This window comes from Kogia breviceps, chromosome 14, assembly GCF_026419965.1.
Source record: "Kogia breviceps isolate mKogBre1 chromosome 14, mKogBre1 haplotype 1, whole genome shotgun sequence".
Classification (NCBI taxonomy): Eukaryota; Metazoa; Chordata; class Mammalia; order Artiodactyla; family Physeteridae; genus Kogia; species Kogia breviceps.
The window spans coordinates 65,542,331-65,777,733 of NC_081323.1; the positions used below are offsets into that span (position 1 = coordinate 65,542,331).

The following is a 235,403-nucleotide window of genomic DNA, read 5'->3' on the forward strand; positions in this document are numbered from 1 at the left end:
AAGGGTGGCTTAGGTGGCCCACCCCCGTGGTGGTGCTGTGTACAGGAGTCATGTACAGTACTCTGCTTTTGCTCCTGGCACATCAGAAGTGGCAGTTGGCTTGTGGCCTTTTTGTATCTTATTGTTCATCATTGCCCCAACTGCTCAAGCATGCAGTTACTTTTAGTCCCTTATATAGTTTCTTTGTATCTGTTGCTCAAGGAAACATTTGTCCAGGGGCAGGAACAAGCACCCCTGTGGAGGGTCCCAGGTCCCAGCCTAGCTCAGTTTTAGCCGACAACCTGCATCTTAAACATGTTTTCCTGGTGATCCTGACGCCCCCTCTGGTCTCCCTGTCTGAGCCCAGAGTCCTGCTGCCATGGGGGAGGCCTGTGTCTTACTCACTGGGGGCCCCACAACTGGCTCAGGGCCTGGCACCCACTGGGGCTCAAGAAAGACTAGACTTTGGAGCTGTGTAGACAGGGACTCCAGCCCAGCTGTGCCACAGAGTGGCTTGGGCAATGGCTCACCCTCTCCAGCCTCACTGTCCCCATCTGTAACCTCACCATGGGGGTGGAGAGTGGTGGGGTTGGTCAGTCTTTAAGGCCTTGCAGCTTTGAAGCTTGGTTGTTGACCCGCAGAAGGTTGGGCCCAGCCCAGGGATCCCTTTCCTCCCGCACCAGGAGCTGGAAACTGGATGTCTTAGGCCTCTGATGTCAGTCACTCACTCAGATTCATCAACTACGGATAAATTTACGTATCATCCATGTAAATTCATCTACTGAAACTATGAGTTGCTTCTAACTAATGGAAGTTGGCAAAGGTGATGGGAAGTCACTTCCTTGATTAGGTTACATTATACAAGCCTCCCTCTTAGAGGACTGGAAATTCTCCTTGCTGGCTTGATGAACTGAGCTGCCATTCTGAGGAAGCCCAAGTGGCCGGGAACTGTGGGCAGCCTCCGGGGTCTGCAGGTGGCTTCCAGCTGACAGCCAGCAGAACCCAGGGTCCTCGGAGGGCGTTTGGGGGGAGATGCGGGAGATCAGCAGAGGCCAAGCCTCGGAGTCCATGTGCAAAACATCACTGGTCTCCCCACGTACAGAAACGCGAAACAGGGATTCCACTTCAGAACAGAGCTTTCTTTCCCGAAACTTCTTTCTCGATTCCATGTCTGGCCCAGACACACTAGGCTCAGCTAACACCGAGGGCTGGGCCCCTGCAGCCTGTGGGCGGGTCTGTCTGCATTCACTGTGACTCAGGTCTGCGAGGGAGAAGGGGTGGGCGCAGGGTCGGGGTTCTCTCACACCAGGCCCCGCATTGGGAAGGCTTTCGGCAGAGGTGGAAGGGCCACCCTGACCACTGCAGCGCCCCTAGCTGGTTCACCGATGTGGGATGAGGGGCCCAGGGGCCAGGTCCTTAGCTTCAACTACAGATGCTTCTTCTCCTTTTCTCCTCTGGACCCTAACTTCTCCCCATTTCCAAATCCTTCCTTCCCAGGACTTGTGAATCCTTCTCTTCACCTTGCTGAGGAACGTTCTGGCCCTCAATCTCTGATCTTGTCCCACACACCTGAAAATTGAGGGGCTCGCTTTCCCACCAGTTCTATAATTTGCCGACTGCATTCCGAAGGCGACCAGGTTTCCTCATATTCCAACCTAAGCTGTGCCCCAGGGCTGCCTACCTCCCAGGGAGAGACTAGAACTCTCCTGGGAAAGAGACCTGACACTCAGCCTTGAAAGTATTAATCCACGCAAGCAAATTAAATCAGTCTCCACTGCATGTCTCCCCCAAGAGTGGCATTACTTAGACCAGGCTGATGCTGTAATCACGTTAGCAGCTGGGAGATTGGCCAGTGACTGTACGAGCCTGAAGTATAGCCATGCAGGAGGGCGTGAGGTCAAGCAAAGCAGTGATGGAGACCTTGCTGACTGCTGGTTTATGGGGCAGAGCCAGGATTCCTGCTCCTCCCCAGCCCTAGAGCCAATATGTGACCTGTCCCCACCTGCGAACGGGGACTATAGCACGTCCCTGCTGCAGGAGGGACAGGGGTGCTTCTGATGACTCAGACTTTGCCCATATGAAGCAGCTAGAAACCAGAGAAGCTAAGTCCCAAAGCACGAGGCTCCTCATGGTAAAGGGAACACACAGGTCAACTGCACATCTGAAGTCAGGTCCTAGAAGGTCACATCCATCTCACCTGTGTGGACAGGTCTGCTTTCACTCTGACCACGTCTGCTAGGCTGCCATCTCCAGACCAGATGGGAATTGCACAAAGATAAATGTGACGCCGTTTCAATCCACAATCTAGACCTTCCAAATTTCCTTGCCCCCTCTAAAGGGGCACAGTGGCTGCTCAAGCTTTCTGGCAAAAACTGGCTGCCGTGAAAGGTGTTTTGAAGGGGTTGCCAGAGGTTTTTAAGAGACTTTTAATGTTGAACTTTTAAAAAACTGCACTTCATCAAGAAGCAACTTACCTAAACATCCAAGTCTCTTCTGAGTCCTTTCAAAATCTTGAGACGGGGTGGAGAGTGGGTGGGGAGTAACAGTGGTCTCAGGAAAAGGGCTTCACAATGGAATCTGTGAAAGAAGTCTTTTTCAAATAGGCTATTCAAAAAGCATGCTTGGCAGTGACCAAAACCAAGGTAGCCTGCAAAATGGATTTCTTTCCCAGGGAGAGAGTTCCTAGGAATTATCCCAAGTTTTATAACTGGAGGGTATTTGTGATTATTGTATTTTCCCCAAACAATTAAGAGCTGGAGCGAGGCTGGAAACCCCGGAGGGTCCTGACCACGAAGGGCCAATAGTCCAGCACGTGCCAGGGCCAGATGCCAAATTCAAAGAGGCTCTAAGATGACAGACCAATTTGCTTTCCATCTCACAGATTCTCAGAAGGGATGAGAAGCTGACAGAACTGGACTGGTATACAATCCCCCCCACCCCTCAAACAAACAAAACACTCACTTGGAAAACTCAAATTTGATGCTTGCTTTTAAAGTTTATTGACAACTGTTTGGTCCCAACACACAAAACAGCACTTGAACCACAGAAAAAGTGTTCAAACAAAGTAGACAGTTAAGAAAAACATCTCTTCCCCCAAGCTCAATCCAAAACAAACAGTGCAAGATGGGAAAGGGGGTTTTGGTGATAACTTTTGTCTTTTTTTAAACAGATAAATCTAACCTGGTACATCTTTCCACCCAGAAATAAGGAATTTCATTGTCTTAATTCTCATACATCTTTTTGTCACATCATTCAATTAAACCTCTAGATAAAAAAAAATAGATAGCAATTGGACTGGCCATTGTGGAGTACGTTACGAACACGAGCTTCGCTGTATTCTCACATCTTCAAACAGCGACTGTTGGAGTCACACACGTGTCCCAGGCTGACAGGTGACTCCAGTGAACGATTCAACCACACCCACACCACAGCGCGCAGCTCCAGTCTCTTCTCTGTCTGCTGCCCAAAGAAGCTGCTCTTTGAGGCTGTTCCTAGTGACTTGTAATGGTGCCTCTTACATCTTTAAAGTCCGCATTCTTTACCTCTGAGCAAAACTTAAGTCCACGTGTGCAAACTCAGCCTTATGAAATCTCAGAATAAGGCCACTGATGTTCTCAACACCAACTTTGTCACACTATTTAAAAGCTTCTTAAAAAAAAGTGCACCTTTGCATTTTACTTCCTGTCACACTGTGTTGGTAGAGAAAATGCCTTTGGGAGGACTCAAGAGTGCCATGATGCCTAGAAGGCTTTCCCAGGGCCGTTCCATCTTGGTTGGGGCCATGTGCTGAGAACTGGGAATCACTGGCTTCATTTAAAAGATTTGGGGAACAAAAAATCTTACGTGTAAAAATCTCTCAATAGCCCTTATTTTGTGGCATTTTTATCAAAATACTGGCTATGAAATCAGAGCCCATTTTCTGGCTTTCTAGAAGTTACAAAATATAATCATTTCCCCAAAAGAAACCATCTAACTAGTGGAAGACCTTATGCCTACAGGTTTTTTTCTGCTCTATGAACGAATCCGCCTTTTTGCCCAACAAATACAACCCATTGTAAATGTCAGGTTTCTCCAGGAGGCGTAAGAGGCTGCCCGTCACCGGATGCCTCAGCCACCTCAAGGCGAAGGTCATTCCACAGGGCAGTGCTCCCTCAAAAGCTGGCTTTTCCCAAATGCCAACATCAGACACCACAAAAAAAACCAAACATGCTTCCAACAGCGAGAAGTAACAGAGTAAAAGCAGACACTATTAAAAGACACTGAGTTAACAGACACAAACACACAAATACTCACACACAAAGCTTCCCAGCTACCAAAACCAGCTTTAAAATTACGAATACAAGGTTAAGTTGATCAACCTTGGCCTTCCTATGTATAGATAGAATTTCTGTCTCTTCCTAGTGGAAAGAGCATTGATACCGTTCCTGTTAAAGCACCTCCCTCCTCAGCTCTGATTTGTAATTTATGCATTTGATGCATATTTTAGAAAATCAGACTCTCTTCCCAACATTGCCTCTCGACACACAATAATGTGTGTTGGAATTCAAATGCTGACTTTAAATTCATGACACCAAGACCATCTCCTTTTCCTTAACCTAATCCATATCAAACTGGAACTTAACATAAAAGGGAAGCTTAAAACATCCTTGACTTTCTAGAAAGCTCCTAAATGGAACCCCAAAGTGGAAACATTTTAAAAAAATCTGTGATGAAGCCACATTTGTCAACTACAGACATAGTTAAATAAAAAACAAGGCACGCTTACAAGTCACATGGAAGCCAGGAGCCTTCACATCCAACCAGAAAATACATTCTTCCTGTCTCGCCCACTGTTCTCCTTCAGTGTTGTGATTGCACAGGATCACAGAACAGGCTTTGCTTCAAAGACACCTCATGCATTTGATTAATACTGTCTGAAAACATCAGTAAGCAAAGGCTTAGAGACTATATTATGCTACATGTAAGATTTTACCACTGACATGGCTTGACGGAAGTAAAACCACTTCCTTCTTGCTGAGCTCTCACTGCTGTCTTCTTATAGAACACTATTACGCTTCATAGTAACTAACAAAAATTTGTTAAAATATATTAAGGATTCTTTAACAAATGAGAGAATTTTTTTTTTCCAAATAAGTGGGGGAAAAAATGAAAGAAAAACTTCAGCTCAAAGCTGTGTCAATGTAAGAGAAACAAAACATTATGGAATATGTCTAAAGATGAAGTAACTAGTTTCTAGGGGGTCTTCATTAAAACAGAAAAGGTTTTTTTGAACCCACTTTTGTGTGCAGAATCAGACAGTGCTTTCCCATCCTAATTCTATGTTCAAAACGAGACTCAAAGCTTGGTTATAGGTGCAAAGGAAAAGTTGGCTGCCAATTTTACTCTATTTTTGGGTTGCTTTTTGGCTGGGCTTTCCACAGGGTCCTTGCTGAGCAGTGACTCTGGGGTTTCCGTGGAGAGGCAGGGAGGCACTGGGACAGCTGCTGAGACGCCAGATGAGCTGGAATCAGAGGGCAGGTTTTCGTTCTTTATTGGTTTTGGAATTTCCATTTTCTCTTCTTGGTTTAAAACCATAATTTCTGTAAATACAGGAAAGCAAACACATCCAGTTCTAGGACCTGCAAAAAGTGTTTGTTTTCAGTGTTCCTCATTTCTCAAAAAAAATCCCCAAATGTCACACCTATATACCATAATTTACTTATTAGCTCTGTGGCTAATATTATGTGTTACATAAGTCAAACATTTATAAACTTCATCTCAGGTCTCCCTTGAATTACAAAACTTCAGAGAACTTCGTTTTTCACTACAAATCAATGTGCAGTGGTTTAAAAACATTTTTTTCCACTTTCTCTGCCCGTTCATTCTCTCTGTCAGGTAGTTAAGGACCCATAAGCCACATGTGACCTAAAGACTTTCAGACCAGGAGGGGCCTTGGTACCAGGGGGCCCTGGCCTATTCCACTGACAGAGGACCATCCGTGCTCTACATGGACCCAAGGTGGGGCTGGGGGCTGGGGAGGGGGGGGGGAGCAGGGCAAGCAGAGATAAGGGGAGAACTGCACAGTCAGAAGTACCCTCAAAAATCCAGGAAGTGAAGCAGCCACTTTTCCCAGAGCGCGCACTGGCTGCTCTTTCTCTAGCTGAGCCACAAGTAACTAGCCTGCTGTAGGTACACAGCCACACTGCTTGGAAGTGATGTGTCCTTATACCTTGGACTGCCACTGCGTGTGCAAGGGGCTCCCACACCAAAGGCACATAGAGGCTGAAGGTGATGGCGGGGAGGCAGAACTTCAGCTCAGCTCTCAGGCTGACTCTCGCTGGGGAGAATAACGGACAGAACTGCCAGCACCGCTCAGGTTATTTCTCTCCCTGGCACACAGGGATGGTTGAACTCAGTACACTAAACACAACAAGGCTACACCCACGGAAGAGCTAATGTCAATTTCCCACCAAGTCTATGCTTCTAGGGGAACCACCCCCGCTGTCGCCACAGCCCAGGTCCAGCTCCGCAGCCAGGTAGGTATACATCTCCTCACTGACTATCTTCCAGATAAACAGCCTCAGCTCTCACTGGGTGACGGCGCCAAAGGCTGCTAAGAAGACCGAGGCCTGTGGTCAGCAGGGTCATCTCCTGGACGGCAGTGTCAGCAGAGCGGGGAAGGACCATCCCAACAGAGGACACGACAATGGAAGGACCTCGACAGAGCAGGTGGGCCGGCCTCTCAGGAGGCCAGGGACACGACAGAAAGACAAGAGGCCTGGGGCTCCAATCCTGCAGGGCTCTGCCTCTTCCTAGCCGAGCAGCCTGGGGCCCGTACCATCTCTAGCTGTGGCACAAGCTGGGGCGCGAGGCACAGGTGCCCTCCCTCCCCTGTGCACAATCCCAAGGGGCCCCAATACCCTCTGGAGTCGTTCAACTCTGGGCCAGACCGGGGGTGACGTGGATGTCTGGTGACAGGCGGAGGGTTGCCACTGGAGTTGCTGCACTTTCCAAAGGTGGGGAGCACAGCCCAGGAAGCCCCTGCACACTCTCCCGTGGGGTCCCCACCCCCAGCGCAGCTGCAGCACCCCTCAAGACCACCATCGTTCCCTTGCTTGCGGCTCCCTCAGCCACCTCGGGCTGTGAGCAGGAACCCTGATAGAAAAAGGGGCTCCTGAATAATCCTCACAGGTATGTTTGTGCCTGAAAAGGTAGAGTCTCTCCCCACTCCCATCAAACAGTTAACATCTTGGCATTAAGGGTTGACTGTTTAATTAAAGCCACACAGGAAACCCCACAATGACACAGTGCCTCCTACCAGAAGGCTCTTGAGGGTGCTCCTCAAACTGAATGAGATCAGCAGACTGGAGGATGACGGGATCCGGTCTCAGCTGAGGGGACGGCAGGCACGAAGGGACAGGCGCGCACAAGAGGTCCACAGGGGAGTCGCTGGTCAGGCGGAGGAGTTCCTGCTCCACTGGATGGGGCCCTGGAGGAGAAGGCAAGCGGGGCTCCACTCAGGACTGCGTGGTCTGTGCCTGAGGCTTGCCTTCTGCTTAAGGCCAGGAAGTACTCAAGAACTCAAGGTTTTAAAAAAAGCCATTAACAGAAAGGTCTGGGTCACTCTCAGTAAGTGAAATGCCACAGTCAGGATCTCTCAATTTGTGTTCTTAGGAACACAAAGGGGGCAATTAAAAAACGCTGAGAAACTAAAAAACCCATAGAAAGTAGTTAAATGAGCAAAAGCTCCCAATTAGAAGACTTGGGTCCCAGTTCTGTCACTTCCTCCCTGAGTGCTCTTGGGTAAGCTACTTAACCTCCTGGAATTTCAGCTCTTCATTTGTAGGATGGAGGTAACCACTGCTGAAGGCTGTGCTGACAGCTTGAGAGGATGAGCTACATTCAGGTGCTTTGTAAAAATATAAAATGCTACATAGCTGATTATCCTATAAACACAGAGTATAGTAGCACTTGTTAACTATTTAACAACTTGCAGAGTCCTATGAAGATAAAATTCTCATATGTAGCAATGGACTCAAAATTCAAGCAAGTTGATTTCTATCTAGTACACAGAAGATTCCACATGAAATCGGGATGACTCGATGTTGTTCTAATACTAATGCATTACTATCAAGTCTTTCCCAGGGATGTCCTTTTGACAAAAACTCTCCCTAACCCAACTTTAGTCAGGAGTCAGGCTCCTCCAAGCCCTCTTCTCCACCAGACCCTGACCTTGGCCTTCTGTGTCTCGTGTCCTTGCCACGTCCAGTCGTGACAAGAATCTTGAGAAGTCAGTTTAGCAAAAATCCCCCAGCCTTCTGATATCTGATCAAGTTCCTCATCCCACCCCACCCCCAACCTTTGATGTCGAAGTCCTTGGCCTGCTTTTAACAAGAATCCTCTTAGGTCGGCAGGAATCCCCTTACCTTGATGTCTCCTCATGGTAGTTTCCCAGCCACTGACCCCCTTGCTCTGCTCCTTGACTATAAGCCCCCACTTGTCCTTGTCGCATTCAGAGCTAAGCTCCATCTCTCTCTCCAAGGGCAGCAGAGTTGACTCCGTTGCCATCATCTTGAAGTATTCTAATAAGTGTCAGAATCTTTTTCCTTTAACATCTGAATTATGCTGGCTTATTGTCATTATGGGGGCCGCCAACATCCTTCAAGAACCTTAACCGGTCAACCATCAAATGCAGGCCAGTTTTTTCTCTGTTCTTAACCAAACACCAGACTCCTTTGGAAAATGCACGAATACTTACCTTTAACGAATGAAAATGATCCAGCCTCATCCTTCCCCCTCAAACCTCCCCAGCTCCACCCCAAGCCATTTCCTGAAGATTTCACCAGCTTTGCTTTGTTGTTCCTCTCTTACCGTCACCACCTGCTCCGAGTTTGAGTTCCAAGGCTGTGTGAGATTCGGGCACCTCCAGGATGCGCTCGGTAGCTGAGGGCCGGGTTTCATGACTGGCAGAGGGGAGACCAAGTGAACTCACACGACCTGGAAGACAAAGAGCACCCATCAAAGGGGGATCAGGGCGAGAACTGGGGCTTCTGAAGGGGGAGGGGATGGGGCTTACTTACTTTTCATGTCATTTTTTAACACTACAATTCTCTTATGACCATGTCCTTTTATCCAGACCACCTGCACACAAGACATACTACTGGTTAAGCAGTAGAAAAGGAGGGGAAATAAGCCCTAAAATTCAAGAAGAGTGTGACCTACTGTGTTTGGTAATATACTTAAACATACTCGGACTTAAAGACCAAATTAACGCCAAGAAAAAATCTTCTACACTTTGTTTTAAAGCGACAGAGGCTGGCAGAAACATGTCGCTTATAAAAGGCTGTAGTCTTAGAAGTTGTGAGACTCAGCTTAAAAATTACTCTTTATGGCTCTTTAAAAACATCACCTCTCAAACACCAGTGCTGGTATATAAATGAAGCTAATTCTCATGTGGGAGCTCTTACCATTGTTTCCAGATACTAAATGCACCTTCAAAGAATTAATGGCTCTCCCACACCCCTCAAGCTAAGCTCATTATCCTGACCATAAAACAAAGGCCCCGACCTCATAACGCTGCCCCCACCTCCACCAAGAGAGAAGCAGCAGTGGCCCCTGGCTCTCAGAGCCCCCCACATGCATCTGTCACCAAGTCCCTCATCTCGGCTCCCAAGCTGTCCTACCCTTGTGTCCCTTCCTACTTCCTGTACTCAGGCTCAAGCCCAGCCTAGCGCTCACCTGGGCCTCCGCAGTGGCAGGCCCCTTGCCAGGCTCCTCTTCTCCTCCTGGTTCTCTCAACTCTACCATGGACAGCAGCCCCACAGAGCTGCCTACAGCAACCCCGAGGCTCTCCACTCTCTCCACAGTCTTGGCCTCTGTAACAGAGCTCTTATTTCACTGAGAGGCTCCAGCTTGGGAACTCCACACTACTTCTCGCTGCTCTGCATCTGCTCACACTGTCTGCCCTCTCTCCTCTTTGTCACGTAGTTAATTAACGTCTACACATCGTGAGGACTCTGCTCTGGGATCCCCCGCACCTGGCCCTCCTCAGTGTGCCCACCGACGGCAGCACTGACCACACCGACTGTCGCCTGTTCAGATGTCTTGACTCCCTATTACCCCATACCGTTTTGAGGGCAGGGCCTGGGACTCACCCACCTCGCACCTAGGAATTTAATGAAGGTTTGCAGAATGAAGGAGAAATGCTAAAATCATTCATTTTTCTCCAACGGTATGTATGTTTTGAAAGGATCAGTTCCAAATGCCTGCAGTTTCATTACTCTGCCCGAGAGTGAGCCTGTGGCTCTCCAGGAGGACATCCTCTAAGAAACTGAGAAAACACTCACCTGCGGGATCGCTCCCAAGAGCTCCTCAACACTACTGTAGCCATACGTCTTGGGTTGCAGTGTTTCTCCGACATACTTGGTATAGGCCATGGAAAATTCATGAAGGAAAAGCTGCTGGTAGTGGTAAGTATGAAGCAAAGACCGCACGTTCTTGGCAAACAGATACAGACTTGTGAGCTTCACACACTCCTCTGTCTTATCATTAGTAAAAACCTGGTCCAGGAGAAAACAGCAGCATTAGAAACTTCCAGAGTGACTGGTCCTGCATCCTAGAAGTGAGGGTCTCTCTCTGAGAGTGAAAAGACGCCAAGTCAACTTGAAAACATGCAAAAACCCAGGGAGGAGGAGAGATTGATTCAAGGATCTCCTCCAAGAGAGAGCTATAGCCAACTCTGGTTCTATTTGTAGGTGTAAGACAGCAGACCTTTGACGAAACAGTGTGTCAGAAAGGAAGGAAACTGGTAAATTGAGATCTCAAACGAAAGGAGGCAGTGAAGAGAGAGGGCAAACCCCTAGGTGAACAAAGGGGCACCAGACAGTGGGGATCGAAGCCACTGAACCTCATCTCCCCAAGGAACACCGTGATGCAGGACAACAACATCACTATTCTTAAAACAACAACAACAAAAGCAATAAAGGGGAAAAACCCCACAAAAACCTTTTGTCCTCAAGTAAGCAAATCTGTTTACCATAAGCCTTTCAGTCTAACATGCCCTCACTAAGATCTCCTAAAGAGATCTTTCCCAGCCTTAGCTGGCCATGGAAAGCCTTTTGTCCAGGAACATCCACTAATAGTGCCTAGAACTAGTGTTCATATAATATATAATTAACAGAGTTTAGAAAATGTTGGATTTGATATTGTGAAAGAAAACCAGAGCTGGATAGTAGTTAAAGTGGAAAAAACAGATTTTCTTCAGGACTATTGCAACAGGGAAAAGGACACCTAAGTGGACACCTAAGTATAGGTGTCCTTTTCAGATACAAGGAAAAGTGAGGATTTATAGCCAAGGGGGGCTGGGGAGAGGGACATCCAGGGTAGGGGGAATTCTTGCTAAACTGACCTAACAGGATTCTTGCAAAAGGTAGGCCAGGGTGATCAAATACCAAGGGTAGGAGATTGTCTCTAAAACTGGGCCATGTGAGCCCATCAAGGATAAGGGCAGGGCCCAAAGACAAAGTATAGTCTAGAAAGTGGCTCAGGGGAGATTGATTGTTTGGCCAAGGAGAGAGTTTTAAAATTATTTAATTATTGGTCACGTGATTATATGAGAACAATGGTATAATCACTGTTTTCTTACATTGAGGGATTTATTTAGTTAATCTGTTTAGAATCATCTTCTTTTTGGGGACTGGTATTAAAGTTACTTTGGCTTCATAAAAGAAGTGGTGTGCTTCCCATCTTTTTTTTTCTTTCCAAGTGATCTAGAAGTGGTTTTTTTAAAGTTGGAGTTATTTTTTAGGTGAGTTAAAAGCTCTTAACCCATCTGGTCCTTGTGCCTTTTGTCAGTGGTAAAATTTCAATGATCTTCAGTCTTTTTGGTGTTAATTGGTCTAATTTTTAACTTCTTAAAAATTTGGAGTCAATTTGACTTTCTTCCCTAGGATCTTATCTATTTCCTCTAGGTTTTTATATTTGTTGTCCCACAACTGCACACAGTATTCTCTTACTATCCTTCTAATCTTGAAGTATCATCCTTTTTTTTTTTAAACTGCACCTCGCAGCCTGTGGGATCCTAGTTCCCTGACCAGGGATTGAACCCGGGCCCCCTGCAGTGGAAGCATGGAGTCCTAACCACTGGACCGCCAGGGAATTCCCAAATTGCAATTCTTTTTTTTTTTTTTTTTAAGATTTATTTATTTATGGCAGCTGCATTGGGTCTTCGTTGCTGAGCACGGGCTTTTTCTAATTGCGGCAAGCCAGGGCTACTCTTCATTGTGGTGGCTTCTCTTGTTTTGGAGCACGGGCTCTAGGCGCGTGGGCTTCAGTAGTTGTGGCTCGCAGGCTCTAGGGCGCAGGCTCGGTAGTCGTGGCACATGGGCTTAGTTGCTCCGCGGCATGTGGGGTCTTCCCAGACCAAGGGATCAAACCCATGTCCCCTGCACTGGCAAGCGGATTCTTAACCACTGCACTACCAGGGAAGTCCCCCAAACTGTGATTCTTGAAAGGCCACCTGGTGACCAGCCAGTCAACCTTCCTTTGTGCCCTGCATCTGACTGACAGACCACCATGTAAGCGATCTCCTTCAGAAAGAGGTAACCGCGGCAGAATCTAGCCTGGTACAGGAAAAAGGCACCCCAGTCTAAGAATCTGGAGGCCAGGGCTTTCATCCTGGCTTGTCACTTGTTTGGGCAGGGTGCCTGCACCTGCCAACGCCTCTGTCTGTTCGTCTATAAAATGACAATCAGTCTAATCTAGACCATTTGGTAATCTATAAATACCCAATACAACAGTTTTCATTATGGTGGTTCCAGAACCATTACCATTCATACCTCAACTAAGTAAGGCAGACTCTTCAGAAGTTCGGTCAAAGTCATGAACCCATATTCACAGGGATTGAGAGGAGTACTGTGGGTGGTCTCATAGTGTCTCTTGAGCTCATCAACAGAAAGATGGGCCGTTCCCTCCCAAGACATCAGCAATACCAGCAGTTGGGCAGTGAGAGCACGCAGAGACTTGCGGTTGATCAGCTGAATCTGTTTGCCAGATTCCATATCAGCAACCTGGGAAGAACAAGAATGCAAACTTTTCAGAACTCAAGAGAGACAGCCTGGGTCATACCTGGTTCATCTAGTTTCACTTTGGCAAACGAGACCAAAAGAGGAAAATCTCTCAGTTCTTCTCTTAAACTGAAGTAAACTGAGTGGGTTTGCTGTAGCTTCTTTGGGACCCCAGACCAACACTTCAGACCAACTGCAGCAGGAATCATTCTCTCCCTCCCTCCCTGCTGGTCCATAACCAGAAACTTCCATCAACACCACCACTCCCCCAAGAGAAGGAGATAAGACCGGCCAGCTGACACCCATTGGCCCAAGCTTGTGAATTAGGGCTGGTGTTCTCCGGAAGCAGGAGGTGGTTAGATTGCAGGCGACCCTCCACAGAGCTGCTTTGCAGTCGACTTGCCCCACATGTGTGTCCCAGGGGCTAGACATGGGAGATGACACAAGGCCTTCTCTGTCCAAGGGCAAGCCGCATTCTTACAGCCCATAAGCACTTGAAAAAAAGCTGATATTTTCGTGTCTGACTATATGTCTACTTCTCGATTTTTTCAGATTCTCAAGGAGATAAAGGGTTTAACTGATTAAGTGCATTGGGAGGGAAACCTTGTAAAAGAGACGCAGGTTATCATTTGGGGACCAAACAGCATGTGAAGAAACAAACATTTGGTGGCTGAGACCTGCAGGCCTTGGGCATGGTGTGGCGGGGAGGGGGGCCACGTCTGTGAAGTGAGCCATCATGGGAGTGAAAACAGGCAGAGCTTCAGGACACACACTGCTCAGGCCTGGGCAGGCGAACCACTGCTCACTATCACAGCTGTTTTCCCCTTTATTTGATTTCCAGCCAGGACTATGGGTCAAGCTCAGGAGCTTTGGACCCTCGGAGGCAGAGGGTGGGTGGCACTTGAGGAGCCAGCCCAGTACCAGTTTGTCTTTGGAGCCACCGCCCACGGGTCAACCCTGACTCCACTCATTGTGGTTATGGATCTGTAAAGATTCAGACTACGGATTTCCTCAGCAGACCTGGGGTTTAATCAATCAACAGATACAAGCCCAGGGGAGTCCGAGTCATCTTCTTAGATGCCCAGACCATCATTAAGAAGAAAAAATAAAAACCTGCTTGATGCTACTTAGATACATCTCTTGATTCTCAACCCAGGCTACACATTAGAGTCACCTCGCAAGCTTAACTGTGCTCTGAGGCTCAGAGCACACCTGGCCTCATTCTGTAAGAATCACAGAGGCCTCAGTATTTCCCAGAAGTCCCCCAGGAGACCACAATGTGCAACCAGGGTAGCAAGCTGGAGCCGCTCCCATCTTTTCCCGCTTTAACGCTCACACCCAAAAGTCCCGGTCGTCGGCCCTTATTCATCACAGTCAGCGGTCATGGCTTAGTCTTCCAATCCACCGAAGCCGTCCAACTGCCATCATCCTGAGCAAATGAACATCTAGGGGGCCTGTCCCAAACCAGGGCCTTCAGTTCCTCAAAGTTCTCATCTCCAATGACATTCTCTTCTACTCAGTTCCACTCCAGATCCCACCCCAGGCCACACTGGGGACCCTGTCACGGCCCACTTCCAGAATCACTCATTCAAACCTCCCACACGTCCTGCCTGAAGCAGATGCCAGGGTTGGAGACAAGAAGGCGATCCGAATGCTCAATTCTTATGTTTCTTTGACTTTGCCAGCATGGACTCCTACTTCCTCCCGATTCACGAGCCCTCTCTTTCCTTCACTTTCCTCTTTTATCCATCTTGGCACTGACAGGCCATTAATTCATGAACATTCCTGTCAATACTCTATCTACACTCCTTTGTCCCTATGTCTTTTCATTGCACCCATCTGGCAAAATCCCACCTTGAACCCAACGCTCTGCTTTCCATGAGTCTGTACCCAAGCAGCCACATCTCCACTGTCTCCACAGGAAACCTACGTGCACCCAGCCCCGGGGAGCTCCATGCTCCCAGCACCCCTACGGCCTCCCTGATCAGGCCACTCTCCTGCTCACCACTGACAACTCAGACCTTCTCAGCTCTTCAGTCTGGAATCCCGTCTCTCTCTCCCTCTCTCTAAGCAGTTGCTCTCACCTTGTACTTGACAGAGGAACAGCTCTGGGAAGGTAATTCCCTCTTTTCCTGGTGACACACATCAAACTCCCCTACATCCGCCTCTGCCCTACCCGCTTCCCTTTTGTCAAAATACTAACGTCAGAGCCGTCCCTCCTTCCACTGAATGCCAATTCCCACGCCTCTGGCTCCCTCGGGACCCTCACCCCACCACCCTTTCTGGCCTTTGTATATCAATCTCTCCCAAGGAGAGTCTTCTCGGCGGCTCTCAAACATGCCCAGTCTCCCCGACTGGAAAGAACAGCCAGCAAGCACTCACTGGCTCAGACCCGCAGTCTCCTGCTCTTCTCCTTCGCAAGCAAACAAACCAAACAGCTGTCTCGTTACCTGCTGCCAATGTCTTGCCCCCGCCGCCTCCTCGTTTCTCAGCCCACTCAGTGCAGCTGCGGTCCCGTATCACACTGGCGCCGATCCTGCTCCGGCCGGCAGCACCACGTACCTGCACTCAGTGTGGCCCCGCAGTCCCTGAGTCCTGTCTCACCTGCCCTCTCAGTAGCACCTGGTGCTGCCGGCCGCTCCTCCTCCTTGGCCTTGGACGTTCTCCACTCCTAGTGTTCTTCCTGCTCTCTGGCCTCTGCATCCCTGCCTCCCACGAAGGGTCCTCCTCCTCTAACTGCCCAGCACAGAAACAGACTCCTTCCAGACCTGTGACTGGTGCTGCCACCACTTCGTACATTTTCCTTGCACTTCTTCCTCCTTGTAGTGAGTTTTCTTGGTCCTGTGGTGGACACAGCCTGCACACTGTTCAGCTGTGCTGCCCAGGACTGTGAGAGGGTCAGTTCAGCACAGGCTGGGGAAGAAGAGGCAGTCACCCTCTCCAATCCGGCCTCTCCAGCAACCAAGGCAACTCTGAGCCCCAGCCTGCTCCTAAACCTACTCCATAAGTGAGTCAGAATCCGGAAAGGAGAGCTGTGATTTCAGTCTCCCCAAAACTTCGGAGACAAAGATCTGTGTACAAGGATCCAACTTCAGGTCAGCAGGACTGAGACTGAGACACCCAAGAATAGACACCCTGGGATAAACTGGCGACTTTGGTTCACAAAGACATTATTTTGGCGAGGCCACTAAAAGACACACAAAAGCAAGACCAAAAATCTAAACTGCCAAACCCAAGTCATCGCCTATTACCCCAAAACGTATTAACAACACAAAAAAAGTTGTGAAACAACAGTAAGCAGTGCAAAGTGTAAATACAGAAATGCTAAATCACAGGCAAACATCCCAATGAGGATTATGCCACCGCAAGTCTTACTCCGTGAACAAAAAAAAAATGAATGTTACCTTTACAACATGGCAGAGTTTCTGTGTTAGAGCCGAAACTGAACTGACATCGTAGTCTTGGAGACGAAATGTGTAACCAAAAGTCTTAGCATATTCTGTAAGCAGATCTGTCATCATAAGGCAGTTATCTTTTTGGGACCGAAGGAGTTTAACAAACTGGGCAGCTAGAGCTTTGAACCGTTCGACCTCTGTCAAAGTTAGGATTTTTTCTTCTCCACATTCCAATACCTTGGAAAACACGAAGGAGGAGCAAAGGGAGAACCAGTTATGGCTGTTCACGGGATTAAATGGCATGAAAATGTATACAATTAGGAACTAAGAAGCACTTCAGTGTTCTTTAATGGATGTCAAGTTTCAGTTTTGCAAGATTAAGAAGTTCTGGAAATTAGCTGCCCAACAATATGCACATATTTAACACTGCTGAACCGTACACTTAAAAATGGGCAGGTAGGTATTTTACCACACACACAAAAAATTTTTAAGCACTGCAGGGGACAAAGATAGTAATAGTAATAAAAATCAACAACAGAAATCTGGTTTAACTTAGCGATGACTTAACAGCCAAGCATTTGCATCACCTCGTGTACTCATTCCCCACCTCCAACAGAAGAGATCTGAAAAATATGGGGCTCATGAGAGAAGATTCAGTTTATGAAACAAGCTATGTAATCCTTTTCTCAATAGATAACCTAAAACTAACCTGAAGAATGTTTTCTTTATTGAAGGAAAAACTACATTTACCTAAAAATACTAAGAGGCCAACAACACAGCTTCTCTGACTGAAGTATTTCGAATTTTCATCCTATTTCATAACTGCTACTTCCCAGGCAAACAGGTCTGAAAAAGAATTTTTTAAATTCCCCCTTATATTGTTCTGAAAAATATAATTAGAACTTCTTCACTTACTTGTAAAATATCAGGTATGGCTTCAAAAAGTTCGAGTAGTTTGGTAAACCCATAGTATGCGAGTTTGCACTGCCGGCCAAAGTGGTGATGGTAAGAGGGGATAAATTTATTAAAGGGCATCCGGAAATGGGGTTGGTGTCGCAACAAATCCACAACATCCTTGGAGAACTGTTTTGTCCTTTCTATTTCATCCTGGGTACGTTCTTTAAAAAAACAAACAAAAAAACCCCATAAACCATAATCTTCTTCTATCCATTTGTGCTTAACATTATTAGTGTAGTCAGTCCTATGCACTGGTTACAAGAGATACCATCTCTGCCTTCCAAATACACACAACCTAAAACAAACACACTCTTCTCTTTCCAGATGGATTTCAAATTCAATCAAGGGCAGAACACCAGGAAGTCATGATACACATATGCACACATACACACCTATGTAATTTCAGCTTACAAACTAGAATAATTTCTCTAGCCCCTCCACCTCCCCACACCCACTCCACATATATGAACATGACACACATACATGTCTCTGTACTTAAAAAAGTAACCTAGAAATTATTTTACTAAACCACACTTCTGAATATTAACATGCTTTGTTTATGCATCTGATCTTCACTTAAAATTGCTAGCAGCAAAGAGTATCAGGCACCAAAAGTTTAACAAAAACACAGGAGAGAAAAGTTTAAACTTAGATTTCTGTTTCTATTAAATTTTAAATTAGAATTATGAAAAGACTGGCGTTAGTCATTTTAGCTTTGGAATACTATGATTTCATGGACATCAGTGTTCTGCAAGAGCACAGTTTAAGACCCACTGACTGATAAGAGCAGGAGAACACGACTGTGTGTAGATTTAATTTTTCTATCCTAGTTCCCACCCCAGACCTCAACTAGAACTACTAAAACGTGGAAGATGAAACATCCATTTGAGTCTTCTTTCCTTCTCAAGTGTGTTATCTCAGAGTTAAAAAGAAGAGACAAGCAACAGTCGCGGTAACTGACTCAAGTGGATAATTACAGCATAAACAGCCAGAGACAGGCTGAAGAAGGCATTTTCAGAAAGTGCTGGTTATGCCCTTTTTTCCCCTTAGAGTGAATTCTGAAAAAATAGTCTGGTTTTCTTCTTGACAAGTGGCTTTCCCACTCTGAGGACGCCAGGATCCACTGCCTGGCAGAGCAGTTTTCACACTGCACTTTCCATGGAATCTTCAGGAATCACAGAGAAGGAGAGGGAAAGTGCATCCCTTGTATGATTCCATGTTAAAATGACCACTGAGACAGACAGCTTTCTTCCAGCAAATTTAAGTCACATACCTCTTTTGGGGATACAAATCACCATTTCATTATCTTGTTGGGACAAGGAGATGGTTGTGTCTGGAATCTCTGATACGATATCAATCAACTCACAAACACCATATTCGGTGACATCCCAGTCCTTTGAGAAACACCTAGGTTTTAACCAGGGAAATGGATGAAGAATGAGAAGTAGCACTTGCCAAAATAATTTATAAGTTTACCAAAAGAATGCTAAATGGAGAAGTTAGATGATTATTTTAAATTTGGGAGAACAAGTGTTTTAAAATATTTACTTTCATTTTTAAAACAAATACCATATGCTAACACATGTATATGGAATCTTAAAAAAAAAAAGGCTCTGAAGGACCTAGGGGCAGGACAGGAATAAAGACGCAGCTGTAGAGAATGGACTTGAGGACACGGGGAGGGGGAAGGGTAAGCTGGGAGTAAAATAGCTAGTTAGTGGGAAGCGGCCGCATAGCACAGGGAGATCAGCTCGGTGCTTCGTGACCACCTAGAGGAGTGGGATAGGGAGGGTGGGAGGGAGACAAAAGAGGGAGGAGGTATGGGGATATATGTATATGTATAGCTGATTCACTTTGTTATAAAGCAGAAACTAAAAAAAAAAAGAAAAAAATTTGCTTTCATTTTTTTCGCTTCTCATCAACTCACCAATGATAAGCCTGAGCAAATTCTCTGACAATGACTTGTTTGCTGGCTTGGGATTTGAGAAGCTTTAGTAAATCCTGAGTGAAGCGCTTCACCTGGGCCCTGTGGGTAAGGGTCAGCAAGCGTTTGGAGCCCATTCCAAGAATCTGCAAACCAAACACTTTGGTTATTTATACTCATGAGACCCTGGCAGATCCTGACTTTCTTTTTGATGGCACCCCCCACCTCTTGTTACCACTCTCAGAGAACAAATCCTTTTATGTATGATATCTGCACTTTGAAACACACAGACCAATAAAATGTAGGTGTCAGAATGAACAACTGCTCACGTGCCTGGGACCCTTTTTTTCCTTGCACACTCTTTCCTAAATAGTCATGAATACAGAAATAAAAAGCATGTTATCAGCCTGGGCAACTAATTTTGTCTCTAAAAGCTCAAGTGTTGCAGGCCATTTTTACAAGTGGGAAGCTATTATAACACCTTAAGTTAATAGGCAAAGACTCCTTAGGAAGCACTGTCAGGCTCCAGCCCAGTAACTGGTCTTGAACTCCTTTGTAAGAAAGGTAAGCCCATGTTACAGCAGCTCCTGTGTAACAGGGAACAATTCTGGAGAGGACTCTGCTAAGAGGAAGGAGGGCAGTCTATAGAGATGGGAAGGAAAGTACTCCTCGGTGCACTTAGGAGTTCCTTTAAGTTGGAAACTCACAGCTTTCTGAAAAACTGAGAAGCCACATCGTGTATAACACGTGTATAAAGGAAGTTTCTACAGGATGTTTGCTCTGAGCTGACTTCTTAGGGATTAAGTTACCAGCTACCCTGTTTCTTTGGTGGAGGTAGCCAAAGCCACGGAGGAACATTTCCACTGTTTAACAAATAAACTCTTAGCACTCATTACCTGCAACACATGAGGCACTGCTTCTAACAATTCGATCAGCTTGGAATATCCATAGTCTGATACCCGGCATTGCTTTGCAAAATGATGGTGGTAAGATGGGATGAAATTACTAATTGGTATGACACAGGATGTCTGGCTCTTCAGTAAATCGATCACTTCTCTACTGAACTGGATCAGCTGGGGGTTACCCACAGGACTTTTAGAACGCAGAAGCCAAGGATCTAAATATGCGGGGAGAAAAAAGGAACAGGCACAAAAGATAAAGCATGACTGCAGCCGATGAAAGAAAAGTAACTAACGTTGCATTCCCTTGCTTGAACTCAATAATGACCGAGCACACAAGACCAAACAGCCGCTTTACTTCTCAGTTGCTAAACCCAGGTCCTCTATAACCAACAGGCTAGCCCAACTGCTTTACAGGCTGGCAAATGCTTCCCCACTACTTCTTGAAGTCAAGTTGCCAAAGCAAAGCATGGTTCACCAAAGTGTGAACTTAAAAGGGAAGTGCAGATACACAGGTAGTTTCCAGCTTATAAACTGGTTGTATGTCAAAGATCCATTTGTAACTTGGTCACTAACATTCTTTCCCACAGAAACAAAGTTATAAATGGTCATCACGCAGGTAGCCCAGAAGGGCCTAATTAACCCAGAGAGGGACTGCAAATGTTGTCTAGAAAACTATGGAAAGCAGTGATGTAAAACTAGCATGAGATAAAACTAAGAAACAGGTGTTTTTTTTTTTTTTTTTGCAGTATACGGGCCTCTCACTGTTGTGGCCTCTCCCGTTGCGGAGCACAGGCTCCGCGGCCATGGCTCACGGGCTCAGTTGCTCCGCGGCATGTGGGATCTTCCCGGACCAGGGCACGAACCCGTGTCTCCCGCATCGGCAGGCGGACTCTCAACCACTGCGCCACCAGGGAAGCCCAAGAAACAGGTTTTTGCAATTATCTTGAATGTTCACCTAATTAAGAAGCTTTAATTATTTTATTTATAAAAGTGTAAATAATCAGATGGAAACCTTTATAAGGGGATAGTGGGCTAATCACACAGGAGAAATGAGGGAGCAGCCTAACAACACAGGATGGGGAGGGTGTAGGCCTGAGGGGAAAGGTAGGAAGAAGCTTCGGTACAAATAGAGCTCCCCTGTTATCCTTACCTTTCTTCCTCAGGGCAGGGGGAGGTGGGAGGAGAAGAGGATGAGGAGAAAAGGAGGAAGTGTTGGGGGCCAAAGAGAAGGGAGAGTCGATATGAAGGCAACAATTCAGTGCTGTGCAAAGGTAGCAGGATTAGACACCTGCAACTCAGGGGGGGCCAGAGCTCAGAAACTCATCCAAATCTCGGTTCAAATTGAGTTAAATCTATTTTCACATTGATCAAAGTCACAAAAGTTGATCAAAATAAATCTCCAAAGTAAATACTCAGAGATATTTCCTTCAAATAGCTAAAACTATTTTTAAAGGACAAGCCAAAAAAGCTTTACAAAATTAGATAACTAGAGAGACTTGTAACTGTGGAATTTGGATTTTAAATTTTTTAATAATTTATGCTGGCACTTTCCAAAAGTCTAGCTCTGCCAAACCTTTAGCACTTTCAAACTTTTAAAAGATCAAAGGAGACACCCACGGTGCTTTATGACAGGCCAACAGTGCTGCTATTTAAGAGAAAAGCTAACAGCCTGGACCAAATACCTGAAACCTACCTGTGTTTGGAGGCGGGGGCTTGTTGTGAATCCACTTAACTACTTTGATGCCATTCTGTGCCGTGGCGATGTTCACACCTGGCACGCAGGTGATGAGGTGTTCCAAGGGAACACCCCCCCCTCGGTTTTCCTGCACTACTTCTAGTTCACCAAACTCTGCGGCATAACAATCTGGAAAACTGAAGTGGGGGGAGAAACAGGTTAATTAAAATAATGGAAAAGCAAAGCACTTGCCAAACAGACGCCTGCCTTTATTTTAACACATTCATTAATAATTTCTGTTAAGATGCCCATGATCTGGGTTTGAAAGTTAAATTAAGGTCCTAGAGAGGCAATCACTGTGGCATTTCTCTCTTTGATGCATTCTGATGGTACCAAAAATTCCTGGGCAATTTTCTAGCAGAGGGGGTTAAAAATAAGGCAACAGGGTTGCAAGTTCAATCTCCTCTAACATATCGGTTCGGTGGCTTTAAGGCAACTTGGTTCTGTGTTGGCACCTGTTAAGCCTATCACATGGCCCATGGTGTGGCTGAAAGGACTTCTGAATACTTTTCTCCTACAAACGTTGAAATCTACAATTATTTGAGACCGTGCACTCTCTCGCAGTACTGTGCACAGCACTTCCAATAATCTTTTCTCTGGAGAAGAATCTGCCCTATTCATGCTGATGTTTCTAAAATTCAGCACAAACACAATTTCTTGTTGAAATATCGAGGGAATGGATCCCATTTCAGATACACTTTGACTACAAGTGGTAGCTAAAAACGTTAGGCTGAAGCCTGGTACAGTGCATGCTTGGGGAGAGGTGCAGGCAGGTGGCAGGCTTTCTATAAAGAGGAGGACTAAGGCATCACAATGGCTTTGATACGGTCACCTTAATAAAGGCACAGTGCCCTCGTGTGTCTGCAGCAGACTATGAACTTGGGGCGCGAACGTCTTCAGCGAGAGAATCACAAAAGGAATCTTGTAAGAGTCTGGATCAAATTCATGTTCACTGCCGAAAAGAGAACAAAACAGATAGTTGACATTTCTCAGTGGTCTAAGACGTTCCCAAGGTAATTCTAACAGATGCTCCACGACCTTTTACAAAAAGATTACTTCTCAAGGGAAATGGGCAATCTACCTGAAATCCTTATTGGGACAGTGCTGCCTGCAGACAGGCTCGTGATATTCTAATTCTTCAAATATAATTGGGCTGCAGTTTGTTGAGGAGCCGTCATGTGACTGGGAAGACCCCAAGGGGCTCTGGCGGGCCTGACTGCTGGGTAAGAGACACACCAGTCTGCCATTTCCTTGTTCACGGATTGCGACTGTGTCTGTTAGTTTATACAAATCTGACACATTCAACCTGTGTCCAAACCTAAAAGCAAGGAAAGAGAGAGATGCTGACTTAAAGAGAACGTTTTTCTTTGTAGAGAAATTCCTGACCTGTTTAGATAAAGCTCTATAACCAAGAATGGTTCCCCTGTCTCTTTGAAAAGTAAAACTGCGATAATTCTACTATAAATTTATTCACCATCAAACCAGTGATGCTTGGCACTCCTTCCAGTCATCCCTGGCCCGTTGCCCGTTAGAGTGATTATATATATCATTTGCTACCTAGCCTCCGACCCCACACAGTCTCTGTAAATGCCTCACCTAATTTTCTGAGATGGAAAACTATCTGCCATGACCCATTTCACCTTGGCCTCCCCCTTCACTTCCAAATCCCTCTCTACTACTTCTCACCATCTCTGCTCCTCTCCCTCAGAAGAGGTATACCCCTTTTCAGCTAACCCTATGCTTCAGCCCCCTGACCTACACTAGACTGGACTCCCCAGTCACCACCCTGACTTGTGTCTTTCATACTTGGAGCTTAAAGGCACAGGATCTGAAGACAGATTTGAGTTCAAATCCTGACTCAACCTATGTGACCTTAGTCAAGCTATATAACCAATCTAGGCCTCAGTTTTCCCATCTGTAAAATGGGGTGACAATCCCTACCTCACAGGGTTGATGTGAGAATTAAATATGGCATGTATGGAGACAGCTTAGCACAGAGTAAGTGCTCATTAAATGTTAGCTGCTCCAATGGTCTCTTCCCAGTGCCCTGCCTACACACTCAGATCTCCCTGTGACCAACACCAGTCTCAAATCCCGGCCCCCACCCCCTACACTGCCCCACTCCACCTATGTCCAGTCTTCTCTGTGCTTTCACTCAGTCTGGAGCTCTCGCGTCATCCCTATAATGGAAACAGCTGGTCTCTCAGGAGTTGCCTCTGCTGTTTCACCATCCAGTGTGCCATCCCCTTCCCTCCAGGATTTTCTCCACAGGACTCTTCAGAGTTGACTCTCAAGTCACCAGTGGCCTCCTCCTCCTCCTCCACCCCAAACCTCACACCATGTTCTCAGGCCATCCCCACCCTCCTGATAACACTCTGGCCTCTGTGTTCTCACCGGCTTCCTGTCCCTGGTTGCATTCCACCCAGTTCTGCCCTTTCTCTGGTTCTCCTCCCTCTCCTCTACGTTCATCTGCTCCTAGGTCTTTCAAGATCATCTTTAGGCAAATAACTGCCATATCTTCAGAGCTGACTTCTTTCCTGAGGGACTCCAAATGTGCAGAAGACCACCTGAACTCTCTGCCCAGATATTCCAACAGCCCCCTAAAACTTGTATGCCCAAAGCCAAGATCAAAACCTCACTGTAACTCCTAGACATCCCTGGTGGCACAGTGGTTAAGAATCCACCTGCCAAGGCAGGGGACATGGGTTTGAGCCCTGGCCTGGGAGGATCCCACATGCCGTGGAGCAACTAAGCCTGTGTGCCACAGCTACTAAGCCCTGCGCTCTAGAGTCCGCATGCCACAACTACTGAAGCCCACGCACGTAGAGCCCATGCTCTGCAACAAGAGCAGTCACCTCAATGAGAAGCCCGTGCACTGCAATGAAGAGTAGCCCCCACTCACTGCAACTAGAGAAAGCCCTCGCACAGCAACGAAGACCCAACACAGCCAAACTTAAATAAATGAATTAAAAAAAAAAAAAAAAACGCACTGTAACTCCTAAACAAGCTTTCTTTATTTCTTCCATATTTCCAGTTTAACCATACAAACTTCCTCCCAGTCACCTGGGGCAAAAAACTCAGAATCAAACTGACCTCTACTTTTTACCTTGCCTGCTACATAAAACTAGTTACTAAATCCAATTTCACCAACATTTGAAACTTCTGTGGTGTCTAGTTCCCTCTGTTCCGACAGCGTCTGCTCAGAGCCGGGACTGGTGCACATGCTCCCCTGTGTCCCCCTCCCTCCCCCATTCACTCCAGCTGAGAGACACCACCACTGCCTGAAGTCTTCCCACCACACCTCTCCCCTCCCCTCCTTCCGCTGATACTTCAGTGGCTCCCACTATCCACAGATAATGGCCAAGCTTCTGGTTCCTTCCACCCTCTGTAACCTCAAGGTCTTTTCTCCTTCCTACTCCACTTCTCCATTGTAATGACAGTTTTCTTTGTTCTATACAATATATGGCAAGTGTCTTTTCCCTTCCAAACATAACAGCCCCAAAGACAAGGGCTGTCTTCCCAGCTCTGCACCCTCCACAGAGCCTTTCATTCCACTAGTACTTGCTGGGCATCTACTGAGCACTGGGCATTGAAGACATGGTGCTAGGTCAGACCCAGTGCCTGCTGTTCTGGAGCTTACAGTCTAGAAGGTGCTCGAAAATGTTCACGCAATGAATAACAAAACTCATCAGCCAAGTGGAAAAGATTAAAGTACAGCTTTGGGGACTGAGGCCTAGATTTGCTAAAAATGAAAGACGTTCCTCAAATGTGTGTTAAAACTGGAATTTCAATCTGAACACCACTGTTTTGGTCTTCCTCTGCTAGTTCCTTAAGAGTTGCTACCAGTTTTACGCATGGAAGTCACCCATCAGTACTGGCTGGATCAATGAAAAAAATAACCCTCACTTACTTTTTTTCATAGATATCTGTAAATTTAAAAAGAGGCAGACAACAGGCGGGAGCATCCTGAAGAATGGACATTGTTTCTGCACTGCAAGAAAAAAGTGTAGTCCATCAGAGAACAGATGACTTCCTCTCCGTTCCAAGTTGTATTTTAAAAACAAAGTTCATAAAATTGATTAACATAATGTGTATGCAAAATAAACATACCCATTTATAGCTCAGAGTTGATCTTCCAGAAAAACTTAAAGAACAGACTTCGGGAACAAGGCAATTAAAGAATATTTAGTCACATATACTGGGATTTTTATCAGACTCAAGCATAGGGCTTTGCACACCTGTATATCAGAAAAGACACTGACTACTACTCACTGAGACACTTTATTAATTCAGAGCAAAGGGCAGAAGAGCTTGACTGTCTCCTGCCACAGTGCAGTTCTATCAGACAGATGGGTGAGGAATCCCCACAGCTGAAGACACACAACTGAATACACTGGTTAAGAGTGACTGGCTTTGGGGCTTCCCTGGTGGCGCAGTGGTTGAGAGTCCGCTTGCCAATGCAAGGGACACGGGTTCGTGCCCCGGTCCGGGAGGATCCCACATGCCGCGGAGCGGCTGGGCCTGTGAGCCATGGCCGCTGAGCCTGCGCGTCCGGAGCCTGTGCTCCGCAATGGGAGAGCCCACAGCAGTGAGAGGCACGCGTACCGCAAAAAAAAAAAAAAAAAAAAAGTGACTGGCTTTAAGCCATAGGATTATGGTGGATGTTTTTGTCTCCTGCTTCTTTTATGTTTCTGAAATTTCTAAATTATCTTTAATGAGTGTTATCTTTATTCTAGGAAATTAAAAAATAACAAAATGATGGTGAAGTTTGACTTGTGTATGTTATGAAATGATCATCACAATAAGTGAACATCCATCATCTCATACAGATACAAAATAAAAGAAAAAGAATTATTTTCCTTGTGATGAAAACTCTTAGGATTTGCTCTCTTAACTTTCATACGTAACACACAGCAGTGTTCATTATATTAATCATGTTGTACATTACTCCCCTAGTGCTTAGTTATCTTATAACTGGAAGTTTGTACCTCTTGACTACCTTCAACCAATTCCTCCTTCCCCCATACCCCACCTCTAGTAACCGCAAATCTGATCTCTTTTTCTATGAGTTTGTTTGCTTGTTTTTTGAAGTATAATTGACCTATAAACAGTATGTTAGTGCCTGGTGCACAAATCATTATGCTGTCTGTATTCCTTAAACCTACAGGGTGCTGTGTGTCAAAAGCATATTATGAATAAAACCATCACTAGATTCCTAAGATTAGTCTAGTCACAGTGCAGACTTATGGAGCTGGGTGTCTGTGTGACATTAAAGTTATATCTGCACGTTGAGAGCTTAGAGCTTTGTAGATCTACCTGTTATAGACAAATCCACCTTCTACTAAGATTGGAAGGTAATATTTCAGACTTTCTAGGCTTATAAACGTTTATTGTAGAGACCTACTATTTTTAGAACCTGTTCTGGATATGTGGCATATTATTTTACTCCTAAGTGCCTGCCACATTTAAGCTGTACTTCATTTTTGATTAATGACTTGAACAAGGGTAAATTATTCTAGCTAGCTTATTTCTACCTTCTACCTTATTCTAACTCTATCAAGGGAGAAAAAGCATTATTGCATATGTGATCATCACAAGAGGGTTGGGAATGGGATAAAATCTATTTTTATTATTTCTAAAATTGTTTCTGGGCCCAAATGTTATTTCCTGAAATAAACAGCTTGTTTGTTCTTTACCTCAGTAAAGAGAGTGATTTATTAGCAGCTCCCGTGGCAAGTGAGACCAGGATCTTCTTGCTGCCAATCTTGTATCTGTGGAGGCTATTCACTGCACTGATTGCTTCTTGTAAGTTTTCCATCTGAACAACAGCTTTGAGCTGATAATCTGTGTGGGGGCTGAGCTCAATACTCTTCACCTGCAGCAGTAAAAAGGAAAACAGAATGCTGATCTACCCAGAACCCTGTCCTCTTAAAACTGAAGGTGAATCACTAGGCAACTGGTTTGTGGACTTCAGTGCTGCCGTGAGGGAACCTGTCTGAACTGTGCACTTCTGTTGACCAGAACGTAAGTGAGCTAGGAATGGGTGACCTTCAGGGATGTGACATCAGCCTAGCCTGCCTTGTGCTCTGGCACACAATGCTCTCCAAGGCAGGCTTAGGGGCCCACACATGCGAGGAGTCTTTTGCGTCTTCTGCAGACCCTGCCAAAACCTGGGGCACGGCCATCTTAAGTTTCAGTAAAAGGTGCATTTTTAGCAAATTGCACCTAAAAACTGAATCAGATACCGTAAGACATTAACAAAAACAGCCAATATCATTTTAGAACCCTATTTCCATATTTTAGCAGCCAGAGCTAACTAAAACCCATCAGTGTTTTATTTCCCAAAGAGCCACTTAAATCTCTGCCCATGACCACAAGTGCTTCTCTGCCAGGCTTCTTGCTCTCTTGGGCTGTGTCCCAAAAACAGAATACACAGCACCACCATGAGCAGGCCAGAGAAAAAAGGAAGGTGTTCAAACTCGTTGAGTGACACTTACACCCTGCCTGTAGTTATGTGTGCTGAGTTAAGTGCACTCAACTTGAATGCCAGCAAGGGGTAAAACAAAGGCAAGAACAAGAGTGAAAAGGTTACCTTGCCGTGTCTAGAAAACGCTTCCTGCATGAGCTGCTGCAGCTCCTTCCGGGATAATCTATAGTCTAGGTTGCTGATCTGGATGTCAGCACCATTTGCAAATGGATCTGGGCAGTCGGCACCAACGTTCGAATTTGCAGCGTTGAAAGCAAGCGGGGATGCTCTGTTTAAGAGGTTTGGAGACATACTCCTGCTTAAAACATACATAGGTTATTTTTTAAAACTGTTATTCTATTTATTCAGTTTATGCCATTTAGATTTTGTCTGAAGCTATATAAAAACAGCTTCCCGCAATACAATTTGGTTTTCAAATTTTTTAAATCTTAAATACGCACTGATTTAGACTCACTGTCAAAAATACGACCTGTTGACTACCTTATTAACAGCAAATAAATTACTCAATATCAAATATTCTTTTATTGGATTATTTAAAGCTAACGGCAGAAATTACAGGCAGGCCTAATGAATTAATTTTCCACTTTGTGCATTTATTCTTAGGAAATAAGCTTGCAATATCAATGTAAATCATTTACCTGCCCCTGGCTCTGAAAAAGCCAGATATTCTTTATAGTACGTATGTGTGTGTGTGTATATATATATATATATATATATATATATATATATATATATATATATTTTTTTTTTTTTTTTTTTTTTTTTTTTTGTCTGCGCCATGTGGCTTATGAGATGTTAGTTCCCCGACCCGGGTCCTCAACAATGAAAGCATGGAGTCCTAAGCACTGGACCGCCAGGGAATTCCCAATATATTTTTAAAATATAAAGACATTTAATTTGATTTTTTTTTTTGGCTGTGCCACACAGCATGTGGGATCTTAGTTCCCTGACCAGGGATTGAACCTACGCCCCCTGCAGTGGAAGCACGGATCTTAACCACCAGACCACCAGGGAAATCCCAAGCCAGATATTCTTGCTCATATATTGCGGCCCTTCTCCATGAAAGGAATTCTTTTACGTGAGTTTGTACATGTCATTTGACAGGTCCAAAGTCATGTTCTATAGTGAGTCTTCACCAACTCAGCAGAACAAATACAATGCTAGAAGGAGCTCATGGGATGCATGAGCTCCTTCTGTTTTCCAAGCTTCCAGAATTACTTGGAGTGAGTTTAGAAAGCTTAAATAAGATCGGTGTTAAGGTGGTTTACAGAGACCCTCATTCCTCAAACAGCTTCCTATAATTACCCCACGAATACGAATAACCAATGCGTGTCTGTTTGGGCCTCTTCCTCGGCACGATGAAGCCATGAGGACATGGTAAGAACATAATGTGCCTTCCATCATTGCCCAAGGACTCCAGGACAGGCTTCTCTCTCTGACCTCTGCTTACCAAGACTCCCACGTGGAGGAGGGAGAAACAGCAAGAATCACTGCCCCCAAATGTTAGCTATCGGTACCAGTGGAAATGGGGACTGGCGGAGGAGGGGTGAAAGATTTCTCTTTTAAATATGCACTTGTGTACTGCTTGAATTCTGTTAAACAAACATTATTTCATAACCTCTTCTATTGCACACAACCACTCCATGGATCAAGAACCACTCACCGAGAAGACCAAGACTGAGGCATGAGCAGAGGACCCACTTGCCTGGATGCGATCAACTTGCTAAAAGCAGACGGGTAACTCACTTGGAACAGAGTCTCCTCTTTATCTTTTTTCTCTACAGGAGAACTGGTAACACTGCGGGCACTGAGGTTCTCTTTTCTAGTGGAGGGAAACATTGCAGGGAAGAGGTCACTTATTTTCCTTCACATCATGACATGCAGCTACAAGGGAGAATAACAGAACCTACTTCGGATTGGTTTTGTAAACGGATTCTGCCACCCCCGACGTTTTAGGTGTGGGTGCTGCAGCACTTGAATTTCTGTGAGGAGGTGCCACCGGCCTCAGGTGGCCTTGCTGGGGCTCACTGCTTCGAGTGCCAGTCTTCGACTCCATGCGGCATAGCTCCTTAAAACAGACAGGGCAAGGGAGTTTAACAGTTAAGCCCCCAAGATGTGTCAGACCTTGTACAGAAAACACTTGACTTTGAGTATCCTTGAAAACGTAGAAAAGGACATACCAAAAGCGAGCATATAAAGCAGAGACCAAGAAAACAAACCTACCATAAACTTCAGAAAGCAAGAGGTATTACAATTACCTGTAAACTTTTAACATTGGTATTTTTGGTAGCAGATCCAGAATTTGCCTGCGACCCTTTTCCAGGTGCGGCTTTGGCACTGGAAGATGGTTCACTTGTATCTTTGATGAGGCACAATTTTGGATTCTTAAGTTTTTTGGGAGACTTCGCTTTATCAGCAGTTGTATTTGAACTCTTTGTTTCACAGAGTTCTCCACTTTTTGGAGTAAAAGACACGATGATCCTATTACCAAAGACATCTTCATTTTCCATTCGCTTCAGAGCCCGCTCTGCACTATCTCGGTTTATGAAGCGGAGGATTGCGCTGCAGCCTGTGATATTTAGCACTTTCCCGCCACAATTATCGGACAGGCGTCTGAGCCTGTTGCTGATGCTCTTGCCATCTTTATTTGCTGGTAGGTTATAAACATAGAGCAGAGTGTGGCACTGTTGATACAGAGGAAAAGTGTTACAGTGGGTTGACTCGAGGGCACACATTCAATTACAAACACGAAGAACAATGAGTGATCTCCAAACTTTAGCTAGTGACCTTGGAGGGGAGATAACACAGATTTCCACGGGAGAGGGTAAACTTACTTAGACCGAAAAACATGGAAAAAGAGAAATGTAACTAAAATTATCACTCTGGCGAATAAGAAAAAAATATGTGGCAAGATTGAATGTACTGAAAAATTGGTCTTTTTTTAATCATTAAGGAATAAGGATCTCTACAGTGGGCAATCTCTCACCTAAAATACTACAACTGACTTAAAGGCCTTCCGGATTAAAAAAGTGAGTGCCAAACACAAGCGGAATAGAGGAAATGTAGCTATAGCCAAAAGACTAAAAACATTATGAAGAACAACAAAAGTGAATCAGCAGAGCAGCTCCAAAGCCTGAAGTAGGGCCTGTGTATGTTACTCCTTGGGCCAGACTCTGGTATCCCCAACTGTGGATTATCCTTAGCATGTGTTTAATCTCCAGCCAGGCTCTGATCTCGCTGGGTATCAGGGAATGCAGTGGGACCAGCAATGCAAGTGCCTGAATCTGGGGTGGGGGGCAGTCTCGGTTCTGTTGTCATCACGCTGTGGGATCTCCAGCGGCTTGCTTACTTTTTCTAAATGCTGACTTCCTCCTCTCTAAAATGAGGAGGCTGGGTGAGATCATTCCTAAAGTGCTTCTGTAACTCTAAAGTTATTAAAATATGTTAAAACTGCATTTCATGAATGGGATTGCCCACCCTTCTGGACCATCCACACTATAGCTCCTCTCTGTTATTATTGTTTAAAAGTTGCACATACAGTCTCCAGACAGCTTAAACACAAGCTCAGTGTTTCAATAAACATTCTTATCCTAAACAAGGCTATGAGAAATGCTCAGCCTGCTGGAAACACGTGCACTTTCTCCTGTCAAGTGGCTTACCAGGCTACAGGTGTAGTGACCACTACTCCTCATTGTGCCCATGCATGCCAGGGACCACAACCAGAGAAAACAGGCTCAGAGGCCTGCTGGAGCTTCAGGATTAAGTGCCACAACTGTACAATCACTCTGCTTATTTGACTCCAACCACACCAGTATGTGCAAACCATCATCATATTCTTTACCCTTAAAACCTGGAAGCAAAAAGAGTAATAACTCTCATTCCATTACTTCCATCCCCCTGGCACAAAACTTTGCTAGCTTTGGAGACACTGGCAAGTGGTTGTCAGTAAGGTAAATCTGAAAGTCAGTTCCCTATGACATTTTGAAAAAACTAAAAGCAAAATGCATACATGTCAATTCTGTGTATATCTGTAAGAGAAGAAAGTTTCTAGACCTGTTTCAAAATCTGGCCAGCCTACTACGAAGAACAGCCTCACCTGGGCTTGGAGACCCCTTATGAAGGGCTGTCTTGAGCCTCTGTAATCTCAACTAGAATATGGCAGAAAGAACACAAACCCACTTACTGGCATTTTTACTGGTAACCTGGGGGGCAGATCGGAAATGAATTCTTCAAATCTGATCAGCTCATTAGCATGATGCAGCAGTGCTTCTGAGGCCTGGTTTTTATGGACCAAAATTATGTGGAAACCATGCCTGTGTCTCAGGTCACTAAGTTCCAATGCGAAATTGACATCAGCTGAAAGACAAGGTACAGCCCAACCCCCATCCCCAAACATTAGCAACACCTGACAGAGAGAGGTAACTCTAATGACATCTACTGAGAAGGAAGGAATGGCAGGATTGTATTCTAAGTTGCCACCCCCATCCCTTTCTAGAACAGGAACGCATTTCATATCAGAAGAATTAACATGGTAAGACAATTTTACATATACTTATACTGAACCCCAAGACACGTTACTTCCAGTAGTAAAAAGGAGCAAATGTTAATACTCTGAGGAGCCCCAACTTCATCTTAGATTTTTTAAATTAGCAATACGGGGCCCCCAGGATTAAAAAAATTACATTTTCTTTAATAAACTTGGCCCCGCAAGAATCCTTAATCAAGTTCCAAGGAGAAAAATACAGAAGTCCATGTAGACCCATTTTTTTTCTAAACAGTTTTCAAAGATAAGCATAAAAATGTCCTATGTATTTCAGCGTCTTTGGGGGCACATTTTACTTTAACATATTTTGGTTTCTATGATAATTCACACACAGTGAGTTTAGATGAAATTAGCAGATGTTTCTACACTTACTTGACACAAGAACCACAGTGGCAGGAGCAGTGTGAGTATTTGCAAACCTTCGGAGGCTCTGGCGGAGCTTGTCATCAGCAGCGTTCTTTGCAGTAGCATTGATGTGGGCAACGGTTACCTGCATTAATTTATAATAAGGACAAATGAGAAAGAGCTGAGGTTAGAAAATCACTACACATTCTACCCGCCTCTTAATAGACAGTTCTTGAGGAAACTTTTATTACTGCCACTTAGGAATGGAAAAAAATTACAGTCAAATCTCAATAATTTCAACTTCAGTTCTCCAGATGAATTAACTGGATCCATTATTATCCCTAGTTTCATCTCTCATCTTCTGCTTTTTCACTTCATCCATCCCCCTTTCAGAAAATAAAGAAAAGAAAGTGAAATGTGAAGTAAAGTAGCTCTCTCTAGTATCTTTTGCCAACAATTTTGTGGGTGGCAGAGGTATGATATATAATTAAGGTACGATTTGGGGCTGTATTTGATGTCATTTCTATTCATCATCTATGTCTTCCACCATCAGGTGGTGGAAGAGGAGAGGCATCTGCCCCTAAGGGAGCTAAAATGTGTTTATTCCTGTTAAAACTATCAGGCTCACATTAAAGTCTCCAAAGGAAGGAAAGGTTTAAGAGGTGCCTCAACTACATAAACACAAAATAGGATTTATCCGTTTTTACAAGGAATAGAACTATATAACTTTAGGCAGGAATATGGCATATCAATGGAATTACTTGTCTGAAAGTCAACAGAACTTGATTCTGGTTCCAGCTGAAGAGAACAGACTTTGGGGTCAGACAATCTGGATTTAAATCTAAGCTCATCCACTTACAGCCATGTGATCTTAAAAAAGTTGCTTCACCTCTTCGGCCCTTTCATTTGTAAATTCCAAATAATAAATCCTATGAGCCTTGTTCACAAAGCAGTTATGAAAATCAAAGGAAATGATACATATGTAACCACTATACTAGGAAAGCAGCAGTCACATATAAGCAGCCTTGCTGAAAGATCAGACGTGATTAAATGATTTCTAGTACCGAATTAAGAAATAATCTCTTGCTATTTTCCTTTATTTACAAACTTAGCACAAATGCATATTATTAAACAATTTTTCAATTAGAATTCTTAAAAAAAAAAATCACACGTGCTTTTTCTTCTACCAAAATACATAAAAATTCTTTTCTTTTTTACCTGGCAATTATTCAGCTCTTGAATAACTTCTTTGTTTTCTTTACTGATGTCACACACACAAATGAATTCTGCTTCTCTGTGGCCTTTAAAAAACTTCTCACGAATTCTCTGTACAACTGCAGTAGCTGAGCGGCCAGAGGGGACTGAGCAATTTTCAATATCCCAAAAAACTCCAATGGGGGGTAAGTTTTCTAGCACCTGTCCGGCTAGTGTAACTTCTGGTGACCCTTAAGAAATGTTAACATTTTCAATTACACATGGTAAAAAAGAGGTAAGACATTCAAATAAAAATAACAGGTGGCTACCTCTCATTCTTAGGGGCAGGAAAATGAAATTATTGACTGATGTTAAATTTAAGGATACCAATCTCAATGGCTGGTCTAATAAGACAAACAACCCCAAGTTGCCATAGTATCTCTCTAAGTGATTATTCCTATTTTTCAGGAGAGAACAAATCTAAAGATCAAGTCACTTTAAGCCCACAATAAATCCATCACAAAGCATGAGTCATTCTCACACCGACCAGTTATGCTCCTCTGAACACTAACACATAGGTGAATGGACGCTGCAGCTCTGAGACCTGATCTTCATGCTCCACCCACACTTGTCTACCGACTCAGTGTGGGAGAACAATGAAGAGGAGATGAACAGTGAAGTTGTTATCATCCTTGATTTTATTTATTTTTAAAGCACATTTGTTTGTTTGTTTGTTTCTGGTTGCACCGTGGGGCTCGTTGGATCTTAGTTCCCTATCCAGGGATCCAACCTGTGCCCACTGCAGTAGAAGCTCGGAGTCCTAACCACTGGACCGCCAGGGAATTCCCTTGTCCTTGATTTTAAATGATTTTTAACACTGCATTAATATCTGATTCAAATTTTTTAAAAATGTTTTTTAAAGATAAAATATATCAATTACTTTTTGGGGAAATGATCTTAGGTTTTCAAATACCATTTTTCACCAGCCGTTGCTAAATCTTTCTAAATACTAAGTACGTCTAGGGAGCATACAACCAACAAGTGTGATTATGAACCTAAGATGACACCAAGTCCCTTCCAGCACTTATTTCTCCTAATATACTCCTTGTTTTTCTATACACAGCTTCTGGTCTCAAATAGCGTCAGCCCAACATTAATGGCAACTAACCTATTGGTCTATAAGGATAAAAAGATTTTTACCAAGAGATGGAAATGGAGACTCATTCACAGCAGCTTTAGAACCACAAGGAATCTTTTTAAAGGCGATTAAATGCAGTGTTAGTATCAGGTATTGAAAACTAATATGCACATTTTACACCATACTGTCATTTACCAAATTTCGAAGCAGCTTTGCCTAGACTGGTCGCCAATAACAACGTGGTCTCCTTCCCTGTTCCTTTGGTTCCACAGCCATTACACAGAGGAATAGTAACAGGTGCAGTTTGAGTATTTGGAGGTGGTATATTTGGCCAGACTTTAGCAGCATCAATTATACTATTTCTTGCCGGCTGTTTTAAAATTTTTTTAAAAAGAGGAGGAGGTTTCAGATACATTATTTCAGAACCTAGAGTTACATATAACAACTGAAAACACATTCTAAGTGTTTCTCCTTTCTACCTGCTAATCTCTGATAAAATGTATTTCCAAATCACCTTTCCCAGAACTATCAGCTACCAATGCATAAACTCACTTCCAAAGTGACTTGAAATGATCAGGGAAGATATTCACATGATCAGACCTTTACATTCTGCGCCATGCGTCTGCTACGGTGGAGACCCTCAGACACACTTTACATAAAAGGAAGTAACGTCTTTACTTGAACACTGGGTGTGACTGAAGCCGTTTCAAGTTCCCCAAATTATTACAAAGGGACAACACGAAGTTTCACAAGAATGGGTCCATGTATCAGCTAAGTGTTAGCTATAAGAAATCACAATTGTGCTCTAGCCTTTAAAGACAAAACAGAACACGAGGCTTTGCCAAGCTAGGTTCACATGTTAAGAAATAGATTTATTACAGGAGACTCTAAGGGCATAAACTAAATAATTACTCTGTACTTTTTTGAATGGTTCCTCCCATTTTACCCTTTGCTTTCTTTCAGGACCAGAAGGAGTTATGCTGACGGGGAGAAAGCCACATCAAGAAAGAGTCTTTGACCCCACTCACAAGAAAGATTTTTTTCAAGATATATCCATTATTATTTTTAAAAAGTCATTCCTCAAACCTTAGCTGCACCCAACATAACAAATAAAAAGATACAAACCTTGTTGAGGCAGTCTTCGCAGTAAAGTGAGCCCTTTAAACAAACCGGAGGTACGACATTTAGGTGCAAAGAGTTGGTGCATAAGTGAGGCGTTAGCTCCGACTGTGAAATGTGCTCTTCCAAGTGCCCAGGAGCCCCACTTGTGAAATCAGAACAGGGGAAATAGCCAGCGGAGGAGGTGCAGCCCTGGAGAGCTGGAAACTGATGCAGCTTGTGCACATTACCATGACATGACTGGAAATGGAGCTTTCCACAACAGGGCAGGTGTTTGCAGGGAGAGAGATTACTTTCTAGACACATGCTGGGAAAGTCACTTGCAACGCTGGCCAAATTGTTCCTAGCTGAGGCACTCTGGAGTGAAGATGCAGACTGGAAAGCAAACCCTGACCCCACCTGACACGTGACTGTCCTGGTGCTTTGCGAGTCTAACAGTGCGCCTGGGGGAATCAAGCTACCAGTCCCTCCGCCACCGCCACCACCAAAACGCATTGGCGAAGTGGAGGGGTCATTAGGGCAATGGGCACAGCAGCTTACTTTGGGGACAGTTGAAAGCTGTATTTTAGGTTGCTGAAGAGAATGGATATCTGGAAGTGGGACCGCTGGAAAAAGTTTAGAGCCAGCATGAAGGGGAGATGGTACATCCTTTAATTCCACAGCAACTTTCTTGTTCTCCATGTAATCTTTCTGAGAAAAGAAAACCAGAACACAAATTAATTTTATGAGGCTAGTGACTTGGGGTTACTCACATCTGATTGCATTAGAAAATGGAAACAGTGTTCAAACTTATCTACATCACTCCGTCATAACCACACAAAATCACAACCACAAAAACGGAATGACAGCTAAAACCAGGAGCATTCTTCAGCAGGAGGTGAACACTGAAACAGACAACTAAAATATGACTGGGTCCTTCCTGAATTTTAAGAGACTTGGGGGGGGGGTCTGTTTACATATTCAACAAGCCTGATTAACCATCCATGTCTCAGTGTCTTCCCTTTGATCACTTCCCCTTGCCTCTCAGTGTCTTCTGAAGACAAAATAGGTGGTATGAAAAACAACAGTCATAACAGTATTCACTAAAGACGGCTTACAAGCAAAGCACTTTGAGGAAAATACTTAATAGTTTGTGCAGTCAGAGCTAGGTGGTTTTAGTAAGGTCCTCCAGGGGAGAAAGTATCAAGCACTATGGATGAGATCAGCCATTTGCCCAAGTGGCCCATCCATGAATAGGTCTCAAACATGCTGCTGATGACATTTAGCAAACCCTGGGGTATCATGACCTAAAGCCATAAAGCCAACAACTATTTTGTAACCAGTGGAAAGAATCAGAGTAATTAGAAAACTATCTGGGAAAAAGATAAAAGAGAAATAGTTTGTCATATGCCTGTAACATAGACACGTGAGGCTGGTATGTTTATAAAGGTTATAACATTGCATTGGTGTCAGAGACCTGGGTTTGAATGTGATACTAAATAGTTTTATGACCTTGGGTAAGTGACTTAACCTAACCTCTTTATGCTTCAATTTTACCATCCTTCAACTGGGAACAACAGAATGTACCTACTACATTTGTTAGAAGGCTAAAATGAAATAGCAAACATAAAGCACTCAGCAGAGTACCTGGCCACTGAAAGGGGATCCAACCAATCAACAACCTTTATTGGCTGAGTGCAGGCACTATTAAGATGAAGGGCATGCCCTGATATAGTGGTTGAGACATGCTCATCCCTTAGAGCATAGAAAGGTCCATCTGACTGCTATGATTTCACTCCTTCTACTATGGGAGGGTATACTAATACGGGAGAAATTTGGACTTTCAGTTACTTTTCCTAAAAGGGAGGTAATAGCAGTGGTCTCACTAGCCAACAAGCAGTGTGTTCTGCCCTCTTGGTAATTACAATTCAGGCTGGAAATTAACTCACTGGCATTATGATTTATGTATAGATCTGGCTCTTATGGGCAGGGTTATTGCGAGTTGGTCTTCCTGAACGTACTCAATTCTGGGTACCACTGACAGAATTGAGATTCTGGACCTGTAAAGGTGACAGTGCAATTCCGTGTCCTGTGACTCTGTTAGGGCTAGATCTGCCACCCCAGGACCCTGCTTCAGCTGCCAGCCCTCACTGCAAACTGTCCCTGAGGTAAAATACTTCTGAAATAACTCCAGTTACTGATGCCATGCAACAAAGGTAACTATATAATGAAAAGCTGGAGAAGATAGGGAATAGATTTTTCTAAAAAGTCATTATCAATACCCTTATATAAATTCATAGTAAAGTCTCATTTAAATACCGAGTACAATAGCAAAAAAAACAAACAGTGATAATGATGAAGGAAATAAAATCAGAAAACGTCAAAATCACTATGAAAAGACAAAAGAAAAAGTTCTAGACATATTTAAACATTCCAGAGAAATCTGGAACAGAAAAAGACTATCAACAAATCCTATCAATCTTTCCTTGATTTTAAGACACAAAACTCAGAAGACTACCGTAAAATAAAATCTATTTTGTACTTTCCTCCGGTTTTACTCTACAATGTGGATTTTGTCTTTGGAATCTGTGACTTTAATGAGAAACAAATCTTTCCAAAATTTTAACATCACATACTTAAAGCATCTATTGTTGCTTAGTGTGGAAGTACAGGAGTTAAAAAATTGTGCCTTCATTGAGTCAGGAATTACAATAATGTGCTACAAGGAGTAATATAAGCAGGATGCAAGAGAAAACTTATCACAGACTCCAGGGAGAGAGACTTCCCCAGACCAAATGGATCTCCCATCTATTTGCATTAGGGATTTGCTATGTCCTTAGTCTTGCACATAGTTACCGTTTGGGGACCAAGTGGCAACGTTTGCTCAGGACGAGAAAAGCAATTAGAGAATTTCCAAAGCCATGGCTTAGCATCATTATCTTGTTGAAGCCATCCAAGTGTTCTACTGCAGGAGTTCTCAGTTCCGTTTCCTTCCATCATACAGCCATACAAAGTGGTTCAACATTCTTTCATCTTTCTTTTCTTTCATTCTTCCACCCTGTTAAGAATGAGATTTCAATATTATTTATTTGCATAAGTACAAATTTTACTACTGAAATCTGAGACTACAACTATATTTATGGTGTATAGGTCATTGCAAAGAGGGCTGATGGGACCAAATCCAGGAACTCTTAATGGTGTGACCAAAGACTGAGTTTTCCATAGGATGTAACAACCACTCAGTGGTGCTATGTTTTCCTGATGGAGATACAAGATTTAGCCACTCATATCCAGGATTAGTGATGTGGGAAAGTAAAAATAAATGTAAATGTCTTCCAAGTTAAAAAAAAAAATTATGGTGCAATGGCTCCCAACAAGTCAGATCTTAAGAAACACAAGTAGAATGGCTATCAAAGCATATTACAGCTTACTAAAATTGGTAAACTTGGTTGACTATTTATTCTTGAACCCTAACTATAACAACCTGATTTTTTTTAAAGTCTATCATCTTCCATTCCTTACGTTTCACAGGTCTTCAAACAAAAATGAACTCTGGACGAGCCCTATTTCTTTTAGCCATACTTGAGAGAAGTAGCCACATCTTGGACACCTGCATAACCTGGAGAGAAACCTCTCCTCTTCACATGGCTGGAGCCAAGCTCCTTCAGCCCACAGTAGACATTTTCTATAAAATATTTCTTAATTCTTCTCGACTATCCCTCCCTAAACACTCTACTTGGGAGATTCAAAAAGTTAACAGAAGACAGCATATAATTTGAGTAAAAGAACAACCACATGTCCTCATTCCCAATTATGTAAGATCGTGAAATTGATTTCAGAGCAATCTATATCCCACTGTATCTTTGATATGAGTATTGAAGGTCCAAATTAAGTGACTTCTGTGGACTTTGATTTGGCTACAGAACAAGTCGAACCAACTTCTTAGTTTACTTATTATGAAAGTGGAATCTGCTATACCACCAAAAATCTAACAGAGAAATCTCAAGTCCAGATGTGCTCTTATCTACTCCAGAGCAACAACACTCTACAAGTCTTAAATGATACGATAAAAGCAGATCCAGGGCTTCCCTGGTGGCACAGTGGTTGAGGGTCCGCCTGCGGATGCAGGGGACACGGGTTCGTGCCCTGGTCCGGGAAGATCCCACATGCCACGGATAAGCTAGGCCCGTGAGCCATGGCTGGTGAGCCTGAGCGTCCGGAGCCTGTGCTCCGCAACGGGAGAGCCCACAATAGTGAGAGGCCCGAATACCGCAAAAAAAAAAAAAAAAAAAAAAAAGCAGATCCAATCAGTAGTAGCCATTGGGCACAGAGGCCGCCTGCCAGTGGTAAGGACAAGGGAGCCTCATTTCCAAGCCCTTGCCACCATGCCCCAACCACCTCCTACTTACCAACAATGGCTATTTTAAGGTTATTAATTTATCTTTCAGAAATTTCTGAGCATACAGAGAAGAATTTCTTTTAGCTATGTCCCTGATAAGACTCTCTTTTCAAGAGGTTTTAACGTCTACATAGTCGAGGGGAGAGATGACTATATAAGCACTATGTCTAAGATATAGGAAAACCAATCACAAAAAGCAGGGGTAGGCAAACTACTGCCTAAAATGATAGCCAAAACCGGCCCGCTGCTTGTATTTAAATGGCCTGCAAACTAAGAATGTGTTTCACATTTTTTAATTCTTGGGAGAAATCAAAACAATATTTTGTGACAAAGCTACATGAAATTCAGATTTCGGTGTCTATGACTAGTTTTATTTGAGACACAGCCAAGCTTATTGAAGTCCTATGGCTATGTTTGCACTACAATTGCAGAGTTAATTATTTGCAACAGAGACTGTAGGTCATATACCTACAGAGCCAAAAATATTTACTATTTGGCCCTTATGTGGAAGCTACAAAACTTATTAAGTTTCAGTTTCTTCCTCTGTCAAGTGTGCCTAATTTCTCCCCTGCCCACCTCAAAGCATTACTATGGGGGAAAAAAAAGCAGATAAAGGACGCCACCATCTGCTTGTCTTCACCGCTGCATGGCTTGTGCCAAGCACGGGGCTCCTACATAGTATATACTAAGGAAATATTTGTTGAATGAGGGAATTAATAAAACAGCTATTTACCTAAAAAAAATGGAGCTAATCTGGAGACAGAGATGGAGTTAACTGCCACAATAATAGTAAACTATGGTACTTGTTCTTCCTATTAATTACAGACCTCATATACCCTATCTTCTCTCTAGAGCCTAAGAATCTGTGATGTTCACGACATACACAACTTCAACATGCTCTCTCAAGCCCCTTCAAGGCCAATCCTGAAAGTGAGCTAAGATGTCAAGTAAAATAGTTTACAAAGCTTTTTTGTTTAACATTATTTCCTCATTCAGCAAATATTTACTTAGTATCTACTATGTAGCAAGCCTGTGCTTGGCACAAGGGATACAATGAAGGAAACAACCAGACAATGTGATCCATTTATGTCATCTTTTTTTCCACAGTAAATCTATAAGACAAGAGAGAAATTAGCCACATTTTTACAGACGAGAAACAGAAGTTTAATGAAATTATGTAACTTGCCCAAGATCACACAATAAGAAAGGGAAAAGAACCAAGCTTGTCCACCTCTTTCCACCACACCAAAGTACCTTTGGTATCGCTCAAACACAAGCAACAGAAAGTACAAACGTATTAGCTTGTTAGTGGTCTGCACCTGGAAATTTTCCTAAATATTCCTGGGAATGAATGACATGAAGTAATTCAGGTAGTCAAAGAAAGTTCTGTTTGATTTGAGTGGAAGTCTCACTTCTGCCATTATCTCTCAGTCTTTGAGCAATTCAGACAGTGGTTGAAAGCCCAGACTGTGACATCAGACTGTCCTCCTATCAATCCCCAATTCTGCTGCTTCCTATCTGTGCAGCTTTGGACAACGCGCAACCTCTCTGAACCTCAGCTCCCATTTGTAAAATGGGCCTGATAATAATAGTAGCACCTTCATAGGCTGTTGTTTGTATTAAACGAGACAAAGTAGAAAATTTACCAGTGGCCTTCTCTCAACACCCAATCTAGTCCTCAACACCCCACATAACCGCATCCTATTCCTGGGTATTTCTGTTGTTTTTCATAACTTTTCTTCCTAAAATTATCTTAGTTGCTTGCTTTTTTATTATCTGTCTCCTCCACTTAAATATAAACTCCATGGTAGTATATATGGATCACGTTTCCTTATTCATTATTTTACCTCCTGCACCTAGCACAGTGTCTGGTACCCACCAACAACTGCTGAATGAATGCAAAGTCCAATAAATGCCTCAGAAGCCCATTTAGGTTTCAGTTTCCCTGCATGCAAAACAGAATATTTATGCTCAGAGATGTTAGAAAGTGCAAAAGATGTAACTGGAGAGCTCTAGGAAAGGTGCCAAGGAAACTCTAAAAGGTGTATCACAGTGTCGCAATACAATTATTGGGAGTGGTTCAAGTCCTAAGACAACTCAACGCTCTCAGTCAAGCCAGAGGCTACACCCTAGGAAGTGCTAATAGACCGAGGAGGGTGCAAAACGCTGGGGGCGGGGGGGTTGCAAAAACACCAGCCGTTCTTTTCCTCTCTTAAACTTCCAACTGTACACCCTTCTCTAGAAGGGTTGCTCTCCACACCAGGAGGGCCCCAAAGGGAAAAAGGAGACAAGTGTGGGCAGGGAGCCAAACACCCCCAAAGGGCAGCAGAGGCGCTGCAATGACAGTCGTAAAGTGACTCGAAAGGGAGACAAGTCGAACCTTTAGCTGGGGCCTGCCCGGTGGGTCCCATTCCTTCCCCTCGTACCAGCCAACCTCCCCCACCCCCGCCGGCAACAGGCAGGAGGGGACGCTCTCCCCCTCTCCAGCCTGGTGGCCCCAGAGCACTGGGGGCGTCGGGGACTAGTTCCCAGGGCTGCCAGCAAACTCACCTCGGCCGCCGGCTCCACCTCCGCTCACATTCCGGCCCCACCGCCTTCCCCCCACCCCCCCCAAGCCCTTTGTTTTGATTCCCGACTCCGCAGCTCCCGCCGCCGCCGCCAAGCGCACCCTCCACTTCCGCTTCCGCACCGCACCGCCCCTGTCGCAAAACCGACGCCCTTCTCTCCTCCCTGCCTCCGCCCCTTCCTCCGCCCCTCCCTCGCCGCCGCGTCCTCCCCGCGCGGGGCGTGCTGGGAACCCCGGGGGGGGCGGGGCCTCGCGGCCCTGCAGCCTCGTCAGGCTCAGTCCCCTCCCGATAAACCCCTAAATAGGGACCTTCCCGGGGGGCGACCCCGGCTTTTTTGGCGAAAACCCCCAGTTTAAGAAAGCCTTGCCGCTGGCTTACCGTTGTGGCGTGGGAAGGAACCTGAAAGCGGAGAATTAGGGTGCTTGTGAGGTGGAACCCGGGGAAAAAACCTGCCAACCGGGATTTGTCACCCTTCCGCTCTTTCGGGCTTTTGAGGGAAGGCGATTTAAAAGGAATTTTGATGAAAAACCTGATCGTTTTGGCTTTTTTATCCTCTCTTACTCTTGTCACGTGATGACCCTACTTTTTTTTTTTTTTTTTTTTTTTTTTTTAAATTAAATGACGCATATTTGCTACAGCATCCTTCATCTAGTGCAACCTAGCGGCGAGTGGAGAAAAAAATAACTGCCAACCGGGCTGCCCGCGAGGTCCTTCGGGCCGGCAGGGCGCCTCGCGAAGTTGTGATCCAGCTGGTAAAAAGAAAGCCTGTGCCAAGACTAGGCTGGATTTTGTCACCAACAATTAAGAGGTCCTCGTGACTTCAATAAGAAAACGTGATTTTTTAAAGTCCTGGTCCAAAGCTCGTTGCAAATGAATACAACTTTTCCAGTGACCGCTTAGGCGAGCAAAAAGGAGACTTTATAGTTGCAAAAGCCATGTGAAGCCAATAACAGCTTGTGTTTTTGGTAGCAAGATTTGCCATGTTTGGGGTTTTTTGTTTTTTGGGGGGTTTTGTTTTGGGTGTTTTTGCTTCAGATTCTTATATTTGAAATTTTTAAAAAATTGTTTTTAAGTAGGCACAACGGACATTTCTGAAACTACCAGCTGCTCACTATTTCCTGTCGCAAATTGGAAAAACAAAGCATATATATTTTAAATCTAGACATAGTTTACGATGCAATAGCCGAATGCTACATAAAAGATTATTTATGAAGTTTGCTAAGAAACAGGTTAACTTTGCATAAGGATCAGCAAGTAAAAATTGCCAAAAGAGAACTTTTTTCCCCCTGAAGTCTGTACTGTGAGGCAGCTTCATTAGGCAATCCACATTAAGTGGGGGAGATTTCAGGGGAAGCTTAATACATCCCTGTAGACGTCCTTGTAGACAGGTATTGTGGAGGGCAAGATGAAACACGTAGCTGAAGAACCCTTTGTGCTTGTATTCCATTTCCAGAAGGCAGATGACAAGTCCACACATCATCTGCATGCTTAGGTATTTATTACTGCTGAGTAAATCTTCACCGTGTCTGTGTGTGGGTAGTATTCTCCAAGTGGGAATTAGAACAGATGAAAAACAACCCTGTTTCTAGCGTTTTGTTTTTTTCACAGTACCAAAAAATATGCTTCTCTTTAGAGATTTATTTTCTCTCCTTTTCATTCTAGTTGAGTATCTCTGAACACAGTACTAACTAAAAATATTAAAAGGAAACAAAATAATTGGATTTTAAAATTGCTTTTTAAAAAAGGTTGTAGCCATGAAATAAAGATCAGACACATTTTGTTTGACATTGCTTGGCATTCTTTCAAGTCCAGAGCTGTGCCTGGTGTCACTAAGTAAATGCAGTAAATAAAAACGTTATCAGTCATACTAAATGGAAGGCTAATGAAAAGTTTAGTGTTTTGAAATAACAAATTATGATGGAATGATTTAAGCAAGAGAAACCCAGCCTTCTGCTCATTAATATCTGAAAGCTACAAGGAGAATGAATAGAGAGAAAGAAGTTTTAAAGTATACCAAAATTTCCCTTTCATTTTTTTAAGGTTTTATCCAATAAAAAACCCATTTATCTAAACACCTATTCCCGAAGAGGAGTTTAATGATAATCATTTCAATATCTTCTCCCTTTTATTTTTAATGGAAAAATGAAGGAAATTGAAAATCAACTGGTTTAAATGACTTAATGTCATGTAGTCAGTACTGATAGCTCATCAACTTGTGGTTCAGTTTATCTTTTAACTGGGGTGATTATTCTCTGTCCAGAAACCTCACAGAATGGTGAAGCTCTGGAAAGTGTCAAGGGGATGCAAATAATTTATTAGCATTTGGGGCCAGGATGGAAGTTTCCTAAAAGACACTGATACTTTCCTTAACCCGGTTGATGTAAGTGGTAGTTCCCTTTTGCGTCTCTGAGCTTCTTTCAGGAAGTAGCAAGGAGTCGAAGTAGAATTAAAGGTCATTCTTAACCATGGCAGGGATGCAGGAGGGATTCTATGACTGTGGTTGGAGGCCTCAAAGCAGCTGAGATCTCTGTCTGTAGCATTGTGCTGAAGAACACCAGTGTAGGAGTCAAACAGACCCAGCTTTGAAGTCTAATTTGTTGTTTATTAATTGTGAAACCTTGGGCAATGCATTTAACTTCCTGCACCCTTTTCTCAGCTTTAAAATGAGGACTATAAAAGTGCTTTCCTGTGGTTCTCATCATCTGGGTCTCCACTCCATTGTCACCTGGTAGAGTGGCTTTCCCTGACATTCTATCTGCAGGGACCCCTCCCCAGCCCCTTTCTATCACATGACCTTGCTTTATTCATAGCACTTATTAACATCTGACATTATTTCACTGTTTCTGTTTACTGATTTAGTGTCCTTTCTTAGTACTATAAGCCCTTTGAGGACAGGTGTCTTGTCTGACATTTATTTTGATATAAGTGAGTGCTCAATAAATATTCGTTGGTGAACATCAAGAAGTTAGCATTATGCCTGACCTAGATAACCAATTGAAAAACCATGATCACTACATAGATTGTACTTAACTATGTGCTCAGGCACTGTCCTAAACGTTTTACAAATGCCAAGTTGACTCATTTCGTCTCTGCATAACCTCATTTTATAGATGAGGAAAGTACGTCACAGAGAGTTAGAATAACTTGCCCGAGATCACACAGCTGCTAAGGGACAGAGCAAGGATTCAAAGCCAGGCTTGAAAACAAACTCCTGTAAAGGAGTTTTGCTGCCTTTGAAGAAGATAATGATGTCAAAAATGTTATATTGATTGTGGGACTTCCCTGGCAGTACAGTGGTTAAGACTTTGCCTTCCAATGCAGGGGGGCGTGTGGGTTCTGGGTTGGGGTTCCATCCCTGGTGGGGGAGCTAAGATTCCCACATGCCTCCCAGCCAAAAAACCGAACATAAAATAGAAGCAATATTATAACAAATTCAATAAAGATGTTAAAAATGGTCCACATCAAAAGGTCTTTTAAAAAAAAAGAAAACTTTAAATTGGTTGTAAAATTGTGGGGAGGATCTGGGGCATTGCTTATCCTAAATTGGACCTAGATCTTTGTCCTTCTATCTGCTTTGGGGAAAAGCCAAGAACAGGAAAATGCAACTGGTGTCAAGGGGTGGGAGTCATATTTTCTTGAAGTGCGTGGCCCGCAAATCCCAGCCCGTCCCCCCGGTGTCCAGGGAGCACCCTGCAGCCTCCAAGGCGGGCCAGAATCCTGCCCAACATTGGGAGCCTCCCAGGGCCGCTCCCGCCAGCCCGCCCAGTGCCGCCGCGTGGCCGCGCCGCGCCCGGGCCCTGGGAAAAAAGTTTCCAAAAGGCGCTGTTCGGCGCTGATTGGCCGAGGCAGACGCGGTCCCGTGGTGCGCCAGCCAATGGGAGGCGCCGGCCGCGGGCGCGGGCGCGGGGGCGGACGGGGAGGCGGGGGGGCGGGGGCTGGAGGCCCGGGACGCACCGCCCCCAGCCGCTGCCGCAGCCGCCGCCGCCGCGTTTCCTCACAGCCGGAGCCGGTAAGTGCGGGGCTGAGGACCCTGGGGTGGTGGCTTCCCGGGGACTGCCAGCGCCACCGCCACCGCCACCGCCACGGCCGCCGGGAAACTCTTCTGCCCGCCCCGGCGCCCGCCACGCTCTCGGGACCCCGGGCCGCCTCCGTGCAGGGGCCCTGGCGCGCCCCTCACTTGTGCGTCGCTTCCCGGGTGCTGGGCTCGAAAATCGCGTTTCCCTGGAGCCTCCCTTCTTAACTTTGTGCCTTCACACCCTTGTGTCCCTCGCGCCTGGTTCCTCACCCTTGCCAGCTTTCTTTCTCTTTCTGCGCTTGCCTCACTCCGACCCCGCTGCCCTCCCCCTCCGTCCTAGACTTCCTCGGTCCTTCTCTCCTCGTCCCGGGTCCCCGCAACCCGGCGGCTCTGCCCTCCTGTTCCATCCCACCCCGACTCCCCTGGTCTCCCTTCTCGCTCAGTTTTCTGCACCTCAGTCCTCGCCATCGCCTTCTGCTGCCCCCACCGCCCCTCATTCCTCGTAGCCCCCCTCCCGCCCACGTCCCCACCCGCCTCCACCCTCGGTGCAGGCCTCTTTCCAAAAACCTCCCTCCTCCTTGGCACTTCTCTCCCTTTGGGAACGTGTTTGGAACGGTCTTCCTCCCTCCGCTTTCCTCAGATCTCTGTGGCAGGACGGTTCAGATTTCTCCAGACAGCACTTTGGGGAAGGATTGGATAAAGGATGAAACCGCTTATTCTACAGCTTGAATGCGGTGGCTGGGCTTACCTGCCTCTCTGAGGTCATAGGAAACCCCGCCATCACCTTGATACTGCTTTTTGGGTAAGCTACGTTATCTTCTCCAGTCATCTCAAGTTCGCTGTCTCCTGAGGGCTCGACCTTCCCGGATTTCTTTGTCCAGGGTTTTATCAGGTTGTGCCCCTCTCTACCTTTAGGCCCCCTTTTAACTTCCTTTCTAAAGAAACGACCTTTGCAGCATGCGCCGGACAGAAATTTCTCATTTTCTATGCGAGTTTTGTTCATGTATTCTAGGATAGGATGGCATTTTAGGACATGAGTAAGGTACTTTGAAGAGTAATTGGATCCCAGCGACTTCCAGAGCCACTTGTCTGACCCCAGCGTTGGTATTTAACCATTTTTGAAACTTAAAAATGCAGATGATCTATGCTCCTAAAGTATCCGAGGCCTCTGGTATATTTCATCCCATTTGGTTAATAGTTTCTTAACTTGGCTTCTTCTGTTAGGATGTTATTTTTGTTTCCAGAGTGTGTTCTTTTGCTTTAGAATGTGTGAGCCCAGAGAGATTACACTCCTCTTCCTCACAAGATAATTCCCTAACAGGAGCGTGCCTGCGTATGGAAAGTTTGTGCCTGCAACTGGTACTATGTTTGCACCTAGTCCTGACATAGGTGCTTTGTGTCTGCCTCGCTCAGCAGTGCCCAGTACTTAGTAGGTGTTGGGAAAGTTTGAAAAGGAACGGAGGAGGGGAATGCCACAGTAGGAAAAGCTCCTTCCTTGGCCTCTTGTTTCAAGAAAATAAAAATTATCCTTGGACAGGATAATTTGTTTTCTTTTCGTCCAAGTTTAAGCTTCTTAAAATTTCAAAAGCAATATGTGCTTACTGCAAAAAACAATATATATCTTAGAGAAGTGTCAGGTATAGGTTCGAGTCTCAGTGTCTGCCTTACCTCCATACTGGTATATTCTTACAGACCCTTTTCTATTTGTATACGCAGAGGGAGATACATTTGCAAACAAAAATGGCACTTTCTTAACATATCATAAACTTTCTTCCATACCAGTACATTTACTTCTTAACTGCACCATTTTCTGATCAGTCCTCTGTCAACAGTTAAGTTCCTCCAGTTTTCCCCTCAGTCAATGATGGTTTACACCCTTGAGCATATGTCCTCGCATGCCTACTGAGGTATTTTGGTAGGTAGATCATCACAGACTTTGAAAGCACCGAGACAGAAGTCAGACCTGCTGACTCTTGACTGATTTTGCCCCAGTAATGTCACTTCTGCAAAATGCAAAGCCTGCATCATAACGTAGAAGCCGTGGGAGCATTTGCCAGTTTCTGGAAGCTTCTTTCTTTTTCTCCGTTTCCCTTCCGCTCTAACATGTGTTTTGATTAGGAGGGATTGGGGTTGGGGTGGAGAAGGGCCATTAATTCCTGATGGTTTATATGTGTGTGTTGCTCCTGACCAGCTGTGCTGGCTTTCTTCACTCAGAGGAGAGCTGAGAAAGGCTTTGTTTTTTTCTAGAGTTTTGAAATCAAAGGTGGTGTCTCAAGTGTGTTTTCAGACTTTCCTGTTAAGTTTAATCATGGAAAATACCCGCCCCCCCCAAAACTTGCTGAAATACTTTTGTAAGAGTAATAGATCTAAGTTATCCAAAACAGAAAATAAGTACTTATTGGACCACTTGATCCCAGTTCTTGCATGCTGTAGCACATACATTTGAGGTACCCATCAGGTTTGTCCACAGAGCTACTGGGACATGACGGCATGATGGTGTAGTGAGAACGCAAGTTAGGAGGACATATCCCTGTGGCTCGGATGCAATAAATGCATGCAGTTTCCACTTTTAAGATAGTGGGTACAGAGTTGTGTATGCTGTGACCAAGCATTAACACCTGCCTGACACAGTGCCTTTCAAAAGACTGCGTGGACCAAAGAGTGAAACTGACCTCCAGTCTATTGGCAACCCCAGGGAGATCTGGAATTTGAATTCAAAGACTCCCTTGCACTTGGGTCTGGTTTGCCACTCTGTTGCACCTATGCAGATGGCCAAGGCATACAATGTTTCTGCTCCAGCTTCCTAAGAAACCAAGTGATTGCCTTGCCTACCCCTTACAGTTAAATAGCTTAAAGAGGGTCAAGTTGTTTGGAAATGTATTAAATGCCTAACACACCACAAATAGAAGGTGATGATAAAATTCAGCAAATAATGCTGGAAAAGGGGAACCTTTGCCAGTTGTCTTACCTGCTATCTGTGGCAGGGAGTAATGCACATTGGAACTTTCTGAGACATTTATAAATGGCCAAAAAAAAAAAAAGTCAGGTTTTTAAGTATGCTCTTTCATAAAAAAGTGAAGTTCAGCTGTTACTTCTTTCCTCTTAGCCTCTAGCATAGTCTTTCTCTTCCCTAGGGGTGTTTTTAAAATGCAGGGGCTGTAATTTGGAAGCACCTCCTAAAACATCTCAATTTCATTTCTTTACTGAGGCTTAAGTTATAAGCCTCACTGGCTGTGATAAAGAGCCCTTTTCTAAAACTCATCTGTGGTAAGATTGAAGGATGAAGGTTACTAATCTCCAGTAACTGTATCAGATACTCCTTATCATGTACACCTGGGGAGGGGGTAGTTTCCAACATGGCACCCTGTCCTCCAGCCCCTTCCCATTAATGAGATGCCACTCAGGTGCCGAGGGAGAAAGGTTTTCCCCATCCTGTTAAGTATCTTAGGGATTTACAGAAGTAAACTATAAACTAGCCTTCAGAGGGTCTCCTGCTTCTTTTCCTTAACCTCACATCCCCTTCCAGCAAGTGGCCACTCTCTATCTTTCCCTGTGTTCCTTCCTTCCACAAGCATTTATTGAAAGCCTATTATATGCCAGGCACTGTTCAGGAATTGGGAATAAAAAAGCAAGATGGTGAAGGTCCCTGTGCTCAAAACTGACATTCCGGTGGGGGAAGATAAAACAAAAACAAAACTAATAAAGTGATGAAATAAAACAAAGCAGGGGTTAATATGACAGTGAAGGGCTGGAGGAGGTATTTGGTGGGATGTTCAGATAAGGTCTCTCTGGGGAAGACAGTTCAGCTGTGATCTGAGCAGCAAGAAGGAAATCTGCTAGCAGAGATCTGAGGAGAGAGCATTCCAGGCAGAGAGAACAGCCAGTTCAAAGACCCTGAGTGGGAGCAAGCTTGGTGTGTTCAAAGAACAGAAAGAAGGCAGTGTGGCTGCAGCATAAGTGAGTGAGGGGTAGGGCTGTAGGAAATGTTTAGAGAAGTAGGCAGGGACTCATTACGTTGAACTTGGATGTGATCTTTTTCCAAACATCAGGAAAAGTCATTGTACATTCATTGTTCCTAGTTCCTCACTTTCTCACCCTCCTGTACACAGAATTCCTCCCATGCCGTGCAGTTGGAACTGTCCTCAATATGATCATTAATGGCCACACAGCACTCAGTTACAGTTGCATGGGCTCTGGGCTCTTAACGCTATAGACATTGGTTTGGTGACCCCATACTAGATGAGCTCTGGGCTCATTAGAGCTTGTGGCTTGAGCAGGGATTACCAGAATTAGGTTTACTCTTACCCATCACCATGGTAATTACTGCTATTTACACTCTAGGTGCTCTATCCTTTGTACTTTCAGCAAACAAGATCTTTCACTCCAAACGTTTATTAGGCTTCTCTTGTAGCAGAAATCCAGACCTAACTGGTCCAACCAAGAAAGGGAGTTGATTATCTCTCCTAACATTAAATCAGGAATGACTGGACCCAGGTGTCCGAATGATATTATCAGGACACAGCCTCTCCACTTCTTGGCCCTGCTTTCCTTTGTTTTGGCTTCATTCTCAGGCAGTCTCCTCTCTTGTGATAGCAAGATGACCACCACGAACCCTAATGGAAAGAGTTTCTTCTCCCTCCCCCCCCGGGCTTTATGGAGATATAATTGACATATAACATTGTGTAAGTTTAAGGTGTAGCGCGTGATGGTTTGAGACGTATATTTTGTGAAATAATTACTACAGTAAGGTTAGTTAACAACTCCAGAGGGTTTCTTTCTTGATAGCTCCGCGAAAGGCCTGGGCCTGGACACTCATTGGCTCAGCTTGGGTTACGTGCACCCCTGAGCCAATCATTGGCTCAGTTTGGATTAGGCTGATCCTTGTCATTGGTTCAGCTTGGGTTAGGCCCACCTCTGAGCCTGTTACCGATGGCATTGAGTAGTCACATGCCATCTCCCAGATGCAGAAGATGATGTCAAGTCCATCTGAGCCCCGTGGAAGGAGTGTAGAATTGGTTTCCCCAAGGGAATGTTAGGGTGCTGTTACAGAAAGCATGGACTGGAAAAAAAAAAAAATCAAATTAACAACTTTCTACTCCATCCAGCTTCTCTGCTTTAGTCAAGCTTTCAGAGAAACTCTGTTCCCCAGAAGGGAGTGGGTGGGGACATGGCATGTTTTCTCTGAATTAGGGAAGGGAGAGAAATTTGGAGGAAGAGGTGTGAATACAGGTCCTAACAAATGTAGAGTTATCAGTAAGTACTGTGTTCGGATGTAGGTATCATTGTTCAGTTTCTACCAGGGATACAGATGTTGGTGATTGTGTCCATGTCAACACTGACATATTAGCAGAATTATTTGTATATTTAGCCACATATACAGCTTGTTAGTTATGTCTTGCAGAGTGAGAGGTTGTGTTCATTCTGTTGTCCCCAAAGACAGAACCATGAGCTAGCTTGAGGGGAAGAAGGGACTTTGGAGAGATCTCATTTGGATTCCTAATGACCTTTTGACAAGCTCAGAGTCTTAAATAAATTGAGAAAACAAGCTGTTACATTGAGAGGCTTTATCAGCTGGGAGTCCATAGACTGATAACTGTTAATAGAAATTTGTTCCCTAACCTCTGCTCTGGATAGCTCAGAATCCTGAGTCCAGGCCCTTATCATCACTCCCCTCTGGCTACTGTCTATTGTGTCTCCTTTTCTTCTCATACCCAGTTCTCCAAAATCCCATCTACTTCCTCTTCCTGTTTATCCCTCCTCCCTGTGTTGAAACCATTCTTGCTCACATCACCAGTGACCAACATTTTGCCAAGTCTTGTGGGTGGATATTTCCCAGTCCTTACCTTACCAGCTTCTCTGTTGTATCTTGGATACTGTGGAACGTTCTCTTTTTTCCCCTTGAAACCGTCTACTCCCAGGACAGCTCACTCTTCTGGTTCTCATCTCTCTCACTTGTTTCTCCTCTGTCTGTGATCACTGTTTCTGTTCCTAGCTTTCAGACACTGGCACTCCTCAGAGATCCATAAATAGTTCTCAGTCAACTATTTCGTGGTTCTGTCACAAGAAAAAAGGAAGAACCAGCTACAAACTCATGATTCTTAAATTTGTATTGTTAGCCTGCACTTCATCCTGAGTTTCAGATCCAGTGTTGCATCTTGATGTATCACAGGCACGTCCAATTAAAAATGTCCCAAGCTGGGTTCAGTATCCCCTCACCCTAAAGACTTTTCCTTCTGATTCTCTGGTGATAGGGATGGTGGTGGCACCTGGTTGCCTAAGTTAGAACCCATGAGACATCTTCCCCTCTCCTCCCCTCCCCACCCAAATGTAATAAATCAGCAAGTCTTGGTAGGTTTTTTTTTTTAGTACATTTATTTTATTTATTTATTTTTTGGCTGTGTTGGGTCTTTGTTGCTGCATGCGGGCTTTCTCTGGTGGTGGCGAGCTTAGTTGTAGTGCATGGACTTCTCATTGCAGTGTCTTCTCTTGTTGCAGTGCGCGGGCTTCAGTAGTTGTGGCTCACAGGGTCTAGAATGCAGGCTCAGTAGTTGTGGCGCATGGGCTTATTTGCTCTGCAGCATGTGGGATCTTCCCGGACCAGGGCTTGAACACGCATCCCCTGCATTGGCAGGCAGATCCTTAACCACTGCGCCACCAGGGAAGCCCCTTGGTAGGTTTTTCCATGGAATGTAATGTGCAGGTGGACTATATTTTGCCTGGGTTTAGTTTTAGTTTTTTGGCAATGTTTTTTGCCACACTTAATCCAGCATAAAGTCTAGAAATTTTTTTTCCCCATTAAAGATCAGCTGTTTAACCAGATGTGGGTAATAATTTTAAAACTTTCTCTTCTAGACATCATGAGGCAAGAATAGTAATCTTTCCCCCCGTTTTCACAATGGAGGACTCAGGAAAGACTTTCGGCTCCGAGGAGGAAGAAGCTAACTATTGGAAAGACCTGGCTATGACCTACAAGCAGAGGTCAGTTCTCCGAAGTTCACCTTGCTTTTTCTTCCCATAGTGATGGCAGCAACCATTTATTGTGGGCCTACTATGTGCCGGGCACTGTGAAGGGCTTAACATATATCATCTCAGTTAAGTCTCAACACTGTCCCATGGAGAAACCATTCTCACCCCATTTTAGAAATGAGGAAACTGAGCCTCAGTGAAAGCAAGTCAACTTGCCCAAGGTCAGACAGCCAGGGGAGTAACAGAGCTGGAATTGGAACCCCAAAGCCTAGGGTCCTAAGCAAACGGCTCTGCTACTTCCCAGCTTATTTTCTGGCAGGGTTTTATCAGCTCCTGGGTGCCATATCTGGTCTGCCCTTCGTGTGTGGGGAAAGAACTTCTCCCTATGCCTAGCAAAATGGGTTGTTACAGATTTTAAAATTTGAAACCACTGTTTCAGTGCCCATATCTGGGAATTGTGTGTGTGTGTGTGTGTTTAACATTGTTTTTGTTTTATTTCTCATGGACTCTTGTAATCTACACAGGGAGGTCTTATTCCAGCTCCTCTAATTTCTTTATTCTTAGTTTGATTTTAAAAGAGTTTAAGCTTGGTGTTAAAAAAAAAAAAAAAAAAAAAAGATATCCCTTGACCTGTAAGGATTGAGAAGGTAGAATTGGGCAATTGGGATATGGGGCAGGGACCTATGATAGTGGTGTGATAAGTGAGCATTTGTATTATGTCCAGTTTCTATTTGCAAATAAATCTGCAGAGAATACACAATCCAAAGTGTGTTTACTACATGTTGGGCTCCAAAAAGTACAAGTGGGATGAATGTGTGGAGAGTGAATTGGTTAAAAAAGGGCTATGGAGTCAGGCACACCTGGGGGCAGGCCCAAGCTCTGTTTCTGACTTGTTTGACCTCGAGACAAGTCACCTCATCTTCTCATCTGTATAATGAGGACAATGACAGTTTCTGCCTCAAAAGGCAGTTGAATTAATAGCTGATACAGGTATAATAGCAGCATGTAAGCACTCAGTAAATGATCAGCTAACATCTGGGAATTGTGTAGGGCAGAGAACACGCAAGAGGAACTCCGAGAATTCCAGGAGGGAAGCCGAGAATATGAAGCTGAATTGGAGACGCAGCTGCAACAAATTGAAACCAGGAACAGGGACCTGCTGTCAGAAAACAGCCGCCTTCGAATGGAGCTGGAAACCATCAAGGTGAGGGGGTGAGAGGAGACGCCTGCATGTGTGGGTGGCGTCCAGCGCCGTGACTGGAAAAGGGAGCCTGCAGACTTGGGCCCAGGCTCACCCCCACCCCCAGGCCTTGCTGCGCGCGTGTGGCGCTTGAACTCTTAGTGCCCCTGATGGAGGCGCTCTGTGAGAGGCAGGTCTTACACATGTCCCACAGCCATTCTTGGCTGTTGGTCACAATCCTGCAAGGCACATGGAAGGCAGACCTTTCTAGAGTATGGAGCGTCTCTGGAATTGCTGATTGTTATATTATAAGGCCCAGGGTTATGCTGTCCAGAATGGTCGCCCCTAGCCACGCACGGCTACTGACATTTAAGTTAATTAAAATAAAATAAATAGAAATTTAATTCCTTAATCATACTAGCCAATATTTCAAGTGCTCAAAGGCCACATGTCTCTAGTGGGTGTCACTGTGGGACAGAGAGGCTGTAGAATGTCTCCATCATTATGGAAAGTCCTGTAGGACAGAGCAGATTCCTCAACCTGGGCACTGTTGACATTTGAAGGCAGCCACATGATTCTCTTGTGGGGGTCGAGTTTCACACTGTGGGCTGTTTAACAGCATCCTGGTCTCCACCCACTAGATGCCAGTAGCACCCCCTCCCCAAGGTTGTGACAACCAAAAATATCTGCAGACATTGCCAAGTATCTGGAGAACCACTTCTCTGCAGGGTAAAGAATGCCTTTTGGACACTCTGTAGAGCTTAACAGATTATCACAAAGTGTAACTCTGCCCAAGGGACAGCTCTCAGCCCTCACTGCCAGGCAGGGTCACCTGGCCAGCTTCATAAACATCAGACAGGCCTGGACCCACCCATTCTCAGGAAGTCTGGGTGGGGCCCCAGCATGTCTGCATGTCTTGTTTTTTTTTTTTTCTTTTTAAAACAAAGCTCCTCATATATATTTTGATGAGCCACTGGGAGAACTAGCCAAGGCCCTGCAGTGTGAGTCCAGGGCTAGGTGTGATGCACAGTGGAAGGAGATGTGTCCCTTGCCCTCTGGAAGCTTTGCGGGGAAGACAGACCTAACGGCTGGAAGCACTTAGAGAAAAGATGCTCAGTTATGTGGTACTGACCATGAGATCCTCCTGAGAGAGATTTGCATGGGTTGGAGGCAGCATCGTGGAGGAGATGGGAGGGACTTGAGCTGGTGTTTGAAGGTGTGTGTGTGTGTGTGTGTGTGTGTGTGTGTGTGTGTGTGTGTGTGTGTGTGTGTGTGTGTGTCTAGCCAGCAACTTGGTGTATAAGGGTTTGATGAAGAGTTAATATGGAACTGCCACAGATACGGGCAAGAATGACTGTCAAGTGGACCTTGGGAATCTGCCTTTACTAGCACATGGGAGAAAGCGGGGCCAACAAATGGATTGCGGATCGAGGGGTGAGGAGTAGCAGAGGAAGGGCCGCACAGACCGTAGAAACTGAGCAGTGGACCCTTAAGCTTTTACGGCATAGACCACAGAGCCCAAGCTGGCCCCCAACAGGGCAGTCTGGCCCATAGATGTTGTTTGTTTAAGCCTTTAGTGGTTTTCACTCAACATTGTATCATGCAAGTTTTCAAGCACACAGGGTTGAAAGAATTTTCCAGTGAACACCTGTATCCACCATCTGGGCTCTACCAATGACCATTGCCATACTTACATACTTTATTATCTATCCATCCATCAATCCATCTTCCCAATGCATTTCAAAGTGAATCACCAACATCTGTACACTTCCCTGTAAATACTGCAGTAGGCTGTTAACTAGAGGTAAGGGTTTGCTTACAGTTTGTTCTTTTGATAGTAAAATTTATATCTTTAGTGGGGTTTTAAAAAAAAATTAGTATCAACATTCAGATTTGTGAGGCTTCTTGTAAACACTTAGATTTCCGACTTCCTTTTTATCTTCCTTTGGTGGATCTGGCTACCCCAGGCCAGCCTTCTTCCACACTGGCAAAAAGCTGAGTTGTGGTTGCTTAGACAGAGCAAGCCTTCTCCATTTTGCCCTAGTCCCCACTTCTGTCCTTTCCCCCACAACTCTTGACACTGGGGACTGAGTGTCTTTTGCTGCTTACACGTGGCCCATGTCACTCATTTTTGTTAACAGCCTGGCCCCTGCCCTAGGCACTGGGGAATCTTTACAGCCCTTACACTGAAGGGGGCTCAGGGATGGGAAGACTAGTGGTATGAACCATCGTTTGGAGAGGGTAGGAGGACATGCTGACTAAATATCATGCAGTTGCTAAGTAATTAACCTCTTCCAGACTGAGCCACTGAACCGGCAGAAGACCTCTTCATTACAACCACATGGCAGGTTCATGAGACACAGGGTGTGGAGCAGGTGAGGAAACAGAACTACCTTGGAGTGAAGAACTGCCCCCAGCACATATTTCTGTCACCTAAGAGGAGAGTCTTCAACTGAGTCAGACTCCTTGACAAGTGGCTTATTCATTGCAAGTTGAATAAAAATGCTTGTAAGGGATCCAACAGAGCATCTATTGATGCCTCCATCAGCTGACAGTTTATTATAATTAGCCCCAAATGAAAGCGCAACAGCTTTTCATGTCCCCAAGTTCAAAGGACAACATTTGAATCCTTATGCTGGTGGACAAGCCCAGTAACTGTGTCTTCTTGGAACCTGTGTTGGAACTTAGGTTAGTGACCTAGGATCCTGTACCCTCCTGTTTTATTTGGGGAGGCACCCAAATCAAGGGTGGGGAGCCATCAGAGCCACGCCTGGGAATTCGCCTGTGCCTGGGCCTGGTCTGCCCCTGCTTGTCTGAGCCAAGACGCTTCCTGTGCTCATATCCAGGAAACAGAGTATCAGAGGAGACCAAGCAGCGTGAGGATGTGACACCCCTCCCTGTCCTCACCTTGTAAATAATCTGCCTGTTCTGTGGACCTTCTTCTTTCCCCATGGCTCTGGCCACGCCTCTCTGGCCCAGTCACCATTACATCACTCTCCCCAGCGCCTCCAGACTGTTTCTAGCAACAGCTTTGTTTACTCAACTGACTCAAGAAGAGGAGTTGGCGTGTTTTTCTAACTTTGTAATTAGACTTGGGCCTTTCCTGTGGGAAGTGAGTGTTTTCTTTCATGTTTGTAGATGAAGGAAAGGTGGTAAGGGTGTTTGATGATGGAAAGTAATTTGAGAGAGGAGCCGGAGTGAGTGAGTGTGTGTGTGTGTGTGTGTGTGTGTGTGTGTGTGTGTGTGTGCGCGCGTGCGTGCGTGCGTGCGTGCGCGTGTGCACATGTTATCAGTTCCCATGTGACCTGGATGGAAGTGGTTGGGGGCAGTTTAGCGTAGTTGTTCTAAGAGCGCAACCCCAGGTGGCCAGGATGGATCTTGGCTCAGTCATGTGCTTCCAGTTGACTTTGGGCTGACGAAGTGACTGAGCCTCAGTTCCCATGTCTCTGAAATGGCGTTAAATGAGGCAACAAAAACAGCGTCCTGGGCCCAGAGGCTGGCGCAGAGTAGACCTGCGGTAAATGTTAGCTGCCGTAGCTGGGCAGCAGCAGGTTGTTGAAACATCATCTGGGCTGTGCCTTGCCTTGGAAAGCAGTGGCTAGATCACACTAAGCTTCTTTTGGTAAAAACAACAGTTTTGTTTTTTCCTTCTTCCCTTCCCTCCTGCCTCCCTTTCCCTCTCTTCCTTCTCTCTCTCCCTCCTCAGAGGCCCAGAAGTTCCTAACTCCCCCATGCCACAGGGAGAGTATCCTGGGTCACAAAGTCAGAAAATCTGTCAAAATGAGTCCATGATGTCCTGATCTGACTGTGAGGCACAGGCAACAAAGTCGTTGTGATTCCTGCTATTCTGTCTGTAATCCAGGGATATCATGTTAAGTGCATCGGTATTGCCCTTGTGGATCAGGCTCGGAGAGGTTTATGAGGCTTTCTGTGGCTGTGGACACCTTGCACAAAATGATTGCTTTGAAGATTGTTGGGGGCTGCTTGATACCAGAGGCTGCAGGGACCAATGTGGGAGGGGGCAGGGTATAAAATGCTCAGGAAGCACTCGGGACCTGACAGCTTGATGGCCCCCTGTTTCCCCCGTCCTCCCTCATTTGCTTAAGAGTCCATGTCTGGACAGAAGGTTCTCTTGACTGAGCTTAGGCTTATCCTCTGGTATCCTGAGTGAGTGTGTTGGGAAAGCTGGTCCCACAAAGATCCTAGAATGGGGAGAGAGAAATCGCCTAAAGAAATTGGTGTGGGACTTCCCTGGTGGTGCAGTGGTTAAGAATCTGCCTGCTGATGCAGGGGACATGGGTTCGTGCCCCGGTCTGGGAAGATCCCACATGCCGCGGAGCGGCTGGGCCCGTGAGCCGTGGCTGCTGAGCCTGCGCATCCGGAACCTGTACTCCGCAACGTGAGAGGCCACAACACTGAGAGGCCTGCATACCGCAAAAAAAAAAAAAAAAAAAAAAGAATCCGCCTGCCAGTGCAGGGGACACGGCTTCGAGCCCTGGTCCGGAAAGAATCCCATATGCTGTGGAGCAACTAAGCCTGTGCGCCACAACTACTGAGCCGGCGCTCTAGAGCCCACGAGCCGCAACTACTGAAGCCTGCGCACTGCAACGAAGAGTAGCCCCCGCTCGCCGCAACTAGAGAAAGCCCACACGCAGCAATGAAGACCCAACAGCCAAAAATAAATAAATAAATAATAAAAATAAATTAATTATAAAGAAATTGGCGTGCTGGTGGGCTTTGCAGAGGGGGGATGGATGCCCAGCAGCTAGGGACAACACACATGCACTGCAACGGAGAGTGTTTTGTCCCAGGATTAACCTTCAGTGTCCTAAGGAGATGACAGGGAAGGGAGATAAACATCCTCGTCGGGAGTCTTAAATCATTCATTCAGTGTTGATTCTGTCCTTCAGGAGAAGTTTGAAACGCAGCATTCTGAAGGCTACCGGCAGATCTCAGCCTTAGAGGATGACCTTGCCCAGACAAAAGCCATTAAAGATCAACTTCAGAAATACATCAGAGAGCTGGAGCAAGCCAATGACGACCTGGAAAGAGCCAAACGGTACGCTGGGAAGGAGAAAAGAGGTTTGGGAGCTTTTTGTCTCTGGGTACCAGGCACTGTGTTGAGGGTAGAGAATTCAGCAGTAAGCAAAGCCAGTGCCTTTGTGAGTCCTACAGCCTCATAGGAAATGGGCAACAGGCAGCAAGTGCTGCAAGTCCAGGGTGCTGTGGGAGCATGTGATTGGTTATATTAATTTGTCCATTGCTGGGGGAATATTAGTCAAGGCTTCCCAAAGGACATGCCATTTAGGCTAAGACCGAGGGATGCCTAGGCGTTTTCACTCTTCCTAGGGGAAGAGTGGGGGGTGAGAACATTCCAGGCAGAAGGACAAGCATGTGCTCAATAAATAGGCCCTAAGATAGGACAGTATTTCTTAAACTGATGTTCTGAAGTTTAGCAGAATACTAACAATAAGTTATTGAATAACTACTCTGAGCCAGGCACTTTTTTTTTTCTTAAGAAAACTTTTTTTTAAAGATTTAGATATAAATTACATACAGCAATATGCACAGATCTTAAGTGTACAGTTTCATCAGTGTGGACAAATGTGCACATGCCCCACACTCCTGTTGAGACACGGGCCCTTGGCACTGCACCCACAGCTCCTTGCATTCTTTTTTGCGGTTGCTTTAGGGACCCCAATACACGCGCTCAACTTTTCAGTCTACTTCGTTAATAATGTACCAAATGCAACGGCCTTGCAACCTTAGAGTTTCACTTACCATCCTTGAACTTTATGCGATAGCTGTAATGCGAGAAGGTAAGAGAGTAAAAAGATAGCCTTTTATATTTACCCACAGATTTACAGTTTCTGGTTCATTCCTTCCTGAAGTTTCCCTCTCGTTATTTTCCTTCAGCTTGAAGAACTTCCCTTAGGGTTTCTTGTGGTGCAGGTCTGCTGATGGTGAATTCTTCTTGCTTTAGTTTATCTGAAAATGTCTTTCTTTCACCTTCATTCTTAAAGGATATTTCCACTGGATGTAGAATTCCACGTTGACAGGTTTTTGTTCTTGTTTTTGTTTTTTTTCCTTTCAGCACATTAAAGATGTTCTGCTGTCTTCTGGTCTCCTTGCTGGAGGTCAGAAGTTAGTGGTCATTTGAATAGTCACTCCCCTGTATATAATATGGTGTTTTTCTCTGGCTGTTCTCAGAATTTCTCTTTATTTTTGGTTTTTAGCAGTTTGTGATGTGCCTGGATTTTGTATGTATTTATCCTGTTACGGGTTTGCTGGGCACTTTGGTCTGTAAATTTGTCTTCCGCCAAATTTAACTTTGGTCATTATTTCCTCAGAGATTTTTGCTGCCCTCTTCTTTCTCTCCTGCCCTTCTGGGACACCAACTACACACATGTTGTGTCCCATGTCCTTTTGATATTGTCACACAGGTCTCTGAGGCTCTGTTCATATCTTTTCCTAATTTTCTTTGTCTTGGTTCCTCAAATTAGATCATTTCTATTGATCTAGTTTGAAGTTCACTGACTCCTTCTTCTGTCCTCCAATCTGCTGTTAAGCCAGTTCCAATAATGTTTTATTTTAGATATTTAAGATCTAGAATTTCCTAGTCCTCTACTGAGATTTCTTTCTTTGCATCCTTGAGCATAGTTATAACAACTTTTTTTAAGATCCTTTTCTGTTAATTCTAACATCTGGGTTATCTCAGATGTTAGATGTTCCAATGAGCCTTTTCTACTGAGTTTGGGTCACATTTTCTTGCTTTTCACACGTCTAGTAATTTTGGATTATATTCTGGACATTATGAATGATGTGTTGCAGAAACTATGGATTCTGTTATGTTTCTAATTTGTTTGTTAAGTAGGCTGAACTCACACTCCAAACTCGGTCTCCCTTTGATGGGTAGTAGGTGAAATCTGTTTGACGCTTTTAACTAGGCTGCTTCAAGTCTGCCGTGCACATGCATGGTTCAGGGGTCAGCCAGAGGTGTGGGAAGAGTTTATATGTAGAATTTTGGATTCCGCCAAGGTGGTGGATTTTTATCACTGGAGCTATAGACACAAAGCTTATAAAGATGCAGGATTCAGCCACTGCTGTTCCTTCTTCCAAGTGTTGTCTCTCTTCCAAGTGTTGTATCCCTTCTGGTTTTTGCCAGTGCCTTCAGATCATTGTTTTTCCTGTTTCACCCAGAGTTTGTAGTTGTAATCTATAGGATGTTTGGTCTGATACAGGCTACCTTATTATTACCAGAAATGGGACCTCCTTTTTTTTTTAAAATCAGTTTGTAAGAGTTCTTTGTGTATTTTTGCTGCTCATCTTTCGTCCCACATTGAAAAATATTTTTTACAAATAATCTTTTGTCTCTTGATTTTGTGGTATCATTTTTCATACAAATATTTTTCATTTTTGGGTCATCAGTTATGTCTTTTATAGCTTCTAGGTTTCCAGACTTCACTAGGGACATCTTGATCATTTGATTATGCGTGTATTCTCTTAATTTTTTTTGCAAGATTTTTAAATTAATTGTTTTAACTTATGCTTTTAATCTACCTGGAATTTATTTTTGTACCTAGTATATGTGTCCCATTTTATTTTCATTAGGTAGATAGCCAGTTGTGCCAGTACTATGTGTTAAACACTCCATCTTTTTCCCACTGAATTGAACACATCTCTGTCATATGTTAACCTGCCATACAGTTGTTCCTTCGTATCCATGGGGGATTGGTTCCAGGACCCTTGAGGATACCAAAATTTGTGGATGCTCAAATCCCTTATATGAAATGGTGTAGCATTTGCATATAACCTATGTGCATCTTCCCATATACTTTATGTCTAATTATAAAACCTAATAAAATCTAAAATCTGTATAACTAGTTGCCAGTGAGTGGCAAATTCAAGTTTTGCTTTTTGGAACTTTCTGGATTTTTTTTTCCTGAATAATTTTGATATATAGTTGGTTGAGTCCAAGGATGTGCAACCCACAGATGTGGAGGACTGACTGTATATTCTGGAATCCAATTCAGGATTCTTCTCTTTTGTCTAATGTGCAATTTATGAATTACTACCAACACCATAATGACTTGGTTCCTGTGGCTTTGTAGTATTTTATGATTTTTGGCAAGCCACTGGCTTACGATCATTTCTACCCATATATCATTGATGAAAGCAAGTCACACGGCCAAGCCCTGTCAAGGGGTGGGAAAGTACATTCCACCCACAATGAGGCCAAAGCAAGGGTGTGGCTACTGGGAGGATGAAGAATTGGGACCAATAATGCAGTCTATCACAAAGAGAGTACATTCACGTGATTCAAAAATAATATACAAAGGGGTAGAGTTTTAAAATTCAAATTCAAGCAAATAGAAGTTTGTATTATTCACCCCCCCGCCCCGTTTTTTCCACCACAAAAGAGCATTCTGTATTCAGAATGTATGTACTATTGTACATCTTGCTTTGTCACGTAATAGATTTTGGAGGTCATTCTGCAGTAGGACACAGAGGATTCTTTGTTGTTGTTATTTTTTCAAGTGAATATTTTATTGTATGCTTGGTATTGTATGATACATAATTATTTATCCATCCCCCCCCACAGCTGGATATTTGCTGCATTTCTGTTCTTTTGCAGTGATAAGTGTTGCTGTAGTGAATGATATGCATTGCTTGTGTAGATGTATATCTGTAGAATAAATTCCCAGAAGTGGAATTCTTGGGTCAAAGGACATATGCATATGTGTTTTGATAGTTTTTGCCCAGTTGTTCTCTACATTTGTACCAATTTCCATTCCCAGCACCTATGTGAGTAAGTCTCCATTTTCCAAATAGCTTCACTAAGCAGTGTTTTTCAAACTTTGGATTTCTGCCAATCTAATAGGTGACAAAATAGGTACATTTCTGAATTATGAGTGATCTTGAGTTCCTTTTCATATATTTAATAACTGTTTTATTTCTTTTTCTGTGAACTCGTTATCTTCTTGCCTGTTTTCAAATTGGATTGCTGGTTGTTTTTTCTCATCAGTTTCTAGGAGATGTTTATATATTTATTTATGATACGAATTGAAAATGTTAGGAGTTTGTCATTTGTCTTCCATCTTTGTCTACTGCATATGTTACTATTGAAAGTTATTTGGATTTCTGTGTAGGCACATATATCTGCAGTCCCACATTTATAAAGCAATTAATTAGCCTATGTTTCCTTCTTGTATTTTTATGTTTCCTTTCTTTCTTTCTCTCTCCTGAAGATGCATTGGAGTCACATTTTAGCCAGATGCTGAATAGTTGAATGTTAAAATCAGATGTGGTAGAGACCCAAATCATCTTTATAGAACAAGTAAAGTTTTGGAATACTGAAGTTTTATTTTAAAAAAACTTTAAAACATTACAATTTACAATTTCATTATAAAATTTTAATAGTTATATGTGGAAAACTTGACCGTCTACTGCAAGAACAGTAATTTCTCAGCACCATCAGCTATTTGCTTATTTTGGTCTCCAACTGTACATCCATAAAACCAAATGACTCACTTTTAACTGAGGAAGGAGATGACCTTGTGAAAGGATAACCTTGAAAGACTCCAGGCCTAAATGAATTAACTAAAAAGTAATATATTCCTTAAAGGGTATTTAATATGTGAATGCCAGGATGCCAACAAATTCAACAAAGATTAAAATCGATTTAATCTAATTTTTAAAAAAATTGTCTATGTGTTATTACATAGACACTTTTTTTTTTTTTTGGCTCTGCCACATGGCTTGTGTGATCCTAGTTCCCCAACCAGGGATTGAATCCAGGCCCCTGCGGTGGAAGCACAGAGTCCTAAACAGTGGACTGCCAGGGAATTCCCTACATAGACTTTTTTATTTTTAATTTTTTGTGGTAAAAAATTTGACATCAAATTTACCACCTTAACCATTTTTAAGTGTGCAGTTCAGTAGTGTTATATGTATTCACATTATTGGCCAACAGCGCTGAAGAACTTTTTCATCTTACAACATTGACACTCTATACCCACTAAACATTAATTCCACTCCCTGTTCCCTTCAGCCCTTGATAATCACTTTTCTACTTTGTTTCTATGATTTTGACTACATTAGAAACACCATATGAATGGAATCAAATAGGATGTGTCCTTTTGTGACTGGCTTCTTCTCTTAGCATAATGTCCTTGAGATTCGTCCGTATTGTAGCATGTGACAGGATTTCCCTTTTTTAAGGCTGCATAATATTTCATTGCATGTATGTACTGCATTTTCTTTATCCATTTATCTGTCAGTGGACACTTGGGTTGCTTCCACCTGTTGGCTCTTGTGAATAATGCTGCAGTGAACAAGGGTGTACGGATACCTCTATGAGATCCTGCTTTCAGTTCTTTTGGATATGTACCCAGAGGTGGGACTACTGGATCATACAGTAATTCTACTTTTAATTTTTTACAGAACCTCCATACAGTTTTCATAATGACACACCATTTTACATTCCCACCACATCGTCACCAACACTTGTTATTTTCTGTTCTTGGGATGGAAGCCATTCTGATGGGTGTGAGGTGATACATAGACTTTTAAGTATTTATTGGCTCAAAGAGGATATGTTCTTAGTTATCTAACAGATGTATCTCTTAATATTCATATTTATTGAAAATCTCTTTTCCTGCTTAACTGTTCAGGTTCTCATAACTGTCCATGAGATTAACAGCTTTCACAGTTTTTATGTATTGCAGCATTTTACTCTTTTGATAATAAATATGCAAATATATCAGTTGACAGAATTTCACCATATAAAGGACATAAAGCTTTTTCCACTCAGGGGACAACTAGGATGCTTACCTTTATTTGAAAGCAAATAGTCACATAGTAACAATAAGTCTCCGTGCTGTGCCCTGCTGATATTACTGACTCGGGGTCATTGATCCACACAGGTTCAGGAATGCCAGAAATGCTGCTGAAGTTGGTTCTCTGGCATTCCAGAAGCCAGTAGTAGATTTTGACCAAATACTGAGCTTAAATTTTTGATATAGTTGGAATTCATCTTCGGGTGTAGCATGAGGTGTGGATCCAACATTAATTTTTTTCCAGGTGGCTACCTGGTAGTCCCCAGACCTAGAATTGAACCAACCATCTTCTCATCAATGATTCGTGATGCCACCTTTATCATAAATTAAATTCTCATATGTATTTGGATCTATTTCTGGACCTTTGGCTCTCCTTGGTCTGTCTGGTCTTATAACTGTTTCACTTTGCAGCACACTGTTCATTACTGAGGCTTTAAAGAGCATGTTCTTTGTATCTAGGGGAGCTAGTGCCCCTGTTCGCTTCTTTTTCAGAGTTCTTTTGGCCAATTTTTTCTTCCAGTTTTATTGAGATATAATTGACATATAGTACTATATATGTTTAAGTGAATAGCACAATGATTTGACTTATATGCATCCTAAAATGATTATCACAATAAGTTTAGTGAATGTCCATCACCTCAGATACAATATTAAAAAATAGAAAAAACTTTTCCTTGTGATGAGAACTCTTAGGATTTACTCTCTTAACAACTTTCATACATAACATAGAGCAGCGTTCATCATAATTATCTTGTTGTGCATTGCATCCCTAGTACTTGTTTATCTTTTAGCTAGAAGTTTGTACCTTTTGACCATCTTCATCCAGTTACCCTTCCTTCTATCCCCCGCGTCTGTAACCACAAATCTGATCTCTTTTTATGAGTTTGTTTTGAACTATAATTGACCTACTGTGTTAGTTCCTGTTATACAATATAGTAATTCAGTATTTCTATACATTTCAAAATGATGGCCACAATAAGTCTAAGATGTCACCATACAAAGATGTTACATAGTTATTGACTGTATTCCCCACACTGTATTTTTCATACCTGTGACTCATTTATTTTATTTTATTTTAAAAATTATTTATTTATTTATTTATGGCTGTGTTGGGTCTTCATTTCTGTGCGAGGGCTTTCTCTAGTTGTGGCAAGTGGGGGCCACTCTTCATCACAGTGCACAGGCCTCTCACTATCGCGGCCTCTCTTGTTGCGGAGCACAGGCTCCAGATGCGCAGCCTCAGTAATCGTGGCTCACGGGCCCAGTTGCTTCACGGCATGTGAGATCTTCCCAGACCAGGGCTCGAACCCGTGTCCCCTGCGTTGGCAGGCGGACTCTCAACCACTGTGCCACCAGGGAAGCCCCTCATTTATTTTGCTGCTGGAAGTTTGTACCTCTTGGTCTTCCTCACCTGTTTCTCTCCTCTCCCTAACCTCCTCCCCTCTGGCAACTACCTCTTTATTCTCTGTATCTGTAACTCTGTGTCTGTTTTGTTGTATTTGTTCATTTGTTTTGTTTTTCTTTAATTTTTTAATGCTGGTTTGGCCAATTTTTTTTTTAAAGATTTATTTGTTTGGTTGGTTGCGCTGGGTCTTAGTTGCGGCAGGCGGGCTCCTTGGTTGTGGCATCTGAACTCTTAGTTGCGGCATGCATGTGGAATTTCGTTCCCTGACCAGGGATTGAACCTGGGTCCCCTGCAATGGGAGCATGGAGTCTTACCCACTGTGCCACCGGGGAAGTCCCCATTTGTTTTATTTTTTAGATTCCACATATAAGTGAAATATATGGTATTTGTCTTTCTCTGTCTTTCACTTAGTATAATACCCTCTAGGTCCATCCATGTTGTTGCAGATGGTGACATCTCATTCTTTTTTGTAGCTAACATTCCTCTCCTGGCCATTCTTGTTTCATTATCACATCATATTTCAAATCAGTCCCCGGTGCCTGTGTCCCCCAGTAAAAACCTGTTCATATTTTTATTAGATGGTGTTAAACTTATTAGGACTTATGGAGAATTGATTTCTTTATGGTTTGGGGTCTTCCTCCCCATAAATACCATATGTCTGCATTTTGACAAGCCTCTGTGCCCTGCAATAAAATCTTACATGTTTCCTGTTACATGAATTCCTAGCTATTTCATCTTTTTTTGTTGTTGTTTGACATGCCAGCCTTAGGGTCACTTTAACTGGTTCCAGTCTTGTACTCTAAAAACAACAAAGGATGATATTTGTTTATTTATTAAATTTATTTATTTATTTTTGGCTGTGTTGGGTCTGTTGCTGCGTACGAGCTTTCTCTATTTGCAGTGAGCGGGGGCTACTCTTCGCTGTGGTGCACGGGCTTCTCATTGCGGTGGTTTCTCTTGTTGTGGAGCACGGACTCTAGGCATGCAGGCCTCAGTAGCTGTGGCACACGGGCTCAGTAGTTGTGGCTCGCAGGCTCTAGAGCACAGGCTCAGTAGTTGCAGCACATGGGCTCAGTAGTTGTGGCGCATGGGCTTAGTTGCTCCAGCGGCATGTGGGATGTTTCCAGACCAGGACTCGAACCCGTGTCCCCTGCATTGGCAGGCGGATTCTTAACCACTGCACCACCAGGGAAGTCCCAAGGGATGATATTTAAATCAGGCACTTTTGGTAACTTTATCTTCTTTACCTCTAAAGACCCTTTGAGGTAGGAACTAATACAACTCAATCTGGACATAGTAGAAAGTGGTGAATAAATGAATGATTGATCCTCACTTTGCCTTTGGAGGCCCAGAGGCCCAGAGAGGTTAAGTTGCCTAGGGACACTTAGCTAGTCTTACACATTAGAGCAAGGTGTTAACTCCTGGGTTCCACTCCAAAAAAATGCTTCTGATCACCATGAGATACAGTTACGGGGACGTTAAAGGTTTTCTGGAGACAAACGCAGGATCAGTGAGAAAAGTTGCTGACATTTATTGAGCACTTATGTGTGAAACATCTGTTGTGTGTTTTGTGTGTTGCTGCACTCCCCAGCCCCCAACCCCATGCAGAGGTTCTGTTATTACCTCTGCTTTGCATGTGTGGAAACTGAGGCCCAGAGAAGGTAGCTTGTCCAGACAATTAGACAGATTTTCTTATTGCAGCACTTGTCAGTACGCTTTTTTTTTTTTTTTTTTTTTTTTTTTTTTTGCTGCATTGAATCTTCATTGCTGTGTTCGGGCTTTTTCTAGTTGTGGCAAGCAGGGTTCGTTGCAGTGCACGGGCTTCTCATTGCAGTGGCTTCTCTTGTTGCGGAGCACGGGCTCTAGGTGCGTGGGCTTAGTTGCTCCTTGGTATGTGGGATCTTTCCAGACCAGGGCTTGAACCTGTGTCCCCTGCATTGGCAGACAGATTCTTATCCACTGTGCCACCAGGGAACTCTGCCAGGGCCTTTAACACGGCATTCCAGTGGCTATCTACACTGTCCAAAAGAAGCAGTTGTTAGGGCAGCTGGGCTGGGGCTGGGCGTTGTGAACCTTTTTAACTTTTTAAGGTAACTGAGGGATGAAGATGGCCTCCCTTAGCTGTTTAAACGCGTGTTATTACATTGCATGTGCATTTTAGTGGGATGTCTGAATGCTGACTGCATCTTGAGTCTCCGAGACAAGATGGAACATGCTGCATCGTGGCATCTGACCGGGGCCTGTCTATGGTCCTAATTAGGTCCTGGCTCGTTGCTAAGTGCTTTATGGACATGATCTCATTTAACCTCCCGGGACAGCCGTGCGCACCTCGTGAGCTGAGAGGTTCCCACTGTGCAGGTGAAGAGCTGGGTCCCAGAAGGTTGAGGGGCCTGCTCAGCTCTGTGGGATTAGGACGTGCCAGAGCTGGGACTTGCACCATGTGTGCATGACCCTTCTTGCTTCCCGAGTCTGTAGGTGCCAGATGGATACACCGTCTGCTGTCTTGGGCAGCTTTGCTTGTCTCTCACCCAGGGCTACGATCATGTCTCTTGAGGACTTTGAACAGCGCTTGAATCAAGCCATTGAAAGAAATGCCTTCCTGGAGAGCGAACTGGACGAGAAGGAGAATCTCCTAGAATCTGTTCAGCGACTGAAGGATGAAGCCAGAGGTCAGGAGGCCTTGGCTTTGCTCTGTGTGTTTCACCACCGTTGTGCCCTCTCTGGGCCTAAGGGTGTCCTGTCCCACAGCATCACCCAGCATTACCTGTGTTCCGAGGGCAGGGACCACACCGGGCAGGCTGAGCCTTGGTCCCCACCCTATGCTAAGAATTGTCAGATGTCCAACCCTGTAGAGACCCTTTGTGGATATTTAAGCCCAGCATCTGCTTTATGCTCAGCAGGAGCACAGGAGTTTTGTGGGGAGAAAATGCCTGCTGATGGAATTGCTAGCCAGCCCATTACTTTTGTGACTTGATGGCTGCTGGTACACGTGGCTTGGAACTCCAGAATCTCATCAGCATTTGCTCTTTGGAGGTAGCACTTCCAAAGGTAGCGCTTTCTAACTCTAAGACATTAGCAAGTCATCCAAGTTGGGTCCATAAGAGATTTTGTTAAAGTCAATTAATTGTGTATGACATTCATTTGGTTTCTAATGTGTAGCCAGTAGAAGGGGGTTTAGAAAGGAAAACTCTTTTAAGTTTAAAAGGTAGTTGTTCCTAAATGCCCATCAGTAATGAAGTACTTAAGTAAATTACATAGATTTATTTTGTGGAATGTTAAACAGTTGTTCAAACAAATACGGTATAGATATAAATGTAGTCATAGAAAGCTTGTTAGGGGACTTCCCTGGTGATCCAGTGGTTAAGACTCTGTGCTTCCACTGCAGGGGGTTCGATCCCTGGTTGGAGAACCAAGAATCCCGCATGCCGCTTGGCCAAAATAAATAAATAAATAAATAAGCTTGTTAGGACATACCATTGAAGGGGGGAAAACACATAGATAGTAGATGTATGTTTCTTTTTTTTTCTTTTTTTTTTTTGCGGTACGCGAGCTTCTCACTGTTGGAGCCTCTCCCGTTGCGGAGCTCAGGCTCAGTGGCCATGGCTCACGGGCCCAGCCGCTCCGCGGCATGTGGGATCTTCCCGGACCGGGGCACGAACCCGTGTCCCCTGCATCGACAGGCGGACTCTCAACCACTGTGCCACCAGGGAAGCCCTAGATGTATGTTTCTATTTACGCTTAATAAAAGTTATTCATCTTATATGCTTAATAGATACATGTATAAACTCTGTGAAATGCAGAGAAAAAGGATTGAGAAGATCTCCCTCATGTTACAGTGATTAGGAGTGAGGAGGGGCATTTGAGGACGGGTTGGGAAAGCACATTTTCTCTTAGTATTCTGTGTATACCTTGATACATTTGAATTCTCTTAAAACAGTAAAAGCAGTAGTGTATGATCAACTAACATGATTTGAAAAAAATTTTAAACCTTTTTGTTTTTACTCAAAAGAAAAACCATGTAGTTTTGCAAGCCTTCTGGGCAAGGTCCTGTGGGGTTTGCTTCATTCAGGGTTTCCACCTGGAGTTTTTCCACTCTGGTGGTTCTTCTTGCTGACCCTTGTCTCCTGTTGACCCTCCCCCTGCCCCATCACTCAAATCAGGGACTTAATCTGAATCCTTTTCCTGGCCCAGATTTGCGGCAAGAATTGGCTGTGCAGCAAAAGCAGGAGAAACCCAGGACCCCTATGCCCAGCTCTGTGGAAGCTGAAAGGACAGACACAGCTGTACAGGCCACTGGTTCCGTGCCATCCACCCCCATAGCTCATCGAGGACCCAGCTCTAGCTTAAACACACCTGGGACGTTCAGACGTGGTAAGGAGGATGGGAATCAGGAGGGTTCTCTTGGCTTCACAAAGCTTTCCTGGGTGAGAACCGGGGCGGGTCCTGGGTGAGAGAGAAGCAGGACCAGGCTGTACAGCAGGGAGCAAACTGGGGTGCTCACAGGGGCAGACCATTGTGGTGGGTGGGAGGAGCCTCTTAGATGTAAGACGATAGGGAGTAGTGGAGTCTGCGGTAAACTAGGGAATGGAAGCCTCATCCAGAGGGGGCAGTTGCCACTCTGCTTCTACCTCAAGAGGTGTGGGCCCAGCAGACACTCTACTCTTCACCAGAAGCCAGAAATCCTCTTGTCTAATATGAAATCTCCCAAATTAAAAATTTCAGTAACCAAATAAAAAATTTAAAAAGCATTCTATGGGTCCAGCAATACATGATCTAGAACTGGACCCAGCATAACCTGTGCTATGCAGTAAAAACCAAGAAATTTGAGTTCTTCCCCAGCCCCTCTGCTGACTGATTAACTGTGAGGCTCTGATTGGGCCACTTATATAGTAAATAATAAAAATAGACAATTATTGAGCACTTAGGGTATGCCAGTCCCTCGGCTTACTGTGCTTTGTATTTACATATGACCTCACTGGATTCGCACCACGGCCCAAGACACAAGTAATGCAAGTGCTGTCCCCATGTGATGGGTGAGGAGACTGAGGCCCTGAGTTAAGGAGCTGGCCTGACATCACGCAGCTGGCAAATAGCAGGCCAGCTCCGGGGTTACACCACCACATGCTCCCTGTCCCTCAGCTTGTGCCCAGGATGAAGAGAGTGTGAGGTTTCCAGAATCCCAGTCTAGACCACAATTGAATAAGCACATGACTCAGCTGGGCCTCAGGTTTAGCAGATCTGGGCAGGGCCTGAGATCCTGCGTTTCTAACAAGCGCCCAGGCGGCTGGTCCTGCTGCTCTGTGAGCCCTGCTTTGAAGAGAGAGGAGGCTCTGAGGAGTAGAACCCTTACCAGTGGGGCTTGTTCAGATGCTGTTAATGTTACTTAACTGTATGGAATTCCTAGAAGCTTAAGAGGGCCTGTTTTGATTTTGTTTAAAAAGAATAGCAGGTAAGGATAAATATTAAGTATAGTCATTATAAGGCTGCAAGAAGTTGGTCATCAGATGCTCTTGTTATGTTAGGCAACAAACCATTGACCAAAACAGGGCAGCGTTGGGATCAGAGGGGCTTGCTCTCCCACCTCCGGGTTTCGCATTCAGAGACGTTAGGGCACAGACTTTTGAGTGTGTGTTGGTGTCACGTGTGTATACTTTTGCACACGCAGGTCTGGACGACTCCACTGGGGGGACCCCCCTCACGCCGGCGGCCCGGATATCTGCTCTCAACATTGTGGGAGACCTACTGCGGAAAGTGGGGGTAAGACAGTGCTTCCCCAGGGTCTGTGTGGTGTCTTCTGTCTTCAGGAGACTTGAAGGGTGACCTTACCTATTGCTTCCCCTCTGGCAGAGGCTTCATGAGGTGCAGGTGTAGCCCTGGCTCTCGTGTCCCTTACAGTCGCTGTGCTTCTGTGGGTGTTGTTTCTGACAAACACCCAGGCTCTGACCCTGAGTCACCCTTTGATCCCCAGCTATATCTTTCTTTCCCTGTACCATTTTCCCTGGCAATTTGGGAGATTCGGATGGTATCGATGATATTTTTTCTTAATTTGAAAAAACTGAGAAACATTTGAAAACTGCCTTCCCTTTTAAAAATTTCTCAGGGAGTTAAAGGGAAAATCTTGAAAGGCTAGGGCAGAGAATGTGACCTTACAGGTTTTATGTTAATTCCAGGGAAGGAGTCTTCTGTGCTTAAGAAATCACATAGATATTCTCTGTAGTTGTTTTTCTTAGTTTTAAAAATGATGCCTGGAAAGCCACAGAGTTTAAGTCCTGCCAGTCTGTCATTGACCAGAATGTATGCATTCAGAGTTAACAGAAGCTTGCAACTCGTTTTCTATGTTTTTCCTTTTGGCTTTCATTTTTTTGGGTTGCTGTTATATAAGCAGGTTTTTATGTTTAGTTAGAGTATACAGAGGCCCAGGGTGATGTCAGTACCCATTTGGTTTCCAGAGGGCCTGTTTACAGCGAGGCAAGTCCTTCAAACCTCCTGCCACTTGGTGCATGTTTTACAAGGTAGTGGAGAGAGTGAATGTTTCCAAAAGTTGATTTCGTATTTCTTGTAGGCAGACTTAAATCATAGGTCGGACTGGGGGCTCTTCTGGAAGCTCCTAAATATCTTAGACTACCAGTTCTACAAGTTGGACGTACATTGAATTTGGGGATGGGGTGGGGCATGCTTTGGGATTCTAACACACAACCCAGTTTGACAACCACTGTCTTAAACTATTATTATGTATATGGGCTCTGGTGAGAGGCAAGAGTTCTTGTCTTCAACTTGAGACAGGAAAGCATATTTATCTCCAGGCTCTGGAGTCCAAACTTGCTTCCTGCCGGAACTTCGTGTATGATCAGTCCCCAAACCGACCCAGTGGCCCAGCCTCAGGGTGGGGGAGCAAGAACAGAGACGGAGGCGACAGACGGCCAGGCAGCACCAGCGTGCCTCTGGGTGACAAAGGGTCAGTATCTTCTGCTGTTCCTCCTCAGTGTCGGGAGAACCCATCCTCTCCAGCTGGTAGCCTCTGACCCCTGACCCATAGCCATTTTTCAAAGTCGCAGGATTATGTCAATGAGGTATTATCCTCTACCCCATCCCTTAAGACAGAGTTAGGTGGTGTCTGCTGGTTTAGGCAAACGGCCAAGGAGAGGGTCATTTTTATTACTTGATTCCTGGTCATGCTGTGAGAATGTCCTTTGTGTAAATCACTCCCTTGTTTAGGACTCAAGCTTCAAACACTGCTTTGCTTCCCCCAAAAGAGGATTTTTTTTTTTTTTAACCTTTAGAACCTTCAGGAAACTAAATCAGCCAGACTAGATTCCTGAAGCCAGTCACCTGATTGGAAAACACAAATCTGACCTCTGACAGCTTCATTTATTTTCTTGCCTGAAGAAAATCAGTGCAGCTTCCAGATTCTAGAATTCTGTAAGATGTGCCACAATCTCACTGGACCCCAGGCCACGTAAATCTGGGGGCGGTCAGTGGCAGACAGAGGACAGGAAATGAAGAATCGTTCTCCCCAGCATGCACATAGCTTCCGGACCTTTAGATGTGGGTGTTTTTTTGGAGCATCTTCTGCGACTGGGCTTTTTGCATGGCCTTGGGCACATGAGCCCTAGATAGCCAGTGTCCTTTTCTTCATTTCACAGGAGAGAAAATTGAGACCCAGTGAGACACTGCTCCCGACCTTGATATTCACTCTTATAACTTTGTGGGCCCCCGTGCTAGCCAGTCTGTAACAGCTGTAATGTCCGCCTAATTTGGTTTGCTCTGTCTGAAGGTTGGGAAAACGCCTGGAATTTGGGAAGCCGCCTTCAAATATTTCCTCACCATCGCTGCCGTCAGCCCAGGGTGTAGTCAAGATGTTGCTTTAGGAAATCCACGGAAGCCAAGGCCCTGGTGTCTGTGCAGGAGTCATTTTACCCTCCTTCCCTCTTTAAACTAGGTTTTTGGTTTTTTTAAGTTAGTTTGAGAAATAGGAGCAAGCAGTTGCACTAGCCAGTGACAGTGGGGGGCGGGGATCGCCTGTGGCCCTGGGTCGTCGTCCCCAGGAAGTGCCGTCTCATAACCCCCGGCCTCCTTGTCGGGGTGTTGCCAATGGACAGGGACAAAGCGGACCCTCTGGAAATGGTGACGTGGGTGCTGAGGCTGCCCCATCATTTTCAGCAGACCTGAGTCCTGATTGGTCTTGAGAGGTGTTTTTCATGACCGGGGACACCTATAAAGTGGGGTCTGAGCCCATCTCAGGCTCACTCCGGCCCCCACTTTGCTGGAGCTTCTTCCAGAACAAAATCTCCAGTGCTGTTTGGCACAGCAGGGATCAGTGCACTGAAATCACATCTAGGGGTGAAGAACAGAACAGGCATGAACCTTTTATTTAAACTGTGGTGTGGTGTGTACCTCTGAGACTTTTAAATCTGCCTCTCACTGAGGTTTTTAGAGGCATGCTTGAGTTTCAGAGTACGTTTTGTGGGACCAGGTCAGTGGAAGCTCTGTGTCCTCTTTAGACCAATCCTGGCTGTAAGTTGTCCTGAGCCCCTCTGTCCTGGCCTGGGGGTGACCTCTGCTTCAGGACCCTTAGAGTCTGTGGGGTGTGATGGCCTTGGTAATGCAGCCCCTAAGAATAGGACTTCATTCAAAGCCTTGATGAAATAATTGGGGTGGCCTTCGGATAAGATTAAACCACCAGGACTGTCGGTGGGAGGTTCCTTATTAAAGAAGAAACGAACCCAGGATTTCCACACAGATGGCGTGCAGCTCATCCCTGCTGGTTGTGAACGGCAGTCTCACACTTTGGACGCAAGTAAAAAGAACACATGAATTACAGCGCATGCGTGCAGCTTAACGGCCTTCTGTTACTAAGTTATTTTTCCAAAAGAACAGCAAAAATATCCTTGAGTTGAAAACAGAACTTTTCAAATGCTACTGAAATTCAGCAGAGAATTAAACTTGAGTGCCCACTTCGTTGCCCTGGCAACATTCTAACCTATATCGGAAAAAGATGTACTTTTATTTTTTTAAAAGAACAATAAAATCAAGAGAAACTGGTTTTTAGCTAGTTTGTGGTGGTCAGTAAATGCTGCTGCCTTTGTGCTTCTGTGTTTACTATCTGGTGATCAAAAACTTTTGTTTTTTTAACCAAGTGGCTATGAAAGAAACTACTTTTTAAAAGATTTCCTTTCAAGTCAGCTTCTTAGAATTGTATTGGGACACGCGTGTGTCCTGTTCAGGGTGTATTAGCATTTGGTCATTCAGTGCGTCCTTGGTTTCTGTAATTCCCCTCTTTTCAGTCGGTTTGATCCCATGGAGTTGGTGTATGGAATCATATGTGTTGAGTGGAAACTTCACCAGGGATCTCTGTCTAGGACATGCAGGCCAAGGAAGGGATGGGCCCGGGCCTGGTTTTTATGGCCCTCACGCCAAGAACGGTTTTTACATTTATGAAGGGTGGTTTAATTTTTTTTAAAAAAAGACAAAAATGTGACAGAGACCATGATGGAGGCTAAAATACTCAACTTTCTGGGCCTTTATAGAAAAAGTTTGTCGAGCCCTGCCGGGCAAAGTCTTGTTTTAACTCAAACATTCGAGGAACTTGCATTCTTCACATTAAATACGTGCTGTTTTGATTGATAAATATGTTCCTCCCTGGGCCACGAGCCGCCCACCTCCTGTGTGGAGGAGCCCCTCACTCACATTCACTCTGTGTATCTTCTGTTGGCTAGTTGTGGAGTCTTGGACGATTCATCTCACCTCCCTGGGCTTCAGTTTCCCCATTTAATGAAATAATAACCCTGACTTCATAGGGTTGTCGTGAGGATTAAATGAGGCCACCCCCCCCACTCTGTCCTTTTTCTCTAGAAAACGACAGAAAAGTCAACTCCATTCTAGTGATTTATAACCTTTTATTAGTGAGGGTGTCCTTAAGTACAGCTGGGGTGCATATAAAACAGTGTGACATTCCTGCTCTTAGCCGTTTGAGCGGCGTCTCCTTTTTAATTCACGTGACTACAGAAGGCACTTGGTCTCGGTGAACTGTGTGCATCTGATGTGCGGGAACCAGAGGGAAGAGGAATTGTCAAACCAGGGCCCACCGGGACGATGGAAGAGTCCACAGGGCGGGAAGGGCTGGGGGTGGGGACAGTGGCACCCATCGTGGTGACTTTCTCCCCAATTCATGTAAACTAAGTTGCCAGTGATTAGTTACCATGGATATATTTTTCTAAAAATTCAGTATCTGCACAGTTCTCGGCAGAGGGAGTGGGTGTGTCTGTGTCTCCTGTTGGGTTTTTCTCCTTCGGTACATCGTTCCAAACTTAAGTTGATGCCCTGAATGCAGGGTGGTGGTCTTTATATTCATCGTGAGGGGTGTCTGTGATGTTTGGAGTTTGAAAATGGATTTAGACGGTGCTAAGAGGAGTCCACTGGATTTGGTTCTGCCCTGTTTTGAGCAAGTTGTTCATTCACTGGCTTTGGTTCCGTTGAAGTCTGCATCGCGAGCATCCATATCCTCTTCAGAACCGTCCGCGTTTTCAATAACTCTACGTCCTCCAGACCTTCTCGAGGGAACAAAAGAGGTCTCATTCCCTCGCCTGTGGGTGTTAAGAAAACACACGTTTCTTAAGTACAGAAATCTCCCTCGAGCTTGGAAGAGATTTTCAGACGGGGCAAAAAAAACCCAAACAAACTCAAAACAAATTGAGACGCATATATTCAGGTTGAAGTGAACAAATCCTGACCCGTATGGGTGCATTTAATCAGCTGGAATGTGGGGGCAAAGTAGGTTTTTCAAAGCAGGACCATCTGCTTTAAAAAATGTCTGGCTTGGTCGTTTGCTGACCCACGGGATTCTGGTCGGCTGTGGATTTCTGTTTAGAAAAGAAGGAAAAAAGGCAAGTGGGGGTGATGGCCTCATGGGATTATTCCTACACTGTGGAGCAGGGATGAGGGGGACCTGTTGTGTCTGCACCTGCTCGCTTTCAGAAGGAAAAGGGGGGAGGGGTTTAGGTTTTGAATTGGAGGAAGGTGAGAATGACCACCAACCCTTGAGAGGGAAGGAGGTCCCTGCGTGGATGCCAAGGGTGCTGTCTGGTTAAAGGCACCTCACTGCTCTGTTTTTATGGAGCAGAATTCTTGTTCTGAGTTCCCCCAGGGCAGGGATCGCGCCTGTTTTGGGTGCACCATGGCAGGCACCGTGCAAGGCATAGAACGGGTGCTCAATGAATATTTGTCAGAAAAACATTAGACATGTTAATCCAGGGTGTCTCTTAGCCCTAGCTAGCTAGGTGGGACACCCCTTTCTCTCTGTCCTTTCCACTCCTGTCTCCTTTCCTCCGTGCTGCTGGATGCCCTTTTCCCACAGGGCCTGCCCTGGTCACCTGAAGTGAGGCTTTGCGTAGGAGGGCGGGGCAGGCAGGAGGAGGAAAAATCAGACCCGCCTGCACTTAACCTCCACTGTTTGGAAGGAAAGTTTGCCTTCTTTTCAGCGACCACAACAAATAATGTTGTGTGTTGGGCTCCAGCCATCTGACCCTGTTTGACAGGTCTTCACTCATTTTAGGATGTCTAAGAAGAAAGCAAGTATTTTGCAACAAAAACGACCCGCTTCGCCACACAAAGGCTGGACAGAAAAGCCACGAGGGTGAGCCCATCCCAGTGAACCCAGCCCGTCAGTTCTTTAGTCAAAGGGGGCAACTCAGGTAAGACAGGAAGCATAAGCAAGGCCCAGAGATTTCCTGATCGTTGACATGGGGCTTCCCACCACGAGCCTTCTGGGGTCCAAGGGTGGGAGGAACCTGGGATGGTAAAACCCACTGGGGACGGTGGATGGTACTTCCCAAGGGGCAGCGATCAGGAATAAATACTTAGTAGCTACTGCCGACTAAAGACCTGGGTCAGCCTCACTCCCATCAGAGGGAAGCTTCTAGGCCTCCAGCTCCTTTTATTTATTTATTTATTTTTAGCTGCACCTCAAATGCAGAACTTCCCCAACCAGGGATTGAACTTGTGCCCCCTGCAGTGGAAGCACAGAATCCTAACCACTGGACCGCCAGGGAAGTCCTCCAGCTCCTGTGGAACTAACTTTCTATCACTCAGTCTCTAGAGGTTCTTTGAAAGTCTTCCTTCTTTAGCACTGTGTTCTCAACTCGGGACAGAGTAGGGTCCCGGCGTGCAGGGCTCAGCAGCCATCCACACAGCTCTCCTCCATGTCTAACCCTCCAGGTTCAAAACTGGATGGGATGGCCTGCAGCTGGAAACAGTGGCTCGGGCTCCCTTTGTCTCTCCAAAGAGTCTGCATTTGCTAACTAGAGGAGTTTAACTGATCAATGTGCTCCCTTGATCTAAGAAGTAAATCAATCGCGCCTGGGTCCCTGTAAACCCCCTGCGTGGGCACCAGTCCTGAAGCCGGTCTGTTCTGGTTCAGGGGCCTTTCTTGAAGGAACTGGCTTCAAATCCTAGGCAAAGATTGGCACTGGCTATATCTGTCACAGGAAGTAAAGGACCCCTCTAAATTTTTCTTAAAGGCTCTGATCCTGGAGAATTTGGATTCTATTCATGAACTCAGAAACGTATCTAAGGTACTCTTGGCATCCCAGGGATCGGCACAAGAGCGTGAGCACCTGCTGCTTTGCAAGGACTCAGTTTCCATCAATGGGTGGGTCCTACACCCCAGCCAGCCCTAGACTCCAGCTTATCCCGTGATCGGGATGTGCTGGCAGAAAAACTGCTCAAAAGCCATGTCTTAGAGGCGTGATGCTCCTGCCTAAAACTCCTGCCAAGACCTCATCCAGCTTTAAGTATTTGGGTAGTGACAGCAAGGCGGGATTCTCCAAGAGAGAAGACAGACACAAGGCAGAGCTGGCTGGGCCTCTCAAGGAGGATGAGGCGAAAGCCAGGCCCCAGGTGCCTCACTTCGTGTGTGAGGACGTTGTTAGGATCCCAGAGAAGTCGAGGCCTCTCAACCCTGTCTTGTGAAGGCCCCGTTCGCTCCCTGAGTCTTGGGTGTCCATCCCTGGTCTGTGAACATGTGCCCGTGAGACCTCCAGTAAAGGCTCCTCCTGGACTGCGCCTGGCCCTGTGGTGGCCGGTGTGGCCCTCGTGCACTGAAGATGCAGTAGCAGCTGGCCCTCGCTGAAGCCCCACGCAACCCCAGTGAGACATCGGGGTGAGAGCTCGTTTCCCTCGCACACGTGTGTGGAAACCCCACCTTGGGAGGCACATTGCTGGGCTGCGCCCACCGTGACCCTGTGCTTTGCTAATTCTGACTTGTGAGCCAGACCAGCCGGATGGAAGCCATTCTCCAGGATGGTACCCAGACAGTGGAGCTGGCACATCTGCTCAGCGTGGTGTCTGAGCCAGACAAGGGAGTATGGCACAGCCATGGCCTCATCGTTACAAGGGGCCTGTCACACAGGTAAGAGCCATCCAAGCCACACGCAGCCTCTAAACTCTCAGCACACGGCGACAGGCCACATCGGTGTCACGTCACACGCCAAAGCGGGAGGGAGGAAGGAAGGAAGGAAAATGGGTAGAGATGAGGTCTTCTTGTGTCGATGTTGGTTTTGATGAAAGACAGTTTTGAACTAAGATATCTAAGCCTTCAGATTTTGTAGGAATCCCAGGAATTTGCAAGGGCCACAAAAGGGGGGGGGGCAGGTTGGCAGAAAGGAAATGGAAACCAAGAGCCACAGACATGAGCCGCGAAGCTGCAGGCATGATACCTGGTGAGTCATTGCGGAGTTTCCTGGGGGAGGGGGCCTCTGAAACAGAGAGAGAGAGTCCCCGGTGGTTACCATCCTCCCATTCAAGTGCAGTTGTAATCATCAATGCATTTGCTTCAATTAAATAATTAAAGGCACCTTAAAGTCACCCTTACCGTGGAGCACCTGAAGCCACGAGCTCTCAGAGAGGCTGACACACAAAAGGACGAGCCTTTTTTTCCCCAATTAAAAAGCAAATTTCTGTCCTTCAGAGCTTCTCTGAAGAACTCAGGTGGCTTCCTCCCATTCTGCATATCTGTTCAGGAAGGTAAAGGAATCTGAGTAAGCTAGTCCAAAATATCCTTGTGGGAACAGAACCTGAACAGACCTGGGCAAGGAGCCCACAGCAGCCTCTCACTTTAGTATCGTTACTCTGTCTTCGTTGCCTTTTATGCCCATAGCAAGACAGTAGAGGTAGGCACCCTGGGCGGCTCCTGTGGAGATGCCTGGTGGTGTCAGGAGTGATAGGTGCGTTGGTTGGGCTCTAAGCAGGGCTTGTGTTGGGATTTACCTGCCTGGTAAAACTGTGTGAAACTTGCTTTGTAATTTCTTGCTCGCTGAGGAGCTGGCTAGGCTTGCCCACCTCACTCAAGGCTCTAGTGCTTGAGTTTGTGCTTTTGTACATCTAGAGGACTCAGAGAAGGTGGAAAAGGTAGGACCCGTCTTCCACTTGTATGTTGTGTGCGTGTTCATATTAACTGTAAAAATAGGTTAGTCCGATGCCAGCCTGTACAGCCCAAGAAGGGTCGTTGTCTGGGGCAGAACCCAAAGAGGATGGTCAGCATGCGCTGCAAGAATAATCGGTCCCAAGAAAGGGAGCAGTGACAACAAAAGGGTGAGAGAGCTGGGGCGGCTGACTGCTGTCCCACCGCTCAGCCCGCCTCCGAGGAAGGGCAGCGTCCAGTCAGCAGCTGAGTAAGTGCTGGGGGGGCGTCCAGCAGTGGGCACGCACCACCCCTCACCTTGCACGGGCAGGGGGCTCCTTCCCAAATCCCTGTACTCTGAGCCAGTTGTTCCTTTTCCCCTCCTGAAAGCGGTTCGGGCTTTCCCCTTGTCTCGTGTAGTGGTTCTCAGAGTCTGGAGCCGAGATGCCAGGTGATTACAGAGGGTTCCTAGGTATGCCCTTGGACTGCTGAATTGCACAGTGAGAAAGGTATTCCCTTTTCCACTCTTAAATACATCTGATTATGTCAGAAAATGTTTGGTGCTAATGTCTTTGTCATTCCCTTTTTAACTGAGAAGTCTGCCTTCAGGTCATAGTCATCAATTTGTGGCCACAACAGCTAGAACTCACTATTGTTTAGTTTTCACTGTTTTAACTTCATTGTGACCTGTTGATGGAAGTCATGCTGGTTTAACAGTACAGGGGTGGTAGGTTTCATTTGTAAATAGACATGTATGATTAAATAGTTAATTTCAAAGAAAACATCAAGTCAACAAAAGTACAGGCGGTAAGACAAAATGGCAAAGGTGGTATGAGAACGCCTGAGGTTGGAGAAACATCACCTCTGACTCAACGATTGAAGGTTTATTCTGTGCCCAGCACTATCCCAGACACTGGGGATGAATGAGCAGACAAAGCCTCTTGTTCGTGGGCTCGCAGGCCAAGAGTGAGGGCAGACTGTGTACGAGATAAGTAAAAGAAATAGCAAGTTCCATGATGACAAGTGGGTAAGAGAGAGGAGAATGGTAAAGAGCAAGGTAGGACATTCTAGTAACATGGGTGAGTGAACACCTGCAGGAAGGGAAGGAGGGGCCAGCTAGCGCAGCAAGCTGGGGGAGGGGCATTCCAGGCAGAGAGAGCAGCCAGTGCAAGGGCCTTGAGGCAGTGTAGGAAGAGGTGGAGGTGGAGGGGTAATTTAGAAGGCAGAGTACAGAGATCACGTAGGGCCTAGTGGAGCTAACCATTGTGAAGATGTTACTTTGGCTCTGAGTGAGGTGGAGCCCCCATAGAGGGCTCCAAGCAAAGGAGGGATGTGATCCAGATCCATTTCTGTGTTGAGAACAGACTATAAGGGGCCAGTATGGATGCAGAGGCCCACAAGGAGGCTGAGAAAGTTGTCTAGATGAGAGGGTAGTTTGGACCAGGGTGGCAAGCAGTGGTTGGATTCCGGATGTAGAGTATTTTTTAAGGGAGAGTTGACCAGATTTCCCAACAGAGTGGATGCAGGGTGTAAAGGAGAGAGAAAAATAAAGAATGAGCACAAGGTTTGTGGCCTGGATTAATGGTAACTTCAGCTGTGGAGGATTGTGAGAAGAGCTGGTTTTGGGGTGAAGGGGTTCAGTCAGGGCTCAGGTTGGGGTATGTTTAGGTGTGCACTGCCTGTTAGGCATTGAATGGGAATGTCAAGGAGGTCTGGAATCCCAGGAAGTCTGGGCTGGAGATAAACTAGGAAGTCACTAGCTATAGATGGAACTTTGAAGCCACCAGGCTGATTCAGATCACCTAAGGAATGAGCAGCAGTAGGGAGGGAGAGAGGACCAGGATGGTGCCCTGGGGCAGGAAGACGGGGTGGGGGGGGGTGAGAGGACCAGGATGGCGCCCTGGGGCAGGAAGACGGGGTGGGGGGGGTGAGAGGACCAGGATGGCACCCTGGGGCAGGAAGACGGGGTGGGGGGGGGTGAGAGGACCAGGATGGCACCCTGGGGCAGGAAGACGGGGTGGGGGTGGGGGAGAGGACCAGGATGGCACCCTGGGGCAGGAGTGGGCAGAGGTGGGGATGGGGAGAGGACCAGGATGGCACTCTGGGTAGACCAACAGCAACTGGGCTTTGAGATGAGGTACCAGCAGAAGAGATGAAACATGGACAGAAAGGTAGGAAGGATACCAGGTGAGGGTGGTATCCGGGAGGCCCAGTAAAGAGGAGTGATGGGCTATAGCATATGCTGCTGAGTCAGGTGAGGACTGAGGACTGACCACTGAGTTAGAGTTTTGTGGTAACAGCAGGGAAGCGGGGTTAGGTTTGTTCACCTAATGGAATGACTCAGTGAGAGAGAACACATCACAAGGGAGAAGGGTAGGACTTTCAGGAACAACGTCCTCAGTTAAACAAGAGGGGGGTGGGTCTGATGGTGGACAGTTGGTGCTGGACAGTTGAGCACAGAAACGGGGGGAAAAAATAGAGGAAACGAGCATAGATGTAGGGAGGTGTGTCGATAGGGAAGTGGGGGCTTGTCTGTACTTCATGATAGTTTCCATTTTTCCATTAAACAGGAAGTGAAGTCATCAGCTGAGAGGATGGCAGGGATAGTAAGTTTAGGGAAAGTGAAAAGCAGATGCCTAAGGGGGAGGGCTGAGAGCATGGGGGAGGGGTGAGATGGGGGAGGGGTGAGAGGAGGCGGGGACTGAGAGGAATGGGGAAGCAAACGTCCAGGCAGCACTAAGTGAGGTCGGCTTGGTTCCGCGATTTTGAGTTTCCAGCGGAAGTGGCAGCACACCTGTTTGCTTTTCCACACTGCTTTGAGCTGCAGAAGTTTGGCAGTTGGGTTTAATTTGGGTTGTGTTCTAACCAAGTCAGCACAACACAGCAGGAGGGGAGACCAGAGTGTGGAGGATGTGGGAGAGGCTGACCATAACCATGGAGTCAGTGGGGCTGCGAGAGGATGAGAGGATGAGCCGAGGGGTTGGAGACCCCGGCGGAGACAGAGGGAGTGAGCTAAAGAAAAGGGGTGGCAGGCAGATGATGGGTGCTTGATGGTCACATTAGGCCTGAGAGTTACTGGGAATGCCCGGGGAGTGGCAGGGTCCTGGAGGAGAGAAGGTCGTGGACTTGAGAGGCCGGATCACCCACCTGCCGGGGGGTGTGAGCGAGTGTGATAGGAAGCACGGAGCTAAAACCTTCAGGGAACCAGGTGGACCAGGGGGCGGGAAGGAGGTTCAGGGGTGAGGGAGAGAAAACAACCGCAGTCCACTTATGGCAGAGGGTCTCGACTGTGGGCAATGGACCTCCCGGGGGACGTTGGGGGAAGTGCCGCTGCATCTAGTGGGTGGAGGCTAGGGATGCTGCTCAACATCCTACAGTGCACAGGGCAGCCCATGATAAAGAATTATTCAGCGCTGAATGGCAATAGTGCAGAGAAACGCCGAGTTAGGGAAAGGTGGGGAAGAGAAAGTCCAGGAAAGAGGTTAAGAGAGAAGGGATTCTGCAGACGTTGATGACGCAGTGAAGAAAGGTCTCAGGAGATGGAGGTACTGCCTCCTCCTCCTCCTCACCTGGAGGATGGGATGGGAGCAGTTAGGACAGAAGGGGTGCTGCTCAGAGGGAGGGCCCATGTGGTCTGGGCCCCGCCCACATCCAGCACACGCTGGTGCTGCGTACATGATGCTGAGCTGGAAAGCTGCGAGGGCTTTGGGAAAAGGGGCTCTGAGCCACTGTGGAGGTTTCAGGCCGACCCGTGCACCCAGCCCGTGAGACGAGGCCCCCGGGGGCTGGTCCCTCACCTGAGCTTGCTCTTGAGCGCCGTAACCTCGCGGCCCATGGCCTCGTTGCTCTCTGTGGCTTCATCCAGCTCCCGCTGCAGCTTCCTGCGGTTGGCATTGATGCGCTGGGACTCTTCCTCCGCCTCTTCCAGCTGCCTCTTGAGTTGCTTGACCCTCGTGTTTCCTTTCTCAGCCTGTCAAGGAGAGGCCCGAGGGTCAGAGGGTTCTGTGGCGGGGCTTGCGGGGCTGGGAGGGGGCGGGGCAGGGTTACCTGCTCCTTGTACTGCTCTGCCATTTTGCGCTCATCTTCCACCTGCAGCAGGGCCTCCTTCAGCTTCTTGTCCTTCTGCTTCAGCGACTTGGTGGCCGCCTGTTTGTCTCTGCACACACAGAGGGAGTGGGGATGTTTCGGATGGGGAGGGCCTCCCTTGCAGTCGGTGTGTAAACCAGACCAGCATGGCCCACGGTGGGCACTTTTCCTGAGCCCAAATCAGGGCTCATCCTGAGAATAATGTTTGTCCATGAAAAGGAATGAAGTGCTGACATCAGCTACAGCATGGGGGAGCCTTGAAAACGTGCTCCGTGAAAGAAGCCAGTCACAAGAGGCCTCATGTCCGGAATAGACAACAGACAGAAAGTAAATCAGTGGTTGGCTGGGGATGGGAAGTAGAGGGTGATGGTTAAGGATACAGGGCTGCTTATTGGTGATGACAGCGTTCTACAGTTGACTTTGGTGAGCGTGTGCCTATGAATTGTACACTGAAAGCCACTGAACTGTACACTTTAACTGTGTGAACTGTGTGGTATGTGAGTTATCTGTAAAGCCACCACCAAAAGCAAAAAACGTGCAGGGATCCCAACCCTATCTGATGGTCATGAATGTGCTGTGACCTTACAGCTCAGGGACCGTACTTAAGTGAGAAGCCTTCCCATGTTTGTGTGTGCTGAAGGGGCTGATGATTTGGATGTTTTGTGTACCCATTAATGTGACATCCTGCAGACACACGTTAGGCAAAGTGACATGAGCTCCTGGGAAGTCTGGCTGACATCACTGAAGAGTCATGCTGCTTAGAGCAGCTAATGTCACAGAGGCTTTTTCCGGGCCAGGCTAGGGCACAGCACCTTCCTATGTTCTCACTCAGTTCTCCCAACACAGCTACAGCGCGGGTACCACTGAGCTGATCTCTCAGCCAGAACTGATGCCCAGAGAGAGGCTGACTGACCCCCGACATCCCCGCCGCTCACCGGCAAGCCGGCTGTCGTTTGGGCGCTGTCCCCACCATACCTGGCCTCCTGCTCGACCTGCTCCTCTAGCTGTGCGATCTTGGCCTCCAGAGCTGCAATGGTGGACTTGAACTTGGACTTGACCGCCCCCTCCATCTCCTGCAGCTTGCTCCGCAGCTCTTTGTTCTGCCGCTCAAGCTGCTGCCGCGCACTTTCATTCTTCTGGGCTGTGCTGCGCTCCGTGGCCAGCTCATTGTTGAGCTGCTCGGCCTGGGGAGGAGGGTGAAGGTCACCAGGTGGAGGGCTTGGGAAGTGCCAGACGGGGCACTGAGATGAACGGCTCCCCCCCGCAGTCCCCAGCCTTCGTTGGCCTCTGCACACGTCCCTGGAGCTGGAGCACCCAGAAGCCCTCCTCCTTCCCCTCCAGCAGCCAGCTCCTTGGCCATCCTTGAAGGCCCAGCTCAAGAGGCAGCTCTTCCAGGAAGCATCCCAGTGCCACCCAGGCACCCAGGTCACACGATGGGTCCCCAGTGCCCATCATGGAGCTGACGCTCAGTGATGTCACTGAGTGCTCACTGTTGTAAGGCGGGGGCTGAGGAAAGAGCAGGAAGGAGACCGCGGCGAGCATCGTCTACTGGAGGGAGCCACCAAAGGAGGTGCAGGCAGGGTGCTGGCGTGACCGGAAGGGGAGGGAGTGGACGCTCGGGAGCAGGCGTGCTGGGTCCCTACTCTCCCGTCTTCGCGTTCTCGTCCCCCCGCACCGGGGCCTGGCACACAGGAGCCTGTCCTGAAGCCATGTGAGGCTTGGGACAGGGCGGATCTGAGGCATGTGCTTCCCTGCTCCTGGCCGCCCCGGCCCCACCTGCTGTGTGGCCTTCCGGACTCGGTCACTCATGGCCTCCATGTTGCCTTGTTCTTCCTCCAGCTCCTCCTCCAGCTGCGCGATCCGGGCCTCCAGGCGGCGCTTCTCGTCCTGCAGTGCGTTCCTAAGGGAAAGGCAGCCGCTCTGGGGCCTCCAGCCTCCACTCAGAGGCTTAGAGAGCTTCCTCTCTTGGAGAGGCAATGCCTCAGGGTTGCCGCCTTTTATAACTGAGGTTCAGAGAAGCTTAGAGGCTTGACCAAAGGTACACAGCGGGAAGTGGGGAGCCAATTGGTGTCAGCAAAGCCAGGCCTGGGATGAGGATCAGCTCCCTCCTCCCCGACGTCCCCAGATGCCCCATCCCCACCATGCCATTCGTTCAGAATGAGTGAAACTGGCTACACCCTCAAATAGGGTGTGAGAACCCCATGACCCCTGTCACAAGCTCAGCTGAACATTATATCATTTTCAGCATCAAATGGGGTCCAGGAGACTCTCCTCTGACTGCCTCTCCCTCATCATCTGAGTCTAGAGAACCCCCTTTCTCCCCATGAGGCTCATACCTTCCAGACACGCTGCTGGCCAGTTCCTCAGCCAGCTCCTCCTTCTCCAGGTCTGCCTGCTTGCGAGCCCTCTCGGCCGCGGCTAGATCCTGGACAGTGGCAGGTGGGGAGGAAGGCAACCTGCTGTCTGCCAGGAAAGGGCTGAGCCCACTCGAGAATCCACCCCATTCCTGTCACCTGGCCCCCAGCCATCTCTAAAATGGCTCGGCCTCCTCTGAGCTCAGGGGGAGGCCTGCAGATCCATCAGGGAGGAAACCCTGTATCTTTCCCCACCCTCGCTATGGGGCCCACCCATGTGGAATGCAGGACGAGGGTGCACAAGCTGGGGGTGCCCAGGGCTGCTATCCCGGCATCCCCATCAGGGCTCTCGCAGCGAGGAGAAGCCTTTACCTCCTGTAACTGCATGAGGTCTGCCTCCAAGCTCTTGGCCTTCTTCTCATTCTCTTTGGCCGTGGCAAAGATCTCATCCCGGGAGGCGCGGGCATCTTCCAGCTCTCTCTGGAAGTCCTTCATCTGAGCCTGCGTGGTCAACAGGCGGGACCAGCTAAGAGTTCCTTACTCACCGAGTCCTGCTGCCCAAATTACCTTTCTGTGCCCACCCTAGGATTTCCCACGATTGACCGCAGAGCCCTCAGCCTCACGTGGCCAGGTGGCTGCCTGGGGCACGGTTCTGGATGGGCTCCGCAGACCTAAGAAGCGGTGCTGAGATCTGGGGGCCACAGCCAAATGCCTGATGTGCCCCCCCCACCCCCAGGGCAGGAAACAGCCCCCAAAGCTAAAGGGTGATGGAAAAACACCAGGTGACCAGGCACCAGAGACAGAGGAAGGCCTGTGTCCTCCCACTGCTGCTGACCTGGCTTCCCCCCGCGTGCCCGACCCTCGGGGCACCCACCTGCAGTTTTCGCAGCTGCTTGATGGCTTCCTCCCTCCCCTTGATGGCCGAGTCGGCCTGCAGCTCCAGGTCCTTCAGGTCCCCTTCCAGCTTCTTCTTGGCCGCCACCGCCAGGGCACGTTGCTTTCTCTCGTCTTCCAGTTCCGTCTCGTACTCGTGAAGCTGAGCAAGGAGAGAGACGTGCGTTGCTGGGCAACGCCGCCCCTAGGATCCCTTCCCAGCGCCCAGGTTTGCACAACCACCTGCAAGGTGAGTTTCTCATCCTCGGGTCAAAAGTGAGAGATCAGAGTCTCCGTGAAGCCAGGAAGTGGAGGTAGGAGGAAGGAAGCAGGCTGCCCCACCTCCCCTCTCCCCTTTCCTCCTCCCCACAGATTACCTGCCTCTGGAGCTGCCTCCTCTTTTCTTCATTCTGCTCGTCCCGGGCCTGGAGATCCCGCTCGAACTGGCCCTTCAGGGCCTGCATGTTGACCTCCAGCCTCAGCTTGGCATCTTCTGTCGCCTGCAGCTCATCCTCGAGCTCTTCCAGCTGCGTCTTCATCTCCTCCATCTGGGTTTCCAGGGCCCGCTTGGACTTCTCCAGCTCATGGACCTTTTACGTAAGGGTTGATGTCATGAAGATGGTCGGGCAGCCCCCAGGGACAGCTCATCAAGGTCAGGGAGATGGCTTTTGCCACCCTCAAGATGCATGACCAGGAGTCCAGACCAGAGCCATCCTGTTGGAACCCTTGACTCAGAACCCACCCCCAAATACAGTTCCCAACCAGGCCCCTTCTTTGCATCAGCCCGAGGGACTCCCTCCAATTCCTGAGTATTGCTTAGCATGGAGGAGGCATGGAGCCCCCTCCCACCCCCGTGGACTGATAAATAGCACAGAGAGTGGGTGGGTGAAATGTAGACAAGCAAAGATGATGAAGAGCCACTTACGTTCTTGCCCACGTCGTCCTTGGAGCTAACCAGATCCTCCATCTCAGCTTTGAGCATTTTGTTGGTCCTCTCGAGCTCCTCTTTGGCTTCTAAGGCCTCCTCAAGGGCCCGTGCCAGCGACAGGGCCTTGGTTTCCTTTTCCCTGGCTTCCGCCTCGGCTCTGTCCCTTTCATCCGCATATTTGGAAGAGATGTTTTTCTCCTCGGCCAACAACTGCAACACAGCAGAAGACCCAGAGGTGAGCTCTAGGCATGCCTGAGGGTCGGCTGCATTGAACTGCAAATACGGGGAAGAAGCCTTGTGTCCGGCTGAACTTGTCCTGGTGCAGGTGGAAGGAAGTCAGATGTCTAAGCAAACAGTTTATAATAAGACTGCTCCCCGACTTCGAGGTCAACCTTCAGAGCCAGCATCCGCTGAATCTCTGTGCTTGGAAATCACTGACGCTGCCCATGTCGGTTAGAATGTGCTGCAACCGAGGTCAGGGTGACATTTAATCCTCCCAGAGGCCAATTATTCTTTTGTTGTTTCATGGTCACAGTCTCTCGCTCACAAGAGTAGCCTATGAGCCGCGGTAGGGCAATGGTGAGTGGTGGATGGATCTGCACGCAGTTCCCCCTCTGCCTGGAGAAGCAGTTTCAAGAACACCCCATACTGACGTTAATCTCAGCTTTAGAAAGAGAGAGCAGTATACACCGTAACATCCAAAACCCAGACTGCCAGAATTCAACAAAGACATGCAAGTAACAGGGACTCCCAAACGGCAGTCAACACAAAAACTCTCCACTGTTTGCTACAGGAAAATAATAAAGCAGCCTCAGACCCTGGGCCAGGTAACGAAACTGCAGATTAGAAGCAATGAGGACAAGCTGTCAGCACAGGGAAGGGATGGCTGGTAGAAGAGGGAAGAATCCCAAAGTACCATCCCCAAAAATAAATCCCAAGTCACTTGTAAACCAAATCATATTTACTAAATCTGAGTAACCTATATTAAAAGTTGGTATTTAGGGGTTTGGGTCATACTGGTGTATGCATTTATCAGAACTCAGTGAGTGTACACTTAAGATTTACACATTTCATTGTATGTATTCAAGGGAAGAAAAAATATTTTTAAAAATGAACCCTAGTTTTTATATGCAATGCTGAGGTATCAAGGGGAGATGTACAGATAGATGTCTGTCATTTGCTCTGAAATGCATCCAAAAGATACAAATGACAGATGCAATACACCCTTATAAATAGTGTGTGATAAAGTCTGCGTGGTAAAGCATTAATGATTGAAGCCAGGTGGTGGTGTACAGGTGTTCACGGTATAGTGCTTTCCGCTTTGCTGTGTGCTCAAGACTCTGTGATGAAATGTTAGGGAACGATGGTATTTCAAGGGGGGATGCTTTATATTACTTGGAAATCTCAGCAGGCACTCAATAAATACTCGCCGAATAAATAAAATCAGTAAACCTCATTCCTTATCTGGGCTAGAACCCAAAGCATGACTGGGTTTCTAGATGGCCCTTGTGGTGGGACCCGGAAAGTCACAGTCACTGAGGCTTTGCCACTCTCCTCCCTCTGACCAAGAAGCCCTAACTACTGTTTCACACAAAGCAGGCTAGGCTTCCATCGCGTCCAGCAAAGCCTGGATGGGATGCTGACACACACACAGCAGCCACATTGGATACTTTGCAGACCTGATTCCCCCACAACCAGGGTCCATGAGCAGAGTTGGAGGGCCCTCCAGCCCCTACCTGATCAAACTTCTTCTGCTTCTTTTCCAGGTTGGACACCAGTTGCCGCTGGTTGTCCAAATCAACGACCAGGTCATCCAGCTCTTGCTGAAGCCTGTTCTTGGTCTTTTCCAGTTTGTCATAAGCAGCTGCCTTCTCTTCATACTGCTGGGTGAGGCCTTCAATTTCCTTCTGGAACCTCTTCTTACCCTCTTCCAGGGATTCCACGGTGCTGGCAAAGTCTTGCAGTTTCTTCTTCGAATCGGAGAGCTGAAATGGCAGTGTCCAGGGTGGGGTGAGAGGAGGGTGGTGAGGGATTCCCATCCCTGCGCCCCTGAGAAGCAAAGACCACCGTCTCACTGAAGAAACTCAACGGCAGGGGGAGCCGGCGAGCCAAGCAAATGGCGCCACCATTCTACCACAAGCACATCGGAGCCACTGATCTACACTTAAGGGCTCAGGCCCAGAAGAGCAAGGACATGCGGGGGCACCTGGATGTTCAGAGTGGAGATGTGGCGCTCCAGGTTCTGCTTGGCCTCCATCTCCTCGTCCAGCTGGTCCTGTAGGCTGTTCCTCTCATCCTCCAGCTGGCGCAGCTTGGTGGACACGTTGAGCTTCTGCCGGGTTTCTTCTTGAAGCAGCTCCTATAGAAAGGACACATGGAAGTCTAGGGGCCCACCCCCAGGAAGGTCGTACCCCAGGCGCCTCTGGCTGATGTGGCACGATACCCACCTGGGTGTCCTGGAGCTGGGACCCAAGGGATGCCACGTCCTTGGCCAGTTTGATGGCCTTCCCCTCTGCCTCGTTGAGCATCCCCGTGACACTCTCGACTTCATTCTGAGGGTGCCGAGAGACTGGTTAGTCGGAACCTCTAGAACAGGATCCTCATTAAGTAAGAGGAGCCCTTTGTACTCAGTGATAGGCCTTGGGGTATTCACTGTGAAATACCCATGAGCTAGGGGGCCTGGTCATGGTCACTCCGTGGCCCCCAGGGAAGCACATCGCATACCAGTTGCAGTCTCTGGCTGTAGACTCTGGGTTCTAGGACCCTGTTAGAGCCCTGTTAGACTGTAGTTAGACTGTGCTGACTGGGCCCTGATCCCTCTAAATGGATTCTGGATCCTTGCCAAGGTTGGCAGAGATGAAGCAGCAGGTGTGAGGCTCCATACACTGAACAATGGTCTGGACTCACTCACTCCCTAAAGTGGGGGAAGAGACTGCAGGTGGCACTTCCACTTCCAAGGGTCCTGTCCCTACCCCCCCTCTTCTTCACCCCAGCTCTCTGCCCTTTCACTGACCCTTATGGCAAAACCAAAGATGCAGACACTAAAGGTAAAAAGCCTTCTACCTTTTCTCTGCCTTTTACTCCAGGAGCTGGTATATCTGAGCAAGTCCTTTCGGAGATACCTGCCCACCATCTGTCCTCTTCCCATTTACAGTAAGGATATAAATGATCTTGACTCCACTCCTTCAGGACATTGCTTGTATTAGGATAGTAAAACCCCTGTGCCCAACTGCATGTGGAAAAATTCATACTTAATGCTGCCCTGCACCCTCATCCCAGGCTCTAGGCGCATTAAATCTTTATCAGAAGTGGGGCCATATCCCACGAATGGCAAGTCAGGCCAAATGTCTATTCAAAGCTAATTAAGACCAAAGAAAACCAGACCATGTCATTCTTCAGCTTAAAACCCATCAGTGGTTTCCCATCACTCAGAGTAAAGACCAACATACATATAATAGGGCCTAGAAGGCCCTGTGTCCTCTGGCCACAACCTACCTCTCCAATCCCATTTTGTGCCACGTTTCCCCTTCCATTCGGCATCTAGCTCTACTGGCCTTACGTGATCTCTTCTAATTTCCCACTTACCGCCGGGCCTTTACACATCTGCCTATAAGTAGATAGACTTCTTATCTGTCAGACTATACATCTTTCTTAGGGAACCCTTTCCTGACCCCTCCTCCTGCAGCCCAGGCACCCATATTATTTACATTTATTGCATTATGTGCCTCTGTTTTCCAGCATCATTTTACATTCAATTACATGGTTATTAATGTCTTTCCCTCCACTAGTCTGGAGTTCTCCTGGGGCACAGACAGTATCTGCTTCCTTGCTCTTGTATCTCAGGATTAAACATGGTGCCTAGGGCTTCCCTGGTGGCGCAGAGGTTGAGAGTCCACCTGCCAATGCAGGGGACACGGGTTCGTGACCCGGTCCAGGAGGATCCGGGCCTGTGAGCCATGGCCGCTGGGCCTGCGCATCCGGAGCCTGTGCTCCGCAACGGGAGAGGCCACAGCAGTGAGAGGCCCACGTACCGCAAAAAAAAAAAAAAAAGAAAGAAAGAAAAAAAACCCACCATGGTGCCTGGCATACAGCAGGCACTCAATAAATACTCACTGAATGAGTGGAAGAGAATTTTTAAAGATTAAATTGAATAGGGCGACCATCTCATCTCCCCAAGGAATGTAACTAGAGGAAACGGACTTGCTTTGCCATGAGAGAGGCTTTGTTAGCCGGAAGAGTCTCATCCTTCAAGGGTCGGTCCCAGCAAATCCTGCCTCACCTGCAATTTGTGGACCTTGTCATTGAGCTCGGCCCGGGCCCGTTCCCCATCGCTGCACTTGGACTGCAACTCCTGCAGCTGCACCTCCAGCTTCTTCTTCTTGTGCTCCACCTCCTGCTTGGCTTGGCTCAGGACACGCAGCTCCCCAGCAAGGTCTGCATTCTCTTTCTCCAGTGCCTGCTTGTTCTTGTCCAGGTTGGCCTTGGCCTGGTCAGAGAGGCAGAGGGGAGGGAAGGCGTTACAGCCGTGGCTGGGCAAGCATTTAAGACAGGGACCTATGCTGTCGGGGGATCTTTCTCTTTCCTTTTCCCTCCCACAGTAAGTCCAGGGACCTGTGCCCCCCGCCTCAGGGGAGGGACACGGCACAGTGAAGAACACACAATCACCAGTAAGACTTTTTGGATTCCGTTTTCCTAAAGCTCAGAGGTTGCAAACTAGCATCTCCTGGGCTGCATCAACCCTGCCATCCTGTCCTATTTAATCCATGCAGTACCTTTTAACATTTTAATTAAGAAATACCACATAAAAATCTGGATTCCCAGCTTCTCTTTTTAAAAATCAAATGTTCTATTTCATGGCTAGGTGGTGGTTACACTAATGAATACATTTGTCAAAATTATCAAACTATACATTTAAAATTGGTGAATTTTGCTGCATATACCTCTGTAAGTCTGACTTTCAAAAAAACAAACTAAAGATCTGGAAACAGAGGTCTTGCCTTCCTCCAAGGTAACAATCAGCTGGATATGCATAGCAGCCAGCCCTGTAAATAGGGCAGTCACACTCCACTTGGCCCCAGTCCCCACAATTCCCTATTGTCCATCAGATTTATCATTGAATGTACACTGCCTTTTCTGTGAAAATTTAGAGAAGGTTATTTTATCTAACTAGCTCATGTAGGTGCATGACTTTCTCCAAGAAAAAAAGTATTTTTGGAAAAAGCAGAAGAAGGGAGGGGCCTTCTCCCAGGGCTATAGGGAGGAGGAAAGAAGAAAGAGAGAAGTGTGGGTCCCAAGAGCAGAGGAAACAACAGTGGGCTCACCCTCAGCCCCCAAGAAGGTGCTGTGCAGTGTCCAGGCAGCCTCAGAAGCCATTCCTCTACTCCAGGTGTGACTAAGAGCTGCTGGGACCTCAGACAGGGACGAAGTGCCTCTTAGGGTAACAGTGCAGATTGATGAGCAAGGACCCTGGGGGACCTCATGGGATCTGGGCTCCCCAAAAACCTTTTTCCCAGAATGGTGGCAACACTATACACATGTAAGGGGTTTCAAGATAGGAATGATGTTACAAGTTTTTCCCAACAATCTGAAAAGTTGCTAGAGGTAAAATAGTCCTCTTTTTCAACGCTCCTGAGATGGTGGACAGGCGTTCCCAGCCTCTTCTTTCTTATACAGGTCAGACGTGGATGCTGTCTGCTGGTGGTGTGAACAACTGAGTCTTTCCAAAGAGACCAGGCTGTGAATCCGTGGTGTGGCTTCCAGCCCCTGCTCACCTCTGACGGCCACCTGGCTCAGCGCTGGTCAGTTACCTCTCCAGGCCCCACTCTTCCAAACACGGAGTAAGAGGGACACATACACCTTACTACTGTCTGGAGGGCTTACTATTTCAGAAGGTGGGAAGAGCCCATTTGGGTTCAGATTCTATCACAATAAAAAATAACTTCTGAACATAAAAAAGGGAAGACAGTTAAAAGGGGAAATACATGTTGTAGATAAAATTAGCAAGGTCTTATTTATCCAACACATATAAAGAACGGACAGAACGCTGAAGATTCATATTCAGACCCCATGTGACAAGTGACAAGGGGACATGAACAGGCGTCCTTTTCTCCATTTGGAGTGTGAGGGGTGTTCAGTCTGGCACAGCGTGTTTCAGCATGGGGCCTGGAGATCTGCATTTTAGCAAAGGTCACGGGTGAAATTAAATGAGTTAGTGTCCTTAAAACGTTGGAACAGTGGCATATAATCAGTGCTGTATGAGGGATTGCTGGCGTTATTTAAATGTACGGGCAAATTCTGAGATTCTGTTAGAACCGGTGGCAAACCAGCTCATAGAAGAACATTTACTTTGATTGGCGATAGAAACAAATGCAAACTCCAACAATTTTTAGGTAACGCAACAGCCATTTAATCTAGAAAGTGCAAGGGGGAAGCCATAGCGCTGAGGATGGTATAATTCAGACTCTTAGGGAAGCAACCTGGCAGGATGTCGTAAGCTAAAAAAATTCCCTCCTGGGAATGAAATACAAGGAAATTCTCCAAAGGGAGAGAAAGTTCCCGATATGAAGCATTCAGAGTAGAGCTATTTAACTGTCTCAAGTCCCATATACCCCAAGTAGCCAACCACAGGAGAAAGAAAGATTAGATCTAGCCATTCTCAAACTACACCAGGGGGCTTCCCTGGTGGCGCACTGGTTAAGACTCCGCCTGCCAATGCAGGGGACACGGGTTCGAGCCCTGGTCCGGGAAGATCCCACATGCCATGGAGCAACTAAGCCCATGCACCACGACTACTGAGCCTGCGCTCTAGAGCCCATGAGCCTAGAGCCCATGCTCTGCAACAAGAGAAGCCACCGCAATGAGAAGCCTGTGCACCGCAACGAAGAGTAACCCCTGCTTGCCGCAACTAGAGAAAGCCCGCACAGCAACAAAGACCCAACGCAGCCAAAAAACTACACCAGGGAGAGCTGTCTTGCTACTCAAATAATGATAGTCTTCTTCTGATCTGCAGAGAAATGAAGATGGCTAGAAGGTTCTCAGTGTTGTTACCTTCCCAGAAGTTTTGCTAAACTTTGCTTATCCATAAGGTCAGTGTATAGTAGACCCTACCCTGGAGAGGCTAAGAAGTGGGTCCAGAGCCAGACTGCTTGGACTCTCGCTGACTAGCTGTGTGACCTCTAGGTGCTCTGGACCTCAGTTCCTTCATGTGTAAAATGAGCTTCATTGTACCTATCCCAGTGGGTGGTTGTAAAGGTTAATCAGCATAATATACAGTAAGCACTTAATAAATGCTGGCTGCCATCACTCTCATTCGAATCGTTGTAGCTTGTTATTGGTCTCAGTATAGACACTGATATGTAGTTATTTGAAGCTGTTGACATATCATTCTTGATATTTTGTCACAAAAAGAGCATCGCAACTCACCCTCTTGAACTGCTCCAGCTGCTCAGTGAGCTCCTCCACGGCCTGTGTGTGCTTCTGCCTCATCTCCTGCACCTGGGCCTCGTGGGACCGAGTCTCCTCGTCCAGGGCCTTCTTCAGCATTGTCACCTCCTGCTCCCTCTTGGCCCTGGACAGGAAGAACACAGTGGCTGGCAGTGGAGGAGACAGCGGTTCACCTTAGACATTACTATGCAGAAGAACGAGCGCTCTCCCGGGACCTGGAGCTAAGGTCTTCATCATCACCCCTCCCTAGCTGTGTGACCTTGGGTGAGTCACCTAACCTCTCTGGACCTGGAATTTCCTCAAAACGAGGAGCATGCTACCTGCCCAGAATCTCCCAGGGCTGGCAAAGAAATACACAAAATACAGCACATGATATTGTTGGAAGAATGCAAAGTGAATTGCAAACTGTTCCATAAATATTAACATTAGCTCTTATTTACTGAGCATGCACAATATGCCAGGCCCTGACCTAAGTTCTGGGTATATATCATCTCATATAATATTCTGAGTGACCCTAAGAGGCAAGAATATTATCATTTCTATTTTATAGATGAGGAAACTAAAGCTAAGAAAGAGTAAGCAGCTCGCCCAAGCTGTTGAAACCATTGTGTGTTAGGGCGAGAATTTGAACCCAAACAGTCTGACTCTGTGCCCATGCTCTGAGCCATTGCACTGGGCCAGTGGGAATAGAGAAGGACATTGTGCTGGCTTCTAGGCCCAGGTAAGTGATGTAGCACAAAACCCAAAATGTGGGAAATAAATCTCCATGTTAGCGCTTGATACAGGGTGCACTCAAAGCACGTTTGTGTATTTGTTGAATGAATAAGCGACCTAGTTTCACTAAAGTCAGGCAGTGACTTTCATTATCTGGTAGGTGACCCGTTCTTAGAGTGGGTTTTGTTTTTGTGTTTGTGCTTTGGTTGTTGTTGGCTGTTAGCCTGCAGTGACTCTTTAATCAGAGACCAATCTAATAAATATTATTTTGAAAATTTAACACAAAACTTAGACACACAGGAAAAGATAGGAATGAAATCCCCCAAAAGGTTAACTGTGGTGGAACTGGGGGTGATGCTTTTGGTATCTACTTTCCTACAGTTTTCAAATCATTCTCTAATTAAGTATATCCTCCGACTGTGATACAAAATAAGATTAAACATAAGCATGTTTATATTAGTTAAAGCAAAATACAATCAGGACGATAAATGTAGGGCCTGAGGAACCCCATGACCCAGGATCTGCTCGGGTTTGCCCCTCTCCACCAGCCGTCGCATCAGCGGGGTGGGCCAGCGTGGCGGGGGCCCCTCACCTGAGCTCCTGTTGGGTGGCCGTGCTGTCCAGCGTGTCCTCCAGCTCCGTCTTCAGCGCCTCCAGCTCCTCCCCGAGGTCCCGCTTCTGCTTCTCAGCCTTGCTCCTCGCGGCCCGTTCTGAGTCCAGGTCCTCCTGGAGGTCTGAGATGTGACCCTCCAGCTCCCGGATCTTCTTCAGGGCGTTGTTCTTCTGAGCGATTTCATCATCAAGCCTGCCGGGGATGGATCCCCAGAATTAAGACCCTGGGGTCCTGAGCCCCCCTGCTATCCATCCCACAATGTGGCCAAAAATGGCTTTATGGAACCAGCCATTTGGGTTCCATACATATCAAAACATGTTTCGCTCATGTCCCGAGACACAGCAGACCACTTCTTGCCATGCTGGACGGTTTGGAGGCTTATGCAGAAACGTGGTTTCCAAGAGCTGATGTAAAAAAACAGGTCATGCTGCACGTGTGCGTGTGTGTGTGAGAGAGAGAGAGACAGACAGAGACAGAGATGGAGACAGAGAGACATAGACAATACAAAGCTCTGTCCCAGAGTAGCAAGGTGCCTTGTCTACATCAGGAGCCTAATAGATGCTTTCTGAATGGTAGACAGTTATTCTTCCCTGGCAACTACTTGTTTATTCTTTCTTCCATCTGCTCAGCATCTGAGTTCTGCTACATGCAAAGCTCTTGGCCAGGCATTGCTTGGGGGTGGGGCGGGGGGGATGTTAAAACTGGGGGAGGCAGTGACTGTGGGTCAGTGTGGGACACGGGGAGCCTTGTCTGAACGGCACGGACGGGAGCTCCCTCCTGACCACTGTGAAGCTGCCTCTGGTTTTGCCCACGATGGATGGAAAGGGACCCTCAGGAGGGAAGGCACGACGAGGTGGCCCATCACCTTAGCACATGGCACAAACGGGCTGAGAGAGAGCTGGCCAGGGGATCAATCAGAAAATGGATCCCAGCCTGTCTCTCAAAAGCTGGGTGACTGTCACATGTCCCTTCACCTCCCCTGGCTCAGCTTCCTCCTCAGTGAATGGAGGTAACAGCCGCATACCTGGCCAAGTGTCTGCAAAGATACTGCTTGAGCAGAACATAGCATACGGCGAGCAGGCTCATACGCATTAGTTGTTGCTTCTGTAATACCCCCGGGGGGGGAAGCGTTAGAGTGAATCCAGCTCAGAGCTGGGAGAAGGGGGCACAGAGGAAAGGGTGTGGGACACACCTCAGGGGACGGGCAGACTCTGAGGACTGCTGCACGCTGTGCGTGGGACAAGAAGGAGGGTAAAAGCTAGGGAGGAGACACATTTGCAAAAAGAAGGACCTCTGAAGGAGGGGGCGGGGGACAGGGAGGGTTTTCCCAGCCTCAGACGTGGTGTTTGCGGTGCCAACAGAACAGACTCCGTGCACAATCAGAAATCCAGAACTGGGGTGTAGACGACAAAGGCTGGGCACCCAAGAGACAGACACAGTGGGAGAAGAGAGGATGAGTTGGAGGGAAGAGAAGAAAGTCAAAGGCAAAGTTCTGAAGGTGCCAGCAGGACTGGGAGGCACCCAGGAGGCCTGGCCTGGGCCACCTAGCATGAGATGGAGGCCTGCCTGGAGAAGGAGGAGGAAGACCGAGGCCCCCGCAGATCGGCAGTAGCCCTCAGGGCACCAGCACACACTGGACATGCCCCGCCAGCCTCGCTACCTGCCCAGGGCCGCCTGCAGCTCCTCCTCCTTTTTGGCCAGCTGCATCTTGAGCTCAGCGATCTGTGCCTGCAGGTCGGCTATCTGCTCATGGAAGTCGCTGGCCTCACCCTCCAGCTTCCTCTTCAGCTTCTCCAGCTCCTGCCGGCTCTTCTCTTCCTTCTTCAGCCGCACTACAACAAAGCCAGGGCCCCTCAGGAGGTGGACACTACCAGAGAGACCCCTGGAGGACAAGCCTTTCTGCTCAGGCATTTCACATGGAGGAAATTCACACTCACACATCCCCCACACTGGTAACTGTCCCGCCCGCACCACTGTCTTGTGGAAGGAAAGTCAGTCCTGGCGACAAGCACCTTCTGGAATTAACGTGTGTGTTCACTAAGGGTGAGCAGGCAGCTGGATAGGGTTGTCCCTTTCCTGCAATAATCCTCCATTCTCAAATTTCCTGTCTGATAGTCCTACTTTTAAAATGTCCACTCAAAACATCACTGGGGGACTTCCCTGGTGGCGCAGTGGTTAAGAATCCGCCTGCCAATGCAGGGGACGCGGGTTCGAGCCCTGGTCAAGGAAGATCCCACATGCCGCTGAGCAACTAAGCCTGCGCCACAACTACTGAGCCTGCACTCTAGAGCCCGTGAGCCACAACTACTGAAGCCCACGTGCCACAACTACTGAAGCCCGCGCACCTAGAGCCTGTGCTCCACAAGAGAAGCCACTGCAATGAGAAGCTCGTGCACCACAATGAAGAGTAGCCTCCGCTCGCTGCAAGAGAAAACCCGTGCGCAGCAACGAAGACCCAGTGCAGCCATAAATAAATAAATAATTTTAAAAACAAACAAACAAAAAAATCACTGGGTAGCCATTTTACCTTCCAGTTCTGAAATCATAGATTCGTGCTTATTTTTCAGCTTGGTAAGATTCTTGGCTTTTTCTTCCTCTTCTGCAAGATTTGTTGTTAAGTCACTAATCCTCTCTTCAAGGAGTTTTCGCTCCTTTGGGGGGAAAGAAAAAGAAATATCGTTCATTTTTTCCTTTTCTCCAGGGTCTACATTTCACTGTTAGTAATTTCCAGATAAACAGTTGAAAGGAAAGCCCACATTATAACCAAATGCAACCTAGAGTTTTCAATGGGGAAAGAGAAGTTCCTTAACAATATTAATTTCCAAAGATTGACTACTCCTCATCTCAGGCCCCTCCACCCCTCAACTTCATGTCCCAGCCAAGGGGGCCCTCTTTCCTTTCCTACCACAGGCCAGCTCCTCCCAGCCTCAGGGCTCTTGCACAAATGGGACTATCTGCCTGGGATGTGCCTCCACCCCCTCTCCTTCTAACTGCTTCTCACTCTTCAGGTTTCCACTTAAATGTCACTTCCTCCAGGAAGCCTGCCCTGAATCCCATCCCCCATCCCCTAGTGCTCTGGTCTTATAAGATGGTGAACACCTCCTTCAGAGCCCTGATCACAATGGCAATTAACGTTTGCGTGTATGATTATCTACTTGGTGCCTCACTAGGATATAAGCCCTACGAGGACAGGTTCCTCCTCCACTGTGCGTGCCCTGCACCTGACACGGACTGGCTCACAGTTGGTGCCCAGCTCAAAGGACTAAAGGTAGTCTACCTCAGTGGGGCTGCTTAGTGGTTACTGACTAGGGTGACCTAGTCATCCTGGTTTGCACTGGGACGTTTCTGGCTTAGGGGCTGAAAGTCCCACATCCCAGAAACCCTTCAGTCCCAGGACAGCTGGTTCCCCTATTACCAACTGCAAATGGACGGTGAGAATGTGAGAGGGGCCCCTGAATCCCAGGCACATTGCCCTCCCACCCTTGTACAACTTGGGGGTTCCATCGGTCATGGTGTTTCTGAAACTTGCTCCATGGCAGCCCTGGTGCTGGTGGGACCACCGGGGACCCCATCCATGGCACGCCTGCTTCCAGACGGCAGTCACAAGGCTGCCACATCAGTGCTGGAGGTAACTACTTGCTCAGCCTTCAATACCTTGTATCTGGCTAAAAAGGGAAGGCATCTGGAGTCCTCAGCCCTCATGAGCCTATCATTTTAACAGACACTCAACCGCACTCACTTTTTTTTTTTTTTTTTTTTTTGCGGTACGCGGGCCTCTCAGTGTCGTGGCCTCTCCCGTTGCGGAGCACAGGCTCCGGACGCGCAGGCTCAGCGACCATGGCTCACGGGCCCAGCCGCTCCGCGGCATGTGGGGTCCTTCCAGACCGGGGCACGAACCCGCATCCCCTGCATCGGCAGGCGGACTCTCAACCACTGCGCCACCAGGGAAGTCCCCCCACTTACTTTTGACAGTTTATTGTTCTGATCATCCATGACCAGAATATCATCCTCCAGTTTCTTGATCTTGGCCTCAGCCGTGACCTTCTCAAGCTGTAGCTTCTGCCTGGCAGCTTCCTCTTCCTCCAGCTGTTCTTCCAGGTCCTTTGTGGGGGAAGAAAAAGAATCAGAGCCTTGCTTAAAACAAAGTCACTCTCCCGGAGCTCTGGGGACTCATGGATACAGAGGCTTAGCCTAATGGCCCCCTGCAGTGCTCTGCCATCTCCTTTCATCACAAAGAAAAGGTTTGGGTAAGCCACTTTTCTTTGTGGAGCCTCAGTCTCCTCATCTGTAAAATGGGGATAGTAGATAGCATGGTGGTGTAGAAATATGTCCATAAATTCTATGATACTCATCCCTTCAAGAGGTGGAGCCTAAGTCTCCTCCCCTTGAGTGTCAGCTGGACTTAGTGACTTGCTTCTAACAAATAATATCAAGAGGAAGCGATGGAGTGTATAAGTCAGAGATTAGGCTATAAAAGGCTTTGCAGCTTCCTCCCTGTTCTCTCTTCACTCACTCCATCTGGGGAAAGCCAGCCGCCACTTTGTGAGGGCACTCAAGCAGGCCTATGGAGAAGCCCACATAGTGAGGAACAGAGGCCTCCTGCCTACAGTGGTGTGAGTGAGCCATGTGCAAGTGAGTCCTCCAGCCCCAGTCCAGCCTTCAGATGCTGCAGCCCAGGCGGACATCCTGACTGCAACCTTGTGCGAGGCTCTAAGCCAGAATCACCCAGCTAAGCCACTCTCAAGAGTCATGACTGTGTGAGATAAATGTTTGTTATTTCCAAGCTGCTAAGTTTTGGGGTGCTTTGATTCTGCAACAATAGCTTACTGATACAATTACCCCTCACCCAGGGTTGCTATTAGGAGGAAAGGTGTTTGCACATGAAAGGCAGGGCAGTAGAACTGAGCAGGCTTCCAAGGAGACCCCTGTGGGCAGATGGTGGTTTCTCTCTGAGCCTTAGTCTCTTTCTCTGTCCAAAGGGGACATATGACATCAGATGCACCTCACAGGCCTGCCGTGAGGGTCAAGGGATTTTGTACCCACCGAGGGCTGCCCCTGCAGTGCCTTACCAGCATCTGCTGGGCCATCTTCTTCCGTTCTGCCTGCAGCTGCTGGCTCCGGTCTTCCTCCTCCTCCAGGCGGGCCTCCATCTCATGCAGGATCTCCTCCAGCTCCTGCTTCTTGGCTGCCAGCCGGACCCGCATCTCCTCAGCCTCAGCGTACAGCTCCGTCTCCGCCTGCAGCTGCTCCTGAAGCAGGTTCTTCTCCTCGGTCAGCTGCATGCAGAGGGTGGGGACACGGCCCGTGAGGCCCGCAGGAGCAGGCGTCCTGCCCTCCGCAGCCCCAGCCAGGCTCCCGGCCCGGTACCTGCGAGTGTCTCTGCTGCAGCTCCCTGAGCTCGCTGTCTGCCTTCTGCTGCCGCTCCTTGGTCTTCTGCAGCTCATCCTCCTTGGCCTGCATCTCCTCCTCCTGCCTCGTCACCTGCAGCAGGGGCTTCACCTGCACACAGTGGGTCAGCCCGTCACTTGCTTTCGTGGCCCAAGGGAAGCACTCTCGTAATAAATAAATCAGTGAGTCTCAGCAAGGGACAGTTTTACCCCACTCGCAGATCCTAACGGGATATTTGGCAATTTCTGGGGACAGTTTTAGCTGTCACAACCCCGGGGAGGGGGGGGAATGCTACTGGCATCTAGTGGGTATAGGCCAGGGCTGCTGCCCAACATTCTAGAATGCTCAGGACAGCCCTCCGACACAGAAGTATCCATCCCCAAATATCAGCAGTGCTGAGATTGAAAAATCCTAAATTAGAGCAATGGGAAAAGGTGCAAAGTGAAAGGAGAAGGTCTCCCCTCCCCCCATTTAGTCCCATCCTGAGAGAGAACTGCTGCCGACAAACTGATAGGTTTCCCTCCAAAGAGAAAAGGAAAGAAAAATCCCCTACATCCTACCTCCCATTCTCAGCATTGTCCTACACATTAAAAAAATATACCTGAGATCACACTGCCCAGTGTTACATGCTGCTTTTTTTTTTTTTCGGCTGTGCTGCACGGCTTGTGGGATCTTTGTTCACCCACCAGGGACTGAACCCAGGCGCCTGGCAGTGAAAGCGTGGAGTCCTAATCACTAGACCACCAGGGAATTCCCTACTTGCTGCTTTCATTACTAAAAACTGCAAGATAATTATCACCCCATGCTGTCCCATCAGCTTTACAACTTGATTTTTAGATAACCATCATTTTTAATGGTTGAAAAATATCCCATTGATGGATGTGCTGTTGTGAGTCAGTCTGTCAGGGCTGGGCATTGAAATTTTGCTCTTGTAAATGAATGCCCTTCATTCTTGATTTCCTGTATTTCAGATGGTTTTCTGAGAAGAGTTTTCTAGAAGTTGGGTCAGTGGGGATGGACATTTCCAAAAGCAGCTTCCCCTCACTGCTCTTCAGCAAGCTGACTCCTAACTCCTGTGTTCAAGCCCTGCCTGGCACTAGGGGAGCCCCTGTCAGACACACTGTGGCTTCCTTCCTGCGCTGACCCTGGTCTGCCATGGGCATTGGTTCCTGTGCTGACGGCATCTGCTTCCCCACTCGACTAGAATATTCATGAGGCCAGGGCATCCCTAGCACCTTGCACGTGTCTAGTGCACAGTAATTCCTCAATACATACTTGCTCAGTGAAAAAGGTTTGTGCCCATTTATACACTCAAGGGCACCTAAGAGAAAGCCATGTCTGTCCCTACAGAGCAAGTCTTTGCACGATTGGCTCATGACAGCCAGTGACGCTGCAAGACCAAGTTGTACCCAGAGAAACAATGGATACACACTACAAGCTGGATGGAGGGATCTCCAGAGAATGGTGCTTCGTGACAAAAGCCCATCTCAAAAGGTGACATACTGAAGGACCCCGTTTATATAACATCCTTGAGATGACAAAATTATAGAAATGGAGAACAGATTCATGCTTGCTGGGGCTATGGAGGGAAGTGGGTAGGGCTCTAAAGGGGCAATAGGTGGGATCCTCGCGGAGATGGAAATGCTCTGCATCTGGGTTAAGGTCATGGCTGTAACCCACGTGCCAAAGAGGGGGCCTTTCTCAGGCCCGGAGAATCGCCAAAGGGCAAGGTTTGGTTTCGAGCCCTCAGTTGCACACCTGCTGTCAATCACCTCCAGTCCCACATGGACAGCCTCCAGGTGAAGACCCAGGACTGGGAGGGGGGTCGGGGGGTGGGAGAAGGAGGCACTCACTTTGGTGAAGAGCCGCCACCACTGCCAGTTCCGCAGCTTGAGGTAGGCGGCGCAGTTCCTCTGAATCACCTTCATGGCCGTCAGCTGCTGCTGCCTCTTGGCAAAAGCCCTGGGGAGAGGGAAGGGGAGCTGTGAGAAGACCTGCTTGGCTCAACACACACCTCACTGTGTTGTCACGGCATCCCGCCCTGCAGCATCCCGAAGGCAGGACGCTTCTGTTTGGCTTGTGATTTAGTGACTTGTACAAGGATGTCCCCCATTCTCTCCAGCCCAGATTCTCCAGGAAGCTCTGAGCATCAGCAAAAGTATACCATCTGGAGGCCAGAGCCTTTCTCAGTGGACAAGGAAGACCCAAGGCTCACAAAATGCCCTGGATTCAGATCTGTGGTCCTGACAACACCTAGGAAATTGATCTATGTTGCACCATCCCTAAGGGGTGTCCTATACCCTCAGCTGTGCCACATCTTCCCCAAAGCTGAGTGTCTGACAAACCTATCCTTCCCTCAGATAATTTAAAATCCCAGACCTGACACAGAACCAGCACTCTTCCTACTTCAGGGCTACTGGGTTTGAGAAACCACAGAACAGTGAGCACCATCCTCTTGTCTCTGCGTGGCTGCCATGGCGGCTGCCATCTTGGACGCAGTGAATTTGAAGAATAAAATTGCCCCAGTTAGTCTGGAGGTGGGAGGGGTGGCAACAGAGAATTTAGTTATGAAAGTTAACAGTTTAGGTCTGTCCCTGGACCAAGAGCTCCCCAGATCTGGCCTTGACCATCCTGGGTCTACTTGACAATGAATCAGCTTGACACAGTCAGGGCTCTGCAGATGAGTGCATGGTCCATACCTCCTGAAGACATATGCCCTGGACAAGAGCTACTCTGCCAGCCCCTGTGTCCTGTCTGGGGTATGAGTTTCATGGAGGAACCACAGCCCTCACCCAGCCCCCAGGATTCCCAAAACAGAGGGGGGCATCAGGCCTTCTAAGACTTTGCCTTATGAGTCCCACTTGGACATAGGGGTTTAGACACAAATACTCTTTCCTCAGACACTTTATCGTATTCTCACACTTCTGAAATGATAACCAGCCACTGTTCTCAACCCTTTTCATGCAGTATTTCATTGACCCCTCATTAAAATAAGTTTATGAGGCAGGAATGATTATGCTCATTTTCCTGAGGCTCAGAGAGGTAGAGTAACCTTCCCAAAGTTCTTCAGCAAATAAGTAGGGGAGCCAGGATGAGAACCCACGTCTAACTCTCCAGAGCCCATGGTCTTAACCCCTTCCTGCCCTGCCCTTATAACTAGTGCATATATTTAAAGTGGTAGCATTTTTCTCCCCCAAGAAAAGGCTGCCATTCAATCAATGATGCATCTTAGAGCAGATGGCCTCTTAGAATCAGAAAATCAGAACATGAGGCCAGAAAGCCCCCTGAAATTTTGTATTTCTGGTCTGTGTTTGCAGGGAGGCGATAGCACATGGGTCTTTACTTTCTGGCCAGGTAGCCGCGACACATCGCCTGGAAAGCCATGATGACGTCGGTGATCTTCAAGTCCCGCTCCTCTTCTAAGTGGGCCAGGACACCAGTTCGGAAGAAAATTTTGCTCTGCCCAATCCTGTACAAGTTGGGGTCGAGTTCTAGGGCTTTGATCTGCAGAAGGAAGGAGGATGAGAGTTCCCGTTCTCGGCTATGCCACTTGGCCAGGGGTTAAGTGTGTTTAAGGAGGGTCCCACCCAGAGCAGCTGTGGGAAGTGCCACCAGAGGCCGGGGGGTCTGCAGTTGGATTTCTGGGGCGGGGCTGGGGCTGGGCTCACCATCAGAATGCAGGCCTGCTTCCCGTCCATGAAGCCTTTGGGAATGGCGTTTGCGGCCAGGATCTCATAGCTTGAGACACAGGGCAGGAGTCACCGACCGAGTGCATCTCCGTCATCTGTCTGTCCCTCCACCCAGCCTGCTCACCCCCGTCCCACCCGCTGCCCCACCCGTGCCCGGCCCCAGTGGGCTCACCGTTGGCGGAACTCCTGGAAGACGATCCTGTTGGGGAATCCCTGGCGGCAGATTCGGATGCCTTCCAAGACCCCGTTGCACCGCAGCTGCTCCAGCACCAGAAAGGCGTCCAGCTTTCCGGACTGCAAAGATGCAAAGGGCAGTGGGCCGCCGGGGCCGCGGGGAGCAGCAAGGCCCAAATCTCAGGCCTGGTGACCCACCGCGCCAGGCCATGCGGGATCATGGGGCACCAGGTGAGAGCTCAGCTGAGGGTTCTGGTGCCATCTCTCGTACTTGGTGGCACTAGCATCACCTGGGGCTTCCTCCTCATCACTTCTCCCTCCCTCACTTCCTGTCCATCACCAGTTCTATGGCTCCTACCTCCCCAATATCTCCCCATCTACACACTTCTCTCCACTACCACTGTCACTGCCATCTACTCACCACCATCTTCTCCTGTCCCAATGATCACGACAGCCTCATACTATCTTCCCACCCCGTCCTGACTCTCTTCTCCCCTTATTTGATTTCTAAAATGTGAATCTGATCACGACATACCCCTGCTTTTAAAAGCCCCCGATGGCATCCTACAGAAGGAAGGCCAAGCTCTGGTCCACCCACAGGAACTCCACAATCTAGCCCCACCCACAGTTCCAGCCTCAGCTCTTCCCAATCCCTGCCTCACACCATCACACATCAACACAAAATGACCCACCTAGCGTTTCCTTGCCCAGACCCTTCATTTCTCACCTCCACACTTTTGCTTATTCTTGTTCCTCCGCCTAGGATGCCCTTCCCACGCTGCTGTCGGCATCACCAACTTCCCATTCTCTAAGAAGCTTTCTCTGAGCCCTGAGTCTCAAGTGGGAGCCCTGGCTCTTTGGTGTTCTCATAATTTACCAGATAACATCATGGGTATCAGCTGTCTACCTCTCCCACAACCTCAGCAATACTGACATCTTGGGCTGGATAATTCTCTGTGGTGGGGGACTGCCCTGCACACTGGAGGATGTTTAGCAACATCCCTGGCTTCTATGCACTGGATGCCAGTAACTGCCCCCTCCCTGTTAAAAATGTCTCCGGACATGGCCAAATCTCCCCTGTAGAGGAGGGAGGGCGTACAATTGCCCCCAGCTAAAGCACCCCTGCCCTAGATTATAAGAAACCTGTAGGCAAGGACAATAATTTATCCAGCACCGTATCCCCAGCTCCTGGCACAAGTGGAGCTCAGTAATTATTATCTGGAATAATGGACGAATGAGTGATCTGATACCCTGTGCAGCCACTCCAGGGCTCAAAGTCCCCGGGTGCATTCTCCTTTCCTCCCTTGCCTTCTTTTGCCTCCAGGCTGGGAAATGAGCGCCTCCTACCCATGTCAGATGGAGCCCTCGGGGTGGTGGGGTGGTGGTCAAGCTTTCCTCCACCCTTGTACCCCGGTCTGCCTTCCGAGCCGGGTGGTAGTCTCACCCTCTTCTCGTGGTTGGGGATGATGCAGCGCACGAAGTTGGGGGTGGTATTCCGCAGTGTGGTCATCAGCTTCACCAGCTGCTCCTTGTACAGCTGCCCCACGGTGCGGAACATGCCCTTCTTGGTCTTGGAGGCGCTGGGCAGCGAGCTCTCTGTCATCTTGGCCATCTGGTCCAGGCCCACGATGCGGTCCACTGTGGGCACATGAAGGGTGATGTCGGCCCACCCAGGGAAACTGAACCTCCACAGCAGCCCAGGGGACCAGCCTGGAGGGTTGGGACCGCAGGTCCCCTGCTCCCTTGTGGGCACCATTCCCCATTCTTTCCTCTGCCAGCCAGCACCTTCTCTCTAGAGGCAGGTAAATGGAGGTACAGGGGGCTTTGCTTTCCAAGTACTATATTATCTATTTCTGAGACCCTGAGAGCTCCTGAGTGACAGAAAGAACAAATTCTCTCTGACATTGTCACAGAGACGTGGGAATAAATCCTGCTTTTGCCACTGCCTTGGCCTAGTGTCATTTTGTGCCTCAGTTTCTCTTTCTATGAAATGGAGTTGATGACAGCATCTACCTCCTAGGGCAGGAATAAGCGAATAAGGCATGCGAAGCGCTTACTTCCCTGCCTGCCTTCAATCCTTCATCCACCAACAAATATTTATTGAGAGCCTACTGTGTGTCAGGCCCTGGGCATACAGACGTGAACAAAACACAGACCCTGTGTCCCCCTGACCCCAGCTCATATTCTGTGGGTATTCTAATGGAAGGAGAAGACAATGATCACACATGTAGGTATATAATATTTTGGGTGGTGAAGGTGTGCTTAGAAAGATAAAGCAGGGTTAAGGTGGGTTGGGAGTGATGGGGGTGATCTCTTAGCGTGATGGGGGTGTCTCTCTGATAAACTGATATTTTTGAGTAGAGACCAGAAAGAAGTAGTCAGGTAGATATCAAAAGAAGGAATATTATGAGTAGAAGGCATAGCAAACACTCCAACATAGGAATCTGGCACTTTGATAAGTGCTCAACAAAGCAACAAAGAGTAGGTGGTGGTATTATTATTATTATTACTATTATCACCACCAAGACTCTTTTTCTTTCAGAATAGATTGAGAGACTCCTACTGGCCCAGCGGGTGCTGCACATACCAAGCCCAATTCTGGCATTGCTATAAATTTCCCTCAAAGCACAGCTTTTGCTATATCCCACAAATTTTTTTTTTTTTTTTTTTTTTTTTTGCGGTACGCAGGCCTCTCACTGCTGTGGCCTCTCCCATTGCAGAGCACAGGCTCCGGACGCGCAGGCTCAGCAGCCATGGCTCACAGGCCCAGGTGCTCCGCGGCATGTGGGATCCTCCCAGACCGGGGCACGAACCTGTGTCCCCTGCATCTGCAGGCAGACTCTCAACCACTGCGCCACCAGGGAAGCCCCCCCAAAATTTTAATAAGTAGTGTTTTCATTTTCATTGTTTCAACATGTTTTAAAATTTCCCTTGAGAAAATTAACACATGACAACACACTTCTAAATAACACATGGGTCAGAGAAATTTGTTCTTTGACCCATTGTGTTATTTAGAAGTGTGTTGTTTAACCTCCATATATTTTCAGATTTTTCAGTTATCTTTCTGTTATTTCTAGTTCAATTCCACTGTGGTCTAAGAGCAGACATTGTATGATTTCTATTCTTTTCAATTTGTTAAGGTGTGTTTTAGGGTCCAGAGTGTGGTCCATCTTGGTGAATGTTCCACATGAGCTTGAGAAGAACATGTGTCCTGCTGTTGGACAACACAGACTACAGGTGTAGTCAATTGTATCCAGTTGGTTGATGGTGTTGTGGGTTTCAACCCCACTGGCATTAGACCCCACAACTTCTGCTCCTTGTGCTCAACTAGGCTCCATGTCATAATGTCTTTGTTTGTCTGCCTCTCCCACAAGACTGTGGCTCCTTGAAGGAAGGACTTGCTGAGTTCCTCATGAGTCCTAGGTGTGAGGTATGACCCAGGTTGAGATGCTGTTACCCCATCCCAGGGCCCTGGCACCCAGTAAATGTTGGCAGAACTGAACCCCATGCCTAAAGCAAGGGCAGCCAGTCCTGTAGGCCCTAGGCCCACAGGCTCTGTGTCAAGAGTGAAATCTGCTGTGGGCACCGAGGTCCAGGAACAAAAGCAGTAAAGCCCACCACCCCTAATAGTCATTGCAGCAGCCGATATGTACTCAGTCCCTACTATGGGCCAGCAGGTGCTAAGTACTTCACCTGGATTATCTATTCTCTAATTCTTAAAGGGAACTGAAGTGTGGTCCCCAAACCAGCAGCATCAGCACCACCCAGGAACTTGTTAGAAATACAAATTCTCAGGCCCCATCCCGGTGAGGAAGCCCAGCGATCATCTGAGTTTTAACAAGCCTTCCAGGAGATCTTGATCCATGGTCAAGCTTGGCCCCACTGATCTAATTTCACCCTCACAATAATCTTAGGGGAGGTAGGGGATTATTATTATTTTTCTGGTTTTAGCAATGAGGACAGGGAAGCTTAAGGAAGTCAAGTGACTTGTCCAAGATCACACAGCTGGTACATGGCAGAGAAGAGAATTCAGTTAAGTCTTTCTGACTTCAGAAGGGGCCCTCTGACCCAACATGCCTTCTAGGATATTTCCTCCATCAGTGCCTGAGCCCTGACTCAGGACCTTCTCCCTGGGGTCCAGGTGTGGGGTTGAGGGGCTCAGGAATTTGTTGAATGTGTCAATCAGACATCATTAGCACCTGCCAACACTACCCTCTCCCCCACCGCACATAGGCCCGCCCCTCCTGGGATCAGGTGTGGGAATCAGGGGCAGCTGGAAGGGGCTAGAGGGAGTTCAGTCCTCCTGCTCCAGCAGGCAGGGCCTTACCGTCCTTCCACAGGTCGGCCACAAACTTGTCCGAGGAGGCATTGAGGAGGGAAGTCACATTGTCATTCAGCGGGTCCATATTCTTGGTCAGCCAGGCGTTTGCGTTGTAGTCCACCTGCCAAGGACCACCCCACCAGTCAGGTGCTCCTGCTTCAGTTATGAACTAAGGGCAGGGCTCCAGTCCTCCTGTTTCCCTCCCAGATCTTCCGAGGTCAGAGAGGAAACATTAGTGGTTGCCATGATGGGAATCCACAAACATCAATGAAGAGACCAATAGGTCAGAACTTTAAAGGGCTCTGCGCACAGTAGGGCATCAGCCATGGTAGCCTTTGCTAGGAAGGCCTTGTCTCTATCCTTGCCTTCTCCTAGTAAGCCTCCTCTGGCAGCCTCCCTTTTCCAGAGCCCAGCACGATGCCTGTGATTTCTGAAAGGTGTGGAGCTTCGCTGGTGGTGAATACCCTCCCCTCATACCCAAAGTTCCCCTCTCACCCAGCGAAGGCTTGACCACAATCTGGTTTTTAAATTAAATTTGGGGACCTCTTTTTAATTTTATTATTTTGACTATGAAATGGAAGGAACTGATAAACTAGCTCTGGTGGGCTATTACAGGATGTGGGTTGTTAATGGTGATGGCCAGACCTGATCTTAACTGTGTGCCAATAAAACTTTATTTACAAAAATAAGCTGTGGGCTGGGTTTGGCACATGGGCTGTAGTTCGCCAATCCCTGGTTTAGGGCATTGCTTGTTCCTATGATGCAATGAAGATACTGGGAAATCAATAAAATACTCTTAAGATTCTGCAAGTCAGACTGAGCTATGTCTTTTCTACATTATCCAGGACCCTCAGGAGCCATAGGGGAAGGTCCTGTACATTAAGAGCTATGACATGATGATGACAACGATCAGGCAGAGGCAGAGGAGGAGAAAGGAGGGAGAAGAAGAAGAGAGCCATCGCAGATTTCCCTGGGTGGCACAGGCTGGCAATGGCAAACCCAAGGGCATGATAAAGGAGATCCTTGTTGGACTCAAAAGTGGGTTTAGGGCTTCCCTGGTGGCGCAGTGGTTGGGAGTCCGCCTGCCGATGCAGGGGACGCAGGTTTGTGCCCCGGTCCGGGAGGATCCCACGTGCCGCGGAGCGGCTGGGCCCGTGAGCCATGGCCGCTGAGCCTGCGCGTCCGGATCCTGCGCTCCACAACGGGAGAGGCCGTGACAGGGAGAGGCCCGCGTACAAAAAAAAAAAAAAAAAAAGTGGGTTTATTGGTCACCCCATTCCAGTTGGCCCTTCCTGTTGGGTTTAACTTGTAGCAGGAAGGATTTAGAGTCTATATATACAAGAAAGAATTGCCTGGCCACCAAGGTTGGAGTATATTAGAGAGGCTAATATAATAGCTGTATACAATAGCCTCTCTAATATATTATATTATACATCTCCTATATGTATATAATATACAACATATATATTAGCCTCTCCACTATATTATATATTCTATATCTCTCATATACATGTATTATATATACCTTAGCCTTTCTATTATATGTTATATCTCTATATCTTGTCCCTTACTGATGCTTAGACAAATCATGTATAATACTTGGCTGGGATTTCATTTATACCAGATGTCTTTGGGTTCTGCCGTTCGCAAGTTGCTCCTACTCTGAGCACCCTGCCTGGCTCCCCTGGCACAGAGAGACCCCTGGGACATTCAGCTGGTACCTTCCCGGCATAGTGGATGATAGAGAATTCAGTTTTGTCCTTGAGTTGCTTGGGCTTCTGAAACTTGGGGTGGCTGCCCTGCTCCGAGCACAACTTCTCCACAAAGGACTTGTCTGTGGCTTTGGGGAACCAGCACTCCTCGTCCAGCAGGGCCAGCACACCTGGAGGGTTGTTCTGTGGAAGACAAGCAGGGCAGACCATAGCAAGGGTGCCCAAGTCTCAGGCTTCGCAGGAAGAGCTGGTCACCCAAACACATGCATAGGCTCCATTACTGTATCTACCTACATATAAAGGTAGATTTATGCCCTCCAACCCCGCTCCCCCAATTTATCCTCAAAGAATTATGTGCCCAGTGGACCAGCACTAGGGATGGAAGGGCCAGCCCCACCAGAACATGTTTGCTGCTGCCCCCTTGTGGGCAGTACACACACAACATCACAAGGAGTTCTAGCAAAGGAATGCATTCCTTTGCATGTAAATTCACCCAAGGGTTCCTTTGAGTAAAGTGCTTCTCTGTGGCTGAGACACTTTAAACTAAGGTGTCAGGAGCACCGCCCAATCTGCACATGCCATTTGCTCTGCTGGAATGGTCTTCACTTTTTGGACTCAGATCAGAGAAGCCTTTCCTGACTATTCTGTCCAAAGCAGGCATTCCTAAACCACTCTCCACATTGGCCGTATCAGGGGTTTTAGCTGCTTCTTTTGTTTGGTTTCATTATCTGCTCTTCCAGGAGGGCAGGGACTGCGTCCATCTCATTTACTGTTACATCCCCAGCCCCTAAAGAGAGGGCCCAGCACATAGTAGGTGCTCAGTAGATCGTCATTCAATAATTATTTCTTGTGTACCTACTATGTGCATGGTTCTAGGAGTTTGGGATGGGTCAGTGAAAAAAACGAAGATCCTTGCCTTTGGGAATGAACGACTGGGAGAGATGGGAAGGGGAGGGATGGGCACGGTGGGGAGGAATAAAAAAAGAAATAACGTTGATATGAAAATGTGGGTTAGGGGACAATGTGACTTAGTTCACAAAGATTCAGTTTACAGGCTTTCGGGACTCAGTGATGGGGGAAGCCATGCCCCATGGAGAGAGTGCAGGGTCCGCGTGCCGGCTGCATGCGAGTGTGATGTGGGGCCTTACCGGCCGCTCGATGAGCTCGATGCATGGCTGCAGGTCCAGCCCGAAGTCGATGAAGTTCCATTCGATGCCCTCGCGCTGGTACTCCTCCTGCTCCAGGATGAACATGGTGTGGTTGAAGAGCTGCTGCAGCTTCTCGTTGGTGTAGTTGATGCACAGCTGCTCGAACGAGTTCACCTGAGCACATGACAGGCCCCGTGAGCATCACGGTACAAGTCAGAGGACTTGGGGCCCCGGAGAAGCTCCGTGCTGGAGAAAGCCCCACGCTGGACACACTTTCCACAAGCCTGCTGTGCCATTTCAGCACGCAGAGAGGTCTCCGGCCCCAATGAAGGCTGCCCAGGGTTCATGAGGGCTGGCAAAAGTTACTTATTCTCATGTCACATGGTTTTAAGGACACACATGGTTTTAAGGATGCTTATCTCCATCTGCACAATGATTTATGGATAGAATAACCATGTAAGGTATTTCATCACCCCATTTTGCAGATGTGGAAACTGAGGCTCAGAGACGGAGTAATTCCATAGTAGATATGTTTTGGAATATCTGTCAATCTCAACATCTTCCCTTTCACTGAGAACTTCCCTCCAACCCATGGTAGTGGGATCCAGGAGCCATGTTACATTCCATGAAGTACTGAAAGACCCGAAAAACAGTGCTTGGCTCTGAGGTGACATGTGGCCCAACTCAGGCAGGAGTCAATAAGACTCACTTCCAAGACTTTGGGTGGAACTGTTGGAAAGAATTGGAACTGGTTGGAACTGAGAGGCAGTCTGGAGCGGTGGCAGCCATCTTGCCACCATGAGGGGAGAGCCTGCTTGAGAATAGAGCTAAGGTGGAGGATGGTGGAGAGAGGGAGATGGCAGCAGTTCAGGTCCTGCCTGTTGGATCCAGCTGTACCTCTGGCCTCAGTTTCAGAAACCAATACATTCCCCATTGGATTTCTGTCTCTTACACCCTCAAGGATTTAACCTTAACTAGACAGTCTTCCACTCTATAGTAGCCACCTGCCTTTCTCCAAAATAGTGATTTCTCCAAGTGGAAGCTAATTTCCAGAGAACCGAGACCATGTCTGTCATGAGCCTGCCAAGCTGTACCTCAAAGATCTCAAATCCAGCAATGTCCAGGATCCCCAGGAACGAAGCCCCTTGCCGGTGAGTCTTGTCCAGGGCTTTGTTCACACGGCTGAGTATCCAGCGGAAAAGGCGCTCATAAGTGGCCTTGGCCAGAGCCTCTACTGCAAAGTCTGCCTGCGGGGGCGGGGGGGCGAGAGGACATGGTTACTCCCAATGGGCTGTGTTTTCACATGAGCCTGGCTGGTGGCCCTGGATTTTTATTTTCCCTCTACCTATAATCAGTCCTTAAAAAATAAACAAAGAAAAGGAAACTATACCATCTCTACAGCCAGCAGTGAGGGATGGAGTGGTCAGACCTAGGAATGACAATGTGAATAATAATCACTTCCTGTCAGAGGGACCTGAAACAAAGTGGACTCTGCTCCATCCCAGCGATCATTTAGAGGCGGTCAGTCCTGCCTCTAGAAAGTGTATACAGTCATTTCCAAAAATTAGTTCAGACCTCGTACCTTCAATTAAGAGCTCAAGATGAGGTCAGGAGTGAGGAACTCTGCTGTTCTTATGCAGTCAGTGTTGTATCTTCAAAACCTGACATAGGACTTTGATTATTCTAGTATTGGATAGATGAAGGATGGGTGGACGGATGGATGTGAAACCAAGTCCCCCTAAAACCGAGTTCCTCTGCCGAGTTTATGATTAATCTCTCTATCAAAAATTTTATTCCCTTTCTTGTACTGTACCTGTTCCACTCAGGATTGGAGTGGGGATGGGGGCCAAAACTGAGCAGGACCCTATGGGGCCCTGACAGGTACAAAAGCCCCTCCATGTCCCCTGTTTCTTGTTTGTAGAAAAAGGGCTCCTAAGCCTTCCCTGATTTCCAAAGAGCAGATTCAAGGAGTTACTAATTAGGGAAGTGAGGGAATGCAGAAACAAGGGAAAAGCAGTCAAGAAACAATAGTGCAGGGATAAAACAGAGTCCTAGTTCCTCCTCAAGGGATACACATAACAATCTGAATCTGATACAATCTTTGAGTTGTTCTGCAGGAACTAAGACCCCCACCCAGGTGGAGGATGGAGACTACATACACAAGGGCATAGACCCCAGACTGGTTGGAAGCAGAAGGTCGATGATTAAGATTCCTGGAACACCACCCTGTTACCTCACCACCAACCAATCTGAAGAACGTCACGCCCCCTGCAACCCTGACCTCAAATGTTGCCTTTAGAAGCCCTTCCCTCACAGCCACCAGGGAGTTCAGGTCTTCTGAGCATGAGCCACCCATTCTCCTCACTGGGAACCTGCAATAAACCCTGTACTTTCCTTCACCACAAATCAGTGTCAGCAAATTGGCTTTGCTGAGTGGCTGGTGAGTGGACCCAAGTTTGGTTAGGTAACAGATGCATGGGTGGATGGACAGATGGATGGATGGGTGGATAGATGGATGGATGGATGGCTAGAGGGGTGGATGGCTGGAAGATTCTGCAGGAATAAATGGCAAGTGCATCATTTACCTGTTCTTTTGTCTGAGCTTTCTGTACCACATCCCGCCCGACTTTGATACGTGGGGTCAGGATGGATCTGGTGAAATCTGTCACATTAATTCCCATGAGGTGGCAAACTTTCTGAGCAACTGGATGGAGAAAAGAAGCATATTAAGTGTACCACAAAAGTGCAGGCTTGGAAAAGAAGGCACATAACATGGGATATTTGTGATCTGTGAATACTTTGGTTTTTCCTTGGTTAGATGGAGCATGATAGTGAACATAGCATGAAAGAGTCCTAAAAACTGCTGTTGGGCTTCCCTGGTGGCGCAGTGGATGGGAGTCCGCCCGCCGATGCAGGAGACGCGGGTTCGTGCCCCGGTCCGGGAGGATCCCACGTGCCGCGGAGCGGCTGGGCCCGTGAGCCATGGCCGCTGAGCCTGTGCGTCCGGAGCCTGTGCTCCGCAACGGGAGAGGCCACAGCAGTGAGAGGCCCGTGTACGGCAAAACAAACAAACAAAAAAACCTGCTGTCATTAGTGGCCTCACCCCCAGTGTTTGGCTAAAAGAGGCAACGATGGGGCTGGGTTGGAGGTGGGGCCCCAATTGGGGGCTTAGGGTCAGAACTAGGTTCAAATCCTTGCTCCTTTCGCACTTCCTAGCCATGTGATTTTGGGAAAGCTACTTAGCTTCCCAGACTCTTGCTTACAAAAAGGGTCAGCTATTTGGTACATTGTTGGGTTGTCAGTGGGATTAAATGAGGTAGGTATGAACCTGACATATAGTTAAATTCAATAAGCATTTGTTCCACCATTCCAAGATATATGTTGCAGCGTATGTAGTGGAAAATATATTGGAAACAACTTAAATGTCTATTCATAAGGAAGCAAACAAATATATCACAGTATTTTTATGAGATGGAATACCAAATAGCAGTTAAAGCAATGACCTGGCTTTTTCTTTCTCTCTAGACCAGTGGTTCTCAGCTGGGGATGCTTTTGCTCCCATGGGACATGGGCAATATCTGGGGACATTTTTGGTCGTCACAGTAGGGGGTGTTACTGTTAGGAAACCCTGATCTAGGCAGTTGTGAGTACAGAGTAAAAAAAAAAAGTTGCAGAATGACGCCTACAGAGTGATATCATTCATGTAAATTAAAAACACACTCACAAAGCAACGCTGTACACTGTTCAGATACATGTGTGTGAAATTATAAACATAAAACCAGAAGGGTATGTGGTGCAGCACAATTGTGGTTGGCAGGAGGTTCAGGGACTCAGTTGGGAGAATAAGAGATGTCCGTCTTCTCTATACTGTGTTTTGCTTCATTCGAAAGACAAAGGTGTATTGGAAAATATTCACAAATGTCAATTCTGAATGGTGAACATGTGGGTTCTTGCTGTATTCATGTAGTCCTGCATAAAAACTTTTTCTCCAAAAAAAACCCCAAATCCATTAGCTGCTTCCTTAACGTGAAGACTAGTGATACACGATAGTTTGGATGTGTGAGGTGGACAATAAATAGTGTAGCTTTAGGATTTTTTACCATCTCTTTTCGCGGGTGCTCTTTTGGTTTCTCTTTCCCTGAGGGTCTCTCCTCAGAGCGAGGGTTGCTTTCACTTGCTATATCTGGGAGTGTAACACATAAGAAACAGCTGGAAGGGCTTCCCTGGTGGCGCAGTGGTTGAGAATCCGCCTGCGGATGCAGGAGACACGGGTTCGTGCCCTGGTCCGGGAGGATCCCACATGCCGCGGAGCAACTAAGCCCGTGAGCCATGGCCGCGGAGCCTGTGCTCCGCAACGGGAGAGGCCACAACAGTGAGAGGCCCGCATACTACAAAAAAAAAAAAAAAAAAAAAAAAAAAAAAAAAAAAAAAAAAAAGAAACAGCTGGCAGTCAAACTGGGAGCTTGGAAAAGCAACCCAATACACAGCCTGAGACGGCGATGTTGAGGCCACAGGTGAGCATGTTGGGAACCTAGGTCATCCTTTTGCATCAGCCGCCAACAGGCACGGTGGTAGCCAGGCCATCTTTTCAAAACACGAAACACTGCTTATTTGCAGGTAGGGCTGTCAAGATTTAGGAAAAATATCTAGGACGTCCAGTGAAACTTGAATTTCAGATAAACAATGAACATTTTTTAGTATAATTATGTCCCCAATATTGCCTACAACATACTTGCTATCGAAAGTGTTTATCTGAAATTCAAATTTCACCGGGCATCCTTTATTTTATCCCACAATCCCATCTGCAGGGAAACGTGAGGTCTGTCTCCCCAACAAGACCATATATGCCATAAGAAATGGGGTGGTCCCTGTCTCACTTCCTGCTGTATCCCAGTGCCTGGCAGATAGCAGGTGCTCAAAAATATTTGTTTAATAAAACAAATGAGTGTGGGGTTTTTAGAAGAGGCACTCCCTAAGGATCCTGTCTGATCCAAAACTTAGATGTTCCCCCCGCTCTCTGACTCAAGAACTTTCCACGTAGGATCTTAAGCAGTGAAAAGTTTGAAAAAAAGAGAGAATTAAATGATAATAATCTAGTCGAGTTCTTGTTAATGCCCCAGATAACCTCATCCAGAAAAATAACCAGAGACAATGTGACCTTCCCTCCCAGCAGCGATGTCATCAGTTATTATGAAAAAGCAGCAAGCACCTGTGTTATCCGGCATGGACGCCTGGTCTGTGTTTCTTTCCTTCTTGAAGACGATATTCCCAAGTTGCAGGACGGATGACACTACCTTCAATATGGCTGAAGTGAGGAGAGAAGAACAGATAAGACACAAGTGCCAATACCAAGGTTTGGAGTCTAAAGGTCATCGAGGACCCAGAGCCAGCCTACATCTTTCCCCTAAAAAGACTCAGTTCTGAGCTTTTAGGAGAAAGCCAAAGCACCCCAATTCCCTGCTAAGGAGGAGAAAACCTGGCTGGGAGGAGCAGAATATTTTTGGATGGTTGCTAAAAACCGTGCGCTACAGTGGAATACTATGCAGCAGGGGATGGCAATCTATAGCCGGTGGACCAAATCGGGCCTAATGCCTGTCATTGTAAATAAAGTTTTATTGGAACCCAGCCACACTCATTCACTTACATATTGTCTATAGCGTTTTGCATGCTTAATGGCAGAGTTCAACCGTTGCCATGGAGATCGTATGGCCCACCAAGGCTAAAATATGTACTCTCTGGCCCTTTACAGAAAATGTTTGTCAACCCCTTCTATACAGCAAGGAGACTGAATGATTTATGACTACAAACAATAAAATTGCTGTATATCTCACAAATACTAATGCTGAACAAAGGACTCCAAATGCAAACAAGAACATACCATATAAGTCCCATTTACAGAACGTTCAAGAACGGGCAAAACTACGCTGTTAGAAGTCAGGATGGTGGTCATCCTTGACTGGGGGAAGCTACTAGAAGGAACAAGATGGAGCTTCATGGGGTCTGGTGGTATTCATGTTCTCTTAGTTATAACAGGTACCAGTTACACAGGTGTGTTCAGACACATGGGAAGGGATGGAAGATGGATGGATGGAAGATGGATGGATGGATGGATGAAAGGAAGGAAAACGGATGATAGATGGATCAATGAATGGATAGATAATAGATGGATGGGTCAATCAATGGACTGATGAATAGATAGATGGAGGAAGATGGATAGATGGATGGATGGATGGTTGGTTGGTTGGATGGATAGAGGGAGGATTGATTAATGCAAATGCGTGGCTTTAGATTAACTCAGGTGCAAATCACCCAGGATTTCCAAGAAGAAATCACTGTGTTCCAAGAACAAAACCTAGAGATTCCAGCCTCCTCTGGTTCCTTAGGCCAAATGAGCGGTGACAAACTTTGACAACAGCTGTCCTCACACCTGGCCCAGCTCAGGAGGAGAAAGGCCTAGATCAGCCACCCATATGCTCCCATTCACCACGGCAAAAATCTACACCCAAAAGATGAACAAAGCTTCTGTTGATAGGGCACAGCTGAGGCAGTTTCTTTAATACCATCTATGAAAGGGGTTTAGTAAACTGTCAAGACCAATACTCACAGTTATTGAACTGCAAGTCTAAATTAGGATTGCTGGAGTGCCTGCAGAGCCTGGGTAAGCAGTGAACCTCGGCACTCGACCTGGGCACTAGTGAAAGTCTGGCCCAGATAATTTGTTGTGGGGATGTCCTATGCATCATTATAGGCTATTTAGCCGCATCCCTGGTCTCTAACCACTAGATGTCAGTAGTGCTACCCTCTCCCAAGTTGTGACAACCAAAAATGTCTCCAGACATTGCCAAGTATCCCCCGGGGGGCGGACTCACCCCTAGCTGAGAACCACTGGTCTAAATGAACAAAGCAGATTGATAGGGACTGTGTAGCCCTGCATGAAAGGGGAGAGGTGCTACTCCAATCATGGCCACGGGGGAGGCAAGCCCAGAGCTGCCAGGCTTCTGAGTTTTCCAAAGACGATGGAAACCCAGATTTTTATGTGAAATCTACCCAGGTTTAAAATGAACAACTTTAATGGCTGTGGAGACCAATCTCTCTTGAGGGCTCAGGCAACTGCTGGTTTGCACTTTCTGGTATAGATAGCACGGTCACAGAAATAACAAAAGAACTGTCACCACTCCCAGGTCACAAGAGCTGGTGGACAGCAAAGTGCAAAGTGGAGAGGGCTGCCCAGATAGCAAGGGTGGCAAGGGCTGGCAGTCTGGGGAAGTGGTTGAAAGCCTGCACTCTAGTGTTAGGAAGTCCAGCTTCACCTTGCTGAGACTCAGTTTCCCCATCTGCAAAATGGAGAGGGTCACAGCAGTACCTGCTTGATAAAGTGTATATCAGGAGAGATGCTGCAAACCAGGGGCCTGGCCCAGTAGGTGCTAAATAGAAGTAGCCACCCGTAGTGGGTTGACTGGTGGCTGCCCAAAGACATGACCATCCAGAACCTGTGGGTGCGACTTTATTTGGAAAAAAGATCCCTGCAGATGCAATTAAATGAGATCACCTTAGATTAAACTGGTGGGCCCTAAATCCAATGACAAGTGACCTGATAACAGAGAGAAAAGAAGATGCACAGGGCAGAAGGAAACGTAAAGAAGGAGGCAGGTTGTAGTGATGCGTCTACAAGCCAAGGACTGCCGGCACAGAAGCCGGGAGAGGGGCCTGGGATGGATTTTCCCTCAGAGCGCCCAGAAGAAACCAACCCTGCCCACACCTTGGTTTCAGACTTCTGGCCTCCAGAACCATGAGAGAATAAATTCCTGTTGTTTTAAGCCACCAAGTTTGTGGTAATTTGTTATAGCAGCCTCAGGAAACTAATACGCCACCTTTATTACTGAGGAACAGGAAACAGGCTTTCCCAACATGTGGCAGACGTACCACATGTACACAGGGTGGATGATTATAGGTGGTATGTGAAACTTTTAAAACATTTCAATGGTTAGGTACTTATTCTAATTTATTTCAAATTGTATAACCAGGACACATACTTAGTGACTGTACGGTACTGTTGTTTAGGACAAAGCCCAGAGTGAATGGGGCTATAGAAATCTACCCTATGCATAAAAATATTCAAACAATGACGATACAGCTGAAACCCAGAAGCGGCATCAATTGTGAATGACTGACATCTGGAAATGGACCTAGACAGTCCCTGGGAGGATCTGAGGACTACGCTGGAGTTAGCTGCTGGGGGTTTGCATCTTGGCCATGTTATTAGCAGCTGTGTGACTTCAAGTCAGGTATTAACCTCTCTGGGCCCATTTCACCATCTGAAGGCCCATAAAAACACCTGCTTCATAGGGTTGTCATGAGGATTAAATACATAGCACCTAAACCCGGGCAGTGCTCAATAAACAGTAGTTGCTGTGATGTCACAATGATTATGATGGTCTTATACTGTTCCTAGCTCCCTGTGAAATCTAGGGCAAGTAATTCTCCCTTGCCAAAATCCAGGATCCAGAGGAGACTGGTCACCTGGAACCTCATGCAGCTCCAGGACTCAGGACTGACACTACCCTCAGCTCCCCATTTTCCTTTGGCTTCTTTGGGGAGGGTTGGGAGTAGCCCTAGATTTATAATCAAGGTTGGTATACACACTGGTCTAAGTCTGTGTCCCACGGGTGTCAGTCATTTGTACACCCTCATCCTAATGCTTGTTCTATAGGCATACCATCTGTTCTACTATTTACTTAACGTTTTTCTTTACATTCACTTCTCTTTCCTATGACTCACTTAAGTAGAAAACTTTATCTTAAGTGAAAAATCAGCTTCCCTTGCCATAAATAGATGGCAACTATAAAAATAAATACAGGAAAGATAAACCATATTATCAAATGCTAGCAAGAGGCTAGGGCCTGCCCAAGGTGCTGGGCCTGGGGTCTGCTCTCCAGGGTTAAAAGGGTGATTAGCAAGTGTCAGGGAGGGGCTAAAGAGCTAGTAGGTGCCAAACTGCTCCTCTCTTTGAAAATCATCAGAAGAACTGAAAGGGACTAGAGAAGGGACCACCATCTCATGGTGGGCTTCTGTATCACCCAGCAAAGCGAGTCCACATTGTAGAATATTCTGGGCCCCTTTTAACCTTGGTTTCCATACCTTGGTTCTGACACAGATTTTTTTTTTTTTAAGTTTAAAGGACCAAAACCACCTTCCCACAGACAAAAACAGAGCACAGTGAATCATAAAGTGGGGCTTGGGATTCCATGAGACCCGAGTGAGTCCCAGCTCCAATAGTGTGTGCTTGGGTAAGTTCCTTTACTTCTCTGTACCTCAGTTTCCTCATCTGCAAATTGAGGTAATAATGGCCACTGCTTAGGGTTGCTGTGATATTAAATAATGCATATAAAGCATTTAGCACATTGCTTTGTTCCTGGATGTCTTCACTTTAAATATATTAGAAGTGGGCTTCCCTGGTGGCGCAGTGGTTGAGAGTCCGCCTGCCGATGCAGGGGACACGGGTTCGTGCCCCGGTCTGGGAGGATCCCACATGCCGCGGAGCAGCTGGGCCCATGGGCCGTGGCCAGTGGGCCTGCGCGTCCGGAGCCTGTGCTCCGCAACGGGAGAGGCCACAACAGTGAGAGGCCCGCGTACCACAAAAAAAAAAAAAACAAAAACAAAACAAAATAAATATATTAGAAGCATTTCCACGTAAGACAATGTCTAAGACCATTTAAAAGGTCCCGTTGCTTTCTTTCATAAGGTCAACCAATAATTGAATATGCCTTCTATCAATCAATATTTTAGTTTGTTCCAGTTTTTTAGTATTTAAATAAAACTGAACGTTCTGGTACATTTTTTAAAAAGGGGATTTAGCACTCTTAGAGGAAAACATAGGAAGAACACTCTTTGACATAAGTCACAGCAAGATCTTTTTTGATCCACCTCCTAGAGTAATGGAAATAAAAACAAAAATAAACAAATGGGACCTAATGAAACTTCAAAGCTTTTGCACAGCAAAGAAAACCATAAACAAGACGAAAAGACAACCCTCAGAATGGGAGAAAATATTTGCCAACGAATCAACGGACAAAGGATTAATCTCCAAAATATATAAACAGCTCATGCAGCTCAATATTAAAGAAACAAACAACCCAAAGCAAAAATGGGCAGAAGACCTTCTTCTCCAAAGAAGACATACAGATGGCCAAGAAGCACATGAAAAGCTGCTCAACATCACTAATTATTAGGGAAATGCAAATCAAAACTACAATGAGGTATCACCTCACACCAGTTAGAATAGGCATCATCAGAAAATCTACAAACAATAAATGCTTGAGAGGGTGTGGAGAAAAGGGAACCCTCTCACACTGTTGGTGAGAATGTAAATTGATACAACCACTATGGAGAACAGTATGGAGGTTCCTTAAAAAACTAAAAATAGAATTACCATATGATCCAGCAATCCCACTACTGGGCATATACCCAGAGAAAAGCATAATTCAAAAAGACACATGGACCCCAATGTTCATTGCAGCACTATTTACAATAGGCAGGTCATGGAAGCAACCTAAATGCCCATCGACAGATGAATGGATAAAGAAGATGTGGTACATATATACAATGGAATAATACTCAGCCGTAAAAAGGAACGAAATTAGGTTATTTGTTGAGACATGGATGGATCTAGAGGCTGTCATACAGAGTGAAGTAAGTCAGAAAGAGAAAAACAAATATTGTATATTAACTCATGTGTGTGGAACCTAGAAAAATGGTACAGATGAACCAGTTTGCAGGGCAGAAGTTGAGACACAGATGTAGAGAACAAATGTATGGAACCAAGGGGGGAAGCCGCGGGGGGTGGGGATGGTGGTGTGATGAATTGGGAGATTGGGATTGACATGTATACACTGATGTGTATAAAATTGATGACTAATAAGAATTTGCTGTATAAAAAAATAAAATTAAATTTAAAAATTTTTTTTAAAAAAGGAAATATAGCCCTGACATTTAAGACCTTTCACTGTGGGACAAAACCTACAAACTTGTGTTTCTTATTACAGTGGATTGGAAATTCTTATGCCATTACTTTCCCATGGAGCATTGTACTTAAAATCACAATTATGTAAATGATATTTCTACTACTTGTTACAGTCTCTGGACTTCTGAGTGTAATTTGTATCTATTTTAAGGTACCTGCCATGATGTCACTATCTGTTTATTTGTGTATATGGCCCTTTCCACCCCATTAATTTCTTTTTGTTTTTTAAGATTTTTTTTGATGTGGACCATTTTAAAAGTCTTTAAAAAGCCTGAATTTATTACAATATTGATTCTGTTTTATGCCTTGATTTTTTGGCCACGAGGCATGTGGGATCTTAGCTCCCTGACCAGGGATCAAACCCTCACCCCCTTCACTGGAAGGCGAAGTCCCAATCACTGGACCACCAGAGAAGTCCCGAAAAAAAAGGGGGGGGTATTTAGCAAATATCTGGCCTACAGCAAGTACTTAATCATCAGTTGTATTTTTTTTTTGAAAGCAAAGATTAGAAGTAAAAACTGACTCATGTTCCAAATAAAATGAATCATTCTTGGAGAGCTGATGTCATTAAGGAAGGGATGCTGTAAGCACTGGATTCTGAAGTAGGATCCTGGCCAAAATCCACAAACACCACCGATTTGTTATCTCATTCATGGAGTCTTCCTTTTTCTGGGCCCCAAGTTATCTCTGAAGGAGCTGCCCTTCCTTATAAGTTTCATTTTGGCAACTGTAGCCATTATTCTGGGGCTCCAAAGGGCTGTGGGTGTGGGAAGAAAGAGAAATTTTCCACAATCTTGTCTTGGTGTTCCCAAAAGAGATTAACCTTGAGTATTGAGGCATATCTAACCCAGAAGAAAAAGTGTTTCTTGCACAGTATGGGAACCAGAAATATCTCTATGAGCTTTCCTATTCTCAGGACAAAATGTGTTTCTTGGTCATTGGTTGATGATATTGATCAATACTGGTGCATCACCAGAACTGCCTTTCCAGGAAGAACCCAAGTACACCCACTGCCTCAATTACTCCCCCTCCCCTCAGCCTACATGTTCTCAATGAGGCCAACAACCTCTCTACCTCCAGCTCGAAGAATGGAATCGAGACCATAACAAAGAGACATAACAGCTTTCTACAACCCTGGCTCATTGTGAGTAGCTCAGGAATATGCATGTCAACCTACGCAATGTGACTCCATTCAGGCATGCAGGCAGGGAATCCACTCTGCTCATTTCTGCTGGACATAAACCCAATGGATGTAAGGGCTGGAGCCACAGCAGCCATTTTGTTGACAAGAAACTACTTCCTACTTAAAGAAAATGTTGTTGAGAGACAAAGTTCTAAAGACATTCTTTGAGTCCCTAGAATTCGCTGTTCCTGAAACCAGTATCCCTGAATTTTTCAGCTCTATGAGTGAATCATTTTCCTTTTTGCTTAAGCCAATTTGGTCACTTGTAACCAAAAGAGCCATAACTCATGCAGCCACCTTTCTAAAACACCAATAAACCACCTAAAGTAATATTAATTTTTCTTCTTCTCCTTTTTTTTTGAGGGAGTGGGTAATTCAGAGAGCAGAAATCTGTCCTGACCAGAGAAAAGTCCCTAACTAATGTAGTGGTACTGAGGCAGGAAAGACAGGGCCGGGCCCAAGGACAGCCTCCTCATGTATAGGCATTAGGCAGAAGGCAAAGCCACCTCCTTGTTTTGCACTTAATAAGACCATGATGCATGGAGGAATGGTATCTAACATGGAAATTTTGTAACATCTGAGCAAGAAACTAACCAATAAAACTGTAGAGCATGCACAATAAAAATGCACAGGTTGCTGATGACCCTATAAGACTTTTCACCTGTGGCACTTGACTAGTAAAGGAAAATTTAAGGGAAAACATCTCTTAGAGCACAGATACAGTGATTTTGGCAGAAAAAACGCACAAGACTGGTGGCTGATGCAACCTGGTGTAATCCAGGCCACACCTCAGCCTTCCCCTCAATGAACATTCCACCCCTAATCAAAAAGACCCACCCATTCAAAGGGCTAAAAATCAGATAAAAGGGGAATCAACAACACTGCGGGGCACTCCTCACTCAGGAGGATGCCCACACTCTTCTTCGAGTATGTAATTTTCACTTCTGCACTACATAAACTTTGTTCTCTTGCCCCTCAGCCTCAGTATATGTGTATGCACGTGCGTGTGTGTGTGTGTGTGTGTGTGTGTGTGTGGTTATTTTTTTCCTTCACGCCTTGTGTTCCTTGCCCAAGTTCTTTTGGATGAGTTGAACAAGAGCCTGGACTTTTGGTAAAGCTTTTCTGGTATCAGTATCGAAAGCAGGAACCTCGCTCTCCTCACCAGCACCCCGCCTCAAGGTGGGAAGACTTACACAGCTGCTCCTCTTCACTGAAGCCCATGATCGCCATGGCCTCCACGGTTTCGTGGAACATCTCATCGTCCTGGGCTGCTGGGATGGGCACAAATCCGTTGGAGAGGAAAGTGTAGTTGCTGAAGCCCTCCAAAAGCAAGTCATCTAGAAGGAGAGGAAGACGGGGTGGTGGTCAGGAAGGCACACTTCTACTTTGAACAGGAGACAGGAATCTGGTAAAGGGTCTGGCCCATCATAATTTCTTTCCCTTTCCCAAGACTTGGACAGTTTAAACCTTCCTTCTGCTTCATTGCATAGAAGCCATCACCCACCTCATACAGTGGTGCAGGTTGTGCACTGCCCCAGGGTGCCTGGCAGCTGAAATCCATCCTTGGCTCCACTTGCTAAGCCGTGAGCCCTGACAGGACATTGCATCTACCCAGAGGAAGTGACACCTTCATCTCAATTGCCCAAAAGTACCTTGCCTTCCAGAAAAAAGCTGTCTGAAAAGTTGGATTAATCTTTATCCATCCATTTATTAAACTTTTATCAAAATCACACATACACATGGATTAAAAAAAATTTTTTTTTACACATGGATTTTAAAAATCAATGCCTGAGCTATTGATATGAAGCTCGTACTAAGAGCCCGAGAAATGCAACTTGCAGCTTCTAGTCAACACTGATCAAACAGAATTTAATGTGAACTTGACGAGCATTCCGAGGGAGGAAAAAGGCTCCCTCGTTTTACAACTTTCATCAGCATTTGTCCCTGAATCACCCCAGTTTTTCCTTCTTTAATAATCAAATAATTCTTTAGCTGTATATGATATTACCATATATATCTTTTTGGACATCTAATTAACACTGTGATTTTTGTTCTATATATGTTGTGTAATAGTTGATTTTGTCCTATCTTCACCAAACATGTTAAGCTTAATAAATATATTTATGAGAAAAAAATTAATTACTATCTAAAGGTTTATAATAAAAACAGCAATTGCTTGTCCCATCTTTTCTCCAACTCCTACCTTACCCTACAATAACTGCTTTTATCTCTTTTAACTGTTTTTTTCTGGTAGTTATCATTATCTCTCTATATAATAGGCTTACTATATATTACTTTTATATATCATATTAATGGCTACTTCTGGATATGTCAAAATTAGATATTATCCATTGACTTCCTGCTGTGGTGGAAAAAGCTTTAGTGCCCTTACAATTGCTCTTACAATTTAGCCTCCCTCTTCTCAAACTATTTCTAGCTGAATCAGTAGATAAGGCTTATATTAGGGATTGGCAAATCTGGTCTGCTGGTTATCTTTGTAAATAAAGATTTTTTTTGTTCAATTTTTTTGTTTAACACAGCAGCCTCTTTTTTTGAATTTTATTTAATTTATTTTTTAAAATAGCAGGTTCTTTTTTTTGAAGTTTTGAATTTTATTTTTATTTTTTTATACAGCAGGTTCTTATTTGTAAAAAAAAGTTTTATTGAAACACAGCCACTCCCATCTCCTTGTCTATTTTCTATGGCTGCTTTCATGCTACAATAGCAGCCAGAGTTGAGTAGTTGCAAGAAAAACCAAATGATCCCCAAAGCCTAAATTATGGACTATCTGGCCCTTTAGTAAAAACATTTGTCAACTCCTTGTTTGTGACATCTATCAAATATTATTCTCTGAAAAGTCATACTCTGTAGTTACATTCCTTTGTTGTTATTCATCCCTTTCTCTCCCAAGTTTATAATTGCTTCTTTTTATCTTATACTATTTGCCTTTATGACACTGTCCAATATATCAAGTGTCCTCTTCCAGATCAATCTTTAATTAGGCTGGATTTGATTATACTTTTGAAGGGAATTCAGCAAGATGCTCTTCTTTTTAAACAAAGTGTTTTCCTGGGTCAAGTCACCAGGAAGCTACTTGATAAAGTTGAGGCTAAGTTGACCCGAGACACCAGTTAAGCCTTTGGATAAACTGAAATGCCTGATTAAAGTCACAAGGATTTGAGTCTTTGCCAAGATTTCATTATCCAAACCATGGATACATGTGGAAATATTTGATTCCCCCTAAAAGCCTAACCTCTTCCCAGATGTATCGTCAAGCATACAAGTAGTTCCTAGGGATCTCATTGGTTGATTTTATCCTCCCTTGATTTCTGGAAGACCAGAGGCAGAGCACAAAACTGGAACCCAGGTTACCAAACAACAAAACTGTTGACTTTGGTGCCAAAGAGGTGGAAGAAAAATATAAACGCTTCTCTCTGGGCCACGCCATCGTGTCTGCACTATAGCTCCTAATTTACCTATGTGCCACTGTCTATCATCCATTCCGCCTCCCCCCTTTTATCCAAAATTGCTCCAGATGCCAAGCAACAAGATTAAATAAGGAACGCTGTTTCCCCTAGTGGTGGAACATTGCAATACACCTCATCACAGCAAAGGTACCAGCCCACACATCCTTTTGGTGATTTCCTAAGCAAAATAACTAACCCTGGGTCACAAAACTGATGGGAAGCAAAATTTGTACTGTTCTCCTAAAATTTAGGACTTAAACTTAAACGTATTACTAGAATGTAGACCATACTATGTATTTGTATTGACTGGTATACTCCTTTATTCAGCTGTGATTTACATATTCTTTGCAGTTAGTAGATTAACTCTTCTACACGCCTAGAATGTATAATTTCCTATTGGAGTCTGGTATACAGTATATAGTTTTTATGTGAAAAATATTTTCCTTACAACAGAGGGCAGCAAACTACAGCACATTCCTATTTTTGTAAATAAAATGCTATTGTAGGATAGCTTTGCCCATTGGTTTAGGCATTGCCTATGGCTGCTTCTGCATTACAACAGCAGAGCTGAGTAGTTGTGACAAAAACCGTGTGGCCTACAGAACCTAAGAGATTTACTATCTGGTTCTTTACAGAAAAATATAGGTGACCCCTGCCCTACAAAAAGGTCAATTCAAAGTTATTTTCAAAACAGGAATAATGAAAAGTGCTTGGTTCCACTGCCTTTCCAAATTCCTTATAAAATCAGAATGCCTCTTAAATACTTGCAAGATTTGTAAATGTGCAAATATGGCAATTGTCTTTCTCCTTTCCTGGAAGGTACAGATTGTGTCTATTTGGACCTGATGTCGTCCAGTCTAACTGGGCTTGATTAATTAATTATTTAATGCCTAACTGAAATGGACATCTACTATGTCACATAGTAGGTGCTCAGTAAATGAGAATGACTGAACAGAAGCCACACTCACTCACACAAAGGAGATGCTGCCCAGAGATGTGTAGCTCTTTCCCTGGCAGGATCTCAGACTCTGTGTTAACAGCTGATCGATTAACCCTGGATCATGATGAAAGGGAGGGCTGAGATCTCCCAACACACGTCCTTACTCATCACTTACTTCTCATCTTCTCCTTGGCTCCAGCAATCAGATAGTAAAAGATGTGGAACGTCCTTTCGTCTCTGGCTTGGCGAATCGCCCGTGACTTTTCTAGCAGATCTGGATTGGGAGGAGTTAAGAATCCCAGGGATACCACGTGGACCTCTTGTGGGAACATGACCTTCCTCCCCAATCCTTGTCACACCAGCTGCTGGAGGGGAAATCTCCAGGACCCGAGAGAGGTCATGGACTCTGAAGAGTCTGATTGCTGGGGCAGAGTCAAGCCATCCACGCCTGGTCCACATGAGTTGACCTTCCAGTTCTGGCTCACAGATCCAAAATTAGACCACTGGGTGCTGCTGGCAGGCCCCAGTGCCGGGGAGAAGTGAGAACAGAGTGGGGAAAAAAAGCATAAAAAGCATAAAAAGACAGGAGTCAAAGGAGTCCAGGATGAAGGACTTATAGGAGATGTTTCCCCAGCAGCCATCACCAACTCATCTTCTGCAGAGTGAGCTGTCTTTAGATGTTACAGAGTAAAAATAATTACACCCTCTATGATTTGTTAATCCCTGTGCTAAATGTTTGACGTGCATTTTCTCATTTAAACCTCACAGACTATCCTAGAAGCTAAGTGCGAATATTATTTGCATTTTCAATATAGGGAAACTGAGGCCCAGGGAAGCTTGGGGAAGGCTCATTTCCCAGGAGCACAGAGCTAGGAAGTGACAAGGCCAAGTGTCTGTGGTGGCCAAAACCACCCCAGACAAGGGGCTGGGCTTCAAGAGCTGGGTACCAGTTCTGGCTGGCTGAGTGACCTTGACCCAGCTGACTAGCTGCCTAGCCTCAGGAGACTGTAAACATGACCCACTAATCAATCTAAGGAGAGCTGTTCTGCCATGGGGGGAGGGGATGGTGGGGAGGCACGTGGGTGGTTGGGCTCTTGTACCAGGTGGATTTCCCCATGTAAGAACCAGGCTCTACTTGACTATAACAAAATCTGCAAAACCCTAACCACTGAAGAATGATCACTTCTTCTCTGTGCTCCCAAATCCATTGGATTAGACTGTTTCCCCCACCACCACCCCGCTCTGTCATGTCAGGTCATGTAGACTAATTTCTCCTCCCAACGCCTCTTATTATACAGGGTCACAAACTCTCATGTGCAATTCCCAAATCCAGAAACTTCTGAAAACCAGAACTCAGCTGGTGGCCATACCCATTCTGAGCCCACATGAGGCTATTTATGGTCTCCTTATCCCCCCGTGGGAGAATATGGGTGTCTTTTGCTGTATCTCATGTAATCCCTGCCCAGCTCTGGGAGGTGGGGATGGGGCCTGGTCAGTTGACCCCAGCCATGCCCTGAGCCCCCTCTGGGGTGCTAAGGAGCACGAGTGGCCCTGGTGGGCTGGTGGAATTCTGATTCCTTAGATTTACAGAAACAGCTTCCTGCTTGCTTTGCCAGAAGCAGGCTGTTCCTCTGGAAAAGTTCTGTTTCCATTGATGTCCTATCTGTGGGCTGAAGCTGCCCTGTTCCTAAGAAGGACAAGGGGACCGGGTTTAGCCTTGGACCCTGGCTCGAAAAGGATGAAGCGAAGTTCTCACGATAGCCGATGCTCAACCAGCCCTTATTCTGTCATGGTTCTAAGAGCTTTACATGAATTAATTCACTTGATTCTCACAACACCTCTATGAGGCAGGTTTTATTATCATCCCCATTTCACTGACGAGGCACAGAGAGGTTGAGTAACTAGCCCAAGGTCACTCAGCTAGGGAGAGGTCCACTCAGAATCAAACACAGGCTGCTTGAGGTCCCCAAACCAGGGGACCACCACACTACAAGGTTTGCTGTTAAGGGAAAACAACCCCAGGGGAGATTTGTTCTGGATGGCACCCAAGCACCTGGGGAGAGAGGGGTGGCTCTTGTGACCCCCTCAGGCTCTGGGCAGGAGGTTGGTGGGACCAAGGGTGGGAGTCCCAGGTGGCCCAGGCTCAGCAAAGGATACATGTCTCAATGTTGGCTCCCACGATGTAACCCGTGACGTCGAAGTTGATGCGGATAAATTTACCCTGCCAACAGGAAAACACAGTTCACGGTGGGTTCCCCAGCCTCAGCCCCTCACCCTCATGCTGTAGGCAAGTGGGGAGACAGAAGTCAGGGAGCACTCAAGGGAAAAAGAAGAAAACCAGAGAGAGGTTTTTGCAAACACTCAAGAATCTCACAGGTCAGCATCTCCTGAGCTGGGAAGATCAAGGGCCTTATGGCGACAGAGGAACTTAGAAAACACTTTCTCAAATCAATTTCACTTGCTCTTGCAATGACCCTCAGCCCATCATATCTCTCCCCATTTTAAAGGTGGGGAAACTGAGGCCAAGAGAGCTAGTGGGACCTGCCCAGTGTGGTAATGCTCCTGAGAGGTAGAGCCATGAGTAGAAGGCACATTTTGCCGCACCCAGTGGCTGGAGGCCTCCCCCACTGCCCCCCTGCCCAGAAACACGCTGGGCCTCCGTGATCAATCAAGCCCAAGTTCATCCAGCTGCGAATTAAACCGCTTCTTTGGGGCAGGTGAGCATGAACAGTGATGCCAGGGAGCCGTGCTATCTGAGCAGGCCCTGCATAGGAGGCTCTGTAGGCAGGGCTGGGCCATGGCCCCCAGCCCCGGGGCCCATCAGATCTCTCCACTTGGAAAAGATGCCAATCCACCTGCCTTCTGCCTCAGCCAAACCACAAAACCAAGAAGAGCCGGGTCCCGCATCTGGCAGCACCGGCCCTTTTCCTGCTTTCGTAACAGCTGACAAAGGATCGTATCCTTACCGTCCTCACCCACCTGTGATTACGTGGTGGGAGGCACCATCCCCTAGGCTTGCTTGGGCCTCGACAAAACCCTCACTCTTTCTCCATCAGGAAGTGAGACAGACAGGAGAATGATTCAGGACAATGAACGTCATTGCAACTGTAACAGAGGAACCTGCTGGTCCTGGAGCCGTCTTGCCTTCCTCCCCAGAAGGCCTGGGGCACCAGTGAGTGGGGACATTTCAGGGATTCACTTTGAATTTTCTCTCGTTTACTGACATCCTAGAAACTCTGCACTGGGTGACAACGCACAAATGCAGTGCTTCTTGGTGCAGCCAAAACAAACCCCACGGGGATTTTGGAAATCTGGGGGAGGGACTGGAATTGTTACATGACGGTGGCAGCTACTGCTCTTTGTGGACAGGGGCCAAGGATGCTGGGCATCCTGCAACGACCAAGAGAGTCCCAGACACCAAGCATTAGCCACCTACCCTATGACTTTCAAATGTCGCACCTAACACGGCGGTGAAAAACCTGTTTATAATTAGCTGAGCCTAGACCCTAAAGGTGTTTTAGATAAAAACACTCAAAAAATGTTAATGTTGTTCTCATGTAGGAATGTCATATCCATGTAACTCAAGAGCAAATTGTTCTTTGGTTCAGAGCTTTCCAAAGAGTATGTCATCATTCTGGAAAATCCCATCCCATGGCTTCAGTCCCCAGACGAACCCCGCCTTGTCTCAGCCTGCATTTGTAGTTGTCAAGGTCACAGTGATTCTGGATGTAAACGCAAGGGTCTGACTAGTTCATTGTGTCTTCATATGTGGTCTGGCCCGAGAACTGATATACTGAAATGCACATTTTAATTATGAATTGTTTTATTTCTCCTTCATATTATAGCAAGTGCATTGTGCTATTTTTTTTAAATCTGATGTGTGTAGTAGGTGATGTTATCTATGACTCTAATTTTTCAGGGAAGGAAAGGGAACACCGCATAATTACTTGTAATAAGAAGTGGGTCTTGGGGTTGACAAGGCCGGGGCCCATGCGTGTGAATATGCAGGACACAGAGATACCCACAGAGCGGCTCTACGTGGGCGAGGCAGAGGTTTCCACAAAGAGTTTTTCATAGGGTCCCATCTGGTGACTGACAGTTCAGAGGGGCACCCACAAATCAGCAGGGGCCCTCCTCACTGGTGGAATTCAGATGCAGTCTTTCCTCCAAATTTCCTCATCAAAGTATCTTTCTGGGCTTCCCTGGTGGCGCAGTGGTTAAGAATCCTCCTGCCAATGCAGGGGACACGGGTTCAAGCCCTGGTCCAGGAAGATCCCACATGCTGCGGAGCAAAACGAGGCCCATGTGCCACAACTACTGAACCTGCACTCTAGAACCCACAAGCCATAAATACTGAGCCCTCATGCCACAACTACTGAAGCTCACACGACTAGAGCCCACGCTCCGCAACAAGAAAAGCCACCGCAATGAGAAGCCCAAGCACTGCAACAAAGAGTAGCCCCTGCTCGCCTCAACTAGAGAAAGCCCACGCACAGCAACAAAGACCCAACACAGCCAAAAATAAATAAATAAAATAATTCTTTTAAAAAGCATCATTCCTCTTAAAAAAGAGTATCTTTCTGACTCTCCTATGGAGTGGAGGCCCCCACTTCTTTTGTACAACAAGATAATTTTTGTCTAAGTGTCATCAACCACCTGTGTTCAGGGTTCTCCTGGCCCCATTAGGCTCAGGTGAGAAAGTGAGGGGGGCCCTTGGAACCTGGAAAAGCCTGTGTGGGAAGTCCTGCCTCATTGACTGTTGGCTCCCCAACTAGGCCACAAGCTTTGTGATGGCTGGAACCACGTCTGAATTGTTTGCCGTCTAGTTCTGGGTCTGCTATACAGTAGGTGCTTAATGAAAATGAGCCAAACGAAGAGAGAGAGAGATAATGGTGTGTGTAAAAATGCCTGCCAGAATGATTGTATACAGTGGGTGTGTAATAAATGTTTATTGAAACTTGCATGTGCTTGGTACATAGTAGGTACTCAATGCATGTTTTGCTGAATAAATAAATGAGTATTGGGTATAAGTGTCTAGCACTTACTAGGTGCTCAGTAAATATTTACTGAATGAATTATGAATGTCATATTCTAACAGGGAGCCTAGTATATAGCAGATGCTGAATGAATATTTGTTGAATGAATAGTGAGTGAATGAATGAGGGAGCGAGTGGCTGGAGTACTTGCAGGGTTGTAAGGTCAAGACAGGACTGGAGATGCAGAGCAAAATGCTGTTGCAATGCACACCTCCATCCCTTCAGCTTCAGATGTCCCCTGCAGACACATACTCTGCATTCTCAGGCAGGAGGTGACACCAGGGGACCCGAGCCTTTTCCAGAAAACCCATGTGGCTTTGCTACTTACAAATCGTGAGGAGTTGTCGTTCTTGACAGTTTTGGCGTTGCCAAAAGCCTCCAGGATGGGGTTTGCTTGTAGAAGCTGCTTTTCCAGCTCACCCTAAAATTCATTCACATCTAGTTATTGGAGAAAGTGACATAGACACTGACAGCTCTGCCCTGCACAGATGTTGTCACAAAATTCTGCCCTTAACCCATGGGTTCTCTCCTATCCTATCATCTACCCATCTGAGACTCCCAATGCTAATGTCCAGATTTACTCAAGGATTTCAGAAGAGAAACAAATGTCTGAGCTCTCTTATAGCCGGGACATCTGTAAGGACATCCCCTAGGAAGGCCACTTTTTCCTAAATAGGGCCTGCTCATCTATGTGACATCATTGCCACTGAGAACTGCCACACTGTACAACACCAGGATGTCATTTACATCATAGTGAATCCATGGAGTTGTGCAGTGCACAACCTGCCCTGCTGTACACGTCAGTACTGCTGCTGCTTATGTTTGACAAGAGCTTTCTTCAAGCTAAATCACTAAAACCCTTCTCCTGATGGTTTTAGTGCAAATTTTTAAAGTTGCAATTTTTCCTTTCTCAGGACCAGTTTTCTGAAGTCTCCTATGGAAGACAAGTAAGGAATGTGCAAAACCCACCGGAAATACTTCAAACCGACTGCAGAACAAAGCTTCAAAGCAGGTTGCTTGAGCTCCATTCATCAGGTTAAATGCAGCTGAGACTGTACACAGCCCATCGGCCCCCTCTGAGGGGGCTCCTGTGCACAAACGCGGTCACGTGATTAATTGTTGCAGGAAAGGGCCAACAAGGTAAATCATGCCAGGAAGCATCGAGCTGCTCTCTGCCTATCCCCACGACATGGCAGCTGCAGACTGGCTCAGCGGCTCTCCTACCCAGCTCCTCCTCCAGGCTGACCCTGGGAAGTATGGGTCCTGAGGGTTTTCTCCTGTTTTCTCTGCTGGTTCCCCTGTCCTCTTTTTCAGGCAGTTGGACTGGGCTAAAAAGAAGCTGGGAAAGGTTCTAGAAGGGAAAAGGCTGCGCACAGCTTTCTCCCTGCTCCTCTATACACCAGGAGGGCATCACGGGTGGCTGTCCCTAAAGGAACAGAACAGGAAGCTACTAATTTACGTGTCTATTTATTAACATGCCCTCTTCCTTCACAGCTCCCAAAGAAGATAAAAGTGTCATCTCTGTGAAAACCCTAGCCACAGTGGAGTCCCCATCATTGGGACTTGTGGAAATTTACAATGAGAGCAAAGGGCTTTGCTTGACTAGTGGGAAGAAGACTGATGGGGTCACTTCTGTCAACACAAACTTGGGGTCCCAGTATCCCCAGAAAAAGGTTCCCTTCCTAGAATGGGAGTTCTAGCTGCTGGGGCCAAAAGATCCTTCTCAGGAGAGCTCTGAACATGAAGATCTGGTCCAAACCACTCATTTTATGGATGATGAGACAGTGGCCCAGAGAAGTTAAGTGACTTGGCCAAAGTCACACAGGAGCAGATCCCATATAAGAAGCCTGATTCTCCTTCTGCTTCATCTATGACACTGCCGCCCAGGTCTAACTAAGATGGATTGAGTGTGATCCTAGCACACGCTAGGATCTCTTGATCTGAGGGTCTCTTCCAGGCTGGGACCCATATGCCAGCCCCCCAAGCTCTGAGTTAGAGATGAGTTTACATATGCAGAGGTTTGAGCAGGGCCCGGTTGTGTGTCGCAATAGCTGGGGCCTTACCGTGCCACCAAAGCTAGTGCATTGTGAACACCAAGACTCCCGTTTCTGGAGCCTTGGGTCAAGCAACCGGCATGCAAAGACAGACATGCACTGCACACACATGCACAGGGACACACCAGTGCAGAGGGGACAGGGCTCAGGGGAGATATTTAGGGCTGATGGCAGGGAGTGGGGAGAGAGGCATGCCACAGCAGTGCCATTAACTGACTGTCAATCAAGCCAGGGAAGCTTTAGGGCAAGAAGGTCCTAAAAGGCTCAACCAGACGGAACAGACGTCTCCAGGGCCTTCCAGTCAGGGTTACCGGTGGTGGACACATTGGTGGCAAGGGTAATATGGGATCCATTCTGAACTGGGGAAATCCATTCCCGGCTGGAGGTCAACCCTGGGAATTCCAATGGGTCCCGTGGGTGGCAACACACCCCACGCCCCACACTGACATTGGGGACACGCAGGACGGTGTTTCAGTGAGTTTGTAGGTTTGGGCTGTGAAACTTGGGGACCGAGCCCATTCTACCATCAGCTATGGGGCTCAGTGGGTGCGACAGGAGCATGCACATCTAAACACACTCCGTGCCTCCCGTACACACCAGGAAAACACTCCCAGTTACTCACGTAGGCAAAAGATGGGCCTTGCTGTGGTTGAACAATACAGTATAAAACAAATGTCAGTGTTATTTCCATCACACGTACATCAGGGTCTGGAGAATATACGATTTCAATCCCCCCGCTCAGACAGCCTGGATTCTCTAAGACTCTCCAACTAGGAAAGCAGCAACTTTTCTTGGATTCAATTTCCTTTCTGTTTTGCTGCTTTCTTTTCTAATTTCTTAGAGACTCAGACATTTCAACGTTTTTTCACTGCTGGGGCCGAGCTGCACTCTTTAAAACTGTGTCTCATGAGATGCTGTCTGAGATGTGTTCTCACACACAGAGAAAAAAGTATCTGGCACACAGCAAGTGCTTGATAAAGATCAGTCACTATTATTAAGTATTACTATTACTTATCATCACTATTCTAGGAAAAGGAAAGGCGGTGGGAAGTGGTGCTTAACTGCCACGTGAACTTTGGCGCTATTTGTTCCTATACACGGTACCAGAGACAGTGCGGGTTTCCTGCGTCTGTTTGAGGGAGGAAGGTTCCCCAGGCTACAACCAGTGCCCACCCGAGATCTCCGAGGGCCTCCAGACGAACTGGTCTCTGTGGCTGCTCCAGTGTTGCCTCTGAGCCCCAGAGGCAAGATCCAGAGTGGCAGGAACCAGTGACACCCCAGGCCTTCTTCAGGCCTCCGCTCTACCATTCCCGTGCCCCCACCCCAAACCTTCACACAGAGGCGCTGGCAGGTCCTTCAAGCAGCCCCATTGCTTGTCGCCTCCTCTGGGACAGACGAGGCAGGGCTAAGACGGAGGAGGAAGAGAGGGATGGACCCAAGAAGGGATGATTCTAGAAACCTACTCTTCTTTTCCTTCTAAGCCCTTAATCAAACTGCATCATCATGGGTTGACCTGTAGGATTATTTGATGACTAGCTCTCTTTTCCACGAGTCCAAAAGCTCAGTAGCTAGAATAACAGTGCCTCTCAGCCTCATTGCTGGACCCCAGCCTGGCAGTGCCTGGCATACAGTAGGTGCTCAGTCAAGGGCACTGGACCAAAGCCCGTATGCTGAGTGACACCAATGTTCCCATCTCCTGGGGTTCCCACCTGAGGGACACATGGAGGAATGACAGGTGTCCCTCAACAACTAGGGAATTTACAGAGATTCAGTTCAGGCAGTAGTTCTCTAGCAGGGGTGACCGTGTCCCCCAGAGGGCACCTGGCAATGTCTAGAGACATTCTTGGTTGCATAACTGAGGGCAGAGCTCGCTACCAGCCTCCAGTGGGGAGAGGCCAGGGATGCTGCTAAAAATCCTCCAGGGCATAAGACAGCCCCACAATGACTCAGTCCAAAATGACTTTGATGCCACGGTTGAGAAGCTTTGATGTCAATCAAGACTCCTCCTCTCATTTCACAGGACAGGACCCCTCAGGAGATGATCCTGGCTAAAGCGAGAAATCACCTAGACCCAAACGGGCCCACCCAGGAGGGAAAACATCCCTCTGGTGAGCTGTCTGGGGGAGGGGCAGTGAAACACAGCCCTGACTCCTTACAACGCCAAGTCCTGGGCTTCTCAACGGTGCTGTCTCCCTCGGTCAGCCCACGAGCCCGGAGGCCCATCTGCTAAGTCGTGGCCACAGGGCAGGAACTACCACTCACCGTGATACTTGTGTCCTTCTTGCCCTTGTGGGAGGAGGCCACCACGGCCAGGTACTGGATGACTTTCTTGGTGTTTTCAGTTTTCCCAGCTCCAGACTCGCCTCTGAAAGACACGGGAAAAGTGACCCACCGGAAACAGCCCCATGCAGGTGTTCTGTGGGTACTTTTCCACAGCTCCGTGCCATTTTCCAGATGGGGAAACTGAGGCTCCCAGAGGGGAGGAGACTTGCCCACCACTGGCAGACAGCTGGGCTGGGTTTCAGACCTTGCTCCATATCTCAATCCACTCCTCCCAAGAGGATGTGGGAAAGGATGTAGATGAAAAGAGTAAAAGAGAAAACTGAGTTTTCCTACCAAGGTCCAAACTTAGGTTTATTTGGAACTGTCTACTTTTAAAAATAAATACTTCGTTTTCTAGAGCAGTTTTAGGTTCACAGCAAAATTGAGCAGAAGTACAAAGTTCCTATATGCCCCTGTCCCTGCCCCTTGACATACACAGCCTCCTCAACCATCAACATCCCCCACCAGAGTGGTACACTCGTAACGATCGATGAACCCACGTTGATGCATCATTATCACCCAAAGTCCGTAGTTTACATCAGGGTTCATTCTTGGTGTTGTACATTCTATGGGTTTTCACAGCTGTATGATGAAATGTATCCACTATTACAGTATCATACAGAATAGTTTTACTGCAAATTATCTATTTTAAAGACATTATTAGGGACTTCCCTGGTGGTGCAGTGGTTAAGAATCTGCCTGCCAATGCAGGGGACACAGGTTCGAGCCCTAGTCCGGAAAGATCCCACATGCCACGGAGCAACTAAGCCCGTGCACCACTACTACTGAGCCTGTGCTCTACAGCCCACGAGCCACAACTACTGAGCCCACCTGACACAACTACTGAAGCCCACGCACCGAGAGCCCCTGCTGTGCAACAAAGAGAAGCCACTGCAGTGAGAAGCCCGTGCACCGCAACGAAGAGTAGCCCATGCTCCTGCAACCAGAGGAAGCCTGAGCACAGCAACAAAGATCCAATGCAGCCAAAAATAAATAAATTTTAAAAAGAAAAAAAAAAAGACATTATTAGCCTTGTTAGAGATGGAATGATCAGGCAAGAGACTGCCTTCCAGGAAGGACATAAGTACCTCTCAGAGTACCAGGATATAAGTTAAAAATTTTTGAAGCTCCCGTTACAAAAAAGGAGAAGAAGGAGAAGAAGAAGGGGATGAAGGAGAAGAACTGGTTATCCCATCAGCCACTGGACAGACATAAGCCCCTTCATCCTATGGAGAACCCCATTCTAATGGTCAGGTGGCTAGCTAATGATCTCAGTCAAGTATCAAAAAATAAACCTGGTTGAAGTAATTCATGCTAAAGTGTAAATGACTGATAAGTTTAGATCAGCAGGGTGTTGTTTGTCTTATCAAAAGAGTACTTCTAGAATATGAGCAGTGGATTATTTTACCAAAATGGCCTTCTTGAACCAGCTACCTCTCTCGGCCACTGGAGATCATGGTGGTGGAATTGTTTCATCCAAGGATTCCAGACACTGTCTCTGACTCCCACTATTCTCAGTGAAAGGGAAAGATGACTTCAACCAAATCTTTCCTCCCTTCTTGTCCTCTCCTCTGATTTTCTTTTGTTTTTCGTTTTTCCTTCCTTTGCCTAGACTCTCATTTGCTGAGCTCACTGAGTATTCTGAAACGTACTAATTTTTTTAAAGCCTGAATTTGTCTACCCTGAGGTCGGTTCAAGGTTCTCCACGCTGAACCAGTGCCACCAGCGCTAGTGCAGTGCTTGCCCTTTTTCCTAATTAGGAAATAAAGAAATTAACTTGCTCTGCCAAGGGCCCATTAATAACTTTGCTCATGGCTAAACAGAAGAAAGAGAGAAAGAGGAAGGAAGGAAGGAAGGGAAGGAGGGAGGGAGGGAGGGAGGAAGAAAGAAAGAGAGAGAGAGAAAGAAAGAAAGAAGAAAGAGAGAGAGAAAGGGAGAGAGAGAAGGAAGGAAGGAAGGAAGGAAGGGAGGGAGGGAAGGAGGGAGGGAGGGAGGGAGGGAGGGAGGGAGGGAAGGAGGGAAAGAAACATGTGTCCTGAATTGTCAGACACAACCCCATGGGTCACCATCCAGAAATCAAGTGTCTGATCTCCAGGAAGGTTGAAACATCTCTCCACATCTCACGACGATATTAACACTGTCCTCTCCCCTTTCCTAATGGCCTTTATTCCCAATGGTCACATTATTTCACATGGCCTCAGAGGCACTTTGTGAAGTGGGAGCCATGGAGGCATTATCTTCATTTTCTTGAGGAGGACAATTGAGTCCAAAAAAATTTTTTTTCTTTAATTTTAAGGAGAGAATTGACTTTTCAAGGGGAGTGGAGGCCCTATGCTAATTGTTTCACATGTATTATCTCCTTTACCTCCCCTCCCCCAATCCTGAAGGTAGGACATATCCCTTTCATGTTATTAAAGAAGAGGAACTTTGGGCCAGAGTGGGTAAGCAACTTGCCCTAGATTACACAGCAAGGCAAGAGCACACACAGCATTGAAATCAGGTCTCTGGTTCCAATGCAATCAGGACCCTTTCTATGACATTTCACCAAGTCATTCCATGACACAGGCCTAACCCTCTAGGAACTTGCTTTCTAAGGTCAGAGGAAAGGAATGGGGAATAGGAATTGATATTTCTTGAAGACCTACTCTATGTTACTGGGCTCAGAAATCTTTTTATGTAATCCAACAACCTAATGAAGGAGTCATTGATTATCCCCATCACCCACCTGGGGAAACTGAGGCTCAGAGAGGTTGAAGTAGTGTTCGAGGTCATAACTGCTCCTGCTATCACACCGATAGAGAATAGAGGAGTGAGATTTGAATGCAGGTCTGCTTGATGCCAGATCCCATGTTCTGCCCACTACACTCTTTTTTTCTTTTTTACACATGAAATTATTTTCAAACATTATTTAACACAAGTCTTACAAATATATCACATTAGTTGTGGAGGAAGTTAGATATGTTATAACTTCAGGGCTATAATTTACTATTGGCAACAAAAGGCAAAAAAATCTCACTGCCAGCATGAGGGCACAGTTTCAAGCAACAGAAATCATACAAGCATTGCTTCATAAACACCGATTTTTGAGTGGCATAGTTTCAGAAAAGATTGATTTTTAAAGGATATTTTAATTATGTTCTAACAGGTGTTTGGAATGAAATGCTATATTGCAGCTATCCATATGTAGGTTGGTCAGCATTGATTATTCGGAATGTCTAGCTCTGCAAGAGAGCAAAAAGGAAAGTGGTTTGAAATAGACAAACTCTTGTGGCATATAGTTTATATGACTAGAGGTTGTCATCAAACCTTGAAAATAGTCTTGATGTATTTAAGTGAAAGATGGTGGACACTAAGTTGTTATAGGAACAAACTATCCGTGTAGCTTATCCTTGGAAATTAAGTTACTGAGTTAAAGTTCTTAGTTTTAAAGACTAATAATAATCCACTTAGATCTTCTTTTCAAATCAATTTACTCGTGAATGACTGCCATGTATTCATTCTAATTTGTCAATAAATTGGCATGAAAAGTTGGAAATTTATCTTTTTTTAAACATCTTTATTGGAGTATAATTGCTTTACATAGTTGTGTTAGTTGCTGCTGTATAGCAAAGTGAATCTGCTATATGTATACATATATCCCCATATCCCCTCCCTCTTGTGTCTCCCTCCTACCCTCCCTATTCCACCCCTATAGGTGGTCACAAAGCACCGAGCTGATCTCCCTGTGCCCACTACACTTTTATTTTTAAAAGGGTGACAAGGAGATAGAATGCAGGAAAGACAGAGCGAAGCCCTTACCCCACTCCATCAAGGAGTTCTTCCGTATATTCTGGGAGCCTTCACTTGCCTTAATAGGCTCTTTGAAAATGTGACCAGGAACCAATGAACCAAGCCACTCAGTCATTCACACCTTAGTATGAATTATTTCAATTAGGCTAATGTCAGAACCCTTGACAGACATCACTCCAAACCAAAGGGGCCAGGTTCTGATCAGAGCAAGAGGAAGGAGAGAAAATCTGAGTGAGGAAAACTACCTATGTAGCTGATCCTGAGCCCATTCAGATCCAAGGCAAGAATCAGGACAGCTGTGCACACAGCAACCCCAGATCACTACTGCCCCCTCCTCTTTCCCACCATGATTTCCTCATTCTCCATCTCTGCCTTCAGCCTCTCCCACCTCCTCCCTTTCACAACAAAGACATTGGCATGACCATGGCCCTGGTCTTCCACCTCGCAAGGGCGGGGAAGCGAGACACAGACTCTGGGAATCTGCTTCTCCCCACGTGGCTGCTTGGCTCAACAGTTTCCAAGTTTTACTGATAAAAATAAATTATCCCAGGAGGTTGTGCCAAAGAAAACAGTCCAAGCTCCAGGCTCATGGGCATCTGAAGATTGATGTGCTCAGGGCTGCTTCAGAAACATTAATACCTTTGCTTTTCTGACCCCTGGACTCTGGGGATGAAGATGGCTTCCTGGTCTGAGCTCCCTAAACCTTGGTCCTGTTTCTTAGGGGACTTGGTGCCCAGCTCCCTCATCCTGGAGGAGAACCTGGACTCAGGACCATATATGGCCTCCTGGACTTGTAATTACCCCACTGCCAAGTCCTTTTAATCAGTCCAGCCTCAGTGGCTGGAAGGAGCTACCCAATGGCAGCTTAACCCCTCAGCCCCCAGCCAGGCTGGATTCATGGGTGTGTGACCTGTGCGGTCCCATGGGGACTATACTGAGGAGGGCCCTGTGCTTGATTTAATGCTCTGATGTTGCGAGCCTGAATTTCTAAATAACATTTTTAATTAATTTTTTTTATTGGAGTAAAACTGCTTTACAATATTGTGTTAGTTTCTGCTGTACAATGAAGTGAATCAGCTATAAGTATACCTATATCCCCTCCCTCTTAGACCTCCCTCTCTCCCATCCCCCCATCTAGGTCATCACAGAGCACCGAGCTGATCTCCCTGTGCTGTATTGGCAGGTTCCCACCAGCTATCTATTTTACACATGGTAGTGTATTTATGTCAAACCTAATCTCCCAATTTATCCCACCCTCCCCTTCCCCCCACATGTCCGTTCTCTATATCTGTGTCTGTATTCCTGCCCTACAAATAGGTCATCTGTACCATTTATCTAGATTTCACATATATGCATTAATATATGATATTTGTTTTTCTCTTTATGGCTTATTTCACTATGTATGACAGACTCTAGGTCCATCCACATCTCTACAAATGACCCAATTTCATTCCTTTTTATGGCTGAGTAATATTCCATTGTATATATGTACCACATCTTCTTTATCCATTCATCTATCATTGGACATTTAGGTTGTTTCCATGTGCTGGCTATTGTAAATAGTGCTGCAATGAACATTGGGGTACATGTGTCCTTTTGAACTATGGTTTTCTCAGGGTATATGCCCAGTAGTGGGATTGCTGGGTCATATGGTAGTTTTATTTTTAGTTTTTTAAGGAACCTGCATACTGTTCTCCATAGTGGCTGTATCAATTTACATTCCCACCAACAGTGCAAAAGGGTTCCCTTTAAACAAGGGGCTCAGCATTCTCATTTTGCATAATTTTACAAGTCAGGTAGCTGGTCCTATAGTGTTGAACGCCATTTCTGAGTCCATTTCAGCCGTGGTCTGCCATTGGTAGCAAAGCCAAATTGCCTCTGAATCTCAGAGCTGCTCAGTCCCTGGTCCTCATATGACTCCCAACCCTGCAGCCAGCAAAGTCCTCTGGATTTGTGCTGTCCAACTCCTATACATCCTACAAAGCCAAGTTAAGCACTGCCTCTATTTTGAGTACTGCCTCCAGCTCCCCAGGCAAAAGCAGTGCCTCTTTCCCCTGCAGCGTCAATCAGCAGAGTAACACAATGGGCTCCAGGGCCAGACTGCCTGAGTTCAAGTCTCTGCGCTGCCCTATGTGACCACGTGCAAGTCATTTAACTACTCCCATGCCTCGGTTTCCTCATCTATAAAATGGGTATAATAAAAGCACTTCTAAGATTGTTATGAGGATTAAATGAGTGAATATATAAAACATTTAGAACAATGCCAGGTACACAAAAATGTTACCTATTGTTACTTTTACAACCATTTCTCTCCTAATGCTTATATATTCTGTTTATATCATTATCTTCAATATTCATACTATCATTAAAATGCAAGATATATTTTTCTATTGTTTAAGCCAGGAGTCAGCAAACCATTCTGTAAAGGGCAGATAATAAATACTATAGGCTTGGTAGGGCCTGCATTCTGGGTCCTAACTACTCAGCTTTGCCTTTGTAGCACAAAAGCAAATGTGGAAACAAATGGGAGTGGCTATGTCCCAATAAAACAATAAAAGAACAGACAGGGACCAGATATGGCCCACTTGTCAGAGTTTGCTGACGTCTGGCTGAAGTGTTCCAGTGTTTTTCTGTCCATTTTAAAGTTCAGACTCCTCTAGAAGACCTCACCCACCTCTCTCTGATCTCATGTCCCACCCTCCAAAGATGCCCACATCCTAATCTCAGGAATCTGTGAAAACCTTGCATGAGACAAAAGACTTTTAAAATTAAATTAAGGATCTGGAGAAGGGATAATTATCTCGGATTATCCTGGTAGCCCAGTATAATCACGTGTCCTTATAAGAGGGAGGCAGGAGGGTCAGAGACAGAGATTAGGAGATACACTGCAGGCTCTGAAGATGGAGGAAGAAGCCACAAGCCAAGGAATGTAAGCAGCCTCTGGGAGCTGGAAAAGACTAGGAAACTGAGTCAGCAGGTCATTTTAGCATTTATATCCACTTGCCTAAGTAGCATTATATCACTAATTTTTGATTATTCATTGTTAAGCATCAGATGTTGATTTCCCATTGTGGAAGATGATAATTTAGCTCCTGTTTAACCCTCTCCTCTTTCCCCATAGAAGCAGTGTGGCCACATATAGTATTTCCGACTCGATCAACACTCAGGGTTTGCATTATAAAGATGATGGAAACACTGCACACAGCTGGGCCCCTTTGTCACTGTGATTACTCTTCCTTCTTGCCTGACTTTGACTTACCCTAGAATTAATAATTACCTTGTCTTAGTGTTTCCCAGTTTTCTATCTCTATACATATCAACCCCAAACTTATTACAAAATTTTCTAAATCTTCTCTCAATGCATTTCATTGTCTTCACAATTAAATTGCCACCTGAAACTCTTATTTATCTGGTTCAACACCAGGATCCCCAGGCCTAGCACCTGTTTGGTGCCAGTTGGTGCAAAATAAGTATTTGTTGCCTGAGTCTGTCCTTTGGCCTTAGGAGTTTGCTATAAGGAACATTTGGAGGAAAAAAAAAATCTGGAAAAGCACTTTTGAAAAGCAGATAGCAGGCTCTATTTTCAAGACTATGGCAATTAGAATTCCTTAGCACCTGAACTCAGAACCCGTCATTCACAACTCTAAACATGCAGAGAAAGTTGTGGAGCAAAAGTCTAGAAACAATGCGGTTACTGTTACTATCTGTTAATACTGTGAATAATTCTGTTAATAACATGATTTGTTGACATTGCTCTTAATTAAAGGAGATGCTAACTTTCAGTTAGAAGCTTAAAATGTATGTTTGTGTATGCAGAGGTATATGTTTGTATACACACACATACACACACACACACACACACATTCTCGTTGTTCACACTGGTTATGCTCTATGAAGCCACTGCAAACACTGAATTAGTGATCACTGAACCATCGTCGCTCGTAAGGGAAGCACACAGTTAGGTTCCTTTGAGCTTCTGGTCCCCAAATTTTCATTAACCAATCACTATAGTATAACTTTGTTTTATGCGCATTTCTGTTTAAAGACACTTTACTTAATATATTATTGATTCATTGACATTGAACTCATGGCCAACAACACTGTAACTCATGCCTGAAGGAGACTCATCTAATACACGTATTTCCTCCATAAGGCACATCCCAGCCTTCCTGCCCTTAGGAAAACCAGACAGCACTTCGGCACTACACTTGGTGGACATTTTAAACAGCAAAATCACTATATATATATTTTTAAAAAGCTACAAAAATTCAAAAACGTGGCTCTAAATATGCCACGAAGAGGACCCTTGTTTACAGTCTGAGCTGAAACAAGAAGGCCGAGTGTCACCTTGTTCCACCTCAGCTGGGAATGTGTGCATCAGGGGACCCAGATTTTAGCTCTGCACGTGTCCTCGAATGACCACGAAAGCACCATGAGTATTGAATTAGGGGTACAAATAAACGTTAGCAAGTAGGTAAACCTATAAATACAGAATCAGTGAATAATGATGATCAATTGTGTGTGTGTGTGTATTTTTTTTACATTTTTTAAGGAATGGAAACAACCAAAATTATGATCCATAGGGGCTGATAAAATAAAATACAGCATCTCCAGGCAGCCACTACTATATATGATCAGACAGAATGCACTCTAAAATACACTGTTGGATAGAAAAAGCAAGGGCAGACAACCATATGGAGTATACAACCATTGTGTTTTATGAACTCCAAAGTTCTGGATTCTCTTGGGGAGGGACAAACCCAAGGACCTCTGGTAATACTGGGTCGACATTCTCCCAAGGGATCAATTGTCTGTGGCAGAATCATAGCTGTTCCCTTGAATGGATACATGCTTTCCAATTTGCCACAGTCTTCACCACTCCCTATCGCCACTCCCGGCCCACTTCACTCCTTTCTATTACCTGCCAGGCTCTCCTAGGCATTTACATTTGTAGATCCTGGCCTGGGGTTAAGATGAATATCTCTAAACAGCCAGCTGTAGATTCACTGGCCATGCCTAAAAATGCATTAAGATAAAATACCTATGGGCATGGTTATTACGCATATTAGTAGCTACCATTCTTTTTCTGTTACCCTATACTTTCTTCTTTGGTTTCACTTAGAATGGCTGGGGGCTTCGTGGAAATTTCAAATGTAACTTACAAGTAGCACTTGGGTTCACTGCATTGACACATCATCAGGCACTGTGCTAAGAGCTTTTTATGAATTAACCCATTTATTCCTTACAACCACTCTGGGAGGTAGGTGCAGTTGTCCATTTTCTAGATGAAGAAACTGAGGCTCAGACAGGGTCAGTGGCTTTCGGTAGATCATGTCATGAGAATATGACAGAGCTGAGACCAGGACTCTGTTCTTTTCCATCTTGCACACAAGCCACCCCCAAAATGAAAACCTGGTCTGTCTGGAGCCAAAATGTCCTCGTGTTGCCTTGCTCAGTGCCTCCAAATGTTGTCACAGCATCACTTGGGAGTGAAAGGGACCCAAACACAGCACTATCACTTTACTTCCTCAGCCAGGAGAGTCTGCTAATGGTCCGAGGACCCCGATCTCTTGGTGGGCTCACTCCCAGTCCAGGTTCCCCAGGAGCCAAGACTGGGGGGGGGCTCGTTAACCCCTGCAGCCACCAGGTAACCTGAGAAGTCTTCCTACCACAAGGCCTGCACCGATGGGTCAGCAAACTGGGGGATGAGCCAGACACCCTCACTGCAAAGTGTGCGTCAGAATCTCCAGGACCCTCCAGTCCTCCCTGACTCACGCTTGCCGCCCTTCTGAGCTCCCAGTGGGCTGCAGAGGGGCAGCACGCCAGCCCCCTCCCTCTGCTGGCGGAGGCTCAGCTCCCAGACACCCGCCTCTAGACCCCCACCCAGAGCAGACGGGGGTACACAGCTCAGACATGGCCACCCCTTCAGCGTCCCCTGTGTAGATGACCCTTGACAAGTGTTTCCAATCCCTGCCAGCTTGCTGACTGGCCCTGCAGCTTCACAGTCGCCCAAGACACTAGATAAAAACACAGGTTTCCCCAGCTCTACCCCAGATCCACTGAGTCAAGAGCTGCTGGGGGTGAAGCCAGGCCATCAGTCTCTTGAACTAATTGCCCGAGAACCGATGTGCAGCCACGCTTGTGGAGAGAGGACTAACAGGACCCACACTGGAGGTATCTGAGCTGGTTTTATGCAATTCATGGTCAAGCAAGCAGGGCTCAGCAGAACTCTGGTTGATACTAACCACCGCGCTGCATCAGAACCCCAGCTGCCAATCATGGGCACCTGCACTGTGCCAACATCGTACTCAGCTCCCCCCTACACAGCTCCTTCAATTCTCCCAACGACCCTGGGAGGTGGGCACAACTGATACCCCCATTCTACGGATGCGGAGACTGAGGCTGGTCGGCTTAACCAACTTGCCCAAGAACAAAATGCTGGCATGCAGCACAGCGGGAAAGCAAACCTAGATCTGTGCCTCCACAGCCTCGCCAGCTAAGCACAGCAGCTACTCTCCTGAGACATCTGCGCCCCTTCAACATTGCACTGTGTTATCAAAAACACCTTTAAAAATCCCGTGGGCCTCTGCCAGAAAGTGTTTCTCCCTCTTCTTCAGAAACAGGGTGGAAGGGATGAGGGCAGGTGGGGTCAAAGTAGGAAGCCTGGTTGGGAGCGAATGCAGGCCATGGGTGAAGCAACCAAAGCAAACCCCTGGGAAGCCTGCAGTTTTCCAAGAGTCAGCACTGGCCCCAGAGAGAGTGACAGAGGCAACTGCTGGCCTGAGTTGCCTCCCCTGAAGGGGAGAGTCGCCTGACACCAGCATCTCCTGCCACTGAGTCCCAGTCCCCCAGACCCTAGGGCATCAGTGCCTATCCCCAAAGTGGCACTCTGGCCTTCTTGAATGATCAGAAAGATCCGCTCTAACCTCTTGTCCATACGCTCACCCCAGCCTGCAAGGCCCTGCATGACCGTGTCCCCGACCACATCCTCCTACCGTCCTCCTTCCTCCCAGCGCCCCACCCACTCAGACCGTCTCTGATCCTCAAAACACAAGTGGTTCCCACCTTAGGACCTTTGCCCTCGCTGTTCCCCACCTGAAACTCCTCCCGCAAATCCTCATTCGGGTCTCAGCTCATACCCCGAGTGGTTGAGCCAGGGAGGACAGACTGCAGCTCTTTTCCTCCAAATAGATGCGCTAAATAGGAAAGATGCCAGCCATTCCTCACCCCCTGATGCCACAGTCCACGGTGGGGCAGGCGATGGTGGGGCTGTGGCTGGCTCATCAGTGAAGGCCAGCGAATGAGGGTTGGGCCCTCCAATGGCCTCAAGAAATTTAGGTCCAGCTCTCACTATCGACAAAAACTTGCTGTGTGCCTCTGGGCAAATCGCATGACCTCTCTGATTTCCTCCTCTATAAAAATGAGGTGACTGGACTTGAGCAGTGGGTTCTCTGCTCTGCCAGGACACACATGTTAGTCATGACGTATGAATATCTAGCTTACAGGGCTTGGTTCTTAGTCAGATATACACATCGTAGTCATATATATGAGTATGTGTGTCTGTATATATATACATATACATATTCATACACATACATATATATATGTAACCCCCACAACAACCCTATTAAGTACCACTATCATCATTCCCACTTCCCCACTTTATAGTGAGAACACGGAGCCCTGGAGAGGTTAAATTTGTACCCGAAGCTACAAGCTAGTGAGAGGCAGAGCCAGGATCGAAACCTGGGTGGTCTGGCTCGTAACCCGCACTCTAAGGAGGCTTTCAATGACATAACTCGGTGGACAGTCCCTTCCATGGATGAACCTAGATTCTAATGAGACCTGCAGAGAAGTGGAGTCACATTTGAAATGGAGGCTGGGGACCAACAGCCTGTAAGTCAACACAATCAGTCACAGAAAGGTAAAATGGAAAAATCCCTTAAAACATCCTCAAAGCAATGCAGCTGTGACTTGGTATGCAACGCCCCTCTAAAGCAGCCTCTGAGTATAAATGCCAACTAGATGCAGGGATTCCGACTGTGCCATACGGTCAATGCAGGGGAGAGAATGGGCTCAGCAAGGCGAGATGCTCACACCGTCAGGGCCACAGGGGAACGAGACCGGTGGAGGGATGGGCAGAGTCCCATGTCTATTCTCACCCTCACTCTGGAACACATCCATTGGGTGGATGGTGGTGACCTCACCTGCACTAGATCCGCCAGTGCTTGTTTTCCTCCCGAAGCGCGTGGTTGGTTTCTCTAAGCTACGTGCACAGTATGAGAGCCCAGGGCCAATAGCCATGACCACCCCTGACACATACAACTCACGCTGGCCATAACCAGCCTGGTGTGCTATTGACCCAATTCTCCACCATAATTATCACCATCCCGCCGCCCCACCCCCTCAAAGCAATATTTGGAATACAAGTGAATGAAAGGGAGATATTATTAGAGACCAACTTGAATCCACTTTCATATTAAATAATATGAATCATTCCCAATTTTGATGCTCTATGAAAATTTCCTGCAATGCTTGTAACTGACTAGGTGTCGGGGGGGTGGGGCAGGAAGTGCAGTCTCAGTTATCTCTGAGGACCCTTCCTGGCCCAAAGTTCTGGGACAGAGGTTGTAAACAGGTGGCCCATTGGCAAAGCCAGCCCACAAATGGACTTTATTTGGCTGGAGCTCTGTGTATATGTGTTCATGTAAATTAGGTGCTGATGTTTAAAAATTTGATATTTCACATAAAAACCTAGATTTCCAGCTTCTATTGAAATGTAGGAAAGTCTGGCAACATTGGACCTGCATTCTCCCCTGGCAGCAGTGGACAGAAGATGCATAGCAGCTCCCTCCCTCAGATGGGCCATTTTCTCCAGTTCACCACACTCCCCACCATTCCCTACTGTGCCACACCCAGGTCTTTTCACACATTAACAGTACTTGGTTGACTTTGATTGGCCTTTGAGTTTGCAACCACAGTCCTAAATGTCCTGTAATACCTCTTCTCAGACAGAGGGCTTTTGTTGGGAGACACACTTTGGCCAAACTGATCTCTCAGTTTCTCCAATAGAACACGCTCTATCTGACCTCAGGGTCTTTGCATATGCTGTAAACTCTCCCTCTCTTTTCTTCCTCATCTCTGCATCACTTCTTTGGGAAACCTTTAGTGTTCTCCCCAGTTAGAACTTCTCTGATTTATACATTCTCCTAGTTCCTTACATGTCTCATTCTTCATAATTTTCACTTTGTAATTACACATTTCTTTAAGTGATTTTAAAAATGTGTATGTATTGTTTTTTAGCTCCTGAAAAGGTAGTATCTTCACAGGATCAAACAGTAAATTCAAGCAGTACCAAAGGGAAGTGTGTAATTATTGTTCTAGTGGCTGTCTTCCCTCTTGAGAAGAGGGGTTGTTTATTTTTGGTTCATTCCTATATGCCAAGTACTCACCAGTGGGACAGACCCATTCAATCTGTTGAATAGTGAGTGAGACAGGAGTGGGTGTAGAGGTGAAGAAGGAAAGAGGGTGTATTAGTTTCCCATTGCTGCTGTAACAAATTATACAAACTTAGTGACTTAAAACAAAACAAACTGATTATCTTACAGTTCTGGAGGGCAGAAGTCTGACATGGATTGTACTGGGCTAAAACCAAGATGTCAGCAGGGTTGTATTTCTTTCTGGGAGCACTAGGGGAGAGCCCGTTTCCTTGCCTTTTCCAGCTTCTAGAAGCTGTTCTCATCCTGGGCTTCCTCCATCTTCAAAGCCAGCAACGGTGGGTGAAGTCCTTCTCACATTGAATCTCCCTCTGACTCCTCGCCTGCCTCCCTCTTCTACTTGTAAGGACCTTGTGATTACATTGGGCCCACCTGGGTAATCTACGATCCCTTCCCTATTCTAAGGTCAGCTGATTAGCAACCGTAATGCCATGGCAACCTTCATTCCCCTTTGCCATGTCACCTGACACATTCACAGGTTCTGGTGATTAGGAGGTGGAGACCTTTGTAGGACCATCATAGGCACTTGTATTGCACTTTGCTTTATTGCAATTTGCAGATATTGTGGTTTTTTTTACAAATTAAAGACTTGTGGCAACACTGTGTCATGCATTTTTCCAACAGCATCTGTTCACTTCACGTCTCTGTGTCATGTTTTGGTAATTCTCGTAATATTTCAAACTTTTTCATTATTATTCTATTTGTCATGATGATCTGTGATCACCATGTGATCTCTGATGTCACCACTGCAAAAAGATTGCAACTCCCTGCAGGCTCAGATGATAGTTAAGATTTTTTAGCAATGGGTATTTTTAAATTAAGGTGTGTACAGTTGTTTATTTAGATATAATGCTATTGTACAATTAATAGACTACAGTATAGTGTAAACATAACTTTTATATGTACTAGGAAACCAAAAAACCTGCCTGACTCGCTTTGCTGTGATATTCACTTCATCGCAGTGGTCTGAACTAAGTCCACAAATTCTCCAAGGGATACCTGTATCCTGCCCACCACAGGAGAGGTTTTCCTAAACACTGAAAACCCTCTGAATGATTCTAAATTGAGTTAGTATCTTCTGACTATGTACCCAGGTCTTCAAAGAAATAATGACACCAGCCACCAAATATGGCACAAAGTGGTTACTAATTGTGAAATTTGAGGGTGATTGTTTAACACATTGTTTAACACAAGCCAAGACTTCCTCACCAACGGAAATGGCATCTACCTTCACAGAGCTGTTATGGAATTAGATGCAATTCTGTCTGTAAAATATTTAGTTCAGGGCCTGGCACACAGTAAGTGCTCAATAAGTGCTGGTTTTTAAAAGGGGGTGGTGCAGAACAAGATGGCACCAGGTATCACTGGCAGTTTAGGGGTGCCAGCCTCAGCATCAGAACATTTGTTCAACAAATGTTTCGTGAGCACCTACGCTGTGCCAGGGATAGGGCAGGGGCAGGGTGCATGGAACGGCAAACACATCAAAGAGCCCTGTTCTCATGGACTTTTTCTTTAATAGGTTGGATCTTGACTAGAAAAACAAAAGAAAAAGCAGCTCCACTTACGTGCAGAGAATGGACTGGTCCTCTCGATCTGAGAACAGAAAGAAAAAAAGAGCCGTGAGTTAGAATTTGCTCTGAGCTGAGGGTCTGGATATGGTGCCTCCCAGGCCTCCCATTTAAGCTCCTACATGCTGGCCCCACTGGGGGCGACCAGGAGCCAGCTGGGCTCATTGCCCAGGGCATAGGGGATAAGACCAAAGCTAAGAGGGCAGCAGGGCTCTTTTAGATACTTTTCCCGACCCCCTAAAGTCCTGGAGGCAGCCCCAGAAAGATACCAGAGACTGACTCGTTCAGGAGGCAGTGAGAATCCCTGCCCCACCAGCTCTGGAGGGTCCCAGGAGACCCTCCACTCTGCCCAGATTAGGTCACAGACAGAACACCGACTTTGGATCCAGACAGACTGGCATTCCAACTTGGCCACTTCCCACCTCTATGGCTTTGGGCAAATATTCTTAACCTCTCCACGGTTCAGTTTTTTTATCTGGAATATAGAGTAGTGGATATTTTTGGTTCGAAAATCCAGTATCCATTTCCTCTTCTTCTGAGAAGAGCATCTTATGGTCCTTAAGGATCCATGTTCCCTGCCCACCCCCCCACCCCCACCATCATGTACAGTCTTGGTGGGACTGACCCACAAGCTACCCCAGCCAAGAGGCAACAACGTTTCCTAGGCTATGTCAATCAGAGTCTCTGAGCTCAAACACTGAGCTGGATCAAGGGTGGAGAAGCACAATGGAGGCTCTGAGGGGGCCTCACTTCCTGTCCCCAGAGCCCAAACAGCCCCGGTTTCTAACATTTTCTGAGGCTGGCTCCCCTCTCTTCCCACCCCATCTGTGAGCTCCCCAATACTCCTCCAGAAATTCCTTTTCTAGATAAGGTCTCTGTCGCTTCCCACCAGTGAACCCTGGTGGGTACACAGGGCATCGTGAGATTAAACGTGATTAAGCAGGCATTACTGATCACCTTCTGCTCTTAAAGTGGCCATAGCGGGTGGAGCCAAGATCCCCTATGAGGGACACGGGGCAGAATAAACACCTCAGTCATCAGCCAGTTAACCATAACTGAGAAAGCAGAGCATCACATCCTCTGCTGGGCAATGGTGAAGCGGCAGGCATTTCTCAACTCCATTCCCTGCTCCATCCCCACCATCACAACCCTCAGTCTCTTATGATCAAAGATCTCCCGGGATCCTGTGACATCCTCCTCCAAACCCCTTCTCAGAGTAATCTTTCTGACACGCTGAACTGCTTGATCACTCTCCTCCTTAACCCTCTTCCACTTTGGAAGTTTCTTAAAACGTTAAACATAAACTCATCATATGACCCAGCTAGTCCACTCCTAGGAACCTACCCAAGAGAACAGAAACACGTGTCTCTACAAGACTTGCACACAAATGTCCACAGCAGCGTTATCATAATAGCTAAAAAGTAGAAACAACCCAAATGTCCATCTGCTGGTGGATGGATAAATAAAACGTGGTCGGGCTTCCCTGGTGGCTCAGTGGTTGAGAGTCCGCCTGCCGATGCAGGGGACACGGGTTCGTGCCCCGGTCCGGGAAGATCCCACATGCCGCGGAGCAGCTGGGCCCGTGAGCCATGGCCGCTGAGCCTGCGCGTCTGGAGCCTGTGCTCCGCAATGGGAGAGGCCACAGCAGTGAGAGGCCCACGTACCGCAAAAAATAAAAAATAAAAATAAATAAAACGTGGTCAATCTATACAATGGAACATTATTCAGTCATAAAAACAATGAAGTACGATACAGGCTACAGCATGGATGACCCTCAAAAACATGATGCTGAGGAAAAGTCAGACACAGAAGGCTACATATTGTGTGATCCCAGTTCTAAGAAATCTGCAGAATAGGTAAATGCATAAAGAGAGAAGGTAGATTAGTGGTTGCCAGGGGCTGGGGTAGGGTGACTGCAAACAGGCTTGAAGGATCATTTTGGGATTTGTAAGCTGGATTGCGGTGATGCTTACATAACTCAATTTATTGAAAATCACTGAATTTTACACTTATCTTGGGAGGATTTTTGGTATGCAAGTTTTATCTTAATAAAGCAGTTTTTTTTTTTTTTTTGCGGTATGCGGGCCTCTCACTGCTGTGGCCTCTCCCGTTGCAGAGCACAGGCTCCGGACGCACAGGCCTAGCGGCCATGGCTCACGGGCCCAGCTGCTCCGCGGCACGCGGGATCCTCCCGGACCGGGGCACGAACCCGCGTCTCCCGCATCGGCAGGCAGACTCTCAACCACTGCGCCACCAGGGAAGCCCAATAAAGCAGTTTTTAAAAGCTGTGCACGGCCCCCAGTGTCCTCAGATGAGACCCAGAAGGGGCATCCAAGGCCTCCCGTGACGGGCCCTGCCTGCCTCCCCAGCCTTGGCACTTCTATGTCCCTCACTCTTAATTCCCCAGCAACCCCACCCAGATCAACCCCCAAACGCACTCTGTGCCTTTATTCAGGCTATTCCTGCTGCCTAGCAGGCCTTTCTCTTCTCCTTTCCTGGCCACTTCCTTCAGTCTCAAAGATGACACCTCTTCTAAGAAGCCTTCCACACAGTGATGGAGCCAGGGGGAGGCTTGGCTGTAAATCTCCGTCAATGCTCCTAAGCTATCACAAATAGTCAACCTTGTTAGAGAGAAGAAGCCCTAAGAAAAGCCCCCAGCCTCCATCAAATAACCTGACTGCTGCCTCTAAGACCCCCCAAGACAGAAATCCTGGAGCTGTCACTGGCTCCTGCCCATCACCAAGACAGATGTCTCCACTGCCACAACCCCTGTGCTACCTGAGCGCCCTGTCCCAGGCTGGTTTTTTTTCTCTTTGTTTGTGTCTCTGCCCCCACAGAACCATGAACCGCTCATAGGCAGAAGTATCCAGTTCTGGACCCCGCTCCCCTCAGTTTCTGGATCCCCAGCCCCTGAGCTCTAAGTCCCTGACACAGAGAAGGTGTAGCTTGGTGAGCACTGAAAAAAGCCAACTCCAAACCTGGAAGACATGAGTTTTTTGATGGGGAAGTTCAATATACACACAAGTAACTGAGTCACTCATTCATTCATTCAACAAATGCTTTTAGGGCATCTACCAGGTATTCGTCCCCATGCTAGACCCTGAAAATACCACATAATAGTATCTACTACTTAGCACCTCCTCTGTGTCATGCATTTCAAGCATTTGCCTGTATTAACTCATTCAACCCCCATACATCCTATGAGACAGACTAATTTTATCCCCATTTTACAGATGAATAAACTGAGGCACAGAGAAATTTTAAAACTTGCCCACAGGGCTTCCCTGGTGGTGCAGTGGTTGAGAGTACACCTGCCAATTCAGGGGGCACCTCCAGGAAGATCCCACATGCTGCGGAGCGGCTGGGCCCGTGAGCCATGGCTGCTGAGCCTGCGCGTCCGGAGCCTGTGCTCCACAATGGAGAGGCCACAGCAGTGAGAGGCCCGCGTGCCGCAAAAAAAAAAAAAAAAACGATAATCAACAAGGACCTACTGTACAGCACAGGGACCTCTATCCAATACTCTGTAATAACCTAAACGGGAAAAGAATCTGAAAAAGGAATGGATATATGCATATGTATCACTTTGCTGTACACCTGAAACTAACACAACTTTGTAAATCAACTATACTCCAATATAAACTAAAAATTAACTTAACGAAAAATCTGGGGATTTCTCTGGTGGCACAGTGGTTAAGAATCTGCCTGCCAATGCAGGGGACACAGGTTGGAGCCCTGGTCCAGGAAGATCCCACATGCAGCGGAGCAACTAAGCCCGTGCGCTACAGCTACTGAGCCTGCACTCTACAGCCCACGAGCCACAAATACTGAGCCCGCATGCAACAACTACTGAAGTCCGCATGCCTAGAGCCTGTGCTCCGCAACAAGAGAAGCCACCGCAATGAAAAGCCCGCGCACCGCAACGAAGAGTAGCCGCCGCTCGCCGCAACTAGAGAAAGCCCGCGCGCAGCAACGAAGACCCGACACAGCCAAAAATAAATAAATAAATAGAAGACATTAAAAAAAAATGTGGTAGGGCCACACAGCGGCACATTGGGCAGCCACTGAAAAGAACCAGGCAGATCATCATGGACTGACACAGAACAATCTCCAAGACATAGTAAGCTAAAAAATAAAAGGCTAGGTGACATAGCATTACACCTTTTATGTTTTAAAAAGGGATATATTTTCACACACACACAGATACATACCTAAGGTGTACACACACACACACACACACACACACATCTTCAAATACTTGTGTATGTTGGATATATCGTGAAGCTACTCGACACAGCCAGCGATGGTTGTCCCTGAGAAGAGGGCCTGAGGGACTGAGAGCCAGCGCAGGAGGGAGACCTCCCTTCAACTCCATCTCCTCCTGTCCCGCTCGTGTTTATGCTATGAGTGTGTATGACTGTTCCCTCAACTTACCGAAAATGGTAATGTAAAAATAGTCTTTATTGCTCTCAAGGAGCCCATATGACCATGAAACTTAGGAAAGAGAGGAAAGAAACAGCTGCCTGCCTGCAGCATCCCCAGCAGCGCCCACCTCCAGAGTATGCACTGTGCTGTGGGCCCCCCCACCGAGCTCCTTCTGTGCAAGGTAACCCGTTCCACCCTCACAGCAGCCCCTGAGCTGGGCACTGGCACCACGGCCACTTTACAGACGAGGACAGTACAGTGGAGTGAGGCGACTTGCCCGAGGTCACTGCAGTGGGCTGACCTGTGGCCCCCAAAGAAATGTCCACTTGGAAACTCAGAAGGCGACCTTATCTAGAATAGGGGTCTTACAGATGTAATTAATTAAGGATCTCCAGATGAGATCATCTTGGATTTAGGATGGGACCTAAATCAATGACCAGTGTCCTTATTTATAAGAGAAAGGAAAGGGGAATTAGAAGCAGAGGGAGAAGCCACGTGAAGGAGGAGGCAGGTTGGAGGTTTGCAGCTACAAGCTGAGGATGCCTAGGATCTGGCAGCCGCCTGCAGCCAGAAGAGGAGAAGGGCCTGGACTGGATTCTCCCTCAGAGCCTCTGGAAGGAACCAGCCCTGATGACACCTTGATTTCAGACCTCTGGCATCCAGAACTACGAGAGAACAAATTCCTGTTTGTTTTAAGCCACCAAGTTTGCAGCCATTTGTACAGCAGCCCTAGATAATGAACACAGTCACACAGCTAGGAAGTGGCAGGTGAGGACTCAGCTGAGGTGCATGACCCCAGAGGCTTTGCTTCCAGGCCACGGCTCTGTTTTGTCTTCCTCGGATAATCCACAACCATGCGCTGGTGGCATTTCCTTGCAAGATAAAAACAGTAAAACTTTCATCTCCCCAGTACACTCTGGAGAGAGACAGAGGTCAGCATCACAAGAAATTTGTGGAGGGAGGTACCCTGTGCCGGTACAACCGCCAGCTGCTTGGATTGGAATCGAGGGAATATGGATGCCTGGGCCTCCAACTTCTACCTGGAGGGAGAAGTCTGTTGAGGACCAGAGCGAACTAGGAAACCAGTTCAAAACGGATTCAGGAAGGAGCAGAAAGGCAAGACATGGAGGAACCAGCACCCTGTGATCAGCACCCAGCAGAGAGAGAACCCGCTGGGGCTGGCCCAGAGCCTGCACTATTTTAAGGAGTGGTTTTGAGATGGACAGACGGACGGGCTATCTCCATCCATCTGCTACAGGGAGACAGGCAGTCTTTCCCAGCAGCCTTGGGAAACGTACACCCAGAGGACGAGAGATTTATACGGTCAGATGCCCGTCCTGAGTCCTCTCCTCCCAGGTCCCCAGAAGAGGGAGCGGGCTCCCGGGAAAGGCTGGGCAGCTGCCGGGGTGGATCCATGCTGAACGCTGCCAGGGGACCTCCGGCCTGGGACATTCCCATCGGAAACACACCGGCTCCAAGCGTGGGAAGCTAACTGTGCCCTGGTTGGTTATGGGCAGGAGGACTCAGCGTGGGTGCTGCTTGCTGACCCATGCGGAGCCCAGGAGACCAGCTTCCATGGGCTTCCTAGCTGATTCCTTGCCTGAGCTTGAGATCGTGTCTGACACGAGAGAGCAGAGTTCTCTGAATGTGCAAAGCAGTTTCCCCCTCAAGCTTTGCACATATTGTTTCTTCTGCCCAGAGCACCATCTTCATCGCTTTTCTACCCACCTAATCCATTCTCTTTTTCTCTTCTTTTCCCCTTTTAGGTGAAATTCACACAACATAAATTTAACCATGTAAAAGAGAACAATTAAGTGGCATGTAGTATGTTCACAATGTCGTGCAACTCACACTTCTGTCTAGTTCCAAAATATTTTTATCAGCCCCAAATAAAACCTCATATCCCTTAAACAGTCACTCTCCATCCCCCACTCCCCATAACCCCTGGCAACCACCAATCCGCTGTCTGCCTCTATGGATTTGCCTATTGTGGACATTTCACACAAATACAATTGTATAATATGTGGCCTTTTGTGTCTGGCTTCTTTCACTTAGCATGATGTTTTTGAGGTTCACCCCAGTTGTAACATGTATCAGAACTTCATTCTTTTTTATGGCTGAATAGTACTCCATTGTATAGATAGACCACATTTATGGTTCCACTCATCCATTGATGGGTGTTTGGGTTGTTTCTAGCTTTTGGCTATTGTGAAGAGTGCTGCTATGAACATTCAAGTACAAGTTTTGGAGCACCTGTTTTCAATTCTTTGGGGTATATACCCTAATTCATAAATTTAACCATAATTCATTCTTGAAATGTCACCCTGAGAGTCACCTCCTCTATGATACTTTCTCTGACTCCATACCTCCCTAGAGCTAAGTTGGGGGCCTTTCTACTCTACATCCCCCGCAGGGCTGCCATGGACAGTGGTATGAGTTGTACACTGCATAACTGTAAGGGAGAACCATTCACACTGGTCACTGTAGATTTGTATATTTATTGCAACCATCTTTCAGCAGATGGAAGAAAGATGCCTTGAGAAAAGGGTACCTTTTTCTAATTCTATAAAGGTAACACCTGGTCTAGTGGTGACCCTGGCTCCCATAGTCCAAAGATTCCCTCCATTGTAGCACCTAACCTCACCATGATCATTGTTTCACCTCAATATATTTTAGGAGAAAAGGGTTATTTGGAATGGTAATGGACCATTTTCCCTTAATATGACAGGCAGAATATTTCTTTTTCATCTTAGTAAAAATTATGGTACTTTACCAAAGAGTAGAAACAATACAAATGTCCAACTGGTAAATGGATAGACAAAATGTGGTCTATCTATACAATAGAGTGTTACTCAGCCATAAAAAGGAACGAAGCACTGATACAGGCTACAACATGGATGAACCTTGAAGACATTATGCTAGGTGAAAGAAGTCAGTCACAGAATACCACATGTTGTATCATTCACTCCATTTATACTAAATATCCAGAAGAGGTAAATCTATGGAGGAAGAAAGTAGATAGTGATGGGGTAGAACTGGGAGTGGGAATGGGGGAGTCACTATAAGAGGCCACAAGTGGGCACACGATTTTTTTCTGGGATGATAGGAAGATAAACTTAGATTGTGGTGATGGCTGCATAACCTTGTAAATTCACCAATAACTGGTGAATTGCATACTTAAAATGGATTGATTTATGGTATATAAATTACACCACAATAAAAGTTTTTTAAAAAACAATGTTACTTTTACACCACCTCTAAATCAAGAGATCTGATTCCTTAAACATCATACAGATCTATTCATTTTTCAAGTTACAAAACTGCTTTTTTTTCTTAAATAAGTTATTAATTTATTTGGATTACAAAATTAGTACACAACAACTGCAGAAAGTTTGGCAAAGACAAAAATCCCCCTACCCTGTGATGGTTAAATATTTGGATATATCTCCTTTTCATTATTTTTTATAGCGGTTTAGAGTGATTTACACAATTGATGCCATTTGATGGCGTGATTTTCTAGTCCTTTTCATTTAACATTTGACTATAAGCGTTGACCATGTCATACAGTCTTTGTTGCTGATATTCAATGGGCTTATAATAGTCTATGGGGAGGCTCCTGCTACTTCTCAACCTCATCTGGTTACTTCCTTCCCCCACTTGCATCCCAGCCACACTGGCCTTCTTGGCACTTCCCTAGCACATCGTGCCCACTCCTGCCTCAGGGCCTTTGCACTGCCTCTTCCTTCTGCCTCTAAAGCTCTTCCCTGGTTCTTGATGTGGCCAGCTCCTTCTCACCTTTCATATCCAAGTTCAAATATCACATCCTCAGATGGGGCCACCTCTGACAACCATGCATTCAGAGCCACTCCCTCAGTTTCTCTTGATCCCATCATCCTGTTTTATCTTCTCCTTAGCGGGGGGGGGGGGGGGGGGAAATAACTTTATAATTTCATCACCTGAAATTATTTATTTATTTATTTGCTTACTTGACAAAACTGCTTTAATGCTTCTCCTACTGGTCCATGAGTTCCTGAGGGCCAAGGGCTGTGCCTGACCCAGGGGGGCAGGGACCATGTTTGACACATAGTAGGTACTCAGGAAATGCTTGTTGATTTGAATCAGTCTCAACCAATCATTTTTTCTCTCTCTCAATCTCTCTCTCTCTCTCTCTCTCAGAAAGGCAATTCCGATTGAAGCCACAGTCAGTGCTTCTTCCTTTATTCACATATTCACTCAGCAAACAAGTCCAGGGCCCCTACTATGCATCAGGCACTGGAAACACAAAGTTTACTAAGACCTACTTAGTCTTTGCTTTTGAGAGGCTTATGATCCAGTGTGGGGGTCAGATGGGCAAAGAACGGACTGCAAGATGTGGGCAAATGCCACAATGGGTATATGACAGAAGTGCTACAGAAAGGCTGTTTTAAGGCTCCCCGAGAGACAGACAGGACCTCTTAGCAGCTGAGGGGACAACTGAGCCACACAGAGAAGGATGTGTAGGAATCTGCAGGGGAAAAGGCACCAAGGAGGCAGAGCATCCCAAGCAGAGGGCCTGGGCCACAGGAAGTCAGAGATGGGAAAGAGCACAGCACAAGAGCAGAGATGGCAGGGCTGGAGCCCGCATCCCAGCACCGCCTGTGCCTGGCTGAGCTGCCCGGCCCGGAGCCCTGGGGTCTGCCTCACCTCACACCCCAGCCCCAAACGCGCCTGTCTTCCCTCCTTCTCCCGGGCCTGGGGGTCTGGCCGTGGATGAGCAGGTGTGCGGGGGAGCTTTCCAAGGACAGAAAGGGCTCCCTGCTGTCTCCCTTGCACCAGGCCTGAGTCTCCCAGGAGACGTCCAGCTCCCCACAGACCGGCTATTTCGGCCTGATCCCGACACCAGCTCGCGGTTTCTGGCTGGGGAGCCAGAGGCCTGCAGGCTGACCATAAAAGGAGAAAACCGAGCTGGGCCTGAGAGCAGCCCGGGCTGGCTGCTTCCCTTCCTCCCTCCCGCGCCAGGCTGCTGTGGGACCCATGGAGAGGGAGGTGGCCAAGCCCAGGTCCCCGCAGGGTCACCGCTCCTGCCGACCAGGGAAGGACGTGGCCTCTACCAAGTGCAGAAAGGTGGCTCCCTCCCTAATGCCACCCACAGAGGTGGATGCGGAGGGTTCCAGACCCAAGGTCAGTGTTGGGCCTCTACCCTGGGCCCAGCCAGGTGACAGCTCAGGCCCTGCACTTGCCTGCCCGGTGCTGTACTCCCCAGGCACTGTCCAAATCAACCCTCACAACCACCGGGATAGGTGTCTCCTCATTGGACAAATGAGGAAACTGAGGCACAGAGAAGTGGGCGCCTTGGCAGAGCTGGGATTTGAACCCACTCCAAAGCGACTCCCTAAACCTCTGCCCTGTAAGTCCAGGCTTTCCTCTCTCCAGCCTGCTGCCCCCAGCAGTGTGGGGAGGAAGAGATTCGGGGTGAGCAAGGGGTACTCTGAGAGCTTGCGCTGGACCCCAGCAGGACTCTTCCAGACCCACATGAATCTCTGGCATCTTTAATAGCAGAACTGGCCAGCTAAGGGGGCGTGGGTAACCGAAGACCGATATCCTCCCGCTGGCCTCCTGGCCCGCAGTTCCCACCTCCACTTTCTGTGTCCTCCTCTCCGCTCCAGCCCTGCAGCCTCATGTATACCATCAGCTCCCTTAGGTCCACATGTCGCCTCGTAAGGATGCCTCCTCTGCCCTCCCAGCCTGGGACAGGTCCCAGGGTCCACCTCACAGCTCCCTTGACCTTCCCGACAACACATATACTTGTGGTTGGATTTGATTAACATCTGCACCACTCAGTAGGCTGTGTCCCCCACCACCAGCCTCCCCACAGTGAGGCCTCAATCAATACTTTTGGACAAAAAAATGGAACAGGGAGGTAGATTCTCTCTGAGGCTGGGAGGGCACAGAGCCGGGAGGCTGGAGCATGCATAGTCCAAGAGGAACACACCGTCACCAAGCGTCAGCCAGGACTTGCCAGATCCACTCCCTTAAGCATATCTGCTTGTCCAACTCAATATTTACTGCTTATTTTAAAAAATTAATTCTCCTTAGCTCTTTCCCATCTGTGTGAGACACCACGGGCAGTCCGTAAAATGCTCATCAGAATCAGATGATCCTTCGTTCTCATTTCCTGCCAAAGAACGTGATCTTCCCGTGATAACTCAGAGGGCCGACCAGATGGGGCCAGACAGATGGAGCTCCCAGCATCCCTCACACCGCCAGGCCAGATGCTGAGCAGATAGCTGCAGCGAAGTCTCTAAGAGTCAGAGAAGCATGCAAATGGTCCCCTCCCTGGGGATGTGTCACAGGAACACGGTCTCAAGAGCTAAATGACTTCGAATTACTTCCCGGCTCCACCTCTTAGGCAACTCAGAGCATCAGTTTCCTCACCAGGAAGGGATAAAAACCCACACTTTCCAAGGATGTGAAAACGAAATGAGACTGGACACACAAAGAGCTTAAAAATACCCAAGGCCCATTCAAAAGCATAATAAGTGCTATTACTATTAGCTTTGTTATCATTACCACTCCATCCTCTCTGCCCTCTACAACAGTAAACCAGTGAAGTGATTACAGACAGCAGTGATTCTGTCCCAAGAGGACAGGGTATCAGGCCAAGTTCAACCCTTTCTAATTATAAGGCCTAAGCCAGTCCCTTAGCCTTTTGGGGCCTCAGTTTTCTCATCTGTTAAATGGGGATAACGACACTACACTGTCTACCGTACTGCCTCAGAGAATGTTTCCAGGGTGGCCAAAGGTGACATTGCCAAGTTTGGCACTCAGCTCGGGGGCCAAGCCACTCGGTGCTCTGAGCCTCAGTTTCTTCAGTCTGTCAAATGGGGAGGCTGTCCTGCAGGGGACCAGCAAGGGCCAAGGGAGGCAGGATCTATGGGGCAGTGAGCCCAATGCGCATCGCTGCCCTTCCTGTCTCTGAGCTTACAGGGGAGCCTCTTGGGAGTTGGGGGAGCAGGAGCCAGCCCCCCAGTGCCTGCCGGCCATGGACAGAGGGTTCAGACCGAGTGTGGGAACTTGCAAAGCAGAGGGCGGAGTTTGGATCACTCCACTCTCACAGACTTCTCTGCAGCCTGAAGAGGGTTCAGCCAAGAGCCTGGGCTGATAAAGGTCTGTAGCTATTGGTTTTTTTTAAATCCCCTGAGAGTGGCCATTTGGTGCTAATTAGGTGAGGACACAACACTTTCAGTGACAGATCCTGACGGCTCCTCTCATCCTCAGAATGAAATCTCATCTGCCTTTCACACTGTCCCTCACCCCAGGGACCCACAGAGGGGTGGTGGGAGATCCAAAGTGGATTTTGTCGGGAAAGCTTTGGTGATGCTTTCCCCACACTCATCATGCTAATTTGCTGAAGTCACTAACGTCAGCTTCCCTAGTGCTGGGCCCTCAACACTAACCCCCTGAGATGTAAGGAGACAGCCCTGCAGGAGCAAACAGCCTTCCATGGGGCAGGAGGGGCCTGTGCAGCAGCTCAGCATCACCCACTTGTCCAGCAAGCCCTGGGCTTTGCAGTCTGATAAACCAAGTTCAAATCTACTCTGATACTCATGTGTCAAGTTCTTTACCTCCCTGAGCCTCAGTTTCCCCAGCAATAAATTGGGGCTAAAAATAGCATCTGCCTCCAGGGTTGGATTATCTGACCAGTCATGTAAACATAGGTCCACAAGCAAAGGAAGGGAGGGAGGTAAAAATAAAGAACATTTCAAAGGAGTCAATATTTGCTACGTCTTTAAAACTATCATAGTAAATGTCATGGGAAAATTTAAAACTTTGTTGGCTTTCATTACTTTAGAGTTTAGTGTTCTTTTTATTCTGGATTACACGTGTGGGCACCGTAATAGTTTCAGGGCTTAATTTAAAGGTTCTAATCTGATCCTGTCTCCCTTGTGGGTTTGTGGGAAGGATGAATGGAGATTATTCCTGGAACGCCCTGTGCATATAGGAAGTACACAATAAAAATCCACTATCACCATTATTGCTTCTTTGGAAAAGAAGCTGTGAGAGAATTTCCATCAAAATATAGTGGGTTGGGCTTCCCTGGTGGCACAGTGGTTGAGAGTCCGCCTGCCGATGCAGGGGACACGAGTTCGTGCCCCAGTCCAGGAAGATCCCACATGCAGCAGAGCGGCTGGGCCCGTGAGCCATGGCCACCGAGCCTGCATGTCTGGAGCCTGTGCTCTACAGTGGGAGAGGCCACACAGTGAGAGGCTCACGTACCGCAAAAAAAAAAAAAAAAAAAAAAAAAGGTAGTGGGTTGAATTGTGAAAATGACTACACTACCCAAAGCAATCTACAGATTCAATGCAATCCCTATCAAAATACCACTGGCATTTTCACAGAACTAGAAAAAAAAATTGCACAATTTGTATGGAAACACAAAAGACCCTGAATAGCCAAAGCAATCTTGAGAAAGAAAAAAAGAGCTGGAGGAATCAGGCTCCTGGACTTCAGACTATACTACAAAGCTACAGTAATCAAGACATTATGGTACTGGCACATAAACAGAAATATAGATCAATGGAACAGGATAGAAAGCCCAGAGATAAACCCACACACATATGGTCACCTTATCTTTGATAAAGGAGGCAAGAATATACAGTGGAGAAAAGACAGCCTCTTCAATAAGTGGTGCTGGGAAAACTGGACAGCTACATGTAAAAGAATGAAATTAGAGGACTCCCTAACACCATACACAAAAATAAACTCAAAATGGATTAAAGACCTAAATGTAAGGCCAGACACTATCAAACTCTTAGAGGAAAACATAGGCAGAACACTCTATGACATCAATCACAGCAAGATACTTTTTGACTCACCTCCTAGAGAAAGGGAATAAAAACAGAAATAAACAAATGGGACCTAATGAAACTTAAAAGCTCTTGCACAGCAAAGGAAACCATAAACAAGACGAAAAGACAACCCTCAGAATGGAAGAAAATATTTGCAAAAGAAGCAACTGACAAAGGATTAATCTCCAAAATATACAAGCAGCTCATGCAGCTCAGTATCAAAAAACCAAACAATCCAATCCAAAAATGGGCAGAAGACGTAAATAGACATTTCTCCAAAGAAGACATACAGATTGCCAACAAACACATGAAAGAATGCTCAACATCACTAATCATTAGAGAAATGCAAATCAAAACTACGATGAGGTATCATCTTACACTGGCCAGAATGGCCATCATCACAAAATCTACAAACAATAAATGCTGGAGAGGGTGTGGAGAAAAGGGAACCCTCTTGCACTGTTGATGGGAATGTAAATTGATACAGCCTCTATGGAGAACAGTATGGAGGTTCCTTAAAAAACTAAAAATAGATCTACCCTATGACCCAGCAATTCCAGTACTGAGCATATACCCTGAGAAAACCATCATTCAAAAAGAGTCATGTAGGGCTTCCTTGGTGGCGCAGTGGTTGAGAGTCTGCCTGCCGATGCAGGGGATGCGGGTTTGTGCCCCGGTCTGGAAGGATCCCACATGCCACGGAGCGGCTGGGCCCGTGGGCCGTGGCCACTGGGCCTGTGCGTCCGGAGCCTGCAATCTGCAATGGGAGAGGCCACGGCAGTGAGAGGCCCACGTACCACACACACACACACACACAAAAGAGTCATGTATCACAACGTTCATTGCAGCTCTATTCACAACAGCCAGGACATGGAAGCAACCTAAGTGTCCACTGACAGATGAATGGATAAAGAAGATATGGCACATATGTACAATGGACTATTACTCAGCCATAAAAAGAAACTAAATTGAGTTATTTGTAGTGAAGTGGATGGACCTAGAGTCTGTCATACAGAGTGAAGTAAGTCAGAAAGAGAAAAACAAATACCGTATGCTCACACATATATATGGAATCTAAAAAAAATGGTTCGGAAGAACCTAGGGGCAGGACAGGAATAAAGATTCAGACATAGAGAATGGACTTGAGGACACGGGGAGGGGGAAGGGTAAGCTGGGATGAAGTGAGAGAGTGGCATGGACATACATACACTACCAAATGTAAAATAGATAGCTAGTGGGAAGCAGCTGCATAGCACAGGGAGATCAGCTCTGTGCTTTGTGACCACCTAGAGGGGTAGGATAGGGAGGGTGGGAGGGAGAGGCAAGAGGGAGGGTATATGGGGATATATGTATATGTATAGCTGATTGACTCTGTGATACAGCAGAAACTAACACACCATTGTAAAACAATTATACTCCAATAAAGGTGCTAAAAAAAATAAAAGATAGTGGGTTGAACACAGGTATTTAGCGCTTCTTCTTCCCCAAACCTTACTAAAGTGACAGTAAAGGTGTTTTTCAAAAACACATGAAGCCGTTCAAATGAACAGGAGAGGAGAGAACAGCAGCACAACCTGGGAAGCCAGCAAACAGGATGAGTGATGACAGTCCCAGGAGAGAAGTCTAAGCTGGCAGTGGGGAAAGTGGAGAAGCAGAGCCCCCTGCCTCCAGCCCCAAACCTCAGTAACTGGCAGCCCCAGGGCCTCTGGAAGGGGGTCGAGGGGAAACAAACCCACAAAGACTGATTGAATGTCTGTTTGAAAAGCTGCTAGATCCTCCAGATACCTTCTACACCCCTGCAGCCAAGTGACTGCCCTTCCCACAACCCACAGAAGGGGGGCAGATTTATTCTCTGGAGAGGAAGAAATAGAGGGTCTCTGTTTTGGGGGACACCAGGGACCATACTGACAGCAGGAGGATAACACGCAAGTTTGATGCCACAGTTTGAAACCCTCAGCCTCTTCTCAACTAAGACCCTCAAAATGATGGTAGACAGATATTTCCCCTCCAGGCAGAAGATTGCACAAGTCTTCTCCGAAGAATCTCATCAGCCCAAGAAAAAAAGACTGAAAGATATAGCAGAAGTGCCCCGATGGAGCAGCCCAGCTTCACCAGCCCATAGCCAAGTTCATCATCAGCAAGCTCCTCCTGCAAGCACAGAGCTGCCATCAACTTTTTGGTGCCCATACATTAAAGCATCCCAGATGAATGGACAGCCAATAATTCACCAGGCATCTGAAGAAAGCCACTAATAAGACAAACACAAATTAAAACAAATATAAAAGAAAATATGCCTCTTGGAGGAAACAGAGACCTACCTGTGGAAAAGTACCCTCCAAGAAAAAGGACATACATGGAAAAAGAATGTTATAAGAAAGAAACATTTAGGAAACAAAACAAAGCTCTTGGAATTTTTTTAAAAATGAAAGCAGTAATTGAAAACTCAATGGAAGGTTCATAAGATAAAGTTGAGGTAACTGCCCAGAAAATCAATGAGACGAGAAAGAGATGAAAATCATAAAAACAATCTAGGAATTCCATTATGGAAATAAGAAAACATCTAGAAAAAAACAGGAGAGAGAATACAAAGAGAAAGAAATCGTTAAGGACATAATTCACAAAAATTTCCCAGAATTTAAGGACGTGAGTTTATAGATTATGAGGGTCCACTCAGTCTCCAGCACTACGGGTGAAAACAGACACATGCCAGATTCCACCATCATAAACAGGGGGATAAAGCAGAGTCAGAAAAAAAAAAAAAAAAACTTAACAGAGAAGGAGAAAAAACTGGTCATACACAAAGGATCAAGAATCATATTGGATTTTATCTCCTCAAAAATGAAACTGAATCTCAAAGCTAATGAAGCAATGCCTTAAAAATTCTGAAAGGAAACTATTTCTTGCTTAAAAATTTAAACCCAGCTAAACTGTCCCTTAACTATTAGAGAAGCATCAAGACTTTCAGGTATGCAAGATCTCAATTTGCCTCACATACATCCTTTCTTGAGAAGCTACTAGAGAAAGTGTTCCATTTAAACAGGGAGTAAATCAAGGAAGAACACCTGGAAACTAGGAAACAAGGAATCCACCATGAGAGCATTGAAGGGTATTCCAAGAGTGATAAAGAAGATCCCAAATGTCAGCTACCAGTCATAGAGGGTAGCCAGGGCAGGTCAGAGGACTCCAGTATCAATCACCTTCATGGAGAAGCTATCAACAGGATCTTGAACACATAGCTAGACATATTAAAAGGAGATAACATATTTTGAAGGAAAATTTGGGGTAGAATTAGTGATTAAGTACATAGATAGGCAAGTTGGGGAGAAAAAGGCAACTACTAACTCCAGGGAAAAGAATAGTTGTACCGGAAAAGCAATCACAAGACAGTGCAGAGCTCAGCTGTGAACAGCATCTGCACAGTCATAATAATGTAAACTCTGAATATAGTTTTCATCAAAGTTAATACAAAACTATGTTGGGATTCTATGAGATAGGGCGCACATACATGTGTGCTGGGAGGAGACAGGAGGTGCAAAGCAAAGGGGTGACGGAGCTAAATCCTCACGTTTCATGATGAAAAGTCAATAGGCTATTGACTAAAACAGGGAAAAAATTACGATATGAGCAATATACTCAAGTTGTTTAGTGATTACAGAGGTAACTATCCAAAAATCAGTTAAAGGGTTGATAATGGTTACCCCTGGAGAAGGGGAAATTAGAGAAGCAACAAAGGAGGGCTATTTTTCTTAATAAGCCTTGAGGAATTGACTCTGAATCATCTTCACATATACCTTCACTAAAAATAAAAACTAAAAATGGAAAAAAGGAACAAAGATCCCTTTAGGCATGTAATAGTCTAGCAGCCTATGGAACGGTACATATGGAATGTTACTATTTGTGGGGAAATCTTGGGGAGGGGGAAATAGATATGTATCTGCACACATGTGCAGACAATATCTCTAGGAGAATATCTAATAAACTAGAAGCCATGGTTTTCTCTGGGGAGGCAAATTAGGCATCTGGTGCACAAGGGTTGAAAGTGAGAATTTTCAGCTTTTGAATTTGAATCTATCATCTCTCCAAAAAAAAGAAAAAAACTGGGAAATGTAAAAAGTAAACAGGACATCATGTACACATGCACATATATACGCTGCATCCTTAAATGCCTACTTTTCCCATCCTCTTCTTCCCCAGGGGCTTGGCTTCCTTTGGGGAGGGGGTAGTCTGTGAATTATGTCTTAGAAATCCCCTCCCATATTCCCAGCTCCCCTGTTACTATTCTCAGCCAGAACGCCATCCCAACTCCCCTTTCCATCAAGGCTTGTAACTCCCCACCCCTCTCGGACACCCCACCCCCGCATCCTGACCCTGGTTGGTTCTTTTCTTTAAACAACTCTGAGAGTTCTTCATTCATCACAAATATTAACGGAGCAGCTACTCCACGCCAGGCACCAGCAAACATTCCAGAGATTCAGTGATGAGCAGGCAGACAAGGATGGAGTTTGTGGGTTTTATGGAGTTTAGGGGTCCTCAGGAACTTAAGCACCTACGTCACATATTTTAAACATTTCATTCTGTATTCAGTGTTCTCCACCCCTTCCCAACCCCACCTCTTCACACTCCATCCTGTTCCACAGAGGACTTGAGGAGGAAGTCACAGCTGCTAGCTTGACACCTCCAAGATGGAAAGTTCAGCATGATTCAAGCCGAATGACTATATAGCCTGGAATAGCAACATTCACCAATAGAGTCACAAACGGGGTCCACGTGTTCCTTCACAAAGACCAAATTCCCACTCTCTAGAGAAAAAAAATTATTTTTCCCAAGCCTATATTTTTCTCCTTTATTTTTTCTTGGGGGGGGAGGGATTTTTTTTCCATTGGAGTCTATCATCACTAATTTGCCAGGAAGCACCAGGTAAGGCCAAAAGGAATACATACGTAGCAGCTGTTGATTAACATTTGATCTAAAAAGAGCTTATCTTTTATGGTCCTGTGCGCTTATGGCTGTCATTTTCTCTTGAGGTTTGAAATTTCAAAGTAATTTTATTTTTTTCATTAATTAGTTAATTAATTTATTTATGGCTATGTTGGGTCTTCGCTGCCGCGTGCGGGCTTTCTCTAGTTGCGGCGAGCGGGGCCTGCTCTTTGTTGTGGTGTGCGGGCTCCTCATCATGGTGGCTTCTCTTGTTGTGTAGCACGGGCTCTAGGCATGCAGGCTCAGTAGTTGTAGCGCACGGGCTTAGTTTCTCCGTGGCATGTAGGACCTTCCTGGACCAGGGAATGAACCTGTGTCCCCTGCATTGGCAGGCGGATTCTTAACCACTGTGCCACCAGGGAAGACCCTGAAATTTCTAAGTAATTTTATATTTCACTATATAATTCTGTGTTAAAATATAGAGCCTAAAAGGAATGAAATGTTATCAGCCCCAGGGGTCCCAGTATAGAGTATAACATTGACCCATGGATAGGAAGTTGTCTAGGGAGATGACAGTTATCACAACACAAAAATATTCTTCAGTGAGACGACTATTTAGGAAATCAGACCCCACTGAAACATCTTTCTCTGGTCTGCATCACTGTTGCCCTCCGACTCAAAGGCTACACCTTGCCAACTACTGGGTGTCAATATCCATTGTCTTGATACAAACACAACAAAGTGGCAGCTTTGCAAAACTGTTGATTTCCCTGAAGGTGCAATATCACATGTCCATGCCCTCTGAAAGGCCACAGAAAGTCAGATCAATTCACAACCAAATATCAGAGACATCAGGAAAGGTAACATAACAGGGGCTTTGAGGCACTGTGCTAAACGCCAAATAAGTAAAAAGCCCGTGGCAAAAGTGGTGATCTCTCCAATAAGTCTGCAAAAATTATCCTCTTACCCTACACTGCAGAAATCAAGCATGACATGAAGAATGGTGTCTTATGCTCTCACATGGTTCTGTCCAAAAAAAAGTTAAGGCAAAAAAATGAATTAATTTTATACTCAATCTAAGAATTAGCATCTAGTTGAAATTACCACCAAATTCCTATTACATGTAAAATAAATAAGACTGTATTCATAATTTGCAGTGTCATTTTTCAAGCCCGTCAAGCCCCCTTCTCCCTTAATCTACAGTGCCTGTTTTAAGTGATTTTTTCTGGAACCAATTATTTTCAGATAGTCAAAACGTCCTTCATTTCATGCCATCCAGTTCAGTTAGTTAGTTAGCAAAATGTTAATGGTGGTGATCTCTGGGTGATAGAATTATGGGTGCTTGTATATTCTCTTTTGCTTAAATATATGCTTTACTTTCTCTAGAATCAATATATAAGATTCAAGTTTTTTCTTACATTACACATATATATTTTAAGAGCACTATGGCAGTGCTTCACTGTCACTCCCCCCTTCCTCTTTGCTAATGAAATTTTCTTTCATTCTGATATTCAGATAAAATGTGCTTAGTGGGAGCTCCCTCAGCTCCAGGAAAGAACCAGGAATAGTCCAAACCAATCATAAATGTTCCAGTCCTCTTTGCCAATGATTGGTTTAGAGGTTGGCATGTGACCAAGTTTTAGCCAATCAGGCATAAGGGATGCCTGCTGAGAAGCTTCTGGAAAAGGTTTTCCTCTCTGATAAAAAAGAGACATAGGAAAAATCCCTAACCCTCCACATCCTTCATGCTTTTGGATAGTATCACATGAGGATGTGATGTCTGGAGCTATGGCTGCCATCTTGTGACCATGAGGAGGTAGCCAAGAAAATCCCAAAAAAGTCTGGTTTTGAGCTGCTGAATTAGCTAAGCCTGAAATCATCAACCTTCAGACTATTTTCTATGTGAGGTAATAAATTCCTGTTGTCTAAGCCACTTTAATTGGTTGCTATGTTTCTCACAAGCAAAAGCACCCCAAATGATACAAGCACTGTAACTTTGAGATGTTCGGCTTCCCAAAGAGGTGTGTGAACCACCATTTTATACTTTTCCATTAAGAGAGACCACAGATGATTTTTTTTCACAAAAACACATACCTAACTCCAAGAGTCATCACTTTACACCCTGAGATTGTATCTCCACAGCCCTCTTTGCAAGGCTCCATATTCTGGCCTTTGGAGGTAATGGTAGTCTCTCGTCTGGAGTGGTCCAGCTTGAGTCACACCTGTGGGGTTTGGCTAACCCTGTCACTAACCCTTGGGGAACTTATACCTGAGCCCCTCTACCTTGAGGGGTTATATCTCCTAGGCACACCTGGATCTCTGCCCTTAGGAGCTTCCAGAACTGGGCTCCTTTCAATTCTCAACTCAGAACATTCCTGGAAGAAGATATTCCAGGGGTTGCAAAGTCAAACACAGGGGCCAGGCAGTTAACACAAACAAGTGCATCAGGCCAGGTGAGAACTGGGGAACTGGAGAACTCATACCCCCTCTAAAGGGGCAGCTGACAGGTGGGATCACATGTTGCCAGATGTTCCGATACTTTCAAAACAACCTAGAAATCTGGCTTTTTATGTACAATCTCCAAATTTTTAAAAGTTGGCAACTAATTTAGGCATCCTTAAAACTCCATGTGGACCAAACCAAACTTATCTGAGGGCTGGATCCAGCCTACCAGTTGCCGGCTTACAACCTCTAGACTATTCGCACCTAAAAATCACACGACAATTGTGCACAGCTTTAAAACTGCCAAAGCTCTTTTCTGTTGCCCTTTCCCAAGTATAAGGAGAGCAGAACTCCTGTATCTCAAGACCAGATCTATTTATATGAGGAGGTATTCCATTTATGGGAAGAGGCATGAGGGAACTTTCTGGAACTATTTCCCATCTTGGTCTGGGTGGTGATTATACAACTGTAAACATGTAAAAATTAATTTTAGGCTGGACACTGAATTTGTGTACTTTTTGCATTCTACTGTATGTATGTTCTACCTCAGTAAAAGTTATTAATGATAGTAATAATAATAATACATAAACATGGAGGTAATATGCAAAGGTCTTCAGTGTGGAAAAGCCTGCTTTACAATCTTCACCACAAGCTAAGAGATGGATCCTCTCACTCTCTTTTCACAGATGAGGAAACTGAGGATGGAGATGAAAAGACATTTGCACAGGATCCCGCAGGGTGTGAGTGACAGCTGATCGCAAACCCATGTCTGGTTGGCTCAGCCCCAGGGCTGTTCCCCACCCACTTCCATTCCCAGGTGAGAGCATCCTACCATTTTCCAGACAGCTGGCCTGCCGAGGGCCTCAGGCAGCCCGGGAGAGGGGAAAGCGAGCTCTGGAGCGGAAGCCAGAGTGGGCCCATGCCCATATTTGCCCAAGCTATCTGCCCTCCCTGGGCCTCCCGGGCCGCAAACACAGATGTTCAGCTTGCTTTTTCCCTTTTTCAGTCACGGCCCTCCTGAGGCCCAGTGCTGCCTGCCAAACTCTGCATTCTTGGCGAGAACTGCAGTCAGGCAGGGCAGGAGGGGCCCGGGGAGTGACTGTAAGCAGCCCTGGTGGGCTCCCTGGAGGAGGAGGAGCTCCATGCACTCACGGGCGGCTCACCTTGCAGCATGCTCCGGTAGGCCGTGTCGGCGATTGCGTAGATGTGGGGGGGCATCTCGTGCCGCTTCTTGCCCTTGTACATGTCGATGATCTTCTCCGAGTAGATGGGCAGCTGCTTGTAGGGGTTCACCACCACGCAGAAGAGGCCCGAGTACGTCTGCCAAACAGAAAACCCATCTTACTTCCAGAACCCAGCAGGGATGAGAGCTTGGACAAGCAGCCCATGGGGGCCAGTCATGAGAACACCCACCATGGCCTGCATTGTCTGAGCACCACCATGTGCATTTTCTTACTTCATCCTCACAGTGGCAGCCTTAGACAGATGTGCTCAGAGTCTCAGTTTAGAGATGGGGAAACTGAGGCTCAGAGTCCTAGGGGGAACCTCTTGGCATCACTGGCTCTGGATATAGGGTAAGAGGAGCAAGGGGCAAGACTGGATTTCTAGGGCACCTGTGTTATAGTTTATAAGTTCTGTGTTCAGGTCCCAGCTCCAGTTTCACCACTGTTGCTTCACCTCCCCGAGCCTCGCAGGCTTAAATAACATCTACCACTTCTGCAGCATCTATTGTGCGCCAGCCACTGAGCTAAGCACTTCACAGTCGTCGTCTTCTTTAATCCTCACATCCACCCTGTGACAGGGATACTATGATTTCCCTGCTACCCATTTGACAGATGAGGAAACTGAGGCTCGGTGAGGTTGTCACCAGGTCACACAGCTGCTGGGGAATTTGGAACTAAAATCGCGACTGCTAACCGCAGAGCTCATACCCTCGACCATGAACAAAGCACACACTCCCTTGTCTGTAAAATGGTGATGAACACAGCTGCCCCTAAATAGGAATGGTTCTGACACGTTACAACACAGATGAACCTTGGAAACATGACACTGAAGGAAAGAAGTCAGACACAGAAGGTCACGTATCACATGGTTCCATTTATATGAAATGCCCAGAACAGGCAAATCCACAGAGACAGAAAACAGATCTCTGGTTTCCAGGGACTGCAGAGACGCGGGAATTGGAGTGACTGCTAGCTGGAATGGGTTTCTTTGGGGGGTTATGAAAATGTTCTGGAACCAGACAGTGGTGATAGTAGCACTACATTGTGAGTGAGTGTATTACTCCCACTGAATTGTTTCCTTTAAACTGATTAATATGGTGAATCCATATTATATGGATTTTATCACAGTTTTTTAGAAAAAGTCAGGAATTCCCTGGCAGTCCAGTGGTTAGGACTCGGGGCTTCCACTGCTCGGGGCCCGGGTTCAATCCCTGGTCGGGGAACTAAGATCCCGCACGCCACATGGCGCAGCCAAAAAAATTAATTAATCTTAAAAAAATTGTCTTATATGTATATGTATAACTGATTCACTTTGTTATAAAGCAGAAACTAACACACCATTTTAAAGCAATTCTACTCCAATAAAGAGGTAAAAAAAAAAAATTGTCCTGCCCTACCAAGCGCAGAGGAGCATGTGAAAATGATCAGACCAGGGAAGGGGCGTGAAGATGCTCGCACACCCTGCCGTGCTGTGCCTGGGGAAGGCGCTGTCCTGGTTCTTACTGTTCCTTACTGTACGCTGGCCTTTCCCATGGGCTGAGGTCACAGCCCAGGAGGGAGGCACCAACCTATCCCACAGGAACTGCTTTACCAAACAATAACATCAGTGCTGCCCAAGGCTCTGATGGCCGGGAAGCATGTCTTCCCTCCAACTCCCCCGAGAAGTGACTAAAGGAGGAGGAGCAGATATTCCATCACTGGGTTTCACTCAGAGCAGTGATCAAAGTCACTTTCACTTGACCAAAGTCACCCAGCAAGACACTGGCAGCACTGAGCTCCAACTTGGCCCAGTCCGAGGAATGGACACTGTCCATAAGGCTGTGGACCTATCCCTGTCCTACAGAAACAATAGATCATTTGTTCATTCATTTACTCATTCATTCAGTGTGTGCCCTAGACACTGTGCAAGGCTCTGGGGTTATACTAGAAGACAAAGCACACAGGTCCTGCCCACAAACGGCTTCCAGTCATGCTGGCAACTGGTTGAAGAGTGGGAGCCACCTCCAGCTCCTCTCAGGCCGTGCCTACTTCCACTGCCATGTCCTTTCCAGAATGTGTCATTTACAACCCTAACCACCCCTCCAGGGACCTGGAGGCAGTAAAGAGCAGTGGTTAAGAGTATAGGATTGACTACCAAGGATTTGTTGGAGCTCTCATTCTGCTACTTCTTGGCTGTGTGTCCCTGGGCAAGTCTCTTAGCCTCTCGGAGCCTCAGTTATCCTCATCTGCAAAATGGGCAGGTGTAATAGCAGCTCCTTCATTGGTTTGTTGTGAGATAGCCCTCGTGAAGCATTTAGCACAGTACCTGGTATGTAACAGGGGCTCAATAAATGTTAGTGACCATCCAGTGCTCCCTTTGTTTCATGATGATGAAAATCTTGCCACCTTGGAAACTTCAAATGGAATGTCCTCTCTCCCTGGAACACTTCTCCCTGATCTTCCCAGAGCCATTTCCATCCGCTCTTTCAGGGCTCAGTCTAAATGTCCCTCCTAGACTGCAAGCTGCACACCAGTATATATCTAGCACCCAGCACAGCGCCAGGCACATAGCAGACACTCAGTAAATATTTGCTGAATACAATGAATAAAAGAACGAAGGGAGGGAGGGAGGAAGGCAGGCAGGCATGGCTCTCCCAACTCCATCATCGGCTTCTGAAGGAGAAATATCACCTTCCTCCTGTTTGCCTAGGACACCTCCTGGTGCTATGTACACAGCAATCACTTAATCCATGCTTCCAGACAGATCTGAATCTCTGTCCAGTTCAGTACATCTTTCCGGGGCACAGTGGCCCAACAGGAAGGACTAGGAAGGCAGTAGCACACCCCACACAGAAGCTGGGCTACAGAATCTGGAGTTTCAGTCTCCATTGCTCCAACTCGGTTGGTCTCACCTGACCCAGCCCACCTGCACTTGATTGTGCTTCTGCTTCCCCATCCCCACGAGTCCCTTTCCAACTGGTCAAGTTCAGAGGTTTCAACATCCCCGCCTCCCATGTCCCAGCCGGCATCTCAGGGCCCGGTGCCACAGCAGGTCCCAGCTGCAGGCCAAGGGTTTCCCTCTTGTGACCGTATTAGGAAGTGACTCCACTTTTTCCCTAACACTTTATATGGTCAGCTGTGGAGCCTTGAGCTCCCAAGGCCTCCGGCAGAAATGAGGAACAGTGGGGGAAGGTGGAAGAGATGCAGGCTTTAAGTCACAGAGGCCTGGTTGAACCTCAGCCTTGCCCTCATTGCCTGTGTGACTTGAGCAAGAGGCCAAACCCCTGAGCCTCTTCTTCCCCATCTATAAAACAATGGATAACCATACTTTCTTTACCAGGTTGTAGTGCAATATCATGACTTTCTGAACATGTATCCTAGAGAAAGACCTGGTCCACCAAGAATGTGACCTGCTACAGCCTTGATTTTAAAGGGCAAAAAAGACTAGAAACCACCTAAATATCCATCAGTGGGAGACTGGCTCAATAATTATGGCACACGGCCCTTTAAAGGAATACATATGTATGTATACAGATATACATATATTTGCCTCTATATGTATAAAATATTGCTGGAAGGCTACATAAGGAACTGGTGACCATGGTTTCTCTAAAGAGGGGAACCAGAAGGTGAGGGATGGGGATGAAAGGAAAAGTTCTAAAATACCCTTATATACTATGTTATTTACTATTTGCGTGTGTTGTCTATTCAAAAAAATGTTTTAAGTCTGAGTGGTTAGATAGTTGTGAATAGACACAAGTAAAAGCCACAAAAAAATAAATAAATAAGAAATTCCCCATTTCCCCCTCCCCCAGACCCTGGCAACCACCATTCTACTCTCTGATTCTCTGAGTTTGACTATTTTAGATTCTCACGTAAATGGGATCCTGCAGGATTTTCCCCTCTCTCTCTGGCTTATTTCACTCAGCATAATGTCCTCCAGGTTCATCCATGTTGTTACAAATGGCAGGATTTCCGTCTGTTTTAAAGCAGGGTTATTACGTTGTAAGGTGTATTTACCACCTTTCCTTCATCCATTCATCATTGTAGAATCTACGTTACACATCTGCATCCAGCTCACGTGTGCCTTATCTTCCTCCCCTCAGTTATCAGTCAGCCTCAGGGCGAGGACTGGGCCCTGTGACTCTCAGCATCCCACCAGAGAGGGAAGCAGGGGAGTCAAGAGCACTTAACGGGCAAGCCAGAGTCTGATCCGGTCCCTCCCCAGGCCAAGTCTCGTCACCTCTCTGCCTCGGTCACCTCGTGTGCAGGGTGGGATGTGAGCTTCACTCTCGCCAGAGAGCTGGGACTTGGGATGGTAGCCAGTACAAGCAAGGCCCACATCTTCACTGAGCTTCCTCTGCCTGAAACCCCGTCCCATCTCCCAGCCCAACACCAGGGACAGAGCCGACTGCTAAGCAGTCATGAAAAATCCCAGGCAGAGAGAAGCCAGCCAACAACAACATCCAAAATAGCAAGAGAGTGCTGGACCAGGGATCAGAGCCACATGCATGCCCCACATGTGCCATCAGTGATCTGTGGCAGCTCAGGCAAGAAACTGCATCTCTCAGATTAGGAGACGGGACCCTCTGGCTTCTACCTCTTCTAGACCCACGAGGACAAGACATCAGCCAGGACCTAAGCAAAAGTGCCTTGTTCGAAATGAGCCTTGCAGAATGGAAGGGAAAGTTCTCTTCTTTATCAAGGGCAAAGTCGGGCACGGCCAGCTGCCTGAGCATCACCTGCCACCCACCTGTAATAAGGGCTGCCCCTTCCGCTATCACGCGCCAGGTGGGTAACTTGCTGTGTCCCCCATCTCCACCCCGTCCTCCTTTATCTCCTCTGTCACGGACAACAGTTTCTATTTAAGTGATTAAACTGACCAGAAAGGAAGGAGACAGAAGTGGACGTGTGGTCGTAAGACTGAAAGGCTTCTCATCTAATCTGTCCAGAGAAGCATAGCAGGAATTTGAAGATTTGATTGAGTTTTTAATCTGTTGTCAGAAGATAGTCTGGGTCTTGGGACCTTCATAAGCCCCTCATTTTTCCTGATTTCTATTTTGGGCTCAAACACCTGTGTCAGAGCATAGCAGGCGAGATTCATATCCAGGCCCATCCTTGACCTCCTTGGATGAAGATGACTCATCTTGGATAGGAGACCCACGGGAGCCCAGCTCCCCTCTTGCTCCTTGCAGATTGGTGTCCTTAGAAATATCCACTCTGTACCAACAGCCCCAGGTTGATAATGCTTCCAAACAAGGAGTGGTATCAACAAAAGGGACTTGCCCTGCTTACTTAGAGAGCATCTTAGACTATCCTTAGAGAGTCTTTAGTACTCTGAGCCTCAGCTTTAATTAGCACAACATCCACTGAATGAAGTATGCTTGTCCCATCTTACAGACGAGCATACTTCATTCAGTGGATATTGTACTAATTAAATGAGATAAAGAGGAGGCATTTGTAGAATTATGAGCTGCCTCCTCATCCCCCCTTGGCTCTTTAAAAAAAACCCATTGTAACCCCCTCTGAACAATCCATAAGAAGAATAGATCATTAATTACGGTACATCCATAGCATAGGTCACAAAGCCCATAAAGGGGTATTTTGGGTTTGTGAATGAGCAGTGGGGCTGCTCATCACTGACTTGTACGTAGAAAGAAGAGCGGGTCCCCAGCCTAGGTGCACAGGCTTTTCAATATGTAAACACACACTATTTTCACAAAGAAACACCAGGAATGCACCAACATCTTATCAGCTGTTAACTCTGGGGGAGGACTGATTTTTTGTGTTTACCGTGCTTTTCTGAATTTTCCAAATCTTCTGGAATGAATGTGCCTTATTTTCCTAATTAGGGAAAATATCTGCAGGACACTTTTAGAGATGACAAGGGAGTTTTCTAATTTTCACGTGGTAAAACACTAAGGGGAGGACCAGAGGGCCTAAAGATGGAGGTGACTCTTTCCCTAAGTGTGCAAAGAATCCAAGAACATCTGTCTGGTAATAACAAAAATGACCATAACTGCAACAAAACTAATAAAAACAACACCTAGCTTGTTGAGTGCCTGCAACATGCCAGGAAGCATGCCAAGTGCTTTCTTTTCAGAGTAACCCAGTCTATGAGGCTGGTACTATTCTTGTGTTCATTTTACAGAGAAGGAAACAAAATTTCAGAGAAATTAGATAACTTGCCCAAGGGATGAACATACGCTTTCTGAGAGGCAAGATAGACAAAGGCTGGCCTGGGAGACGCTCTGCCCACCAGTTTGGCTTAATGGGGTTACCATGCCCTTCTATATCCTGGGGAGCTGGCCCACCCCACAAGGAAACTGTACCCCTGAGTCACACATCATCTAGTCCAGACTGTCCCACAGAGCTTTCTGCAGTGATGGGAATGTTCTATACTTGCGCTGTCACAGGTATACAGCAGCCACTAGCCACAGGTGGCTGTTGGGCATTTAACATGAAGCCCAGTACAAGTGAAGAAGTGAACTTTTAAGAATTGATGCTTAATTAGTTTACGTCTAACTTTAGTTAGCCACATGTGGCCGGTGGCTACCATATTGGACAGTGCAGCTCTAGTCCACTCTGATCTGCACAGTTGACCCAGAGGAGTCCAGGTCAATCTAGGCGTTTCCATTTGGGACAGGGAAGGCCTCCACCAAACCTCACCAAGGTCCTCATGTCTCCTACCTACTTGACTGCCAGGATGGACCAGCTTTCCCAAGGAGGTTGAGAGCCCTCTTTATTTCCAAGATGGAGGAAGAGCAGGGAACTACTTCACTGAAATCCGCTGAGCACTGACCAAGCGCCTACGGGATCACATGGAATCTCTGGATCTCCTTTACGTGGGGGCGGTGATTGTTCTCATTTTGCAGATGGGAAAACTGAGGCTTCAAGAGGTGAAATAACCTGTTCAATGTCACAGAACTAGGTAGGGCAAGGTGAATGGGAACCCAGGTCTGGACGATTCCATCCCACCATGCAGCCTCCCTCAGTGAAAACTTCAGCCTCCCAACCTGCACCCCGAAGACATCTCCAAGCCTCTCCCTTCCCTCAGGGGTGCAGGAGGCCAGCAAGAAGTGACTGGCTGCCCCAAGATACTCACGTATATGAGTCCTGAGAAGTACCTCTCCCTCAGGTTGTGTAGCACGGAGGCTTCATTGAGACACGTCAGCTCTGCCATGTCTTCCACCTTGGAGAACTTGGGCGGGTTCATCTTCTGGATATCATCTTTGCTGACCGTGACCTTCTTGCCATTCTCCACTAGCTCCACCATCACTTCATCCCCCTTCTCCTCCTTGATGCTGGCTGCCTCGAAGCCCTGCTTCTCTGAAGGGACCCACACCAGCTTCTTGGCGGCCCAGTCAGCCTGGGCCACTGGGTTGTTGATGAAGTTTTTGTCCACAAAGAGGAACTTCTCATCATCACTGAGCTGGTCCTTCTGTGCCATGGTGCCTGGTTGGTTCCCTGGGGAATAAGGCTACAGGGTCAGAATTAGATCAGAACCAAGCCCTAAAGACAGATAAAGCCCTCACCTCATCATGTCTGGGAATGCAGTCTGCAGAAACATTCCACAGAGTACAAAGGTGTTCCCTGCAGGATGGTTTATGTTGTCCAAAAATGGAAACAACCCAACGGCCCTTCAGAAAAGGATCTCCATGGGCTTCCCTGGTGGCGCACTGGTTAAGAATCTGCCTGCCAATGCAAGGGACATGGGTTCGAGCCCTGCTCCGGGAAGATCCCACATGCCGCGGAGCAACTAAGCCCGCGTGCCACAACTACTGAGCCTACGCTCAAGAGCCCGTGAGCCACAACAACTGAGCTTGTGTGTCACAACTACTGAGCCCACGTGCCACAACCACTGAAGTCTGTGTGCCTAGAGCCCATGTTCCGCAACAAGAGAAGCCACCGTAATGAGAAGCCCGTGCACTGCAACAGAGTAGCACCCCTGACCGCAACAAGAGAAAGCCTGTGCAGCAAAGAAGACCCAACGCAGCCAAAAATAAAAACAAATAAATAAATAAATTTATTTTTAAAAAAAGAAAGAAAGAAAAGGATCTCCATCATTGCCTGTTGTCCATCAACATGGCATGGGTACATAAACCATTATATTTTCATACAATGAAATGCTATCCAGGGGTTAAGATGCAAGAAATATGTCAAGGTGTGTTGACACAGGAAGATATCCAAGTCTTACAGTTTACTGTAAAAATAAAAGGGGGGGGTCCTCAAATGGTTAAAAAGAGAGTTATCATATGATCCAACAATCCCATTCCTGTGTATATACCCAAGAGAAATGAAAACATACCTCCACACAAAAACTCATAAGCTCATGTTCATAGAAGCATTATTTCTAATAGCCAAGAAGTGTCAAAAAAACCCCAAATGTCCATCAACAGATGAATGGATAAATAAAATATGGCCTCTTCATATAACGGAATATTATTCAGCCATAAAAAGGAATGGGGTACTGATATACACTGAGCATTAATGAATCTTGAAAACACTATGCTAAGTAAAAGAATCTAGTCACAGAGGACCACATATTATATGATTCCACTTACTCAAAATGTCCAGAATAGGCAAATCCATAGAGATAGAAAGTAGATTAGTGGTTGCCAGCAGCTGGGAGAGAATTAGAGGATGACAGCAAAGGGGTGCAGGGTTTCTTTTGGGGGTAATGAAAATGTTCTAGAATGTACTGCAGTGATGGATGCACAATTCTGTGAATATGCTAAAAGCCATTCAATTGTACAATTTAAATGGGTGAATTGTATGGTATTTAAATTATATCTCAATAAAACTGTTTAAAAATGAAATATAGGGAATATTGTAAAACAGTAGGTATAACCCATTTTATTTAAAAATATTTAGAATCCATATAGACAGAATAACTGGAGAAATATGCACTTATCAATATAGTTATGAAGGGATTTTTACTTTTTATGGGGTTTTTTGCCAATTTTTTATTGTGGTAAAATATACATAAGTATACTGTCTTACTCATTTTATGACACTAAGTTCAGTGACATTAAGTACATTCATATTGTTGTGCAAGTATCACCACCATCCAGCTCCAGAACTCTTTTCATCTTGCAAAACGGAGACTCCACACCCATTAAAGACTAATTCCCCATTGCCTCGTCCCTCCAGCCACTGGCAACCACTATTCTACTTTCTTTTCTTTTTAATTTTTTTTTTAGTTTATCTTTTATTTTTATTATTATTATTATTATTTAGTTTGGGCTGTGTTGGGTCTTCGTTGCTGCGTGCGGGCTTTCTCTAACTGCGGCAAGCAGGGGCTACTCTTCGTTGCAGTGTGCAGGCTTCTTATTGTGGTGACTTCTCTTGCTGTGGAGCATGGGCTCTAGGTGCATGGGCTTCAGTAGTTGTGGCACACAGGCCCAGTAGTTGTGGCTCGCGGGCTCTAAAGCGCAGGCTCAGTAGTTGTGGTGCATGGGTTGAGTTGCTCCGCAGCATGTGGGATCTTCCCAGACTAGGGCTCGAACCCGTGTGCCCTGCATTGGCAGGCAGATTCTTAACCACTGCGTCACCAGGGAAGCTCTCTACTTTCTATATCTATGAATTTCACTACTCTAGGAACCTCATATCAGTGGAATCATACAGTATTTGTCCTTTTGTCACTGGCATATGTCTCTTAGCATAATGTCCTCAAGGTTCATCCATGTTGCAGCATGAATCAGAATTTCCTTCCTTTTTTAAGGCTGAATAATATTCCATCGTATGGATATATGACATTTTGTTTACCCATTCATCTGTTGATGGACACCTGAGTTACTTCCACATTTTCTCTATCGTGAATAATGCTACTCTGAACATGGGTATACTTTCTATTACATATTTTTGCCATACTTATAGTTTTATAACTTTTATTAAATTTATGATCAACAAAAATAGATACTTTAAAAACACCTTCAAATAGCCAATCCACATAAGAAAAAGATGTTCAGCCTCACTAGTAAATGAAGAAATACCAGGTGAAGCAGTAAGATATTGCTTTTCACCCATAGCTTGGATAAGATGAAAACCACTGATAATATCCAGTGTTGTCAAGAGTGTAGGGTCCAGGCCTCTGCATACATCGCCCTTACAGATGGAAAGTTCCTAAAATTCATGCATACCCCCTGAACTGCTTTTTGATTTCTAGCAAGTTAGCTTAAGGAAACTGAGAAGTGCTAACAGATGTATAAAAATGTGCATTGCAGTGCTATTTGGAACAGCAAAACCTGCAAGCAATCCAAACGGCTTCAATGAGTGCCTTGTTAAATTACAGAGCATCCAGGCAACAGAATCCTATAATTCCACCCAAAATTCAAGATGTAGACTTATCTATGCCACACAAAGATTTTTCCCTTTCAAACCCTCCTACACTGTTGGTGGGAATGGAAGTTGGTACAATCACTATGGAAAACAGTATGGAGGTTCCTCAGAAAACTAAAAACGGAATTACTATATGATCCAGTAACCCCACTCCTGGGAATATACCCAGACAAAACCATAATTCAGAAACATACATGCACCCCTATATTCATAGCAGCACTGTTCACAATAGCCAAAACATGGAAACAATCTAAATGTCCATCGACAGATGAATGGGTAAAGAAGATGTGATACATATATACAATGGAATACTACTCGGCCATAAAAAAGAACGAAATAATGCCATTTTCAGCAACATAGATGCAGCTAGAGATTATCATACTAAGTGAAGTAAGTCAGAAAGAGAAAGACAAATACCATATTATATCACTTACATGTGGAATCTAAAATATGGACAAATGAACCTATCTACAAAACAGAAAGAGACTCACAGACATAGAGATCAGACTTGTGGTTGCCATGGGGGAGAGAGGGAGGGAGAGGGATGGACTGGGAGTTTGGGGTTGGTAGATGCAAATTATTACATTTAGAATGGATAAACAACAAGGTCCTAATGTGTAGCACAGGGAACTATATTCAATATCCTGTGATAAACCATAATGGAAAAGAATATTAAAAAAAAGAATGGGGGCTTCCCTGGTGGCGCAGTGGTTGAGAATCCGCCTGCCGATGCAGGGGACGCGGGTTCGTGCCCCAGTCCGGGAAGATCCCACGTGCCGCGGAGCGGCTGGGCCCGTGAGCCATGGCCGCTGAGCCTGCGCGTCCGGAGCCTGTGCCCCGCAACGGGAGAGGCCGCAACAGTGAGAGGCCCGCGTAACACACACACACACACAAAAAAAATAAAATAAAAAAATAAAAATAAAAAAAAGAATGTTAAAAAAAGAAGAAATAATAAAAGTGACAATTCATAGACTTAATGCTGGTTACAGATTTGTACACAATTTTTGAACATTAAAAGACTATAAATTAATTAAAACGCAAATTATAGATTTGAAAAATAAAAAAAATTAGCAAAAAGATTTTTCCCTTTCATCTTAACATATTTATTTGTCATTTACATGCTTTAAAATCCTCTCATTGTAAATGCACAATTCAATGATTTCTAGGAAGTTTACAGAGTTGTGCATTTATCATGATGCTAAATTTTGGACCATTTCCATCATCTCAAACAGGGTTTCCTCATGCTGGTCTGCAGTCACTCCCTGTTCCTACCCACAACCCTTGGCAACCACTAATCTATTATCTGTCTCTATAGATTTGCCTTTTCGGGGCATTGCATATAAAAGGAATCACACGATGGATGACTTTGGACCATGCAAAGATGTATTTATGATATCTTTTTAGGTTAAAAACAATATGAATAAATGGAATACTCAACAATACAAAGGAACAAACTACACAATAAAATAGTCGAATCTCAAAAGCAAGCTCAGCGAAAGAAGCAAGACCCAAAGTCTACATGCTCTATTATTCCACTAATGTGGAAGTCTAGAAAAGGCAAAACTATGGTGACACAAAGCAGATCAGTGGTTGCCAGAGGCTGGGGAGGCCACTGACCGCCAAGAGGCACAAAGGAAATTTGGGGGTGATGAAAAAATGTTTTATATCCTGATTATGGTGGTGAATATATAACTGTATACATTTGACAAAATTTATTGGGCTGTACACTTAAAAATCAATGAATATTTAAAAAAATGGTGAGTTATATGTAGATTATACCTCAATAAAGCTGATTAAAATATTTATAATAGAGTAATTCTTGTCATTTTATGTCTGTGTATACTTTTTTTGTGTTTTTTTGCGGTACGCGGGCCTCTCACTGTTGTGGCCTCTCCCTTTGCGGAGCACAGGCTCCGGACGCGCAGGCTCAGTGGCCATGGCTCACGGGCCCAGCCGCTCCGTGGCACGTGGGATCTTCCCAGACCGGGACACGAGCCTGTGTCCCCTGCATCGGCAGGTGGACTCTCAACCACTGCGCCACCAGAGAAGCCCTGTGTATACATTTTAAAAAGTCTAGAGAACTACACACTAAAATATTAAACTAGGGTTCTATTTGGTCAAATATGGGACAAGAGTTGAAAGGTGAATATGTTTAAATCCATGAGCTCATAATGATTAAAAAAAATTCACAAGTCATCCTTGTAAGATGCTGGGGAATCAACCCATTGTATTGAAAACTGGTAAAGAAAGAGGGGAAACTGAAACACTGATGCTGTCTTTCTACAAACTGTTCCTCAAGGTCACTAAATAATTGACAAGAAGTCTGTCTTTATATAAAATGTCAAGTCATTAAATGTCCTCTCAACATGGGGAGCCCATTTGTGACAGATTCTCCATTCTGTTGTCTAGATGTGTTCATGAGACAAAGTGCTGAGGCAACAGACTCTTTATAGGCCGATCCAAGGGCCCATTCCAGATCCTCTGACCATACCTGAAGGAGCTGCCCTGCTCTAGTAACACTTGCTCTCACTCAGTTCCTCCAACCCACCCCATCTCTCCCCCCCCATCCACTGTTGGTTCTGAAGAACTAAAGTGCAAGCTGAGTTAGGATGTACAGCCACCAGGACGTACTGTGTGGTTGATCCCCCCACTTCAGCAGAAAACAATGCATAACTCGTTTGAATTCACCAACATAATCTCCACACTTAGGCCAACAAATCCCACGGAGGTGGAGTAACCCCCATATCCCATCAATGGGCCCCTGGAGCTGGGCAGCCACCTCCTAAAATCCAGACTTTGCAAGGCAAAAATCAGAGGGGCAGTTACTCCCACTTTTCTCTTCTGGGGTGAAAATAACAATAATACAAACCAAAGGCTGCCAACAAATTCACTCAATATCAAACTTATTTTAAACTAAAAATACAAATTAAAAAAAAAAAACCCAAAAGCTGATTTGTTCAGAAGGGATGGTTATTTCTCCTGGGAGACCTGATCTAGTAGTTCATTTAAAAAAAAAAAAAAAAGATGGAGAAATGGGTGAATCATTCCCTAAATCTGAATAATCACTTCAGTTATTCCAAAAAGTGAACTAAAGAATAGTAGAGAATGTGCACTGTCCCAGGTTTAACAATCACATTTCCTGCATTTTTAAATTGTTATTGAATTTCTCTTGGGATGTAATGAGTCCAACATCCTCCCTTCACCTCACTTTCACTGTTTATAAAAAAATACTACCTTCTACTTAGAAGAATTCCAGCCAATAAAGGTGGAAGAAATGATGAAACTAAAATGTAGCAATTTTGGAACTCTGAATAAAATAATGGGTCTTGACAATGACTATCAATGTTGCTAAAACATCAGACCATTGATTCTCAAACTTCCTTGTGCATCAGCTTCACCTGGGCAGCTGTGGAATCACAGATGGCTGGGCCCACCCCAGAGCTTCTGAGTCAGTAGGTCTGGGATGAGCCCAAGACCTGCATTTCTAACAGGTTCCCAGGTGATGCTGAGGATGCTGGCCTGGGGTCCACACTTTCAGACCCACTGTATTAGATGAAAAGCAGACGGCAAACTTCATAATGGATGGATCGGGCTGGCACCACCTATACCTACTCATTAACCTTAACGTTGCAAAAACAAAGTCGATCAGAGGTTATGTGCCTCCAGAGGGGTGGCTCTAGGAAGTGCCACCACCACCAATGAAATATTCTTACAAAAAGGAAAATGGGGTGGGGTTGGGGGACCGAAGCCAACAAAGCGTCTGGATCTAACAGCTATTTAAGGGAAATGCAGAGCACAGGGAACATGCCAAACAAGGTCACGGGCATGTGACAAAGCCCACAAGGTGGGAAAGCATAGGACAAATGACTCAGTTTCTTTAACAGGTAAAGTATTTTTAAAAAAAGGGTAACCTGTAGATTAGAAGGGACTTTGGGACCCACAAAAGAAATGGGAGGAGGGTGGGGGTGAAATGATTGGCCTCATATGGAAGGTGAGTGACAGGAACCCAGGGGTACGTCATACTGTTCTCTCCACTTTTGCATGTTTGAAAATTTTCATAATGAAAAAGTCTAACAAGTACAATGAAAGACGAACACTGATAGAGGCAGAGAAAGAACTCCCCTATCCTGTCAACACGCACACCCACACACAGAGCAAATCAGAAATAAAGGTACATTTTGCTGTCTTAAAAAGCCATGCTTTGGGGACTTTCCTGTGGTGCAGCAGTTAAGAATCCGCCTGCCAATGCAGGGGACACGGCTTCGAGCCTTGATCCGGGAAGATCCCACATGCCGCGGAGCAACTAAGCCCGTGAGCCACAACTACTGAGGCTGCACGCCTAGAGCCCGTGCTCCGAGAAGCCACCGCACTGAGAAGCCCGCGCACCACAACAAAGAGTAGCCCCTGCTCGCTGCAGCTAGAGAAAAGCCTGTGCGCCCCAAGGAAGACCCAACGCAGCCAAATAAGTAAATAATTAATTAATTTTTTTAAAAAAGCCACGCTTAAAATGAAAAGCTTTGAGCAACTGAATGTAATTGTCAGAAAAATAAAATTTACTTGACAACCCCTCCAAAAAGAAAAACGGATGAGCTAATCAGGGAAATTTGAACATTGACTCAATATGTTTTATCCTAGGGAATTGGATAAATTCTTTGGTGTGAAAATGGTACTGTGATTTCACCTATTTATTTACTTATTTATTGCGATAGGCGGGCCTCTCACTGTCGTGGCCTCTCCCGTTGCGGAGCACAGGCTCCGGACGCGCAGGCTCAGCGGCCATGGCTCACGGGCCCTGCCGCGGAGCGGCACGTGGGATCCTCCCGGACCGGGACACGAGCCCGCGTCCCCTGAATCGGCAGGCGGACTCTCAACCACTGCGCCACCAGGGAAGCCCGATTTCACCTATTTAGAGAGTCCTTTCCTTTTAGAAAATCATGAAGGGACTACCCTGGTGGCGGTGGTTGAGAGTGGTGGGCAGGCCGAAAGTGGGGGGAGGGGGACTGTTGTGTGTAGTTTAAGGCCATTAGTAGCATCTCTGGTCTCTACCCAATAGATGCTAGTAGCCCACCCTCGCTGCCCCAGTCATGACTACCAAAAATGTCTCCAGATATTGCCAGATGTCCCCTGGGGGAAATAATTATCCCAACCAACCTGGAATGCCAAGTGTAGAAGGTCACATGGGTGGAGTGCGAGCACATGAGAGCAGACAGGAGACAGACACCCAGACAGCCGAACCTCAAGGAGACGCCCCACTGACCTGGTTTCTTCCTCTCAAGCCTTCCTCCCCCACCACCCCCATCCAATGTCCTGCACCAGCTCCGAGAGCTGAAAGGACACCTTCAGGATCATTACACAGGACTGATGGATACTACCTCCAGTTCATGATCAATGAATGGCATTAGCAACGCCTGACACGGCCGAGTGTGTCGGCTCCATACACAGTCCTGTATTCCTCACCAACAACACCCAGCTTCGTTCCTTGAGCGCAGACAAGCTGTTCGTTAGCCTCTGTAAGACCACAGGGTTACAAGTCCCTGCTCTGTGCCGAACCTGCTGGGTGACTCTGGGCAAGTTACTCTCCCTCTCTGGGCCTTGTGCTTTTCATTTGGGGATAGAAATATGGAGGGCTGGCTAGCTGTAACATTTTATGATATCTGTGATTCCAGATCAAAGGGTTGAAGTTGAACCAACTGAGAATGTTTTACTGTTTTAGCTTGTTTTAGCATCGGTTTTATTTTCCCCAGGGGTAAAAGATCTTGCCCCTTCTGCTTCTGTATTAATGGAAAATGAATAAAATACCCCAGAGCCCAAACAGTAACAGGATTTGTACGTCATCAGGCCTAGTTAACAGCTTCCCCTCAGTATTTTACTGCCAAGATTTTAGACCAGAGACACCAACCCAAATGTCCCTGGGGTCAGGTGAGCAATGCAAGGTGACCCAGGCTTCAGGTGGCTGGACAGAGCCCTCTGGTCCTGCCCAAAGAGCATGGCAGCTTCTCAACTCCCACTGGGGTGAAGGAGAATGTGGGCCCTGCATTACCAGATTTCCAACAGACCCCGAAGTCTGCATTTAGGAATGAAATACCCACCCCTAAAGTTAAATCACTGCACATTTTGAATGCCATGCAGGCAAAATGAAAACCCTCTGGGCTTGATCTAGAACACGAACCACCAGCTGGCGGGACCTCTGCAGAGGAGCAGCTATTTCAAGGCCTGGCCCAGGTGTGAGAGGAGCCAAAGTGGAGAGGGAAGCAGGGAGGGGGTGGGCCCCCCAGATGCACCAGATCTCCAAGCCCCAAACTGTCCCCACGAGTAATCGGGACTCTAAATCTGTCATTAATAATAAGCACAATTATCACTGTGCCCTTTCTATTCATGGGATATCGGGCCAGGCAATTTATTACATATACCATCTTGCTATGTCTCTTAAGCGTTCAGCAAGGTGGGCATTATTTATTATTCTTATAAGACTATGGAGGTCCCGGAAGGTAAGTGAAAGTAAAGGCTTTTGCTTGTAAAAGTTGGAGCCGAGATTTGAACCCAGATCTGACACCTGACCTATTCTTAGCAAAAAGTCTCTTCCTTGCATGGACTGGGCCTCGTGGCACTCCCCCACCAGCTGCACCCCCTTCTGATATCTGCCTAACTCATTAGAATATACTGTTTTTAAAGTACCTCCAGAAGGAAGTTCTTACAATCGGTAAAGCTAAATTATTTTTACCTCCCCAAGAGAACTTGGTTAGCAAGAGGTCTGGTGGCTCTCATGGAGGGTGCTTTGAGGATTAGAGACAACTGGCCATTTCTGGCCCTAAAAGCCCTACTGTGTCTTGTGTCTTGCAACTCTGGCTTACCACAGCTTAAAAGAAATGTAGTCTCCTTATATACCTATTTGAGGTTTAAATTTACAATGTCTTTAGAGGACTGTTTAGCAATATCTATCCATTTTCAATGTGCATGCTCTCTAACTTGGCAAATTACATTGCTGGGAATTTATCCTACAGATAAACTCATGTAATTAGACATAAATAGATACACAAAGATGGTCTCTGAAGTCCTGTTTATATGGTGGAGTGAAGCTGGTATGTTTCAATAAGAGGTGGTTTCAATAAGATGCTATCCTTCCACATAATAGAATATTATGCAGATGATAAAAAGAAACATCACAATGTGCTGATATAGAAAGATGAAGATATGTAATCAAGTGAAAAAAACCCACCTAATTTACAATGCCAATGTTCGTGCAAAAAAGGAAGATTTGACATAGGAAAGTTTTGGAAAGATGTTCAAGAATACATTAACCATGTTTATATCAATATCTAAAGATGGGGAAGAGTGGAGAGGTGGGGAAGGAGAAAGAGGGTCAGGAATTCTACCTGGAGACCAGGGAATGGCTATAATGACCCACAGGGGTCTCAGACACTGGCCCCTTCTGAGATTCTGTATCATTTGCTGCATGTTTCACCAGCAGGGGGAAGGAAGTTCAAGCCTGCATGGGCGAGCAGGAGGCGGCCCTATGGTCCTTTCTTAGGGACTTTGATGAGGGCTGTTCCTCCTTAACCCCCAAATCACTGATGCAACTCAGAGACCCCAACTTCTCCTGCAGGAACAACAGGCAGCGCTAGCTTCTTCCTCCATCATCTGATCCCTTACAAAAGTTTCTTCAAAGTCAACTATTCAAAACAGAACAAAACAAAAATTTCCTTCAAATTCCGACTTGGCCTTTTCCAAACTCAGCCTTTCCCCCATGGTGTGGCCATAGTTAACTGTGTTTAAAGGTCAGGGGTAGAGGGAAGAGACCCCTGGTAGCAAAAGAGTCACCGTGGAAGCCAGACAGGCTCCTCCCACTCACAGGTGAGCTCTTCAAGGATGGCCTCGAGACCCTAAATGAATCAAAAAAGGGCCAATAAACCTGGTATCAGTCATGTTCCTGACACAGGTGAGGAAGTGTGTCTATATTCGAGTGGAAGAAGAAAAGGAACTGAGTTTATGAAAAGACATTACACAAAAAGAAAATTAAGGGCAAGTTTCTCTTTTACGGAAACACTATACCATAGGGTTCCTGGTTCTGCCAAGTACCAGATGGGCTACACTGAGCAAGATCCTTAAGGCCTCTGGTCACGTATGTTATAAATAACCATCCACAGAAGTCCACCAGGGGCCAGACACTGTGCTAAATCCTGCATATGCATGATCCTCTTGAATCCTTCCAAAAGGGCAATCCCTTAGTCTCTGCAGTTAGAAAGAGCTAGGTCTGTAGAATCTTGTCTTCCTCACTGGCTAGTCGAGCTACCTTGAGCAAGTTATTCAGACTCCACATTTGTAAAACAGGGCCAATAATAATAGCATCCATTCCAAAGGGCTGTTGTAAAGACTTAGAAACATGATGCCTGTAAAGGATTCAGTGTGTTGTCCAGCAAAAGTGATCAACTAACATTAGCTATTCTCATGAGCCCCATTTTACAGATGGGAAAACTGAGGCTTGGGAAGGTCAATTTGGATGATTTCTAAATTTGCTTGTGATGTTCTCGGATTCCAGTGGATTTAAAATTGGATGTAGTTTTCCAGAAAAAAATCTAATGTGTACCCAATTTTAGAAGTACATGGTTGTACCTATAGCATTAAATCCACCTGTTTCGATTCAATACACTGAGGAAAGGAGAAGACAACTTTCCCACCCCAAAAATAAAACTTCCAAATAAGAGAGAGTAGGAAAAGGTAATCCCCCTTTCCTCCCAAATGTTTTCTCCTCCAGACTCCCCCACTTGTTCCCAAACGGGAAGGACAAGGACAAAGAAATCTCCAGAGGCATGACCAACAAAGCTGCAATACAAGGCTAATTTGTGAGGGGGCCCGAGGATGGCCTCATGGAAAACGCTACCATAAATGGGCATGTTTGCCTCAATCTCAGCCCTCACACAGAAAAGTAAGGATAACAAATCCATAACAAATACCTTGTACGGAATAACACGTCTACTTCAGACATGATAATAAAATACACAGTGTTTACGAGCCCTAGAAGCTTCTCGAGGAAGGCCCGGCTAGTTCACGTTTTGGACTCTTGGGATGGTAGCCCACCTAATCTAGTCATCGGGCCAACTAGACGACCCCGCCACAGGGGACAAACAGTGCATTTTATTTTAAATTTGCAAAAAGTCAGTTTATGTTTTCTTCAGAGATGATAAGCACTTGCCTTATTGGACACACCTGGTCCCATCAGAAACCTGATTCCAACAGAGTTTTTGATCATGGTAAAGAAAAATGATGGTAGGGTCAGGGGTATAGAATTAGCATCAGACAGACACAGGAATGGGATCCACCACTTGTTAGCTGTGAGACATTGGGCAAATTACTTAACCTCTCTGAGCCTCAGCTAGTATACTAAACAGGCATCATAATGCCTCCCTTAAAAGGTTGTGGCAATGATTAAATGAGATCAATTAAGTCAAACGCGGCTACAGTGCATGGCAAATAAGTGCTCTATCAATGGTAGTTTATCTCAATGGGAAAGCACCAAGGAAAGACTGCATTTCCTTCCATGGATCTTCAATATCCTATTTCACACACTGCTATCTAATGACTTTCAGTTCTGCTTCTTTAAGCTCCTTCTCTGTATAAAATGGCCACTTTGCAATTTAATCGATCAATCCTTAATACTGTAGTAAATGCTCCCTTTCTTGGGGTTTCTAAATATTTACTTTTACTTCTTGATAAGTATGGCTTTGAATGGTGCCTTTCCTCAAGCAGCCAAATCCCCACCAGCTCTCAGTGCAGAGAGAGAACATACAACAGGCAGTAGCCACTTTCTCTCACTTTGCCCACTTAGTGACATGAGAGTAACATGTGTACTGGATGCTCTGCAGGAAATCCCAGCCCAATCTTAGCTAACGCACCTGCAGACTTTGTAAGCAAATGTGGACTCTGGCATCCGTCTGAGTATTTGAGGCCCTTGGGGTCAACCTGGATGAGATTTTTAAAAATCTGGAGGGGGGGTGTGTCTGGAAGAAAATCAAGCTGTAATAAATAAACTGGATCATAACCAGCCTATCACTCAAGGGTTATCAGCAGGCATCCTCTAGAGTGAGGAAAAAACACTCCCCTTTCTGCCCATGTGTTTTTAACTGATATAATGCATTAACAGAACTAAGTATGCTCCACTGGAAGCCATACTTTGCCTGCCTATGTGATAGGAAATGACTTTTCAGTGAAGCTCAGCTGCACTCGTTTTGTGCCCAGAATAAAAGAAGCCTGGCTGTTTAAGCGGGACCTCTGTGATTTCTAAAGGAGCACATCTCTCAGATTTGCCTCATAATAAGAATCATCTGGGACTCATATATATAGGGAACAGTTTTTCTGAAGATTCTAGTGTAACCGAAGTTGGGCCCGGGCATTATCTTTAATAAGTACCCCCAAGGTGGTGCTTATCATTGGTTTCCTTGGGAGATGCTGGTTTGGGGGCAATCTAGGATGATGGGGCAGAGAGAAATGAAAATTGTGAACCCGCAGCCCCATAGTCCTTAAGAGGAGGACAACAGATGCTCCTCACCGCTCCCCAGCCCCTGTAGGATGTCTTCTAGGATCCTTAAACCCTCTACTCAATTTCCCTTCCCCCACCAGGACCACATACTTACAGATCTCGAACTGGGGGGAGAGCGGGGAAGAAACTGGATGGAGAGCTCCTATCTGGCACACCTCCCAGGCAGGGGCATCCAAACCTCCCCGCTCGCCTGGGACGCCTCTCTTTATAGACCCGGAGCTGCCTGCGGGAGGGAAAGGGGAGGCGGCGGACGGGGGCGGAGTGGGTGTGAGTCCTGCGCTGATCCCTCCGCAGCGCCACCTGCAGGGTCCGAAAAACGCGGCTTTGGTCCAGGCTTCGCGCGCACCTGTCGCGGCGCCCGTAGACGGGGGCACCCGGGCGGGGGCGCTGGGGGGAGCGGGGGACCGCAGGGCTCCCGGGAAAGGCGCAGCGGGCAGAAGCGTTCGGGGCCAGTGTCTGACCCCGGCTCTGGGACAGTCACCGAGACTCCGGGTCCCTAAAGAAAGGGGTTGAGCGGCCGGCGTCTATAGGGGATGCTTGAGAATTTCTCCCTTGAGTCAGTTCCAGCCGCACGGGCTTTAACCGCTTCCTCCGCGTGGGGGGAACTGTGGGCGGCCCTAGTTGACACCTCCTCTCCCCGCTCCCCATTTTTCTTCGCCCCCCACTACCTGGAAAGGGCCCGGCCGTGCTGCATGAAGGGTGGAGAAAGGGGATTTTTTTGAACTTTGCAAAGTACAAGGCAAGACCCCCCCAACTCTGCTGGGAATTGTGCAGAAAGGGGAAGTTTTTACTTTTCCCAACTTGGCATCCCCACCTCCACCCACAAGCAAAAAAAAAAAAAAAGGCCCAATTGTGACTTCAGGCCCTGGGTGTGCCATTCTCTGGCCGTGTGACCTCAGGCAAGTCATTTCCCTTCTCTGAGCCTCAGTGTCCGAAGCTGAAAAGTGTGTGTGTGTGTGTGTGTGTGTGTGTGTGTGTGTGTGTGTGTGTGTGTGTATAATTACGTTATTTGCAAGGTGCATGTCAGGATCCAAACAGAATGTGGGTGCCACGGCGCTCTTGAAAGTTCTCTTCACCTGCTCCTCGCCGCCCCAAGAAATTCTTGAAAATGAAGTTGCCTGAAAGTTTTCTCTCTCTCCCTCCCTCTTAGTGCCACTCCCTTACCCCGTGTCCGCCCCACCCCCTCCTGTGTGTCTGACGCCGTGTCTCTCCATCACCTTTTCTGCCTTGTTCTGCCTTTTTTCTCTCTATGTCTCCATCACTCTGCCCACCGCTCTTTCTGTCCCTCTGTCTCACTCTGTCTCTGGTCTCTGTGTCTCTGGCTCCCGATCTCCCTCCCTCTCTCGCTCTCTCCATCTCTCTCCACTCTGTCACATGCACGCACACAGGCCATAAAAGGAAGCCGCGGCGGTGGGCTGGCCCCGCGCCAGGCCGGGGACCTGCGGGCAGCCGGGCGCCCCGCTCCCCGCCTGGCCCGGCTCCGAGGTTCCCGGCCGGTCCTCCCTACCCGGGCGGGCGGGAGACAACCCAAAAAGGGCAGGCGCAGGCTCCTTCCTGCAGGAATTCCCAGCGCCGCATACCAGCCCGGGGCTGCCGCTTCCCCTGACTAAATATGGTGCCGAGCGGCCTCCCGGCGCCCCGCGGAGTTTAAGGGGGTGGCATCCGAGGCCAGCGGGGTGGGAAGGGGACCCTTCTGCTCCCGACAGAGCCAGAAGGGGGCAGCCCCCAGTCCCCCGTGGGTCCCAGCTGCTTCCAGCCAGAGGGTTTACAGACAGGGTTAAAGATGTTGGAAGACCCTTACCAGGCTCTGTGCTTGGCACTCGCCCCAGTCTTATCCAACAAATCCTCCCCCAGCCACGAGGCCGGGTGGTGGTGGGGCCTTTATTAATACCCCCATTTTGCAGGTGAGAAAACTGAGGCCCTGGAGGACTGAAGGGATTTGCCTGAGCCCTCACCAGGTCCGGAGCCCACTGTTGCCATGATTCACTTCCAAGAGAGACTTTAAGGGGAAATGCCCAGGACAATTAGCCTTGAGGCTAAAGACTCCTCTCTGAGGTTAGATAACTAAGTTTGAATCTGTCAGTGTCATCTTCTAGCTATTGGGCCCTGTGCCTCAGTTTCCCTACCTGTAAAATGGGAGGAACATCAGTCACTTCTTCAGTTCCCAGCTGTTTGTAAACAGTCCTTGAGATGATCCATGTAAAATGAACATAGTACACTGCTTCATGTAAGCTGCTATTATTCAAAACAAACATGAAACCAAGCAGAGTTGCACCAGGCCTGGGGGACATCATAATGGTGAGAGCCTGTCCTGCCCACTGTTTCCTGCAGGCTACCAGTCTCCTCTGTAGAGTTCTGCATCTCAGACCCTCTCGGTCCCTTCATCCCTCCAACGTCTTGCCCGCTTTTCACCCCAGGCCCAGCTCTCTACCCGACAATGGGCCTAAGTCAGAGAGTCAAAAACAGCCAGCATTCAGTTGGCTGGGACGTTAGGGGTAAAGTTCTTTAGAAAGTGATGAATGTGCTGCTTCCCCATGTGCCTTTTAATGTCTGCACTGTAAAAGGAGTGGAAATTGTCTCTGCGTTAGTACCGTGCTGATGTGGAGCAGAGAATAGGAAGGGGGAAAAAGTGAAGTTGATCATGCCCTTCCCATCCTGGAAAGATAATCCAGAACAGGCCGTCAGTCTAACTTGCTGGCCTCCGAGTAAAAACGGGCACTTTTCTGGAGGTGTTAACATTGATATTCCAAAGGGGTGCATTTGATTCTTTAAAGAATTTGGTAACTTTTGAAAGAGAATAATTATAATAAATTATCAATAAATGAAGGCTTTATAACAGACACTGAATTGTACTACATTATCTCACCTAATCCTTATAAAAACCCTATAGAGTACTTGAACTTTTTTTTCCCATTTTGCTGTGGAGAAAACAGGTTTGGTGAGTGAAATAATCAGCCAATTTAGCACAGCTAGTTAATGGTAGAGCAGGAATCCCAACCCTGCCTGTGTTATGGAGTCTAGGGTAAGTAGATGAGAAGTCTGAGGGTTTTTTTTGTTGTTTTTGTTTTTCCTCAGTATGCAGGTCTCTCACTGTTGTGGCCTCTCCCGTTGCAGAGCACAGGCTCCAGACACGCAGGCTCAGCGGCCACGGCTCATGGGCCCAGCCGCTCTGCGGCATGTGGGATCTTCCCCAGACCACGGCACAAACCTGTGTCCCCTGCATCGGCAGGCGGACTCTCAACCACTGCGCCACCAGGGAAGCCCAAGTCTGAGGTTTTGTAACTCATGATCTGCTAAGCACCAGCCAGGCAGCCACAGGATTGTCAGTGAACCTCTCTGAGCCTGTGTTTTCTCAAAGCACAGATGGTCAGAATCTTTGCCTCAACATGGAAAGTGTTTCATACCCTTCTGGTATACTCTAGAAGTACTCAGGGACAGTGTTTGCACATAATAGTCATTCAATAAACATCTGTCCAATGCAGAAGCTCAGATGTATGAATCTTCAAACTCAGATGCCTCCATTTTATTTCTTATGGCTCAGAAAGCCAGTTAAAGATAGAGGGGGAAAAGTTACCTTCAAAAAACATTACTGTGACTGACTTAGGGCTGTCAAGTAAGTTTCCCTGGCATGTCTTCTGTGAGGCGCTGTGTACTGGGAGTTTCCATGAACTCATGGAACAAGACAGCAGTGGGGAAATTCCACTCTCAGAGTCTTTTTTTTTTTTTTTTAATCAAATAGCTTTGATTTTGCTACTAGGTTCAAAAACTTCCAAAGTGTGATTCCCTCCAGTTTTGGGGTTTTTTTTGCAGTACGCGGGCCTCTCACTGTTGTGGCCTCTCCCATTGTGGAGCACAGGCTCCGAACGCGCAGGCTCAGCGGCCATGGCTCACGGGCCCAGCCGCTCCGCGGCATGTGGGATCCTCCTGGACCGGGGCACAAACCCGTGTCCCCTGCATCGGCAGGCGGACTCCCAACCACTGCGCCACCAGGGAAGCCCCCTCCAGTTTTTAATAACATCAAAAACTGGGTCCAAGCATGGCTCCTGCATGTCCTTCACAATTATTTAAAAGTGCATCAGCACTCGAGTCATCCAGCTCAAGATCTGCACAGGACCTCATCCTCCTTGCGAATAAAGGGCCATATTTCCTGACCACAAGCACGGCTCTGCTCCAACTCTCCTGTGCATAAGCGCTTCGTTTCACTCATCATGGTCCCCACGTTTCTCCAGGTTCAAGACTGAATCACACAGTAACTTGAAGTGCTCTTTCCTTTATCACCAATTTCCAGCTCTGGTGTCTTGGTAACTCCGGATTCTCTACCTCTATCAGGAAAGTCCTAAAATTCTCAATAAAAATAGTTTTATAGTTTCTTACAAAGCTAAACATATTCTCACCATATGACCCAGCAAGTCACACTCCTTGGGATTAACTCAAATGAGTTGAAAACCTATGTCTGTACTAAAACCTGTACTCAAGTTATTTAGTGCAGCTTTCTTCATTAATTGCCAAGACTTGGAAGCAACCAAGATGTTCTTCTAAGTAAGTGAACAGATAAACTGTGGTACATTCAGATGACAGAATATTACTCAGCACTAAAAAGAAATGGGCTATCAAGCCATGAGCAGACATGGAGGAAAGAAAAGCATATTACTAAGTGAAAGAAAACAATATGTAAAGGCCACATACTGTATGAGTCCAACTATATGACATTCTGGAAAAGGCAAAACTATGTAGACAGTAAACAGATCAGTGGTTGCCAGGAGTTAGAGGAGGAAGGAGCGATGAATAGAGCACAGAAAATTTTTAGGGCAGTGAAGTTACTGATACTGTAATGGTGGGTGGATACATGTCACTATACATTTGTTCAAACCCATAGGCTATATAACACCAAGAGTGAACCTTGAGGTCAACTATGGAACTTTGAGTAATAATGATGGGTCAATGTAGGTTCACTGATTGTAACAAATGTACCACTTTCAGGGGTCATGTTGATAACGGGGGAGCCTGTGAGTGTGTGGGGACAGAGGGTATGTGAGAACTCTGTACTTCACACTCAATTTTGCTGTGAACCTAAAACTGCTTTAAAAAATTGTCTATTTTTTTAAAGATAATTTTACCTCACTTTCATTTTTAAAAAATTAATGAAGACCATACAATCCTTGCAGAATGGTTGTTACAAAAATGAAATGCCAAGTGGCTGGGAAGCATTGTCCTAAATGCCTTTAAAGGCATATTTTCACAAATGTTAATCATTCATGTACACTTGGCTTCAGGTTAAAAGAACACATCAAATTCTACATAATCATACAGGCATGTGAGTCATATATAAATGTGTTCTTGCACATAATTATAAAGCTATTAGTTTATTCTAAGCAAGCATATATGCTACGCTTAAATTTATCATCTTCAAACGCCACCTCTGATCTTGCTATGAGTTTTTACATTGCCAAAGTTTTAAATGTCTACTTTTCCTAAATCCCTCTTCAAGTCCAATTCCCATCCTATTTTTGTATAAGTTTTCTCCTAAAATTTCTGCATTTCTGGAGGAAAACTTCTCCCAACAACCTCATGAAAACCACCAGCAATGATGTACCAATTTAGTTTATGAGTTCGTGAGAAGAGTTTGATGGGTCCTCTATGTTTATTTTTGTCTTTTCCTTCCTTGAATTTAAGTGTCTCAGCTCAGGAACTTTAAACTACTAGAACATATGGGAATTCCCTGGCGGTCCAGTGGTTAGGACTCAGAGCTTTCACTGTCAGGGCCCGGGTTCAATCCCTGGTCAGGGAACTAAGATCCCCCAAGGCACGTGGCATGCCCCCCCCAAATAATACTAAATGCACTTTTTCAAGCCATTTGTGGCCCCACAGATTATGATACTGTCCCCTCAGAGAATAACACCACCAGCCCCTACCACTGCCACCCTATGAAGAATAATCGTCCAGGGTGATATGGCTGATGCCAAGTACCCTCAACCTTACCCTGCACACCCTCCAACAACTAGGTTCCTGGAGACCCCAAATGAAGGCCTAGGGAGCCATCGCCAAGCCTTCTTCTGGTTCCAGTGGACATCTCTTGATGACAGAACAGTCAGAGGAACGCCCTTTGCACAAAGGTGAGTTGCTTAAATTTTTTTTTTATTTAAATGATACACTGAAAGTATAAATGTTGCCTAGGTACAAACCAGTTATAGAATAATGCATACAAATGCGCTATAGACTACATGTGACAATTCTGTTTAGCTTCTATTTTGATGATTTTATATCAGTATCCAAAATGACAAACTCCAGCATTTTTTCTTAACCTAGTCCTGCATGATATTAATTCCTGAGATAAACAGTGTCCACTACCAACAACCCTGCATGTAAACTAAATCTTCTGAGAAGGATTCAGATATTTACACTCCCCATACAATACAATGGAATTCATAATTGTAATCAGGTACTACAGATTTCATTTAAAAAATGGAAATGAGCCCTTATAATACTTCTACATCTGTATATGTAATTTTAGCCCACCAATATGGCCTCTCAAAATCCTTTGACTTGTAAAGTATGGTTTAAGGCAATTTCTTTAATAATTTTCTGCATTCAGATAAAAATTCTTGGTTAATCTGTAAGGACTGAACCCTGACTAGCACCAAAAATAAAATCAAGTTTCAATAATTTCCAAAAGCAGCACAGAATCCATACCCTGAAAAGAATGCCAATTCTGTCAACTACAGCCCTTATCACCTTCCCTGTCGAAAATGTTTAAGCTAAATGTCGTCAGTGTGCAGGCGCCCATGTAGTTTTGTTCTGAACACATCTTATGATTTGTGCCAATCAGGTGTCTACTATAATAGTTTGTTGTTTTCAGTGAAATCAGTCTGAAGACTCCACATTATAAAAATGTCAATAAATATCAAAGTAGCATTTTAGAGATGGCACTGTAAGAGCTCTTACTATTTTTCTACCCCAAGAATAAAAATCGACATTTAATAAGACATTCAGAGCTCATACAAGTAAGGGTTGGCCCTTTCATAGCTCATCTTGTAATTGCACAACTGAAGGCCACATGGAGGTTAAACAATGCCATCTTTTAAAAGGTACTTTCTGGTATTTCTCATAAAGCCTGTCTCTTCATGTTTATTCCACATTCTTCACGTAATAAATTCTTTGTTTTACTTACAGCAGAATTAAAAGAATTATTCCCCCCCACACACCTCTTAATTAAATCTTCTAGGAGAAGCCAAACTGTCTAAGGAAAGCAAAAGTATGTCGTTACCAAGTTTTAACGTTCAAATTTAGGTAATTCAGATATTTAAACCTAATTATAAATGGTTATCTGAAAAATAGCTAGTTCCACCCCTGAAAACAATCAAACTTTATAGGAATTATAGTTTTTTCTGGTTTTGGTGTTCTTTTAAATTTTTTTTTTAAAACATGAATGAATTTTCCTATAAATCCACATAATTCCAGCCTGAAGGAAATTTAATGAATGTGCCATGATAAAGAACAGAGCAGGGAATTCCCTGGCAGTCCAGTGGTTAGGACTCAGTGCTTTCACTGCTGGGGCCTGGGTGCAATTTCTGTTTGAGGAACTAAGATCCTGCAAGCCATGTGGTGCAGCCAAACAAAGAACAGAGCATATGGCTATAAAGACCTGATTTTTTTTTAGAAGAATTTATAGGGTACTAAAAAACCCTTTCATTTCTCAAAAATTTAGGGGCCTTTAAAATCTTCCTAAAAACAACACATTTTCTTTCATGTCAAATCTGGTAAGCTAGATGACAGAGTTAGCTTTTATTCACAAATGCAGTAAAACACAAGGGTCTAAAGGTTTTGCAGAAACTCACATTTCCACAAAGTACAAATACTAGTGATGAATTCTGGTAACATTAGGAGAATAAATAAGTTATTTAATGCACACAAGTTTATAAAAAACGCTCCAAATGGAAATGTCATCTCTTCATTGCGGGAGAAGTGTGCAGGTTTTCAGTGTTAGCGCTCCTCCCCTGCTCCTTCTCTAGGTGGTCCTCTGTAATGAACAGAAGCAAAGGTCAGTACTCATCCCAAGTAAAAATGGGCAGCAGGCAGACTTATCTACATATATTATAGGATGTTCTATATTTAATATTGTGTGAGTTCTTTAGACGGCTTAGGAAAAGGTTTTTTTTAAACACTATTGAAGAAATCAGAAATGTTTAGTACTAGGGACTCACTCTAATTTTTCACAAGTGTTTCCTGACTTCTTTTTTTTTAAATTTTATTTATTTATTTTTGGTTGTGTTGGGTCTTCGTTGCTGCGCGCGGGCTTTCTCTAGTTGCGGCAAGTGGGGCCTACTCTTCGGTGCGGTGCGTGGGCTTCTCACTGCAGTGGCTTCCCTCATTGTGGAGCACGGGCTCTAGGCTTGTGGGTTTCAGTAGTTGCGACACGCGGGCTCAGTAGTTGTGGCACACGAGCTTAGTTGTTCCACAACATGTGGGATCTTCCCAGACCAGGGATCGAACCCGTGTCCCCTGCAGTGACAGGCGGATTCTCAACCACTGCACCACCGGGGAAGCTCCTATTTTTTTTTTAAGAGAATAGAGTACACCCTGGAGTAAACGCATGGATAAGTACTTACAAACTTACACTGTATGTAAGGAATGGGAATTCACAAGAAAGGACTGTGTATTCAGTTAGTATTTTGAGGGATGCCAAAGCTCAACTAAAAAGAAAAAAAAACAAAAACAAAAACTTTTCTTCAAATAGAAATCCTCCCAGCAGCACCCTCTCGCGGCAAGAAGAAAACTAGCATGGTTTACAACTTCCTACCAAAATCACAAAACCCTCCAAGAAATTGCAGAAAATGTTCTTCAGCCAAAAAAAACCCAAAAAAGTTCCATGCAGGTTCAGAGGAGCCCAGAGCCCCTGTGACCACACACTGTGCTCCAGAATAGTAAAGAAAGGGCCCTAGTTATGTCTGCTGCATTTCTTTTGTCCTGGGGGAGAGGGCACCAGGCAGAAGTATTCTCGATTAAAAGAACCTAAAGAGACTTAACATCCAAATGAGACAAAAATGCAACGCACAGGGACTTCCCTGGTGGTCCAGTGGTTAAGAATCCACCTTCCAATGCAGGGGACATGGGTTCGATCCCTGGCCGGGGAACTAATATCCCAACCAGGGAACTAAGATCCCACATGTCATGGGTCAACTAAGCCTGTGTGCCACAACTAGAGAGCCCACACACCACAATGAAGACCAGCGCAACCAAAAAATAAAAATGCGATGCACAAACTAAATTCCTAAGAAAACACGAACCCCCCCAACGATAATCACCAATTCCCCACTCTTTACAAGTAAAAAAACAAAACCTTTTTAATGACCATTTTGATAACAGGAGACAAAAAAATACAAATTTAGACAAGTTTTTAGAAATATGCAATTGTAGCACCCAAACTGCACACTAGATTTGCTAATTCTGAGGACAAGTTGACGTACACACAGCCTTGCTCGTCCAGAGCAGCTCCTCCTCCTCAGAGGCAGTGCAGAGTGCTAACACTACCACAGGTCTGGAAAATTCATCCCCCTCAGTGTTAGGCAACTTTGCTGGAAGAACAAGATCAACAATATCCTTAGGGTAAAAGCATTTTTGGTTTTCTAGACAAGTGTTATGAAAGAGTGAAGTATGTCACTCATGTACTTCATAGATGTGCAATAATGTTGAGCTGATAATGATTTTCTCTATTATAAAATATCTGGGCTTTTATTTATAGCAAAAGCTACCTTGCTTTCAATATTACAAGCACTAATATCATCAGCATTAATGAACTGGCTACCATTTCAAAGGTGAGTGTGCCTGTTATATAAAACCTCTTCATTTTTTTTTTGTACTCTGAAAGCTTTAATAAAAGAAGTGCTTTCATGATGGCAGGCTTTGGACTTATCTTCAAATAAAAGAGAATTTAATTTTAGTGTTTTATATTTCAGCTGGATGACTTTGTGTAGATGGAAGGTATATAATCTGAAGAATAATTATTTTAATACCTTTATAACTTCTCAATGTTACCAAATAAAACTTACTTATCTTTCACACAGTAAGTTGGAGTTGAGAAAGTAAATGGAATGCCTAAATGTGTTACTAAAACATAATGCAATTTGGGGCTAACAATTCTTCACAATTCATTGCACAACGAGGTCCCTGTTGTGTCAGTAACATTTTTGAGGATCAAGAAAAATAATTTGCAATATCACTGTTCTCCTATTAGTGCACTCATTCTCCTTTCTGAGTCCTCCACAGAATAGGTACCCAAAGCTTTGTTGACTTGAACTCGAATCTTTGATGTCTCTGGCACTTTATACAGATAGGAGCCAAGGTAACCCAAGGACTCTTGCATCCTCTCTAGCACACCCTGCCCCCACCCACCCAACTAGAGTTAAAATTACCAACGTCATGGGTTTGCTGCGTTAACAAGTGTTAATGTGTACAATATCCACTGGTGACAATTAAAGAGCAACTGGCATTATCATATATTCTTGGCAAGCATGTCAAGTGGTAAAGCCTTTTTAGAGGGGAATTAAACAATATCTACTACATTTTTTAATAAGCATATATTTTGAACCAACAATTCTACTTCTAGGCATCCACATAAGAAAAATACTAATGCTACCCTGCAATACTGTAAAAGCAAAAAATTTTAAAACATACAAAAGTAGGACTTCTCTGGTGGTGCTGTGGTTAACAATCCACCTGCCAACGCAGGGGACACGGGTTCAATCCCTGGTCCGGGAAGATCCCACATGCCGTGGAGCAAGTAAGCCTGTGCGCCACCACCACTGAAGCCCGAGAGCTCTAGGGCCCGCATGCCACAACTACTGAGCCCACGTGCTGCAACTACTGAAGCCCACACGCCTAGAGCCCGTGCTCTGCAACAAGAGAAAACAACCACAGTGAGAAGCCCGTACACTGCAACTAAGAGTAGCCCCCGCTCACCACAACTAGAGAAAGCCCACGCTCATCAACGAAGACCCAATGCAGCCAAAAAAAAAAAAAACATACAAAAGTAGATCAGTAAAGAGTGATTAGCAGTAGTACTATGGAATACTACAGAGAGAACGAGGTAGAAGCAGATCTACATAAATTGATAAAACAAGTGAAAAAAGCAAACTGTAGGATAATACGTACAGGAACAGTGCATATAAATTTAAATACGTAGAAATGACTCCTGAAGGACACCTGCCAAGCTGCTAACAGCACTACCTTCTGTGGAGGGGAGGGAAATCAAGGCGTTAGGGAGAGGCAAGGAGGGAGGAGGTTAGAGGGAATTTCACATTATACTACTGAGGTTTAGAGATTTACTCTTGTACTGTGTGTTTTGTTGTTTTTTAAGTTCTTGCCAAATAGTAGGCAATAATGACGGTTCCTTACCAATACTTGAAAAAGGAACTAAGAAAACTTCTCCATATTCTTTAAGTGGAAAGTGTACAGGAATGGTAATCAAGGGTGCTGCCTCTGCTAAAAATGATCAGCTACAGGCTTTAGATGAGTCAATGAACCTCTTAGTCTTGGTTTTCTCAACTGTAAAATAAGAAGACAGGAATGATTTCTTTTCCAATGTTCCATGGACTTAGAATTCTAAGATATATAGAAGGATAACTCCTAGTAAAGTCAGAACTAACCTTCAAGAGATCACCCTGATTCACAAATATTTTGCTTTCAGATCTTGACAGAATATTTAACATGATCAATATATTTTTTAAAATATTCGCAATTATTTCAAAAGGCCATTAAACACTCCTTTCTTTAAAAAAATTTATTATTTATTTATTTATTTATTTATTTATTTATTTATTTTTGGCTGTGTTGGGTCCTCGCTGCTGTTCGCGGGCTTTCTCTAGTTGCGGCGAGCGGGGGCTGCTCTTCATTGAGGTGCACAGGCTTCTCATTGCAGTGGCTTCTCTTGTTGCAGAGCATGGGCTCTAGACATGCAGGCTTCAGTAGTTGTGACACGTGGGCTCAGTATTTGCGGCTCGCGAGCTCTAGAGTGCAGGCTCAGTAGTTGTGGTTCATGGGCTTAACTGCTCTGCGGCCTGTGGGATCTTCCCGGACCAGGGCTCAAACCCGTGTCCCCTGCATCGGCAGGTGGATTCTTAACCACTGCGCCACCAGGGAAGCCCAACATGATCAATATTGCTCATGGCGGTTCAGGAAAACTGCAAAAGACAATTTGCACTTTAGATGTTTCTTAAAAGTTTATTTCAACAGTCAAGATTTATATTTGTTCTGGGAATTCCCTGGCAGTCCAGTGGTTAGGACTCCACGCTTTCACTGCCAACGGTGCAGGTTCAAAAAAAAAGATTTATATTTGTTCTGATAATCAGCTGCCTGAGCCCCACCTATGACTATCGTTAAAAAGAGAGATCAACTCTCAACCATAGTTGGAAACACTGAGCTATAAACCATTCAATTTAGATTATCAAATTGAGGTCCTACTGCTGATATAATCAAAACAACTGAAACCTCATTGGAAGAGTGAGCATTCTTAAAAGAAATATGAGCTGCTCTCCTGAGAATTTATTTGTAGATAACTACAACACTACCACAAAGAGTATTCCCTCCACACCCTCAAAAAAAAAGAATCCTGAAAATGCAAAGGACAACACATACACCTCTGACTGCTCTATCTATATTTAGCAATCTTGCCTTTTTTCAGTCTTAGAGGGAACAATATTGATAATGTGATAAAAACCTCTTTCTTCAGTACGCTAAGGATCTAAGCTACTCCAAAGAGTACAAATCTACGTGAAAATCAAGTTTTTCAACACTTCTTTATAGAAATTATATCTAAGAATTTTGTCTAGTCATCTCCCCACCCCTCACAAGATTCTCCTTCTGAAAGGCATTGGTTTTTTGAGGATAAATAACACGGGCTAACTATATTGGATATAAATGGAATTAAACTTTGACTCAAAATCTTAGGAAAAGCTGTTCCAAAGACAAAAACAGATAGGAAGAAAATAAACTTGCTGATAGCTAAATGGTAAGTCTCAGAAAACTCATACCCATTTGCTTTCTTCCATCAGGTTGTCTGCCAAGATTTGGGTTTGGAGGCTGAAGTGAAGACCCTTTCAGAAATGTATTTTGGATGTCATCCTTAGTTCCATGCAAGAAATGAGCTAAAATTCCATATAAAAGAGGTCTATAGCAGGAAGAAAATCAAAATCAATTCCATCTGAATAAATAGGAAAAGCTTAAAAATATCTACTCTTTAAAAGGTAGCCTCTGACACGAAAATAGCCAAGTAATTCACCAGACTTAAAAGAAAATAGATGCATGGTTATTATCTAAATTGCAAACTGTTCATGCTTTTTAAATTTAAGCATACCATTTAACTCTAAAGACAATTTTAAAATCCAGAGAAAACACATTAACATGTTAAACCTCACCTAAGCTGAAATACAATTTCAATCAATGCACAGGAATCAGCTTTTTTTTTTTGAACTCCAAAGTCCAGTATAAGATTTCCCACTACCTAACATGGTCTGATACAAAACAACTATTCAACATATATTTATTGGATTAATAAATCCTTGCCTGGGTTCAAATCCTGGCCCTGCCACTTGACCTCAGCAAGATTCTTAACATCCCCAGCCTCATAAATGTTTCCTCCTCTATAAATGAGGATAAGCATAGTCTCTACCTCATAGGGCAGTTACGGATGAAATGAGTTAATAAATGTCAAGTGCTTAGAACCATACCCGGCACATATTAAATGGTATATAAATGCAAGCTATACACGAGTCGGGTAAGAACTAATATTTTAAAAGCTACTTTACAGTTTACAAAACACTCTTCTCTCTCTTCATTTTATCCTCACCTTGTGATGTCATAACCATCATCTCCAATTTATAAATAAGAAAACCACAGCTCACTGAGGATTTGCTAGAGATTGCTTAGATAGTCAACAAACTTTACACTTGAACCCCAAGTCCCATATTCTTTTCCTTACAGCATGCTGCCTGGAGATTTACATTAGTACCCTTGCAACAATGGAGGCTGCTCTGATGACAATAAAGAGTGGTTTTCCCTTGTTTCCAATAACACAGTTGAAAATATCAATTTAATGGATTGTCTTTTTGAGATAATCTATCTACTTATTAGCAGGTGTGATGGTTCAAAGTATGACATCCTTTCCCTTCAAAAGGTGGAGTCTAACTGCTCTCCTCTTGCGTGTGAGCTGAACACACTTCTCAGGAACTGAGTAAGGCATTAAGTGACAGCACTTGCAACTTCAGAGTCTTAGGTCATAGACGGCACTGTGGCCTCCTCCTTGCCTTCTCTCTTGGTCACTCTCTCTGGGGTAAGTCAGTTGCCATGTCATGAGGACACTCAAGCTGTCCCATGGAAAGGTTCATGTAGTGAAGAACTGAGGCCTCCGACAAGCAGCCATGTGAATGTGCCACATGGAAACGGATCCTCCAGCTCCAGCCAAGCCTTCAGATGACTGCATCCCCGGCCAGCCTCTTAACTGCAATCTCATGAGTGAGACCAGCCACAGAAGCCACACCCAGATTCCTCTCCACTGATAATAAATGTCTGTTGTTTTAAACCAACTTCTGGGGTCATCTGTTATACAGCAATAAATAACCAACTACACACAAAAGCAATTTTTCCATACCACAAAGAAACCAAGAGAGTGAGTTTCTCTATTTAATAAGATGCCTCAGCTCTTACAAAAGCTTCATACAGGAATATAAAATAGGTCTCTTTGTCTACTTTAAACCATTGTTTCCCAAAGTGTTAACTGGTCAAAGAAAATTTTTAAATTAAAAAAATTCTGTTTTCCAAATTTACAATAAAATTTACTTAAGATTTAAAATTTTAAGACATATTAGAAAATATAAAACTACCACATTTAACCTGCAGCTTCATGAATATTATGGTTTCTTTTTTCAAAAATCCTACTTAATGTTTTTAAAGTACAGCTTCACAATGCCTTATTTGCAATTCTGAAAAACAAAAACTCTGAAAACTAATTTTCTTCATAAATTTGGCACAAACTCATTTGGTGGCATGGCTTGACCTAACATAAGGTTATTATACACTTTATCCTACTTTTTCTTAAGTTTCACTGAAAAATATTAATGTGACTATTACTGCTACTTCAGACTTCCACTGGAACCTACACCATATATGGACCACATTACTTTTTAAAATCTGAAAACTTTTCAATGGAAATGTTTTAAAGCAACATTTGCTTTCAGAAAGCAAACTACTGGCAGCGTGACACGAGTTAGAAAAGGAGAGAAATGGGACAGACGCCTCCTAAACTGCACGGTGCAGGGCGTGAGGACAGACAGGCGCTACTGCACAGGCCAAACTGATGAGACTCGCAAAATGACTGGTGGGGAAGTGAGAAGGAGCCAGAAGTACAAGTGAGCTCTCAGGTGAAGACCTGTATGGCAGTATGAGGAAGCTACGAGGGGGGCTTGAAGAGATGAAAATAATGGACTTGATTTTTGGACACACGGAGTTTGAGATGCCAGCAGAAATGTGGGCCCGTAATTCACGAGCTCTGTAAGATTTAGGGCAGAGTCACCAGCGTGGAGACATCATTAAAGACTCAAAACTACATAGAAAAGTGGGCAGGGGGACAAGAGGAAAAGAAAGTTAAGGACAAAACTTGAAGGAGGGCTTCCCTGGTGGCGCAGTGGTTGACAGTCCGCCTGCTGATGCAGGGGACGCGGGTTCATGACCCGTTCCGGGAGGATCCCACATGCCGTGGAGCGGCTGGGCCCGTGAGCCATGGCTGCTGGGCCTGCGCGTCCGGAGCCTGTGCTCCGCAACGGGAGAGGCCACAGCAGTGAGAGGTCTGCGTACAGAAAAAAACAAAAAAACTTGCGGGGGAGTGCCCACAATTTAAAGGAAACCTAAAGGAGCCAATGAAGAAAGTGTGATGACCATTAGGGAGACAGAAAAACAAAGACAGTAAATGGTCATAAAAGACAAATGACAAGAAGTTTTAAGGAACAGTTGTCAATATTACAAAACACTGCAGAAACTCAAGTAAAGCTGAGCTTCTCAAATTGGAAATAGATATATACCCACTCTTAGTGCTAGGGACCTGGTACAAAGTACAGGTGGCATATGATCCCAGAACACTAATTTTACATAAAGATTTGAGGGAGAGTTCAATTTAATTGGCATGCCATTTAAAACATTTTAATGGTAAAAAAATTATATCATGAAGTAGAATGAAAAAATTCAATAAACTTTTAGAAAGAGAAAACATGAGGCTTCAAAGAAATTTCTTACTAGGGGAAAGTTGCTTTGATCTATGTTCCCAGGCCTTCTAGGTACAATTTTTTCTGCCATTAAGGGATCCTCTAGAAAAAGTTTAAGAAACACTAAAGTAGAAAAAAAACTAAGAAACTACTAGAAAGTGGTCACTCTTTCAAGAGCATAGTTTCAGTACAAACGGTGAGGGGAGAATTTAAAATGCAGAGAAGGCAAAAGAGGGGGTAATAACAAAATGAAAACAGGGGGTTGATCTTCACTAAGTTCAGTGATAAAAAGGAGTTAAGAGGTTTTTTTGGAGAGGGGAGATTTGAGTACATTCCCAAGTTGAAGTGAAGGAAGCAGTGAGGAGGAAGAGTTAAATGTGAGGAAGAAAACAATTGATAGAGGAAAGCCTCAGGTAAAAAACAAAAGGATGTATCAAGAAGCCAAGAGGGCTTCCCTGGTGGCGCAGTGGTTGAGAGTCCACCTGCCGATGCAGGGGATACGGGTTCGTGCCCCGGTCCGGGAAGATCCCACATACTGTGGAGCGGCTGGGCCCGTGAGCCATGGCCGCTGAGCCTGTGCGTCCAGAGCCTGTGCTCCACAATGGGAGAGGCCACAACAGTGAGAGGCCCATGTACCACAAAAAAAAAAAAAAAAAAGAAGCCAAGAGATGTGACCCTTAGGATGAAGCAGGGGTGCTCAGTCCTCTGAAACCACAGGCATTTAGCACCTACTCACAGCTGCACACCGTGGACGTGTGCTAGATACACACTGGGCCCAAATAAATACCTCCTGAATTAAAATGAAATAAAACCACTGCTATGCAATTATGACTCCAATACAACAATATCTGAAAACTTATTTTTTAAAAAATCTTCTTACATTGTATTATCCTTTGATTCTTCAAATGCATTTAGTTCACGAATGAGAAACTGTCTGTCCAATGGAACTATGGGTTGACCAGATTCTGGGGGGAAAATCACATAACACTGAGTCTTTATTAATGTAAAAAGTATATAGGATTTTGATTAAAAACCACACTTACGAGGTATACACATTTTTCAGATTTTAGAAGAATGATGATGGCACTCCAAGGCAGATGCAACTGTATGTGATTTTATGACTTTAATAGCAGGCTTCCCTGGTGGTGCGGTGGTTGAGAGTCCGCCTGCCGATGCAGGGGCACAGGTTCGTGCCCCGGTCCAGGAAGATCCCACGTGCCGCCGAGCGGCTGGGCCCATGAGCCATGGCCGCTGAGCCTGTGCTCCGCAACGGGAGAAGCCACATCAGTGAGAGGCCCGCGTACCGCAAAAAAAAAAAAAAAAAAAAAAAAAAAAAGAATAGCTACTTTGTTAAATGCATATTTTAATACAGTTTAATATAAATTTTTTAAATCCCCCAATTTTGAGTCGGGAAAATTTTGTTTCTATATACTAGACTTCAGAAGTCCTATTTTCTAAGAAGCCTGTAAATTAAATACATGACAGGGCTGATATCCATTTGGTGGCAATAAATCTAAAAGTACAATGAACACTAATATGAAGTTCTGGCAAGGATACAGGGCAACTGGAACCCTCATACTCTGCTGGTAGGAGAACAAAATGTTGCATCCACTTATAAAGGTAAGCATACACTTACCACACACAACCCAGCAATCCCACTTTACCCAAGAGACATGAAAACAACGTTTGGCCAAACCTTGTAAATGAATATTTTATAGCAGCTTGACTCATAATTGCCAAAAACTAGAAACAACCCAAATGTCTATCAACTGATAATAGACAAATCAATACAACCATACAATGGAATGCTACTCGGAGGGGAAAAACAACAGCATGGTCTCAAATGTGTTATCCTGAGTGAAAGGAAAAAGATTCAAAATGCTACATCCTGCATGGTTTCACTTATATGACATTCTGGAAAAGGCAAATGATAGGTACAGAAAACAACAGATCAGAGGTTGCTAGGGGTTTGAGAGTAGGAGAAGAGGTTGTCTACAAAGGGACACAGGGAATTTTTTGAGGTGATGAAAACGTTCTATATCGTGATTGTGATTGTGGTGGTAGTTACACAACTGTATGAATTTGGTAAAATCCATAGAACTATATACTAAAAATGGTAAAGAATCTTATATGTTAATTTTACCTCATTTTTGTTTTTTTTTTTTAAAGCCAAGACACTGGGCTTCCCTGGTGGCACAGTGGTTGAGAATCTGCCTGCCGATGCAGGGGACACGGGTTCATGCCCCGGTCTGGAAAGATCCCACGTGCCGCGGAGTGGCTGGGCCCGTGAGCCATGGCCACTGAGCCTGCGCATCCAGAGCCTGTGCTCCGCAACGGGAGAGACCACAACAGTGAGAGGCCCACGTACCGCAAAAAAAAAAAAAAAAAAAAAAAAAAAAAGCCAAGACACTGTAGAAAACTTGACTATGGTTATTATATTCCATTCTAGGTAAGCACAAGTCCAAGACATCTAACTGATGATATTTTCATATTCTTCTTTTCTGATTATTAATGTATTATATAGCCATCTATAACAAACTGAAGAAAGTAAAGATACTGATATTTAAGATCCTTAAACCAATAAAAATCATCAGTCTTTATTCAGTTAAGGTATTAACATTCAGTTAACATTAAATAAAAGATCTAGAATATTAACAAAAGATCTATCGAATGGAAAGTTCCAGCATCACAAATAAGGAATCCATTCTCTCTTCCAAAATCCACTTCATGATCTCTTTTCTTTGATGAGGCATATCTTCAAGGCACCAAACAGTCTTAAAGCACAGATTACACCTTGAACAGGGAATCATGTACATGCAAGGTGTTTTTGATCATCCTCTCAACCTCATCTCCCCCACCCCAGGGGCAATGCTGATCCTGACTATTGTGCATATTCTTCCAGTTCTTTTGCTTTCTTAAGAAATAAAATTTAACAGACAAGGGAAATTTCTTTTTAACTGTTGACTCCCTCTCCCCTATACCATTTCTCTCCCTCCCATCACTAAAATGAGTTTGGAGTTTATTTTCCTAATCCTTTTCTTTTTTTTTCCTTTTTTTAATTGAAATATAGTTGACCTTTCTTTTTTTATTTAAGTATAGTTGGTTCACCATATTATATTAGTTTCAGGTATACAACACAGTGATTTGAAATTTCTATAGATTATCTAATCCTTTTCAGATATCATGCTTTCATACATTTGTATACAGTGCCTGATCAATACATGGTAGCAATATTTTGAGGCTTTATCTCCTATGTTTTATATTTTTTAATAAAGAATATATATTAAATCTGTATGTGTGTGTTTTTAAAGCATATACATAGAAAAAAGACTGACAGCAGATAGGGTAAAATGTAAAGAACTGTTTATTCTCAATACCAGTAAACAAGTATTTATTGTCAGTGCCAGAAATTATGGATGATTTTTCAAAGTATGCACCTAATTTAAGTGTTTATTGAGTTATTTTCCCCTACAATACAATAAACCTCACGAGCACTTGTTCAAGCTATGGAAAGAGCCCATGGGAGTTTTATGTCCCAGTCATGTCCCAGATGATACTGTTTGGTAATGGAATTAGATTTCTAGGCTAAACACTTTCTGAGAATTGGGAGAAGGGAAGAGGCAGATTTCATATCCGGTAACTAACAATAAATAACCTCTTACCTGCTATGAGGACAGACGCTGTATACTTATATTTGTTGAATTCCAAATACTCCCGAATTAATTCATTAATTAGAAGGTTTTCATGAGACAATGATGGTCGAGGTTCACTTTCATCATCAAGAGCACTGAAAACTTCAGCTCGAATCCTTGCTTTTAAATGTCCTAATACTCCTCTTTTTTCCAAGGTGTCCTTTAAAACTGTTAAATATAAAATATTAATGCTTCAGTTACAGAAGAAATTTTGTCATTCTTAGCCAAACTTTGAAGAAAAAGGCTTAAAAGGTAAATGGCATAACACGCACTTTCAACCTATACTCTATGACAAACTGAATAATCATCACATTAGCTACCACAAGCCACATTTGTAATAAAAAATAAAGTTCCTGAGTTGCGATGATTTATTATTTTAATATATTTAAGCAAATGCAAGTTTATCCTTCCAACATCGTCAGTGTCAGAGGCTATAGACTGATACACATTCTTTAGTGAAGAGAAAAGGGGGAGAGAAATATACTTAGCTTACTGGGACCTGAACTTATCTCCCAGGGTCTCATAGCTTTTCAAGAATGGTTGTCGGGCTTCCCTGGTGGCGCATTGGTTGAGAGTCCGCCTGCCGATGCAGGGGACATGGGTTCGTGCCCCGGTCCAGGAAGATCCCACATGCTGTGGAGTGGCTGGGCCCGTGAGCCATGGCCGCTGAGCCTGTGCGTCCGGAGCCTGTGCTCCGCAACGGGAGAGGCCACCACAGTGAGATGCCCGCATACCGCAAAAAAAAAAAAAAAAAAAAAAAAAAAAAGGTTGTCACTGCAGACAGGTTCTGTATGTCAGTAAAACCCTCTGGTCCAGAAAGTAGATGATTAAAGATAACAAGTACACTCCAAAAAGGAAGGACTATGTCGTGTCCTTTGTATAAAAACTGATACCCAGAACCCTTGGGAAATGGACCATTCTGAACAAAAAGGTGGGCTTTTGTTCTGGGGGGTTTGTTTTTTAAAGGCAATTATGAGTTAATTCCTTAAAACAGTAAGACCTTGAAATTGTAAGCCCACTTAGAAATCTAACATGTAACTTTATCAATGTCATCTCAAGGAATCAGGGATATATATGCTTAATGTAATCTAACTTTTTGATAAGCAAGGGTCATTATTACAAATATCAGTAGTTATGATAATGAGATTTAGCTAGAAATACTAATATGGATAGGGCTGAATTGGCATCATCCCTTGCAGTGGTCTGGAACCTTAACCTTTTTTTTTTTTCTCACGTTGTCCTTAATAGCTAAATAACAACCCCAGAGAATTAACACATTTCACCCATAGTGCCTAGAATAGAGAGCTGCCTAGAGGCATTATAATACTGTGCTGTACACTATTGGTGTAATAAATATAGTTTAATACTGTATTATGCTATAAATACGTACACCACAATAATGACAATTCAGAAAGGGAGCCCAGGGACTTCCCTGGTGGCACAGTGGTTAAGAATCCGCCTGCCAACACACGGGACACGGGTTTGAGCCCTGGTCGGGGAAGATCCCACATGCCAACAGAGCAACTAAGCCCGTGCGCCACAACTACTGAGCCTGCGCTCTAGAGCCCGCGAGCCACAAGTACTGAAGCCCACGCGCCTAGAGCCCGTGCTCCGCAACAAGAGAAGCCACCTCATTGAGAAGTCCGCGCACCGCAACGAAGAGTAGCCCCCGCTCGCTGCAACTAGAGAAAGCCCGCGTGCAGCAACGAAGACCCAATGCAGGCAAAAATAAAATAAAATAAAGGGAGCCCAGGGAGTGTATCCAAGTAGGCATGGACATGAAGTTTTTTTAAGCTTTGATAAACAACAAAAACCTGAGTCAGGTTTTGTTGATTAAAAAGATACAATCTAGACTAGACTTTAACCTTTCTTGGCCCTTATATTTAGATTCACCCCCTCAACCTTTTTTGCAGGTGTGTTAAGAGTAGTTATCACCCAGTCAAACTGTGTAATAGGCCCATAAAAGGAAAGTACGGCTTTATTATGTTGGGATCATAACCGAACCCCTGCTCTCCAATTCCATCTTTAGAAATTAGACGGAGAGATTTTTTTCCCCCCAATTACTCTGTATTTGCACACAGCACAGCCTCGAACTCAGCAAAGAAATGAGAATTAATGAAGCTGGAGTTAGGAAACCCATCATGTCTCACCACTACCTCAGCTGTAGATCACTAACTCCTGCCTCACTTTTCTTCTCCAACATGAGTTCTATGTCTCAGAGGTAGAACCAAGTAAGGTGGAAAAATGTGAGGTGAAAGTGCTTTAAAAAGGTGAAAGCCCGTATAAGATAATTGATTGGCAAGTATTTTCAATGGATTTCTCTTGAACACTAAGCACATTCAGAGCTGAGGAATGCAGGAAAAGCATAAAGGGCTCCCTACCTCTGTGCAGGACATTCCTTGTCTAGAGAGTTCTAGGGTTCCATATCATCCTGATCTGCACTCTATTACCATGTTTATTAAAACACTGTACCATGACAATTTCTTTCGAAAGAGCTTCTTAACCTGGTTTATATTCCAAAGTATCTTTAAATCTTCAGAAGTTGCATGCAATATTACAGGTGATATGTGTTTCCTGGGGAGAGAGTTCAATTCATGTCAAGTCTGCCCTTGTGGATAGAGGTATGCCTTTTTAATGATTATTCATCAGTCCTGGGCCACAAATATACATTTAAATCAATAATTCCTGAATCATATTCTCAAATCATACTCTCCCCACCAAATCTCTAAGAATCACTGATTTAGAGCCTAAATTCCCTGAAAAATGGAACTGGTTTTACTAGCTGGGCAGCAGTTATCATTCAATAACTAAGACCTGCAGGCCTGGTGCAGCATCTCTAGGTTCTCACTCTGCCTCTTTCTAGCTAAATTACTTTGGTCGACCTATTTCACCTCTCAGTGCCTCAATTTCCTAATCTATGAAATGGGCATAAGGTTGATACAGAGAATCAATTAGGTAACACAAGGGCTGGGCTGTGCCTGACACATAGGGCTCGATGACTAATAACTATAATTACTATTACTTGTTTGGACATCTGCATCAAAACTAACGGTGTACAAATGTTCTCAGCTTCAGGACTCGAACCTTTGTGGAACTTTTCCTAAAAACACAGGAGAATAGCCAGGCCAGACACCTTTCTAGCTCCACTTTTTCCCAATGGAAAATCGCGACCCACCTCGCAGGTGGTTGTAAGGATGCAATGAGATAAGCAAGCAAACGGTTTAGGATTGTGCTGAACACCAACAATGGTGGTTTAGATATTGTAATCATCAGCCCGGAGGGAAACGCCCGGCCCACGGCCTCGCCCCCGTCGGGGTCCAGAAGGATGCGCCAGAACCCCAAGGTGCAGAACTATAGACCTCTCAGGTACCTGGGGATCCTGGGACTCCTCCTCCAGCTCAAAGCCGGTTTAAACATTGCCCCTATGCAACCACATCCCCTCAGGGCCCCCGCGCGGCGGCCGCCACACCCTCTGGACGCTCCGCAGGCCCTGACGCCATAGACCGACCCCCGAAAAGGCTGACTAGTGTTCCGCGCACCCTCCTTTCGTCCCACCCTTTTCACGGGCTGAAGGCCGACAAAGTTCAGTCTGTAAGCTTCCCATTCGCACTCACCAGCCTTCAGCTCGGAAACAGTCGCCATTTTTCAACGGCCCTCAGGGGCGAACCTAGGCCGTGCGCACGCGCAGCTCCGCCCCGCTCCGCGGCGTGGCCTGTAGCCAATAGGCTCGCCGCTCTCGCCGCGTCTAGTCCCGCCCTCCTGCGTTTACGCTCTCCGTGGTTGGATGGGTGGTGACGGTCCAGAGAGACCCCACCAATCAGCGAGTGCTCTAGGCGGGCCCTGCTGAGGGAGGAGGGAGGGTAAGCCCGTGCTGAGGCACGTCCGAACCTTACCAGGAGTCCTGCTGGCACCCTAGGGCTTAGCTTTAGCCTTCATGATTTGCCCACTGCTCACCTCTGCAGCCTCAAGTACTAACTGTTAATAGTTACCAGGTGTTAAACTTGAGAATGCATCAGAATCACCTGGAGAACTTGTTAAAACAGATTTCTGGGCCCCACCCCTGGAGTTTCTGAGTCCAGTAAATCTGGGGTGAGGTCCGAGAATTCCATTCTAACAAGTTGCTAAATGATGCTGATGCTGCTGGTCTTGGGGATAACACCTTGAAAACCAGTGTATTAAGGGCTTACTATGAATGAGCCTGACACTCTTATGAGTGCTTTACACGCGTTGACATTGATTTCTGTATTACTACTACATTTCACAAAGGAGGAAACTGAATGAAGTCTGCAGAGACGTAACCAAGATCACCAGCAAATGGTGGAGGTGAGATTTGAATCCAGCCTCTTGCTCTTCAAAGCCTGTTCTCTCCACTGGCGCTTAATACTGGGCAGTGCACATAAGGAATCCAAGAGCTATTTGTGAAGATGATTGATGAACGAATAAGCTCTAGCATCCCAAGGAAATGAAGAAAAAGGAGCAAGGGAATAAGGTACCCAAAACTGAGTGTGAGGTTCTGTGATTCCAGTTGTATTTCCAGAAAGGTCAACATTTGTGACCTAGAACACTGCGCTTTAAACTACTAGTCTTAACCGAATAGTAGATTTTGAAATCTATTAGTGTATGCCAATGAACGTATTTTCAATGAAATGAAATGGAACAAATAGAAAACATAGAAGTATTGTTCTTGAAACTTTTGTTTCAGGTCTATATGTGTGTTCTGGTTCCTGGTGTATTTCTTAAAGTGGATGGCAGTGAAAAAAAGCTTCACAGCCATTGTAACCTAGAGGAACCCATTCCTATTCCAAACTCGATTCATTTTGACCTCATGGGAAACAGATCTGTTCTGTAACCTTAGAACGGTGCTATCCTGTTGCACTTCCCTATTCTGTAAAGCCCACAGTGCCTGAAATCCTAGCCAGCATCTGAAGAGATTTATAAAGATTAACTAAATTCCGTAGGCAGAATGTTTGAGCTCTTTGGAGAAAAGCGTTTGTGAATATACTGATGAGGATCTCAGAGAGAGAGAGGCAAATAATAATGATTAATAGTGGTAATCATACAATAACTATTAACCTCCATTGCCACTGTGTGTGTGGCAGGCCCTGCTCTTAAAGCTCTACTTTAAGTCCTCACCAACAGCCCTATGAGATAGATACTCATAGAGCAGTCGTCTAAAGTGAAATCTCATTTAAAATTGTAGTGATATTGGGTAATACATTGTGTTGGTGACGATGTGATGACATAGGCATTATTGAGTTGTGGCCAGAAAGTTCGTTCGGGTGTTTCCGTAAGATGTTACGGAAACACCAGAACAAACTTTTTGGCCAACACAATGCCATACCTAGCTGGTAGGCAAGGAGACTGGCCCCCTTCTCAGAAGGCTGTTTGGCATACCTAAACAACCTTTCACATCCTTGGCCCATCAATTCTAGTTCTAAGACTATATCTTACAGTTATACTTATACCCGATTATAAAGGATATGTGTATAAGAATATTCATTGTAGCGCTGTTTGCGGTAGACAAAAATCTATATATACCTATGCGAATGGCTGAAATAAAAACAACTGACAATGACAATACCAAATGCGGGTGAATTGGACTATATTGCTGGTAGAAAGACAAAGTGGTACAGTCACTGGAAATCAGTTTGGCAAGTACTTATTTATTTTTTATTTTTTTATTTTTTTTGCGGTATGCGGGCCTCTCACTGTTGTGGCCTCTCCCGTTGCGGAGCACAGGCTCCGGACGCACAGGCTCAGCGGCCGTGGCTCACGGGCTTAGTTGCTCCGCGGCATGTGGGATCTTCCCAGACCAGGGCACGAACCCGTGTCTCCTGCATCGGCAGGCGGATTCTCAACCACTGCGCCACCAGGGAAGCCCTGGCAAGTACTTATTAAGTCAAACATGCACTTACCATACAGCCCAGTAATCCCACTCCTAGATGTTTACCCAAGAGAAATAAAAACTGATGTCCACACAAAAACTAGTATGCAATAATAGCAGATTTATTCGTGATTGCCCCAACTGGAAATGACCCAATGTTTTCCAGCTGGTGAATGGATATAAACTAGCTGTGGTGTATCTGTACCATAGAATATAACTCAGAAAGAAAGAGGAACCAAACACTCATACACACGACAATATGGATGAATCTCAAATGAATTGTGCCTGGTGAAAGCAACAAGGCTCAAAGGCTGCATCCTGTATGATTCCATTGATATGACATTTTGGAAAAGGGAAAGTCCTTTTGGACAGGGTACAGAAAGCAGATCAGTGGTTGCCAGGGGCTGGGGCTGAATGAAGGCTGAATCTCCCATCTTGACTTTTAAAAAATAACTGGAAATAACAATATCATCAGTAGGGGGGTTGGTTAAGTAAATTACGGTAAATGAAATGCTGTGCAATCATTCCAAAGCAGAGGGAGCTCTAAACATATATATGTAATTACCAGAAAGATGCATAGATAGAAATTTTTAAAAGCACGGTCCAGGAGACTGTGTGTAGTATGTCACCGATGGTCTAAAGAAAGGGAAAATACTATTTGTTTACCTATGAAACCATTCTCCATATAATTAAAAAGCCCATCTTTCTCTGTGATGACCTAGATGGGGGGGTAGGAGGGAGGTCCAAGAGGGAGGGGATATAGGTATGCATATAGCTGATTCACTCCATTGTACAGCAGAAACTAACACAACACTGTAAGGCAATTTTACTCCAATAAAAAAAAAATTAATACACAAAAATAAAGAGAGGGAAGCTTGGGGCAAAAAAGCAACAAAAAACCCAACTCATCCTGAAACTGTGCCTCATAGGATTAACAGAAACTGGTCACTAATAGAAATTCTTGAGGTTGTCAAACAGCTTGCTTAAAAACGCCTCTGCTTGTAGCCCACCTTCACTAGGCAAGCTTGCCTTAATTATTTTGTTCAAATTGCATAGGCAGCAAGCTTCATGAAGCCTAAACAATAAGATGTTTGCCGGAGTTGTTTTCCAGGAACTTGGGAGTCAGCTGTGTCTTGTTCAAGCTCAATCAGGCTAAGACGGGTTGGGACCACCAACCCTAAAACTGGGCCTGTGCAGGTGTCTGATGAATAACCTTTTGATGTCAGAGGGCCAAAAATGCCACCCTCAGATGGTGCTAAGTGCCTCCATTTTTGAACATACATCCCATGAAAAAACGTGTAACTCAGATATGTCTGTGTAGAACAGTGATTACCTCACCTTTTCCCTACCTCCAATCACCTTTCCCCATATCTAAGACCAACCTTCTTTTTTAAAAATTAACTTATTTATTTATTTATTTATTTATTTTTGGCTGCGTTGGGTCTCCGTCGCTGCATGCGGACTTTCTCTAGTTACAGTGAGCGGGGGCTACTCTTCGTTGCAGTGTGCGGGTTTCTCACTGCGGTGGCTTCTCATTGCAGAGCACGGGCTCTAGGTGCGCACACTTCAGTAGTTGTGGCACACGGGCTTAGTTGCTCCGCGGCATTTGGGATCTTCCCTGACCAGGGCTCGAACCCGTGTCCCCTGCACTGGCAGGTGGATTCTTAACCACTGCGCCACCAGGGAAGCCCCATCCTTCTTTATCCCATAAATATCTCAAGCCCCTCACCTTCAGGGAAGTGGATCTGAGATTTGTTCTCCTGTCTCTTCACTTGACTACCTTGTAAATAAACCCTTTTTTTTGCTGCAAACCTTGGCACCTCAGCATTTTGGCTTGTGGAACATCAGGCAAACAAACCTGGTTCAGCAATAGCTATAAATGGCACACATCTGAAAAGATATACAAGAAAGTACAAACAAAAATTGCCCCTGGGGCAGACTGGATAGCTAGGGGTCAGTGGTCAGAGAGAGACATTCTTTAATACATAGAGTAATTTTGATTTAAATTTTTAATTATGTGTATACATTACTGTGCACAACCAGCTGTGTGCAGGTGAAACTTGATAGCCCTCCTTTTGACCACATTAAGGGTCTTGACAGGCTCAATTCTTGAAGTGGGGGGCGGGGTAAGTGACACCTCCCTTGACCAATGGGAGCCAGTGAATAATCCATGTCTCCGGTGGACATTTATGAGACATATTCTACATAGTTCCCTAGAGGGTCTCCAGTGGGGTTCAGCCCTAGTTGCCCAGAGCAGTGACTCACCACTGCACTGATTTCACCTTCTTCCCAAGTTCACTGTCACAGTTCCCCCACTCCAGTTTCTCAGAATTCTCCCCCGCAAAAAACTATTTCCAAAATAACTCCTTGTCTCAGGTTTTGCTTTTGCTAGGACAATTGAAGGAAATGCAGAGTTCTTGAACGATTCTTCATCATCGCAATGAGGAGTTTCAGCTTCTTGACACAGGATCATTGCAATTGATCACCTCAAGTGCAATAAATGGCAGCTCATGAACTTCATGGAATCTGAATTCATGAGCTCTTATGATGACAAAATGGGAATTTTATTGGTGCAGCTCACTTTTTTGTGTGTTATCATTGTGTAATATTGTATGCTGATGCAAACATTCAGTTGGCCAAAAAGTTCGTTCAGAGAAGCCGAACAAACTTTTTGGCCAACCCAATATATGTAACTGATGGGTACAGAGAGCATTCCAAATGAGGAAAGGAAGGGTACATAGAGGAAGGACCTGAAATGCCTTCTCAAACCACAGAGACTTGCTTTGGTGTTTTAATAATCTGGTTTCCGGGGTTGGCTGCCTCTTTCTGTAAATAAAGTCCAATTAGGACACAGCCATTGCCACTTTCTAATGTAGGGTCTGTGGCTGCTTTCATGCTACAAGAGTTGAGTAGTTGTAAGAGACCACTTGTAACAGGGTCCACAAGCATAAAACACTCAATCTGATCCTTTAATAAAAAGTTTGCCAACTCCTGACTTCTTGTTCTATGATTTTTCTAGGCAAAGAGTATATTATTAACAAATGGACCATTCTTATTTTCAGAGCAATATCCATTAATAATAAACAGAGCAACCAACATTTATAAGCCCTTACTGTGTGCATGTTATTTCACGTCATCCTAAAAATACTGGGACTTCCCTGATGGCTCAGTGGTTAAGAATCCGCCTGCTAATGCAGGGGACACGGGTTCTATCCCTGGTCTGGGAAGATCCCACATGCTTCAGAGCAATTAAGCCCGTGAGCCACAACTACTGAACCCGCGCGCTGCAACTATTCAGACCACGTGCTGCAACTACTGAAGCCTGAGCCCCTAGAGCCCGTGCTCTGCAACAAGAGAAGCCACCGCAATGAGAAGCCCGTGCATGGCAACCAAAAGTAGCCCCCACTCGCCACAACTAGAGAAAGCCCTCACACGGCAATGAAGACCCAATGCAGCAAAAAAAACAAAAATGAAAAAAAAAAAAGCTGGGAGGCAGGTATATCATCCCCTTTCATGAAGAAACTGGGGTTTAGAGAGTTTATGTGACTTTCAGGTAAATGGCAGAGTCAGGACGACCTCAAGTCCACTGACCCCTGCTCAGCTATTTTCAGTTTTCCTGAATGAGAGGCACTTCTTCCCTGCCCCTCCCATTGCCCTCCCCCTTACCACTGGACCTTTGCATATGCCCTTCCCTCAGCCTGAAAACTTCTTCCTGCTCTCTCCTCTCCCTCCTAGTTGATTTCCACTCATTCTTCAGATCTCAGTTTATATCTCATTTCTTCCTAAATGTTCTCTGGCTAGAATAGGTTTCTCTTCTCAGACCTATTTTGGGGGCTGGGAGGGACTGAGAAACAGGAGGAATATAGAGATAGGAGAAGGCTTCCAAATAGAGATGCACCCCACCTGGTCCCCCAACCAAGGCTCAAGGTCATGCCCCTTCTTGAGGGCAGACCACTTCCAGTGCCTGGTCCATACTGGAGTATAAATGCCCAGACTTCGCACCCCAGCCTGGGACAATTCCGTGGGGACCCCTCAACTTCAGAGCTTCCTGTGGTAGGTTGAGGCCTTTCTGGGACCCAGCTTCCTCCTCCCCTGTCCCGATCCCCCTCCCTAGGTGTTGAACCCAAGAGCCCTCCGTAATAATAACCTCACTTCCTAATAATCTCACTCTCCAAGTCGGCTTCTCTGGGAACCTGCCACTCAATCCCAGAGACTAGGGATAGCTCCAATTGCCCTTGGTCCCCTACCTTCCCCCGGTTCTCTGATGACTCATCACTCAGCAATTCCAGAGTTTAGGGCATTCCCTGCATTGCACCTGGAGAGCGGCAGGAATGTAAAGTCACAGTCATCCTCAGAACACTCCAGAACTCCCCCACCCTGCACCAGCACCATGGCAGAGACACCTACATAGGCTGGACGGAGACTCTGTTTCACATCTGGTGCCCACACTGGACTGCTTTGAAGGACAGAGACCTTGCCTACCTTGCTCGTCTCTGGTAGAACAAATATTTGTAGAATGACTGAATGAATGAAGTCCTGCAAGGTGGCTCATTTTACAAATGAAACTGAGACTCAGGGACGTAACTGACTCACAACAATTGACCCTGAGTGGTGGAGTGGGGATTGCAGCCCAGCCCTTCTCCTCCAGAGGGACTAAGAAAATGGAACCCACGGAGATCATAGGTCCTGATTTCTGCACTGTGGCATATACATAGTTCTCACATTGGAACGTTGCCATGTAGGAGATTTTAAAGTGGAATTTTGGGGGTTAGGTAGAGGCGTGGCAATTAATGTAAGTCCTTTAGAGGAAGTAAGATGAATCTGCCAGGTAAAATGACATTCTCAAGCCACTGCCAACAGGACATTTTTGGAGGGATGGATGAGCAATAAATTCATCAAATGCTTTGTTTACCAAGAGGGCTAAGGATTAAGGAATTCTTGAGGTAACTCTTGCTGATGTGTTCTATCAGAGGATCACAGCTGGACCAAAGCTGCTGGTTGAGATCAAAAGAGTTAAGTGTCCCTTACCAAGATTTAGTCACCTCCCTCCTGGTAGGGTCCCTTTTCTTAGTAGCTGCAGGAAAAGCTGTCTGGAGAATGGGGGTGAGGTGGTGAGTACAGATGGAATTTTACAAGTTGGAGACAGCTACTTTATAGAAATGGTATCCTCAACAGACAAGTCAAGGCGTCTTTTGAAAATATGACATGCCTGCACATAAGTCATTCATAGCCCCCGAGACTATGGCATCTAAACTGCTGAGTCAAAGGGGTGGGTCTGAATCCCAGGGGAATTCAAATTCTTTCTGATTCATTAAGGAGGAAAACAGCTACTGTCTTTTTTTTTTGCAAAATTGTTGCACTGGGCACAGTGCTAAAAATAGGAGTGACTTATTTTTTAAATACTTGCCTCTTACTAGACACTGTGTGAGACATTTTGCATGTATCATGTAACTGAATCCTCACATTATCCCAGAAGGTAAGTATTATTGTTATTCTGCTTTAAAGATGAGATGAGGAAACAAGGCTTCAGGAGGCAAAGTGACCTGCCCAGGTCAGACAGCTGGACTGAGACCTGACCATTCAAACAGTCTGATGCCAAGTCTAAGTGTTGCAAAACAAAGTTTGTGTGCCTGAAGCATAGTAAGGCCAAACAAACCAAAAACGTCAGAGTTTGGAGCAGAGAAAGGTTTACTTCAGGGCCAAGCAAGGAGAACAGGTGGCTTGTGCTCAAAAACCTCAAACTCCCCAATTGTTTGGGGGGAGAAGTTTTTTGGATTGTTTTGTTTTGTTTTTTGCGGTACGCGGGCCTCTCACTGTTGTGGCCTCTCCCGTTGCGGAGCACAGGCTCCGGACGCGCAGGCTCAGCAGCCATGGCTTGCGGGCGCTCCGCGGCATGTGGGATCTTCCCGGACTGGGGCACGAACCCGCGTCCCCTGCATCAGCAGGTGGGCTGTCAACCACTGCACCACCAGGGAAGCCCGGGGGGGAAGTTTTTATAGGCAAAATTTGGGGTGAGGGCTGCAGGGTGTGTGACTTTCTACTGATTGGTTGCCGGTGAGGCAACAGGGTGGTACTCCAGGGATCTTGTGTTCAGCCTGAAGTCACCATCCTCTACCCATGTGGGGGCCATAATTCTGCAGAAGAACTCAAAGATATTGTTATATATATACTCCTTGAGGCGGAATCAGGACGCTGCCCCAAGGCTGCACTATTGTTTCTTGACTGCTCCTGCATTCCCTTGTTCCTGCATTCCCTCCCTTCCCATATCTGCCCTTTTGGAACTCAGGGAAGGTCAAGGAGACTGAATGAAGCTTATTTCCTACAAACAAGAAACAGGGGACACAGAAAGGATTTGTACCCGGGAGGCCCACAGGGTCCTGCTCAGTTTCACAAGGTTTCCTCTTTCATTCATACAAGTGGACAGACTATTTGATATTCCAGATAGGCTAGACAAACCTATGATGTGTGGTTGTTAGAATGAACTTACAGATCCACACAATAAGGACATTTTCATGCCGGAAAAGAATGTAGGATAAAGATGCTGTCTTGTCCAAAATCTCTCCCAGCTTTCCTAGTCTTTATCTCAGTTAGGGCTGCCATGTCCTCTCTGAGCTCCAATCATCGTGAGACTATACACACTAAAACCGAAGCAGAGAAGGGTCAAGTACCTTGTTCAAGGTCACAGAGGTCACACAGCTGTTTGCGAGTGGAAAATTTCTCCTTTACCCCTTTGGGTTCTTTTGACTGGTCTAATAATGAAATTGACATGAGAGAGAAACAGGAGAGAAACAAATCTAATTTTGTGCATACGGAGGTCACACAGGTATAGGACCTAAGAAATGACCAAAGTAGCCTGTTTATAGACCCTTTTAGACAAAGTAACAAGTGAAGGTTACCTGCTTTAAAGCTTTTTGGTAATATTTGTGGAGAAGGTTTTGAAGATTTGTATTTGCTCTTGACAGGTACATTGACTCTCGAACAACACAGGTTTGAAATTCACAGGTCCACTTAGACATGGATCTGCACGTCCTGCACAGGAACCACATGCCACATGATCTATGGTTGGTTGAATCCGTGGATGTGGAACTGCAGATACCAAGTGATGAGTGTAAAATTCTAAATGGATTTTTTATTTCTTGGAGGGTTAGTGCTCCTAATCCCCATGTTGTTCAAGGGTCAGCTGTAATCTTAAGGAGGCAAGAGAGCCCTTTTAGCAGTTTGTATTTTTTTTAATTTTAATTTAAAAAAAAATTTTATTTATTTTTGGCTGCATTGGGTCTTCGTTGCTGCACGTGAGGGCTTTCTCTAGTTGCGGCAAGCGGGGGCTACTCTTCATTGCGATGCATGGGCTTCTCATTGCGCTGGCTTCTCTTGTTGTGGAGCACAGGCTCCAGGCTCGCGGGTTTCAGTAGCTGTGGCTCGCAGGCCCTAGAGCGCGGGTTCAGTAGTCGTGGCGCATAGGCTTAGTTGCTCCGCGGCATGTGGGATCTCCCCAGACCAGGGCTCAAACCCGTGTCCCCTGCATTGGCAGGCAGATTCTTAACTACTGCGCCACCAGGCAAATCTCCAGCAGTTTGTGTTTTTTTAAGCCCTCGAAAATAAAATAAAATAGGGAATTCCCTGGTGGTCCAGGGGCTAGGACTCAGCGCTTTCACTGTTGTGGACCCGGCTTCAATCCCTAGTCAGGGAAGTAAGATCCTGCAAGCCACCAGGGGAAAAAAAAAAAAAAAGAAAAGTAAATAAATAAATAAAATCTCCTCTCTCTTTAATCTCAAGCAAGTGTGGGCATGGTTTTAGATACCTCCTGGAGTATTTACATTTCAAAGACAAGGTAAGGTTTACATCTTCAAGGGACAATAGAGAGAATGCAAGTTTTCTCCTAACAGTTTTGGAGTGTATTTGTCTATTATCAGAAGTCTACGGTAATTGCTGTTAAATTTTTTCCTTCTTTCTGAGTGCATAATTCAACTTTAGGCCAATTCACTTTAGAGGAGACAGCCTCTAATATCATACCTATCAAATCTTGACTATTAGCCTCCAGCTGAGCTACTTTCTGTTCATTTGCAGGAGGGCCTGGGGAAAGTTCTGGCCACCTGTTTCCTTCCTGAAAGGGGATGGGGGTTTAGACCAGGGATCCATAGATCCAGAAGATCTTCTAGAGGATCAAGGACAGGCTGTTGGGGATAAGGGATGTATAAGAGGGAGGGAAGGGGGAAATTTATGCTAGATTTGGTTTTTAATTTTGTTCTAAATTTAATTTCTGTTCTTTCATTTTATTAAGAGAGTCCCAAAGGCTGGGTGTTATATTTCTTTGTATCCACTTTTTAGTTTGGTCTTTTCATGGGTACCAAGGAGACAATTGTTTGAAGATGAGAAAATTGTCAATTTAGAAGTTTTTCCAATTCAGAGGATCCATTGTCTGGCGAGCAGGGTTTTCTTGACAGCCACCCAACCCAATAAGCCTTTTTATGGCTTCGTTGTGGAATCAAGAGGTATTCCCAAGGAGAGTGAAAAGATGCAGCTTTCACAAAATCCAGGAAGTTCATTCCCAAAGAGAATCTGAGAAAGCAAAGCAAAAGCTCAGCCAGGTAAGGTGACATCTCTATCCATCACCCTGCTGTATTGGCTCTTGATAACATTCTTACAAATGCATCTGTGGTACCCTTGCAACTCTGATTTCCCACCTAGGACAGCATTGCAGGATCCTGGTTATCTACACAAGCTCTATGAAAATGCAGCACTGGGTGTGAATGCTGGATAGTTACATGGCCTTGAACAAATTGCTCTACTTCTCTGAGCCTTGATTTTCCCATCCATCAAAAGGAGACTAATCATACCCACTTCCTGGGATGTTGGTTACAAATTAGCTAATGCATGATAAGCGCTCAACACAGTTTTTTAGAAAACTTCCTTTACTTGATTAGTAGTTGAAAAAAATTAACAGATACAGAAAAACAGTTTAGTCAGCTGGAGAGAAGATAGACACTGAATGCCCCCCAAGAGAACTGAGGGGAAGAAACGTGAAAGGGTAAGGAAAAAGGGAATTGTGAACCAGAGCCCGACACCGCCACCCAGGTGAGGCAGGTTATAGCACCTTCTGAAATGTTTAAGTGCCTCAGGCATGAAACCGAATTCCAGTTTACTTAGCCCAGCCCTGGGCGAGGGGTACTGGGATATGTGGGGCCTATTGAGACACATGGGGGGGGGAGTGAGATGGCCATCTTTGACTAGAGAAACTGACAGAACGGGGAATTTTTTAAATGAATTTTTCATCTGACTTTATTTTCAAATACACTTTCTTTAAAAAAAAAACCAGACACTTTCAGCAGGGATGACAAATATCAGTACTAGGAAATCCAGTTATACAAAAAGGAAAAAAAATTACTACATCTAGTCTGGGGTAGATACATTTATTTGGGGTAATGTACATTCAGTGACACTAATTACACAGTAACTATAAGGTAACTAATATGAAACCATGGAACTGTAACTTTGCCACAGCTGCATGGACTTGGGCCTGTCTGGCTGAGCACATCTTCAAAAACGCGATGCCTACCCCAGAGCTAGGCCGGTGAAATCTGTTAAGGAGTAAAGCTCTGCAGTGGTGACTCACCAGAATACTTTTCAGCTGACAGATAATAGGCAGGGCATGTTAGTTATAAAGCAGTTATAACCACTTTATAGTTATTGTCATGGTCTGAACGCCGGTTGGAAAAAATTTCCAGACATAAGGCAGAATGTAAAGAAGATAGAATTTATTAGAGGGAAGGGTCACTGTCAGAACAGCAGGCTGACTTCCTAGTAGTCTGGGAGACTCAAGCCGGAACATGTGCTATTGATCAGTTTTTATGGCTAGAAAACAAAGGAACGGTCCGAGGTGAAAATTTCGTTTACTGATTGGTCGAGGGGCATATACTTTCCTTCTATAGGGTGGGAGTGGGACAGGGCAGATGCCTTTCCTTATTTGGGACAGGTCCTGCTGCTCAGGTGGGCATTGCCCAGGTGGGCTCAGGAATTTCGTAAACATCACAACAGGGTGGGGAGGGCGAGTAAGAGTCCGGGAGGGGGCG

General features: G+C 45.8%; 4 protein-coding genes and 1 non-coding gene across 26 annotated transcripts; 2 read left to right on the forward strand and 3 right to left on the reverse strand.

Moving 5' to 3' along the window:
- Nucleotides 1-2,954: 2,954 nt before the first annotated feature.
- Nucleotides 2,955-43,844, reverse strand: MARF1 (meiosis regulator and mRNA stability factor 1). Of its 9 annotated transcripts, none has more exons than XM_059038290.2 (27): nt 43,690-43,844; nt 39,597-39,798; nt 36,768-37,451; nt 35,838-36,012; nt 34,529-34,755; nt 33,338-33,455; nt 32,606-32,778; nt 30,681-31,106; nt 30,333-30,490; nt 30,086-30,244; nt 28,528-28,717; nt 27,632-27,810; nt 25,846-25,926; nt 23,017-23,253; nt 22,768-22,887; nt 21,894-22,072; nt 20,195-20,415; nt 19,302-19,444; nt 18,648-18,781; nt 17,333-17,535; nt 16,427-16,654; nt 12,795-13,025; nt 10,305-10,517; nt 9,039-9,099; nt 8,830-8,955; nt 7,277-7,447; nt 2,955-5,558 (listed from the first exon to the last, which is right to left on the reverse strand). In XM_059038290.2, the coding sequence occupies exons 2-27, from the start codon at nt 39,738-39,740 to the stop codon at nt 5,314-5,316; spliced, it is 5,226 nt and encodes a 1,741-aa protein (XP_058894273.1). In that variant the 5' UTR covers nt 39,741-39,798; nt 43,690-43,844; the 3' UTR covers nt 2,955-5,313. The 9 variants fall into 9 exon arrangements, with proteins under 9 accessions (XP_058894273.1, XP_058894270.1, XP_058894272.1 ...); XM_059038287.2 differs by having other exon boundaries at nt 2,955-5,597; XM_059038289.2 differs by having other exon boundaries at nt 28,528-28,720.
- On the forward strand, nt 39,889-40,015 carry LOC131741888 (small nucleolar RNA SNORA25). The gene has a single exon (XR_009331244.1). It is a non-coding gene; the product is annotated as a small nucleolar RNA SNORA25 (small nucleolar RNA).
- A 3,783-nt stretch (nt 43,845-47,627) lies between the features above and the next one.
- NDE1 (nudE neurodevelopment protein 1) lies at nt 47,628-77,196 on the forward strand. Of its 6 annotated transcripts, none has more exons than XM_059038304.2 (10): nt 47,628-47,715; nt 48,362-48,523; nt 54,574-54,699; nt 55,738-55,891; nt 60,778-60,926; nt 70,643-70,779; nt 72,302-72,481; nt 73,776-73,867; nt 74,914-75,065; nt 75,885-77,178. In XM_059038304.2, exons 3-10 carry the CDS (start codon nt 54,617-54,619, stop codon nt 75,976-75,978), a joined length of 1,041 nt encoding a protein of 346 aa, XP_058894287.1. In that variant the 5' UTR covers nt 47,628-47,715; nt 48,362-48,523; nt 54,574-54,616; the 3' UTR covers nt 75,979-77,178. The 6 variants fall into 6 exon arrangements, with proteins under 6 accessions (XP_058894287.1, XP_058894292.1, XP_066869603.1 ...); XM_059038309.2 differs by having other exon boundaries at nt 75,754-77,157; XM_067013501.1 differs by having other exon boundaries at nt 47,679-47,885.
- Nucleotides 77,197-77,986: 790 nt separating this feature from the next.
- MYH11 (myosin heavy chain 11) lies at nt 77,987-200,064 on the reverse strand. 6 transcript variants are annotated; one of them, XM_067013497.1, is made up of 43 exons: nt 199,605-200,032; nt 185,741-186,102; nt 178,597-178,753; nt 156,822-156,849; nt 141,911-142,013; nt 140,271-140,291; nt 137,923-138,015; nt 134,716-134,779; nt 132,734-132,832; nt 129,345-129,488; nt 121,158-121,253; nt 118,534-118,652; nt 117,043-117,195; nt 115,949-116,122; nt 114,810-114,983; nt 113,095-113,209; nt 110,212-110,405; nt 108,766-108,887; nt 108,573-108,642; nt 108,248-108,408; nt 106,758-106,866; nt 104,884-105,015; nt 104,586-104,792; nt 103,480-103,617; nt 102,044-102,167; nt 101,177-101,348; nt 99,496-99,708; nt 98,169-98,313; nt 95,026-95,232; nt 93,194-93,298; nt 92,953-93,105; nt 92,483-92,731; nt 90,744-90,956; nt 90,196-90,408; nt 89,820-89,981; nt 89,318-89,446; nt 88,928-89,016; nt 88,368-88,491; nt 87,567-87,775; nt 86,553-86,661; nt 86,303-86,475; nt 81,823-81,861; nt 77,987-78,693 (listed from the first exon to the last, which is right to left on the reverse strand). In XM_067013497.1, exons 2-42 carry the CDS (start codon nt 186,083-186,085, stop codon nt 81,831-81,833), a joined length of 5,838 nt encoding a protein of 1,945 aa, XP_066869598.1. In that variant the 5' UTR covers nt 186,086-186,102; nt 199,605-200,032; the 3' UTR covers nt 77,987-78,693; nt 81,823-81,830. The 6 variants fall into 6 exon arrangements, with proteins under 6 accessions (XP_066869598.1, XP_066869599.1, XP_066869600.1 ...); XM_067013498.1 differs by having other exon boundaries at nt 77,987-78,969; XM_067013499.1 differs by lacking the exon at nt 140,271-140,291 and having other exon boundaries at nt 199,605-200,064.
- Nucleotides 200,065-205,628: 5,564 nt separating this feature from the next.
- CEP20 (centrosomal protein 20) lies at nt 205,629-223,115 on the reverse strand. Of its 4 annotated transcripts, XR_010836442.1 has the most exons (7): nt 223,064-223,115; nt 219,420-219,617; nt 216,638-216,722; nt 212,536-212,672; nt 211,153-211,686; nt 210,902-211,051; nt 207,388-207,527 (listed from the first exon to the last, which is right to left on the reverse strand). XR_010836442.1 is itself a non-coding variant. In XM_059038312.2 (5 exons), the coding sequence occupies exons 1-5, from the start codon at nt 223,089-223,091 to the stop codon at nt 207,451-207,453; spliced, it is 525 nt and encodes a 174-aa protein (XP_058894295.1). In that variant the 5' UTR covers nt 223,092-223,115; the 3' UTR covers nt 205,629-207,450. The 4 variants fall into 4 exon arrangements, 2 of the variants coding, with proteins under 2 accessions (XP_058894295.1, XP_066868754.1); XM_059038312.2 differs by lacking the exons at nt 210,902-211,051; nt 211,153-211,686 and having other exon boundaries at nt 205,629-207,527; XR_010836443.1 differs by lacking the exons at nt 211,153-211,686; nt 212,536-212,672; nt 216,638-216,722 and having other exon boundaries at nt 205,629-207,527; nt 223,064-223,112.
- Between the last annotated feature and the right edge of the window lie 12,288 nt (nt 223,116-235,403).

Coding starts and splice junctions, on each gene's coding strand:
- MARF1 (XM_059038285.2), bottom strand. CDS start 39,740: ATGATGGAAGGAAACGGAACTGAGAACTCCTGCAGTAGAACACTTGGA. Junction 18,782..19,301: donor TTTGCTCAGGCTTATCATTG/GTGAGTTGATGA, acceptor GTTAAAACCTAG/GTGTTTCTCAAAGGACTGGG. Junction 10,518..12,794: donor GTCTGCCTTACTTAGTTGAG/GTATGAATGGTA, acceptor CTCCTGGACCAG/GTTTTTACTAATGATAAGAC.
- NDE1 (XM_059038304.2), top strand. CDS start 54,617: ATGGAGGACTCAGGAAAGACTTTCGGCTCCGAGGAGGAAGAAGCTAAC. Junction 72,482..73,775: donor ACCTGGGACGTTCAGACGTG/GTAAGGAGGATG, acceptor TTGCACACGCAG/GTCTGGACGACTCCACTGGG. Junction 73,868..74,913: donor ACCTACTGCGGAAAGTGGGG/GTAAGACAGTGC, acceptor ATTTATCTCCAG/GCTCTGGAGTCCAAACTTGC.
- MYH11 (XM_067013496.1), bottom strand. CDS start 186,085: ATGGCACAGAAGGACCAGCTCAGTGATGATGAGAAGTTCCTCTTTGTG. Junction 92,732..92,952: donor TCTCCACTCTGAACATCCAG/GTGCCCCCGCAT, acceptor CTGCCATTTCAG/CTCTCCGATTCGAAGAAGAA. Junction 78,694..86,302: donor GCGCTCAAGAGCAAGCTCAG/GTGAGGGACCAG, acceptor TAACACCCACAG/GCGAGGGAATGAGACCTCTT.
- CEP20 (XM_059038312.2), bottom strand. CDS start 223,091: ATGGCGACTGTTTCCGAGCTGAAGGCTG. Junction 219,618..223,063: donor TGTTTCCGAGCTGAAGGCTG/GTGAGTGCGAAT, acceptor TATATTTAACAG/TTTTAAAGGACACCTTGGAA. Junction 216,723..219,419: donor AGCGTCTGTCCTCATAGCAG/GTAAGAGGTTAT, acceptor TTTTCCCCCCAG/AATCTGGTCAACCCATAGTT.